General features: G+C 36.3%; 6 protein-coding genes across 9 annotated transcripts in view; 3 read left to right on the top strand and 3 right to left on the bottom strand.

The window, feature by feature from the left end:
• Nucleotides 1-5,179, bottom strand: part of ccdc6b (coiled-coil domain containing 6b) — a 15,115-nt gene extending 9,936 nt beyond the window's left edge. The window contains 5 exon segments of the mRNA XM_043254305.1: nt 335-495; nt 687-790; nt 872-1,000; nt 2,406-2,555; nt 4,906-5,179. Of these exon segments, the coding sequence (XP_043110240.1) occupies nt 335-495; nt 687-790; nt 872-1,000; nt 2,406-2,555; nt 4,906-5,139 (778 nt within the window). The 5' untranslated portion in view covers nt 5,140-5,179.
• Nucleotides 5,180-6,089: 910 nt separating this feature from the next.
• On the bottom strand, nt 6,090-139,345 carry ank3b (ankyrin 3b). 2 transcript variants are annotated; one of them, XM_043253621.1, is made up of 51 exons: nt 139,291-139,345; nt 138,931-139,056; nt 72,690-72,791; nt 71,656-71,754; nt 71,134-71,232; nt 68,825-68,923; nt 66,762-66,947; nt 66,328-66,351; nt 64,258-64,356; nt 62,781-62,879; nt 62,177-62,275; nt 60,803-61,000; nt 60,004-60,102; nt 58,979-59,077; nt 58,405-58,503; nt 56,648-56,845; nt 53,056-53,154; nt 51,695-51,793; nt 49,658-49,855; nt 48,713-48,811; nt 47,442-47,540; nt 47,198-47,296; nt 46,715-46,810; nt 46,380-46,452; nt 46,217-46,276; nt 41,803-41,926; nt 38,386-38,397; nt 36,912-37,014; nt 35,993-36,037; nt 35,440-35,546; nt 33,792-34,016; nt 29,722-29,876; nt 29,085-29,296; nt 28,047-28,254; nt 27,401-27,497; nt 27,019-27,247; nt 26,732-26,857; nt 26,309-26,431; nt 25,857-25,883; nt 25,199-25,280; nt 18,224-24,022; nt 16,187-16,261; nt 15,736-15,867; nt 15,380-15,523; nt 12,848-13,529; nt 12,522-12,744; nt 11,440-11,526; nt 10,419-10,502; nt 10,155-10,292; nt 8,926-9,008; nt 6,090-7,361 (listed from the first exon to the last, which is right to left on the bottom strand). In XM_043253621.1, exons 2-50 carry the CDS (start codon nt 138,967-138,969, stop codon nt 8,943-8,945), a joined length of 11,865 nt encoding a protein of 3,954 aa, XP_043109556.1. In that variant the 5' UTR covers nt 138,970-139,056; nt 139,291-139,345; the 3' UTR covers nt 6,090-7,361; nt 8,926-8,942. The 2 variants fall into 2 exon arrangements, with proteins under 2 accessions (XP_043109556.1, XP_043109557.1); XM_043253622.1 differs by lacking the exons at nt 10,155-10,292; nt 10,419-10,502; nt 11,440-11,526; nt 138,931-139,056; nt 139,291-139,345 and adding an exon at nt 94,494-94,982 and having other exon boundaries at nt 21,092-24,022.
• Nucleotides 139,346-144,529: 5,184 nt separating this feature from the next.
• Nucleotides 144,530-160,877, top strand: rhobtb1 (Rho related BTB domain containing 1). 2 transcript variants are annotated; one of them, XM_043253623.1, is made up of 10 exons: nt 144,530-144,781; nt 146,450-146,645; nt 146,880-146,983; nt 151,114-151,299; nt 151,435-152,393; nt 152,540-152,658; nt 154,847-154,997; nt 155,753-155,841; nt 157,004-157,109; nt 158,352-160,877. In XM_043253623.1, exons 2-10 carry the CDS (start codon nt 146,466-146,468, stop codon nt 158,519-158,521), a joined length of 2,064 nt encoding a protein of 687 aa, XP_043109558.1. In that variant the 5' UTR covers nt 144,530-144,781; nt 146,450-146,465; the 3' UTR covers nt 158,522-160,877. The 2 variants fall into 2 exon arrangements, with proteins under 2 accessions (XP_043109558.1, XP_043109559.1); XM_043253624.1 differs by lacking the exon at nt 144,530-144,781 and adding an exon at nt 150,444-150,490 and having other exon boundaries at nt 146,613-146,645.
• Nucleotides 160,878-166,776: 5,899 nt separating this feature from the next.
• Nucleotides 166,777-169,722, bottom strand: tmem26b (transmembrane protein 26b). Its single transcript, XM_043253398.1, has 6 exons — nt 169,468-169,722; nt 169,245-169,341; nt 169,054-169,137; nt 168,517-168,725; nt 167,748-167,827; nt 166,777-167,589 (listed from the first exon to the last, which is right to left on the bottom strand). Exons 1-6 carry the CDS (start codon nt 169,653-169,655, stop codon nt 167,342-167,344), a joined length of 906 nt encoding a protein of 301 aa, XP_043109333.1. The 5' UTR covers nt 169,656-169,722; the 3' UTR covers nt 166,777-167,341.
• A 1,748-nt stretch (nt 169,723-171,470) lies between these two features.
• cabcoco1 (ciliary associated calcium binding coiled-coil 1) lies at nt 171,471-185,004 on the top strand. Of its 2 annotated transcripts, none has more exons than XM_043253394.1 (8): nt 171,471-171,593; nt 172,232-172,320; nt 172,409-172,578; nt 172,747-172,891; nt 174,760-174,832; nt 179,359-179,472; nt 181,698-181,844; nt 183,721-185,004. In XM_043253394.1, the coding sequence occupies exons 1-8, from the start codon at nt 171,492-171,494 to the stop codon at nt 183,802-183,804; spliced, it is 924 nt and encodes a 307-aa protein (XP_043109329.1). In that variant the 5' UTR covers nt 171,471-171,491; the 3' UTR covers nt 183,805-185,004. The 2 variants fall into 2 exon arrangements, with proteins under 2 accessions (XP_043109329.1, XP_043109330.1); XM_043253395.1 differs by having other exon boundaries at nt 171,487-171,682.
• A 13,221-nt stretch (nt 185,005-198,225) lies between these two features.
• Nucleotides 198,226-245,000, top strand: part of arid5b (AT-rich interaction domain 5B) — a 102,925-nt gene continuing 56,150 nt past the window's right edge. Inside the window, exons 1-4 of the mRNA XM_043254034.1 lie at nt 198,226-199,407; nt 199,668-199,922; nt 211,763-211,997; nt 231,936-232,166. Coding sequence (XP_043109969.1) covers nt 199,387-199,407; nt 199,668-199,922; nt 211,763-211,997; nt 231,936-232,166 — 742 coding nt within the window. The 5' untranslated portion in view covers nt 198,226-199,386. The remainder of the gene's footprint in view (nt 199,408-199,667; nt 199,923-211,762; nt 211,998-231,935; nt 232,167-245,000) is intronic.

Here is a 245,000-nt window from a genome sequence, read left to right on the forward strand (position 1 = left end):
AAACCAACAAGGAAACGGTGTCATATGGCATTCACAAAGGTCCAGCTTTTGTTCTTGTCAATGTATTCACTGCCATCTAGTGGCCATAAACTATTATACCATAAAAAAAAATCTGTATAATTTTGAAAATACTATTTATGTTAAAAAAGGAAAGGTATTTCAGGAGCAACACAAGTTATCACATTTGGATAAAATATTACAACGGCAAAAGTGTATTTTCGAAAGATCAGCTATGATGAATAACGGCTGCACTGGTTTTTGAAATAAATAGGGCAAGTTTTTATTTTATACTGTCTAAGGGCCGAGAGTAAATGGAATGCAGTGCGGTGCTTACGCTGTAACTCTGCAGTGCGGAGGTTCTTCTTCAGCCGCTCCACTTCGCTCTTGAGGAATCGGATGTGTCGCATCATATTCTCAGGCGAGTCGATCTCCATGGAGATGTCTCTGGGGGACGGCGGGGCAGAGACAGGCTGGTCAAGCTTCTCCTGAAGAATCCTGCAGGGTTGGAACAAAACTGATCTGTAAATCTCTTTCATCAGGAAAGAAAACAGCCGACCTGTAAAACACACAAGCAGGTGTTCGGCACACGTAGGGCGCTTTGAATATTCAAAGTGGTATCACTACTTTTTCTCAGTTACAAGGCAGTGTTTAGCCGCGGCAGCTAACGATAACAGAACCGCACTGGCCTTTTTTCTGCTTCCAGTTTGTCCATGCGTTTCCATAGCCGATTCACAAGAGCTTCTTGTTCTTGCTCCAAGGTGTTTTCCAAGTCGATCTTTTCACGTCTAAGCTAAAAAGAACGCAAAAGAGTTTGAATATTTGCAAATATATTTTCTTACGCAACGCAACGTGCGAGATTTGAAGGAGTTACCTGCTCTAAGGTGAGCTGTTTGGAGATGGTGTCGTTCTCCAGCTTTTTGATCTTCTTCATCAGTTTGTTGACTTGAAACTCCTGCTCCTGCTCTAAGTGCTGCTCCAGTTCGGCTTTCTCATGCTGCAACTGAGCAAGAAGCAGAGAACACGCATTTGAACATATTTTAAGTATTTCACACTTGCCTTTTTTTAATCACTGCAAAACTCGCAGCTTCAGTAGTAATGAAAAGATTTGTTATGTTTGCAATGATCCGATATTTTAACAATACATAGATCAAGATTGTCACATTTTCAGATTCAGTCTTACACTTATTCATTTTTATTTGTTCCCCACAAAATAATTTAATTTCACTAAATATTCAGATTTAATTATTGTGCACTCATGAGTTTTCTAGAATAACCTTTGCTGCGGAATTGTATGTTTTTGCCAATCATTAAAAAATAAAAAAAAGACTTTTTTTAGCTCACGATTCTGACTTTTTATCTCAGAATTGTTAGATATAAACTCACAATAGAGAATAATAAGTTATAAAATCAGAATTGCGATAAGTCAAGTTGCAATTGCGAATTATAAAAATCAGAATTGTGAGTTACAAAGTCAAAGTCATCTGCAAAATATAAATTCATAATCAAGAGTTATGAATCATGCAAGTAAACTCACAATTCTAAGAACATATCAGTCTTTTTTTTAGCTCAAAACTGGACTTATACCTCTCAATTGCAAGTTTATACAAGCTTCTCCAATAGTACCCTATTTAAAGTTATAGGGGCATTTTCACACCTCAGTATTTTTCTATATAGAGTATTGTCAACTCTTTACAACACTAATAATATTAACGTTTTCAAGATCCAATTCAGCATATCATAGTTTCTGAAGGATCATATGACAATAAAGATTGGAGCAGGTATTATAAAAATGAAAAATTGCTTCCGGTACTTTTTTTTTCTCTCAATTTTCCGATTTCCAGTTATAGCTGGAATTTGTTGAGTCTGAGTGCTTACAGCTGCATATCCAACAAACTGCAACCCATGACTCAACATTTTCCCCATCTGTGTGGAAATACGTAAAACCACAGGTGACCATATGCTCCTCTCTCTTCCCCACTCCATCTCTGCTCCAGCTCCGTAAGACTCTTTAAGCTATGAGAAGTTCCTTAAAGACAGAATTGCTAAATCAGTTCCCCTAAAGTGAATGAATCACTGCCTCAAAGTCAGATAAACCTTAACATCGTGGTGGAACTGGCAAACTTAGAAGTTTAGAAACTGCAATCTATCCCTCTTTACAAGGTTGTGCGTATGTTTAAATGATCCCAGAAGACTTGGTCAAGGCGGCTTACAGAGCGGACCTTGAACAACATTTCCTGTACTCCCTCTCAATGACATCACTAGAACTTTGAACACCGAGGGGGTAATCGTCTCCTTTCATTGTAACATGTGCTCTACGTTTGCCATGCAGTGCTCTTGAGCAACACTCCATGCAGACCACAGAGAACGAGTCCAATTCACGGACCGGACAACAGCTGAGCGCTTACTTGCATAAGTTTTCTCGAGAGCTCATTGGTGAGGAACTCTTCTTCCTTCTCATAGTTGACCGCCAGCGTTTCTTTCTCTTTCTGCAGGGCCTGAATCTTCTTGAAAAGGGTGTTACTGATGAACTCTTCTTCTTGTTCGGCTCTCGCTTGCTAAAAAAAAAAAGGAGAACAACGTTAGTGTACGTCTGCTGAAAATACATCGGTAGCGCGTAACGGTTTTGTTTGACTAACCCTATATTGTTGACTGAGCAACGAACACATTTCTACACTTTTTATGTGTATATAATCATAATAACTGAATAAATAAAGTGTCCTGATTATGGAATTTTGAAAATGAGCTTTCACGCAGTGTGTAACACAGCTCTCTGTGAATGAAAATATACTTTGAAACATTGAAACAAGTTGTTTTGGATTTTTTCGACCTGTTCTTTAGGACAAAATATAAACCTCTCACAACCCATAATATTTTTTTTCATTTGTGTACTGTATTTTTGGATATTTCTTGCCACTCTAAACCTCACTGCATCTTGTGAACGGCATTGCGCAGACAAGGAGGTCGATTTTTGACTCGAAAACTTACCAGAGTTGCTTAACTATGTGACAGATTTCGTGGCGTCATGTTGTACCGCAATAATAAAGTGATTTCATTTTGATATTTCACAACCAGGACTGAATCAGTTTGACTGCATTCGAGTGCTTAAACGTATAGAGCTTACTGCTATTGAATAAAAACCCAAAAACCCTACAAGCATGGAGTTGCAGCTGCAATGATTTAAAGAAATGTTGCGGGCAGCAAACCGGGCCTAGGAAAACATCATGAATGAGGATAAACCAAAGGCATTTCAGGACAATGGCTTAGTTATAATTTATACAGACAAGCCAAGTTCATCTGGCTTGTATAGAGACCAATTTCCAATGCACTCTAAAACCAATGTGCATGTAATATAAGGAACTGAAAGTCTGACAGGAGAGATGTCATTTCAGCATATAACGTTATAAAGAAGCCATCTGCAGAACCTCAAATAGAAAATGCATAAATATGAAGATCTCTATGCAGATAAAATAATACAATTATCAAGCCAGAGACCAGATGCTTTCTCACTTTTGATTGTACACATAAACACATGCTGACAACAGACAAGAACAACTATCAGATGATCATCAAATATTAACTAGCAACCAAAACAACCGACGACCGATTATACAATTCAGTGCTTTATTCAAGATTTATTTACTAGACTAGGTTTAAAAGCACTAGATTTACGATTCAAGTAGCCTAAATCGTGTTAAATTGACACACATCACACTCATCTCTCAATCACGACTGCACTGAAATGCAATGTATATTTTTGCTCCTGCACTTAAACAGTGATAATAAAATTGTGCATTTAAATACCATCTTAAGACATATTATTTGAAGATGACACGTGACATTTATACGCATTTTATGTCAGTAGTCCGTAATGTTAAAAATACCTTAATGGTTTATATAACAAGGTATCAGAGTTTCATCTGACTTTTTGGCCATAAAAATAAAAGCAATTGCACCAAATATTTGCTTAGTTTTGAGCTTCACTGTTTTCTTCCTAAAATCCACATTCATGCTGATATACCCGATATTATACAAAATACTAAACATATACACACACAAATATATATATATTATATACATATTTTTTATACACATACATATGTGTGTGTGTATATATATATATATATATATATATATATATATATATATATATATATATATATATATATATATATATATATATATATATATATATATATATATATATTTATTTTTTTTTTTTCCTCAATGAACAAACACAAAATGTAACATTTTTTCAAATATTTCATATGACAGCGTTTACAGGATTACATTGCAATATACCACCACCTCAAACCAACTGCCATGTGACTCATAACGTACCCGCAGAATAATCACTAACCAACCAAAGCAAGTCAATGTTGTGTATGTTAATATATTATAGGATTTACAACGACCGTGCCCTCATTGAAACACGTTACTGTACTTAACTGCAGTCACTTAAGACCAGGTTTTCACGAATCTTGAATTTTAAACAAGCTATTGATTTAGTTTACTCAACCAAGAGTTACATTCTGTATCAAAACCAGGCTGATATTCCCAAAGTTCATTCTTATCCCAAATTAACTTGTTATTGCGCTGCTAGCTCACGCTAGTATTAACGTTGTATTTCACTGACAGTTTCTTAGACTCTAAATATGACCAAGAGTGACTAAAAGGTGCTTGTTTAGTAAATTAATTTTTTTAATTAACAAGACATAACGGAAAATATGAGACAATAAAAGCTAATCATTAGCACATTAGCTTCAGTGAACCTAAATGTATCGTAACAGCTACCGTAAATGAGTTTAACGGCAACTGAAACAGTTGACCTCCTTATTATTAGTGTTAGCTTTCACGAGCATTCGGTTAAATAAGTATTCATTGTCAAAACATCTGTGAATGACTCACTATGGTGACACTGGCTTTGCGCAAGTCTCTATTCTCCTCCTGCAGAGCTTTACACTTCAGTTTAAACGTCTCGAGCTCGATCTTCAGCACTTTATTCTCTTGCTGTAAAGAAGCCAGGCGGTTCGTCAGCTCCTCCAGACGGAACGAAGAGATTAGGACGGAGGAGGACGAGGATGAGGAGCACTGAGGGGTGGCTCCGTCCGTGTCGCTCTCACTCGCGCTATCCGCCATCATTGAGCATCAGCGTGAGTCAATGAGAGAACGAGGAATGAAATGCTGCTGTATGATGCGAGTCGCCACAGCGACCTCTAGCGATTCGATTCATTTGAGCGAATCGGTTCGTTCAAACGGTTCGCTCTGGAAGTAGGTGGGGCTTAGAGCTGTTAAAAGTCCCGGTTAATATTCATATTATCGTTATAAAGGTGTAAATAATGATTCAATTATTTTACCTCTGATATGTTTGGACCAATCACTAGCTGAGCCCGCCAAAGAAAGCTGCACACATGGTCTGTTTTCGGTATGTTTGATAGTTATAAAATTCTTATGAACAAGATACGTGAACTGAATGCAGCTATGTTAACCTTACATGTTCAGCTATAGGTAACATGGGTTAGTTAAACTAAAATGTCTCACATTGTTTTTCTTTGGAGACCAAAGTTATGTTTTTTCAAATTCTCTCATTTTGTGTCCATGCAACCAAAAACTGGTCCAAGCCTCAAAATGTTAAAGAAATCTAAATAATCCATCCAAGTCAACAAAGCGCTTTTAAGTGACAAGAGTGTTTTGTATGTACTGGTCGATATTATAAACTTCATATGATAAATTTAATTTAGAATTTAATTCAAAAATAAAAGAAAGCTTGACTGTGCCTAAAGAAACAAATAAAATAAATTCTGTCTTTCAAAAAGACTACTTTTAAGAACCTTCATTTGTTTTAAGACAATTAGAAACTGACAATTCATGGCAATCAATAATGTATTAATTACATTTCTCCAGCTTTGGGAAACCTGCTGTAAAGGAAAAAAATGTGCTTAACTGTAATGAAAATATTGTCACAATCCAACAAATAAATATTGAAAAAAAAATTAAATTCTTAAATTCCTATACTTATTTCTTTCACATTATTTTTTATCGTGAGATGAAAACGTTCCAATGCTTAATACTGAACAGGAAAGAAAACACAGTGAGGGTTTGAACACAATTTATTATAAGCTTAAATAATTAATTTGATCATCCAGTGTATGTTTGTTTTTTTTCCCCATACATATGTTTGTTACCAGATCTATCATCCATGAATGCTCGTGATTTCTCAATGCACCAAAATCAAAGTAAAATTTCCCCCAAAACCACAGCAGCTTTGAAAAGAAGTGATACACTGCTAGAATGATTACAAACGACTGGCTGACAGAAAAAGACTTCTACATCTTAGAGCCAATACACATGAGAACAGTTAAAAGTTCGTCACGCCGGCTGACGCGACGCGTACCGGTGAGCCTTCGGATTGCAGCTGTATCTGTCACTGCATAGAGATCCTGCCGTTGTGATGTGATGGGACACAGTGTATTTTAGTGAAGCTGAACAATAGTGGTGTGATGCAGTCGTCTTTCAAAAACCAAAAAAAAAAAAAACCAAACAAAAAACTGAGCATTAGCAAGGCTGTGAGTGTATACATACAGAACATCATTCCCCCTTCTCTTGTGTGTTATGCTGTTTAGAAAAATCAAAATAAAGTGAATCACATGCATGAAAATATTAGTACTCTGAAGAATTCTTTAAACAGAACTACAGCGGATCCAATGTTCGTACACACTGAAAACCGCGGCAGGTTTGAAAGAAACATCTTTTGTTAAAATCAAGCTGGCTTTTTTTCATTTACAAACATTTTTCTTGCTAATAATTATACAAGTGCATGTGAAGTTACACCGAAGCGTTCCCTTAAAATTGGAATCAGAATTGGTAGTTCATTCCTACACACTTGCCAGTGCATTAACAATATCGTGAGCCACTTTCAAATTTTTACAGTGTAATTTATGTACATCATAAGCTCCAACAGCATTATACACCCCGACATCATGGGTCCGAGAGGAAAAAAAATGTAAGGCGAGTGTAGAAGGTGATTCGAACGAGTCCCTCCTTTTCTGTCAATCTGCAGTATGTTTCGTGGCCTCTTTGGTCACGGAAGTGCTTGGGCTGCCGTCGGAGCGTCTCATATCGGACGCCCCCCGGAACCAGTCGATCGAAACGTCACACCAACAGAGTCCTCTCGACCATTAGCCGTTCCGTGCTATTGACAGAAACAAGTTTTTTTTTCATGCTCATGCGAAATCAAAAGCCATCTGGCGGAAAACCTTTTGTTTTTATGAAAGCTGCAGACACACGATCCTCGTCCCCTGACCTCCTGCGCGCGTTTCCAGTGATCCTCCTCATAGGAAAATGATTTTGAAACACTTTCAGATCTGAAACACAGTGAGACTTAATTTATTCATTTAAAAGCACAGCTTTAGGCTAGAAAATAACAAAATATATTAAAAATCTAATTTTAAACTGGCCACTAATTTTATATATTATTTATTAAAATATGTGCTTTCAACTGATTAATCGCATCTAAAATTAAGGTTTTTCTTGAAAACATATGCGTGTATATTTATTATGTATTTATAAATACAAACAGACATAGATACATACAAAAAAATTTAAGTTTACATATTTATAAATATATTTATATATAACATTAAATATATACACAATATATAAATGTACTGTAAATATTGTGTGTGTATTTAAATATACGTAATAAATATACACAGTACACATGCATATATAATGAAAACAAAAACTTTTATTTTGGATGCGATTAATTGTTTAACAGCACTGTCATGGACTGTGATTAATCAAGTTTAATAAAACATTTAAAATACTAGTATTGATGTAAATGTGTTGAAATAAAGAAATGCATGACAAACTATTTTAGGGAAACATAACTTTTTACACCTCTTCCAGGTATGAGACACTATATTTATTATTATATTCTTGTTTTTATTCAGCCTATATACTGGCAATAAAACTCTCCTCCTCTCCATTCTTATGTTGCCAGGTATACATTCCGAGTATAATACACATTAGTTAAAGGAATAGTCCACCCGAAAATGAAAATTATGGCATATTTTACTGACCCCTAAGTTTATATGAATTTCTTTTTTCAGACAAACACAGTGTTTTTTTTTTTTTAATTTATCCTGGCTCTTCCAAGCTTGGTAATGCCTGTGGATAGCGGCCATCATTTTAAAGTTCTGTAAATTAGATATATCCGCTAACCCGATACACCTTATCACATGTCCTCTGAGGCAGACTGACGGGTTTTTGTAACAAAAATATTTCTAGCTTTTAAATTATAATCTAAATAACTTTTTCTCGCTGACAAAACTTAATCGATCTGCTTCAGAGGACATGTAATAAATAACCTCTTGAAGGCATATAGGTTGGTTTCAGGATGCATATATTTGATTTACAAAATAATGTCTGCTATTCTCAAGCCAAGCGTGGAAGAGCCAGGATATATACACATATACACCTACGATGGCTTGAGGGTCAGTAAAATGATTAATTTGTGCTAAAAAATATTAACACATACTTTTATTTTGATTACATGCGATAACGTTGACAGCACTAATATATATATATAGTTATGTATATATATATAAGTTGTGAAAATCAGTCCGTGATGACTTCAGATGTCATTGTGTACGTTCACAATGCAAAGCCCAAACAACCCTTCAAACATGTTGTTCTGGTCTGGACACAATGGCATGAGATAAAGAACAATTGCATGAACTAATTTGCTGCGTCTGCATGCCATCATGTTTCAACTGTACTGGAAAAAGCGCTGTTACAAAGCACTTTTCTCTGGTGACTATTGTGTTGATGACTATACAACAAAAGCTACCGCCTGATCTGGTAGCTCTGCACTCTTGCTTTGCTTTTTACCCCCTCATTTCCACCGATTTTTGCATAGGGACTTACCAAAAAGAACACAACTGTTACGATTGACCCATTTTCTCTCTTTGTCTTCCTTCCTTCTTTATGCCCTTCCCTCCTTCTCCAGCCTGAAACAACAAAAGCTTGTAGTTAGAGATGACTCTAAATGATCCGTCATACAGCACACAGCATCGACAGAGATATTACTCTCAATGCCCATCCGGCAAATGCTATAAAAAAAAAACGATTAGTGAGAAACCAATTTTCCCTCTCATTTTTTTCAAAAACTTTTTTGTAGTCTCTCCAGCCACATAAGCAACATCACCACTTGTGCAGTCAGTGTCATAGAAGAAATTGCTTTTCTAAATGAATTTAAAGAGATACCTCGCCTAAAAATAAAAATTCTGTCATTAAGTAATCCGTAGATGCATCCTGTTTTGTTGAAAAAGATAATGAATAAAATTAAAGTATTCTCATAGCTTGTCGAACCACTGATGCCACGTGGACATGGACTATTTTAATGATGTCCTTATTATCTTTCTGGCCTTGAATATGTCATTTGCGCTTCCTTTCTATGCAGGGTTAGAAAGCTCTCGGATTTCATCAAAAATATGTTCAGAAGCTGCACAAAAGTTTTAACGGTTTTTGAATGACATGATGATTATTTATAGATTGATTAATTAATAACAGGATTCTCATTTTTGGGTGAACTGTTCCTTTAATTGAATGTTTTTCTCCTGTTACCTACTATTCAAAAAAATAACAGCAAACCAATGCAGATAACATTAGGGCATCTATCTGACATATGAATTATACATTACTGTTTTTTTGTTTGTATTTGTGAGGTAACAAAATAAATCTAGTTTTGTCAAAATAACTTGTCTTATTCTGAGAGTTATGCTCATGGGAAAACAAAACACAAATCATAGAGCTGTAGAATGCAGCCTAAATTAAATCAGGATAGTTGCATGTGGATGGACTCCAGTTGTAACAGTTTAACACATTTAAGCTTTTTCACCCCACATATTTTTTTAATTTTCTTTGTGTTCTAAATGTTTTCTGTTCTGTGTTTTTTGTTCTGTTTCAAAAGCATGCGGCCACACATCAGTCAGCATCAACAGAATATTTTTCGCTCACTTTTGCATTAAAAAAGCCACTTCAAGCTAAAATCAAGAAACTCGGGTTAGAATTCAGATACTGTATGCTGTTCTTAAATGTTCTGCACACTGCAGGCCCGCACTAGTACTAGCATCAGCACCGCACACAAATCCAACCTCAGTGTGCTCTCTGTGGGGCCCGGGGCCCCCTTGTTCATCTTGCTCGGCCCTATTGGCCTGCCGGGAACGCTTCCCACGCTTTCTCCTGCCTTTCTCCTCCACACCAGCTGTGCGACGCACCACTTTCCGGATGACCTAAGAAAAGGGGGTAAAGTCATGTCTCATGGTACTGGTTTAAACCTACACCGAGCATAGGGGCAAGGAAAAGACGTAGTGAAATGAGGAGACTGTGACGCTGCTAGGGATGGGCATGGACATTACTTTTCTGGTGACCATGTTTCCATCTTCATCTGTGTACTGCTCCTCTGTCACAGTCTCAACAGGGATGTTTCTGGCCTGATCACCCTACAAAGGTGGGATGCACAATAAAACAGCAGATCTTATACTTTGTTTTAAAGTTAAGATCACACGCACACACACACACACACTCTCCATAGGCGGAATGTTTTTTGTTTTTACTGTGCAAACTGTAATTTCTATGGCCCTACAAAAAACGTACACCTAAATTGACCCCTTACCAGAAACTTTATTCTTTTTTACTTTCTTCAAAAGCATCATGATTTATGAGCATTTTGAAAACTACTTGTAATACCTAGGTCATACCCATGTCACTATACAAATTTGTGTCTTAGTTTGTGTCCACAAAAATGCACGCGCACACACAAACACAATCTGTGAGTAACATGTAATTCCATTAAATTTGGCCAAAAAACTAAACTATTGAAAGCTTTCATCAGATGTGTTTGGTTTGAGACAAGACATGCTGATGACAATGGCTGAATGCATTTAGCCCTAAAAAACAACATACAAATTAAATGTTAAATCCAACACTGCAAGCGAAAAAAGCAGAAACTGAGCATCTTATACATCTTTTAAATGACATGCTAAAACCATAACTCTTTAAATGAATCCATTAATTATTGAATTTTGATTTATAATAATATACAGTCAATGTTTTTAAAATTTGTTCAATCAAAACCAAATCTTTTAAATCAAGATGCACAAAATTAGGTTTCATTATGTAGCAAAAATAAATGTTAACATTAAATATTAGTAATGATCCTAACCTTACCGAGCAACTTTATTAATCAACAACAGGGGAAGCAGAAAAAATAGCAGAGAATAAAATTAAAACATAAAAAAGAAACACTCCAAAAATCACTGCAGCGTCTTCATGAAAAGTGTCAGTGTGCTAATCACTTCATCCCCTCCTAGCACACACTAAAGGCACACGCAAGGACTTAGCACACAAACTGGCCCAAATGAGTACCACTCATAGTACCTTCAGAATCACTCTCCGCCGATACACTCTGGTGGTGACAGTTTCTTCCCCATCAGAACTGGATTCATTATCTCTACGAGCTTCCTGCTAGAGTCAGGTCAGCACATAACAGCAGTGCATGAGCCATCATACTCGCATGCAAGGCTTCAGACCTTCAACAAATTTTCTATAAGTCACAAATCTTCAATGTGCTCAAAAATGATTGAATTGATAATGAGTATTTCTTTCAAAAAAAAGTAAGATAGCTATAGAAAAAAATTGCATTCTTCATTTGTCGAGGTTTACGAAATGCATTTGAAGCAAAATCAAGTACTTATAATTGAATACAATACAATGACTTTTTTTTCTCTTGCACCAAACCACTCTTTTGTTTCAATTCCCATCATTCATTGCACTGATGACACACACCTGACTGCACTCATCACACACTCACCTGCATTCAATCGCTCACACACCTTAAATAACAATTTCTCTCTCTGTTCCACGCCATGTATTGTCTGAATTTATCGCTCTCAGTAGCACTTTACAGAGCCCTTCTCAGTGCCTAGCTTTAGCCTTAGTCTAAGTGTTGTTGTGTTTCCTGATTTCTGCACACTTATCTTGGATTTATTCTTTACCTTACTGTTTTGGATTGTTTTTGCCCCCTCATTTGCACTTTTGCTTGTGTCTCTGGATTACCCCTTTCATCTAGCCCCCTAGATTCTGTTCGCTGTCATCTGACTCAAGCCCGGTTTGGATTATTCTCTTGTCTCGCCTTCACTATACCTGTTCAGCGACGTTTTTTACCCTGCCTGTGTTTTGACTGTGTTTAATAATTAAAGTCTGCATATGGATCCGAACACCTTATGTCTCGTCAGCCCCGTTACAACTATAGAGCAAAACTTACAGTACAAAAGGAATTTCTACAAAAGGAAGACCCCAAAAGAAATGGTTAGACTCTTTATGCAGTGAACTCAGTTCTGAACATGAGTGAAGAGAGAGAAACCCTAAGTCATGTGAGCACATGCTTGGTTAAAAACTTTTTTAGAAAATCTACAAGGCATTGATGTCAATTTTTTACGCTCTCTCAAAGAACATTTTACCTGGACTTTAGCCTCGGAAATGTCTTCCCCCCTGTTGTTTGGTCCTCTGTCCTCTAGGGCCTCACTGCTTACTTCTTGAGCAGAGTCTTTTCTAGCTTTGCCCTTTGGTTTACTGGAAGACTCACTGGCGTCTGATGACAAGCGAGCTTGGGCTTGGAGCTCTGGATGTTCCCCATTTTGCCTCTCAGTTTTCACTCCAGGTGTTGATGACATTAGTTCTTGGCTGTGGAGGCAGCGGAGTTTGAAATATATGAGTTGATTGATACCTAACCTGCTGAGCTTGTGGAAAAGGAATGCAGTTTGTTGGTAGAGGTCATTGTTCTTACCTGAACTCTCTCTGCCCTTGTGTTTCAGTACTCAGTCCCTGGCCCGAAGTTGCTGTCTTCCCATTTGTACCGGAAGTCTCACTCTGCAGACCTGAAACTGAAGACATGTCTTTGTCTGCCAGCTGAACTTGAGAGAGGATCGCTTGTAACCTCTCCTCTGTCATCTCCTCATCCTCTGAGCCTTCCTCCAACTTAATGTTCTCTAAGAGAGACTTTATCTTCTCTTGGGTCATCTCTTCATCTTCTTCATCAAACCCAGACTTGCCACTGTCTCCCGGAGCTTTACTAGCTGAGACACAAACGGGAAGCTTAGGTTGGACTTCCTTCTGCTCTTTTACTGGATTGTTTGGGAAGACTTCTGCTTCTTTTGGGGTTCCCTCACTCTCACGTTGTTTGTTGGTGGCGGCTGATTCTTTGCCGACATCAAAATCATCTTCAGCAGAACCATCCTCCTGGCCAACATACTCTCGGCCTCCAATAGAAGTGTCCTCCGCCATGACGGTAGGTGGCTTGGTATCTGCAGACACTGGGCCACTAGTGTTTGGCAAGGACAGTTCACTGGGTCTAACAGGGGTGCTAGAGGGGAACTTTAGGCTAAAGAAATCATCTTGGCGCAGAGGGGTAGGGGGCTCATAGGTCAGCTCTGAGGGACTCTTGAGCTCCAGCTCAATGTTGTGGTAACCTGAGTGATACAACACAGTGAGATGGAGGCGAACACCACTTGTGCACAATGCAACAGATGTTATGACAGAGGCCTTTGAAAATGTCAAGGTTCATGTTGATGTTAAGGTGGCATTTTTGAATTTCTAAATTCTAACTTGATGGCTTTAAAAGAATATTCTGGGTTATTTGCAGAAGTCCCACCTTAAAAATTATATAACTTTGCAACTCCCAAAACAAACATTTTCATAGAATTGAAGTGCTTTAGCAAAAATACATGCCTTGTAGTTTAGCTTTAAAACCTTCTGCCACACTTGCTCCATCATCACAGACTCACATTTTTGAGTGAAATGGGATTTGTGTACTCAAAAGGATACCACAGATGATCATTTACAGGTAAGCTAACCCAGAATACTCCATTACAAATATACCATTAAGGTAAGCAACATATAGTGTAATTAGTATAGTTACAGTATCTGATAGTGTAGTTCACCATGTAATTTTCAAAGGCAGATAATTACAACACTAAATATAAAGTTCAGGAACAGTGGGGTCTTGACGTAAATAGAGGAAGATGGATGATGATGATGAGGAGGAGGAGGAGGAGAAGGTCTGTTTGGTCAACACTTTAAGGTTAGGAGATACAAAGGTATTAGATGAAGTAGGGGCAGTGAAAACTGTCACGGACACCAGGTTACAGAAAAATGGAGCAAGACAAGATATTGCGTTAAAAACATGATATATCAGGATGATGTAGCTATATGAAGATAATAATGCAGTGTTAACAAGAGTGAGTTACCATAGCATGAGAGAAGAGTTGTAGAAAGAGCTAGCACTAATTTACCCCACCAAAGAGAGAGAGCAACTACACTAAACAGTGCTGTGCTTTGAAATGGGACAAAAGTGTTGCTATGAAAGAAGTTTGTAGGCAGTGGAGAAGCAGCAGGTCTGGATTTGAAGCAGAAGCACTCTATCAGGAAGGTTCAGAGGATTCTGGGATACTGGAGGATCAGGCAGCTTGACAGCAAGCAGACATTCCATAGTAGCCAGAGCCATGCTATTGAAATTGCTTCCAAATTACTGATTTACTGTTAGCACTACACAGAGAGAAACATGCTGTAAAAGCAGGTTGAATACTATTATGTTTTCATGTATGTTTAACATTTCATAAAAAATCAGAAGAGAAAACAGAGCACTAATGCCATTGCTAGTAACTACAGTAGTTGGTATACTTTGGAGAGGAAACTTTGTATACATATAAACATAATATTTGTCTTATCTTATTTGTCTTATGAACCAAATCGTAAACCCATCAGATCCAGTAAACAAATAGAATATAATGCCTTAACAGATATTTCAGAAGATCCCAACAGTGAGAACTCATTTTAGTGGCCGATAATGGCTATTCTGGAAATTGGCAATTCATTTAAATTTTTCTTAAATCATCAGTTGATGACATGAAATATGAAAATTTGTTAAACTTATAGATTTCAACTGTTGCTCTGTATAAATGTACTGTAATTTCCACTACTATTCAGATGGGGTTAAGTTTTGATTCAGAATTGGCTTAAGTCATATACTATATAGATGCATGCTTTAATGCTTTCATACATACATACAATCATAATAATTCAATATTTATGATCACACTGATCCCTGACTGGTCCAACACCAGGCTGGGAAACAGCAGTGTTGAAAACTGGCCAACCTAACTGATTGGAAAAGATTGAGATTTAAACTTAAACTTGAGTTTAAGTTTATACTTGGTTTGAATTTAGAGCAATAAGTGTTTTGCCATGATGGTTCTATGAATCTACAGATTTGTGAGAGACATAGAAAAGTAGAGTTCAGGTAGATGGGGCTAAACTTTACCATCAGCCTGCTCCTGGGAAACTGCGCTATCATCTGCAAAACATCTTGTGCCTGAAATGTTACCATAGTCAAATATCGGCCCTTCCAGCAATGTCACAATATCCAGCCGATTGATCTTAGTCAGGATTGCAGTTAAGGCATCCGCTAAAAACAAAAAAAAAGAAAAGAAAAGGTTGTCATGGTTTTATTTGCTATGTATTTGCTAAACAAAAAATTATTCCTATAACTTACAGAAGCAGAATACAGAATACTTACAGATACAGAAGCCTGTCCCTAAAACCAAACCCCACCCACCTTTCTCCTTTCCGTATGATTTACCCTTATTCAGAAAAGATGTAGTGAATAGGCACACTTACTTGTAGCGTTTTTACCATCACGGCTAACCCATTTCTTTAATAGCATGAAACTCTGAGCTGTCAATGAGTTGGGGTTTTCCACACGGATCTGATTTATCTCATCAACCGAAAATTCCATTTCCCTGGCCAGCTCTGCAACACATTAAAAATAGATTAACGACTCCTCTGTCTTTACCACTCCCCCGTACACATGTGCGCAGTACTGCAGTGACTGCAGATGGCACACCCTGCTCATCACAGTAGCGCCGATGCTTTGAGAAACAATAACAATTGAAGCAAAACAGTATGTGCACAACAAAAGTAATGCAAAAAAAGTAGCATTTATGGGTAAAAATGTGACACATTACTGTTACAGATTACATAATTACAGAGATATAAACATGTAGGGTATATTTGTGCTAAGGTGTAATGCAATATGCAACTTTGTCCTCTAGGTGGTGTCATTTCTTACCAGTCCAACTTAGGCCAAGATGATCAGCAACAATAGCCATGCGTACATCTGTTCTTTCACAGGGGCTCTGAGGGCCTGAGAGCAGAAGACGAAAAGTCACGAAAATCTTTAAAAACATGACATTCAGAGAAGTTAGAAAAGTAATAAATCAAACCCTTTTCTGATCAAGCCAAGGTAATTCAAAGTTTAGGGGATATTTTTGCATTTTATCCATGACAAAACCAGTCCATATCCAAATAACTGATGAGGGGAGATTGATCAGAAAAGAGTTGCAAAAATATTTTGATATGGTCAGTTAACTTGTTAGTGGTTAGAGATTAGATTTGTAAATTATGCATCTAATCAATCTAATTGGACATGTTTAAACCCTCTGACTGTATGCTCTTACCAGAAACACAACAAATAAATCACAAAAACGACACGATTCAAATGTCTCTACTTCTACAGCAGAAGTTCAAATGTGAATTCACAGTATCAAATGAAACTAAACATGCGGCATCTTTGGTGCTGTGCTAGGACTGTGTGTCTGCGTGGGCTCACGAGATCGACAGGCTTCCTTAGCACCTTACACAAAACTAGGAACCAATAAAAACGGCCAGCAACCCACTCACACTGGCATGCTACAGTAAAACTGACTATCCATAGAGAGAGATCTGAAAACAGGTTTAGAGACCAGCACACAAGTACACAAAGAGAGAGAAAATGACAAATGACAAAGATGACATCTACAGTCAGGTCACACCACAGGCAATCACAACGGCTCATGCAACTAAGATCATACAAGTGTAAAGTTTTACAAACTAGGCTTGATCTCCACGCCGGTGGCCACTTGAGGCCCAGCACCCTGACTGCCTTCACCTCCATCAGTCCTCCTACTCCTTCTCCTCCTGTCTCTGCCGGACTGCTCAACCTGTGATCTCACGTCTCTAGCAGACCTGGATGTACTGGAGGGTTGCGACGCTTCTGATAAAGATGTGTTCCTTGATGTGCTGCTTTCTTCATCCTTATCATATGCCTGCATCTTTTTCTCTTCACTGGAATGGCAGTCCAAAAGCTTTACTGCACTATTAGGTTTTGAACAACTGGACCTTTTGCCAACCTCACATAAGGGCTCCTGTTCACATTTACTACCTGATCTACTCACTAGACTGGGTTTTGATCTTTTGTTGGTAATTATCATTTTGGTTGGTTGCACTTTACCTTTCTGTTTGGCTATTGTGGTCCTACATTTCCCAATTGGTGAGGAACTAACATTTTTGAACCTCATCATTGGGATTCTAGATCTAGGCTTCACATCTGAAAATGGATCTAATCGATTCCTGGATACTGGTCTAATCTTCTGAACTGGTCTTGAAGATATTAGATCTTTTTTACAAGCCAGTGGTAGATGAGGTGCTCTCACTGGCAACCTAGACTTTGCTGGCTTTCTCGTAATGTCTTTGCATTTGGAGATTACACCATCCCTGAAAGTACCAGTGTCCTTTCTGACTGTATCTTCACATGGGTTTATTACTTGTAATGAGCAAAGATCAGATATTAACAGCTGTTCGGTTTGTATGCTGCTTTGTAGCAAGCAGCGTGTTCCAGCATTTAAGGCCTCAAGATTAGCATTATTACTGCAGTTTCTGGAATTACTGGAAGTTTTCTGGAGGTATGTTTGTGGCTCTGTCCTCGATGAGTCTGTCCTCTGATTGTACTTGCTTGTTCTATAGGTGTCTGGTCCTACTTGATGTGCAGTCTCTGGTGTTTGACCTTGAGAACTATCCCAGTCTACACAAACAAAATCTCTCCTCTCAGTGTTGGAAGATTTGAGTCCTACCTTAAAAGACGAACATAAAGAACTGACTTCTGAATAAGGGGGAGGCTCCATGTCATGAGATGTGTCAGAGTGCTCAGTGCATATCTGAATGATATTGTATGATATAACCGTGTTGTCTTCCATTTTAACTTGTGCTCTTTCAACTATCTGTGGATTTGAAGTGCCTACATTTGGTTTTCTGACCCCATCCCCTATCCTCCCTCCTAATGTATGCTCACCGATCTGAAAAAATTGCAGCCTCTCTTCAACAAAATCCCGCTTGCTCATGTCAATCGCACCACTGCGGGTCATCTCAAACATCTTCCCTTCGTGGAAGGGGAAAGGGTTTGGCTCGCTAGTTGGTGTGCTTTCATCAGTTGGGGTTCTTGCAGGAGTTGTGTCAGGGGTTGTTGCTGTAGACTTGTCATCTACTGCTAGCCCAAATGGCTTTGGCTCATCATCTTTAATTCTAGCATCCACAACTTCATCTTCTCCTCCTTTGCTTGACCAAGGATCAAAGCCTTTTGTTGCAACAGTTTTAAAAGGAGTATTAAACTCCTCATCTAGTTTGTAACTAAAGTAAGTGTCTGACAATCCTTGATCAGATTGTTTCTCATCCTTTTCACTGTCCTTTCCATTTCTTTTGACTGAGGGATCAGTCTTAGCTTTGGTCTTTTTGTAATCCTCAGCTGGTGATTCTTCATGAATTACTTCAAGTTTACTTTGACAACGATCACTTGGTCTAGACATATTATCTGATGCCCAAAGATCCTTTCTGTTTTCATTGGGAAATCCAAATGGTTTGGCGATGGGTTCACTTAAGCCGTCATCCTCATCTTGAAGTTCATATCCATCAAGAGAGTCAATCTCAGTGGCATCAGTGTCATGAGAGAACTCTGCAGTTGTCGCTATTGAGCAATCTGTGATGGACTGATCATTGCCATTTTGTTCATAATCATAATCTTCTGCTTTTCCGTTACCATTTGTCCCTTGTTCTTTATCATTCCCATTCTTGTCAGGAGTTTTGGATGGGCTTTTCTTCAAATCTTTGTCCTCATCAATCTTAAAGGTATATTTCTTGATCGGAATAGGTTTAAAGATAGATTCCTCCTCCTCACTTGAATCACTATCATTAGCTCCTGGGGGCACAGGAGATGGAGGCTGGACTCTTATTATAGGTTCGGCAAGAAGATGTTTATCATGCTCCTCTTGGAGATTTACTTCCATCAATTCAGTCTCAGCCTCTGAGGAAGGAGTCGACCCTTTTTTCTCAGGCTGTGAGGAATCAGAATCCAAGGGTGGTGGAGGAGGGAACTCTATATATGCAACTCTTTTGTCTTTTGTCTCCTGGCCAGTTTCATGCTTATTGTTGGCTTCTTTTTCTGGTCCAGATTCTTTTAAATGAATAGCTCTGTCTTGTTCACTATCTTCAGACTCCTCTGAAACCTCAGCTATTGGGCTTGCAATACCTGGCATAAATGCAACAAATGGATCAGGGGTTCTCGAGGTGAGATCATAGCTGACTTCTTCTGAGCTTGGTGTTTCTGGAGTCATAGGACTTTTGCCAGAGCTATCGATAAAGGAGAACTGTTCTAAAGTGTCATCATCTGGGCTGCCTTGAGGAGATGTGGGCTGTTTCTGTTTAACTGCATAAATTGTTCGACTTTCTGAGCTAACCATCTTTTTGAATGTTCCATTGGTTCCTCCTCCTCCTCCCATATCTTTGTCAGACTGTTTCCCTACTTGAACACTTACATAGACTGGTAAAGTTTTAAGCCCTTTGAAACTTTCTCTTGTTGTAATAGTGGATATTTTTTCAACCGAACTACTGTCACTTAGACCACTTGTTGTTCTACTTTCAGTAGAGACTTCTTCAGACCTCTTTGTTGTGGTTTCCTCTCTCTGTAACTCTGAACGGCCCTGAACTCTCGGTTTAGACAGGGTAGTTATGTGCGATGGGCTCTTTTCAGATATTTTAGTTAATGTGTCTTGATTTGCCTTCTTTGACTGATTATTGTCTGGGGAACCAGGTGATGTTCTCACAGGAATATGAGATTCTGCCTTTTTCTTAAGGGTCTTTATCTGAAAGTCATTCCTATTTATATTGTTATCCTTAGACAAAGTGTCACTCTTTAGATACTGCTGCTCTTTAATATCATTAAGTGTACTATGCCTGTCTGCAATATTTCCATCCTTCAAATCTTGAGAGTCAACTTTATTAAAGCTCTCCTGAGTTTTATAAAACTGTCGATCTTTCATTTTCTCAAAATGTGAGGCTCTTTTAACAGTATCTGACGTGTTAAATTTTTCACATTTTTCACCCGACTGCTTTGAGACAATAGTACTACTGCTACTGTGAGGGGTTACTTTAGTTTTATCAGTTTCTGTTAGTTTTTTATGAGGTGGGTGTCCTTCATCTGTGGAGTCAGCTTTCGAGGGTTTTGAACCAGTATAAAACTGATACACTGGCAATTTACTTTCTGGTAATTTTTTAACTGGTTGTTTTGACTGTGTTAGAGGCAAATTCTGATCCTGTTTCTGTGCTTCTATTTCAAACTTTTGTCGAACAGAACTCACTCTATAAGTCTTAACTGGGACTGGGGGGCCTGTATCACCTGACTTTGCCTGCTTAGGATCTTCGTGCTGTTTTGGCTTGTCCTCACTGAACTGTGACAGCATATGCCTCTCGGGACTGTTTGGCAGACTTGCACTTTTCTTTTCGCTTGTGCTGCCAAACATCTTCTGTCTGCCTTTGTCCCATTCCTCAGCTGCAGTCTTTTGCTTTTTCTCAGGGCTGCTGCATGTTGAGCTTGGCCCTGAACGTGTCTCTCGTGATAATCTGGTTGGTTTCTTTTTCTCGGGGGACTTGAGCTCATCATTTAACTTTTCAGTTTTGTCCCTAAAAAACTGTGAAACCTCACTCAGTTTCTCCTCTGCCTCCTTAATGGTCCGATCTACTCTATCTTCATATATGAGTTTCTCTCTGTTCCTGTCCTGCCTGTCCTGAGTAAATCTCATCCACACTGCATGTTTAGGGCTACCGGGTTCTGTGGTATAATGCAATACTGTAACTTTGTCATATTGCTCATCTTGTGGGGGATATTTACCTGATTTGTCTGATGCATCCCTTGCTGACTTTAATTTGGACTCCTTCCTGGGGCCAGCTACTTTTTCTCCATATACGCTTTCTGCCCCATGTACCTCAGTGGCTATGCTATGTGCCTGGTCTGCCACTGAGTCCTCAGTATCAGAATGTGATATGTCTAATTTTTCTGAGAGCAACATTTTCTCAGCAAACCTGTATGACTCCCCTCTCAACTCAGATAACTCGTCATCATGATACTCAATAGAATGCTGGCTTAGAAGTTTTAAAGCTTTATATGATTCATCTGCAATAAGCTGAGCTGAACTGGGACGAGACTCTTCCTCTTGAGAAACAGGTGTATTGACTCTGGATGCGTCTAAGAAGGATGGCAGTGATTCTTCAGCAGTAAGTTCCTCCTCATCTTGAAGAACCTCATAATCACCATCAACCCTTTCAACAAGCTCCTTGAGACCTCGGTCACTCCTGCATATAAACTCTGGATGCTTTTTGGTCTCTCTGATTATAACTTCTGTTGGGTCAGATGTGTTGCCCTTTTCTATGTGCACCTCAATTATTCTCTCAACTTTGGGTTTTTTATCCTTTTCGAGGAACCGTGGCGACAATTCATCTCCTTTAATGCCATCTTGGCCAGCTTTATGCTCAAATAAACCAGCAAATTCTTTGGAAGGGTCTCTTCCAGACTGAAAAGCTTTCATTATGTCTCGGACTGACATTGTTTCTTCAGCATCTTTCAGTTGAGGTTTGTGGTAGACCATTCGAGTTGTAGTGGTGATATGAGTTTCTTCTTTGACGCAGGCCAGTTCCTCAGAGCTGGCTTTCATCTGCAAGGCTTTTACCTTATCTTTGATCGAGCTAACTGCTGGCTCAGGCTCAACCGGAGGCTTCAAAGCTGCTGCCTCATCCATTAGTGGCTCACAGACCTCCTCAGGATGTTCGTAGCTCCTAATGACGTGAACAACCTCAGTTCTGGTTTCTGTTATGACAGGGGGAATAGGCACGTCTGTGAAGGGGGGTTTGGGCCCTGTGCTCTCTGCACTTTGAGGAGCTGATGGGGTCTTTTCACTTCTGGTTTCAAAACCGCTATCTGAGAGAGGACTCTTATCTTGTTCATGGGAAAAGTCATCAGGAGATTCCAGGATAGCATCTGTGCCACTATAAGATTCCGCTAACTTACTCAAGTCTTTCTCTGAGGGAGAGGTCCGCATACCTGTGGGTGGCATTTTGAGCTTGTGCTCTGGTTTCATAGTACGCTTTTGTTTTTCCTCCCCTTCCTTCTTTATTTCATCATACCTGCTCTTTACATCAGCTATTTTTGAAAGGGAACTGGCACCAAGATCATTCATTAAGTAATCAACCACTTTAGCAAAATTAAGATCTTTGTCTGGCACTGACTGTGGCCCGACAGGAAGGGTTGGTTCAAATGTTGGCAGGGAACGCAGGGTACTCTGTCGTGCCTCCTCAATTTCATCTTTAGAGAACTCTTCCCATTCATCTTCTGAGGCCCTGTCTTTACTTGAGTTTTTGGCTTCACTCAGGACATCTTTGGTGAGAATTTCACTAACTTTGACAAGGTCCTCCTTAACTTTCTCAACCAAACTGAAAGGTTCTTCATCCTCTATTCTGGGCTCTTTAGAAACATGCGAGTGAAAGCTTTTGGCTGCGGCTGACGTGTCAGTTTGTAAGATTGCAGTCATTCTTATCAGATCTTCCTTCATATCTGCCACATCCATAAGAATCTCTTGACTTGACGTCAGTGTGGGTGCGGCAGCAGCTTTGAGGACTGTTGGAGAAATAAAAAGCGAGGGCTTTGAGGGTTTAATTCGAGATGTTGAGGGCTGTGCTTGGGTGTGTGTCTGAGGCGTGATTGTTATTTTGTCAGAGAGTTTCTTCGCCTGGGGTTCAGGGAGCACATTGACCACGGAAAATACTGGAACGGACATGGAAATGGATGATATTGATGTGGTGGTAGTGGCTGGTGATCTAAGGGTATCGTAAACAGAACTTGGTAAATTTGTTCTTAAAGGTGAAGATACAGATTTTAGAGCATTATAATTTGACGCTGAGCCAGCAGTAAGTGTTTTCTCAGCTTCACTGAAGGCTGCACCAACACTAGCCGTAGCTGCTTGCGTCGTGGCCTGTATCCGTTCATGTAAGCTGTAAGCCCCTCCTGTAAACAGACGAGAAGATGCAGAGGAGGATGAGGGGTATTTTATCGGTGAAATGGATCCGTTTAACAGGACTGTTTCATTACTGGATATTGTAGGCTTAGCTGATGAAGAAAGCGATGACAGAATTGTACCCCTAGCTGCATCTGTGGTTGTTTTAATAGAGGACAAGCTTGTTATGTTTCGAGAGGGAGAGGAGGCTGCTATGCTTGTGGGGGCCAGGGTAGATTTAAATGATAAAGATGTGTATGTATTCGCGGTTGACTTTATAGAATCTGATTGAGTCACTGTGGTGAAAGTTCTGTCTAGCATGGATCCAGGTGATGAAATCAAGTTAGATCTTGAGGACAATGAAGCAGCGAGCCCCTTAATGGACACTGGATCTGTGCCAGTTTTACCTGGCGAAGACAGGAGACTGGAAGAAATTTGGTTTTGGGGTTGTTGAACCACAGTCTTTATTGGAGATGACATAGATCTGTATGTTCTAATGGGTGATGCTACATCGCTAACTGATTTTGCAGGAGAAGCATTCGATGTTCCTAGGGTGGACTTGATTGGAGAAGCAGAGGAAATGGACCACACAGACTTTAGTGGCGAAGCAGATGGCGTGTTGGAAGGTGAACTGGAGAGGGAACCCAGTCCACATTTTGTTTGCCCAGGGACGGTAATAGGAGCAGTCGACCATGCCTGGTAAGATCTTGTTGAAAAGACAGGTTTGTGAGCGTAACCAGCAGGCAGTGTTCTTGTTGTACTTCGTTCAACTGTTTCTTTAAACGGACAAATGAAAATCCAACATAAAGTCAACAAAAAATGGTGGAAAAACAGAGAGACCAGAAGGAAAAAATTGGTCAGTGGTGATTGTCTTATAAGGAGTAGAGCAGCAGTTTTATGATGTGAAATGGAACTGAAGATGAGGATGATGCCAAAATAAAGACGATCCAAAGAGATTCATGGCCCACAAAGGGTTCACGAAACAAAAATGAACAAAGCGCACACACAAAAGTATGACAAAAATCATGAACCACAAAACATAAAATGGCAAGACAAATGCACAGGACCAGAGTAAAACAATTTCACTTTTGACTTTTGATGTGCTAAATTTTCCTGTGACTGTCTACCTTCATTTGCTACAGTGCCTTTTATCTGTTTGGTTTCGAAAAAAAATACAGATCCTTCCCAAATTTATGTATTTTGACAAAACAGAAGACTCCAAAACAAAAAGCATCCTTGTTCCTATGCTAGAGCAAAACATATTATGACAAATGCAGGCTAAATAACTACAATTTTAATAATATCATAATATCGCTCACATCATGCAGATCTGAGTAACCTTAGTGACAGGCAATTCAGTGCAAACTGTGAAAGCACCCGAGAGAATCTACCTGTGAGTCTTCATGCATTTCCTTCAAAAATGCATTAAATAATTATGCACAATCACAAAGCCAAAAGGAGCAAGACTGGTTGTAAACAGGAATTTAAAAAAAACCTTTGATGCCATAGTGCAGCGGTTTTCAGACCTGTCCTGGATGCACATACATAATGTGCATCCAGGACAGGTTTGAAAACCACTGCAATAGTGCATAAAGTTTTGCAAGTCACTCAAAGTAAAATGTTATGAAAGTTACAAAATATTATTCTTGCTAGTGTGGGTAAAAATGAACTAATAGAGTAAATAACATCTCATAAGCACAGGGCAAGCACGGCACACCAACTGAAATACCAAACTTTACATGCAAACTAAACTTTACAAAAAACAAAAACAAAGAAAAAAAACAAGCATGTGGACTCTGTTCATGTATGGTAAGAATGTGCAGATAAAACAATGTTTATGCCAGTTAATATATCATAGATGGTCACAGTAAGTAACATGTTAGCTTTAATCACTCCCAAGAATTTGGTTCTCAATATAATACTTCATATATTAGTGAAAACATCACACTCACTCGTTCCAGGCTCGGTCAGATAGCTGTAGCGCTTACGTAAGGCTAGAGATGCAAAGGTATGACGTCGTTCTGGCTTTTCAGTCTGTAACAACAACAAAAAGAATCCTATCAGTTTTCTCATAATCAAACCCTGCTTAAAGTTTAAGTAACTCTCTTACTGTTCTTTCCTTTTAAAAAAGCATTATGACTATAATATTGGAACACTGATTTGGAAGGTTTTTATCATTTTCTTTATATTACTGTACTTTACATCGGGTTGGCCTATATAGTCCCTTTTCACATGAAAGGAAATCAATGCTACATTGATTTCCTTTAATTCATTCTAAAGGCCATGAAACAAAAAGAATAACTACGATCAACTGGGTCAGTGAGATCCTAGACGCAGATTACCAGTACTTTATTACGCAATGTAAAAAATATTAGTTTTTAATAATTACAATCTAGTTTGATATGCTTTATTATGTGAGTCTTGACAGTGTTGGGAAAAGTACTTGGTGCATGGATGAGTAAAAAAACAAAATCAGCTCGCAGAAAATTGCAGCAGCATGCAGTATATGTACCATATGTGTACCCAAGTTAAAGCCGTCTTAAACGAACAAATAATCCAGAGCTAAAGCAACTAGCACACCACATGGAAATGAGGGGACAGCACTATTACCTCTTCCTCAGGATCTGAATCCACATCCTTTTGGTTCCCAAGATGCATTGCAGAAACAGAGGGGATAACGTAATGAAGAGCAGGGGGAAAGAAACATCAGGATGTGAAAAAGGCGATTGAGAGCACACCAAGTAAAAAGTAACCGCAAAGCCACAGTGACGGAAAACAAAGGGGTAAAAATTAAAAAGAAAAACAAAGCACAGAGCCGCAACCACAGAAGCTGTTGAAATAAGCACAAGCCTGTGCACCTTCAGCCAAAGCGAGATCCAAATCAAAAGTGTGATTTGGGTCAGCCACAACAACAAACAACTTGAAAAAAGCTTGAAACAGATAAAAGACACACTCAGGCAGTTTGAGCCAGGTTTGACCCTTAATGACTAGGAACACTGCTCTATCTTTCCTGAGTATGAAGATGGCATGATATGACGCAGATGATCAGAGTTCAGCCTTACCTTCTTGAGTCCTGGCAGTGTGATGTTTAAATTACAGATAGCAGTCTGAGTGAGACCCTTGGAAGTTTTGGCCTCTCTGAGGAAGGACAAGCGGCCACATGGCTCTTGGCTGCTGTCTCTAACCTGCAGATGACAAACAAATGTTACTACTAACGGATTAGATCTTAGGTCTGACATGCCCAGAGTCTGCTGGATAGTAGTTTGTAGAGAAGCAGCCTATCTGATGAAACAAGTGCACGCTTTCAGCTGGAAAATACACAAGAATGCTAAAGCGAAAAATCACAACATGCAGAGAGCTAGGTGTTTCTCATTGTCATCTCGGGGGTCTAACAGAAGTGTATGCTAATGTTTGATAACTAGACAATTTGGCAGGCAGAATGTATTACTAATGTGTGTAAAACGCTGGGAACAAAAAAGATCTACCTTCACACAGAACGGCAGTCTGTTTTCTTTGAAAGAATAGAAGTTAAAAACCAGCTGCTGTCCGGCTTTGGTCAGAGGGGCCAAATTGCCGTAGCAGTCCACATAGATAGGCTTCCCTTCCAGCACCTTTAAAACAGACAGCCATGTCATGCAAACTGCATTTTATAAAAATGTTAATGTGCAAAGTACTGTCTCACAAAATATATAATTAAAACGGCATGTTATACAGTACATCAGAATCTAGTGACAATAGCAACATTTAAAAATAGATACAATAGATAATGCACCTCAATATCTTTGCTTCTGGCCACCTCTTCGAAGTTTTCCTGCTGTTCCAAGGTTTTGTCTACTTTATCATCTGTCATACAGAAGCACCGCAGGCTAGACTCCACAGGGTCATTCATTTTAGCAAAAACAACAAACTTGGCCATGTAGGGCACACAGATGAGCTCTCTGTAGAGCTGGGTGGCCAAACCTACGGTCTCTGGGGTCTGATGGCAGTCGGCAAGCCAAAACCTGGACATGAATTTAACAGTCACAAAGCTGAACATGTGAAATGTTGATAATACGCCTTGATATTTTCTATACTATACTGATACTGAGATAATTGGTTTATAATTGGCAGGTAAGAGGATTTTATGAGAGAGAAGTTCCTAGTTGTTCTTGTACCTGGCAGACACATTTGTGGTGAAGGACACACAGTCATTCATAAAGGTGAGAGGTGTAGTGCCAGTGATGTCCTCCCACTGAGCCGGCGATGTGCCACCTGTCACAAGATGCATTATTAAAATGATTTTTACATTTTCTTAAATCTAAGAAAATCTAAGTGATCAAATAGAGATCAAACAGAGAGGTACTTGCTGAACGTCCATAGATTTGTTGTTTCAGTTTATGTTTTATGTAGCATATTTCCACAAAGCTAAAATCAGATGCTTCATTTACTTTTTGTTTTAAAATCTTTATATTACACAATCTAATTGAAATAACTGCTTAGATTACATTAAATACAGCATCTAAACATTTCTTTTTATGGACAATTAAAATAATAAAAAAAAGATTAACTTTTATTCTATGACAACCAATCAGAATCCACCTTTAAAGAGCTCATAACATTACTCATGACATAACTGCTGTGTGAACAATATTGCGTGTTGGCTTGGGTGCTAATAAAGATATCCATTCAGTTATCATTTTTGTTGTTGTTAGTTGTTATCAAGCCTTATTATTAGCAGTAGAGCAATAGATTGATAATTGCAAACTATACTATAAAATTATTTTCTGTTATACATTGTTATTCTCTACAAGTCAATCCTACCAGTTATGCTGCAGAGCAGGCGCAGGCTTGGTGTTGGGTCTCCTTTGTAGCCATTCACCACACCCTCTCCAGACAGCGGAGGCACAGGTATGGTCATGGTAATGGGCTTATGGAACTTTCTTCTGCGAGGCTCCACTGTAACTATAGGGCTGAAGGTGGCACGATTTCCTATGATCTTCTTCACAGCTTCATCTGGAACAGGCTGGGCCTGTTAAAAAAAAGCAAGATAATTTGTGGTGAAGTGAAACATTCACACAGTGTGCTTTATGAAAGGAACACTCCACTTTTTTTAGAAATAGGCTAGTTCTCCAACTCCCCCAGAGTTAATAACTTGAGTTTTAACATTTTTTTAGTCCATTCAGCCGATCTCTGGTCTGATAGCACTTTTAGCATAGCTTAGCATAGCTTGAATCCAATTAGACCAGTAGCATCATGTTCAAAAATGATCAAAACATTAAAACATTACTTTTCTGTAGACAGGGGGAGTTGGAGAATGAGCCTATTTCCAAAAACCATGAAATATTCCTTTAAAGTTTGCAATTTCTGACCGCTAACATCAGCAAATGTGAAAATCATGCTTTCTCAAAAAATCCCAAATAGGTTCAGTCCTAAAGATGTTTTTGGACTGGTAAGGTTCCATGGATGTTAACAGCATCCACAAAACGCTGTTGTGAGCATATAAGAATACTGCTCCTGCACATATAACATACATAAACAAGCCCTATAGCATACATGGTCACCCCATAGCAGATCTATACAGGTGGAGCTAATGCTAATTAAAGAGCTAGCCAAATATAGAAATGTTGCTCATTGTTCCTCATTGGCTATATATACAGGAGAGAACCAATTAGCTATGCCATGTGATAATGACTTAATTATGTCAGATTGAATTAGAGCTGTCAGACTGTGCCATCAAGAGTTTCATGCCAGACCTCTGTGTGTATATATATATATATATATATATATATATATATATATATATATATATATATATATATATATATATAGGAGTTTTTAGTTATTTGGACAGTTGTCTACCTGCAGTCCAACTCTGATCTTCTTGGTGAGCGCACCCTCAGGAAATGAGGCCTGGACCAGAGGTACTGTCATGCTGGACAGGACCCCTCCATCTGGACCCATCTGATTACTCTCCTGTTTGATCCGTGATACCACCGCAAAGTATTGTGGGAAATCCTTTGTGATGATCCGGCAGATGCGCTTTTTCTCCAGATCTGCTGTGCTGTCAAGCTCTGTAGAGTACACAGATATTATGTAGGTTTGATTTCAGGAAGCATTTGTATTATGTATTTTACAGGAGCAAACAAAAAGTGGTACTTTCAGTTTCAGAATTGTTCAGTATTCAGTATTCAGTATTGTTTTCGCCTATGCAAAAGTTGGGATCATGATGCCACTATCTTGCAGTGCTGATTAATGTGTTGCTACATGATTGTAATGAACGTGTAACCCAAATGTTCATTTAATCTCAACATGTTTGTGTTTGTCACAAGCCATCTCTAAAGTGTATTATTTGTAAATACCTAGGCATCATAGCACACACTGGCCATCCTGCATTCTAGATATTGTTACCACGTCGAGCACTAATCAACACACACTAGAAGCATGTCTGAAGTAGTGAATGTCAGTAACAGTGCAGATTTAACAATCATCATTTTACCTTCATCCATGCCATTCAGGAGCTCAATGAGGTCTTCAGATTTGCAGTCATAATGATGCTCTTTCCAGGTCTCACCGTTTTCGCTCCTGAGCATAATGAGCTCTCGCTCTTTCCCCCTCATGGACCCAAAATGAGGGATCTCCACAATCACAGGGCTGTGAAAACACACCACAAGCCTTTATCAGTGGAACCTCTCAGACTAATAAATGCGAGGCGACGAGACACACAAATGCTGATGATGACTTTAGTAAATGGAGATGACGAACATTCATGGAACATTAGTGCAAAAGAGGGGCACTTGGCAAATGCATCTGATATTAATACAGGTAAACTTTACTGGTTTCTATTCTGAACTCAAGAGGACAGATGCAAAAAAAAATTCATTAATGTTTTAGCATTACATTTTTATTTCTTTTTTTTTTACCAAGCGTCACTGCTTCATGCTTTGAAATTAAATCTTTCAAAAATCAAGTCAGATGCAAAATAAAGATGTACAAAATCCTATTCTTGTTTTTATATAATTAAAATATCTAACAAGATCAATTACCTTCACATGGCATAGTTAATAAAATCTCTAAAATAGTGATATTTCAACTTGAACACAATGTAACAGTAACAAATAACATTATAATAGATGAACACGTTTGAGAACAAGATAAGGCTTGACTAAGGACATGCCCCTTTATAACAAGCAAAACACTTAAATAGAGCAGAACAATCCTAAAATTAAGCAAAACAATTGCCAATGGAATAAAATAATCTTTAAAGAATAATTTAAAACAAGTTATTCATTTCTTTAAGACTATTTAAGCTAAGATTAGTCTGTGTTTGTTTTCTTATTCAAGATGTAAATGCACAAAACAAGGTGAATCATTTTAACTGCATAACTGTAATCTTCACAGTAATTGTTTTATTTTCTCATTTTTAGGATTTTTTGTCTATGTTTAAAGGTTCCATGTCGTGCACCTTTTTGGAGTTTTATTTTAGGTGTTGATGTCTTTAAGAATATATATGTGTGGTATAAGTAACCAAAACCATCTCAATATGTTTTTACAGCTCCTTTCTCTGGGGCTCTCTCAAAAACAGGTCGATTTTGGCCTGTCTAATTACTATTCATGAGCATCTCTGCTTGATTGACCTGTTTTTTCTGAGTGACGCACGACCAGGCCAATCAAATGTAACGACGTCACAATTATGTCAGCTCTATAGCTGGATGCAAAACAAAGGGAAGACTGAGGGGGTTCTTTCAAAACAACGCAGATTCAGCTAAACAAGGAGCTTAAAATATAATTTTCTTGTGATGTTGGGTGCCAGAATGGACGTAATACAGCCTGAAATTAGAAATATGATCGCAAACCCGATGTTACTGCCTGACAGAAAAAAAAGATGACACCTGTTTGTCCTTACTATACATGTGAGATCTGATTCACCTCATAGTAACAATCCCGTCAGATCGTCCATCCTTGGAGTGAGTGTACAGTTCGTCTGATCTGGTTTCGAATATTCAACATAAAGGGAATATTCCAGATTCAGAAAATAAAGCAGGATACCCAGGGCTCGGCTTATATCTATCGCCATTTCTAGCCACTGGGGGACCATAGGCAGGCTAAGGGAACTCAATTTAATCTTTAAAAAACTCATTAAGTGAAATTTTCATGCCATGGGACCTTTAAGATCAGTTAATATTATTTTGTGGTGAGATATTTGTTGTTGTTTTTTTTGCATACCCCACTGGCAGGTTCTACTTTAGGAAACTCTTGCTGTATTTTCTATTTAAGTGAGTTTTGCTTGTTTTAAGATGGGCATCTTCTGCAGTTTGGAGCATTTACTAAAAATGCATTTGCTAACAAAATTATTACATATGACATGTGACCTGTTCTGGCCAGTACATTATAGACCCTATTATAATATTGAGCAATTAAATCATGTTACGCAATGGATAAAAACAGTAACATCAGACAAATGTGGAATCATGAAAGAAAACATTTAATGTGTAGACAGAGAAGGTACCATGGAAAATTTCATGCCTGAAGGCCCCAGACTCAGTCCCACTATAGCTGTGCGTTAAACAGAGCACATTAGACACTAAGCGGCCTGATCCAAGTACAGTAGAAACTGCAGAATATTCAATATAGAGTGACCCTTCCCTTAAATCAACACTGATACCTTCTCTAAAACTAAAAGGCCAAATGAAACTGTCTCTTAGCGTAAAAACACAGGGCTAAGGCAGCAGCCATGACTGCAGACACTCATGCTCACCAAGCACTGCATAACCAGCCCAAACAGCCAGTATGAGTCACTTTCAGCGATGTGTACATTCACTGAAAGCTAAAAGGAAAAGGTGTAGATGAACGTAAAGGAGGAAACAAAGGAAACATCAGCTATGGCGTCAATAAAAGTAGTAGTTGAAATCAACATGAAGTGCTGTGACTTCACTAAGCACACACTCCTACCCAGAAAATTTTGTTCCTCGTGGCCCCAGCTGCAGAATTCGGCTAATGTAGCTCTCGCCCTCGCTAAGAGGGGGGGGTTTTCGAGGTAGATGAAGTTTACTGAATTAAATCCATGCAGCATTTAGAGGAACAAAAAGGAGGAACAACTTGTCATTCCTGCAGGATGGGAGACTAGCCCTAGCGTTGTAATGTTTTAGTGAGCCATTGCTCACCCTGTTCCAAGTACAGGAGCTTGTTCCAAAACCTTGTGAGCTTTCTTGCATCTACCATGCATCCAAAATGACACGAGTAAGTTATTTGGAACACTCATAGGCAACAACTCATATGTACAAATAGCGCACAGGAGACTACTAACAATTTATTTCAGCAGGGTTTGCCGTTAGCCTGCTGTAAATCTAACAGAGTGGTGCTCTAATAAACATAAAACACATCAACACATAATCAATGAGTAAAACAGTAGATTTTAATCAGATTGGACTGTTGTTATTGAATACATTTTCTCTAACCTTGTCCAATGGATTATGAGACTGTATTCTTCATGAAGAAGGACAAGTTTTGGCTAAAACATATAGGTATATATATATAATACTTTTTTAGGACACCTTAAGGCAAGGCACTACAAACAAAGCTATTTATTTTTGGTATTAGAATTTTCAATGCAATGGTCTATTGTGATTTTGTTTACAAAACATTCTTTTAGACTAATGCAAAAAAAAAAAAACTTGTTTTAGAACATTTTATCTGCTTGCATCTTTAGAATTCAGTTCCGGCTCAATATGACGTTTTTCTTAGGCATTGAGCTGGATATCTTTCCTTAGGCATTGAGCTGGATATCTTACAAAGTTTTATTGTATTCTTAACTATATTGTAAAGGTTTTATATAACTTTTGTATTTTTCTTGTTATCTCTGTTCTGGAAATGTATGCAAATTAAGGGCCTACATAATTCAAAACATTTATGTTTAAGGTATATTTCACCCAAAAATCCTTTACTTTCCCTCAAGCTGTTTCAAACAGTTATTTCTTCAGCTGAGCACAAAAGAAAATCAGTTGATGGCAGCCACAGACAAACATTATTTTAAATATCTTCTTTTGTGCTCTGTAGAACAAAGAAACTCTTTTTGGACGTAAGATTTATAAAATCTTAAAATTTTGGCTAAATTATCCCTTTAATGCACTGTGGTTAACCAATAGGGAAAGTATGATGATGGCCATTTAAAAAATAAAAACGATTACTCAATTCACCTGTGGTGCCTGGCCTTAATATGTTGTAGCCAGCTCACTAAGTTCTAGAACAAAGCCAATATGTGTCATTTTAAAACACTTATTACTAAAATGGTGGAGCTCTTTCAGCAGTCCTCAAGATATGTACTAGGGAGCATTGACGTTACGCACGATCCCAATGTAAAAAATAGAGTTAAGGAGATGGTAAAGTCAAGGTGCTTTACGGTATATCGCTGAGTCAGTGTCGCGTAACAGGCCATGATAACAACGATGGACAAAGCCGCTCTGTGTCACTGCTGAAACACTTCACCGACACGCACTACCAAACACAGATGGTTTCCATGGAAATGATAAGAAAAAGCTAGAGTGAAACAGTCAAGAAGGTGAAACCTACCCCAGAAACTGAGCCCCCGCTGGGCCCACCTCCACCAGCCGGCTCGCCAACCCCTCTCCCTCCACCATGGGCGGCAGGGATGCCAGCTTGTGTCTCTTGACCAGACGGCATGTGATACGTGTTGGCGCAGTGCACTTGAGGGGCGGGATGATGATGCGCATGCCATTGTGGCGACTTCCTCGCATGGACCCGCCGCGGGCGTCCACCATAAAGCTCACCAAAAACCTTTGGAAGGAAAATTATCCAATAAGAAAAGATAAAGAGGGATTCAGCATCTTACAGGCTCTCAGAGATGTGTTGTCCCATGCTGTGACAAAAACACACTCACAAATATATTTCAGAGAGAAAAATTTAGAAGAAGAAGAAGTGATCTGGAATCAATCCATGCACCTGGTGAGAAGTTAGTGAGGTACACAATGTTGGTCAGATATTTAGCCGTTGTAGTAACAAAGACAGTTACAGCACAATTAGTTTACGGTAAAGGATCAGAATTCAACAAAACTGTAAATCTTTTATTGCTAAAACTTGATACATTATGTAGGTCTCTTGGTTTGTTTGGCTTATGAAGATGGTATCAAATAGTAATATGTACTAATATATTGGCCTGGACTGCGTTTCCCTAGAAGTTGAGTTGAGAACAGCAACAACACAAAGAAAGGGAGGAAAAACTGTGATCACATGATCAACCGTCACCTGTTGTCACACTGAAGGGGTGAGGGAGAAATGCTGCAAAGAAACAAGTGGAAATGGGGAATATGGAAAAAAAATGTAAGAACTTTCATATTAGCACTGAAAGCCCATTCACACCGAGCATGATAACTGTAAAGATAACGATAAATTGCCTAAAAATCGAGCCCACACCACAACTATAACGATAAAGTCACAGAGAAACTACATTAATATAAGATATATATATATATATATATATATTGCTAATATCATTACCTTTATAGTTATTGTTCTTAGTGTGGGCATAACACATTTTAATGTGATTTTAAAACACTGAGATGCAATTCTGTAAATCATTGGATCAGCAAATATCCAAAGCATATAAAAAACACCTCTCATATAACGTGCAAATACTGAATTGTGTTCTCTTTTACATCTTCTTGCGCTTAACTGGACAAATACCCACAAAATTATTTCAAAATATCCTTATAAATGCGAGTCGGTTTTGTCTTAAGTGATGCAAACAGTAGAGAAAGAAAAGGCTTGTGTAAAAGAATATAAGACCTTTGCTTTAGGTCATAAAGTGTTAGCAGCCTAATACTCCTGCTGCTGTCTGTGCCACAGAAGGCACAGGAAATATATATGTTTCTGTGATATCTAAATGTTTGACTTGATATATAAAACTGAGAACTATTAAGAATCAGAAATGATAAGCATAACTGGAATCAGAATTTCTAAAATTCAAACAATACCCAACCCTACCCCGAATTCGCTGTGGTATTCTGGTCCCTAGAAATGGATCCCTCATGTAATGTTTTCTCACCAACCAAAAATCCAAGTAGTAGCACATTTGTTCGATATGAGATATAATTTGTAATGAATTTTAAAGAACAAACAAAGTTCGTTTCACAAGCTTGCCAAGATTAACTTTTTGAAGAAGTTTGTAGTATAAGAATAGTAATGGTGATGTTGGCTTTACCCTGAATGGACTGGGCTGGAGACCAGGTTCACGTTGTCCAGAGTGTCTGGAGTCCAGCTATAGCGTCTCATTGAGTCTGCGTTGTAATCTTTTGCTAAGGCCAGGTGCTGAAACACAAAATAAGCTTTTCAGAACCGAACATGCTACTCATATTTCCATTCACTGCGGTTCTGTGGTGAACCATGGTAAAAGGCCAGTGCTGTCACAGCCCGTTCATACGAGACTGAGACTCTGCACTCTGCTGTTAACAGCTCAACCACACAATTATCACCTCTTCTTGTGGTTGATCACAATAAACAAAAACAACATGCAGTAAAAGTATTTCTAGGTGGTTGAAGGTAATGGATGAAACCTCCAGATGCAAGATCAAAACAGCCAAAATAATGTGAAAAGCTAAGCTATAAAAATTCAACAGATAGAGAAAGTAAAGTATCTGGCCTGAAAAGCAAAGCATAAAAGAATAGTAAATGCATCTCGTGGAGCAAAGCTCATGTTTGCCTGCATTGGGTTGTGGATTAAGAAACAATGCAGAATTCCTCAATGCATTTTATACCTTATAATGAGAGTCAACAAGGGTGGGCATTTCTCTACAGACCCCCTGAAGCATTGAAGAGAAGAGACAGATACTGAATCACTCCAAATGCACTGATAAAAAGTGATGGACAAAATTACTTCACTATTCTGAACAATAAAGGGGAACTTTTCACTCTCCTCATATATTTTACTGTGTGAACAGTGACGTAATAAAATAATGTCCTTTATTTGAATACTCTGTATGTGCATACTGCATACTTGCTATATTTCTGGCCTTTAGTGTGCTTTATACTTTTGGTTTAGCAAACGTTACAGAAATCTCACTTCACCTTGACCTTTTATTACTCAGATAAATATACAGATATTGATATTGATTATGCCACTGTTCTATCTGCATACTGAGCTGCGGCTCTCATCAATCATCTGTGTTACCTTTCGAGAATAATATGTTTTCTTAAATATATTAAATGTGCACTTCAAAACTTAAAAGTATGTATTTAAAAAAATACCTAAAATTTTATTACAATAAAAATTCACTTACGTGCACTTAAAAACACTTTTCTCACCATTATAATTTAAACTTTACTGTGCTTTTTTAATATCCCATTTTATTATATATTAAATGTACTAAATTACAATGTTTAGCTATATACAATGATACTATTACTGTATTCACATTTTATGTTATATACATGGTGCTTTAAAAATATCATGGCGCTAACACTTTTTTGGGGGGATGGGCTTGTTTTTCTTCAGGAAATGAGTATCTGGTTTAGAGTCAGGTATGCTGAGTTGAATTGGTGCAGAGAACATTATAGCCTGTGTGCTTTTAATTGCTCAAATTCATAAATTATGAACCAGAAAGATCAAACCACAAAAAGACTAAACCACACAAAGGCAACACAGAATCTGAAAACTCAAGGAAAAAGAAGGCGTACCGTATCCTTGCTCGGCGCCAGGATCTCTTCAATCATCATGCTATCACGGGTGAAGGAGCTCCGGTTGAGTGTGTTGGACCTATCCGAACTGAAGGAGCGCAGACTGTCGGCATTTATATTAATACCATACAGTGCTGGGGAGTGACAGTGAAATACACACAAAACACACACACACACACACACACACAAAACAAAAACATTCATTAATACATGCAACTTCCAGGGAAATTGATGCACAATAGCCAAAACAAAGAAGAGAGACATTTGTAGTGGTGTGATGAGTCAGACATTGAGAGACAACAGGAGAATAGATGTCTAGAGATGAATTAACAGATGTGCAGCATCTTCAATGATACGCTGGTGAACATTTGTAATGACTGAATGAATGAGACACAAATGTGTGCTAGACTGTTTTTTAAGCAATTGGTACTTTGTTAAACCCCAATCTTAGTAACACATTATTAGACAAACTTGTTCGCTTTTATAAAGTGAATCTATAAGGGTATGATTTGATAAAATTAACATTTACCAAAATCAACCAAAAATATGAATATGAATTTAGGCATCTTCATTATAAAGATATAAATTTACTAAAACCCAAAAAATTCCAAAAAATAATTAATTTATGTTTTAAAAATCAACTTTAACTTTAGATAATGTTAAGTGCAATCTAAATCTAAAAATAAAGGGAAATGGGCACATGAAGTAAATAACATGCAATAATATAATATATCCAAAAACATAACAAATACTGTGCGACACTACAATTCTTCTTATATTATATTACACTCAGTTAATGAAAACCTAGCATTCATATGGGACATTATCTGAGAGTAACAGCAAATAATAAAGAGGAGCCAGCAAATGGACAAATATAAATGTGCTGAAGCTAAAACAGATCTGGAAGTTGTTTATTGTATCTTGACTCATTTCTATTTGCAGTATTTTCTTGACTTCATTTCTATTTGCAGTAGGGCCAGGTGCATTAATGCAGACTGAGCTAACATGCGAGTGCCGTGCCCAATCAGAAATCAATATGACGAGGGTTCTCAGTTCACAGCGAAATCTGGCGCTGCCTGACTGCCAAAGGAGAATCTGTTTCTTGTGAGGGTGTACATGTGAGACTGTGAGTTTGCAGATTTAAATGGATGAAATTTGATTCGGCTGATGAGGCTCTTCATGCATCCCTGGAAGCTACATTAAGAAACTTATTTGTACAGTAACTGGACTCAAGGGGACAACAACTCAAATGTTTATGACAATAAAACCTGAAAAGAAAAAGAAAAACTTGACACATCAGGTTCACACACCAAACCTAAATTCCAAATGAAACCATAGTCCACAGACAGCAAGAATGTGTATACTTCATTACATGAAAAACAATGTACAAAGCACGGTACACGACAACGTTCCATGGTTTTAGAATGACTCGGGATATAGGATGGGAAGGGTCGGAAGCATCATGCCCTCTTACCTGACTTTAGGACTATGGTGATTGTTTGGAATGGAAGAGGAAGAACAGAGGAAATTGAAGGCAACAAATCAGAAATGCAGTGGTTGAATGGGACAGACTCTCATGTCTGGGGCTGCACTGTGCTGTACTCTAACATGCACGAGCATATATTTGCATATATCACAAACCACAGAAAACAGACAGGATACCCTAAAGTATGTCTATGTCCCAAGCAATTATCTATATAACAACTGAACAACACTTTTTGCCTGTATGATCATACAGTTATGTTTATGGCGCTGCTATGCTTGTTATTCCTTGCAAAACTCCAAGTCCTGTGCTAGAATACCATGATGAGTAAATGAAATGTGCTGTATCTCATTTTATACCCAAAGAGATTTCATAAAGCATTTATACATTATGTATGTACAGTATAAGAGAGGGACAATAGCTGATAGTCATAGGTTGAAAATTATCTATGGCCAACTGCAATTGATAAATCTAGAATTTTTTTTTAATGGAAAAAATAAAAATGATAGGAAACAGAATAGTGGGATATTAGAAATGTAATAATATGCTGTCAAAGATATATCACGATTGACTGCATCTGAAATAAAAGTTTCTCTTCATGAACTTGAGCTGCGTTGAACTCTATGGGAAAGATAGAACCCCTATCTCACATGATCACATGAGAGAGCTGGGGTTAAGACTGAAGACCAAGACCTTTCTCCAGCATAGAGAACTGCTGACTGTGGAGTGGTCACCATCTTTTAACATCATTTAACATTATCTCTTGGCACGTCAACTGCCTGGAACACTTCCCCCTTGTCCTAAGAAATCACCATGTGTTGGTGCACACCGACAACATATCAGTGGTCTCTTATATGAACCAACTAGGAGGACGGCATTCGCACCCTTTATACAAGCTGGCGCACCAGATGCTTGAGTGGGCCGGGAACAGACGGCTCCCGACATTCCTGGGCATCTCAATGTGGACGCAGACATCCTGTCAAGACAGGGGCTGAGGCAGATCTAGAGAGTGTTTTATCAGGCAGAGGTGAACCTCTTCACGACTGGTTGGCTTTTAATAATTGTAAGTGGAGGCTTTTCAATGTACCGTTTGGTACAGTTCTAAAGTTCCTGCAAGCCAGATTCTGCAGGGTTGACCCACTCCACCTTTAAGGTTTATGTGGTGGCCATTACGGACTACCACGCCCCACTCGGTGGCCAGTCAGTGGACATGTGACACGTTTTCCTTGGTGCGCTGAGGTTGAGACCTCTGGCCTGAGAAGGGGTCAAGGCTTACAGAAGCTGGCCTTTGGGATCCAGGTCCCTACCTACTTTAGCCACTCTTGGCTCTCTTTCTCCTAGCTGTGCTGCATCTACACTGGGCAGGGATTTGAAAGTCTCGTAACATGGGCATTTCGTTCCCATAATGTTCAACGCAGCTCGGTTTCCTGAAGAGAAACATCTCCAGGTTACGCATGTAACCGTGGTTCCTCGAGGGAACGAGATGCTGCACCTCTGTGCCATACTTCTGGCATCCCTGCCATCACTTGCTTCATTCCTAGAAGCTGAAGCCGGTTGCACTCCATGTGCTTTTATGCTTCCTGGTCAAAGACGTCACCCGCCTACGACGTCTCTCCTTATCAATGCACAGATTACACATGTGATTCAGAGCATGGTCATGCTGAAGGCGTTCCCATAGCGTTCGACACAGCGTCTCGTTCCCTCGAGGAATCATGGTTACAAGTGTAACCTGGAGACGTTTTTCTTTACATGTAAATGCATTCATATATTTGGTATGTATATATATAAATAAATATACATAGTATACACAAATATGTAAAGGAAAACGTTTATTTTGAATGTGATTATGTATATATATATTAACATTTTGATTCATCAATGCCCATGATTAATTATAAGCATTTAATATCTTATACTGAATGCTGATGAATTAATAATAAACCAAAATCATAATATATAATAAATAATCATAAGCCTAATATTAAATTAATAAATAAATGCTACAATAAATGAAAAATATCAGTCAAAAATCAATATGACGAAAGTCTAAAAAACATGGTATGACCCCTTTAAAGAATAAAAGAAAAAAAAGTGACATGGCAACATATGACATCTATAGTTTACGTTTAAAACATATGACAAATGCTGTTATTGAACATGATTGCGATTTCCTGTTTCGTGGCTTGCGTGTACAGAACTGTGAAATCTCATTCAACCCTTTTGATTATTGAATGCAGTCAAACTTCTGTTTGTTGAAGGGAAAATCCCCTGAAGCGAGTTACATGTAGGTTAAACATTAGCTACGGCCTTCTCACTCAACAGGACACGGTACTGAATCAAAAGATGACAGCAGACGGCCAACAAGCAATGTAAATAAAGAGTGTACAGCTTCTAGATAAGAGAGAAATCAAGAACTAACAGCTGGGCGCTGCGGCCATGAGTACTCTCCATTCAGAATGCAGATTACTCAGTTATTGTGAGTGAATATTCTTCAAGACATCTAATTTTATTTTACCAAGGAAAAAACAGTCACATGGGTCAGGAGCAACATGAGGACAAGCAAAATTTCAGTAAAACTTTAAATGGTCTAATGTGCTCTTTGATCCTATGTGGTCTGTTAAGCTGGTCCAAGATATTGTGAAATGTCCAAATCATCCAAATAGCTAATATATGTTTATTAATCCTAAACTATATTAGTACTGATACTTAGGTGCATGATTCCTATAGATATACTAATATAAAGAGTATGACTGAATTTTGTGACTCAGAACTTGTGGGGTTTGTACTTAAAAACTTCAAAAAAATTAAAAAAATATGTATACCAAAATGTATGTATTAAAATTGCATATCAATTCCATAATTTCACTTACAAGAAAATAAATTATATATATCTGCACTCATAAAAATAAAATAATCAGTTTATTATTAATTTATCATTATTATTTATTAAATATAGCCAAAAATACACTGTACGGGTCAAAATTATACATTTTTATTTTATGCCAAAAATCATTTGAATATTAATTCGAGACAACATTCCGTGAAGATATTTAATTAATTTCCTACTCTAAATATATATATATATAAAAAAAAATTGTATGCTTTGATATGGACTTAATTTGCACTTTAAAGGCTGTTATCTCAATATTTCAATTATTCTTTTGCATCCTTAGATTTCAGATTTTCAAGCATCCTGGCCAAAAATGGTCCTATCGACTACAAATCAATGGAAAGTTTTTTTTTAAATGTATAACTTACAAATAAGCATCACATTAAGTTTATTTGTTAAAACAACATTATTCAACTGGATGGGAAATTATGCAATTCAAATATATAAATCATAAATTTAGGCCTAGCAGTAGCACCTACAGCTTTACATAGTGTCTGCATGTGGTGAGGGTACTTTACCTGGCCGTCCGGGCTCCGACGCTGAATCCCACGTATCCTTCCTGAGGGAGAGAGTCGTCTCCGAGCTCTCGCAGGTCTTGCGGTCCCAGGTACTTGTCCGTGTCTCCTGTCATCGCATCTTCACCTGTTAGCAAACGCAAGAATTACTACACCCTTCAGAGAGACTCTGACCTTATAAAGTCAACATGAATGACATCCAAAACCCATTTAACTTCCGCCATGTTTTCCATTTTTCTTTGAAAAAATGTGCGCCAATGAATCATGGGGAGTGAGACGAAGTAAATAGGGTACATTTTGATTTCATGTTGGCGTTAAGGATGAATAGCTGGATCCAACCAAAATGCCCCACACCAATTCCACAATCCCGCAACAGTCACTGGCACAGTGCCCGAACTCTTTCATAGCTGCAGATTCATGCAATTTTTGTTTAGATTATATTATTATAAGCCGGGAAATGTAAGCAAGGCACTTAGAGAACATCAAGACCATATGTTGCAGTTCGCTCGTGGTGACCATAAATCTGTTTTTAATATGCATCTCTGACAAGATAGATTCAAACAGGCCATCCATCCTCAGACGTTGCTGTTTTGGACACTACAGCAGAGCAGCAGTGAAGTGGGTCAGAGAGAGGAAGAGGAAGGCTACAGTCGTGCTGCTAGAAAAAGCACCCAATTATGATTTTATACATTTTTTATGAATAATATATATTTATAGTTTGTACTGCTTCTTCATTTGTACAATGAAAACATTTTTGCTAACAATTACAATAATTATTTTTGTAGTAGGAAGACTAATATTGCAAAATAGAGCACTATTGCAAAACCCTACACCAATAATCTTTGGTGTGTGTATATATATATATATATATATATATATATATATATATATATATATATATATATATATATATATATATATATATATATATACATATATATAACATTAAATAAAAAACCAAAAAACTGGTTCAGTTAAATGATATAAATAATAATTGCAAATAATATTTTTGACTTGAAAAACCTGTTCATTGACCATTTTTGGTTAACATTTTTGTATCTAACAGCTTACATTATACACAAACCAAAAAACTAATGTCTGAATGCCTGTTTGTTCTTTCGCATCTTGAATGTCTGTTTGGACTAAATTACACTTCAAAAATACATACAAAAACATTTAAGGTTAAAGATTTAAAACATACTGTATCCAGAATGTATGATCAGTGCTGAATCAAACTTTCGGAAGCTGCCCAGAATCAACACAATTAGTTTTCTGTTCACATTGTCATTCACAAAACAACTCACATAATGTTTGCATAAAAACCATAATTGGGACACATTCAACTATGCTGTGAATGCAGTTTTGGAAAGAGATTGGGGAACACAGCATTCCACCATCGACCCCTTCTCCCCACTCTACTGCTAATCACCAAGGCAACCACCCCCCCCCGAAATCAGCCCCAATGAACAGCAACTTTCACTCTCTTTCATGCAAACACACACGCTGATTAAACTGTGAAATGTCCTAAAAAGAAACCCAAATCTGCTCTGCCTCTTACACAATAAAGCAAATCACTAGCACCCAGAACACCGCCACAAGTTAACAGGTCAGCAAAACTTTTCTAACAAGTTTCCCTTTCACCAGGATCATTACAAGTTGTACAGCCTTTGATGAAACATTTACTAGAATTAAGGATTAACTTTTGATCACAGTTTTGTAAATAAACTCTTTCTCACACTTCCCTACCGCTTTAAAAACTATCGTGCTGTGTGTTTTTGGACAGCGTTGTGAACAAAATCTCTTACACTGAACAGCCAAATCCATCCTTCATCTTCACACCAGCTTTAAAAATATTTACAGGTCCTCTTTGTCCACTTTCACTCCCAGAAGCTGCACTTCCTCAATGGGGTAAACTCCAAACGGCACGATTACTTCCACATGTCCACTACGGCCCAGTCCGCAGTGTCTGAAACGATCCAGTTGCTTCTGTCTGCACACACACACACACACACACACCCCTCTGCTGCGGCCTGACAGAATGTTCAAATGGCGAGGGGCCGGCGCAAGTCTGATCCGTGTGAGGTCATCTCGGGAGCGAGGTAACACTTGAGGGAGTTTCAGAGCGAGTGTGGTGATCGGATCTCGGCATTCCTCATGCCCCAGGAGCCTCCAGCTGGGGTGGGACACAATGGAAAGTGGAAGGGGGCGTATTTCTATGCTAATTTGTGCTGGTGGTGCTGAGGTGCTCTGTGTAATCAGACCCTGTTCAACAGAGGGACAACAAAAGAGCCCTTCTACAGGCAGCAGAACAAATAGTAAAAAAGGAGGGAGACCAACGGAAAAAGACCGCCTGCCACCTGACCGCGGCCCCCCCGGGAAAAGCATGCTTGAGCTGCCAGAGTACAAACTCCAGGAACTCACAATCCTGCTCCATTCGGGAATCACTGAACACATTGCAACACCCCTTAATAATCCCTGCAATTTTTTAAGTTGGCATGGAATGAAAAATCACTATTTTTGAAATGCATATTATAGAGATAATTATGAAAATGCATTTGTGCGTATGCTACATTTTAAATTGTATTTATTTATTTGACCTCAGAATTTATGTAAGATCAATCTTCGATCAGTTAGATCACTAAAGCTCATGTTCATATTCCCTCCACTTTGGACACCTCAATATCCAATCAAAAACAGATAATTAGAACCAAGTCGTCACCCTCCTTCTATAATCCATTACATACGCCAAAATATGTAAGATCTGTCAACATTTTGCCTCATTGCAAATTTAAACATGTTAACAGAATACAAATTTAAGAGGTTTGCAACTCATCAGCAATCTGTTATAGTCTTAAATCGTTTTATTTTAGTGTTATTTTAATAACCTTCCAGGTTGCATGCAAAAACCAACCAGCATGACCAGGCTGATTCACACACACACACACACACACACACAAAACATTATTACTGAATCAGAGAGAAAGACTCAAAAAATGAGGTGAGCCCAGAATACAGTAAGAACGCAAATATGCTGCAGTTCTCTGGATGTTAGAGAACGTTGAATTATGGCATATCAGAGTGAAAGGAAGGCTAAAGCTCCTCAAATACCTTGATTCAAGATTACAAATGCATGGAAAGCTATTTATAATAAATAAGAAAACACGAAAATGTGTACTAACAAAATAAGCATGTTAAAGTTTCATTTTCTTTTTGTATATAAAAGCGTGTGCTACAGAAATATAAACGTGGACTTTAAATGTTAGATACTGGTGCTGTTTGCCTGGGATCTGAGTTATTAGTACTGCACCTCACGCCCGGATAAACAGAGCTGAGCTCTTTCACGCTGCCATAGAGAGAGAGCCAGAGAATCAGATGGAAAAAGCGAGCAGCGTCAGCAATGGCAAAAGGTTTTATGCCAAACAGACGTTTGCATTCAGTTGCCAACTGGCGTTGTGAGCAGAATTGATTCATCAATCTTTTAGTCATCTAACGAAAAGGTAATCTAAAGGATATTCCATCACCCAAAAAAATATATGACAGAATTGTTTTCGATTATTTTCATGTCACCGTGTGTATTCAGGGCACAGGGGTGCAATATGTAAATAAGAAACCATGCAAGTTATGTCAGTTATGCCTCGTGAGTATGCAGGAATATCAGTTTACAGTAATTAAACACTATGTTCCAGTCTCTACAACACACACACACACTATTCTTGTTACGCATAAGCATAAACTATATTCACCACATGTCAGAACTGTTGGAGGTTTCAAACAGCATGTTACACACATCGCAATGTGACCAAATTCTACTCTCAAACATGAGAGTAGAAACAGCATGGCAACGCCCTAGCAACCATCTAGCAACACCCTAACCCTTTTAATCCTTGATATGTATTTTATCAAGTATTAAATGCATTCATAGCCATCAAGTTACAGTATCAAATAAACAAATACAGCAAATTGCCATTCATGGCACTGACTGGAAAACTTCTATTCAGTCCTAGCTTACACTGAAGCTCTGTGGGTTCTGACTGCAGAACAGAAACAACCTGAGCCAAAGAAACGTCTGTCGAAATATCTAACAGCCAAGACTTCTGAAGAAAACTACCCTTCACATAAGGGCTGGATTTACAAAGAGAGTATGCGTGAAATTGTAATTACACATACAGTTGTTAATAGAATAGCAAACCCCAGATTTAATATATGCAAGCCAACGGAGATTTGCATACTGAAGAATTTCATATTCATAAAGAGTAGCCTAGCAACTAATACAAAGCCAGCAAGAGATAGCCATGTCGTGAAAAGAATCTACAACAGAAAAAAAGACCGAATAGGAAGATTTGGTTAGTTGGAAAAAGTGTAAAAAGAAAGAAACAAGCAGGTGCTATAAGAACAAACCACACAAAATAAGAGATACCTTCATCAACATCTGAAATATAGTCCTCATTGAGCATTTCAGGCACATTGGCTCTACGAACTGTGTAATTTAAATGAAAAATGTTAGAAAAAATACGTAAATTAACAAAAATAAACTTAAATTAAAACACAAAGAGACCAGAGTCGTATGAAAGCTTGTTTACCTTCATCATCAGACATGTCCAGAACCTCATTCATTGTTTCTGGAACATTCAATTTATGTTTCTCCGTCACAGTCTGCAAAAACAGCAAATATTATAAAAGAAATAAAAAAACAGCAATAATCGATTAGTTGATGAGGCTTAAATTTTCTTTGCATCAGATATAAAGCATGCCTTATATTATTAGCGTGTAGCATTGTTTTTTCCCTGCTATCTGGGACTCTATCAACCGACTTTTGTGTTGCCATCCACTGTCTGAGAACCACTGTATTGAAGCACAATAACACCTGGTGTATGATATTCTGTGGAAAAGAGTGTGTTGACACCAAATCCCTCACCACAGTAGTGTGTGTCTCCTCTGTCACGACTTTGAGTGTGTCAACCACAGAGATGTAACCCAGACGCCTGGCGATAGCTAAGGCAGTGTTTCCATTCTGTAGGTTAAGAGGAAAAGAACAATGTAAATGAATGAATGTTTTAGAACAGTTGAGTATTTCTAATAAGTAATAAGTAATTAGTACAAGCAATTTAGTACATGCACAAATGTTTTAATATAATATAATCTAAATAAAATTCTCAAAGAAAAATAAGGCTAAATCTATGCAGTGGTGAAGAATCACATGGACATGTTCAAAATGAAGATAATTAAATGAATTACCCACATTTTTATATTTGCTACGCAAGATGAAATTCAAATGGAAAAATTCCCAGAAAATTCCTGCCTGCTTTTATGACGCAATGCTAGTTGTCTGGACGCTCAGAAAAGTAACATGACTTGTGCATCTTGTTTGGAAGAGTTTGTGCTGTTGTGACACACTCACCACTGTCAGCTCATTAGGAGAAGCTCCGTGCTGCAGGAGAAGGTTAATGATGTGTGTGTGACCCTGCTGAGCAGCCTGATGAAGAGGTGTGTATCCATTCTGAACATGAGAGACAAAACCAGTTTAAATCTGTATTATGGACCACCAGCAATCAGAAAACGCTGTTCTATAACAAGAGACGGTTAAAGAAATGCAGTTCCTAAGCCTCAAGCATACTGCAACCTGTTGTTTCTGTGAGCATTACCTTAGTTTTAGCATTGACTTTAGCCTGGTTCTTCAGGAGGAAGTGCACCATCTTTATATTGCCGTAGTGAGAGGCCACATGCAGGGGTGTATATCCCATCTGAACCAGAACAAAGAGACACACGTTACTCTTATACTTCTTGCTCCAGTCAAGCACGTGAATCAAGCAGCATGCACACATGAAATATTAAAAGAACGCTTTAACGTATCTCATAACATTAATTACAACTGTATTAATTAACTTTACACATATAAACTTAACAAGCCATGGTCATTTTTAGATATTAGTATATGAATATACTAGTTCAAGTTAAAAGTCTCCTGATCATTGTCATGGGATGTTCTGTAAAGCTTTACTTTTTTTTTTACCACTGAAACAAATTTCAAACAGATTTCTTGCTAAATGCCACACATGAGCATTAATGCACTTGTTTTTGTCATGCCTCTGCCTCATTCCCTGTGCCGCTCAGTGAGGGAGTGTTTTGTGTGGGTCACTGTGCTGTAGAGTATTGATCTGTGTGCTGTTGTCTGACTCATCGTCTGAGAGCCGCGCTGAACGACCTTGAGCCGGGGCCGCTCGATGCTTATACATGACTGACCAATGAGGGACTGGCCAGAAATTCTGCGCACGGATATGTGTGTGTCACACATCTATTTGTCTAGCCATCTGTCTATTTTTCCACCCGTTTATCTGTCTGTCTGTGTATTTGTTTAAAACGGTAATAGCGTGAAATAGTATCAACTGTTTTCTATTTTTATGTATTTAAAAATGCAATTGATTTCTGATTTCACATGACACTTCACTTCACACTTTCTGCTCTAAAATATTTCTCATTATTAATGCTGAAAACAGTGAAAACCCAGATGATTAGAAGAACTGCATTTCTTCAAATCGGGATTTGTTTTATAATATTACTTACTTTTGACCAATTTAATGTTTCCTTGCTGAATAAAAGTTTTAATTTCTTAACTAAAAATACTGACACTACAATTTTGCACTTTAATGTGAAATGTCTCCACATGTAAAGTCACACCAGTAAATTGTTTCTTCTATTTTAATTTTTTTGGTCCCCATGAGGAAACAAGCCTATAAATCATACAAAATTATCCCTTTTTATCTGAAAACGCTGGAAATTTTGTGGGAGAGGTAGGTGTAGGGGTAGGTTGAGGGTAAGGGAATAGAAAAACAGTCTATACTCTATGAAAACCATTATGCCCATGGAATGTCCCCATAAAATATGGAATCCCAATTTTTTTTTGTGAGGTCATTACCTTAGTCTCTGGGTCGATTGTGGAACCATGATTAACCAGCACTTCTGAAACACTGACTTTATCCTCTTGAGCCGCCAGATGAAGAGGGGTCAGTCCACTCTGACACAGAGATTTATTCACCAATTTAGTGACATCACCAAATAGATATGACACATCATGCATACATGAAGAATTTGACACTGGTGACCTTAAAGTCAACATGAAATGGCATCCATTTTTTATATTTTTTTTATGTATGTATATATATATATATATATATATATATATATATATATATATATATATATATATATATATATATATATATATATATATATATATACGTATATAGATAGATAGATAGATATATCTATATCTATATATATATATCTAAAAAAGTTTGTTTAAAATTAATTCCTGAAATTCTATTTAGTTTTTGTTTTTCTCAGCCAAAAATAAACATCACAAATATATAAAATATAAAAATAAATATCCCTGATATACTAAATTTAAAATGTCATTCAGTGTAACAATCTTGTCAGGCATATTTACAACTAAAATCAATTTATGACACATTAAAGACAAATTACTCTCACCTGAAATACTAATTATTCCTATTCTAGGTTTTGCACATGTGACAATAATATTTTTTACTCATGGAAAACATAAAAAATGTTTTATATATATATATATATATATATATATTCAGAAAATACATGTTAAGCAATAAATATAGTCAGCTTTAATTGAAAGTTGTTTTTTGTTCATTATGCTACTACTTTCAATAACATGTTATGCATCAAAACTACAGTATATGAGTCGGAAACTAAGGGTTTTTAAGGTTGCAATAACTTTATGGACATCATTTGCTGTTATATATTTCACTTACCTAAAAGGAAAATGTAACATACGATTAAAAATATTAGAATAATGTAGAATATTGTGCAATAGCATCTATCTTTTCACCTTGTTTCCTAGATTGATGGCAGTTTCACGGGCGAGCAGGAGCGTGACCATATCAACATTGCCCTCCTGAGCCGCCAGGTGGAGAGGACTGATGCCCTGGCGTGTCGTGGCATTGGTATCAGCTCCATACTCGAGCAGTGTGGTCGCTATCTCCATCTGGTTCTTCTTGGCAGCTATGTGAAGTGGAGTATAGCCATTCTGGGAGGGAAAGCAAGTGAAGGAGATCATAATAAATGAATATCTATGGCTGTCCAAGTGTCTGTGATAACATGTGGGAGCTTGTCCTGGATCACTATGCACTCCCTGAACACCCTTTGAAATGTATAAATAGTATAGAGGATTGGAAAATATACATTCGGTATTGGCAAAGAACTTAAATACATTATTATTTCTACATTTTTTTGCTTGTCCAGTCCTGCACAATACCGGTTTGCATGCTGCCAAGCCACTACAACCACACTAAAACCTTAGATTTATGACATTTCCAAAACAGAAACATGTTGACAGCAGCGCTTTGCTTCTAACCTCACAGACTACGAGAGGAACGATGGCTGAAAAGTGGAGAAAAACAGACTGAGTGAAGAAAACTCTCTTGTTTTTTAACAGCTAGCGAATGCTAAAGTGTCAGCCAGTGAGGTCAGTGGTCCCATCCGAACCGCAAGTCAGTTAGTGTTCTGCACACGCTAGATCTAACTGTTCTTTTTGGAGGAACAAAGGCAGTATCTGGGTCACCGTATTTGTTTAGGGTTTACATTGAGCTCTTTCAGGGTGGACAAAACGCAAACACAAACGGCTTGAAAGCATGAACACATGGATCCTCCATTCAAGTTCATACAAAATAACTGGGGAAAAAACATCAGTTAAACACAGGCTTGTGAATTCAGATTGGGAGAGAACTGATTCTGCAAGCTTCCAGATCTCTATGTTCTGTTCCCAAACATAGTGAGCGGCCTAGGTAGATGACATCATAGGTCTATTCCAGACATAACGGCTGTTAAAAATGATTATGCTGCCTCTGAAGAGACTTTTGGACAAATTCTGAGAAAAATTAATCACATGCGCAGAATTCCAGAAAGCACTGCACGAGCTCGGTGAAAAAAAGAAAGAAAATCCAGTGACTAAGTGTGAGAGACATACTGAATAAATTATTCAATATTGACAAATATTGATAAAAGGTTGGACAATTTACACAGTATTTCTTGAGTCTGTAACATCATTAGCTTAGCCGCATGCTAACATCAGTCCCTACTGTCTCTTGTACAGTGTGATATTTTGTGAGTTATTGGCTATGTTAATGTTCCAAATTGGTTAGGATCCATCCTTAGAAGATCCATCCTAGTTGCCTATGTAGGCAAAAATAATGCTGCAGTTATCTAGGCTTTAGAACAGAGCCTACATTACATTTTCATTACAGATGAATGTTTTTCCATTGATGGTGTTTTCAATGCAACCAGCTGGAATTTGATAAAAAAAAGCATTTCTTCTTTTTTTTCTTCTTTTTTTTTAGTTTGCAATCACTTCCTGCACAGATGACTGGCAGATCAGAGAAAAATGATGACAAATCCCTGAAGCACGGGTAAGTGGAAACAGGACTGATAATTATTAAATGAAATGTTTTTTTTAATGCTTTATTCATTCCTCATGTCATTCCAAATTCTGCTGTAGAAATAAAGTCAAGAAGGTTTAAACTGATTTGCAGTACATAATGACAGAACTTTTTGCGTGATCTATCGCTTTAAAAAAATAAAAAATACCTGAAAATGTGTTGCTTCATCTATAGTGTGCCCACCAGGTACATACGTTTAACTTTCTTAAAATGTGTTTACCATCCTCTGTGGTTACAGTGGGTGGACTGGAGGTGAAATGACGAAAATGATGAAGAATGTGGGGTGGGGGTGGTTTTGTAGGAGCATGTGTGAAGCCGTTTGGTTTGCTGCCATGTTTCTTCATCATTGTGCGTGTGTGTGTGCGGTTGCCTTTGGATGAGATTTGTGCGTACTAGTTGAGAAACAGCGGTTTGTAAGGGTTTCCTGATACCTTCGCTGCAGCGTGTGGAGATGCTCCTTGATCCAACAGAAGGAGGGCCACTTTCTGGTTATCGTAGTGTGCAGCAACATGCAGTGGTGTTAGTCCACTCTAAAAACACATACATACATACACACATAGATATACAGCTATAATTGGCCGAGAGCTCAGAGGTGGGGTGTGTGAAACAGGTGCCATCATAAATCAATCAGCTTTTACATTTGGACATTGCAGGAGAGTAAATTTAGCCAGAACACATCAGTGAATGAAACCTCTGGAACTGGAAAATGATAGCAAGTATCCTGACAGTATACAAAGGTTTTTTTTTTTCATCTGGAAGACGTCCCTTTTAAATTATTAGGAATACATCAGAATACATATAAGAAGAGTTTTGCTGATGACTGCTGTCAAATGATTAATTGCATTAATCGCATCCAAAAAAGTGTTGTTTGCATGCATATATATATATATAATGTATATATAGTATATATATATATATATATACATAAATATAAGGTTATTATGACGACTTTTCAGAATTTGTAAGAATTGTAGTCTTTGTAAGATATAAAGACTTTTTCAATAATTTTATCCTCTTTAGACTTTATATCTCATAATTCTGACTATATACTTGCAATTGCAGAATAAAAAAAAATTTGCAATAACCTTTTTTATTATTTATTCAGTGGCAGAAATGGTCTTCCATATGTATGTGTGTGTGTATTTATATATACATAATAAATATACACAGTACATATACATATATTATGTAAACAAAAACTGTTATTTTGAATGTGATTAATCATGATTAATCGTTTGACAGCACTAATATATATGTGTATATATACTATATAAACTTTAGTAAATATTTTGAATGCTAATAGGAATGTGTACTTATAAGCAGTTGCACAAAATATTAACATTAAGCATGTGATTTTGTTTAAACATATAAGACTCTGCAAAATTAATGTTTTAAATGCATATAACTGATTTGAATTTCTTGAGGTTTTAATGGTTCGGTCACAACTGATTTTGTGATTCATTCACTTCCATCCATACAAATGCAAATGCATGAGAGTTGGAATGAGAGTTTACTTTAAGTGTGTACTATATGATAACCAACTTTCATTAACAACTGGCTGTAAGTTAGAAAACAGATGTAACAATTTTTAGGCATTACACAAAGAATTCTGATTAAATCCATGTCTCTCATCCAAAGTCCCTTTTAACAGATGCTTGAAAAGAAAAATGAATGCTTAATTTCTTACCGTAATGCTTAATTTTACCATACCAGAAACCGAAGACTATCAGTCATGACATAGGCTTGTACTATATATGTATATATAACCATTAGTGCAAGTAGACCCTTTTACCTTTCCAGCTGCATCAGGTGGTGCTCGCTTCTGTAGCAGTAATTTAGCAACTTCAATCTTCCCGTATTTGGCTGCAACATGCAGGGGAGTGAATCCTTTCTGCAAAGACAAACAGTACATACTTAGGAAGACAAAAAGTAATAATAATAAAAAAAAGAAAAACCTTTACCAACTTAATCAAATTTACCAACTAGAATAATCAGAAAAGTCATTCAATGTGAGATGCAAAACTCATTTTGGGTGGGGTTAACAAAATTGTAACTGACATTGGGAAAAAAACGATCTGTGTTGCACAAGTTTCCTTCTGTTAAGTAATACTGAAGAATAAACTTCCGTACAGTTAGAGATGAAGCACTGCTGTAACCAGTCTAGTTTTACACAAGAACAGCCTGCTGTTCTGATCAGACAAAGTTAATCTATTGAATGCATTATACATACATGCTGCCAATCAACTCTGCTGATCAAGGCTGTATTTATTTGATCAAAAATACAGAAAAAAAAATTGTAAAATCTTATTGTAATTTATAATATTGGTTTCATATTTTAACACACTTTAAAATGTGATTTATTTCTGTGCTGAAGCTCTGAATTTTCAGCCTCATTACTCCAGTTTTCAGTGTTGAATGATCCTTCAGAAATCATTCTAATATGATGATTTACTATGAACATTGAAAATGTTGTGCTGTTTTATATTGTTATTCTTTGGTCTTTACTCTGATACTATTTAAATTAATATACATCATATACATCCTTCCTGAAAATGTTTTTTTGATTACTTTAAGTACTGACCCCAAGCTTTTGAATAGCATTGTAAATTTTAGTTAGAAAAGACACAGTATTTATGTTTTAAATAAATGCTGTTCTTTTTAACTTTTAACAGTTTTGAAAATTGATAAATCAGCATATTAGAAATAATCCATGAAGAATCGTGACTGGAGTAATGATGCAAAAAATTCAGCTTTGATTATATTTTAAATGATGTTACAATAGAAAACTGTTGTATAACATATATATATATATATATATATATATATATATATATATATATATATATATATATATATATATATATATATAAATATATATTAGAAATATATTATTAGCTGACATAAAAGTAATGTCAAATATAATGTAATTTATAATTAATTTATAGTTGATCTGGAGCATACCAAATGACTTTCTAACCTGAACAATTATTACAGACACAGAACAAACATATCCAGTGACAGCTGTGTTATTGGAGGGAAACTCTGCTCCATAGTGCATGGAGTCGCGGAAAACACCATCAATTCATTGTCCTTCCTCAGCACATTCCCACACTGTAACACTTGGCAGCCTCTCAGTGATGGCTGTCTCGTATTTTATGTCTATCACAATCCCACAGCGGGACACTGGGGGAATCTTTTATTAATACAGCCACAAAATAGCTGCTGAGCATCACTGTGGTCAAGGCTAAGTTTTACTAGACGACAAAAAGTTGCATTGCTTTTATCAATATATAAATTTAGATGTATAGGTTCGTGGTTTCCATGGGAACAAAGACAGTATATCAACACAGAAAGGGGAACTGCACTTGCTAAGCCATTACATAAGGTCTTTAACGTAAAGCCTGCATATTTCCTGTCTAGAGAGAAGAGATATCTTGTTATCCATCTAATCTGACAGATGTTTCAAACTATCTTTGAGTTTGAGTGTAGGCGAGAACCGATCTGATCCACAGACCTTCATTCACTGGGAAACGCACTCAATAGCATAATGAGAACAAACACCAAAAACTAATACATCCCACGTGCAGCAACTCCAAATGATCTTAAACATCATCAGATGTTCCTTAATAATGGACATGATGTCAACATCATGCCGATCCATGAAAGCATTTTGCAATATATTCCATCTAATGGAAATATAACAGCATACTGCCGGGAAAATTCTGCGTCAGCATGGCAGGTCGGTGAGCTATTGTGATGAATGAGACGACCTTTCTTTATTGTGCAAGAGTTGCAAAGCCATCACTGACTTTGATTTGGTCAGCTTAAATGTTCAGGGTAGAGATGTAAAGCATTTCGTACAGAAAACATTTAGTAAATGCTGATTTACGCTCAAGCCGTGATTTAACACTGCTGTGTGATAAATACTAACACTGAAAGTGTCGGGATGCATGATTTATTCCAGCGATAAACAGCTGTGTATTAGTATTTGAATATCTATCTAGCTATTCAAACTTAACACTGAGAGGTTTCATGATGACCTAGAAATCGTTTGACTCTGACAGCAATTTTTGAAGAAAGCGCATTACTACTTGTCAAAATGACAAAATTACTTTTTGTCTTACCGTTTTCCTATCATTACCATTTCAGCCCACGAGCAAAGCTAAAACATTCAGAGGTAAAGATTTAAAATTGCTTATTATTGTTGTTGTTTGCATATTCACTGTAACGTGAGTAATGTTAACTTTAATATACATTTCTTATTAAATATATTTAAATGAATGCATACAATTTTAACAACTAAATCAATCTTTTAAAATGAAATTTGCTCAATTCCTTTCACTATTTGGCAAACAAAGTGCTATATAATATATATATATATATATATATATATATATATATATATATATATATATATATATATATACATATTTGACTATACAAATATAATTTCTTGGTAGCTCTTTTGGTTGGTTCATAGTTAAGTAAAGGGCGGGATACACATTTGCATAGTGATTAGTTTTATGGAATAATGAATTTAATAAATAATTTGAAACCGTTTCCTGTCTGAGTAATAATACATAACACTTTGTCAGCAGAACGCAGCTCACATGCTCAATTTATTCATAATTGAATTAATTTGCTGATTTATTACAAACACAACCGCCGCTTGATGTGGAAAAGGGGTTGTTCACTCCATTAAACCACATAAAAAGAAATCAACGTCCCATCACGAAAACATGTCAAAGACAAAGCAAAATGGTGGCAATCTTGTGAAATGAATGCAATCAAACAATCTTGTTTAAAAACGACGAGTGTAACGGGACCAAAGAAAATAGCAGCAGAACTCAAAACAGCACAAAGTGGAGCAATTTAATAGTGCGATCAAAGTAAAATCTATTTTGATTCATCGAAACCACTTCAGTGTAAAATACATTTATGAAACAAAATATAGCAAAGAAACATGATGCATTGTAACACTAGGACCAAGCGATCGTTAAAAATGGCAAATGCTCTTTTATTTTTCCTGTGTTGAAAAGTTTCCTGAAAAATCTATTATATTTCTATTATCTGAAATCTATTATATTTCATTATATTACAAATATTAAATATTACAACAAAAATGTAATTGTTAGTCTAGTAAGATCTGCAGATATATTTGCAGAACCTTAAAGGTACTCAAATATACATATTAGTACTAATGGTACATACTACATACACAAATAAGTGACCTTATTCCTAAGAGTGTAATCTATATAGTAAATGCAAACAAAACCTTTATCTAGAAGTTAAAAATAGCCTTGTTGGCAGCTTCTCTGATTATCTGGTCACAAGCAACAAACAAGAAGTTTTTTAAATTGCCCAGCTTTGCTGATGTGACTGACCTTGGTAGTGATGCCAAGAGATGCTCCATTGTCCAGCAGGATGGATGCCACGTCTTTGTGGCCATCGCGGGCGGCCAGGTGGAGCGGCGTGTATCCAGATGTGGTGGTGGCGTCAGGTGAAGCCCCATGTTGCAGCAGTTGCTGAACTATATCTGGCTTTCCCAGGCGACTGGATATATGCAGCGGGGTCTGATCGTCCTACACAAACAAACACAAGACTTGCTAGTTTTTTACCTGTTCATTTTTTCTTAGTAGAGGTTATAAGATGCTAGACCATTTTAGTATTTCCTTACAGTACTGCAAAACTAAATGCAATGAGGCAACACTCGTTTTAGGGAATCGTGAAGAAGATTAGGGCACTTTTGAAAGTCTTTGTATCAGCACAAACAAACAGGCAACATTAGTTTAGATTGACTGCATTGCATTCCATAGCTATTAATTACATTTACATTACTTTACATTTAGTCGACTCTTTTATTGAAAGCAACTTACAAATGATAACAATAGAAGAAACCAACAGAAGAACAATAATATGCAAGTGCTTTGGTTTTGGTTTACCAATGTAGGAAGGTTTTTATATAGTCCATGTATGTCCCCAGAATGTGTCTGTGAAGTTTCAGCTCAAAATACATTTTATTACATAATTTTGAAAATGGAAACAAGCTGTTTTTGTGCATGTTTCTTTAAATGCAAAAAACATCTGCTTCATTTTGATGTCTTTTGTGCTGAAATCATGGCATGGGAGTACTAAACTAAGTCCTCTTTCATGTCTTATAGCACTCTAACTGTCAAATACAAAAGTTTATGTTAAAAATAAACAAACATAAGTTACAAAAACAATGTCTGTGAAGATGTCTGTGGATTTTTATCGTTACAGAGTGGCTATATACAAACATTTATATTATAAATATATACACATAAAATTAAATTTTTCATAATAGTTGCCCTTTAACATAAATGGTTATGGCTTTTGTTATTGTCAAACGCAAATAAAGCAGCACATACAGTACATAGCTTCCTACCTGGTCTCATAAAAAATAGGTACCTCTGTGCACTTTTTGTGCAACATCGTTTTATGTACTTTACTGCACGTTTTGCCGCAGTTTCACAGAGAAATGTCTGCTGAGTGGCGCTAAAACACAGCTTCAATACGGGACCCTGGCACATTTTTATCAAGTTGCTGTTTTTTATTACGTTGCTTCAGTTACATATCGTGATGGTTCAGAATTCAAATATCCACCACTAAAAGTAAATGCTCTATCATGTTGTAAATATGCCCTAAACAAAATTCAAAACTAAACCTACCCGATAGTGTTAACAAATGTAAAACTGATATCAAAAGGCATTTGTTGATGCAACCGTGCCATTTCAACTTCTTTTTACACAGATAAGAAGTGTTTTGTCAAACTGTTTTGCACGGTGCTTTCCATCGCCTAAATGCAACGCTGTATCACGTGAGCGACTATGAAAACCCATAGATATGAAGCTGAAGTTGTGTAATGCTAATGTTCAAAAGCATCAGTTTTCAAATCTTGCAGCAAATTAATAAAGTTTTGAAACAGTAACATGATATTATTCAAGCAACGGTCTGAAAATTACACTTTATTAATCAAAACTTTGTAATAATAAAATAAAAGGTGTCTAGTGTTCATTTCTTTTATGTTATGTACTTATTAGTACATATTTCGTGGCTTGCTAAAAAGTGCACCAAGGTACGTTAATGCCATGACACCAGGTAGTTCATATCTCTCACTCACCTTGGCTTTTGCATCCACATCTGCTCCATTCGCCACCAGAAATTTCACCACGTTTGCCTGTCCAGCCCTGGCAGCCATATGAAGCGCCGTCTCTCCCCTCTAAAACACACACAGAGGAAGCTTCTGGAAAAAAGGTACTACTGTGTTTGGACAGTAAGCCTTTGTGTGCGCAGAGACTCAGCCCCTCTGCCCTCTGTCTTGCTTTTGACACGCTCCCCAACAAAACTTAATGCGTGTTTCTACGGTAACAGTGGCTCGCCGTTGGCCCACAGCCTGTCAGATGGGGAACAGTCAAGCATGATTACAGTCTGACTGTACTCTAATTACAGTAGACTAAGGAGCCCCAACCTGCGGTCAGACGTATGTTTAAGCACATGGACGGAGACTGTTATTACCCTAAAAGGCTGTATGAAACGGGAGACCAAACCAATGTGGCAAGCAATGACACGTTCCAGAGAGGAAACATGGCTGGACTCTGGGGCTTCGCTAAAATGTTTTGTTTTACTTCGTTTTTTCATTATCAAAAGGAAATGGTTTGTTTAGTGCTGGTGGGCTTGAGGACGGCTGTACTCACCACATTCATTGTGTTAGGAGACGCTCCGTGATTTGTCAACTGAGTCACAATGTTTTCATGGCCCATAAAAGCGGCCACATGAATCGGCGTGAGTCCAGACTGCCAGAGACACAGAAATATGCAGCTTTGAAGCAATGGGAACTGCATGCTAAAGCAAATATTACCTCATTTGAAAACACACATGTTGTTTTTCAAAACAACAGCATATCTGATTGAAACAGTGTATGTCTAACTCTGTGAAATGCTTCATTGCTATGCGTGAAAAAAACATTTCGGCCCTAGATTAAAGATGAACCATGCCGAGAAATAAACTTGCAGTTGTGAGATACTGTATATACAAGAAATAGTCACAATGACTAGAAGCAACTGCGAGATTTAAAGCCACAATGCCGGATATTAAGTCACATTGTGAGTTAAAAGTTCAAAATTCTAAAAAACTAAGTAGTTTTGATATATGAAGTCACATTGCAAGATATAAGTCGACCATGAAACTTTAAAAAAAGTATAAATTCAATTTTAGCCACATGTAGTGATAACTATAATACAAAAAAAATATATATTTTTGAGACAAATACAAGCTTTGTAATGTCATTTAACAGCACAATTTCCATCCAGAGCAATCAGAAGAGTAGAAGGGTACGCTTTATAAACCTTATCAACTTTGCTCATGAATATTAATTAGGTGACATAACATTTATATTTGGTTGATTGGTAAAATGTAGGTAAATGGGTCAAAGTTCTGAAAATGCAGGCAGCTGGTCTTATAGTCATGGTATAAATATGATTTGGCTTATATATGATAAGCCCCCCCCTAAATAATTATGTGCTAAAATGTGGGGGAGGCATGTCTCTACATTTACAAAAGTAGCTACATCTGGTTTTCACACATACACCAAACCAACATTTCTTACTAAAACATAAGCAAAGTTTTTTGCATTCAGAGGTATTAAACTGTTGAGGCCAAAGAGCATGGTAAAGCAAGTTCTGCAAATGTACAGTAGATATTAATAAAAAATCTCTCTCACCTCAGTCACAGCCTGAATGGACGCTCCGTGTTTCAGCAGCAGCTCCATCACTTTAATCCTGTTCTTCTTGCAAGCGATGTGAAGCGGTGTGAAACCATTCTACAGAGAGAGAAAAAGAGACTTTTACTCCAACTTACTAATGAAAATCTGGTTTCTTTCTACCCGTAACCAGATGACTAAAGAGTTATCAAAGCTTTGTTTCCAGACGAATGAAAACACGTGGCTTCTGCTGCTCAAGCCTTGGCAGACTTGTCTTTCTACAGTTTTCTTTCTTTCTTCCTTTTTTCCTCATAAACTGCAGAGACACGCCCGTTCTGTAACCATTACTTCAGAGCATGACAGTATTCACTGTGCTCTTTGCCAAAAGAGGCTTTTTACAGATCGCCATGGCGCTGTGCAGAAACAAAACATGTTACAAGTCAAAACCTTCCCAAGTGCTAACATATAAAATTTGGAAGGTACCATCTAAGGTGGAAGCCAAAGGGGGAAAAAAGAGTTCTGGGATTTTATGAGACTAGTAAACTTTTTTTGTGTGTGTGTGACTAGAAAGTTCTCAATCAGGCTTTGGTTTTGTACTAAAGTAACATCTGATTGTTTGATTGTATACTTAAGTCGTAAAAAACACAAATTTAAAAAATATATCACATTATTGGAGTAAGTGTAGGTTGATGGTTCTTTATCAAGATATTGTAAAGTGTACCAAACCTTACATCTATAGCCATACGTCTGGCAATTGGAGTCTACAGTTTGAGTGTTTTGTTTGTTAGACAGGATCAAAAAAGTCAAAAAAGAGTCTCACCAGTGCTTTGGCATTGGGATTGGCCTTCTTGTCCACGAGGACCTTGGCAACTTTGTAGTGTCCGCAGTGTGCAGCGACATGCAGGGCTGTCAGATAATCATTGGTGACATCGTCCACGGGCACGTCATGATGAAGCAAGAGCTGAACGCAGTTCAGATGATCTCCTTGCGTGGCCATGTGCAACGGTGAAAGGCCGTTCTGTTGAAACCCACAACGATCTAGGTTATGCTGAAATTAAATAACTGAAGGACATTTTAACTTTTTCAACCATTCTCTATTTAGTAGGAATCATGGATCGAATCTAAAGTTTTTCATTTTTCTAAGAATTCAGAGAAGCAAATGTAAACTTTTAAAATCTAATAAAGCCATAATCCCCTCGAAAAGGACATCTGGGGTAAAAGAACAGCGAGAGAGTATTTATACGTCACTATTTGTACTAAAACAATTGGTCCATTGTGACACTGATCGGCTAAGATATTATCTAATTTGGCAAGAAGTCTGTGACCATGTTTTGCTTTGCTTTCAGATTCCAGGAAAGTGTTGCAATGGAAAAACAGAAGAAAAAATGATAATGTCACATCTGCATACACTTAAAGGAACAGTCCATTCAAAAATGATGTCATTCCCTTGCCATCATGTCATTCCAAGCCCATGTAACCCTTATTAGAACACAAAAAAAGTTGATATGACTTGTAATATTTGCATTCATGCATTTAGCAGACACTTTGATCTAAAGAGTAACAAAAGCAGTTTGTGTGAGTTTGTACAGTAAATGCATTGGTTTATGGGTGTGGGGTGGTTAAGTGCTTGTCGAAGTGGTGTGTCTTCAGCTGCTTTGTACAATTTGTGATGGTCTTAGCAAGATCAGACTTCACTGACACTATTGGAAAGAACAAAACTTCAGCTAAACTGAGCTGGACAATAACACTAACTTTGTAATGTTGATGCAGTTATTGAACAAAACTGAATCAACACAGAAGCGGCTGTATATTTGCTCATTGATTTGAATTAACATTAAACTAAACTGAGCTGAATAATGACACTATTGTCCTCTGTAGAGTAAAAATATATATTTATGAATTTATTTTCCTGTTTCTTACTGTAAAGCCGCTTTAACACAAATCTGCACTTTTCCATATAACAACGGTGTACAAACCATTTCATTTTAGTTTTCAGCATTTCTTACTCTTTGGTACATACAATTACTGTTTACTTTATAGTCCAAAAAGAGTAGCATAAACATTCTTCAAACTATCTACTTTGGTGTTTCACAATAGAGGTTTGGAACAACATGACCATAAGAAAGAATATGCATTTTCTGAATAAGCATTTTCTGACAGGCTATGCATTTATGTGCAAAACACCATATCTAACCTTTGTCTTAGAGAGGATGGGTGCTCCACGATCAAGTAACATCTCAACTACTTGCTCATGACCGCTCCTCGCTCCACAATGTAAAGGTGTCAGGCCGTCCTGTAGATTTGAAAACAAGCACGCATATATATTACACACTGCCCCACCAACAGGTGCCACAATCTACAAGCATCAGCCATCATTAACATTACAGTCCTTCCCATGTGACATGTGACAATATGTCAAATACACAATGAAAGACAGCATTCTTCTACTGGAGAATGAGAAATGGGCAACATCTGTATGCAATTTCTCTTCGACGGTGGTGCCAAACACATGTAACCTGAGGGCTGCGGTTGTTATCATTTATTAGAATCAAACAGCACGTATCCCTGAATTATCCCATTCAGATAAATTGTCTTTTCATCTTGAAAAGCAGCTGAAAATGGCCACAAATAAACAGCATTTCTCTGAATCTTAATATGCAATTTGTTTTATTATATAGAATATACACATGTGAAATAAATGCAGTGGGGAAAACCATGCGCTCACTTCCTCTGACGAGTTAAATATAGAGCTGTAAAAGAAAGACGGTCTGTGTGGTTTGACTGCTTGCGGCACTGACCTTGGTTTTGGCGTCGATTCGGGCTCCTCTCTCCAGCAGCAGCCTGACCATGTTGGCATTTCCTCTTTTCGATGCCACATGGAGAGGTGTGATGTCATTCTGCCACAACAAAAAGATAAAACTAATATTTAGGTTTATTACATGTATAGACATACAGAACTATATTGGTGACTGTATTAGATCTGACAAATCTGATATGATACAAATAATTAATTTTTTTCAGAAAAACTATTTTTCAAGGAAGACTTTCCATTATTATTTTATTTAATAAATGCACATTTTCCATTAAACATCACATGAACATGTTTATTAGTCAGAAAACAGGATTTTTCCATTAAAATGTTTTAAGGGAAAATGGACTGTGTTATTTATTTTGTATTTAATTATTATTTTGTATTTAATTATTGTGTGTTTTTCACTTTTAGTAATTTTACTCCATGTAAACTAAACTAATGCTGCTACAAATGTCAAAAACACAATGGCTTATTACTTTAATGTCAGCTAATGTTATGTACATAAAACTGTTGAAATGAAAACTTAATTTTCATTGTAAATGTTCATTATTCACTGAAAATGAAGTCAATCACAGGAAGTAAAAAACAAACTAGTAATCTGCAGACAATTCTACAGTAAACCTTACCAATCAAGAGCATCTATTAATGTTTTAACAGAGATTGTTTTATTTTGCTACTGTATATTTCTTAATAAAAAAAAAATATGCCCATGGCAACCATACATACATTAATACAGTATTCAATAATACTGTCTATAGCTGCAGAGGCACAAATGAATTGCACAGCGTCATACTGTAGTCACTGTAGTATTGGGCTACACCACCCTCTAGTGATAGCTTACAAAATCTGTAATTTACTATGACAAACTGCTTAGCATTTTAAAAAGATAGTTGACACTAAGCTGAGACTGAATATTTAAATACACAATACTGGACTCTTTGACACGGAAAGATGTAGTATATTCCACAACAAGGAGTCAGATCTATAGGATCAATCGTCAGGGTCAAAGAGCTGCTGAGACACTGGGAAACACTAGGTCTAAACCAGTGAAGGGGAAATCTGTGTATGCAGTGCCAAAATGGTGTCTGGATCAGGCGTTGTATCTTTTCATCTTTATTACTCTGAGACCAAGGACTGTCATTTGTTTGGCTGGGACGCTGCACTGATTGTATCATGCTTGTCAGTGTGCAAAGCATTCCAGATCCAAGTATGTGAGAGTTTCTTAAAAAAAGGATACTACTCATTATTTATATGTGAGAAATTTTCATTAAATGTTGGGTAAATATGCACAATCCTTTTTGGGGCGATTTCAGTCCATGTTTTAAATATTGTATGACGTGAAATGGTTTTACTCAAGGACAAAAACCACATTTAGAGCATGACCCTGTTCTGACCCCAGTGTAGTTTATTACACCGTGCACTTCACTATTACAGAATCTTTCAGCAGGAGTTCATGTCCTTACCCTTGCCTTGAAGTCTACGGCAGCCCCTCGGTTCAGAAGCAGCGTCGCTACATTGATATTACCGTAATGAGCCGCAATGTGGAGAGGGGTGAAGCCACTCTAGAGAGGGACAGAGAGAAATAGAGTGCAGGGGTCAAAATGTCACATACAGAACTCTGAAGGCCCTGACCCCAAGTCACCTGACCTGACCTCATCCTCTACATATAAAAAAGACGACACCAGGCCAGGCGTACTGCAGTAAATCAGTAAAACAGATGACCTTAGCGCAACACTGAGAGAAGACACATCCTTCACTTGATCCCTCGCAGATTGTAAATTCAATCTGGCTGATTAATTCTTTTGCTTTGGTCTGGACAGTAATCTTTAATGTTTAATCTAATACTTAAGCTCTCCGTCGATGTGGTTGCAATAGAAGGGAGGATTTTTTCATTTCAAAGGATGTGCTTTCCTCATATATACAAAGCCTTTATAACAGCAACCTTCAGCCCAAATTTTAATTGACATTTAGATACGAAGCTTTAGTGGAGGTGAACCCATGATGTTAATGTGTGCAAACATGCATACAGTGCACTGCATTTAACAATGTGCTTCTAAAACATCTAAAATCTAAAGGTTTCTCTGACTACAATCACATTTGAATATTTCCTTTATACAGTAACCAATAGCTTCAATAGTCATTAAGCCACTGCAAATTTGACAGAGCAGTTGAGCTGTAGACGAAATATCAAACTATTATTCTCAGTTTTGTAAGTGGTTAATACTGTATTTAAGTTAATATCATGCAGTGCAAATTGGAGTTGTTAAGTTGCAGGAGAGCTGGAAGAAATCTGGAAGCCATGCTGACTGTGAAGAGAAGAGAAGAGAAGAGAAGAGAAGAGAAGAGAAGAGAAGAGAAGAGAAGAGAAGAGAAGAGAAGAGAAGAGAAGAGAAGAGAAGAGAAGAGAAGAGAAGAGAAGAGACAAGAAGTTGAAGTATAAAAGAAGTAGACCAGAGGACAAGTAGAGAAAACAAAGCGAGAAGGACAAAATGAGAAGTAATAAAAGTATTAAATGAGAGGACATGAGACAGGAAAAGAAAAGAAGAAATGAAACAGTAAAGCATGACGTCACAAGAGAAGAGATGAATATAGGTGTAAATCAGAGCAAAAGAGAAACGATTAGACCATCCAGATAAGAATAAGCGATAAAACAACAAAATGAAATCAAAATGAAGGAACTAATAAAGAAAACAAAGAAATAAAACAAGAAGAGACAAAACAAGAAGAGAGTAGAGGAGAAAAGAAATGAAGAGATAAAAGTAGAAGAGAAGAGAAGGTCAGTAGCTCTTTCTGCTGACACCTGCTAGGGGGGTAATGTCATGCATGAGACAGGACGAATACTCTGCAGCTGAGGAGTCTGATTCTATGCTTCAGGACAGTACTAGATGTCTGGGCTTTGGTCTAAAAGAGCATTTAGATTTATATGTGAAAGGAATTTAAGTATAAAGCAAATTCTGACATTTAAAATTCAAGCTGGTTTTACCACGAGGGCAGACTATTCTGATCACCAGAATATGTTGTGTTTTCGGGATATTTGTGTGCAAGATGATTTGCTACGCTAACCACTAAGACTTGATTAGTTTTATTAGGTACTTTAAGGAAACAGCATGCCTGTATGGTCCATCATCTGGACCAGAACCAAACCGACACAAGCGAGTTGGAACACAAGACATTTGGGGCCCAACTATCCCAGTTTATTATACAAAAACAGCCAGCGGGCCAATGGTAGGTGACTTCTTGAGCAGAACTATCTGTGCAACCAAATGTCGGAAAACCTACAATCATAATCTTACAATTCCACTCCGGTACAGAAATTACACAAACAATACAAAAAACTCTCTCAGCTGCAGACCTCGACCGGTTAAACAAGTATTTCCTCTCCATGCTAGTTTTCCGCTGGCCGTTAGTAAAAGAAGCGCCAATTTACTGAGACAAAAAAGCAATGAGCAGGGGCAGGAGGGGATAGGGCGGCAGCCACAGCAGCAGCGTGATGTGGACGCTTTGTGAGGTGTGTAACATTTGTACATGTATACCTCTGTCGTTCTATTCACCATCATCTAGAAGGACCACCAGAGCGGGAGGAGAAAGAATGGTCTTATTAGTGTTCACAAAGTCACAATGGGAGCATCAAGCTGTACGGTGGCTACATCGTGAGGGAGAGCGACAAACCACACATCACACGACACCACAAGGGCTTAACTGGATGGTGCATTTACTAGTTGCCTACGGTTTAACTCTTTGGTATTTGCTTTAAACTGGCGTGTGATTGAAGATGATGCTTTAAGTAAATTTACAATGAGCATCTCCCATCATGCATCATTGAATTAGAGCCACCACAAAGTCTGTTTAGATGTATATTGCGTTAATTCCAAAATACAGTAATTATCCGATGTGTTTGAATGGAAAGCACCATCAAGTTCTAGATGTAAACTAATGGAAAGACTTGACTGTATATTGGTGGAGGTACCTTGGATTCGACATCTGCATTGTGGTCGTTCTGCAGGAGCAGCGCCGCTGCTTTGGTGTCATCTTTACGAGCGGCAATATGCAGGGCAGGTAGCCGCACCTTTCCCTTGGTGTCATTCTCCAGGAGCAGAGACACCACCTGATCATGACCCTGCTGGAGAGCTACGGCCAGTGGAGTAAAACCATCCTACAAGCACACAACACAAGAATCCTTGAGTATTTCAAAGAGATGTAAACTAAACTACAGAGGTAAAACTACAGAATTCATCTGTGGTGGCAACATTCAAGTGTTTGTATCGATTGTGATTTAGCATTAGCTTCTACAGGGATGAGCAACTCTGGCCCTTTGAACGATCCACTTCCCTGCAGAGTTTTGCTGTTCAAACCTAATCAAGCACACCTGAACAAGATATTCAGTGTCTTTAGGATTATTTGAAAAGTACAGTCAGGTGAGTTTTGCCAGTGCTAAACTCTGTAAGAAACTAGATCTCGAAAGCCAAACTTTCCCAGTCCTGCTCTTTAAAGTCAGGTGTGTCCAATCCTGGTGCCGGAGGGTCAGTATGCTGCAGAGATTAGTTCCTGTCCTCAACCACCTAATCAATATCTTCTGATGTACTAAAACCTGTCAAGGATGTGTGTTTGAGCAGGTTGGAGATAAACTCTGCAGGACATTGGCCCCCAGATGCAGGACTGGACACCCTGTTCTAACATGGATGAATTTAATATTATATAAGTATACACATAGTTTCCTAGAGCAGATGCAAAGGTCTATATCAATATCATTAATTTAAAGGGTTAGTTTGCCCAAAAAATGAAAATGTTGTCATTCATAGCTCACCCTCACAAATGAAGATATTTTTGATGAAACTGGAAAGCCATCTGACTCCTCTCAGATTTCATCAAAAATATCTTAATTTCTGTTCCGAATATGAACAAAGGTCTTGATGAGTAATTAATGACAGAGTTTTCATTTTCATGGTAAATTAACCTTTTAACTACAGCAGGGGTGTCTAATTCTGCTTCTGAATGACCAGTATCATGCAGAGTCTAGCTCAAACACACAACACACTCAAACACAGCTAATCAACATTGTCAGGAATGCTAGAAAAGTCCAAGCAAGTATGTTTGGGCCGGTAGGATGTGACGGGACAGCTGGTTTTAATGTGGATGAATCTGATGGTTTGAAGTGTAAACATGGTTAGCTGTGACCACCATACTAGAGCGTAACTAGCTATATCAAGATCACTGAGAGTAAAAAGTCCTTCAACATGAGTCTATAATACTGTTTCTAGAAGGTAACTCTCCTTTCATTGTCAACACACTTGGAAGTTTCTAGTAATCCTGAAGACCTTGATGAGTGTGTTTTGGTGTGATTAATAAGGACTAGATTTAGAGTCTGCTGGAATATTGTATTCCAGGAGCAGGATTGGAAACCCCTGTTCTACAAGATGTACATCCAAAAAATATGTCATCATAAATGCTCGTCATCTCTAAATAAAAAGACAACATGTATACAAGAATTTAACAAAAACATTGAATATGTGAATATACCATATGAGTGTATCAGCACACTTCCAGTTAATGACAGAACGTTTAAAAAGCAAAAACTTTGATAATTATCAGAGAATGGCTTGACATCAAAATGCTGTAATGCATGTAACCTTTTACGGTTTAATTTTGAATTTCAAACAGACCTTCATTCTCACCAACATGGATCATTAACATGCAAACAGCTCTTCAAACACTGAAGTGTTCTCCAGTGCATAATCACTGTCTGAGAGACACGAGGGCCTGGTACATTCTCAAGGACAGTGACGTCTGGCACCCTGCTCTGTCATGCTCCCACCCACACACACACACACCACACACACTCCAAGCCAGGCATTCAATACCCTTACTGCGCAACTAGTGCTTGCCTGCTGCCTTCAAAAGGACAGCAAGGTCACTGGGTATTCTGAGCAGGCTTTTGTACATATCATTGCTAGAAATACATTGTTTCAGAAGGCTGTTGGGAATTGCAGTGAGGTAAATGATGGATGGTGAGGAAGAGAAGGTTATGCTCACCTCTGTGGCAATGCTCTGACTGGATCCGTTATCCAGCAGGAATTTGACAACGTCCAGGTGGTTTTCCTGGGCAGCCATGTAGAGTGGTGTGAAGCCATTCTGTATCAGAAACATAAATTATAAGAAATGCGTTTCATTCATATTCTCTTTCACTTTACTGAGCGACTAAACAGTCATATACTGCACATCCCAGGCTTTTCTGTGACTTGAATGCAAGATTACATTAGATTAGATCACAGTATGCCTCTGACACACATTAGCACCATCGGCAGGATCATCATACTGCAGTAAAGCTGATCTTTTTTGAAATACCTATAAATTTCAAACATACAGTATGTCTTTTCATTAGAATTTAACAACTACTTTTTCATTCATGAGTGTGAACTGAATTGGTCATGCCCACAGGAATTTGAACTGAAGTTTCAAGTAATGAAAGTAGAGGAAATATTTTGAATATTTGTCCATTTTCAAGTTCAATATTAAACAAACCAATAAACACTGCAATTTTCAACTACTACAAATAAATAATGACCTCAATCATTGAGGCAATCTGGGAAATTACAGTAAGCCTTTTGCCTGCACAGTCCACAAATCAAAAGTTAATTTATAAAATATATATGTCTTAGTTAGCTTAGCTTAATCACTTTAGTAGCAGTCAATGCTACTGTATAATAACATACATTTTCACTTTGTTATGTTTATAATACGCATGATAAATAGTGTTTTAAGTAGTTGGTGATCTTAAATGAGCAGTAAACCAGAAGTTAGCTATGATTAGCTAGCTCTTAGTAGTTATTTTTTTACTTCTCTCATAAGTGGTTGCGAGAGTAACGAAAGCTCAAATTCTGTGTTAATCTGTATAGTTTTTTGTTATGCAAACACAAATTTAGTCTGAGTCTGGGTTTCAGCACTAACATACAGTACCACAGATGAAATGAGTCAGCTATAAAAGTAGCTAGCTAGCTAATATTGACAAACATGGGGTACACATAGTGTAAATCATTTTTTATACTACAGTGCAAAAAGAACAACCTTTAAAAATACACTCTTCCAGCAATCCCCTGTAGGAACCTTTTTTTCAAACATATAACAATTTGCAATCAGCCTCCTCATTTACCAAGCGAGTGTCTCTATTTTAGGCACTGCAGTGTGAGAAAGAAGAACCAGGCTGCACTTGTGATAAGTTCTGGAGATAAAACATAGTCTGTCTCTAGTCTCCCGCACACGTGTGTTTAATTTTGGACTCCCCAAGGACTGTTTCGGTGACAAGGCAAAAACGCATGCACTACTACAACTATCGACCATACCAGCTCCCAAATCCCAACAGGTTCTTCTCAAAATGGAGACACAAGTAGGTTATATGTAATGCAGCGCTTCAAAATTCTTTAAGAGCTGTTTGAGGACGAAACTGAGAGCTGCAATGCAACTGGAGCAACTCACATTCTCTGGGGTCAGAACAATGGATTTTATGATAAGCTGACTTTTATGGTTGGTCAATCGCTGTCATGACAGAGCAACAGAGTCTTTTGAGGAGAATTTTGCTGAAGACGTTCTATTGTGTAACTGTATAAGTAGCTACCTGTACAGTAACACATCCGGGAGGTTAATAAGGGGTAGGCTATAAAGCAACCAATGTATATATCTATATATCAAAATCTGCCGAGAAATTTCAATTTGCTAACTATTTTTATTTTTATTTGCTTACTTTAAATTATGAGCAGGTTTTAGCTTGGCAAGCTACTGTACAGTCAAAGTAACAAAATCAAAGTAGCTTCACAAATGCTAGGTTCAATGGCTTACTTGTGCAGGGTGCATTTTTATATTAATAGTATGTTTAAGTCCTGATATTCATATTTATGAGTTGGAACTAGAAAATGAACTGTAAAATTGGAAATTCGATTTCACAAGGGTTTTTTTTTTTGGATTGTTTAAAACTAAATATTTCTTTTAAACTGTACTTCTACAAATGTTAAAACGCATCAGTTTGTTTTTGTTTTCATGTTTTTATTTAATTCATGAATGTGCTGTAAACTGAACCGGTAATTGTACATTGCTACTGTATTTTGTGCATGCTACTTCTAAAAGGAAAAACACAATAATTTCATTCATTTCAGCATAAATGCTACATCTATAGCAACTAAGAAAACTGGGTTTTAAAGGAGGTTTCCAATTCATAATTATGGTTGCAATCATGTGTGTTCAAATTGTAAATACATACTTGTAAGTACATAAATACTATCTTTCTCACATGACTTCAATGCACCATAAGAATGGAAGTGTTTCACAATAAATAAAAAGGCTGACTATACCTGAGACTGGGCGTTGATATTTGCTCCATTGTTCACAAGTTCCTTGACAACATCCGCCTGTCCAGCTAGGGATGCTATATGCAGAGCTGTGTTGCCTTTCTGGAACCAGGAGAACACAAGAGAACAGTTTGATACTGTATACAGTGACCCGATGTTTTTTCACAGACCAGCTGTGTTTTGAAATGCTTCCTCCCTATTTCTGTCACCATTCTAGTACATAAATATCACTTTGAAGAATCCACTTTTCTTCAGAGTTTCTAAAACCTCTACAGACATCCTCCTCTAGAAGATCCTCAGCATGAAATAGATCCAGCTCTTGGTAGAGGCTCAAAGTCAACCTGAACATCAAGCAACGATGACTTTGAAGACTTGCTGATGCAGCAAAGTCCTGCCTATGAAGTCATGCACAGCTGAGTAACACACTTTTCATCTTTAATTCATATGCTCAGCCATCTATACTAGTGCAAATAGTGCCTTTATAGTGGTGTGTTATAATATCTGATCCGACGAGAGGGGTCTTACCTTTGTTGCGGCATCCACAGCGGCACCAAGTTTAATGAGCTCAGACACAACCTCCACGTGGCCTTCTTTAGATGCCAGATGAAGAGCGTTCAACCCATTCTGTACCCAGAGAAACAGATGAATCATAAGAATATATTCATTAACTGCTTATTTACATTATTCGGGATCACAAATTGGCATATCAGAGACAGGCAATATTATTTAACAGTCTACATTACAAATTTTAAGTCTCAAGGGCTGTGGAAGTCTCACGTATGCTTACAAAGGCTGTATTTATGTGATCAAAAATACTATTTAAAATAACTATTTTCTATTTTAATATATTTAAAAAACGTGGAGGGCATGTTACCTACTAAAAAAGTAATTAGAAATAGTTACTAGTTACTTCTCACAAACAGTAACTCATAGTTAACTATATATTATAAAAATAACTAATACCAGGGAAAGTGACTATGCAAATATGTCAAATACACTTAAAATAATCAATTATTATTTATCAGTTAGTAAACTCTCTATAGTCAACTTGGGAACAGAATCGCCTTAGTATTTTTAATAGCATTATAATATGATATTGTGCTAATTTAGCATTATAAGATGATAGAACTTTAGTAATTACAATAACCATAAAACTGGTGGTGGTGCTTAAAATAATAAAAAAAATAACACTGTTAGTAACGCTGTTTATTTATAATGCCCTCATTCACAAAACTGTTTAAAAATGCAAAGCTGCAGTTTTCATTATCACACGATCTTCGGAAATCATTCTAAAATGCTATTTTTGCCGATCAGTAAGCATCAATGTTGAAAACAGATATGCTGTTTTTCATATGTGATATATTTATTTGAATTTTAAATATTTTGTAACATTATATATTTCTTTATTGACTATGTTTATCCAATCAATGCACCCTTTTTGAACAGAAAGAAAAAATTGATTTCCTTTAAGGCACATTTTATTGACCCCATCCTTTAGAATAGTAGTATGTAGCATACACAAGTTAAACGCTAATTTTACAAAATAAAAGATGTATAACCTGGTTGCAAATGTTGATGTCCACACCAGTCTTTATATAATCGAGGGCCTTCTCAAGGTTCCCAGCTCGGGCCGCTCTGAGGTAACTGGCATTACTGTCAGTCTGAAAGAGAAAGAAGTAACGATCAGATTTTCCTCTTCACAACCCCTGACTGATCGATAGGAAAAAAATAACACCATGAGCCGATGCTTTTAATTATAAAGAGAGAGAAGGAAGTCCATAAAAAGAAGAGCTAACGAAATTCAACCTATAGCAAAAAACAAAAACAGAAAAGAAGGAAATGAAGCATATTATTTATGGACATGGCAACCACATAGCGACAAGCAGACAAAGACAAGCACCATTTTTTTTTTCTTTGTTGCCCAAAAGTATTAAATGCTTTGATAACTGAAGTGCAGCTGAGATCTGCAAACAAACAGCTGATTGTGCAGCAGGTCATTGCCAAAAATCCCTCTGCCTCTCCTATGTCTGATAATGGGCTAGCTGATATTTGCAATAACAGAAGCACAAATAAACAGTAATTCTGTGGATAAACCGGCTTTTGTTATGTAAAACAGGGCCTGAGAAACAGCAAGGAAATGTCACAGCTCTAAGAGCGGGATTCCAGAGGCATTCACACGGGAAGTCATCAGCATGAGGAGCAGTAATGGATGCTTTCATCCTGTCAGAGTAAAGACGTCACACACCTGACTAAGCGTACTGGAATTACATGAGTGTGCTGGTCTTTTCCATCCTTCTCATCATTTTTTCCATTTGGAAAAGTGGTTTTGCAGGTGCATTTGCTCACAAAGAATATAAACATCGCATTTTCCAAAATTCAAGTCATTTCTAAAAACGTGCTGCGACTTCTATTCCGCAGCCATTTATATGACGCAATTAATTACACGATTGAGAAAGGTACATGAGTTTAAGGTTATTTATGCATTTTCAAATTCCAAATTTCAAATTCCAATAGTTTTTTTTAAACAGGGGTTTAGACGAAATGTTATTTATAGCGACTGTCACTATAATTGGTTTGTTATATGCTCAAATTTTCCATTCATGCTCCGTTTTAAAAACCGAACTAAAGTGGGTAGTTCATAAATGCACAAAAAAATACATTCAGAAAGAAATTGAAAACATTTTTTGGATGATGCATGAGTTTTTGTGTGATTCTAATAAAAACATGATAGTATTTAATGTTTTTTCACGTGCATGGTGGCCCTGTGTCATAATATATAAATAAATAAAAACAAATCCACGCCCTCCGCTAAAATCCAGCTCTATATTATAAACATGTAACGAAGAAAATTGAAGCTTCTAGTATGTGATCATCTAGCCGCATGCTAATTCCATCACTAGGTGTCAGCTGTAATGAAATAGATGTCAACAGCTGTCCATCCTCGTTTAATGCCAGACATACTCCTCATCTGTCTATGCATTTCTATTTTAACAGGTCTCAGTGCATGGAAGCGCTAAAACATTAGTATTCTAAAGATATGAATGAAGTAAAACCAAAACAGGAAACGATTCAACACAGGGTCATTGCAGCTCTGATACATGACATTAATAAGCATGTAATAACTAGATCAGAGAATAAGGAGTGGTCTGGGCCAGTTCAGAGTCCGGATATTCATACACTGTCAGAGAGAAAGAGAGAGAGAGAGAGAGAGAGAGAGAGAGAGAGAGAGAGAGAGAGAGAGAGAGAGAGAGAGAGAGGGTGTGTCTGCTGTTGCTGCAGTGCTGTAGTCCTGACACACCCCGACACACACATGAACACATGCCGTCTGCATCACAATCCAGTCATGACACACTTTAACATGTATGATTTACGTAACTAAACCCGGGGATCATTTTTCATAACATTTTATATTGATACTCCTACTTAAATACTTCAAACAGTTTCCATACAGTTTGTTAAAATAGAATCAAAAAAGGATTAACCATAAAAATAAGTACGCTTGCAGAATGTCTGCATTCGAGGCATTTATAATATTTAATCAAATGTTTATCGTAGTATTTTTTTTATACTGCAAACAATACCGTTTCTCATGAACCGATGATACTTTCCATCCATTATGACACAACGTCAGTTATTCTGGCAATCTGTGTTTTCTATGGTATGCATGGTAGGGGGCACTGTTACAAATTTTTTGAAACAGTATAGCACCCCCTGATCCAAAAACAAGTGAAATAGAAGACCTGCGTGAACCAGATAGAGGTTGTTTACTCTCAAGTAAGGTATCACGATCACCAAACAGGCTGCAGCACATAAATCAAAACCGTTGATAGACCCTGATCTTTAATGATTTGATGCTTCTGAATCTAATGTGTGATGAAGTCGTTGTGTTGATAAAAAAAGAAGTCCGGCATAGCAACACAGAAACAGTGGCTTAAACGATGGTGTAAAGTTTGGGGCGTGGCCATCTGTTAGTTTAACCAATAGCAGGTAAGGGGAGCTTTCAAGAAATCGGTTCGAAACAGTCATTATTTTTAACATTTCGTTTGGTGATGCTACTGGTGTAGAATTTACGCAGTTCGCCTTTAAATAAATGAGTGTGTATATCTTTGAAAAGCACCCAAACAAACTATAAATAAGGCTGTAAATATTTCACTCGGGTTAATTAGTAATCATTTCATACACTTTCGGTATTTCATGTCTTCTATCAATATCAGTTCCTGGCTTCTGTCTAGCATGTAGAAATGTTATCCTCTGTCTGTGTAATGTGGGCTCAACCTCTGCAGTGTGTGGGAGTTTCCTTTGAACATCTCTCTCTGTCTGTCTGCCTCCCTCTCTCTCTCTCTCTCTCTCTCTCTCTCTCTCTCTCTCTCTCTCTTTCTCTCTCGCTGTATGAATTCGTTCTGTAAAGGCCTCAATAAAACCTGCATGAAGTCTTATTCTTTTTTTCTTCAATGTAAATTGAATAATTGATATATTTGTAATAACTAAGCAGTCATTATAAAATGAAGCGCCATCATAAACATTCTAAATAATGTTTTTTTTTTTCGCCATTAAATTAAAAATGTGCCATTAAATTAAAAATGTGCCATTAAAATGTTGCTAACACTCCACAAAAAGATTCCATTTGTTTTTGTATTTTTTATTTACATTTATTTTAATTTGTTCATTTAATTTAATTTATTTTAATTTTTAATGCATTTTTTGGTTTTTGGTTAAACAACGAAATACAGCAAATGCAACAAAATGCAGATGATCATTGTTTTTGTTCGTGGTATTTTCAGATAAAAGCTATCTTGCCTAGCACTAGCAACCGGAGACATAACTGTTTTATCCGACACCAGCTCGGCCACGACTCATTGATTTAGCTGTGGGTGTCATGAAGCATTCCGTAGAGTATAAGTAAAACTCAATACACAATGATTAGTTCAATATCCTGGCAAGGAATGGCTATCACAGGCTCATGTATAGATTTAGAAAACGAGATATTTCTTAGAAAGAACATGGAACTCGATCGATGCATCACTACAAAGAAGCCACCTTCGTTTCTAAAGGACCAAAAGGTGAAAGGAACTTGAGAGGCTGAAACAAAAAGAAACAAGCTCTGTCCTGCCGCTGAGGTTGACAGACAGCTCAGATCATCAGAGCGAAGCAATGTCCCGTCCTGCAACCCAGCACCGAATGGATACGGGCTTTACCAGGGATGATCAACAGCCAGCATTAGCAGAAGCCAAGCACAAGCATTACAGGAACACACATGCTAACACACTCCTACAATGACAACAGTTAGAAGGGCTCAAATCTCTAATGCTAATTTACCAGTGTTATGATGCTCCTGCACAGCTATTTAACTGGCCGGTCAGGCAGCACTATTGCTTTTGAGAGAAGACCAGTGATTATAAATTGCAAGGTAAACAAAAAGTTTAAATGAAACAACCGCATAAGCAAAATTGCTGATCATTTGCAATACTATCAATTGCATGCATTTAGAAAATAGATAAGGTATATTGGCATTTCATTTTAAAGCAATTTAAAGATGTGAAACTGTTTAGTACTACATCAGAAAAAAAATAGTATGTTGTGGCAATGTGACTGATACTGATCCTATACTGTATTTAAATTATAATGTAATTATTAATATTATATTAAAGTGTCAATGACTGAATTACTGATGATTACAAATCATTTTAGAAAATAGATATCATTTTCATGTACACTTTAAGGTATTATTAAATCCGTAATAAAAGTCAAAATGTTGTGATAATGTAACACTGATGTTACAAAAATGAAAAAAATATATAATTAATATATATATTAGACATTTAAATTAATCTAATAATATAAATAATAATGAACTAAATCTAATAATAATTTTATCTATTAATAATTTAAATATATATATATATATATATATATATATATATATATATATATATATATATATATATATATATATATATATATATATATATATATATATATATATTATTATTATACGTTTGAATTAAGTTTTGGTTATTAAAATTATGTAATGTTAAACACATTTATCATATAATAGATTCATAGAAAAAAATATTTATGTTTTAAGGAATCTTTTGAATTGGTTTTCTGTGCAACGAGAATCTCCTACAGCATACACTAGCAAGAAATCACATTGTCTTCAGAAACTTTAAACGTCTATAATTATCAAAGCAAATCCACACATTTAAGCGATTAAAACCTTGAGAACTTGTCATCATACTAAATGTATTGAGATTATATAGAACATGTTGTTCTTTGAAACACCGGATTCATGGCAACCAGTATATAAGACTAGTACAAGCCATGATCTGTATGCAGCTGCCCACTTAATCCATATGACAAGCAAAACATGTAACAAAATTATTGGAGATTATGCCATTATCCAGTCAAGAATGTTTCCTTTGCAGCAACAAAAGAGTTAGATGAGTACATATACTGATTGTTTTACACACACACACACACACACACACACACACGTTGTTGTTTGTCTTTATAATGGGAGTTGACTGCAGGGAAGCGAGTTCTAAGCCACAGAGGAAAGCTGTCAATTGACAGTGCACACACACACACTATCGCAGCGCGCTCGGATAACATGCATGCATGAAGAGAGCTGAGTGTGTGATGTATCTGTCCTCATTCCTGACGCTCTTCAGTGTGGAGTGCAGATAGAGAAGGGCTGCAGAATGAAACGGCGTCCTGTGTCACGCTTTCTGATGATAAAGCGTTAGCACATTCAAATCTCATCAAGCATGGAGAATAAAAAAAAAAGGTGTAGGTGTTCACATCCCACCGCCCAAACAGAATCAGACCATCTTCTCTTAAAAAAGGGATTTATTCTTATTTATATGATACTGCATATTATATTGGCTTCTGAAGGGTTCAACTCTTTTGGTCCCGTTATTTGAGCGGGACATGGAGGCTGAAGGTCATTTTTCCCCTTAAGAGTATCTTGACGTTTCCTTAATGGTTGTGACTCTTTCAAATCAACTCTTACTGAAAAAAAACACATTGAACCAACTGAACCAGTGACTGGGTAGGCAAGTAGTATAGGCAGCTGCCAGTATTAGAAGGCCAGTATTCCACTCAGACCATGTTTGAGGTATTAAGCAGCTGTTGAGAACATTGTTGTACGCAGATGCACGGCTATAAGATGTGATTCCATGTTACATGATCCCGGGCAAATCCTTACTGTAAACGCGCGAAAGGAAATCCTCATACAGGCAAAACCGTGGGAGAGCAGCCTACAAAGTTAGCTCACGCTGACAACTGCAGAACAACAAAACAGAAAAACAACTGACAACTGTGAAAACACACGAGTGCCACGGAGTGGTGACAGACTAATGTTTGGGTATTTCGAAATTAAGGTGTTAGTGAGAATGACACGCAAAAGATTCCATTATAAAGAAAATGTTTTATATAAAAATCAAATAAAAATTTACCTTTTGTATTCCTGTTGAATTCATAGGCTTAAAAGCAAAGTTTATGTAATGACTCTACGGTGTCATTTGGTGTAACCATCAAGTAAAAACTAATAACCCATTTCATGTGTGCGTAAACATTTTTTAGTGATCTGAATTTCACTTTTTAAGTGATAATTATCATTTCATGCATGTTTTCCTACTTTATGTTTGGGTCTGCAGTTTGGTTGCACCTCATGACTGATTGATGTTTTAATATGAAGAAATACTGAAGCACAGTTTTGTGAAAATATAATATTTTACAGTAATGTGACCTGAGGAATTTTGTATTTACTGCACTTGCACTTGTTGCTAAAATATAATTTATATAAATTCTTGGAATTTTTATAATATAACAACATATGATCATATATTTTGTTTTTAATACAAAAAACATCTGCATCTGTCATTTAAACGCCCTTATCGGTCAACCACCACCAAAGAGAAACAGGTTAGTCAGTCGGAACCTGGTGCACAAGTCGATCCACTATCCAACAAACTGGACCACATAAAATTCAGCCTGTGCACTAAAATGACCCCAGCAGTAGGGCTCACAAGTTCAGATTCACATCAATCTAAATTAAAAGCTTGCAATCGAAAAATGCCCCACTGCCTTCCTGTTATACTGTCAGATGAAACTGGAGCCCTTTCGAGCAATGCACCACTACACATCAACCGTGCCTGGTAAACACCGCACTAACTGCACTCAGCCAAACCTCCCATCTCACTCACAAACCCCAAACAAAGATCAAACCCACCAGCTTCAGCCCTTTTGCACCGTTTCAAAGTGGAACTTACTGATTCTACATCTATCCCGTCCTCCATTGCAATGTTCTCCCTGCAGTATGCCGGTGATCAATGAGCTCGAGTTTGGAATCGGCCGCTCCAGAGGTGCATTAAAGCTGAAAGCACATGTCCTTGTTAACTTTGAGATACTGCGACTACGTAAAAACGAAGTTGGGACGCTCACGGATGCAGTCCAGAAGCATTACTGTACCCTACGTGCCGCACAAATCCACTTTATCATCAATTCGGATGCGGGACGTTAGCACTATTAGCCATTCCCAGCTGTCACCCTCTGCTTCAACCGGCTCCGCATACTTTCTCGGATGGGACGGCACTTACCATATTTGTAGGCACTAGTGGTCTCTCTCCTGGCTGAGTGTAATCATGATCTGGTGGACCGAAATAGCAGCGGGCCCCTCCGTGTGGCAGGCCTCCCCGACTGGAATCTGTCCTGCGCGAGTCTTATTGTCATCCTGCTTATCAGCTCTTTTTACGCACCCCCCTCCTGTCCCCTCCGCTGCACAAATACCCCGGCACAGGCGGCCAGATTCAGCACAACTCAACCCGCCGCTACTGTTAGGAGCCAGTCAGCCATGCTGGAGTACAGCAGCCCAGCTTAAGGGGGATTTGGGGGCATTTCCCCAGGTATTATGAGCGCTTGCGGTGTTGCCCTGATCCTGGCTCTGCCAATCAGCACCTCGGTGCCTCTGGACTAGACTGGACTAGTTTGCCCCTGTCTTTTATCTCTCTCTCTCTTGCTCGCGGTGCTCTGGGAGGTTGCAGCAGTCTCTGCCCGCATCAGCAACATTACACCACCAGCACCAGCCAACCCCCCTCGCCACACACACACACACACACACACACACACACATTCCTACCCTTGTGCCCTTCCAGTCACCCATCCCATTAATTAAATCAATGCCACCGACAGTAATTCACTGTGGAAATGTGAAAAAGCCTCATCTATTTGCAGTTTGAGATTAGATATTACATCACACTGTCAAAAAAGAAACATCTTTGAAGACGTAACTTATAGGGGAGCAAAAATTTAAAGTGTGCAATTTGCTCACAGGTAATGTCATAAAACTGAACGAATCCTTCGGCAAGCCCCGCCTTAAACGTTATTGACCAATCCCATCTTCGCAACTGTTGCTGCTATATTATCAGAAAAGCTTTTGCTGTTCAGTGTTATGCGATGCATCTGTGTGTTAGGATAGTTTAAAAAGCAGTTATTATTGCTGAGCAATTATTATTGCTGAGTCACAATGACTCAAGAATTAATTTAGATACCGATATGAATTTCAAAGCATTAGATACAAAATATCAAACCAAGCGGCATTCGAACAATATATTTATTGTTTATATTTTGGAAAATAACAAACTTTAGTGTGTTTTTTTGTTGTTGTTTATGTAATTCTCTGATACTTTTTTATGTAATGCACACACATTTAAACATTTTTCATTCTGGATTTTAAGTGTCCAAATATTTTTGGTTTTAAATGAAGTTATTAATTTACATTTATTAATGTACCATTTTCTTTCCGAGAGTGAATATCTGGAATCAGTAATTAAAATTAAAAAAAAACATGCATAAATAAATACATGTATTTAGTAAAGACACATGACACTGATCAAAAATGACAGTAAATATATTTAACATTATATTATAAACTAAGATTATTGGTTGAGTGAGTTGTTCCGGGTCAGGTGGACTGGATCTTCACGCAAATACAGCCATGTTTTGACAGATCCACAATGTTGCCACTTGGTGGTATTATATTTGTCTCTACAGTGTAAGCTTAAAAAGAGAAAGTATTTTCATAAAAAAACGAAACAAAATACATTTAAACAATCAGAAAAGCAAAATAAGTAATAAAAAGAGACCTGTCCTGATTGGTCAATAGCCCACAAACCAGAGACCAGTATCAAATCATCAAATCAATGGTCCACTCATGGTCATAGACAGATGCTCGTATTTATGTTTACTGAACACTGACCTCAAAAAACATGTGTTTACATACAGTGGGACGCAAGCTGAGGATCTATACGTCTCCTCGGTAGTGCAGTGTTGCCATAGCAACCCAACCCTCACTGCAGAGGGGACGTGTGCCCTGAAATGAAATTCGCCTTCACACAAACACAAGTCTTAGAAGACGTGATCTGCCACACTGGCTTATCTATATTGCTGTATACATGCAACCAATCATTTTTGACCACTAATAACATGAGTGTGAATACGAGTGTGTGTGGTTATGTGCACATCAACATTATATATCTTCTAATATTCATCTCTTACTCTCTTTCTCTTTGAAGAAGCACTTCTTGTCAAGACCTCTCCCTTTAAACTCCTTTAAACTTCCATTTAGACAATTAGTGGCCAATGTATAGAAAGAAGGCTTTATCAATCTGGCCAGTCAGCTGTCAGCCTAAGTAAGTACATTCTGTCCCCTAACACTAACACTTAAGAAGTTGAAATGAGCAGGAATTCAAACTCGAGATTAGGGGAATTCACATGGAATGAATTGCCCACTGATACCTGAACTATTTTGTCTGTTTTAGCACTAGCTCCAGTAAAAGAATTGGTAGATTCCTAAATAGAATATTTAGTATATATATATGTATATACACATACACACACAGGTATACATATATATATATATATATATATATATATATATATATATATATATATATATATATATATTATATAAATGTCTTCTAAATAGTATGAAAAGTACATAAGGAGAGCACAATAAAAATAACCTCATTTATAGCTATCATTTAAAAACTGCTTTTAGTAAAGGTATATTATCAAATATAACTAATCATTTCTGACAGGAAGCACACAAACTTGGGGAGAAATCCTTAAAAAGTACAAAAAATATTATGTTTTCGGGGGAAGTTGGTAACACTTTTAAAGGGACCAACTGACTATTGACTTGTTACTTACTATTATCAACATATTGACTGGCTGTTTATTAGCACTTATAAAGCACATATTGTGCATGCAGTCCTACCTAATACCTAGACTTAACAATTACCTTAACTAACTATTAATAAGAGGTTTATTGAGGAAAAGGTCATAGTATGTTAATAGCAAGAACCAGACCACTGAACATGGCAACAAAAAAATCTTAAAATTCTTTAACTGCAATAATGATCACTAGAAATTGTAGATGATGCAAAACAATAACACTGCGACCGATATTGAATTTTACCGATACCGATAGCTTCTGTAGGTTGGACCGCAATGGCCAAAACTGATATGAAAATGGATATTAAAAGGTCTGCTAAAACTACTACTAGTACTACTACTACTAAAAAAACCCAGAACTGCACCATATTTTGTAATCAAATAAAAATATGAATATTAATTATTGATAATTAAAGTTAATTCATTAACTCATATTAACATAAGAAACCTGTTAAATGTTAAACGTTTAAAAATGCCTTAATTATAGTATATGTTAAATTAACATTCAGCTTTTATTCATCTTAATGTTACAAATGGACTTATTTTAAAGTGTTACCATTTCATTTCAACGGTCGTGCTTAAAGATAGCCATCTTTAAATATATACACAAAAGCCATAGCATTGAAATTACATACAAATGGATACTGTATGTACCTTAAAAACACAAACACTTGATGATTAGCTATTTTGGACTGATAGTGGTTTTTGAAGTAGCCTCCCAAAATTGTGTATACTGATAAATACAGCATGCAACAATAGCGACATATAGTGAATTATGGTATCCTTTTGTTGCTTTTCAGCATAGTTTCTGTGTAGGATCATGTTAATTAGGATGACGGCGAGCTGTTGACCTCTCCAGGTCAGGTCAGTCAATACTAACGCATCTCTTGGGTTGTTTTAAGAAATACAGTATGTATCTCAGTTACTGTGTGCCATTACTTGAGGTGAGATTCACCCACTAACTCGCAGATAAAAACATCACATCTGTTTGTCAAAATAGCAAACCAAGTAGCATCTGCAAATAAATTACTCTTTACTCAGAACTAATGTTTCTTCATAATAATATAATAAAAATGATATATTTGTGTACACATCTGTGGGCCGGTCCAGCTGCCTCTGCTGCTCTGTGCTCCTGTGGAAACTTCTAGATATGTACCACACAAACTCCCATGATTCTGTGAGATGTGGCGTGCACACGCAGCGTACATCTGGAGTAAAGCTGCGACGGATCTCCAGAGAACCAGAAAACCTCACAAACACACACGACCACTGTTTGCCGCACCGCCAAGAGTCAGACTAACAATAATTAACAGAATATATGGTTTACTAGACATCTACAGATCATGCATATACAGGAAATACTATATAACTGTCTACAGGTGATAGTTCTAGAAATCAGAAATTGCAAAAGCGAAACGTTTAGGTTTTCCAAACCTTATAGTCTATGATTTGTCATGACTTTTTGAATTGTGTACATGGCTAAACTGATAAGAATTATTTAACAGATGAAAAATTAAGCAAAATTCACTAGTGACAGATAACACTGCAACTCAAAAATTTAGGGTTATTTTTTTTTTTATAAATTTATATTTTTTCTTCAGCAAGGGTACTTTGAATTTGTCAAAAGGGATAGTACATGTGTGTATTGCTATAAAGGATTTCAAATAAATGATGTTCCATTGAACCTTCATCTAGGAATCCATAAAAAATCATGCTTTCCACAAAAATATTAACTAACACAACTATTTTTAAAACTGAAAATAATAAGAAATGTTTCTTGAGTCCCATATGAGCCTATTAGAAACGATTTTTGAAAGATCACGTGAAGAGTAATTAAAAACTGTAATCTCATAGTGAAAAAAACGATTAAATATATTAAAATTAGGAGTGTGCGATATTGACGATAATTAGGTGATTTTTTGCTGAGTGAATTATTGTGCTGGTTAAGGACTACCATAGACAGCTGACTCATTTAACATTTTAGTTTAAAGTTTAAAATGACTTTTTATGGGCATTTTATTTTCTAAAAGTATGCATTATCTTTTGAGTCAAATTCTTACATTTAATCAGTGAATTAAAACAATAAGACATTTGGGGTGTTGCAAGCAAATGAAATCAGTATCACCAAAATTCATCTTTGTAATGCAGAGGAAACACAGAAGTTGCATCTGAAGTGGCATTTAGATGTATAGTTTAGTGCAGAACATGAATGCATTTAACCTGCAGATGCAACAATGATAAAACATTGAACCCTGTAGAACTTATTTCAATAATTAAGAGAATCTTAAAATGTAAAATTAAATCTGCCAGTCGTTGCGATTGAACCAAATCATTTAAACGACTGATTCATTTAGAAACGAAACATCTTCATGTTCCTCAGAGACGCAAAACTGTGTTTGGAATTATTTTTATTGACGAAACAGAGCAAAAACAGGTAATATGGTCGTAAGTATCTAAAACATGAGTATCTTAAAAATTTTATTTTTGGAGAAAGGTCTTTCCAGTTTTGTGTGTATTTAGCATCAGGCCTCAGGGAGCAAACCGCAGAGACTTTGTGACGTACGTCCTGAACCATGAGCTGATCACACAATCATCATCACCTCGCCGGAGTACAGTGCCACTCTTCGCTCATTTGAAGCCCATTAGGACAGATTATCATTACCGAAACATCCCCGTCCTGACTGGCTTGCAGCACAGTATAAGAGGACGACGCTGTTTGAGGCACAAAAGCTCATTAACTCCAGCTCAGGAGACGGCAGGCGTCCCAGCAGATCTGGCCTGGACTAATGAACAGCAGTCAGCTCATATTAGCCAGCGGTCTGAACACAGCCATCCACCAGCACCTGACTCAATATAAAGCACTGCATTATTCATTCTGAGTGTATGAACTCCATATGGCTCAGAACATTTCACAATGCCTTCTTTCACACACCTTCAATCAGTTTTATCAATGTTGGCCAGAATTCTGCTGTCTATCCAAACCCAAATCTGGAATACTTGATTCTGAACGGTAAACTGTAGTGGAATTGTGGATGATGATAAACTGATATAAGAAGATGATGCTAATATATATAATGTAGAGAGAGAGAGAGAGTGAGAGCATGGAATTTTTGTTTAAAATGTTTTCATTCAAAAAAAAAAAATCAAATCACACATATATATATATATATATATATATATATATATATATATATATATATATATATATATATATATATATATATATAATATTTTGGATTATTATTGTTGTTTTTATTTATTTCTTTTATATGTGCATCATCTAGCCAAAGGCCCAAAAATAAGCCACCTCAAATAGAAAAAAAAATGAAAAAAGAAAAAAGTCCATTAAGTCCAAACTCTCTTGGGAATGCATGTTTTCACTAAAACTGTATATTCAAATGCACTTGATGCTAAATGCTCAAACTGGTGTGGTTCAATAGTGCATATAATTAACTCTGCAGACCTGCTGATCTGTTCCCTCAGACACCACTTCTGTCCCATTGATCCTAAACCAAGCTCTGAAATGTACTACATTTATTTTGTGTTGCTTGCAGAATAAAACAAAGACTGACATTCAACATTCATTTCAACAGAAATGTGTAATTTCAGATACTGTAAGCTTGTGAGCTTGATGAACCCTCAGCGCGTCTAAGAGCAAAAATATAATCAATTGTGTGTCAAAAGCAAAGCTGTGTGTGTGTGTGTGTGTGGTAAAGGAGTCACCCGCGTTCTCACAGATGGGCGTCTCACGGTTCAGCTGCCCCCTCTGCACCCAATCACAGCCTCCATTTTTCACACGCCACCGGTCAGAGACACACACGCGTGCGCTCTTGTCCGGCCTGCGATTCATCAGGCGGTATCCATTTCAACATTTACTCTCCAATGAAGAAGAAAAACGAATGTTCAGTGTAGATAAAAGACTAAAAATCACTGCAGAGGGGGCCGATCATGCATGAGTGTAGCTCAAGGACAAAGACAGCATGCGCATACAGTATTTTCATCAGGACACATAGCAGTGCTTTAACAAGACAACCTGGACACTCTTGGGACACCAGAGTCAGGTAGAGATATTTCTGAACTCTCTATACAGTGCAGCTTTCACCTATCACACACACACACACACACACACACAGACTGGCAGCGGATATTAATTAGACCAGCAGCTCTGCTCTCTCTTACGTCAATCTGAGCTCCCCCACAGCAGGACTGATGACTTCACTGCCTTAGCATGAGGAGGAAAACCCTGCTGAAAAGATTAGTTTCAACCAGCAGGAATGTCCATGCTGATCCAAGATTTATTACTATTATTACATTTTTTATTTTACAAGGTAAGTCTCTTGAGATTAAAAGCCTTTTTTCAAGAGAGACCCAGGCCAAAATGTCAGCATAAAACATTAAGGATTTCTACTCCTTTTGACCAGAGAATTAAAATTACTTTTCCTGTTCAAAATTACTGTTCAACAATTATTTCACAGTACTTATTATTGCTCTTTTGTTGGTTTTGGTTATTGTCCTGATTTGCAAGTCACTTTGGATAAAAGCATCTGTTAAATAACTAAATGTAAACTGGTATTGGTTTAACTGCTGGATCAGTACAGTCATAGCCAGAAGTCTTGCTGATTAAGCTAATAAGAAGCCTGGTGGAGACAAGAACATCCTATGCTGGAGATCAGCATCCAAATCTCAACATATGCTGCTGAGCCGTCATGCCGAGCTGTACAACAGGACTCTGTGAACGTCCAGAAATATATTCCAAAGTTCCACAGAAAACAACTGAAACAAAATACACTTTCTATTCAGATGGCCAATAAATACAACATCATTCCATGTGTCAGACGTTTAATCAGACACGTGAAGCTTAATGAAGTCTTTGCTCAGGAGGTCATGGAGTTCACCGTCAGGAGGAAGTGTGCACTAACTCACAATGTCTGCTGATGAACAGCGAGCCAGAACAGAAGAAAAAATAAGGCCAATCTCTGTCCCTGATGTTTGTAGAGCTCAGCAGAAAGTGGGAGGCTCTCAGGAGCTCCGGAGAAACATGCCTGCATTCTCCAGAAAACCACTCTATTCTGCACTATTGCATAAAGGCAACACGTCTGACTGAACAACATCTGATCTCGAAGATCTCAGATGAACCAGCTGTTTTCAAAGAATTTTTAAAAATAATTTTGTAATTTCAATTACATATTTTGTTAGGTTTTAGGTTGACTCTGTAGCATTGCGTTTTAGGCCATTTTTTTTAATTATTACTTTAGGTTTTATAATTAATTAAGTTTTAGGTTATTATAGGTCACGCACACATTGCAGTTACATTCGGTTGTCAGTTCAAATTCTTGATCTCAATCTCATTCTGTACACATGTCATTTACTAAAATACGGGAGTGACAACCGCATTAACTCCTGAAAAGTACTGGTAGTGATAACCGCATTTACAGAAATTATATGCAGTGTGTATGGAGCTAAACTAAACAACTATGACGTATTAGAATGTGCATCAAAAATGTGTTTTCATCTGTATGTTAGATGCAAGAAAATAACAGTAAAAGAAGTCCTAATCTAGCAGATTTTGACACCAGGTGTAAAAATCCAAACAAACAAGCGCAAAAAACACTAAAATGCCCAAATGCTTTTTTTTATAACACCAAAAACGTATTAAAAGGGTAGCAATTGGTTGACTACATTAGTTAACATAAATTAAGAATGAACAATACTTTTATTAGTCTGTTAACAGTCTGGTCTCTTTTGAACATTCTGTTGACTATAAATAATTTGCATGTACATGTCAACTAACTTTCATTAAAATATTAGTATACTCTCTGTTTCTTTTGATGATCCCCAAAAGACATTATACTGACTCTAAGTCACTTTGCAAGAACTTATTCCAACCCTGAACCTATCAGTCTTCTAATAATCCACCAACACTATAGTTAGAGTTAGTAGATGTTTATATGCAACCACTGATATCTGTGACTGACCACTTTGTTACCTAAGAACAAACAACATGCCTAAAAGTGCTTGTAAATATGAGGACATGGCAACAGGGTAGACCGATTATCGGTCTGGCCGATTATTATCTGTTTATGGTTTCCGCAATGGGGAAAACACGGATGGAATCGTAGAATTCAGTCATATAAATGCAAATTACTGTATAATGCAGAAAGTCATTTCAGTGTCAGAATGGAATTTGTCAAAGTTTGGATGAATTAATCAAAAGTAGGTCAGTAAACTTAAACTGACTCACACTATGGACTAGTATCTGTATATAATAAGCCGCAAAAAGACTATTTAAATATGAAACTTGCATGTTCTGCGAGTCTCTGTACATTACATATGAATGGCACAGACACACGGTTTGTTTACTACACAGATACTAAAGTGTGCGGCGCTCACAGCATTTTCAGCATCTGCCATCTCACTAAATGAGGACATAAATACATCAACAACATCCCCACAACTGCTGTGTAAAACTATCGTCATATCATATCCATAAGCTGAACTTAAAGGTCCTAATAAGAACCCGTCAAAATAAAAGTTTGGTTTAGCTAATACTGCAATAAATATAACAAAGAATAATCAAACAATACGCTATTTCTTCCATGTTTTAATTTTAATAGTAAATTAAAAGATAAATTAAATGTTTTATGCCTTCATTTGCACTGCCTGTTTCAATTAGTGTTATATGTTAATTAAAATAGTTGTAGTGGTCTTCAAAACTTAAACAATGGAGCTATGAAGATGTTTCAATTATTTACACTGTGTTTTACAGAGTGGTTTTTTTAAGTTAATCAAATGATGTGCATTGGATGTTGAAATGTCATTTTTATCAATGATCAATTTTTTACATGTAAATTATTGAAACCAAATACTTACATTTGAGCCCTTGTTATTCTTAATTTTGACATTAATCACATGGATGACAACTGGGACAACATCCAATTGTCAATATAAAAATCATTACCGCAAATGTTGGGGAAAAAAGATCAAAGGCATTTCATAAAAAGTAGTGTAAAATTACAAAACGTATTAAAACATAATACACATACATATTCAACAAGTCACCTCTGTGTCATCATTGGGACATCTCTGTCTCTATCACACTGGTCTCCAGCTGAAGTAATGAGCTGTACCAGACAGAGCCACCTCAAGACCTAATCACTGTTTACATACAACACACACCAGCAACCCTTCATTTCATGTAGATAGAAACAGTGTGTGTTTGTGGCGGCACTGGGAAATGAATCGTGATTCTTTCATTTTACTGCGTGTTCTATTTTACACTGTATCAGCTTTCTGTCCTCAACGATTTAAACGTGAACCTCTCTTTCTCTCACTCTGTTTTATAATCTCTCTCTCTCTCGTCACTCCCGATTCCATTTCAGGCTTAACCCCATTTTTATTTCCTGCATTGCTTCCTTCAGCTTGTATCTCAGCTCCTCTCACTCTTTTAAATTAAGGGGGTAAGGTTTGGCTGGTTAGCATAGTCCCCTGCTGGTGGATATTTTAACTACACCATTATGGGGGTAAAAAACATTTTTCTAGGACATGCAAAAGTAGAAACTTTTATGCGTTATGCACTATTATTATTACTGTAGAATTGTTATATATGATTAAGAAAGGTGTTAAACTGTTAACTTGTCATCAAAATGATTTTAATCCGTGGGACAAAAGGGTTTTAAGATGCATGCAGTCAAACTGTTTCATAAGCAACATCATAGCCATGCCTTATTAAAAAGCCACTATTTTCCACTTTCGTTGTATGGAAAACAGCAGCATGAACAGCTTTCAGAATATCTCCTTTGGTATTCAGGATTTTAATTTTGGAGTGAAATATTTGATGACCTTTCCGACACCAATTACAGATTGAATGAAAGGATTAGAGAGAAAAAAATTAAAAGAATCAGTATCTGGTGACAAAGTGTCCCATCAGCCCCAGGGGGAAAAGAGGAGAGGGGGAAAGAGGTCCTGAGGGAGCCCGGTGCTCTTTCCTCAAACAATGCAAGAAAAGGAGGGTGGAGACTGTGAAAAATGAGGTTGGCGCTTAATAAGTGAGGGGAGATTAATGAAGCAGCTTGGCATGTTTGCGCAAAAAGATGGGGGTGATGATGCTGCTGGTGGAAGCATGTGTTCATGTGTGTATATCTGGGGTCCAAACCCCAACCCCCTTTAAAACATGTGCTCTTTGTAATGAATGGCAGGAAGCAATACTGAACTCAACCCACACACATTAGAAAAGATAAAGAGGTAAAGATCGGGGGTGGAAGAAAACGAGACAGGGTGGGGTAAAGCACACTCCAACTAAAATTAATTAACAGCTAGGGGTTAATGCTTTTGTGCTGGTGGCAAAATCAACTGATTCATATAAGCAATTCCTCAATCTCTATGTAAATTGAAGCAATACATTATGAGGCTTAACAATGTGTTACGTTTTGAATGTAAAAGTGTTTACAGTGGAGGTCTATGGGGCAAGAATGATTTTTTATCAATTCAAAAATCTCAACTTTAAACACTGAGAGTCACTGTAATGTAAATTTGTATTATAAAAGGAATATTTAATTAAATAATAGCCATATATCTAACAAATAAATTCTAATTTAAAAAATGTATTATAATATTTTAATAAAATTCTTAATAAATGAATTCCTACTGAAAATGATTGGAATTTATTGAAATGATAAAAGATTTATTAAAATTATTTTTATTCATGCTATTTATCTATAGATTTGTTCTGTGTTTTGTTAATATTTTATAAGTATACTTACTTTAATTGTAATATATATTTATTGTAATATTTTTTAAATCTGTTCAATGACCCAATCACAAGTGACTGAAGTGAAAAAAAATATATAAACTGAGGATCTAAGTTAAAAATATCTTCTGCGATAATCAGCAGGATTTCACGTAAAATCCAGTTCTCGTACAATATACATGTTAAATATTATAACTGCATTATTATTACATTTACATAATATACTATGACAAGACATGATGTGCAGAGCAACACTAATGTCATTCAAACAAACATGTACATTATACTACACCTTTAAAAACATGCAATGCCATAGAATTACCGCTTTTCTTCTATTAAGAACCTTTTGTGGGAGAAGTGCCTGAAAACAAGTTGTTTCTGTAAGGTGGGCTTTAAATGCACAATGAAGAAATGAATAAACTCAAGTGTGACTATCACACAACGGGCAGTCTTCCAGCTGTCTTCCAAGTGTTTGTTTTGGTTTCTTCAAGCAGAGGACGAAAGCGAAGGGCCGCCAGCAGCCAGGAGGCATCAGACTAGAGTATGGATTTTTCCTTTTTGGTTTGCCTGCGTGCCGTAAACCCGCATTGAGTACGACACCCGATACACTGCCAAAAGCATGCGCATAAAACTCCTCTCGAGTCATCTCGAGTAATATCAGCATCCCAGGACAGGTACAAACCTAAAGTGCATGAGGACAGCGTGTCCCTGTGTCTTTCTAACAACTGAAATATAGCAGTCCAACAGGTTAGATTGCTATTTAAGATTAACTCTAACAAATATCGCTGAAGGAGAACCCTGAGACATATACTAACGGTTAAAAATTTGGAATAATTATTGTTTACGATTTACAGTAAGCTTACAGTAAAAATACGTGAACTATTATTGCAATTTAAAAGAACTGTTAGAACGCCCCGGCATCAAGGCAGTGCGTTTTATGTTGGTGCAACTGAAATCAAGATGCCTACTAATGAATGTGTCTGATCGCAGTCGGAGCGCTAGAAGCTTATCCGCATACAGGCTCAACAGGCTAATAAACAATCCAGAGCTAGTGCATTGGCTCACAGTTCTCCCGTACGAACACGGTACCTCTCAACACAATCAATAACCTAGAAGCATCTCTCATTGACCACAGCTATACTGGGAGTCCTCTCAGGTATTGATACTCTGAGCGAATGTTTTCTGTCAGCACCCATTATATGACCACAGAGAGGTTCGCTCCAAACTGTAGACAGCCTGAAAACAGCCTGCAATCTCCAAAAATGTAAGCCATAGATAAAAAAAAAAAAGTGCTGAGACATTTTTGAGCACATTTGAGTACAGTACGAATGCCATATTAGATTTTTCTGGTCTATTAGAAGTGTTTAAAACGTTTCGACGTCAGTAAAGTGATTTCAGCAGATGTTGACGTTTCTCAAACTGGGGTTCAAAAGTCTGAGATATATCACAAGACATTTTATAAGAAAATACCCTTTCTGTCTTCTACTTCAAAATGTCATGTTTAGTTTAATGCGTTACTTGCCATTTCTTTTCAATTATCAGTGAAATTTACTAGCAATTTCTAATTGAAAATTGTTTCGAAATATTTGTTACTTTAAAAAACTAAATCTGTCATTACAAATTATATAGTGATATAAGCTGTGTCGAATTTAAAAATGAACAAATTATCAAATAGAACATAATAAATCCAAACAATTTGAGATGTTCTAAAAAGCTTTTAAAAAAGTATGAATATCTGACCCTGTTCAGTCACTAACTGTCACTAACTGAAAGTCACTAACTGATCATTTAAAATAATTAAAAATATCATCAAGTAACAAAAAAAGATTAAATCAAATATTTCCTATATGAAACACTGAATTATATATATAAAATATATATATAATATATATATATATAATATATATAAATAAAATTTAGCAAAAACTGAATTAAAAAATAAAATGTTGTACTACTAGAGTCACTAATAATCTTTTTCCATGTATGTTATTCAAGTTATCAACATCCGCAACAGTTTGTAATGAGATGTGACCTTGTGGGTCATCAGAATGTGCATCAGCTCTTCTGACTCAGTGGCTTGTCTAAAGTTCTAGCATGTAGATTTTCAGCCACACGCGCACATGAATGACAGAGGTCATTGAGAGTTAAGCTCTCGGTCCTTAAAAAAGGTTGAAGGGAGGATTTCAATCACGACACAATGTCCCCTGAGGGACAATACGAAGCTGGCTTGTTAACACTATATGCATGTGCTTTGTGCTGTTGTCTGGCAAGGTTTCATGCAGGATTAGCAAGACTTTACCTAAGGGTGATACATTAAAATTAATGTTTTGGATAATATTGCCATCATTAGTCTTCTTAAAAAGGACTAAGATATTAGTGTTCATTGTCTTATTACGAAGAAATTATACATACTGAAATCAGATTTACTTTGAAAAAAATTGCAAAAGTTCACAAATATTTACAACAAAAGGGTAAGCAACACATCGAATTAGCGGGAAATTTGACTTTTTTTTTTTCTTGTAATCCACAACCAGCAATCAAACAAGAAATGTACAAAGCAGTGTCCACAACTCGTGAACAAAAGGACGGGATGCCGAATGTCCAATTATTTCTGACCATTTTAATCTATTACTCGGCTGATTCTAACAGAAGAGCTGCTAAGACAGATGCAGATGCGTATGTAGATAGGTCGAGATGCTGAACGCTGAACTGTGACTAATGGGATGGGTTGATGTGGGTTTGTAATGGGATTGAAGGGCTGGCTGGGGGACGGGGTGGGGGTGGTCTTTCATAAAGCCTGTGGGAGAAGGTTCGTGAGCCCCCCCGGGGGTCTGGATGCATAGCCCGAGATAAAAATGACACCAGTCACGCATCAGCGTGAAGAATGAATCCCACCGTAGATCAAAGACAAAAACACACTCACCCACACGCATCTAAAAAAAAAAAAAAAAAAAGACAACCCGCCACTTCAATCTACAAAAACCTCTTATATTATGGGTGGGCGTTTCAAACCTGTTCAAGTTCAAAAAGCAACTATGATATACCACTATAAAGCATTATTTAATCTTGTTAACAATATAGAGTGAAAATCTGCCCTCAATAATGCCTTGAGCACGTTTAACTGTGTATTCTGCATTCTTATTGTGCGCCTTCTTTGTGAGGCACATGTTCGCCCTATAAATAAGCATTTCCTATCCACTCAGGACTCAGCAGCATCACTGCGGTCTACTTGAAAGCCTTATTCTTCTTTCCAGAAACAATACTTGTACTGTAATGTCCCTCAAAGTGACATCCCAGACCTTTAAGCCGCTTCCAGACATCCCACCCAACCTGCATTCCAGCGCCAAAACAAGCCACCCTCAGAGCCTTGACCTATTGGTACCTTTTTCTTTGGATCTTTGGACCTTTTTCTGGGCTTCTTCTTTTTCTCTTCCTCGGCAGCTGTAAGTTCCAAATCCGCTTTTTTCTTCAGCTGGGATGCTGCGTGTGCCATGATGCAAAGCTCAAGTGAGATATCCTTTCATAAAGTGAAGTGTCTTCCAGTCAATAAAGACTGAACGGAATCCTATTAAAGCACAAAGACAAAAAAAAAAATCTCTCCCAAGCAAGCAGCTTCTGTAGGGTCTATGTGTTCCTGTGAGCAGCCACCGAAGAGCTGAAGCTGGGAAACTGTGTGAGAGGAGATGAACGGTTCAAGGAGACGGTGCTTTCCTCCTGGCGCTTTTTTTCCCGGGTCCTTCTGGCCCTACCTGAACCCATCCCCAGCGTGCAGTCAGCCGGGACGGAGCGCAGCGGAGAGCGGGATGGGATGAGAGAAAGAGAATGGGTGGAGGGCAGCTGGGATGGAGAATCTTACGCGCGTATCCTTCGCCACCAGCTGGAAGTGTCTAAGTGAGGGGAGGAATGGGGGGGTGATGCTGATGGGTTCTGTGTGCGGATTAACACGCCCTCACATGCATGCGTACACACACAAACACACACGCGCGCGCGCTTGTGTGTATGGAAAGAGGGGGACGTCTGTATTGAACCATCACTGCTGTCTTGAGCTTTCCCGTGAAGCACAATAAATCTCTTTATGCGGAAATGATCATCAGTGTTGGTTTTGTTTTCCAGTTAAAATAGCCTGAAAACAAGATGTGTACGATGCTAACACTTGTTTTAGAAATTCTATGTTGCACTGAATTTGTTTATTGTTTTTTAAAGGATAGTTCATTCGTACATTAAAATGTTTACATCATTTACTCACCCTCCTGTTGTTTCCAACCTGTGTGACTTTTTATTCTTTCTTATGAAGAACGCAAAAGGAGATGTTCTGAAAAATGCTCATGCTGCTCTTTTCCATACAATTACAATAAATCTGATACATCCGTGCAGCAAAGAGGACACAAAAAAATGGACTAGTGTGCTATATTTTGCTTTTTATATTTATTTTATTATTTTGATTGTGAACGTCTCTCATGAATTTGTTAAAAAAAAAAACTATGACAGATTTCAAGATTTCAATAATGACTTGAATTTTGTGTCTGTCTTAAGACACTAGAAAGAAACATATACAGGTTTGGAAGGAGATAAGAGTCTAAACTAAACTCCATATTACCTGGAAACAAGTTATGGATATATTTACTGGAAAAACTACCAAAAAACCAAAAACCCAGTAAAAATAATCCTTTACAGTGCAAGCTCAGTGGAGGTTTGGGAGAATAGATTTTTCCTCACAACAGAAATGAAATGGAAGCTCATTCTACGATGAGACCCCTTCATTTTAAGACAAAGAATAGCATCTGAATGGAGATGGAAGCCTTAACGCTAATGATAGTGTTGTTTTATGGATGCGAGCGGTGTGTGCTTCTGTATTCACACTGTTCACATGTTCCCGCTCTGTTCTGTGCACCACCTGAGCCCATGATGGGGGACTGCAGTCGCTGAATATTAATGAAGTGACAGGGGGTGGGATGCATTCTTCTGATTGGATAAATAAGAAAGAGCTGCGCGGCAATTGGCTGAAGAAAACAGTGGAAGACAGGGGAAACACAGCAGCCAAAGCCAAGTGAAAGAACATTAACTGTGTATCTCAGTCGGTCCGGCATTTAAGAGCGTAATTCCAGTGTGTTGCTGGGCAAATGTCATCACCGTCACATTTTCCTCAATCTGTGTCTTAAAAAGAGGGATTTAGAGCAGGTCGTTCGTGAAGAGATAAAACAGAGAGATTAAATGTAGCTTGCGTGCAAATGTGTTTTAAATAATTAAATCCCTAATTACATCTATTCAGCACATTAACAAGTTTCTAAAGAAAGATTCCTTGTTAGGCTTTTAATAGGATATAAAGGCCATGTAAAAAAAAAAAAAAATGGGAGAGAAAGATTTGTCATCTTAATTCTGACTCTATTATTCAGATTTCTGACTATGAGCATAAAGTCTGGTACACTTTACATCTTATTCTAGCCAAAGTCCTCCCACCTTGAGTCGAATGAATAAAAATCTCTAACTAGATGCAGATTATATGATATTAAATAGGTTGTTATAGAAAAGAACATCAAATAAGTATTAGTCTAGTCAAAATAAATAAATACATAAATACTGGCAGTACATATTTCAGTTCAGACATGAAACGCCCATTTAAAGTGCTAAAAAGCTTAATAAGCTATTGTGTTTAAAAATAATATACTAAACCCTAAATCTAACCAATAATAAAAACTGCTGTAGCAACATACTATTTTAACATGCTACTACGAGTTATGATCTTTTTTTTTGTGTAACACTTTAACTAAAATGCCGTGCTGTGAGTTATCAAGCAAGTTTGCTATATCAGAAATGTCATATATGAAGCCGAATTATATTATTTTAAAATTCAACACACTGCAGCAAAAGTGTTTTGAGATCATATCATAACATGACATAATCTGTAAATAATATATCTTTATAGTTTGTGTGAAAATAAATTTTCTTGACTCGTTTCAGTCATTTCAGCCAACGAACCTTTTCATATACAGCATTCGGAGATTACTTGAAGAGATTCAATAATTCATGACGCTGACCGTTAGCTCCTCAGAGCAGAAGAAGATCAGACATGTATGACTACACGGTTCCTGAGTCACCAGACCCAACACCTGCTACTGTGAAAGAACACTGATCATCTGGATGTAGGCACACTCGTAACTCACACTACGACAAACATCTACACAATGTACTTTGTTGACCACAGAGCCACCAGAATTTTACAGCATATCATTCAGCATCTAGACGTATTGCATGACCAAAACCTCTCTGTCCAGTGAACCACGAGATGCCTTCATTAAATTTTAAGCAACCTAAATCGAACATTGACTCCATTTATTGTACACACTTGATATCTTTACATTTACAGACGAACACCTAAAGACTGCAGAGGTGTCGGTCCAGCTGATATCTGTGCAAATTTCACTGAAGCTGCGTTTAAAGTAGGTCAGACTGAGAGAGCCTCTGAATAGAAAATATCCCGGGTATTTCTGCACAACGTCGAGCGGGTCTGCGGAAAGGCTAGAATAGCAGCCACCATCTCTTAATCAGATCAATAAAACAGCATCCATGTCAGTGCATCTGCATAATTACAACTAAACACATTTTTTGATATCTCTAATTAAATGTATTTGTGAGATATCGGCTTGGTAATTGAGCTTGTTATTTGGAATCAAACCGCTCATCCCAGAACCAACGCAAATAGTCACCCCATAAGCCTATTACAATGATATGACAAAGCATGCTGTGGCTCTGAATGCAATGACATCATCATAACGCGATAAGCTCCACCCATCCGTGAGTGACGTAATCAAACGGACGCAATCAAACTGTATTTTCTGTCCGTTGCCACAGCTGTTTTATAACTTGTGATTACTTGAATAACCCGCAAAGAAGTACAAGCACTGCGCACTAGATATATTCTAGAATCTTCAGCGTTTTGGGGTGAGAACGATGTGTTGCAGAGACAAAGACAAACAATAACTCATCCGCGTCTCTGGCTCCATCTACTGGACGACTGGAGAAATACAGCATTACGTGACGAACAATAACAACAAAAGAACGGCACAGAACATTTCATTTACAAAAGGGTGTTTTGGCAGCATATGCTCAAAACATGTAACTGAAACTGCTTATGTAACAACGATAACACAAAACAGCGTTAATGTAACGGGCTTTTGTGACTCATCAGCAATAAATGTTGACCGCATTTCAGTTGTTGAAGATAAACAGGCCGTTTAGACCCAAATCAAACTATGTAAATATCTACAATACGTATATTTTGTAATTGTCTGACTGACTCATAAACTGGTTAATCGTTGTTTGAGGGGATTTGTAAATAAAATATAAAGTTACAGAGCAAATATAGTCATTAAAATATAGCTAGAGCTTTGTCATATTTACATTTTATATACTTCTAGGTAGGACGTGTATTATTTTTTATGGTAAAATTTAATATCCAAATTAAAGTCACACGTTGTGCTCAATGCACTACCACCGTTTAACCACTAGAGGGAGGCAATAAAAAGCGATTCTATTTTCAGAATAGGCGCTTGATAATAAACAACTAAAAATGGATAGAACCAATAGTTAGACAATGAAAAAGCGTTTTAAATAACCACATTCAGTGTGCAGTCCTGCAGTACACATGGACAGAATAGGGCAGGTTCAGGGAAAGAGACGATTTTTTACAGACGGCAGTTAACAATAGAAAGAATGACTTGATTAATGAGCCCGTGGAGGATTCTGACAGCCATTAGATGTCTGGTGTTTCAAATCTGGACGGATTAAGTCAACATAAGTCAAGTTATCTGGTTTGACGACAGTCAGACACCTCAGTGATGGAGCATCAATCAGCGCTAGAGCCAGTTTCCAAACGAGTAAGCGCTTTACATTGTTACTTCCATCAGCAAATGCTGTAGCCTTAATAAAATAGCGCTTTCACCAGGTTTCATTAAAAGTCAGACATGTAAAATCAGGCCAGCATGTTCAATTCTGCAAATCGCATATGTTAGTCAAAAAAATATAAACTGAAATGTTTTAATAAGTCTGCATTCCTGCACTGTTGTGAGCAGAGCGCTGTACAAAAATATGTCCTGCTGTACCAATTCATATCATATAAAAAAATAATGACAGGCCCTATAAAATAAAAATACTACTGTACATGAGAAAAGGGTCACACAGGAGTTTTATGGAATTCCTGTACATTTAACAGTATTTTACTGTAAATTTACAAGAAATGTCCAGATCGCCATATATTATTTTTGCTGTGTATATACCAGCATTTTTGCCCCATCATAAGTTTTGTCACCCACCTTAAATAATGTAACATATGCTCCACATTGTGTGGGAATGGGTAATGTGAAGAAAGCTTGAGGTGGCTTAATGCATTAAATAAGGTGTTGTCAAATACAGTATATATATATATATATATATATATATATATATATATATATATATATATATATATATATATATATATATATAATAAGAAACAGCATTTTTCTTAAATATATACATATTAACTGTGTATTTATATATACATAATAAATATATACAATGAACACACATATATTATGTAAACCACCAAAACTCTGTAAACACGTTATTAATAAATCATATTACGAACAGACAAGTAAATGATAGCAGGATATCTACGCAACATATTTAATAACATGTTAAGTGTTTTCCCTCCGTAGAAAAAACATTAGAAGCAAACCGCCTAACATGGATGCATTAAAACATCCAGTGTTTCATTATGAGCTCCGCTTCTCTGAATATAGCATGCGTTATTAATAATGCGTTAAGTAAGTTTTGTTTTTCAAAAACACTGCCTTAATGCATTAAGCCACATTTAGCCTTTTCTTTATAATGCTTTGCTAAGAGTTGAAAACACTTAACGCGTAATTAAACATGTTGCGTTCTTATTATGGGCTCATCTGTTTTTTTTTGTACAGAGACAAGCTGCTTGTCTGCTTTACTATTGTGCTTAATAAGTTTGGTCTTTCAAAATCACTGTATTCAAAGGCGCTTTAAGCTTTTTCACGTTAAGTGTTTTAGAATATTCCTCAAAAACAGTTTGCTGTAGCTCTCATATGATCTAACACCAATCGATCCCAGACAAAAAAGCTATATGGCTTCAGAAAATGTGATAAAGTATAGTGTGTGAGTTGTGGGTCATGCAGGTTTGAGATGAAGTTAGAGTGAGTAAATGGTAACAATGAAATTCTTCTGGGTGATCTACTCGATCAAAACTCTTTTAAAATATCGTTTAGAATCAAATTAAAGCACTAGGTGTATGTCTTTTGTATCCTTAAGCTACTTTGCTTTTTCTATGAATTTATTTAACTCAGCTGAGGTTACAGAGGACGTTTATGGTCTTTCAGCACTGATGCAACTAATATTAGATATCTAAAGCCAGTCTTGTACCGGTTTCCTTCATTGAACACAGTTGATGAGGGAAATGAAACATTAATGTGGCTATTATCTTGTTTAAATATACAGCAGCTTGAGATAGCGAGAGAGAGAGAGATGTATCTAAATTGGATTATATTTCTATACGTGTATATGTGTAGATGCGGCAAAAACAAGTCAGTCAAGTCAGTGCCTCAGTCAAAAATCAGTTTAATGAACATCATCTCACAGAAACATGTTGTGAGGAAAAAAGAACAACCTTCAAACTTCATAAATAACAAAAAGTCATTAAGCTTACAAAGCTGTTACTATGAGTAATGAGGAAAAATTTACAGCGATAATAGAGTTATCCGCTCATTTTCAATCTGGGACAAAAGCATAGGAAGCAAAGCACCGGGATGTGGCCTGCAAAGAAAAAATTCAATGGCAGCATGCAGAGAGACTGCACAGACCTTCCGGCCCATTAACCCAATTGGTTTGAGTGTGCGTGTGTGTGTGTGTGTGTGTGTGTGTGTGTGTGTGTGTGTGTGTGTGTGTGTGTGTGTGTGTGTGTGTGAACTCTTTGTAGAGTGTAAACTCTAGATATATGCCAGTGTTTGAAGTCTTGTCAAGTTTAGAGTCAACATGAAAAGGCATTTGCAACCCATTTTATGCCTGTAATGTAGTTCATTAAAAAAAAACAAAAAAAAAGGCTATCCATCAAAAAAGGATTCAATTATAAAAAGATGACTTCTCTTGCAGAATACAGACAGAGATAAATGTGATTGTGGAGAACCACTCACCTCCTGAAACACCGCCAACACACGCTGGTTGAAACTTAAGCAGCCTTTGGTGATGTGATGTCTCATAAAAAGGTCAAATGTGAGACAGAGCAAACACATTTTGATCAAAGTTTATGACAGACAAACTTTTAGGATTAATTGTGCACTAAAGACCAAGAAGAACATGTAATAGGTAGTCAATAGGCTCAGTTTCCATGTTGACTCTAAACTCAGATTCTGCCTGCCAGAACAAATAACTCAAAAGAGGTTCAACAAGAGCTGAAGGTGACAGTCCTAACCTAGCTGTCAAAACGGTTTCTGTTCTCACAACCAGTGACCCTTATTTAACGTTTTCAACTAAACTCCGGTCTTGTAGCGTGAAATTAAAGAGCCTTTCAGTTGCTTACGTTAGCTTAAGATGCCACTTAAGAATAAGAGCAAATTTGACCATCTGCCAAGTTTGGCTCATCTTTAGTGGACTGCATCATTATCGAAAGCACCGGAACAGCAGTCAAACATATCAATATCTTCAAAACCACAAACCCAACAAGCTAATACTGTTTTTATGTGGCTAATATGTCATATTTTAAATGCATACATTACATTTATTATGGCTCATTCCTTTTCCAAAAGTTGGTTGCACAGTTGTTCTAAATATTGTTATAATATATAAGGAACGCAACACTATAATTCCGAATGCTTTTATATTTGACTTCAGCTGTGTTCAGGGAGCTCACCCCTGTCGTTTCACATGTCTCCAAACTTTCTGAATATTTCATTTTTCAGACGGGGCTTGTCATTTCCGACATTACTTTATCAGCGCTAACTGAGGTGCCGATGACAAACAAACAGAGCCGAGGAGTACACGACCGGACCTTCAGGGTATTGTCATGGTAACGTGTCCCCCATCAATGTGCCTTAAAAGAGGTGACACTATTAGGCATAAAACGAGATCCAAACTGCTATCGGTCATGCATAGAAGGCCCTGACTGTCAAGAAGGAAAAGAGTCAGAAGTACTGAATTGTGCCGGAAGGCTTCTGCAGCAGTTATCGATACTGGCAGCTGAGCAAAGAATCAAGGGAAGGTGAATCTGACATATTATCACTGTGCAGGAGAAGCTCAGCAGTTAAAACAGCACAACGCTGCTGTATGGGATTGAATTAAGTGACTAATTCTGGGACGGTCTCAACTAGATCTCTCTGAGACAGCATTATTAGAGTTAAGTGAAACCAAATCTATGAAAACATGTTACTTGAAAAAAACAAAAACAAAAACATCAGATGAAATTTTTTTTAAACCAATTTGTAATGTATTATATATTATAAAATGTAGCTAAATATGTCTATACTCATTATTAATTGCATCCAAAATGTTAACTTATATATGTGTGTATACTGTGTGTATTTATTATGTATATATAAATACACACACACATAGTATATAGTATGAAAATATTTATTTTTATACATTTATATATTCTTATATTTGATATAATATATAAACATATTTAATATACAAATATAACATACTGTTCTTAAATGTATACATGCATGTGTTTTGTATTTATATATACATAATATACACAGTATACACATGTAAACAAAAACTTTTATTATGGACGTGATTAAACGAGATTATGTTTTGACAGCACTACTTTTATTTTATGTCAGCTATTCATCACATTAATTTAATTATTTTAGTCATTAGTCAAAATATATAAAAATACAAATTGAAATTATTAATGAAAGCTTTAATATTATCTCACACAGCCGTCAGAGTTTAAGGGAACTGATTAAACATTCATCAGTGCATATAAAAAAAGCAAAAGAAAAGTCTAAAAACATAACAATTCACCATTTTTTACTCTAAACATATTCAAACATCTTAAGCAAAAAATGCAGATTGTTCTGGGTAGTTGGTCTGTTGATTGTCCAGGAGCTCAGGAATACAAATGAATGTACATCAGCCCAGAATTTAATTTATGTGCTGTACGTGTATCTAAAGATATTAAACTGCAGCACATTTAATGCGGACGGCCCAAAAGCCACTTTCAGGCTGGAGTGTGGCAGCTTTCCAGGAAACTAGTTGAAATATATGCTATCACTAACAAAGGCAGTGTAACAAACTGTATCCATCAAGCAAAGATTTACATTGCTGGCTAAAATGGAATTAGACGTGATCCGGCGTTGGTGCTGAGCTAACACCCAGTAGAGCTAGATTAGCTAAAAAGCAAAATGAATGAAATAGTCAGCTAATCTGCTGATCTATGCGCTCTGGGCCTCAGAACCTACTAATGCACCAACTCATCACATATGTGATTAGGCTTCGTAAAGCGTCTGGGAAATTAGTATTGATGGTGTCAGATAGCAGTACCGTGGTATTAATCTTATATGCTTCGATACTAAATAATAATATAAAACAGCGCATCTTGAATTTCTTTAGCCACACTACTGAGCATGTGTGTGTGTGTTTGTGTTAGCAGTTAGCCATCACCCTCACTCTCTAATGCTGTCATGTCCATTCACGTACCGTATCAGACGCCCCATCATTATCTCACATCTCCGTCCATGTCAACTCCCAGACAGCCTTTAACTAACACTCAAGCCATTCCCATGAATCCTTTACAAAAAAATACAAAGTCCTCATGCCAGAATATCCTCCGTTTAGACATGAATCTGCTGAAACTATTCATTAGAAATAGCAAAAACAATTAAATCTATCAATGTTGATAGCTTGTTGGGCAAGAAATGACTCTAAAGAGAACCATTTTTCCCAAATAAATCCACTATATTACATAGCGGTAAACAAATATGACATATGTACCTCAGTTTTAAAATCACGCTTCAGTATGATTTCAGTACAGCAGGAAGAAATTTGAATTACTATCTATTTTTAAATAGATAATCAACAAAGACTGTGATAAGCAACATCTGGGTTCATGTTCAAAACAACGTCATGGTTGATTGCAGACCATCTTAAACACAAATTGAGGTTTTATTGAGATTTGTTCCGAAATTCTAGAAGAGAGGTGAGATTTCTTTGAAAAGTCTCATTACTAAGTCTCAACCAAGGGCCCAGTACTCATTTCCAGAAGACCCCAATAAATCTTAAAGGGATTTAAAATGAGTCATTATGTTAAAACGCACACAAAGAGATGTTCCAGTGAAACAGCAGGGCAGAACTGCTTGTGTGTTCATGTCCACTCTAGAGATTCCAGCACAGGTACAGTAACACGACCTCACGTCACACCTCACTGAGCCCATCAGCGTTTCAAAAGCTGCTTTCATGATTATGTTTTTGGACCAAAGGCCTTTATGCCACTATGACAGAAATAAGTGCTTACCCACTCACTCATTCCCAAACAGAAGCACTGTTACCGTATTGGATGACTGAATAGCAAATGTCTTTGGGATACAACAGAGATTTAAAGCTTCAGTAATATCTGTCAAATGCATTTTAAGAACAAAGAGTTTAAAAGGAAATGGAGGCTTATGTTGAAGTGACATTAATCTCCGGGACATAGAGACAGCATATCTCAACAGAACATGGTGAATGGTTAACAGATCTACGGTCCATAACTAAACTACAGCAGCCATCTGAAAAAAAGAAAGGGAGAAATGTCATACCTGCACTTGTTTCCTTGTGCCTTGGGAACATAATGTACACGGAAGTAATAAAGCCTGTGCTGTGTCAGCCTGACTGCTTTCTCAAATGTGCTCTCGGAGAACTAGTAAAATATTCTTTTGCTTATTCCTAACATTTTCAGCTACTATATTGAAGGATCTATATCTGCAGTAAAGATGAATAACTTGGAGCTGTTGTAAGCGATTTCCAGACCCATTGCTGCACCAAACACAATTGCAAATATAACTAGATTTGTGCATGTTCTGAAGAAATGCTGGCCTATGCTAAACTCACTGCATCGATGCTAGGGTATAGTGTGTTATCCCTAGAGATTTGTTTAGCAGTCGCAAGTGTGTTGGCCCACCCTCAAGTCTCTATGATATTCTGGACTAGAAATGGCTCTGATTTGTCCATTAAAACTTCTGTGGATTTTTCATCAGTTTTACAGTGAACCGGATTAAAATGAGTCTAATTACTTAGAAAAGTAATAGAGCAACTCTCTAGTTATTGGAGGTACATGTCTGTAGTGCAAAGGATGATATGCTGGATGAGTTATTGTATGTTAGATGTTTAAAGTAGGGTTTGTTAAATTCCTCAGTCTTTTTGACTCCTAATGCCCAAATTACGTAATATAATTTTTTTTAGCAGTAACTGTAAAATATATAAAAAGTTTAACATTTTTATATTAGTATTATATATTTTCAGTGCTTCATGGGACTGTAGTCCTTACCTTCAATAAAGGTAATCACACAGCTTTGCATTTTTGTCAGATTTTCTAATCCATTTTTGCTTCAAATCAAACTTTTAGGATTCACATTATGGCTGGGTCGCATGCTTTGTATCTCTTTTATAAAGACTTATATATTAAAATATATTATGTGAAGAAATGGCCAAAAACCCCAAGTCACTGGAAAAGAATGGTGTTTTAAAAAACAGGAGGCCCAGCCAATGGCTTACATTTTTACAAAATTAGGTTTCTAATAGTGCTGTTTGCAAAAGATAAACAGAATATCAAAAAAAAGATCAATATTCGATACCTAAATGTAACTTCCATATCACACAATCCACCAACTGATGTTTAACAGTTATAGATTTCAGTTTTAAAAACTTTTTACAGAATTTACAAAAACTGTAAAAATAAATGTTTGTTTAATTATAACTGATCTTATAACTGTCTGCATTTTATCAGTATCAGCAAAATTGATTTAAACACCCTAAATCCATTTAGCACCATTTCACTACAAGCATCTATAATTAGTTACAAACAATTGCTCTACTTTGTCCCTTATTAGCCTAACTGGATATATTAATAAACTAAATACCAACTGGAAACACAGCCAGAAACCAGCTCTACTGATATTTAGCCCATTTGAAATGACTTACCATGTCTCATCACAAGCCCATACATGGCTGAGTTCGCTATGAAGCGCTATAACACATCTGGGGTGAGCGCGGTGTGTAGGTTGGTGTGTAACACAGAGGGGTCTGTATTCAGAACACTTATACTGTATATGCACGGCGAGGAGTGAGGAGTTATCATGATACCAGGACATACCGTAAGGAGATAAACAACTTAACATGCAGCTAAGCAGGCATTAGCCTGTAAAAGGAAGCTCAGGGGGCGCTGCGCTCTCGTGTCTCTAAGGAGAGCAGGTGTCTGGGTGTGTGTCACAGAACGGGAACTCCCAGGAGGGGGAAAGATGTTGCGGAAGGACAGACAGGCGCACTAGACGGATATGCCCGGCTCTCTCAGTATCTCTGCTCCATGGGCGAGGTCAGCTCCTCTACCCTGCTGGGACTCCGCCAAGGATCTCCTAGGCAACTGACATGAGCACACAGCAGCTACAAATAGAACAGCACACACACACACACACACACACATACACATACACACAGACAGACTCAAACCGTGAACCACTCCACATGCAACGCTACATACACACAAACAAACACATAAGTCCGTCTTTTATAATCGCTGCCATTTGTGGTAGACCTAAAGACCTAAAACTGAAACTCCAAGACTGGTTTTAAGATAATGCTTAAAACCAGTTAACAGTAATTAACATTGTTTGATAGTCATAATTAAGAATACAAACCCCTAAAGGGCCGTTCACACCCAGGATGATAACTAATGATTTGATTCATGTAAGAACAGAAAAACTTGACAGTGTCTATAAAATATTATATATACGTGAGAATGTCATTTTTGAAATAATCTTCGGGATCAATTAGTTTTGTTTTTTTTTACTTTACAATTGTCTGCACAGACAAGATAAATAAATTGATGAGTATACTTGTATACTAGTATGTTAAGATCCAATTAAATCCAAACTTTTAATGGTGCAGTCTGATAGGTCAAATCAATCTGACATAACGATGCCATTATGACATGCCACAACAATAAAAAAATGTCTGTATTTTACCCGAGGAGTGTAGCAGTCGATATGACCCAAAATCTGTAGAGCCTCACAAAACACCTCTATGTTTGCCAGCATATCCTTGTCCCTTAATAAAAACATTCACTAAATTTCAATAAGAAATAAATAGTTTAACGTTAACTAATGTAAAGATTTGCTATGTTTCTAAATACACCATGCCGATTTTAGAGTAGCATTGAAATACTCGTAAAATTTGTGTCATTTAATATATGAGAGATACAATAAAAGTAGCTTGCCATTTTAAATTCGGCCTCTGTTGTTGAATGACTCACTCAACAATTCACTCATAAAGAGTCATTTCTCACCACCTACTTGTGTAACAATGTAACTTCCAGATGGAGTCATTACAAATCCAGACATTACAAACACTATTTGTTTGTGCTGAAATATACTTGGGAATGATAGAATAACTGCAACATGCGAAACACTAGAAACGAGCACAGTCGCAAGTATAACTGCTGTTTTTACGAGTTACTAATTATTGCACACTCTTTGAACATACCGCTTTTGTCAATTTATGTCTAATCAACAACCATTAATCTTGGTAAAACTACATGGCTAACTGTGGCTAACTCATCGACAGATTCCAAACTTCCACTGGGCTGTAATGAAGCCTCGACAAAACAATCAACATGTTCACATGAGCACCATAGCCCGTGGATCCAGCCTTGAGACTGCTACAAATATGTAAATTACGCCAATGACACCTCTGCTGTCATGGTAACACAACATGTGGCAGCCTCAGGGATGAGAGAGGCAGATGTTCATAACTCAGCTATAGTGCCAGAAGAGAAAGAGAGAGAGAGATGATGGGAGTTATGAAAGAGAGGAAGTGCGAATGGTTTTGACCTATATCTCACACTATATTCTCACACCCTGTTTCTTCCATGTATGCCCATAAGAACACACAGATCTGGTTTTGGGTGCTTCTTTGAATAACCCTCAGAGAGCCGCTGTATGAAAATTTTTTTAGTTGTTTGTTTAGTAAAGCTATTTGGTGATTTTTTTTTTTTTTTTTTTGCTTACAGCAGTTTAGAAAATGTCCTTAAAACATACTATTTATCATATCCCTAATTTTCAGCATTTACTGAGCAATAGTATAATGAAAAATATAAATATTCCAATTATATAATTTAGGTGAATTTAGAGACACAACAATGGGCCAGCAATCGTATAAACATTTTTTACTATGCTAAAATACATTATCAATATCAATATCTGTTTCTCTACTCTCCCACACTCTCCCTTCATTCTAACTAGTAAAAACTGCCTCCTTGGTTTTGTGTGTGTATGTGTGTGTGTGTGTGTGTGTGAGTGCATGGCAAATGGGCTGAGTGAGCGCCACTGCCAGGGGAGGAAATAGCTGTCGAGTCAGAGATGCTCTAGCAGCCAACATTTACAGGCCCCATCCAGACTCTTTCATTATCTCAGATCTGGGAAATGGGACATTGAAAAAAGCTGCATTAACACTTTATCTTCCAGACTCTCAGCATGCTCTCCAGACATTGGGATTAATTTCCCAAGGCTCATTTTAGTGATATCATTTCCTAAACAAAGCGTAATTAAGTTTAAGTCCATGTCCATACATCGCTGTTGTGTCATGCCGACAACGATCTCGCACATAAAGATTTGTTAGACATCGAATGTAATCGCCCACATTAATACTGCTCTCAGATAAGGAGCTGCTCACACCCACATATAACTGTAACTGTGACTAAAATATATCCTGGAGGAAGTTAACTGGGGATTTAGAGAGGACTTTAACTCGTGCTTGAGAGAGGCCGTGCTACAAGCGGCCAAAGCAACCTTAGAGTAATGAAAACCAAAGTTATGGTGAATAAAGAAATTCAAATCCTTTCTTTTACAGAATACAAAAGGAGATGTCCAGCAAAATATGCTGTTCTTTTCGAATGGGCTGTCAAGATACAAACAGAGTCATAAAAGAAGCATAAAAATATAAGCAGCCTAGTCATTGTGACTTGCACAGTACTGTATATTCCAAATCGTATAAATTCATACGATTTCTTTGCTTGAGAAAAAGACCAAAATTTATGCTGCAGCACTAAGATCTCAGGCATGCTTGCACATTTGACCTATTAATTCTATTTCTAAAACGTCCAACTTTACCCCCATTATTCAGAATCAATACAACCCTTCAGAGGCATCCAAAAAGACGGTCAACTAAGACCCAGATCTGTGTGCTTGGCGTGGAATGTGACCCTCCCGCAGGTGTGTGACGGAGACGCTCAGGAGGAGTGCTGTTCCCGGGACAGACGGGGCATCTCCAGCAGGCAGAACAGTGATAGCAGTAAAACAGTGCCAGAGACACGATGGTCCGGCCCGCTCACCACAGGGAATACCGGTCTCAGCTGGCACAAAAACACCAAACAAAAACTTTTTAATGTGATTTAAGTTCCCTGTATAGCTGTTTAGACTGCAGCGTGAATAGTGCATAAATAATAAAAGGAATAGTTCACCCCCCCCAAAAAAAATTCTTGCACTCCACCATCTCATGATATAAAAAAAATAAAAACACACTTTTACTATAACCTATATGTTTCGTGGTTTATTTTGATAGGTTAACTTTTTGTGGCGTTAATAGAAAGTACTTCTGCAGCGTGTTCTTAACATAAGAGAAAGTCTTTTCGACTTGCTGCAATAATCTCTGCACTAAACAAGTGAATTTTGCCTAAATATTTACAGAGATGCTAGACAAGATGTTACAGAGTAATAATGTAATGAAAATCTTACTTTGTAAAAAAAATGTACATTTAAGCTATTTTTAACATTTCCTGAAAACGTCCCAGCATGACATCCGACGGGTTTTCCCACATCGCATCACATATTAATTTTTGAGCAAAGCGTTCTTTTCAAAATGACTAGATAAACACAGTACCACTATGGTACTTCTACTGCATATCTGCCATCGTTTTGACAGAATTCAGATCTCTTGGATCTCTCTTGGCAAGATTACAAGCGTGAACTGACATATAAGTCAAGTTACTCAGTGAGTCAGCAGCAGTTTTTAAATGAATCACTTTCCATATTCAGACTCACTAGCGTTCCAGTTCACCATTACATCACCTTCATTTCAGCCATGCACTCCGAGCAAACTCATTCTGTCCGTATCTATAACTTCCAGAACCCTAGTGTTCTACATTTAAACAATACAATCCAATAAGGAAGCAACTAAACTAAATTCAGCTAGTCCAGCGAACACAAATAGTGGTCACCTTGTCTACATTGAAAGCAAAGACGTCCCACAGCAAAACTAGAATGACTCCGTCTCGTTTAAACTGCAACAGCAAGGCAACTTGCATATAGTGGGATATTTTATAACAGAATTGATACCAAATTAAATCAATAATGAAAAATGAAAATGAAAAAAGGAAAAGCTCAGCTTGGTGAGTCCCAGCCTTTAATTGAGTAATCCTTGAAAGCTACAAACCATTGTTTACATTTTATTTGTTAATTATGTTATTTATTTGTTAATATGCACATGCTCAATAGCAAATTATTTTTTTATATTTCACATGTACTATATCATGACAGCTGCATTGAGAGCATTTTAGCTTTGTTGTTCCCTTTCGGTGTAGATGCAGAGTGGGGCTCGTTCTGCACATCCAGCACACTGAACTAATGCTTAGTCAGTTAGCATTAGCTTGATTTGAAAGGCCATGCACAGATACAGACACAGCACTTTACTAGTATAGAGAGGCTTCTAATTTTGTTAGGTGCCCTAGAGCTTTAATGTCTTGAAGGCTGTTGTTTATTAAGACTGAATTAATCTGTGTGTCTATAGACTTTAGACTTTAATCTGTGTGTTCTATAGACTAGCTATGCTACTGCTAAGACAGGCTTAAATAAACATGCTTCACACTGACAGTGATTTAAGGTTACATGAGCAACTATTGGTGGTAGTTTAGTAGACCAGTAGTGTATGATTTCCAATTTAACACTTTGTAATACATCATGGCAGAAGGAAGTGTTGACAATCACCTCACAGTGGCAATTATGTTGCAGTTTTATGGCAGCGTCTTAACAAAGCTCTTGAGTGTACTTGCAAAAAATGCTCTGTTGGCATTTTGTTTATTTTAGTGCTAAATAAAACCTCTCATTTTCTGCCAGAGAGAGCAGAGAAAACAGCATCTCACAGAGACCCGTGCAGTCTGACAGACATGTTTAGTCCTCACATTCAGGCACACACTCACACATATGTGCAGCTAAAGAGAGCTGTGCCAGTCTCTGTTAGCGTTCCCAAGAGAGTTTCTTCAAAATGGCACTTGGTTGTAAGGTCTGATTTTTCCAGAAGAGAGAAGAAGGGAAGGCCAGCCCTCCAGCCTTTGACCTTTACAGTGGCACAAACCCATAGATGTGAAGCACTAGAATAATCATGGTCAAATCATTGTTTGTGGTGTTTGTTAAGACAAGCATCACTATCATTAGCACTCATATTAAGGGTTAACCATTACAACAAACACTTAATGCTGAGTGTTCGCGTTTGGCACATGACGCATCTTGCACAGTTTGTGCTATGGGCATGAATTATTGCTCAAATCATGTTGAGTCATGCTGAAACTAAGCTATTAGATTAACAATTTTCTCCTAGCATCTTATAGACTTACACTGAAGGAGGAGCCCAAGTCATAACTAGAGAGCAGAATGTTAAAGGGACAATTCCATACTGTATTAATGACCCAGAATGTCCTATCAAGCACTTATAAACAAAGTATAACACTGTAGCAAATGCTCACACATCTAACAAAGAACACAAAACCAACCATCAATAAGCCAGAAGACTCTAGTAACTGTATTAGGGTTGGAGAAAAGCAGTTCTCTGATGCATCTCTGAATACTGTATGCAAAATCAATGTAAACACATCAGTCATGTTTTCAGAACAGGACACAACATCTGATATGTCATATAGCTGCCACTTTCTATGATGTCATTAGTAATAATCAAATAGCAATTCTGTCAGGACCACTATCGTCAAATGATAGATACTAGCATAAAGTTTGGTTTGGCGGAATGGTTCTGTTCTGTGGAGAAACGTCCTGCCCATCCATGCAGCATGTCCTGAATGAGCAGGAAGAGTAGCATTAATAACCCCTCTAGGGTTAAGAATAGAACAAGGCAGATTTAAGCATAACAGAATTATAGGACTCTGATTTAGCAAGGAATATTGGAAAGCCGAGTCCTGACTGTGAGAAAGGAGGAGTTGGGGATGGAGGAGGGTATTTTTCTCCTGAGCAAGCAGAAAAGCTGCTGATTAATACTGAAAAGAACTTATATAGGAATGCTGATTGTCGTATTCCTATAGGTAGCTGACTCACGTAACCTGCCAGAGCTAACGCTAATGCTTCATTATTGCTGAGGAAAAAAGAAAAACCCATAACTATCTTTGTCTGTGATCTTATATGATACTTATATGTTATAAAATCACTGTAAACCAAGGCTTCACTGGGTTATTGCTTTTATAAAACAGTTATTCCATATATGTAGCAAGGTTTCACAAAATAAATCAGCAAATTAAATGTAATGATAGTAATAAAAACTTTCCTCAGGCAAACAATGTAGTTCCTTAGAAACAGTTGTAGTTGCAACAAAGTGGTTGCCGAGCAACACACAAAAATACAAAAAATCAATCAACACAATTGCCTGGCTTTTTATTTACAGGTCTGGTATTACTATGTAAAAGGGGCTAATAACTTTTCAACTACTTACCAATGAGACAAATTATTTAGTAACAGCTTATGAATGCACTGGCAACCACTTAAAACACCAAAGCAACACCTTAGCAAAGCCCTAGCGACTGGTTAGCAACACCCTAGAAACAACAGAGCAATCATTTAACATTGCTCTATAAACCACCTAGAACATCTACAACAACCTACCGTTTCCACAAACCAAAAGAACAACCACTCAGAACACTCCAGAAACAGCCTAGCAATACACTGACAACTATTGTAGAATGCAAAGCAACACCTTGGCAACCACAAAGCAAACCAACTGACAGGCTTTGCATACAGTTTTAATCTTACAGGTTAAACAAGGTTTATACTGTACAATTATTTTTTGTACATATGGGACACAAATTCAAACTGCGTTTTCACCAAGCACAAATGTAAAAGATTGGTAATAAATTGGTAATGAATAACCAAATAATTATCACAGTCATTATACTTTAATTTGAGTCCTAAGTAGTTAAGCAACATCCTCGGAACGCAGTCATTTGGCAGTGAAGTCTGCTGTTTTAGCAGAAATTTGTTATGAAATTGGACCTGCTGATTTAACTCAGTGATCAGGCCAGAGAAACACTGCAGCTTCATCCTGTTCCCATGATCCTTGGCCAAATTCAGCATTAGGAACACTGTTGGTCTCAGCAGAACTGAACAAAATGAACAATTTGAATGTAAATCATGCAATAACTTTATCGCTATAGGTACTTTGATATTAGTAAAGTTGTTGCTTAAAGAGATCATATTATCACATTAATTTCACTGCAACATCCCCTCAGTAAGAAAAATATGAAATATGTACAGAATATTCCAAGTTAATCAGTTTACCTATTTTGGTCAAAGCATTCAGAATATAGAGGAATGTAAATGAATAAAAATAAAGTGAATCAAGTGCAAAACAATCTGCATATCCACAAGAAAATGAATGGGCTAAATCACCTCTAGTTAAAGGAATAGTTCACCCAAAAATGAAATGAACATTCTGTCATTAATTTTATTTTAAACCTTTATGACCTTAATTCATCTTCCACAAATTAAGATATTTTTTATGAAATCTAAGAGCTTTCTGATCCTCCATAGACAGCATTACTACGAGGGTCAAGGCAAAGCAACTTCATTAAAATAATTCATGTGACATCAGTGGTTCAACCATAATTTAATGAAGCTACAAGAATACTGTTTGTATGCGTAGAAAACAAAAACAACTTTATCAATGACTTCTTCTCTCCCGGAACAGTCTGTCACCATCATTGAGAGTACCATGACGCACTGTTGAATAAAGTTGTTGTTTTTGAACTACTGATGTCACATTGAACAATTTGACAGTGTTTTATGAAACTATGTTTCTTTGGTAGTACTTTCTGTATAATGTATGGTTTGTTAGCACAGGACAATACTTGGCTGATTTACAACTCATCTGAAAAAAAATTTAGAAATGAGAAAACTGCATTTAGCTGTCCAAATCAAGTTCTTACCATTGAATATTACTAATAAAAAAATATGTTTGATATAAGTACAGTGGGAAATTTACCAAGAGTCTTTATGGAACATAATCTTTACAATTGCTACAAATATACTTATGATACTTAAAGGAATGGTTGACTTGCGGATATATCCGATTTATGGACCTTCAAAATAATGGCCACCATCTACCAGTATTACCAAGCTTGGAAGAGGCAGCATACATTTAAAAAAAAAAAATCAGACTGTGTTCATCTGAAAGATACACCTAGGATGGCTTGGGGATGAGTAAAATATGTCAGAATTTTCATTTTTGAGTAAACTATTCCTTTAAGACTGCTTTTGTGGTCTAAGGTTCATCTCTGTGTTCTGAAGATGAAAAAAAGGTCTTATGGTTTTTGAACAACATAAGAGTGAGTAATTAATGGCAGATTTTTCATTGTTGGGTGAACTATCCCTTTAAGGTCTCAGGTGGTTGTCCACAGGTCTTCTGTTACATTTGCTGTGAAAACTGCATCTCCATAACCCTGGGAATCCCAAAACGCATTAAAACTCTTGAGTATTTCTCCAGACTCTCACTGGTCTCTCAACGGTGCGGAAAGTATCAGGTTCCTAGGATATCAGAGAGCCTGGGAAACTGAATGCTTGAGGCCAACTTCCGTTGTGCCTGTCACTGGACATTCCAACTAGGATTACAGGATCAAAATCTAGAAAGCCAGTTTTGGGGGCATGTTACACAGTTATCCTAACAACAGTGTGCAAAATATTGGCTGCAAGGTGCAGAAATGCTGGAAGTGTGGTACCAGCTGCCAAGTTTTCCAGGCATAACCTTTTCTCCCATTGTCTTTACCTGCCATTCTGCTTGTAACATAATTCCTCGAAAGGTCTGAGGTACTACTGACAAAGATGACTATGCTATACTCCAAAATGAGAGGCTAGTTATACTTCCCCCAGCGAGACACACTGCATATTCCTCTTTGTGGCTGAACCCTCCATTGTTGGAGGGGCTGAAAGAAGGCCCTGAATGACGAGTATTGATCTCTCCAGAGTAACATCTAAAAAATGTATTTGATGATTAACTTATACATTGCATTTATGTTATATGCCATTGATTAACATCAATACATCATTTGTTTCACTTAGGATGAGATTTCCAGTGCAATATCCTTTCTAAAGACACGAAGATCTCAATTGACCATCATATAGGGAAAGGTATGCTTTTAATAAACTTCAAAACAATGGAACTATTTAGTACTATTGTTAACATCAAGTATTATTCAAATTTGTCCAAAGACAAATATCAATTTTATCGATAACCCAAAAATGTAAGAAGATATGAAGCCTAGATGTTTTAGATGATGCCTATAGAAGCCTAAATGATGTGTATTATTCAGTCTAATTGTACTAATTGTATTTATTATTTGGATGTTAGGTTTATTTTCTCGATTTAGCTCTACAGCAATTGTTGAACAAGTTTCTCCTTGTAAATTAGTTACATTTCTGATTCAAATAGCAATGTATATCCTGATTAGTGCCTGAAAATGCAGATCCACTGAATAATTTCCACACAATTATGACTGAATGCATATTTATTGCCACTGTATGATGTACATTCTTTCTAGTCTGAAAGTAAGATGTGGCAGGAACTGCATTAGAAGTTAAAAAACGAATTACCTCCCGTGACAAAGTCCATCTTATTTTCAAAGTCTTTTCAAAGAGTCTTTACAGCTGCTAACGTTTTCAGAGATGTATGACTTCCGACAGATGCAAAGGTTCACTATCATTTTATGCACATAAACAAGCTGGAAATCTGACTTAAAAGAATGAAATGTGTTCAAATGTGAAGCTCTACAGTCAATGGTGAATAGAGAAGACAGATATGGCAGACAGGAGTTATTAGAATCCATTTTCCAAAGTGTTGAAATATGATTCATCCTTTGTAGGATGAACTAAAAGGAAGAGACACATAAAGATAAAAAGAATCTTTCTTTGGGGCTGCTGGCATTGTGGTGCCTTTTCCATTATATCTCTAGATCAAGTACAAAGTTCTTTGAGACTGCTTAACAAGAAAGTAGATTGTGATGTGTTCTAAAGACAATTAAGACATTAATCAATCTTGTTCCAACTAAAATTGGATTGTGAGAGTCTTCAACAGGCATCTTTGACTGTGTAGTATGTGTAGCATTTGTGGAAGCCCAACACTTCCTGTGCTTTCCATATCACCGGATGGCTGGGACTTGCCAAGTCTCACTTCCTGAATGATTCTCCAATTAGAGTGGAAGATCCAGATTAGCTTTCAACTACACTGTAAATGTCAACCTTGCACAGGGGTCGTGTTGAAGTTCAGAGGAAGTATGAGTCATTTAACCCCAAGGTTTTTTTTTCAGTCCTGTTTACAGTAACCCATTAGCACAATCTTGAAATGATAATCATTTCACAGAAATGACAATCTTACTTCAAAATAGCGACCCTGACTTCAGTTACAAATAGCATACTGAAAAGATCGTATCAAATCAAATGTTTCAACAATGTTTCCTGTTGGGTTCTTCTAAGGTCTTGACTTATTTGTCTTTAAAGGATCTAATTTTTAAAATAATAATTTAACCATTGACAAGGCAATTGATGGATTTTGGAATAAATAAGGTAAATATTTGGGCCAGGCATGGTCGACTTGTTGGTCTATGATTCTTGCTTTAGGTGTGAAAGTTCCTGGGTTCGAATCCTGCTGTCAGCTTGTTCTGGAAAGTGTTGATTTGACATATGCTGCCATAACCGTGAAAGCGTAACATGAGTTGAGGTCAAGGATTTATCATGTTCCAGTGGCACATTACAGAATGTTGCATGCACCAGGGTAGTGCGTCATTCAGAAATGAATTGGAGTACCCCTTTATATAGATAGATAGATGGTCTCAGCAAATTGAGCATGTTCACCACAGAAGGCTGCATTGCTACTGTCAACGACAAATGCAGGTACCAAAAGGAGATACATTGGCTGCAAAAGCATTGAGCTCCCTATGTAGGCAGGATATTAAGGCATCAAAGGCACACTCCTGAAGCGAAGGCTAATTTGCTGCCTTCTATGACTCCTTCTTTTGGCTAAATCTTAAGGCAGTGTCGCCAAGGCCTAAGCGCTAAAGCCAAACTCTACTAAAATCAATTGTCAATGCAATGTACATTGAAGTACATATGAGATGCGCAGTTTCTGTAATATACCAGCTACATTTACATGCACTCAAATAATCAGTTTATAATCAGACTGATGTCTTATTTGAACTGAAAGCCTTCATGTAAGTACCTCAATCAATCGAACCGAGCTGTATCCAAATAAAATGTCATCCTGTTTCAAATTGTTGCACAGACTCCAATTAATCCAATGAACAACAAAAAAAAGTGCAAGCATGTAAACACCTAAAACACACCATTTACTTAATCATAATCAACAATACTGTGTACACATTTTCATTATAATTGCATATATTTTATATATGTAATTTTATATATTTTTTAAAAGTCTTGGTTAAAGAATTCAAAGCCACGAACCAAACCAATCTAGTACTGTAGGTGAATATTTAGTTACAAGACTGTGTACTTAATGGCTTTTGTAAGGGAAAAATTACAATTCCAAGAAGCACAAAATTAAATGAAAAACAATTGAGAAGTATAAAACTATTGATTTAAACAGGTAGATTATAAACAGAAGCAATAATAAATGATAGCATATTATGTCATTTGCATTTCTTTATAATGTACATTCCCTGAAGAAATCAGTGTGCTCCCCATGATATTCTGATTGATGAAATTTGCAAGGCGTCATAGGATAATGTTGTTGTTTTTTGCTTCAGGAACGTTAAACATGATTCTTAAAAAAATTGATTGAAATAATGTACTAATAGCCCCAACAAAAGCTTAATTTTGCTACTGCCTGAACATTCAAAATTGATCACTTAGGGTTCCATTTCTGTTAAGATACTGCCTTAGAAGACAGTTGTCTACGTAGGCAGTAGACAGCAAGTCAGCTTACTAGAGCCATTATTTAAACAAGTAGATAAAATTACAGTAAGGCAATAAGTACAACACAGCAACAGCAGTGATGCTGCCACAAACATTTGCAATGGAAATGCTAAATATAAAATACAGACGCTCCTTGTGCGATCAGCAGGGATTCCCAGCTCAGTCATCTAAACGGCAGCTTCCTCCGTTCCTCAGCAGGCCTTAGGTTGCCATGGCGACACCCATTACACACACCTGCCAATGATTCAGGTTCCCTAGTGCCCAGACAGCGCTCCCTCTCTCTCTCTCTCTCTCTCTCTCTCTCTCTCACTCTCTTGCTAGAGACGTATGCTTATTCACAGCCACTGACCCAAAAACTCCCCCCATGGTTTACTGTTGGGGTCTCGTTGACTCGAAAGAAGTGAAAGGAAATGACACGTGAAAGTCTCAATCCATCGGCTACTAAAGAAAGCACCTCTCGACTTTAGTGGATAACGTGAGCTAGCAGCCCATCTTACGCACTCTCTTAGCCTTTCTCTGTTCCTCTGATTATGATCTGGATCAGTACCGCACGGCCATTTTCTCTCCACCAACATGTGGGGAGGAGCGACCAGCCATGTTGACTGTCTGAAATTTAAATTAAAATTATATCGCTATATCTGAATTACAGTTACTGATAGCCAGAGATAGATAGTGACAAAGGCTTTGTTCACATAACACATTACATTTTTCAAATCCACGCTGTCATGATGCAAGTGATGAAATCTGATTTGACAGCGTTGTCTATATATGTTACTTTCCACTGGCAAACAGAAATGAATAAAGCAAAGCTGCTAACGATAAAAGATGTGAGCAGATGTGATTTTATGTGATTGCCCAGAAGACTATCCGTCCAAAGCTGCTGCATTTGTATTCTAGCAAGGCATTTAGCACGACAAAACATCTCTGTTCAGCTGTTTTCTCATCTTTTGTTTCTCCAAATCAGTGGTAAAGAATAATAGTCATTGACAGGGACGAGTCTAACCAGAAAATGAGCTATGGTAAACCTGCACACTGTCTGATTTCCTGCTCTATTGAGCTTCAACAATACAACCAACGCACAAAGACAAACCCCTGCGATGGTTCATGTCCTCTGAGTCGCCCTGGACACCAATTAATCTTTAAATGGACCTATTCAAATCCCGTATGCTCTGGGGATTCTGGGTTGGATAGGCTATTTTTTAAAAAAGAATGTATTAATTTGTGAGTGTTAATTGTAATTTTGGTGCCAAATTTTCAAGAATGAAACAGAAATGATAAATACAAGATTTAAATGAAGACAGAAATCGTCTACTATCAGATTGAATATTTCGCTATATGATTTATACCATGTTTATTCCATAGCTGAAAGTGTTTATTCATGTAGCTTTCAGTTGCTCTACATGAAAGATTAAAACATGAAGTAAAACAAAAATACAAAGCGGAATGAGTCCCAAGCAAATCAAGCAGATGAAGAAGTTAATTTTAGTTTAGTATAGTTTAGCTTAGTTATATCAAATTTTAAAGTTAAAAGTGCAGTTATATATGTACATACCTTTCATTTGAGAATATATTACTAGCTGCACAAATAATGAGTTGCAACAGTATTCAAATCTTTAAAAATACAAAAAAAAGTACAATTTGCAAGGACAATGATGTTATATAAAACTATATAACCACTACCAATGAGTGTTCGAACATACTGTAACAAACTAGGTCAAATATATAATTATAAACATAAATATATACGATTTCTTTACATTCCCAGTGTGCATAGCAACAGGTGGGGGCAGCAGAAAGAGACTAAGAGAGACGGCGCAGTCAGTGTGATTGCCAAACAATGCATACACATGCACATATTTCACTTCTGATTAAAATGACTGTGTTTGAATTTGTTAAATCCTGCCTTTAAATCACTACGTGAAAGCAGAGACTGCACCTGTTACATGGGACGAAAGGGAATTCCTCAAATTCTCCCAAACATTAAAGCAAACACTTGTAAAGCCAACAGAGCTGACCCGTAGCAAGTACCACCCAGCGCTGACTCAGATACAGCTCCTGCCAATGCATCTGAATGGCTGCAATTAAGCAGATTATACTGCTCGTGCAGAGAATAGACGGAGTGGGTGGAGGGAAAAAGAAAGAGAAAGACAAAGACAGACAGACAGAGAAAACATCTGTCCAGAGTAAGTACACTGAATTTAAACACTGTATGTGTGTAACACTAGTCTTAATATCTCAGCCATTATAAAAGAAGAGTCGTGAAAAATAAAAAAATACATAAATATTAATCAAACACAAAAATGTTGTTTAAATAATATGCTTGATTCAAAGCAAAATTATTGTTCAATACGGCACATGATGACATCAGCTTACGCAAACCAAAAAAGCCCATTTAAAAGGTCAGATCAGATGAGCTCTTCTAAATAACAATGACGTTTTTCACTTTTTATGGAGAAGTGGTTGTGCATATACGGATAATTTGATCAAATATGCAAGACTTTTTTTTTTATCAACACCAACTCCTGAGAAAAACTCCAAACCCAAACAAAGAGAAAATCCAGCCCCAGAATCAGCGTCTAGGTTGGTTTCTCCCCCGAAAGTATGCTGTCAAACACCTTCAAAACAAAACCATGCCACCCTGAACACACCCCTTCAGTCGCTCTAGAACAAAAGAGAAGCTTCCTCCAGATCCCCGTCTAGTGCTTTTCAGCTTCAACAACCACCATTAACCCTCCCGAATGCCATAAAAGGAGGATTTAAACAAGCTCTGAGCATTAAACTGAAAAGATCTGTATGTTTAAGCAGCTTTCTTGTTACCTTTTTGCCCTTCTTCTTGCGTAGCGCTTGCTTGCCGGTCCCTTTTTCCTTGGCGTCTTCGCTCATCTTATACAAAAGGTCCTTTCATTTAATCCAACATTGAGAGAGCAGTGATGATGAGAACTACAGAAAAGTCCACGAGAAGCGAGTCGCTCTAATACCTGCTGCCCTCTTGTTCTCGATTGTCAACACGCACTCAAAGAACTCGGTCCAAACAGCACTTGAGCGCTTTGGGTGGTTTGGTTGGTGCCAGCTCCCACACACGCCACAGGTCACTGTGAGGGAGACGGGGGAGGAGAAATCACTGGAGCTTTTATTGGAGTGGGTTGAGAGATCCGTGGGCTGGTTCTTCTGACCCAGCTGCCCACTTCTCCCTGACCAACACAGTTGGGTCTACTGATTCACTGGTGCTCCTTGCACAGACTAAATGGTGCTGATGGAGACACGCGCTCTTCCCTAGCAGCCAAACATCGTGAGGGAGGGAGAGAGAGAGAGAGAGAGAGAGAGAGGGAGTGGAGAAAGAGGGCGGTGGAGATGGAGCTCAAAGATGAAGCAATTGCCATGGAGAAACACCCCTTCACAAATAAGAGGGGTGAACTGAACACAGGCTGGAAGAAATGGTTAATTAATGGTTGATTAATGCCTGCTGATATAAACTACACACCCGCTGGCTCTGAGTGTGGCCATTAGTGAAAAGCCAGTATAAGGCGAGTTCACAGACGAAACCTACTGGGGTCGGGTTACCGGTCAGTAGATGATCTCTTTTATTTCGCGCGGCTTTTCGCCGACATGTAACAAAAGAGTGCATCTGTGACCGTCCACCTTTTCACCGGCCTTGGGAACGCAAGTAATTCTCCCATTCGTTTTCTCCGTGAAGTTTTTTTTTTAATTCTCGATAAAGAGCTGTGATGACATGATGTAATCCATGCTGTAAGCCAATCAGAAATAAAACTAAGATGTATGACAGGGATGCAGCGATTTTCAAACTCTGACTGATAATTATTTAGACGTTTTGGGTGATAACTTGAAAATGATGAATTGTACGAATTTTAAATAATTATTTGAAAAAGTTAAAAGTTCTTTATTAAATATGAATACAAATTAATAATAAAAAACTGTTAAAAGGCAGTTATATTAAATTATTAGTATGTATTAAAGACTGACTAGATGGCAGCATCTGTAATCTAAAAACAATAATAAATGAGCAAGCAAATAAATATCTAAAGAATGTTGGGTTTGGGCCATGTATAGAATGTAATTTTTTTAAATTATATTTTTAACCCAAAAGTTGGGTTAGTCCTTATTTGACCAAAGTTGTTTTAAAACAAAGAGTGCAATATCAATGCAAAAAAAATGTAATCACTAATATCAATCAATAATTTTAGAATCACTATATGATTGTTTTGTTTATATTATTTTTTGTTTGTTTGGTTTTTTTTTTTTACATTTTTCTTCTCTTTTTAGTTTTAGTTTGTAAAATTTAAATAAATGAAAATTAGAAATTTGAAATAAAATATTGTATTTTGTATTTGTATTTATTATTTTATATTGGGCAGCAGTGTTTTTTTTCTTTAAATGTTTGTCACAGTTTTACAATAATAATATTAGAAAGCAATTATAGATTGTAAAAAAATATATATGTTGAAATCACATTGCCTTTGTAGCTTCTACAGATGCACTGATTCTCACTTAATGATCTCTAAGTTAAAATGTATTACTTACTGCTGTGCTGTATTAAACCAGCAGCAATTCAGTGAATGAAGGAAGAAGCTTAGTATGAGAGTCTGTGCAGCGCCTCTGGCCAGAGAACAATAAACTGAAGAGCTTGCTCAACCTCCAGAGAGGAACCAGCATAGAAGCTGCTGAAGCATCATGTGATCCGATTTTCCAGTTGCACAGCATGGGATAAGAAGTTAAAAACACGGAGATGTAGAGAAAGTGCATTGTGGGTTGTTTACATGACTCATTTACGCTTCAACGTCACATACATTATCAAAATGCTGGTACGCTTTAAAAAAAACAGTCACCGTTTGAACAATGCCGTACAATTACCTACTCATCTCCTCTGAGTGCAGTGCCATTTTCTATTCACCAACACCACAAATGTTCTCTGAACCAATAACAATGGACTCATTCTCTGCGAGCGAGACTGTAACGGAGCGTTACAGCAACTGTCTGCTCTTTCTGGTTTGTGGTCCCCATTTCTATTAATATTAAGTGAAGGCTGAGTGGTTATGTCGCTGTATGTCCATTACGGTTTGAAATGAAAACAGGTATATCAAAGAGAAGCCTCTCTAGTCTGTCCTCTGCTGGCCAATGAGTGCCATGACATAAACAATACCACCCTGTTCTTTACACGGAGATATATTGAAATCTCTTTGTTAGGATCAAATGTGTGTCTGCGTTATATTTGGCATCATGATATTGAATTTAAAAGCCCACTTCCTCCATTTACTGCTTGATATGTATGTATGTATCCCATCATATAAGGAAAAGACGAGCTACCGAAGTAAGATTCACGCATTCGACTAATTCATAAAGGATTAATTAAACCTGAAAAATGCCAGCAAATAAGCAGCCGCCAAACCCAAGGAGCCTCGCTAACATGCAGCTTCACTAGTAGTTGCAGTGCAGTTTCTCACCCTTAATTCAATCTGGCAGCAGAAGCACAGCTTCACACCCAACACAAGGTGACGAAACCCAGACTTACTGAACCCTGATAACCTCCCTTTTATACCGTTCCAACAAGACATGAGCTTCCATTACACAAATCTTATAATAAAATGCTCGCTGAAAGGATAATAAACATGTTATTAGAGATAAACCATTAAAGGCTAAAAGGAATGTTCAAGGTTCAAAATAGGTTACGCTCTATTGATAGTGTGTGACATGCCGACAGTTACTACTAACAATCACTTCAGTTCATCGGTGAACTCACACAGACTCAAAATAGACCGGGTTATTATAATTAAAGATGTTTTTTACTTTATTGATACGTTGGATATTCAGTTGTGCATGCTCATGTTTTCTGTTTCAACGTTTAAATAACGTTTACCTTCTGAATAATAATTTAACACAATGTTAAACATAGGGTAACCTTAGAGCAAGATGAATACATTTTACATACAACGTTGTTATGCCTAAATTCACATTTAAAAAAAGAATTTCAATATTGGCCATCTATTGGTTACATGTCATGTTTTCGTTCTAGTATTGGTATCAGCAAAACATTTTATATCTATGCATCCCTATGTATCTACATGTTAAAATGTTACATTTAATATGACTGGATATGGTTCCACCAACACAAGCTATTTTTTGAGATGAAAGCCAGTGAATGAGTGAAAGTCAGTATTTTTTAAGATGAAAGTCAGAATGCATGACAAAGGTAAAGCATCTCAACCATCAAGTGATTCATATATCTTTGTTTAGAACTCTTTTCGCTAGTAAACATTGCCTTGATCTGTGCGTATTTCTCTCCCGATTCAGATTAGATGCCTTTTTCATTGGATCATATCGCATTCAAGCTAGACAGAGCGCAACTGAACGAGACAAACATAAAAGAAGGATCTCAAGATGTGTTTTTAAAGTCAAATCACTTTTATTGCAACTTGACACGGTACGTTAAAAATGCAATGCTACAAAACACTGTACACCACCGTCACTCTGACATGTACACTTACAAAAGATAACAAAGCTGACAAAAAGACATGAGCCAAATAAAATGCATATCATGACATGCTGACAGAAAAAAAATAAAGAAAAAAGTTGTCAGTGTTCAGTATAACGCTAACAGAGCTAATCTATATATAAATGTTCCTGGGAAAAGTATAAATCTACCTGTTTTGGTCTTCATTTATTGTAGTAGTGATTTTATATATCTCACAACCAACTCACCTTATGAAACTGCTTTGTAGAAAATAATTTTTGTCCTGATGCAATAGTCTTGTAAACTACATAACCTGCCAGATCAGTGACAATTTATTAGATAAGCAAAAAAAAAAAACTAGCAAATCACTAAAGGCAGCTCCTGACAAAAAAAAAAAAATTAGGAAGCAGCTCTTTTGCTAAAAGCTCACTGATTTTTCCAGCTATTACAGTTTTTGGGGCATACAGTATAAAACTTTTTTGTCTGACCGTGACAAATATTCAGCAAATCAAATGACAGAACAGCATTAAGCTTTTGTACACACTTGCACATAAATGTTTCACCTTTATTAAAGATAAAGTTCACCCAAAAAATCTAAAATCTGTAATCATTTGCTCACCCTTGTGTAGTTCGAAAACTGTGTGACTCGGGGGTTATTATCATTTATTAAACTGAATAAGACCATAAAACAGTTTGAAAAAAAAAACCCCATTAATTAAAATTAAATATAAAAAACATGGTTTATCTTTATATATAAAAAGTGATTTAGAATTATATTGTAATAGACTTTATATTATAAAATGACTACTTTTAATTTTTTTCGTGAAGTAAAAGTTCACCAAAAATGTAAAAAGAATGATGAATAGGTTTAAAACAAATGAGGTTAGTAATAATTGGATGACAAATATTTGAGGTACTACAGAGAAGAGTGAAAACCAAAACAATTAGGATTAAGACTCATTTGATTCACGATTTTTCTTTCAGCTTCACGTTCCTCCAGGGTGTGGAGTGAGCGATCTGTTTTGAGTGTCGAGTACACACCTCTTATCGCGCCGGAAAACCTTGAACTCCATAAAATAACTAGAACAACATATTGAACGTGCCTAGCTCGAAGCATTACCTAACATTAAAGGGTGTGCGAAACAGAGGAGTTCTGTACCGTTTGCAGCTCCTCACATGTCAAATTCCACACGTTTCGATCTGGAATGTCACGTCCCAGGTACAAAGTAATAAAAATCCTGCATTACTCAGTAGTGAAAGCCATGATTTTGATCTTACTTCACAAAAAAAACACAACAAAAATCAAAAGTTCCAAGGCAGATCTGAGCTGAACTCCAGAAAGACTGCACTAGGCTACAAGTATTTGAAGTTAAGGCTCTGGAATGAATCATATGGAGTGACAAGCAAAGCCGTTAATCGAGTAATTTGCTTTGACAAGGTAACTGCATAACAACGTGCCATTACACTTTGAAATAAAGCTACTGATAAGCGAAAATCCCGATGTCCTGTGCATGGCTAAACATGTCTTTGCTATCCGTCATTAGCAGTTCTCCATCTCCCACAGTCCTCTGGGAACCCAGGGGCTTTTATCTGTCACGGCTATCAGGAATATTTCATGTTTAATTACACTTTCCACATCTTCTCACTACAAATATCTGTAAACTTCCATTATAAATCTGGAAGTATGCAACTGAAGTTGTAAATATTACCTGAAGTATGCTGTCTATAGTCTACATATGGTGGGTTACGTAATTAAACCATCACCGAAAAGTTAGAATTTGTGAATGTTTTCGAAAGGAGTCTCTTTTGCTGTTTAATATATTTGTGGAAAAAGTAATAAATCTTAATTTTATCTTATCTTTGTCATCTATTGCTATTTTGCTACCTATCAGTGTAAGATGTATTCATTTCGATATTAGCCTAACGTTTGGTCCAAAGCTGAAAAAGCTCAGTTTATCCAAGACGGCAAAAAAACCCAGAAAGAAATGGCATTAATTAATTACCAAATACTTGAAAACTACAAGTATAGTGTTTCTATGTTCATGCTAATATTTAACTTTTTATTTTTTAGTTGCTTTATTAATAAATACTTCAAGTCTACATTCCACTGTTTGTTTATTTCATATTTATCATTTCATTCAATTTAAGTTTTTAATCTAAGAATTATGTACAATAGCATGTTCATTTAGAAGAACTGTGGAATTTTATTATTATTATTATTATAACCCTGCCTAGAAAGCTGACCTTTTAGACGTTACATAGTTATGGTTTGGATTAAAGCCGTAGTGTTTGTGTAAGGTGTGTAACACATACAAGAATCAGAGAGTTAGGCAGCCAGAAAGAGTTTGGCAAGAGAGTCGGTTCCCATGCTTCAAAAATGACTTACATTTTGTTTCATATTTTGTTATTAATATCAGCAATTTGTATTAAGCAAGAGAGCTTACACAACATTAAACAACAGGGTTTCAGGAAGTCTGTGTAGAGGCTCAAGATATCAGAAAATGACATGCCGCGTCATATATAATCAGATCAGAAAAAAAGGAAGAGAATTTGATTTCACTGGTTGGCGCCGGAGAGAAAAATATGTCATACAAACTGCCTATCTTCACATGAACTGATTTGCACTCATCAATCTACAGTCGTAATTATATTTAGGCTTTTATCTCGTGATTTATATATTACAGTGAAAGATTTTGTGTTTCAATAAAATCAGCAGAAAACAAAATGCACTTTCTGTACTAAGCTAGTTAAATATAATTTTTGGTTCTCCTAAGCAAACACAGGCGTCTTTTTTATGTTCGTCGTTGTTGTCAGTCACAGCAGATAAAATCTGTATCTGTCATGTGTGTGTGTTTGTGCGGGAATTACAAGTCTGATGGATATCTCATATTGCAAAAAAAACTTGTTGTTGTATAACGAAGGCAGCAAGGATATTTTAAAGAGTCGTGGTAACTGAAAGTAGACATAACCATTATTTTTTTACCTATCAACTGTGCCGTTAAAAGCATTGCATCAGACGCAAGTGATAGAAATTCCAAATACTGAAAAGAAATCCGTTAATTTGCAAAAAAAAAAGTTTTTACGCTCGCTTCGGTTGGTTTTTGTACTTGTGTGAAAAAGGGTTAATGCAAATAACGGGAGATGGAAAATGCATTTTGCAGATAAATTCCACATTAGCATTAAAAAAAAAGTTATATTTTAGTGATATTTTGTGCCAGTTACCAGGAATTGTTCAATGTGGTTCTCTTCCACAAATTCACATTTGAAGTGATAATTCGATTTTGAAGTTAAATTCGCAGCTACATGGAATACGATGGAAACCCAGATATTAACTTACATAGTTCGGTGGGAAGAAACAATAGGAAGTTAATAGTTTGTCAAAATTTCAAAATATCCAAATTTTTAACCGGTGTGAATAATTGTTAAAATGTTAATAAAAGTAAAAGTTTTAACACTGGCCAACACTCAAGTATTGTTTTCCACAATGGACTATTCTGAAAGAGGAAGAAATGTGACACCACCTTTGAGTTTCAACAATGATACTGAGGTCATCGGTTCAGGCATTACTTAACACATGACCTCATGATGTACAGTAACCTCTGACATCGGTCGTGACAGCAAGTAATTGAACATGTTGATGATGTCACTGCGGTCAAAGAAGTGATGTCACTGTATACCCTGCCTGTACTGGAAAAATACATTTGTTGTCCATGAAAGAAAAAAGATGCAAAAAAGGGGCAGTAATTCCGAGACATCTAAAGACTTAATTTACCACAATAGACGTATGGACATACGACACCAGCCTTATTTAATCCAGAGAAGGATCAAATAGAGCATTACAAAAGCAAACAATCGCCTCGCGGAAGGTGTGTCTGGTTTGTAATGTGCCTTCCAGCCATGTACTCATATGACTGTACATGTCGGCTGAACTCGCAAAAAATGCACCTCTGTCCCCTGAGGTCACATCGAGCCCAGCCACACCGCTGCTTCAAGCCTCTGACTTCCACTATCAACACCCTAATCTGCTTATTACGGCCACACCTCTGAGGTCTGGGCGGCTCACACTGAAGCATGAAGATTTATGGGAAAAGAGATTAGTCGGGACAATTGGAAAGCTGTATTGCACACGCTTTTTTAACACTTCAAAGCGTCTAGCATGGGTTCTCAAGGCTGAGGTTGCTGTCACACAAGAAATATAACAATAATAATTGACCTAATGCGTAATAATTCCTATCATTAGGTTACTTTTATGAAGTATATATATATATATAAATGTCATTTACATTCACAAAAGCTAATCTAATGCATAATATTTTATTTACTTTTTTTTAATGCAAACTGACTATTAGTATCCTGACTGTAATATGGTAACATTACCTATATATCATATATACAATAAATATATATTTCTCATATTATGTTACATAAAATGTTGTTTTATTTAATATTACTTTTTACTAAAAAAAACTCAATCACAAACTTACATTTTCATCACATTAAATCAAAATGTAATCACTTACTAGAAAACATCAAAAACTAGAAAACATAATAATTAATACACACACAAAAAAATAACATGCTATTTCTCTCAGTCTTTAATTAATATAGGCCGTTAAAGGATTCTGTCGACATTTCCAAAAACCCAAATTCCAACTTCCAAAAAGCTCCAAGAGCAAACGCACATTGGTTGCATCTATTGTGGATTCCAGTGAAGACAGGACTGTGTAATGACAGCAGGCTGTGAGGAATGAAGAAGCTGTTTTGTCATTAACACACATCTGCCAGTAAAACTCTGCCTGCATGAACCTGCCCTTCCCAGCTTTCCTCGTGATCAAAATAAACGCTCAAATGGATTGACATTTACATCTAAAACTACTGTACAACAGAAAAATGCGAAGACTTATGAAAACAAAAGGTACTCAACTGAATAGAAGTGTTTACGATTTGTTTGTCTGAAGGGTCGTGTGTTGTGAAGTGCTCGACTTGCTAATGAATTTATATAACACACTTATCAAAGCTGACATCTGGCTTATTAGCATTGGCTAACTGCACTGTGCACTGTACAAATTACGTGGGAAATTCAATTACAAAAAGATGACTCTCCGTTGCAATGAATAAGTCAATCAACAGAACAGCCCATCCATGTTCTTGGCAGATACAAAGGACCTTGTAAAGAGCACAAACGTGGTGGGGCAAATCCAACAGAAGCACAAGAAAGTAAACTGAAAATTCGTACCAAAACCGAAAAAATAAGGAATTGCATTGTGTAAAATTTATTAAACTATTAATTTACAAACTAAATCATTTGCAACAAATAATTACTTGTCATGTGCATTGTTAAATAACATAATATTGGCATCAAACTTTATCCTTGCTTTTTAAACCATTAATATTAGCAGTAGTAGTTTAATTGTACGGATGTCTATTTACACAAGTGCAAACAGCCCGACTTGTTGGCAGAGGTTATTTACACTAACTCCACCCACTATCGCGTGATTGGAGAAGTCAACACTACCAAAGATGCTCATTAACTCTTTCCCCGCCAGCGGAGTTAAGTTGCCAGTCATCGGCAGCATTTTTTATGATTGTCACCTAAATTTGTTTGACTTTCAGAATATTTTCTGCTATGCATATATGAACACATTATATATCAAAATAAAGAACCAAGCCTCTGCTTTAGGCTACATATTTAGGCTACATACATACATATGTACCTATATATACACACATGCTCTATTTATACATAGAACATGCACAGACACATAAACGTACACATTCATATCGACGGATTATCGACGTATCCAGAGATGTTTCTGTGTCTGTAAAGGCATCTCCGTCACTGACTAGCCAACTTCGAGATTCGAAATTGTCAAAACACGATCTACATGTATGATCTACATATATGATCTATATGATATGATCTACATCGTCTCTAATCCTCTAAAAGTCTCTAAAAAAATAAGGAAATAATGCAAATAAAATATCGGGTGGGGTTAGGTTAGGTATAGGGAGGGCTTTATTTTCTCAATGAGGTGGTGTCTATATTTAATAATTTAAATAAAAATTCTAATTTACACTCAATACGTTATTATTGCAAACACTCAGTTGACATGCCCTTGAGTCATGCGAACACATACTTGTTCCTAATTTGCAGGACTTTACTGACAACACCCAGAAAGAAAGTGTTTGCATGACATCTGATACCTCACATAACCTCACCTCAGGATGGCTTAAATATTTGGCTATTTACCAAAGGATTGCCACATACAACAAACAGACAACGTCTTCTCATAGACGCTTTCTACATAAACAACATAGGTAAAACACTTCATATGCGCCAGATTGTGTGGAATGTGTTTCTGTCATAACCTGCTCCAGGAAAGAATGGTTGCATCATTGCTCAAGGCAGTCACAGATATACATAGTCTAGGTGCCACTGGCCTCTCCTGAGTTTCTCACGCTAGTCTTGGATGAAAAAAGAAGAGTTGTTAAGTATAATGCAAGGCATAGTAAACATCTTTTCATGTCATCTATACATGCACAGCTACTGCTTTGGATAAATGGTGTAGTCATGAATACTGCAGAGTAACCGATATTCACAAGATGCAGACAAATACAACTGTATTTTTGCATAAAAGATTTTTTTTTTTTAAATAGCGTGCATATGTGCAAGTACACATTTGACCCTGTTAACTGATCAATCTAGAATTATATGTGGCTGCAAAAGCATATTTCTTCATTTACATATCGAGTATTTGTGTAAATAAATAAAAAAGAAAGAAAAAATATGAATGAATAAATGAATTAATATTTATATATGGTTTAATTAATGTTACAAAATAACATAATAAATCAAAATGTAATGAAACTAAATATAGTGAATTATATTTTTTTATTATTTTAAATGTCTTAAAATAATTTAAAATTACAAAAATAGCAAAGTATATTTTTAATATTATTTTAAATGTAAAAAAATTTCTCTCTCTCTCTCTCTATATATAATATATATATATATGTGTGTGTGTGTGTGTGTGTGTGTGTGTGTGTGTGTGTGTGTGTGTGTTTGGAAGTTATGTCAAATAAGGGTAGTCCCTAGTCGAAGGTTTAGACAAACAAAGATTTCAAAATGTGATTATATTAAATAAGCTAATATGATTTATTTAAAAAAAAAACTTCAGTACATCTTACAGAGATTCAATTTCATGTAACTGGAAAACCAAGCCATAGATTTTCTCTGCAACACACATTGTATCAGCCTGGAGCAAATCTGAATCTTGCTGAGCATGTAAATTAAAGTATTGACAAGTTAAAACTTTCAGCATGCTACCTTGACATGTCTAGTTTAATTGCAGATATTTGTGGGCAACTCTTGCGATCTTGAGTGCTGAGGTTAACGCTTGAGGTCATGTTAAAGCCGGCGTGTATATGTGCCTTTATTGTGTCCAGGATCAACAGCTTATCGTTACTGCTGTGAACAGGTTTTTGAGCTGGAATCCTGTTCGTCCTGAATTCAAACTGTCTTATCTGCCCATGTTTTGTATAAAAGGAAGGACTTGACCTGGATGTATCATTCACTTTAGTTGTGCATGCCTGTAACACGCTCGCAATCACTGTTAAACGCGTCTCTGCTCCCAAGACGTGCAGAACAACACAGATCAGGTGTCCGAGTCTGTGATCTGATCTCATTTGAGCTGAAGAGAGTCTTTAGCACTTATTTATACTAATCGTTGTTCCTGTCAGCTGACACTGGACACTGAGGGATGAAAACAGGTCTGACAGACAGTGTGTCTGCGATGTGATGGCTTTAGTTGTGCCTGCATTAGTGCTTGTCAGCTTGTGAAGCTGAAGACAGTTTGGCAACGTCTGCTAGGATCATCGCTGAAACCGTCGTTGATCCTTCAATGTGTTTGCATTCCTGATTTTGATGATTTATGTAAGTCTTAGGAAAAACAGCAACTTAAAAATTGCTATTTGGAGGCCACAGTGATACTTCTGCACCATAATAATAATTGATACACTATTTTATACACAATAATTTGTACACTATTCTATTTGAACTAAGTTAAAATAGCAGTATTTTTTAACAAAATGCTATTTACGCTATATTTATAGGTTACTACGTATTGCAAATAGTGAAAATTATCTGCACCTTAGCATTGTAGTACATTACATGTATATATATATATATATATATATATATATATATATATATATATATATATATATAAACATATATATTTTTTAATGTTTTCCACATTTTAATGAAGTCTCTAAAGATGTTTTATATCATAATATTCTAATATGATCAAGAAAAACAATTTTTAACATTTATTAATAATAACTATTATATATAATAATGGAGCACCAATGCAGTCACAGACATAAATTACATTTTAAAATTATATATTAATATTTAAAAAGAAAATATTGTAATTTTCTAATTATAATATTGCTTCACAGGTCTTTAAAAAAACAACTTGCACATAAAAAGGCTCGTCGGGAAGGTCTAACTGGGATTCTTGCAGATGCTATGAGCTCAAATATCAGCGGGCCTTCATAACATTTAATGTTCTTGCTTGAAAGCCTGGGGCACACTATGGAAGACGGTCCCCATGGTAACCAACACAACAGCCAGATTCTCCATGGCAACCAAAGCACCACAGGGATACAAATGTGAGCAGAAAACACAAAACTGAAGAACAAAGACTGTTTTTGTCTTCCACACATTAAACATTCAAACAAATCTGACAAATTTCTTTGTTTACTGTAGACAAATAATAGCGCAAGAAGTCTCTTATGATCACATACAATTCGAAATCACAACACATTAGACAGATTTCTAAAGAATATAGCAACAATAAAGACTGGAGTAATGATGCTTACAATTTAGCTTTGCATCACAGGTACATTTTAAATAGATTAAAATAGAAAACAGTTCTTTTAAATTACAATAATATTTCACAATATTACTGTATAATAAATAAACTAAATGCAGTCTTTTTAAACATAAGAGAAATGTAAAAAAAAAAAAAAATTACTAATAAATTATCATTTTTTATATATTACCATCATCAAAGCGGGTTTAAATTTAATTCGAAAAGTAACGCAAAACTGAATCCATGTTTCATGATTAATTGTTATGTTTGCGACAGGCGATTCTTTTCTGCGGCGTCAAAAAATTGCAATATGAGTGGCAAAGAGATGATCAAATTCACAAGGATCCACGTAAACAACTAAAAACATTATAACGATAGTAGTTAGGTTTTTGTAAGTTACACAGAGACGATAGCGGTATTGTTTTCGAAAACCGTTTTTTCCCAAATGCTGCTGTAAATGTTTTTTTAGATGAAAACGGTGAAGTGTAAAAATGCCCCCCGTGAGAAGACCGATCAGCTTATCTTTACCATCGTCACATTTCTTTAGTGTTTTTGAAATACGCCATCGCAGCTGTTCCACGCCGGCTGTAGAAACTAAAAGGACCGTGCAAACAGCCACATACCGAGAGCGGAACGAAGAAAAAAAACAGGATATAATACAAGAGACATACAGCTTAACTCACAGTTCCTTCGCATAAATAACAACCACAGCTCGGAAAGAAAGAAGGCTGAGACACACCAGCACATAAAGAACTGCAGACCTAAACATGCTGCTTTTTCTCTTTTACAATTTATAGCCTCTGCACTTGGCCCACAAAACACATTTCTTAGCCCCTCCAATGGTTGCATAGCAAAAGTCGAAAGAGTATCATTGCCATAGTTTACCACCTTATATCATACTTGACTTGTGATGTTGCTTAGCTGTTTGTAACAAACTAAATGCACAAACTAAGTGCGCAACACCTGGACCAGCTTCACTGACTGAGAAAATACAGTCTGGCGTGGAAACCACGCTTTCATGAAGCTGTGCTATTTCTTCTGAATACAGAAATCAAGATGAAAAGCAGAACCCGCACTGCAGCTTCTTTTGGAAAACATTCCAAGTTCACCACAAACTGCTTCTTTTAAACAAACAAACAGAAAAAAAAAATCTAATTACTGACAGCAATTATTGAGAGCGATTACCTCATTTCCTGCAAATATCGTGTGAAGGCCGATGCTGAGAACTGGACATCCTTACAGGCGAAAGCGGTTTTGTAAAACGAATACAATTTCTAACAAAGTTCAGGTCTGTTTACTGACTTTGACACAGTCATGAGGGTCTTCATGGCTCCTCTATAACATGACTTCCTGTTTTATGTAATTATTTATTTATTTGTTTGTTTGATTGATTGATTAATTATTGCATGCTGATTGCACCACATGACTTTGAGGTTAAACATTTTTTTATTTTATTCATTATGATATTAGCACAGGTATACCTGATCATAGAAAAGGTGAGTCCAACTCATTATCTGTTTAAAAATATATTTATTTTAACCTGTCTTTGAATAATTTATTGAATGGGACGAAAACGTTTCATAATTTACAACCTGTCGTTAAGTGTTGCGTGGTATTTAAAAGTTGCCTTACTCTTCAATGTTGAGAATTTTATTTTATTTTTTGAAGTACTCTGGTAAGAATTCGTGAAAAAAATCTCTCAACTGTTTAGCACCCCTTTTAGCACAGAAATGAAACTGTTTTGATGTTATGATGTTAATTACAGCAGACAAATAGTGCTGACTATTCTGATCAGGGTAAGACCTACTAAGAGCCCATTTTACATGAAATAATGAAGAGTGTTTGCAACCACGACGCAAAAAAATGAATTCATCCCTTAATATTGCAATGTCTTGTAAGCCATGTCAGTTTCAGTTTATGCCACTGCAGGTCTTCCTGACTGCATTAAAAAGCTCTCAGCTTAGCTCCATAAACTTTTATGGATACTAACAGTGACTCAAGTTACCAAGATGTAAGCAGACACAATAGATTACCAGAGTCCAAAGGTAAACCTCAGCTCAGAAAGAGCTCTCTTGACTTTTCTATACTTGACGAAAATCACCGTTTAGAACATGTCGACATGTCTTGGTTGAAAAAACAAATAGTTTTCAAAACATGGCTGTGCCTTGTGATTTAATATACCTTCTCTGATGCCAAGCATCTGTTTAGCACTATTCACAGACTTCAAAGCTGACAGCATTTAGTAAACTAGAGTTCAGGTGTGTTTCAACTGTCCTTTCTGGCAAGTAGAACTGTACAGCAGGTTGTAGATCCATTTTATATTAGAAAAGGCCCATATTATTATTTTCTTCTCTAAATGGATTTCCCATAAAGGTAAGAATTAAACAAAATGTTTGTAGGAATTTATAAAAAAACAGAAAGTTCTGTAATAATGTGCAAAGAATGCATATTTAAATGATCTATGATTTAGTCGAGTTATGCATTATCATTCTGACTGTATGTGTCGTGCTACAAAAAATTAGTACTGAATATAGGTCAATTGCACATGGAAAATACTAACTGTGATAACTGTGTTATCTTTCTTTGCGAGACAAGTTTCCTTCTTGGCAATTAAGGGCAAAATTGAAGTGTGTCATTTCTGTACCACTAGAAGAAATAACTGTATCAAGAGACCATACTTTGTACCTTAATCAAAAGATGTGCATTTTTATACATAAAAATAACTTATTATTAATAACTTATATACATGCTTCATACATCTCCATATAGGCCTAGTTTTGTACAAAAAGTATTTTTTCAGATGGCATTTTCGGTTTCCTTTTGCTAATAAATTTGCACGTTTAAAAAAATGCTGTTTTCTTGTTTAGTTTTATTCGTATATTTGACATTTCAAGTTATATCATATTGAAGGTTCTTGGCATTAACATTTGTGTGTGTGTGTGTGTGTGTGTGTGTGTGTGTGTGTGTGTGTGTGTGTTTTTAAGCCCTCCCTTGTTTAAAAGGCAATTTCCGACATCGAGGGGTTAAACGGTCATCATAAGACACGTGAAATGATCTTTTGCCTTTATTTGCACCGTACTGCTGGAAGACGATCGCTCATCCAGCCACGTGATGCAGAGGTCGGTCAGCCGGTCAGCTGGAGTCACCCGTACCCAAGGTAGCCTTTCTGCCACCCCCACCGCTCGGGGTCGCCTCTAAAAGAGGGTCTCATTCACCATCTCCGTATCATCGCCAGCTGCGTCGGTCAAACAAACCAACGGCCCATTGAGTCACGGGCCAGCACTTGCAACATTTGCATCATCAACGCATCACTGGCTCATTTGTTTATCTCCAGAAGAAGCCTGGAGAACGGACAACTTGAATGTGACGCATTCAGATCTTCCTTAGCGTTCGGCTGAGCGTGTAATAACTGTATCACACGGGCTTTGTTTTTGTTGCGGTGGCAATGAAAGGCGGACGAGTGCCAGCTGCATAAATAATATGAAAATGCAACTAAATACACGCAACTGAAGCACGTTTAGAAAGTAAGCAAGCACGGTAAGAACGCTTGACCGAGGAAGAGACAAGCATTTAGCCGGTTAGGTTTACACAGAGATGATCTCCATACATGGGATGGAAAGAGTAAATGCATGTTGTTCAGCCTCTCAGGGGCAGGATTTCTCTACCCAACCCGCTCCAGACATCTGAACATCCCGTATTTCCTTGTTCCACACTGTAATAATAAACCATTAACTTTGTATTACTGCTGCTATACAGAAAATGATTGTTTGCCACACATCAGCCATGTTGACTGCATAAAACACAATGGTTACGTGACTTAGCAATCAATCGATGACCGCGTGAAAACTTTGAAGCGCAAAGCACCAACAAACCACATAGGAATGCAAATTACGACTTGAAAAAAAAAGCAAAAAAACAACTACAATTATGCATTTCTTCTTCAGATGCACCCTACTGTTAAAACTTTTGCTTCCTGCTTTCTGTAATTCTTAGAAAAACTAATTAAGCAGCAACTGTTTTCAGCACTGATGATAATAAATGTTTCTTATGAGCAGCAAAGCAGCATATTAAATATATTTCTGAAGTATAACGTGACAGTAAAGTGACTGGAGTAATGATGCTTCAGCTTTGCCGTCTCAAGAATTGGAAACACTGAAAAACAGAAACTGGTTATTTCAAATTCAAATAATATTGTTATTTTTATAGCTAACTCCAAATCGTGGTAGCGGTTATTACTTTAAAATGTGCCTTACAAGTAATATTAATAACTTTGATAACCGCATTGCTGCATAGAATTATCATGTTACTCCATTTGTGTTGATGTTAAGCACCACATAACTGGTTTGACAGTGTCTTATTAATTATTAATGAAAGTGAAAGTGCTGGCTTTATTTATTGGTTTATTAGTACAAGTTGGCCTTATTGCTAGTAATAATAATATTATTACCATTATTAGTGTTAATGATAAGAGCTTCACAGAGATGTGAGAACACCCTGGCAATGCCTTAAAAACCCATTCAAGACATCTTAAGCAATGCTATAGCAGCGTTGTCGGTGAGCTTTGAATGTAAGCACAGTTTTCACATAATACATCGGTTTTTAAATTTTCAGTTGTACAGTTTTCAGTTATGATTATTATTCGAACATGTCGTTCAGTGAGCGTTTATGTGACGAAATCTCTCACAGCTGCCATCCAAAGCAACGAGAACATAGTTTCACGACAGCGTTCAGACCCGAAAACGTCCAGAGCACGCGTCAGAATTTTCCCGCGAAATATGCAAACGCGCTCACCTTTTTAAAGACACACTTCGCATTTATTTATCTCGGATAAACCCGCGTGCGCAGAAAACATACTTTTGCCAAATAACAGTAATATCGCCGCTGACGGTCCAGATGAACCTCACCGCGACTTCCACAGCTGTCACTCAGACTAAAGTAACAGAAGTGGTCGCATCTGCAGTAACGACGCTTTTAAATGTTAGAAGAAGAGAGCGAAGAGTGAAAAGAAGAAGGTCGGGTGTGATGTCCTCTCACCTGTGCAGGCTCGCTTTCACCTGTGCCGACGGTGGCCATGTTGAAGTAGATCCCAAAGCAACTGTACACATTGAAATATGTGCCTCGGTGTGCAGCAACTTCCTGCTCTGTCCATTGGCTCTGTTCCTGAAAAATATGTATCCCAGCATGTAATAACTCTCAACTTACTTTACTGTTACGTATAGGGAACGCTTTCGAGAAACTTTTATGAAAACACATTATAGGCTATAAAATGTATAGCATCGTATTAAAGCTGAGTCGATTTTACTTTATGGTGCAAATGGTGGCTATTAAACTGCATATTTTAACAGGCATGCGAACGCTTAGATGTAAAATTTTAATCGTTAAGCGCAATCTTACATCAGTAATAGTCTTGTATTGACTAAGCCATATGTTTCCACGTTTGTCTTCCGTATCTTTTATGCTTTTTTTTTACTCTGAGCATATCGTAATCCAACACCATCTCCATAAAACATCCTGTAGTCGCCGTATGTGTATTTTCACAAGTCAATTAGATGACTTTTGCAAAGATAGCAAACTTTTCCGATTGAAGTTAAGGAATTCGAGTTGTCGTTGCCGTTTAAAGAACACTAGGTGGCGCCATTGCCACGCATTCGTGGGCGCGCGAGTTTTTATGCACATTTTTTATTTGGTCATACTTTTATTACGGGGTAAGTTGTCACGTGGGTTTTAAATGCTGTAGTTACCCCAAAATATATAATAAATATTTTGTTGTTCCTAAATATTTTGCATTTCCTAATTGCTTTTCGTAACATATAACCGTATGCGGGTTATTGATCGTTTTAAGACATGTATCCCTATAACTTAAACCTTAAGTAAATAAAAGTAAAATAGAAACAGTGGTTGTTAATGGCAGAGTTAATACCAGGTCCTCTGATCTTCTATTGGGATGGCGTTTGTTCTATAGGCAAACAGTGTTTAAAATACCAGGAACATGTTCCAGCAATAAAAGGCATTCATGGCAGCTCAGTCTTAAAGGTATTGAATTACAGTGAAGCAGTCTTCATGTCTGCAGAGGAAACCAACCATCACTGCAATCTCACCCTCACTCCCTCGGTATAAAAAATGCTTGACATTTTTAACAACACTGTATATTTTACTTATTTAGAATTTAGAATTCAGAAGAAAAAGGCAACCGTGAACTTACAATTGGGAGTTTATAAACCTGCGATTCAAAGACAAGTCAGAATTATGATATGCAAAAAATGATAAAGTCAATTGCAATTCTGTTTATATATCACAAGTCAGATACATTATAACAGATTGTTTACCCACGTTTAATTAATTAAGACGCGTAGCCCATATAATCTGCAGTACCTCCACTGACCTCCAGGGGGCCGCACATACTCAAATACTAAAAACCCTAAGCGCTACAGAGAGCACGGTGCAGATGAGCAGAAATATGTGTATCCAGACAATTTCCTAAAGTATCGTTGACAAGATTTTAATGAACAAGATACGTCAGCACAAAAAGAGCAAAAACCAAATCTCTCCAAAACCCCCTTGCAATGCAAATGTCAAGCAAATCTTGCTCTTGCATGAATAGTTTAGACAGATGCATTACCCGTTAACTGCACTCGACTCACGCGCAGACAAAAAAAAATGACATTTCATTCATAAATAAACATGTTGGCTTCGTGTCACGATTGGTTTGTCTTACCTAGGCTGCCATTTAAAGAGGAAGACGCACCAGTGAAAAAGCTCGTCTTGGGACACGTGGTCACTGCTGGCCGGTGCCTAGGCCGAGGAATTATACATCCGCTATCCAGATGGGACTGCATGGAGTGTGGATGCAGGATGAATCTAGGGAGGTTTGTAAACGTGGCCACTTGCACATCAGCCTTACGTAACGCGACTCTGGACAGATTTTGCAGGGGCACGATCAAACGTGGCTTGGCTTTTGCCATCTGTTTACCCCTTCGAGATTGATCGTCGCGGTTTAAAGGCTGGTTCCTCCAGAGCAGCCTGTTTGCTCTGAAGTGATCGAGTTGCTTGAATGTTTAACAAATAAAAACGGATACGCGTTAGGACGCGTATAACAGTCGTCCATCATAAACCGGGAAATGAAATATCAATATAATGAAAGCAGCGAACTGAACTCGGGTCACGCATTATTAAGTTGTCGTGTTCTTGTTAAACACATGTATTTTCGTGAATATATACATATTTGCAAACAACTCCTGAGGTACTTTTACCATTGACAAGTCGTGAAAATACCAAACAAGCTAATTTCCCATATTAACAAGCCGTTTGACAGCTTAATTTTCATTTTTTGTAATCTGCATCACACTCTTCACGCATTAATCTTAATTTTTGATATCGGAAATGGACTTTTCACTGTTGTGAACACATACCTGTGTTATGTTAGCACATTTTGTTTCTTTTCTCGGTCGCTGTTTAATGTAAACACACAGTGCATCACTATGACAACCGACACGTTCTACTCCATATATATGTACGACACATATAGGCCTGCATGTCTATATAGGCTCTGCTTCTCCTATTGGCTGAAACCGCTTTGTTTTGAAATTCGTCCAGAATTCATCGCGTACTGTAAGTAGCACTACATTCGAACTGAATTTAAAATCGTGAATGTTAAAACTATATATATATATATATATATATATATATATATATATATATATATATATATATATATATATATATATATGCATGCATACATATGTCCGCGATTTTGCTGTCACGTGACCTACCCAGGTTTCTTTTCTGGCCTTCGTAAATCCTCACTCCCTCTTCTGTCTTGTTTTTGCAGACATTTAAGTTAGTTGACTTTCCTCTTTCAGACTTTGCAGTTGTCTTTGATGCTGTTCCTTCAGGAATTATTATAATATTTAAAGGTGTTGATGGAAGTCTATACCTTTTTGTGATCCATTCCAAACAACAGCAGGTAAAGCTTGTCTCGTTCCGCATTCAAGTAACGACCTTCTTCAGCAGGAAACTGTATCCAAACCTTACGTTATTGCCTATTGGAATAATTTTACTGATATTGCAAATTGGCTTTTGCCACATAAATACTCAGAAAAGCATCAGTGAATGGTTAACTTAAAAAATTCAAACCAATGTGCAACTTTTGTAAGGTACAAGATGAAACGATTGTACATTTATTTTGGTAGGCTGCTGTGGTTATGCTAAAGTGGTTTGAAACTATTTTTGCAAGTTTATAATTGTATAAATATTGTAATATATTGTATCATTTTCTCAACCTTCTTTGTTTTGGAAAGATGATTTGTTTGGTTGTCTTTGGATACGGATAAAAATGACTGAGAAAAGTTTATTTTATAAATCTATTACTACTTCTAACCATATCCATAAATGTAAATTTATAATAAGCCACATTTTATGGTGTTTGCGTTGCAACAATAACCTGAAATAGTTAGGAAAATACCAAGGAAATAAAAACACTAACTTTTTGTGCCTTTTTTAGAATCTAGCTGAAGGATTATTACTTTGTATTGTATTATTTATTATATTGCTTACCTGATTTTATGCTATCTGTGGTTTTTATTTATTTATAATTATAATTTGATTTATATTCCTCTGGCTGTTCCCTATGTTCTGTGTAATTCTTGATGTCATGCTATACCGTGTTGACATTAGTTATAACACTGTTTAATATGGAGGAAATATGAAAAACAATAACATAAAAAATACAGTAGTATATAATATTAATAGTCTCTCCATCTCATAGTAGCCTACCAACATTGTATTAACAAAAGTTAAAAAAAAGTGAAATCTTTTTTTGCAGTCTTCAAATCTGAGTGAATGTCTGTAAATGAGAATATGAATAAAAATACAAAAACAAATACTCAAATAAAACTATTTAAAACGTACCAATAATATGCATATTATTCCACAGATATAAAATATGTTATATATATATATATATATATATATATATATAAACATTATGAAATAAAATAATAACAATAATATCTTAACTATAAATCTTTTTTTAGGATTTATAAGATATACCTCAAGTATAAATCTTAAAACTGATTGTATTTCATATAGTATTTAAAATGTTAAAGCAATGGATTACATTCAAAAATAATGCAAAAAAGGAGCTTACTGGTGATCCCAGAATTTCTGAGCCCACTGTAAGTATGCATGACCACCTCTCAGAACTGACATGAGTATAAATGACTACCAGACACACACACACACACACACACACGTGCATAGCAATTATTTTCGAAATGATCCTTTTTTCCCGAAGCCATAAACACAGACATTTAACTGTGCCACTGGCTAAAGACTGATTAGCACACTCACCTGCCAACTCTGTCTGCACATCAACGGCTTTAGTAGATTAAAAGGATTCCCACATCACTAGTCCTGGTTATCTTGATTAACCACGGGATCAGGATATGGAAAAAGGCTCTGCTTTGTCACGTAGCACCAAATTTAAATGTGAAATGAATTCTAATGAAGCGCACCGTAATATTAGCATTTGCAATCGAAATGAGACCCAAATTAATGCGCAAAGATCAATTTGTGATGCTTGATGTAAATTAATGTGCAACCTTTAAAAAGTTGAAACCAATCGCGACGTATCATTAGTCTCGCACAGGAAATGCGAGTCTGACAGCTGGGTCATAGCAGGAATCTGTTCGGATTACAGATTACAAATTGGAAAATTTCACTTATATTTTACACTCCGTATGGCATCACCTACTTGACAAACAGGCATGCTAAGACATCCCAGGACTGAAGCCGAATAATCCTGTTTACAGGATGTGTCCCACTCAACTTTGCCTTCATTCATTTACTGCCTCCAGCGAACCGAGGGATCAGGCTCCTAGCAGTTATAAATATATCTACATCACACACTTCATGCATGATTCAAAACATCCTCTGGGCTTATAGGCATGAGACAGGGCCCTGAAGTATCTCTTGATGTGCGTCTGGCTCCGCCGCCCTGGTTTCATTCATAATTTGAGCTGTGTTTCTCCGAGCAAGTAAAAAAGACTGCGAAATTGCTAGAATCGGGACAGTCTGTTCTTCTGGATTCACAGGTCGGGGCTGTTTTGATGCACGGCGGGGACCGTGCCGTTATGAAACGGAACGAATCGGCCGTTCGGGTGTTTCGCCCATCCGATATATGCAGAAGATAATATCGGAAATGAGTCGATGGTAATCTACTTATTTGGATTAAAACGATGTAGACCGCCGCAGAGATGTCAGTCATTTAGCATCTAAGCGTGCTCGTCCGACTGTGCTTGTAACAAAAATGAACGTGCACCTTTTTCATACAGCATCTTGTTGCACGGAATTAGATTAGCCAGATCTTAAATGGCTGCCAGCCTTGACAGTGACTGTCGCTTACGCATTCACAAGTCAATCTTAAGACACCTTCAAGAGCCGCCTTATTTCAAATGAAGGCGTTCTGCTTCGAGTTCGACTCGAAAATAAGACGCTGGCCGATGCTCCTCTTTGGCTCACGGCACATATGAGGCACCTTGTTTTCCTGAATGAAACCGTACGCGCGCGCTATTAATAGCACCGGCTCTATGACGTCACAATGGAAGCCGCATCTGACTCGCGACAGATGATGATTCTCTCAAAGAGCCTCGCGACCGGGAAGGACACGCCATCCCCGCGCATTTATCGGTCTGTACGCTTGCAGATACATAGGAATTAACTTTTTTTTGCTCGCGAACGGGGACGTAGCGGCGGTCGGGAGATGGTTTTGCAGCGTCTGCCCAGCTAGCGACGAGCGTTTGTTCTTTCATAACATCAGCAAGCTGCAGTCACTGTATACTGAACTGACTTCTGACAACAATAAACACACACACATCACAAAGACACGGTACGTATGCTTGCGTCCACTGTGTGATTTTTTTTTTTTTTTTCTGGGTGGTGTCCTTATGTAATTCATCATGCACCCTTGTAGGACAGTTGATCAACTTCTTACAAAGAGATAACGATGTATCGTTTTAATGCGTGCATGTTTCAATTTTGGTTTATTGTGAAATGATTTAGCAAAATTGCAATTCGTGCAGTAGTAGTAGTGCATCACATATGTGATGAAAAAATATTGCTTTGGAATTTCATACCTTGCTTTTTGCATTTTCAGCGCATAATTATGCTTCTTGTGACAGCATCTGAATGATTTTTTATTTATATTTATAAAAGTAATGATAATAAAAATAAAGAAACAACCGTGTGTAAGAATTAGATGCATCAACTATGTGTCAGATGAGCTAGAAATAATGTTTTGCAGGCATGCATAAATGTATATTTACATTCCTGATTATATGACTTATGCAGCGTCATATCTCTGATTTAGCATGACTGTGCAACAGACACTTCAGATTTGTCTGCATTAAATAAAAATCATGTTACGACATCGCCTAAAGTATTTACCTTTTCAATTTTACTCGATTTTATGAGTTTCCACTTTGTTTCAACTTGGATTCATCTGTAATTGGAAGTGGCTGGGAAAAAAGTGCACTCAACCTTGGCACCACTTCGGTTTAAATCATTTAAGACAGCAATTAAGTTTCCAATTTTAGTGAGTTTTGTGTGTGTGTGTGTGTGTGTGTGTGTTGCTCAGTATTTGAATTGATTCCAGCTAAAATTCATTCTTTGATTACAATGTCCTAGGCTTTAAATTATAAAGAGATTCAACATAAAAAATGAGTGGATAAGAGTGTGTTGGTTACAGAGCGCCTAGAGATGTTATGAATAGAGGTGCATGAATGGTTCCCTTACTCCAGTGTTTAAACATATAGCTGACATGTGCTGATTAACATCATGTTGAAACTGAATTCTTCGGGTTTAGAAATGTAGGTCGTCCTGTGCATTAAAATGATTTTTCAATTTTTTTTACACCTCACCTTTAAAAAAAGAACCAGCTGAGGTAACGAAGGTGTGAAGGTGAAAACTAAAGATGATGCTGCATTTTGCAATAATGCTCTTTATTTGTGTCTCTCCAGTTGTTTTACTAATTGGAGTGATTAAAGGCCACGTCCATAATGTAATACTGTATTATGTAATAAAATGTTCCGTAAGAGTTAAGACCTGACAAATTATTCCACGTTTTTAATATTAGGCAATAAAATCACACCGATGACCTTTTTGATAGTTGGTGGTATAATTCTATGATTGTATTAGATGCCCAGAACTGTTAAACGAATAAATGTTAAAAATGACAAGCATCTTTATTATTTATTTATTGTATTACTATTATTATTATTATTTATTTGGTAGTCATGTACACTGCATCTGACAAGAAAGTCATATGGGTTGGGTTTTGTCCAGCTCAGCAGGAACAAGATGTGGCTATAATATAGGGCAACTATTTTAGGAACGTGAAAACAAGAAGTCCCGTATTATATTGAGGTCTCATTGACCCACAGCAAGGTCAGCGCTCCGTGCAGCCTCTGATTTAATAGGTCTGAAATGAAATCCCTCCTTTGGTCAGTATGCGTGTGCACCGTTACGAATTCTCGTACAATAATTCCTTTTGTTGTAGGGTACTCGAGTTGAATATGGACTACGAAAGACCCAACGTAGAGACCATCAAGTGTGTTGTTGTTGGAGACAATGCCGTGGGGAAGACTCGCCTTATTTGTGCCCGGGCTTGCAACACTACCCTGACCCAGTACCAGCTGTTGGCCACCCATGTACCCACCGTCTGGGCCATCGACCAGTACAGAGTCTGTCAAGAGGTAAACCTTCCCTCAGTTAAATTTACCTTGCTGTTATCACGGCATCACGTCAGGCCCAAGGCTGGAGATAATGAGCATGTGGTACCCAGATTTGTTTCCGTCAGGATTCATCTAAATTTCAGCCGACGGAAGGGAAACAGATTACAGAAAAAGATCAAATGCGCCTGTGGTCTCCTTTGCTCCGGGGCAGAGGTGCTGCTTTAAAAGCCGAATTAATGCTATGACTCCTCACAGGTCTTAGAGCGTTCCAGAGACGTCGTGGATGACGTAAGCGTATCCCTCCGGCTATGGGACACCTTTGGAGACCATCACAAAGACAGACGCTTCGCCTACGGGAGGTACGAACAGATTGGGTTTGATTCGCAATTTGCGTGTAATAGTGGTGCAAGCTTAAAACAATAGTAGGCCCCAAAAGCGAAAATTTGGTTATTAATTTAACCCCTGTCGTTTGAAACCCAGGACTTTCTTCCAGGGAACTTAAAAAGAAAATTGTAAAACAGAACGTTCAAGCTGCTCTTTTCCACATAATGGAAGTAAATGCTGACCAGAGGTGAAAAAAAACCTAAATGCAAAAATATCAATAGAGCAAATGTTCCATGTACATTGTGTTTATTTATTTTTTATTCATTAAGGCACCGCTAAATATATTGTAGAAACCTAATTTTCTTTTAAAGCTGCTTTGCAACTATTTGTACCACGAAAAACGCTGTACAATAAACCTGAAATAAATTTTAATTTAAAATTGAAAGCATAACAAATATCATAAAGAATATTAATTTGTTTAATTTTTTCCGTTCAAAGGTATGAAATTGATAGATACGTTGAATTTATTTGTTTATTAATTAAAATTCAGTTCATTTATCAAACGTGGGCCGACAAAAATGTTCCTTTCAACCAAAGATGTACCAACATCAGTCATTTTTAGTGCTGTGCAACAAAATAACTTTCACCAAATAATAAATAATAAAATATTTTTTTATTTATTAATTGAACACAAAGTACACAGACCCTTCTTATGTGTCACATGACTAATCACAACTTACTAACTGTAATATGTTCATTTGAAAAACTTACGTTTTATGATACTTTTATTGGTCACCATTCACTTTCATTGCATAGAAAAGAGGAGTGTGAACATTACTCTAAACGTCTTCTTTTGTGTTCCTCAAAAATACATTTGTCTAATCATATTTTTTGTGTGAACTGTGCCTTTAATTCCTTTTCAAGTGAAATGCATTGCATTAGGGTTAGTTATGTGCATTTATTTATTATGGCAATCAGTGTGACCCTACGGTAAACTACGCCGTTGAAAATAACATAAATACAAGGGTATGCATGAGAAATTTTAACATTGCTGTCTGGATAATATCTTAACAAATTACCGGAGAAAATCTTAATTGCTTCTTCAGTTCACAAATGCCACCACTTTACTGAACAGAAAGACAGGAAGCATCCTGCCATCAGATGCTTTCATCATTTGCTCTGACATCAGACACTGAGCTATTTGCAACTGAATGCGGGCCGAACATGACAGCTGAACACTGTTATGTTAACTCATGGCCGTTTTTTGTCAAGCACTCGGTTAATGAGGTCTTTCTTTGCGCTCATCACACACTCACTGCTTTTATGCTTTCTTTTCTGACGTTTTAATGCAGGATAAACAAAACATTCTCATTTTGGTATGAGTTTGTACTGGCGGTAACATAATTAACGTCAATTATGTTATGTTCAATGATGTATTTTACAAGTAATTTAGAATGCACTGCATGCAGCATTCATGTTCGTATTGTTGCTGCTTCATTCAAGGTCATTTTGTATTTATCTGTTAATAAAACATTTACTGGCCAGTTTTACAGAAAGAGTTTGTTTGGTGTTATCAGTCATGCATAATATGTCAAACCCAAATCACTTTTTATTTTAAGAATATTTTTGTAATTATTAGAATCTGATGGTAGAAACATCTTGAATTATAATGGTACAAACCTAGGCTAGACTTTACTAGTAGTGTATAGCAAATTAATTAAACATTTCCAAAATGCACCATAAAAAAAGAGCATCAGCTGATGATTATGTTTACTTAATGTGGCCAGAAACAATATCAGAAGAATATTGCTCATGGCTTGTTATACAGCAATGTTTTTGTCATGTCAAAGGTAATTTAGTCATCAGTGATCCAGAGCTAAATGGATTGTTAGAACCCAAATTCATGTTCATGATTCGCTCTAGCAAGGGAGGGAAATGTGACACATTCCAAGAATCTCTGTTAGACAAAATTATATTCCTCCAGTGTCCTTTTGGAGTTGCTTAACAGATGGTGTTTAAAGGCATAAGTATGACCTAATTCTTCCCTCTGACAGTCTGAAAGAAGATTTTAGAAACTTAAAGAAGGGTTGTCTGCATATTTACCCTACATGAGAGAATATTCTGTGATTTAGCGCTAGACCAGTCCCGATCCAGATGCACCAGACTGTTTCAATCAGATACTGTACACCTGACTTGCTCCTTGACTTTGGGCCAGTCTTGTTCAATAGAATTATATTTTTAGTCCTCCCTGCTTTATTGCGTCCTAAAAATAAAACCAGTGCACTGAGGTCTGGAGTCATAAAGCTTGGCTCAGATTCAAAGAATGACCTCTAGATGTTCGCTAGCCGTCTTTCTCAGGGCTTCGATGTGTGACTGGTGTACTATATTGCCTTTAAGTAACCCATAATTGTACAGAAACGAGATTCTAAAGCACTGTGCCTCTATGGACCTGTACTTACCAAATAGAAGAGCATGAAGTTTGCGTTCTGCTCTATGAGCATAGGCTAAGAGTGTCTCATCCACAGTTTAGTGTCCAAACCAAATATGCGACTAGTCTGCTGGAAGTGTCCTAACCCAACCCCCCCCACCCCGATTAACAAGCTTTTTCTAATCTTGGCTTGTTTGGGATAGTAAAACACATATTTTCGAGCAGTCTAATAGAAACACAATAGCAACACCTCTATCACTTAAACATACTCACATATCTCCCAGCCCTTGCTGAAAGTGACTGGTTCATTTAGTGATGAATGAGAAGAAATAGCTCCGCAAAACAAAAGTCATAAATCTGGGTGATTAGCTGACATTGTTGACATTGAAAAAATACAACCTTCTCTGCAATCGGTCTATGTGAGTTTACCTAAAGGAGACAAAGATGTTTTTGCATGGATGTAGCAGTTTTACAAATGACTCCTTCTGATTGTGTGTTTTGTTTAATTGCTAATTAATGACATGTTGAGTTTTCTACTCCCTGGATTGATGTAAGGTTAATAAAGATAATTGCTGTTTATATGCTGATTTGCTCTCATTTATTCAGGTTGGGGGAGGTATTGTTGAGTTACTGAGAGAGCAATTGCAACCACGCTGACTTTTCAAGAGATTCTGAAGCCCAAATAAATGCTACATGTTTTACCAGAAGTGCATTGATTCTGGCTTAACATCAAACAGGCTTTTTTACAGAGCTCTAGGGTGATCTGCCAAGAGCCCTTGCCATTTTGACCAGAGATGTTTAGTTTTCAGCAAACCATTACTGAGGACAGGATAGGTTTTAGCCTAGCAATTATCGGTACCATGCAGTGCCATATCAAAGCATATATTTAGCTTTAAAAGCTGATTGATATCAAACTCTGTTTCACTGTACCTTTGGGCTTATATTGTTATTATAGACTCTGGCTGTAATGTTGCTCTCCTTTAGATAGATTTCCCTGAACTGTTGTTGACTACAAAGGCAATTATCATGTACAGTAGCATTGTTCTGTGCCTCTTTTTTGTTTTTAGGGCTCCTATGATCTTTATGCAAGCCCGTGAAACATAAGAGAGACACTGTAAGTCCTGAAGCCTGCTAGCATCTCCATAATTTTCTGCATTGCCAACTGTGTGGTGTGGTAGCTGAGACCTTTGCTTGCCCAGTCAGCAAGAAATGCACGATTCCTTTTGTGGACGATGGCAGCAAACGGGTGATCATACATGATTTACTTACTCGTGTGGTGACGGGTGTTGACCCCCTTCCCAGGATAGACTTTGTACTAATCTTGCTACAGGAAGGTATGCCAGCAGTGCGCCAGAATGTCTGCATGTCATCCTTTTTGTGCTTTTGTTTCGTCTGTTTTGTTGATCATGTTCGTTCTAGTCCTCACAGAGGCAGCCAAACAAAAAAGCATTGCCAAAGGAGTTTGGTCTACGGCATCGGACTCGTGTAAAGTAAAGGCAATCTTTTTGCGCGCTGTCAACAGGTCAATGTCAGGCTGGCATTGAGATCGCAGGTTTTGCATGACCACCAAACACTGAAGGACTGTGGGTTTGCTACGGATACCGCTTGGCACCTGCCACATTTGACACTCTTGGCTTAAAATCCCGTTAGCATGCGTGTTATGTGGTGTCTTGCCCTGTGTTGTTAAACAGATGAGTTTTCAATGGACGGTTACTCGATTTACTTTTACTTTCGAAGGTCTGACGTCGTGGTTCTCTGCTTTTCCATCGCCAACCCCAACTCCCTACACCATGTTAAAACCATGTGGTACCTCGAGATCAAGCACTTCTGTCCTCGCACACCTGTCATCTTGGTCGGTTGCCAGCTGGACTTGCGCTACGCTGACCTGGAGGCAGTCAATCGAGCTAGGCGACCATTATCAAGGTACTGGTAACTAATGCCCCTGTTCTTCTAAATCCAATAAGTTAGAACTTGGATATTCTTTGACAATTCCCAAGCAAAAACTGTTAAGGAACTCACATACGCTCATTTCTGATTGTATTTATTTGTCTCTCACAGGCCCATTAAACCTGGAGATATTTTGCCTCCAGAGAGTGGAAGGGAGGTCGCCAAAGAGCTCGGCATACCATACTACGAGACAAGCGTTTTCGATCAGTTTGGCATTAAGGATATCTTTGATAATGCCATCCGAGCAGCCCTCATTTCCAGACGCCACCTACAATTCTGGAAGTCCCACCTGAGGAAGGTCCAAAAGCCGCTGTTGCAGGCACCATTTTTACCACCCAAAGCCCCTCCACCACTTATTAAGATCCCTGAATGCCCAGCCAAAAACCGGGATGGCCCGAAGCAGCTTCTTGAGAGCCCCCTGTGTGCTGATGTTATGTTCATCATTCAGGAACACATCCACTTGTTTGCCCACAGGATCTACCTGTCTACCTCATCCTCCAAATTCTTCGACCTCTTTCAGATGGACTTCTCAGATGAGTCCCAGTGCTTAGTGGTAACTGAGCGTCATGGTCGGGATCAGCTAATGCGCACGCTAAGCCTGGACACAGAAGAGGACGTCACAGTCCTCCCCAATCTTTCTCCTTGCTCGCTCAGGGCATCCAAGAGTGACGGAACCCTGAAGATGATGACGTTCAGTGGGATGCACCGGCGCACAAAGCTGTCCCTGGCCTCTTGGAGCAAGGCCTTCCACAGCATCCACAAAGAGAGTGTAATCAATCTGGTCACAGGTGCACCAGCTCTTATGACTGTCGTCAAGATGGATCATTCCATCCACCATGGACCATTCAGCGCTGTCCTACGCTTCCTCTACACTGGTGAGCTGGATGAGAAGGAGAAGGACCTGATGAAGATCGCCCAGATCGCAGAGATCCTAGAAGTGTTTGATCTTAGGATGATGGTGGAGAACATCATGAACAATGAGGGCTTCATGAATCAAGAGATCACAAAAGCGTTCCATGTGAGAAAGGCCAACCGAATCAAAGAGTGTCTCGCCAAGAATAACTTCACAGGTATTGAGGAACCAAGATTAGTTTTTTTTATCTTTGAATGAGAAATATTATTTTTGACGAGTCATTTGCTGCAAAAAGCTTCTTGAAACATGCTAGTTGCCCTTGTAAAATGCAGTTTCTCATGGTGTTTTGGACTCTCTTTGCAGATGTGGTGTTCAGGTTAGATGATGGCACCATTAACGCCCACAAACCACTGCTAATCTCTAGCTGTGACTGGATGGCTGCCTTATTTGGGGGCTCTTTCATGGAGAGTGCAAATGACGAGGTGAGTGTGAAAACAATGTTTAATGAGCTCCAGTTAGGGCACTGACAAGTCTACAGAACATCTTTATTTCGTCCTAAGCATTAATGAGTCTGCCAGTTCTCAAGCAGATGGTACAAGGTCACACTGCTCAGACATTTACATGCGCTTACATACTCAAATAGATGCGCACTGACACATTTTACAGAAACTGGCTTGCCAACAAATTGCATCAAATTCTTGAATAACTAAAATAGTGCCATTCTGGTGTTTCTAAGTGACGTTTTGAAAATCTATTTCTGCAGTGATGGACGATCTGTCAGTTCTCATGACCTTTTTGGAGTGCATGGTGTTCGTCTTACACTTATATTCACAATATAGTAGGGTTATTACTTTTTGAATGCCATTTTGCTGTCATTCACTGGCATTTTGTTTTGCATTGATTTTTAATTTCAGTTTAGTTGTAATTATTCATTCAATACTTTTTTTTCATTTGGAAATGTGGGAGCTTTTTTTTAATTACTTTTTAACAGTATTTAAAAATATTTTTCTAGTTTTTGTCTTTGTAATCATTTTTATTAATGTATAAATAATAACTTTATAGTATAGTTAGCCTCATATACTTTTCCATTTATAGCAATTTACATGCATAATTCATAATAAGCTGAGATGCACAGTCGATACAGGCACTTTTTGCTGTTTGAAGCTAGCATTATGCCTTTTGCTCGTTCCACAGCTGCCACATGCACACTTAATCCTGTTTCCACTGTCCAAATAGATGCTTTCATCTGTGGCACTGTTCATTAATTTCCCCTTTAACAGGTGGAATAAAGCAGACCAAGTTTCCTCCCTAAGGAGGAAAAGCAGACGTCATTCAGAGACAGTGATCTGTTTTCCTCTACGGTTAATCTTGGCACAAGGGACTCAGTACTTGATGGCCGTTTTTGTTTTGTTTTTTGCCTTAGTGCTCTGACATTTCATGCCAGTGTAACAATTAGGACAGCTATATTTTAGACAGTGTCCTACTTTCAGGCTTAAGTCCACAGTGCTTGCTTAATTCCGTGAGAGCATGCCTCTTTTTCTTTGCACTGCCTTTTGGAGTGGTTAGACTACCCCGGCAAAACACAGCAATCTACCGTGCTTGCCCTTGAAGAGTATTATGTAATGAGTTACGTAGCAGCATCTATCTGCGTGCGCTGTCCAAATGTGCTTAGTAATGCTGGACTGCTGGTGAGCCGGCCATCAGTTTCATAGAGATTAAAGACAGAATAGTCCTGTCTCCAAACAACAGCTGACCAGATTCTACTAAATACACAATATATATATATATATATATATATATATATATATATATATATATATATATATATATATATATATATATATATATATATATATATATATATATATATATATATATAAATATCTTTAGAATTTTCAATTATTTTCTATTCAGATATATTTTAAAATTAGATTTATTGTGATGTAAAGCTGAATTTTCAGCAGCTATTACTTCAGTCTTCAGAGTCACATGATTCTTCAGAAATAATTTGAATATTAGCATTGCTGAAAACAGTTAGAAAACAGCTGGTTAAAATTTATGTGGAAACCATGATAGTTTTTTTATGAATGGAAAGTTTATTGATCAGCATTTATTTGAAATACAACATTTTTTTATATTATAAATATTTTATTTTGTCACTTAGTGTTTTACCGTATTTTTAATCAAATTAATACAGCTTTTATCATTGTTATTATTATAATTATTATTATTATTCAACTTTTGACTGGTAATTGTAATTAAACTGGTTTTAATGAAGAAAAACTGTCTGACTATATCAACCTGACAAATTGGTTTAGACTGACTTTGGGGTGACAGCAGCAGGTTGCAACAGTTTTTTTTTTTTTTTTTTTTTTTTTTTTGTGCAACATATAACTTGCTCTGCTTCTTAACCGACTTTCCTTGTTGATAGAGCTCACAGTCCTCTTATTTTTCAACCTCTCCCAATAACCTGTCATATAGAGGCGCCCGTGAAATCAATCGCCTTGTTCTACATTTTATCCCAACGATTTCCTATTTCCCCGCAGAATCGTCACATTTCAGAAGTAAATGGCTTGTAAACGCTATTTCACGCTGACTTAGCGGCACCAGATGGAATTGACAAAATTGATTGTTTGAAGAATAATGACGTACATACACGTGTGTTGCCAGGTCTCATTCCCCAACACCAGCAGGGTATGCATGCAGGCAGTGCTGGAGTATCTCTACACCAATCAGCTGTCGCCCATGGCAGACCTGGACCCAATGGAGCTAATCGCCCTGGCCAACAGACTGTGCCTTCCACGGCTCATCGCCCTGACAGGTGAGCTCTCTGCCACAAGTTCCGAATGACACACAAAACAACACGCGCGTTCCTCAAGCACAGGGCAGAGCCCCTCGGCCACCTCGGATCTAAAGCAAACAGGCCTTTTAGCCCTTTCATTCTGTGTTGCTTAGCAACGAGCGATGTCAAGGTGCCAAATAAAAGAGAACGTCTCGTTGGAGCTTTGTGTGGCACACACTACAATCTGTCCGGCGGACGTCATCTAATGACGTGGTGGTGACAGGCTGAAATTTATCTGTGACTCCAGATGCAGCTATTTACCTCGGCTTTTGCGTAACCTGCACCGCCCCAGAGGAAAAGATGTTTTCTTTTTTTGTGCATCGGTTTATTTACAGCCCGCAAAAGTAGAAAAGCATCGTGAAACATTATTCAGAAGTAAATAAAAGTAGGAGATACTATTTCGGTCTTTCTACTTCAAAACTGTTGAATTTGTTTTATTCTGGGAACCCTCTCCTACTAGAATTAAATTAAATTAAATTAAATTAAATTAAATTAAATTAAATTAATAAAAATGTAATGATTGAAAAATGTATTAATTAAAATGTATTAATAAAAAATAATCATAATATAATTTTTTACAAAGATTTTAGAAAAGATGACACAACATAACAATAAATACATTTGCAGCACTTGCTGTCAAACTGATGAAGGTGTTTTCTGAGTTTGCTGGTGCTTTTTCTATTTGCACGTGTTTTCTCAAGTTGCAAAGTTTCTCAAATGTTTTCTCTCCTCAGAGCAATACGCTGTGAGCGAGTTAGTAAAAGCATCTAAAGATGGACAAGACATCGATGGAGAGGTACTCACCTATCTAGAGCTTGCTCAGGTAAATCTTTCTTATTAAAGTGGACAATTGATTGCGTATAAAAGTGCTAGATAAACGTGTAAATGGAAATATTAGTGCTAATATAGTAATGCAAACATTAGTGCTATTTCATCACGTAGGTTTGATGCGGTGAGTGGCGATTAATCGACACAAACGCTAAAACTCTCTCTACTAAAACCAATTTCCAAATTTGTAATATTTATATTATTTATTGCTGTCCTCTTGGCCAGGTCCTGCTTGAAAAGGAGATTTTTCAAAGAAATTAAATCAAAGGAAATATATTGTAATAATATTTGTTTAATGGCATTTCTTTTGCTGAGTACTGTCAATGACGTTAAATCCAATATGAAAAATCGAATAAACTTTTTTTTTCAACTCTGATGACTAATGGCAAAATTAGTAAGCCTTTTTTTATATATTTATTTGGGATTGGTAACTGAGAAAGTTTTGCAGGAAGATGAGTGCATGTTCATGCTCCAAATATAGCCTCATGAAATAAAAACAGACATTACAATAATTGTGATAATTATTATTTTTTTAATAGGTAATCATTGTATATTAATTAGATACATAGTCTCAGTATTTAGTGTGTGTGTTATTTTTACAATTACATGTATATATTTTTTTTAAACATATGACTGGAAATATTAGAGCACTGTAAACATACAGAACCAGGCTCAATGATTGAAACTGTAATTTAACAGCATTTAAAAACACAGGATGTTTCCTGTAAACATCCAGTATATATATAATAAAATTAGCCATTGCTTTAAGGATGAAAAATAAAGCAGGTATTAAACAGCCATCTGGCATTCTGTATCACTGGAATACAGAATATTAATATGCAATATTGAAAATAACAGATGACACAACAAATCTATAAAATACGCCATTTATCTGATGCCTTCATACAAAGCTACTTACAATAAAGCTATTGCAATGTTGGTTTTCTTGAAGCAACCAAGTCCGTATATGAAGGTGCCATTTCAATTATGTTTGCCTTCAAAGATTTGACAGCTGCTATGAGAAATCATAGTGAAATAATATATCATTTCAGATTACAAGATGGCAGCCTTTGTTTACAGTGATCATATTCCATTATTTAGACTAAATACATACAAACGTTAACGTCTTGTTTTTTATTCCTTTGTTTTGATGACAGTTCCATAATGCTAATCAACTCGCTGCCTGGTGTTTACACCACATCTGCACCCATTACAACAGGATATGTGCCAATTACCGTAAAGAGATCAAGTCCAAATCAGCAGGTAAGAGCATTTCCTGAATAATCATGAGACGGATGCAAAGACACGTCACCATTGAAACGGCATGCTTTAAAGCATCTGCAGTAACTTTTAACTTTGCTTTATTAAGTAGCTATGAGGCTTTAAGAATGTCCTTTTGAAGAGAATGAAATTCACCAAATCCATATGCTGTTAGTTATTCATTTTAATAGAAAAAAACAAATATAAGTTAAAAAAAAAACTACATAAAATGTATTAATAATATAATATGTATCTAATAATATTATGTGTATATGGTTGGTTACTTTTTAGTTTATATGGAAGCGTACTGTATTATTTTTTCTTTTTTAAAGATTACATTCAATTTTGATTGCAATAATGTATATATATATATATATATATATATATATATATATATATATATTATTAAATAATTATTAATATATGTATGTATATATATATATATATATATATATATATATATATATATATATATATATATATATTATAGCAATCAAAATTTAATATAATCTTTAAAAAGAAAAAATAATACAGTACGCTCCATATAAACTAAAAAGTAACCATTTAAAAATATTAAGATTTATTAAGATTTATTAATCTTAGTTTTAATTTCAATTGTAAATTTAAATGTTCATTTCAAGATTTATTATTACAATCAAAACTTGAATAATTAAGTATTTAATAAAGTTAAATAATGGTAATATTAAAAAAATAATGGGCTTGTTAATATCACTGCTAATATTAACATGAATTAACGTTGTATTTTTATTTACTAAAATAAAAAAAAGCTTAATAAATAAATGTTTTAAATGTACTGCTTGTTGTTAGTTAATGTTAACTAATGGAACCAAATTGGTTATTGTTCGCCAAAAATATCCATTTTCTTCAACATTATTAATTTTGTTTTGTTTTCATGTTTTTTTCATTTAATATTTTATTGTAATTTCAATATATTAAAATACCACTTATTTACTTATTTTAATACTAAGTCAAATTAATGAGAAAAGCTTCCTAAGAAACTGTCTGAAATAAAATAATATTTAAATAGTATTATTTTTATTTCACTCCGAACTAATGGTCATTTCCTGTATGGATGTTTTATCGTTTTGCTTTTATATTAAATGAAGCCTGCTGTGATGTTATTCTTTACAATTTTAGGCCGTTCCTTTTATGTTACATTTTTGCTTTATGCGCTCTATCGCTCACCCTCGAAACCATTCTGGGCTTGTGTTGTAATGTGAGCAGAAAACCAGGAATATTTCGAGAAGCACCGCTGGCCTCCGGTCTGGTATCTGAAAGAGGAAGATCACTATCAGCGGGTGAAGAAGGAGAGAGAGAAGGAGGATGTGGTGCTGAATAAACATCACTCTCGGTGGCGCTGGTGTATCTGGAGCACGTCCCCCGCCGTTGCTTGAGCCCGTACCCTCTTCTTTTATTCTTAAAGCTCTTATTTTTCCTTTTTTTTCCTATTTTGCTAAGATGAAACAGGCCCCTCCGAATGAGCATTCTGTTTGAAGCACAATGTCCAATCAATGCTGGCCATCGAATCCACGGAGGTGACGTGGGCCTGATATTTGTGATATTTGTTTTAACAATCGAGCTGCTGTGTCGGACTTGGTCGTGATCTGACTGTGTTAGAAGTGTAAGAATCTTAAAACACCACGAGGATTAGGGAGTGTATTTTCCCTCCCCCGTCTTTCCTTTTTCACTTAGGTGCTATATACTGTATATTCGCATTGACGCGTTTTAATCTGTTCTGTGAAATCGTCTAAGCGGAGAAAGCTCACCGTGCCGCTAATTCTGAGCACGTGCTTCATTCGCATCGTACCATTCTGCATCCGGGCAAGTTTCGGGGAACGCTATACGCCCGTTTATTGGACAACTAAGAGCACTTGTGGTCTGGGCTCGCTGTTGATTGTGATATTATGGACGTTTATGGAGTTTTTTTTTTTTTTTTTGCGTGAACTTCAGGGACGGGAACGCAGCAGGCGGGTCGTTCTTATTATGCAGTACGTCTGAACTTTCTTAAAAACGCATGATTGCATTTTTGTAAAAGGATATGAAATATGTTCTGTACGAATTCCTAACGTTCCTAACTTCGCGATTTACGCAACGTCAAAAAATCAGGAAATAGGTTACGGGACGATACGGACGTTTTCAACGGAGTTTTGAAAAATGCATATTTCAAAGCTTCACGTTCGCTCACAGTATTTGTTTTTCTTTGGTTTTGCATGGAAACATGAAATATTGCAATAGATTCGCGCTCCCCTTCGCATTTGTTTGCTAAAATCCCGAAACGAATTCCAACATAGACCGAAAAACTTTAATACTTGTATTTTTTCATTTTAAAATTCGCTAGTAAATTTCACAAAAAATAAATATGCAAGTAACTTTGATTAAACTGAATTAAACGTCAAATTAAACATGTATTAAAATGCAGTTAAGCGTGAAATATTATAAGTAGGAACAGTATTTTCTTGCAAAACCTAATTTTCAAAAAAAAAATTTTTTCAATAGTGTGGTTAGTTTTCATGGGTAGTTTTTTTTTTTTTTTTTTTTTTTTTTTTTAATAGTTACATTGTTAAAATGTTGCTAAAACGTAATAAAGCGACAAATCAACTAACCAAAAAAAAAAAAAAAACAGAAAAGAAAGAAAATTTAATTTCCGTACATGCTTACATTTTTGTTTTATCACCGAAATGTTGTCACTTCCTGCATGATGATGTCAACCATAGCTTTAATTTAAAGGGACTTTACAAAAAAGAAGAGTAGATTAATGAGGCCACATCAAAAACTAGAACTGATTATAAACTAAAGCAACATTCCCAATGAAAATGTTTACTAGAAAAAAAATTGTTTACATTTTGAAATCAGCGATCATCAGTTTCTTTTAACCTGTGCGTACCGCATGATAGGAACGATCCAGCTCGGAAAGAAAAAAAACGAAATCACCTCCAACTACCAGTTACACGTTCTTTTATTAAAACCTCTTCCGTGTGTTGTAGCATAATGTTAGCCTTTACTGACAAACTTCACGTTTCACTTATAATTAGAAGGGCTTAGAAACACAGCTTAGTTCAGGGCAAACCTCGACTAACGAAAAAATAAACCATAACAATAAAAATGTAACCACTACTCACATATAGTACATGTAATACATGAATTCCACCATTGTTGTGCTAGAAGTTACATATGTACTGTAGTGGATTGTAACTTTATTTACACATCAAAGATTGTCATAGTTGTGAAAGCTAAAACGATTTCCTCAGCTGTGTCCTATAATGAATAATTAATGTATGTAAATGTTTCATGGTAGGATTTTACAGGTAAAGAATGTACTGCGGCTTTAAAGACGGGTGAAGGGTTTTGCGTAACGCAAAAAAAAACAGGGTCGGTGCCGATGTAACGCAAACGTAACCGGACGAACAATGTAACTGCCTAGCGATAAAGGAGGAACGTTCATACTTGAAGAAAAATAATAGTGTTTAGTCATTATAGTGTAGATTATCTTTAGTTTACCAAAGCAATATATAGATGATCACATGCATAAGATACCATGATTGTTCTTTTTCGGTGGTATTGGCGAAATCGTTGTTAACTATTGTTAGCTGCTGAAAACCAAATGGCTGGTTCATTTGGTTCTTGCTGTCTAAATGCCTTTGATCTTGCTGGTCATTATCTTTAATGTTGGTTGTTTGTTTATTTATGTATTTCATTAATTTATTTTTTAAAAAATGGAAAACTGTTGAATAAATTATTGATTTTACTTGGTATCGAGCGATTGATTTTTCTTGTATGAAGACATTAGTTTATATTTTTTTCAGTGCTGATGGGTTTATAATTTGAAAAGGTCATTTGAAACGCCGGCGATGTATTAATTAATAAATCTAAAAGTTGATGGACGAATGTGGACCACGAAAACCATGAAGGAGAAATATATTTCAAAGCCTCACGTTTGCTCGCAGTGTTTTAATTTTTTTGTTTAGCATTCCTTTATGAAATGCTGCATTTAATTGCAAACGTTTCGCGGTCGCCTTTGCATTTGTTTGCTAAAACGCCCCAAAAAATTCCAGTGTAGACCGAAAAACTTTAATACTTGTGTTTTTCATTTTAAAAATTGCTAGTAAATTTGACAAAAAATGAATAAATAAATAAATATCAGCTAGTGACCTCGATTGAGCTGAACTGAATGTCAAATGAAACATGAATTGAAATGTAGTTGAACATGAAACGTGGTCATAAATCCAAACGTTAATAGACGAATCCATTTATTAATAAATATTCATGCTTATTATTTACGATCACAAAACTAGTCAGAAGGGAAAATTAGTGTATTTGTAAGAATGGGACAATATAATTATTAGTTTTTTATATATATATATATATATATATATATATATATATATATATATATATATATATATATATATATATATATATATATATATATCAATTTCAAGCTTTTTTTGAATAATGGCCAGTTGCAAATGTGTGTGTGTAAAACAATTCAATAATAGGAAGATTAATATTGTGGTATACATACACTGTTGCGATTTTGCATAGTAAAATATCACATATAAAGCCACAAAACAACTTGCACATCTCCTAACAAAACACAGGTGTTTGACTTTTTTTGACCTCCGGCTGTTTGGATTCTGACGGCACCCATTCACTGCAGAGGATCCATTGGTGAGCAAGCGATGCTATCTGTTCAGATGAAGAAAGACGCTGACCGACATCCAGGACGGCCCGAGGTAGACTCTTAACAGTTTGCGGTTTGAATCTGTCAAACGTTAGCGGCTCGCATTCTAATGAAACGCGAATGCGTGTGAACCGCACCTGCGGTTATTCTACTGGGGAAAACCTGGCCTCAGCACTTGTTGATTAAAAGCCGAGCTGCGTGGGGAAATGAAAGGAAGCGATGCGAAAAACCGCCGGGAAACGCGGGGGTTAAACGCGTTGCTCAACCGAAATAATATGCAAAAGTAATATTACATAAAGCCCCAGAGTTGCTTCAATAATTCCTTAGAAAAAAAAGTGACATCCTGTATAATGTGGCTCTTTGATCCCGACCTAATCCTCCTCCGACGCACAGGCGTCCCGGCGAGAGGGTAAAAATCTGATTATATAACTCGACTTGTAGGGAAGCGGCATGCGTGGAGGCTTCCTGTGTCAGTTTAGGATTCGGCTAATGCCGCAGACTGTCAGTGAGCGCAGTTTAACCGCTGCGAGACGTTTTCTCCGAGGGGTTGAGCTCAGGTCTCTGGAGTGGGTTACAGGTAAAGCGTGTGACAGGTCAGGACATGTTTCTGGTGGAGTACGAGCGCACGGCCCAGTCACACATTGGAGACGTTGACTGGGAAACTGTATAGGGAATGTATACGCCAATAACAAAAGAAAATTAAGTGCTTATATATGCATAAAAAACAATGATTTATTCTACGTTCATAATTTGGCTGGAGAGCAAAAATACGGATTTATTCGGTAAAATACGTGCACTCATCATGCTACAGAAACACATCCAAATTAGCAGTGTATTGAAAAACTAACTCAAAATTAATGATATGGCTTCTTATTTCCTGCTGCAGATTATATTGAACACTCAATTTGATCATAACGACGTGCACAGAAATGCTGATGTAATTAACAGAAATGCCGATATAGAAAAGGATATAAAATACAGAGTTTAATCTAAAACAGCTTAAGCAAACGGTCGAGTATTTGACAGCTTTTGTAATATGTTGTTGACAGCTTTGGAGACTCAGGATTATAGTTAATCTGTGACGGGAAGAATGAGGATATATAGGAGCTACACAACAGAAACAGTCTCCACTGCTCAGTTCGTGTTATGTTGTTTTCTGTACACAACATTTTTTAAGTTTTAAGCAAAAATTTTAAAGGTGTGATTTTCCCACCGAACTGCATTCAACTTGACAGATTTAAACGAGTAGAAAATTAATTAAAGTAGCTAAAATGATTTACATGTTTTGCTTTATTGCATTGAAATGTGATATACAATAAGTGAAACTGTTTCATTTTCAGAAAGATTATTGGTATAATTTTGTTGGTTGGCCCTTCATATTCAAATTTAATCTCTAAACTGAAATGATTACATTAATGGCATCTCATTAAGCCTTGGACATTTCTACAAAGTTGTTATTCATCAGTGCAATGTAAAAACGTAATGATTCTAAGGTTATAGAAACCCGTTTTAATTTCTGATATTCTTGTTATTTCCAGTCATTTTTGTCTCAGTAGTCGACTATCATCCTCAAACAGAACAACGCTGTTGGTGTCAATGTCAGAACACTGGAATATTTAGTTACTGTAACACCAGCACAGTCATATTACACTGCTGGCTATTCGTGGGTATGTTATATTTTCACATTCACGATCAGTTTTCTTTGTTTCTAATATAAGAGGCTTCGTAACACAAGAATATAGATTACCAATGTTACTTTTTGTTTTTAGCTCAGCGTTGGCAATTCATATTGTTGTTGCCATTAAACGAAGCCATTAATATGACCTTCCAGATATGAAATCAACCCATGCAGTAAAATTACGTAAACTGATCGATTCAGTTAAATTTATTATAAAAAATTATTAATTTATGCTTTAAATGATACATTAATTAAATTAAATTAAATATTATTATTACATTTATTTATTAGAATTATTGTTAAGACTTTTACAGTGTGCTTGTTATATGTCCTTACTATTATAATAACAATAAATTGTTACAAATACATCTTAAAATAAAGTATACATTAAAGTATAAATAAAGTAAATTTATTATACATAAAATATAATAAATTATACATATGTTCAGATAAGATCACTGAAATGTTTGTAAATGATACATTTAATTTTTTTTATTTATTGTCATTTATGAAAAGCATTTGTTATATTTATAAATTATTAGCATTAATTGTTATTCGCATAACTGCCATTTTTATTCATTTCTAATAATAAATTCAACAGAATCCATCAGCTGAAGTCATATAACTGTGCTGCTCCAATAGCTCCATTTCATTTTTAATATCCATATATGCAGCCAGCCAGATTAGTCTAGTTGATCCTAATATTCTATTAATATAAAATGAATTTTGCTACAATTTTGCGTGAAAACAGAAAGGATATTGAACACAGATTTTTGGAATCATCAACACATAATAACTTGAGCTTGAAATAAAACTCACATCAAAACTAGACCTTGTTTGTTGGCTATAAACATTCTGCTGCTCTTCCTGTTTGTCACATGATGCCCTCTGGTGGATGAGACATGCATACACTTTGATTTGATAATAAATGAATATATCATACATGGAGAGTTTGAAAAAGCAGCATCCTAAAAGTATCTTACATGTCATTTTTGTTATTGGTTCATTCACAGAGCAGCTTCCATCCAGAAAGAACAAAATAATCAGAATAAACGCGAAAGGGAAGAAAAAGAACAATGTTATCGCACGTGACTTCCTCTCATCTAATTAGCCTGGCTGAACACCTCCACAGCTCACAGGATCTGGATGATCGTACCGGAGTCTGAACCGTCTTTATCTGACTTGCATTCCTCTGGCAATTCTTCGAGTTTAAACAGGAAAGCGCCAATCAGCTTACGTATCCGTTTATCACGATTTGCAGTCATTTCTTGATATGGGGTCAGGATAAGCAAGACCTCAAATTCAGCTTCAAGACCTAATAAAAAGGATCCCATTCTTTCCTTGTTATGATATCCCAAAATGTTGAAAGCCAAACAAAATAACAAAAGGTCCTCAAAGGTCAAAGAGTGTTTTTTTAAAAGGCCTCCCGGTTTAAAATATCTTAAATTGTGTTACGTGTTTTCGCGTACGTATTTTACGAATCGGCAATTCGTTCGAATGACCTGCACCTTACCATTGGGTCACTGGGGTTTTACACGAATTGTACAAAAGCGGTCGTACGAATGAACCATTTCGTAAAATGCGTACGAATCGATCTTGAGGCTGTGTTGGATTGACAGAACTGCTCGTTGTAGTTCTACGGAAAAAAAAGTATCTTACTACAAAGCATCTTTGGAAATATTGAGCCGCTGCCGGGGGTCAATGTGCACAAACATGATATGAATGGAAGGAGGAAACCTTACCTGCAACCTCAGCATAAATGTCAGTATCATCATTTAACGATAAGCCACTAGCAAGTGTTGCGGTCTGATAAAGTAAGAGACTCAGTCACCAAAGGTATATTTGAAGAACACAGAAAAGCATGAGGAAAGAACTGTTAAATCTGTTGGATGTATTAAGCTCTGGAATAGCAGTCTGTCTTCTCAACTTTTAGGGGAAAGTTATAATAATTCCAGCACAGTCTCACAACCAGTTACGTATTTTATGAGGTGGCTAATTTAATAGACCTCACGCATAAGATTTTGTACGATTTGTCTAAACGCCAGTGATGTAGGTTTAAGGGCGGGATTAGGTTAGGTGTTTATTCAATTTTTTGATTAAAGGTGTCATAAATAGCAAGCCTTTTTTTCCACAGCACCTCGGTCAGGCTGTGTTAAAGATGCTTTATACATAAAATAAATGGAACTTGAATTTAAACAATGTTCAGTTTCTTCGTGGATAGATCGTTTAGTTTTGTTTGATCTCGGTATATTGAAAGGAGCCACATGATTACATTGAGGTCAAATGAAGCGAAAAGACCAGTCTGAGCATTTATTTAAGTCCCGCCTTCCTGAAACGGGTCGATTTGTACTAAGCGAGGTTTGCTCTGATCGGCCAGATATCCAGTGCGTTGTTATTAGCCGAATACCTCAAGCATGTGATGGAAATGTTATGCCCCATACTATAACGTGATGCAGTGAGCGATGATACAAAACGAGTCATTTGTTGCATCCAGTGGGGACATAATTACTGATTATAATGAATTAGTCTTGTAAACATGATCATGAAACAATAAACAACAAGCTGAACTCTACACTGCTCAAAAGTTGCGTTTTAATAGCAAGTAGCATATTGTTTTAATAAGAAAACGTAACTTACTTAAAGGTTGTGAGTCAGAAGCACCAGGCTATCCTTGCAAAGTTGAAAGTGCATCATCACTTCTGTGCACAGCTAGAATAGGCTCCCCTTCAGGTTCAGGAATTAGTTCTCTGTAAAATGAGCTGAACATATCTATATTGGGTTGAACTGTTCTGGAACAGTGTTGTAAATACTACTTAACCGCTAATAACTAAACATAGCGTCTCCAGAACATGGCGCTGGCGGCAACAACGCTACGGCCTTCTTTCTTTACGCAAACATTTTGACAATTATGACATTATGACATTATTACGCAAACATTATGACAATTATCCCACACAGTGGGGTGTGTTTAAATGAGCCGTTTTAGGAAGGTCTTTTATAAACAATATCTCCCTGTTTTTGAGACTTTATTCTTTGCAACTTTAGGCATCTTATCTATGCGCAAATAACTTGTATAGCAAAACTTGACAAGGATGAGCCAAAAAGGGAACGTATCATTGTTCTGAGTTGTTTGTGTAATCTATGGGATCTGAGATCTAGACGTGTGGAAGAATTAGAACAGTTTTGTTTGTATTTATATGGTTATTTTTGTACTGTATCTATGTGTGTTATTACTGTGATTCGATGCGTTGGATACAATGTTTATTAAAGACAACAAAGAGGACACTAACTCTTGCTTCTCATTTATTGTTAGATCAGAAAAATACTACATTTGTCTTTTGTCCTCTGAAGGTAATTATACTTAGATTAGATTAACGTTAGAAATGTTATAGCAGAGTACTCTCCGTTTGGTTTTTGTACTCATTTTTATTGATTCTTTTTCTTTAATTTTTCATGACTATTATTGTCATCATTTATAATTTTGTTTTCAAATAAATCACAATTTTAAACTTCAGTGCATCAGTTGTGCACCATTTGCTAAATGTGTGTTTCTGGTACTGGTTTAGTTTTAAGTAATCAGACGTTTATGATGTCAAATTTAATTAACGTTTTAACTGCCTTAAAAAGCAGCAGCACAAATAGCAGCAAATTTAATTATGCTCACGCTCACTTCGACAGCCTTTATTAATAATATAACATGTTGTACATGCGTACATTATTAATAAGCTGTCCTGTTACAATGAATCAAAATGATTAGCACAATCAGACTTTTGACTGTGACTGGCGCAGTGCCAGTTCTCAAAATAACGTTCATCGCTGCAGCTGATTGACTGAACAAGATCCTGTTTGTGCATGTCAAGGTTTGTTATCTACGTAAATAACCCAAAGCCTGTAGATGTTAATCATCACTACTAGGAAGTTCTTAATGGTGAAGAAGACCAACATCTGATGAATGTCAGAGAAATAAATCATCACTGCAAGTCGGACAACAAAGAAAGGGCCATCTTGAAGAAAAATGGTTCCTGCAATGTCCCACATATCTGTCCGGAACTTGGCGATGAGAGATCCATCCTGGCTTTCACAGAAATCCTCAGGTTTGACCACTGAGAAACGCCAATGACAAACAGGAAATAACAATAATGACTGTAGTTATATAGTCTTGGTTATGGTTATGCATACTTCAGATTCTGCAGCTATCATTAATGTTGTAATTGATTTCGTGTTTTTGTGAATGAAGCACCAATTATGGATGAGTACAGACCTGAGAAATGCAAAGGAAACTGTAGCATGCTCAATGTCCAGACTGCAAGAATAATGTACACAAACTGTATACTGTTCTCCCTAAAACAAAGAACAGAATATACCTAAATTTGGAACAGAAATGTTTATCCATAAATATATATGTATGTATATACAGTATCTTATATATATATAGACATAATCTTAAAAATTCTATTTGTGACTTTTATTTGGCAACTCATATTATTTCTGATATTATTGTGCCAAAAGTGCCAATGTGATCCCTACGACAGTAAAGCAGAATACTTACATAACATATATATATATATATATATATATATATATATATATATATATATATATATATATATATATATGTGTGTGTCCTAATAATTAGTCTAATTGTGATCAAAGCTCTGTAGTTTATATTATGTGGGGCAAAACTTGCTATGATGCTATGATAAAAGAAATTAAATAAATGAATAAACATAATCTATATATATATATATATATATATATATATATATATATATATATATATATGTGTGTGTGTATGTGTGTGTGTGTGTGTGTGTGTGTGTGTGTTAATCTTAAAAAAAAAAAAAAAAAAAAAAAAAAGTTTTTATTAGAAGTAGTAAAAATTTCATAGCATAATAACCCACCTTACCCTGAAGGGAGAATATTGTGATACAGTAGGATTTATAAGGTTAATAGCTCATTCATGACAACACTGCTGAGAACTGAAATAAATGTGAACAATTTGATTATGCAGGGCTTTCAACAACACTTACGCCACATCAGCGAGCGTCTCACTGATGAACTCGAGGATGTCAGCAGCTGTGCCTACAAAGATGAGCAACAACTGGGATATTTCATCTCTGGTGACCCCTCCAGCGATCGGTAGCAGCCACTTCCCCACGATCAGCAGGATCAGGACGATTTGCTGAAGGGCCAGGATCCAGTCATTGGCACAAACCGATGACAGAAATCTCAGAGGGTTCTAAAATACCACCACAAAGTGAGTATTCAGCTATGAAGTGTCGCTCTGGAAGAACTGAGGTCACACTTACATAAAGCGTGTCCTATACAGTATTTGAAGGTGTGGTAACTTCTGAAAAAATAACAGTAGTTATAAACCATGAACGCAGGTCTTGTTTGTTGAGGGCTGAACCAACATTTGTATTTATGAATCTCCCGCAATTTTTTTAGAGGCAAAACAGAGTGAATATTCCATGTCTGAAAGTCTCATGTATTCTTACAGAGATTACTTTAGTTCATGCTTCCATGGAAAATGACTGTAACCGGTATGAATGTTAAAGGGGCAGTACCTGTTCGTTCAAGCTTCCATTGGTCGCATTTCTCAATTCATGTAGAAATGCTTGGATGCTCTGAGTCGAATCCAGATTAGTACACTGCAATAATCAGCATTTTTGTTATATACGAAATGTTTGCACGCAAGGGATATCTACAATGTATTTATGAAAAGCGTGTAGCTAATTCATCTACCATTTACTATTACCTTAGCACTACTTGACTTGTTTTTCTGATGGTGCAGCTGAAGGATCCATATGGTTGGTATAATGCTGATTAGGAAAAACAGTATTGCCGGGGAAAACCTAAAGATCAGAGTTCAGAGCTCAGCGATGTTCAGTTTCTCACAAGTAAGTTACACTAGATGACATTCAAGGAAGCTGGCCCCAAGAATATTCTTATGTTTCCAAAAATAAATGCTGATGACTTACCATTTGTAGTCCTTCCCTTTTCTCCTTCTCAGAGTCAGAATCATTTCAGCCACCAGAGGTAAATAGAGGATAGTCAGAAACCAGTATAAATGATTATTTTTAACCCATGTCACCCTCCATACACCAATGAGAGACACTAAAATAAACAACGCTCTGGTGACTACAGCGCAGATAAATTTGACCAGCATGCTGTCTTTCAGAGTTTCAGGCTGATTAATGAAGCGAGGAAAGTTGTGGCTTTCACTCTGTGCTCGTCTCCAGTCTGAATAAACTAAAGCTCAAAACGTTTTTTCCCCCTTTCCACCTTTCACATGATTTGGGCGGGACTGCTGTTCCGTACCTAACCGTGTTGTTATATTTTATTCTCTCCCTCCCTTTCGATTTATTTAAAGCGATTTGCCTGTGTTTTGGTTTGCTATACATCTCGGTGATTGTGTTTTGTTATCGTCTACTCGTGTAAAATTTCACTGAAGAAGTGGACAAATAAATAAAATACTACCTTGTCAATATTATTCAAGAATAAGCGATGAGGTGCGGTAAAAAAATTTTTTTTTTTTTTTTAATCAAACCGACTAGCAAACCGGTCAGCTGTAAGCGAAGCATGCTATACTTTAGCCTGAGCGAGTCGTTGAAACATTTTGTTTTCCACACAACGTTTTTAATTAAATGAACTGTAAACATGTCGCACAAAAAACTTTGACTGACTGTCAAAACGAGTTTTAACCCAAATTAACATACATTTTGTTAGGATGGACAATTCTGAGTCCTTTTCCCGCCCCCGTCCCTAACACTCGAAAACGCCACGCTGCTGCTTTGTAGCCTAATTGGATTTATTTAGAATTGTTGAGGGAGAAAAAAGTGAAGGCTACAGATAAAAAAGAAAATATCTTTAATTGTAAGCGATGTAATGGTTCGTAAGGTAGAATGTGGGCTTAAAACGCCCCCTTGGGGTAAAACGATTTTCACAGTAAGTGATCAAGCTGTAAATATCAACAGTAAAAGATAATAAAAGATAAACAGCTAGATAATGATATGAGAATAGTAGCCTAAGGCTTGTAGGCTAGATATAAAGTAGACTACACGTTATTTAAGAAAAAAAGCCTAATTATATTTTCAGAATGCTATATTTTTTAGAATCTAACTATTTTCACTTATTGTAAATAGCATATCACTAAAAATGCTGCCATTTTTTATTAATGTAGCGCCCATCGTCGTTTGCTCTTAGTAAATAGCGTTTATCGCTAAGAAAATATGCTATTTCCATTTTGTGTAAATAGCATCTAATTGCTCTACTCTTAGTACAAATACCCGCTGCCAGTTATTAAATGGGTGCCGCCTTATTGGGACAATAAAGCCCCCTTAACCCAACCCGATGCGTTATTTTCACCTTTAAAAAGTTAGTGTAAACAGCCTCTGCCAACAAGGTGAGCTATTTGCACTTAGTGTAAATATACACACTTCATAGCCTATTTTTTAAAACCTAGCCTGTACGTAAAACGCTCCCCAGTAGTTAAGCTACTCTGCTTTAAATATCAGATCCTTTGTTTTTTTTCTATCAAATGAATTCTTGTTGGTTGAAAATAAACTAACCCCAAAACTCATAGGATCAGGTAGATAGTTAGCGATCCAGTTAGCTAACAATATTTTTCAAATAGGCTTTTATAATTTTGTAATTCATAATTACTGTATTTTGTTCTTTTTTTAATTTTAAGCTAAAACTTACTCTGCTGTAGGAAGTGAATACGGTACATTTCTTTGTAAAACTGTTTTTTCTTTTCATATATTTATTTATATAGTGTTAAAAATGTAATAACATGAAACGTGCGATAGATTGTAACTCGCTTATTATATACATTTAACAAACTCAAAAGAAGTTATGAAGTAACAGTTTGTAAAAACAGTTTATCTAAATAATCGAAAGAAACTTCCAGACGCCTGCGATTCGAGTTTCACTTCAAAGGCGCGCGTGCTCACACATGCTCCACCCACTTTGGTTTCCAGGGCAACGGTATACAGACAGCAACATGTCTGGAAGAGAGAGGTCACGCGAGGGAGTCCGATCCGGTGAAAACTCAGAGAAGCTCAAGGGAGGAGAAGAAGCGGATATGTATGACACTAAGCTCGGTGTATGTAAACTACAGGACACGCGCAGTGTATGAATTACAATCATTTAATCGGTGTTTAGACGACTGCTGCAGATCTGTGATAAAGTGAGGTAACCTTATCAAGCGTTGCCTAGAAACCTTGTTTCTTGTTAAAAGTAACAAAAAAACTTGTAAACATTCATTTAGCTTTTGTTACATGGGCTGCTGTAACATCATCTGCAATGAAAGTCGGTGTCAGAAGTTAAATATTGTTTCTTTCCATGGTCACGTTTGACTACTATGTGATGGTATGATATTTTATATTTCAAATATTAGGCTATTATCGACATCAAATGAAATGCAAAAGTAGCCTATCTGTAAATAATGCACAAGATATCATGAAAAACACTGTTCAACACATGTTCAATCATTAACCAGTCCTGATGTGCGATTATAAAATAAATGTATACATTTGATATATGATTTATGTGTTAATAATGTTTATAATGTTTTTATTTGCAACTACTGGTGATATACCGTAAAATGTTAGAATTATATATTATAAAATATCATACTCACACTGTGGTTAATTTCGAACATATTATAAGGGTAAGCTAAATGTCTTATTAAAGTAATGAAAGTGTATTTTTTTTTAGTAATAATATTATCCCATATCTTAGGAAGTGAAGATATCTTTTCCTCAGTGGGAACTTATGAAGCAAGACCAATTAAATATCCTTCTCAATCTGCCTGTGGACCAAGCGCAGCTGTAAGTTTATTAAAAGATCAGTTCTTTTTTTTTTTGTATCTACATATATAATGGCTTTTATTAAATATCGGATGTCTTGCATTTAAAGACAGCTTGAGGATATACTGGATTTCAAAAACCACCAAACATGTGTGAAAGAAGCTGCGCTGTTGGAGTATTTTGTCAGTGGATTTTGTTGGGCCAAAGAGATGAACTTCAATTCAATTCAGATCTCATTTATCATGGCACTTTTACAGCAACTGCTTGACAACATCAAAAGTAAGCGGCATTTTCTTTTCTTTTTTTTGAGTTATGTCTAGTTTGTGACCCAAAGTCAATTACGGTTGTTGCTTGAGAATCTGATGTGAATTCACCATATAATTTTTTATTATAAATAATAACAGTATTATTAAAAACACACACGATGCCTGTTGCATTTAATTTCAGATAAACAGTCATCATTTGCTGATAATTTCAAGGCGTTTACCCAAACAGTACTTGCCGCAAGACAATCTCCATCAACAGAAGCTGAAACCGTCTTTTTATTCACCACCGATCAAATCAAAGCCACCACGGATTACTTCAAGTCCAGGTATCACCTCCGTCCTTTAATTGCGTTCCTCCTAAACACGTACGATTATGCCCAAGCTCACGTTTGATTGCTGAATATGGATAAGGTCATTTTCAACCTATCAATTAATGCAAGACGCCTCTTTGCTATTCGACAGCCGGCAACAAGCAAACTAGAACCCTTTTCTACGGCCTTCATAATTAATGTAATGCATAATTCATACGGCAGCGGATTGCGAAGCATGCAGACCGCTGTGGTGCATAGCGTCCGGAAATCATCCGTCTTTGAGAAAGCGAAAGGAAAAAAAACACAGATGCGCAGCGCTGAAAAATGACACGCGGTGTGCGTATTATTGCAGAACACGACTGACTTCTCTGCTTAAAGCCTCGGTAATGCACCCTTCCCATAAATTCAGGCCGCTTGTTAGCGCTTAAGTTTAATTTATCTTCAGTCTCCTTTACTGAGCGTGTTCATTTAAAACACGAATATAAATGTTTTGCCTTTTTTTAAAAGGGTTATTATTCACGGAGCGCCACGTAACGTCGAATTTTAATGCGGCATTACCATTCGAGACACAAATCATAGTAACATAAATAGGGATCATAGCCAAACATCTCAGCAGTGACCATAATTACACTCTTGCAAATTGCTGGCACGTCAAGGGTTTGAATGGAGAGCTGCGGGAATGACATATTTTTTCGTAGGCCAAAACCCGGAAAAGGGAACTTTAGCATTTCTGCTTCCATCATCCCGTTAAATAAGGTCCTTGGTAAACATGAGCTCAAGATATGAAGTTTATATTGTAAAATTTTGGCTAAATGTATAAATGTTGCGTTCGTTTTTTTGAAGGTCATCGAGAATAAACGCATAAACGTACCTTGGTGCACTTTTTTAGCGAGGCACGAAATAATTAGCAACAAGTACACATTACTAGAGTTTCCGAAATAACTGAAAACTATTACTTTACGATTACTAAAGCGTCGTTACTTGAACAGTTACTTGAAGAATATCATGTCATGACTTCAAAACAACATTAATAAGCTGGGATATTTGAAAACCGATCCCCTGAAAGCATCAGACATACCCAGTTTCATATCTGTGTGTTTTCGTAGACGCTAGGTTTGTGCCAAGTACAGAGATGTACTTGAGAAGCGATGAGCTATACAGAAACCTGATAAAAATGTGCGGTGAGGTACATATTTTTATGAGACCAGGGGCCCGGATTCACGAAACATATTTACTATTGTTATATATTAAGTTATTATTTAACTTAAGAAAAAAGCTAAGACTATTTTATATTCCGACAAATTCTTCTTAAGAATATATTTATCTTTTTCTAAAAAGAATTAAAATACAATTTTTTTTTACAAATAATCTTAAACATGCACTTAAAGGTCGTAGATCCATAAAGGGTAAGGTTTTTTTAATTAAATGATTATTGTTACAAATATTAAACATTACAAAATAATAAAACTTGTAACATTTTGTGTAACTGCTACAATATTATACAAATCTCTGAGCAGATCCTCTCATACTGTTATCAGTCTCCAAAGAAGTACTGTCTTCCTTGGGCTAATTTCCTCGAGAAGAACCTCCAGATCTTGCCTAGTGGAGTTTTTGTTTCTTTACTTGTCATCCATGTCAAAATAACTGAGTTTTTGTTTTGTTTTTTACAAAAAGAAAAGAACTAATTTGATAACTTCTTAAGATTTTTTCAAGAATTGCACAAGTTATTTCTATCCTGTTGGGTTTTCGTTGAGGGAGCTAAGGTGATGTTACGGTGATTCTGGGTTGGCCTACGAAAGCATGTTATTGCTACATCGTTCAAAGTTATCAACATCTGTGACAATATTTCAGGTTCTCATATATTGTGTATACCATACAAACAGTCTTTTTCAGCACTACAGACTATATGAATTACTGTTCACGCATAGCAGAGAGAAGCAGCTCCTGAAAATAGAGGTAAGATTCACATTTAACACACACTTTTCATACGAAAGGAAATAAATATATATATAATATAATGTATATATATATATATATATATATATATATATATATATATATATATATATATAATTATTTACACTTTATCTTTTATTTTCTACCAAAAAAAAAAAAAAAAAAAAAAAAATATATATATATATATATATATATATATATATATATATATATATATATATATATATATTTTTTTTTTTTTTTTTTTGTATTGGTAAAACTTTACAATAATGTGTCATTTGTTAACAAACAGTGAACAAAGTATTTATTAATTTTGTCATGGTTAGTTAATAAAAATACAAAAATTCAATCTTAGGTCATAGTGCATTAACTAATGTTAACAAACAAACAAACAAAAAAAAAAAAAAAAAAATATATATATATATATATATATATATATATATATATTTATTTATTTATTTTTTATTTTTTTGTATTGGTAACACTTTACAATAATGTGTCATTTGTTAATAAACAGTGAACAAAGTATTTATTAATTTTTGTCATGGTTAGTTAATAAAAATACAATAATTCAATCTTAGGTCATAGTGCATTAACTAGTGTTAACAAACACAGCATGTGATTTTAGTAATGCATTAGCAAATGCTGAAATTAGCCGAGATTAATAAATGCTGTAATTATTAGTTCAGGTTAACCAATCTTGTTAACTGACGTTAACCAATGAGCCTCATTGTAAAGTGTTACCATATTATGTAGCATATTACGTATATTTTTCGGTGAAATATTATGTCATCGTTCATTGCTTCACAGTTACAATGAGACAACCGTTGTGTGGAATCAACATATTTGTTTAGACTAAATAACAAGTTCAGGCATGTTATTCAAAGCTTGGTAAATTGTTTTTACATACCGCAGTATAAATGTTGCATTCAAAACCAGTCAACTGTGCAGTGCAATGCTCAATGATCTTTTCATCAAAACAGCACCTGTATTGTAGCTGTACGCTGTAAAAAAGGATTCACGCTTTATTTTAAGGTCCAGTTATCGCTGTTAGCAAGCCCTTAACCATGACTTTTGCCTCAATCAACTCCTAATTGTCTTATTAATAATTAATAAGGCCGTTTGTATAATATGTTTATGAAGAATGAACAGTACTAATAAAGAGCCAGTTTGTTGGTAATATGCAAGCAACTAGTTAAAATGTGACTCGGCAGGTTACCAAGATACTAATATAATTTAATCATTTTTAATACATTTTTTAACTATTACTGCCATCTATTATGATACACTCCAATAAGCATAGCAAACGCTTTGGCTTAACAGAGTTGTTTTTAAATAGGCCCGTACTTAAAGGGATATTACTATAAATTAAATAATTTGTCTACTGTCAAAAACAAACCAGGTGTTAAAATTACTACGTGAATATTATCAAACCTGGCTTTCATTTTTATGACAGTGAAGCATCGTTTTCAGACTACACATATAAAAAATACATAAAAGTGGTACTTTGATCTGTTTTTTTGACTGAAAATTCAACTGACAGGGTCTTGGAGGCACTGTAAAAGTAATTCATGATTTCATCCCGTTTTAACGACACGAAAGCTTTGCGTTTTTCTCCTTGCGCTTTTTAAGGAATTCTCCGAAACTCTCACATCGCTTTCCCCGCGATTTCCTCGCAGCACCGTTCGTGTCCGTTCACGTCTCCTCTGTTATCCTCCTCGAGGGAAACGCTCATGCGGGTTGTCGTCTTTCCCTCTGAATTCCAGCTTGAGCGGAAAAACCGCCTCCCGTCTGATTTGCTCATCCATAATTAAAACGTAACGATCGTGCTCCGAGCGCGCTTTCCAAATGTCGAGGCAGAGGAATACAACCAATCACTCGATTCCACATTTCTGCGTGCATCTGTGTATCCGATACGTGCAAAAATTAGAAGCCCCCGTCACATCAAACATCAAGGCCCAGATTCGTCTGAATAGTGTTTTACAAAAAATGAGAGCGTCTTTACAGTAAACGGGGATCAAAAACTAAATCTAGGTCACTGATACAATGGCACAACAGAACGATATTTCATTTGTTTTGAAAGGGACTTCAAAGCGCATTTTGAATATTAATGCTTGTTTTTTTTTCCCCCCTCGAATTGAAACGGTTTATTGAATCAAGATGTTTCGCGAATTAACAAAAGCAAAACGGGACAATGAACCGAGGCAGGCGTTCTATTTTTATTCCTATTAAAATGATACCGTTGACGCTAATTTGTTTATTGCTCGAGATGGAACGCGCATGAATCATGTCATTGGGAATAATGGGAAACAACGCGGTAATGAAAGAGCATTGTTCTACTCCCCTGCTTCAATTTGGCGTTGTAATTATGTTCGGTATACAAAACCGCAAGGCTTTTTGTTTTTGTTGCTGTACTAGTTTTGGGTTCTGGGTGAAGGGCCTCCTGCCAAATGAACAGTAAAATGTTCCAGCCAAATGAAGAGAAAACTCAACTCAGCTGTCGATGCGGGCCTAGATCTTTTTAGATGCGCCGCGCAAAATGAAGACACGAGAAACTCTGAAATGCTTGATTTATTTTTATTTTTAATGACTATGCCAGAATTAAATAGAAGTAAATAAGCAAGTGATATGTGTATATGTCACAGACCCTAAAATAATTGTAATATTTATATTTTATAGTCAACCACGTCTCAAATGAAGTCAACAACAACGTCCTGCTTTAGGGCTACGGCTGACGTTGGGGGTAATGCGTTAATAAGTATTTAATTATTACGCTTTAAATATTTTTCTTTTGACGTAAGGGATAAGTTAATTACATTTAATTGCATTAAATACTGAATGTACTTTAGAAGTGTTCAAAAATAGTGTATTTATTATCATAACATCCAAAGTTTATACCATCAGCCCTTTCAATAGCCCACTTCAGACAAGAATTTGAAAATATTAAAACTGTCTATGCTTTGATGTTTGACCGGTCAAGATTATATTTAACATTGTATTATAAAAAATTGTTACTTTGCTACTTTTTACGCAATGTAGCCTGTGTATTGAATTACTTTTGCTTGTTTTTGTATAACTAAAAAGTTTCATTTTTTGCTAATTACAAACGGCCAAGGATTTATAAAGTAATCAGTGAAAAGTAATACAATACTTTATAAATAAAAAGTAATTACAGTGTTAAAGGTAATAGTAATTAGTGGGTAGTCATTCATTATTCATTATTATTATTATTAGTTTTGTTTTGGAGAAACTTACCCAACTCTAGCTGCAACTAATAATTATTTTGATAATCGATTAATCTGATTATTAATTAGTCAAGTAATCGGTTATTTAAAGGCGCACTGTGTATGTTTTAGCGGCATCTAGCGGTGAGATTGTGAATTACAACCAAAGGCTCCCTTTAGAGAAGCTACGGTGGCCGATACAGAATTAAGATGTCGTAGTCTGAGACAGCGGACATAGCCAGCAAAAGGTAAATTAGGGAATAATATTTTCTTATATAATATATAATAAGCATTATTGTTACTTGTTAATCGTTACAGTGTTTTATTCGCAAGAACAACATAGTAGCGAAACGCGCTGTGTTTGTCCTTTAAGGGCTACTGTACAAACATGATGGCGACTATTACATAAGGGGACCCGCGGTGTATGCAGATATAAATAGTTCATTCTAATTTAAAATAACATAACGGTTCTTTGTGTAAGGTTTTTGTAGACTTTCTTTTAACAGATCATCCTAAATATTACACACTGCACTTTTAAATAACAATGTATTTTAATAAATGACAAAATTTTTTATTCCTCATCCTGCCTTATTGTCTTACAAAACAATGTGAATGTATTGATGCAAATAAACGTCATGCGCAAAACAATTTAACATTTAAACCGGTTGCTTACTATTAGAAAGCTAAACTTAATTAAAATAAATGTAATACAGAATAAAGCTTTAGGTTTAACAGAAAAAGAAAAAAAACGTGCATAGGATAGCTTTGATGATGAAGTTATCCCGCAGTTGCTCAACTCTGAATTCTATGGAAGCCCGTTTCAGCCACTGAATAAAGCATAAAAAAAGGTTACTGCAACTTTTTATCTCACAAAATAATCTCTTTGAAAATTTATCTCTCTGCTTTTTTTCTCAGAAATGGGAGATGTAAACTCGTAATTGCGAGATATAAAGTCCAGTTCTGAGAAAAAAAGACTGATATGTTTTCAGACTTTACATCTTACAGTTACTTTGTATCACGCAATTCTGAGAAAAAAAAGTCACCTTTTTATATAGTGGCAAAAACGGGCTTCCATAGCATCCTCCGCTGTTTTGCAGATGCACATTTTTCCATAGAAATGCATTAATCACTATAACCACTCGCTATAGTAGAGTGAACAATATTTCCGATATTGCGGTTATCCTGATTAACTGATGATCCAATTTATTATTTTCAATATAGATTCGTTAGATCTGCTTCCTGTCAGCACCCTGTTGGTTTTATTTTGAAATAATCTTCAACGAGATGGCTCTTTTGTTTCAGAAATGCATCGAGGTGATCGACCCCGCTGAGTTTGCCTCCCCGCTGGAAGAAGGCATGCCTGCCGACCTGTACCTCCGTTACGTGGCTCCCCCGCGCGCCCGGACCCCTGAGCAGGTAACATGTTTCCTTTTCCCTTCCTGTAATAATGGCTAATCCATCCGAAACCGCTCTAACGCGTTTGGCTCGCAGCAAACCGTTGTATTCCTTTTGCGGTTCAGACTTTGCTCGGAATTACCCTTTCAGAGAAGATGCGTTTCACATGTTTCTCATTTTCAGAGGAAACACAAATCTGCTTCCAAGTATGACTAACACTTTTCCTTAACTGTACGGCCGGAGAACACAGACTGCAGTGAGCAGAGGGAATCGTATATTATAGCAGAAAGATTACATCACACAGCACTTTCTATCTTTTCACTTTTTTTTTTTTTTTTTTTTTACGGTCCCTCAGAGAATTTGCTTTTGCAACTACTTCTGCATTCATGTATATTTAATGATTTATTTGTTGAGCGAAAAAAAAAAAGAAAGAATCTAGTGTAAATACCGAATGGCTACACATTTCACATTTAAATAGATGTATCAGTTCAACTTTCCCACGCATTTTTAAGGCGGAAAATCTTGAAATATCGCATTTTCAGGAGTGAAAAAAAAGAATAAGTTTCTATTTCGATATACGTTTCTCTAATTCCCAGCATTAAAGTCAGCAGTTCATCAAAAACATATTTTTTTTTTTATAACTTCCAGCTCAAAAAAATCCTGCCCAGTGCCCAGTTTACATGATAAAGTCAATTCTTGCTATTAAAGTCCCATCCAGCACGTTATTTTGGTAAATATCCCTAACTGGACATATTATGTCAGATTGCTGAAGTAAATTAATCTCAAACTCCGTATTGCACGTTTTAGATTATTTTAAGCTAAAAGTTGCATTTGCTTAAATACTTCTAAATACATAACCTTGGAAAATACGTCAAGATGCATTGGTCAAAAGGCGTGGGAACCCTGTCTCCTGCAGAATCTCATTAGAATGCACCGTGTACCGTATCCAGGAAGTGTGTGCCGTTCAGAAAAGGACCACGTGTAGGCGCTGTGCCACTATTTATGTTTTTATGAATGAGTCGTCTCACACAAGACACTCTGTTCTGCCTTCCCACATGAATGCTTAGTAAATTTTCCCATTGGTTTTTTTGATGCAATGTTACATTAAAAGCGAAGCGAAATAAATCACGCCAGAGCAGATTTAGATTTTAATGCGAATAACTGATAGGCTTGTATTGAATCATGTTATGAGATATGTTTAAAAATAAGATGCTTAGACTCCATAATTCTCGCATTAATGCATTTTTTCACTAGCAATTCTTAATAAATGTAATAAATAATTACTAAGAAATGGCAATTAATTAAATGTGATTTTTTTAAGTAGAAAAATAAATACGCACACACACACACATATATATATATATCTATCTATCTATCTATCTATCTATCTATCTATCTATCTATATATATATATATATATATATATATATATATATATATATATATATATATATAGTTATGTTACACACTTAATCGTGATTAATCACATTCAAAATAAAAGTTTTTGTTTAGGTAATGTGTAAATATAAATACAGATGCATGTATATATTTAAGATTTTTTTAATATAGTAAATATAATATTAATTATATATTATGAATGTATACATGTAAATATTTTCAAAATGCAGTATATAGTGTATGTGTGTGTATTTATATATACATATATACAGACATATGTTTTTTTACATAATATATGTGTAATGTGTATATTTATTATGTGTACATAAATACAGTATATAATTTGAAAATATTTACATGCATATATACCTTATATATATATATATATATATATATATATATTTATATTTATATATATATATTTTTTTCTTATGTATGCATGTGTTGTTGTTTGTATATACATAATAAATAAACAAAACACACATATGTATACCAATACATTTATTTTGAATGCAATAACATAAAAATAATTGTTTAACTTTACTATATATATATATATATATATATATATATATATATATATATATATATATATATATATGTATATATGTATTCAGTCTTTCCACTTTTCATGATTAATAATTACATTTTAATTCACCCTTAAAAAGGGAAAATATTATCTGTATGTGTCTCTTTTCCAATTTGTACAAAAAAAAGTGTGAGCATAATGCATTCTGTGAATGAAATAGCGTTTAAAATTATATGAAGGTGGTTAAACAGTGGCAGAAATGTAACCGCGTAATCGTTATTTTTATATTTGTTTGAACTTCTCCTTTAAACGGCCTTAGACTGTGCAGGAATCTCTCGAAGAGAATGTCGAAGAGCCTGGAAAAGCCGAACTGGAAGAAAGTCCGGGGAATCACGTGGGCTACAGCGTGGAAGATGTTCGAGAGGCGCTGGGGGAAATGACCCAGGAGATGTTAGCAAAACTGCAGGTATACACCCTTGAGCAAATAACAAGCCTTCCCACTTGCCTTATATAACAACGGCCTGTTTATAAGAAACAACATGCTGATTACTACCAACAGACAGAGCGAAAGAGAAAAAAACATTTCTTTTTTTTTCTTTCTCGTTCGCTCGAGCCAGTTTGCACAAGAATAACACTCAAGGCTCGAGGGCAGAAATATCGCAGATAGCATTAATAAAACATCTTAAAAGGCAAAAATGAATAACAGACTATGTATCAGAAGCGTATTTCTGAAAATCCGTTCCGCTCATATTCTCCCACAAACCTCCACCCACGGCGTGATTATGCCAAAAAAAAAAAAAAAAAAGAATCCGATATTAAAACTTGAATAGCGCTCTCCTGCTTAATATCTTTGGCATTCTCTGCGTAACGTAAAGTACATTAGACAGCTGCTGGCAGATATCCTGATTAATTTTACGCTAGACTTAAGGTGGAATTGAATTACCGTGACTGCGGCGATCGCACAACACAACCGGGCGGGTAGCTAAATTGTGTCGTCTCTATCACAAGTTTTTACACGCCGGATGTTTCTGAGGTTGCTGCAGGCCGCGCCGGCAAGACCTGAACGGGAGACATGAGTCGTTTTTCACTTTGATGGGATTAATGATTATGGGGGTCATTCAATTCTCCTGCCATGTTCCATGAAGACCTTTGTCGTCCGTGTGACAAGCCTTTATTTCAAATGGCAGACTCTCTGTAATTTGAGATCCCATTTGTAGCGGCTTGTGTGCGCATCTTACATGTGAGCGATACGCCGCTATTTCCATCAGTTCTCCTGGGCTTTTCCTCTCTTTTAATGTCAGAGGAAGGTCAGTTGCGTATACCGCTTCGCTAAATATACCCTCCCGCCTCGATAGATTCTGTCGAGTTGTTTTTTTTTGTCCTGTGCTAATCGCAAGCCACTGCGAAGCATGTTTAACGTCACGGTCGTCTACGTTGCGTTTGAAGTGTTTGCTGCATCCGTATTTACTCTTCTCCGTTTGCTTTTTTTTCCTTGAGTATTATGCTAGTTTGTGAAGTTCCCAGGAATGCCCGTAGCTCTGTGGATCTCATCATACCTAATATGGTAGAAACACTGAAAATTACGAATGCTGGAATTACCGAGAACGACTTCCTTACCAATAACATTACCATTCCAGATGTGGACCAGAGGCACTCAGTATGCTTTTGTGTTGAACGGGGAACTTCTCTGCGCGCGTTTAAAGCTGAAACATCGTGTGCGAATGTGCGCGAATGCAATACGTTGTTTTACAGTGAGTCAGTGATTGAAGACAAAGTGAATTGATGGAATTTAGCACGAAGATAATCAAGTATTTTATTTATAGTATTGTTTTTGGTTGTTATGACATGTAGCATGTAATATTTTCTGCCCATTGTATTCATGAGGGTAAATATATACATACATACATACATATATACACACAAATCACTGGCCTATTTTTGGGATGATTATAAAGTTTATTATTATTTACCATGAGACATTATGTATTCTATTTTCTGTATTATTTTCTGGGCATTTTATTAATATATAATTAATGGGTTTTATTATTATTTTAATTCCCATTATTCTTAGATGTGAATCTCATTAATGTATAACAATAATCTATATTCATATAATAATACTATAACAGTCTCTATAATAGAATTATTATATTATATTAATTATTATATTTATTTTAATATATTAAATTTAAGAAAAAGGTTAAATGTAAATGACGTGTTTTTCTTTTGCTTTTGTATTGAAATATAACCCCCCAGCCTGAGATTCACTCATCCAACAGCAATTTCCACCCTGGATCATTTTGGCATTTTTATGGATGTACAAATTCTTGTGTGTTCAACAGGCCGACTTCACAGAGAAGCTGCGAGTTCACGAGGAGACCTACATCTCGAGGTTAGAACGACTTCAAAAAGCCTCTTCCAAATAGCACTGATGAGACGCCAAGAGGATTTCCCACCAGTATTTACTAATTCAATCAGAACAAGTCCGAAAATAACGCAGAATATGGCACTGGCGGTTCATACGCCCGAATGCAGAACATTTTATTCACTTCGGTTGCGCTTATGTCAAGCAAACCCGCTTCATCAAAGAAATGAGACTTTTTGGTGACGTTCCTGATTTATTCAGCACGATAAAATGATGCAGATAAATTTCAGGATCATATTCATGGACGCCGAGGAGGGAACAGAATATCTAATTAAGTTGTTTGTATAAGGTTTTTGTGGCACCTTTCCCACAAGTCATTAGCTGTCTGAAAGTAGCCCAGCGCTATGGCAACGCTGTGTAACTCAGCCTAAATAGCTGAGTTGCCATATAAAGTGATGTATTATTAAAGCTGAATAGTGACTTTTCCACTGCATTTGAGAAAGCCCACATATAACTATAAATATCCCCCGCAGTACATATAAAAGAATGCTGATCATTTTTTTTTTTTTTTATCTCTAAGCTCTTATTTTCCATTTACAGAGCATATTATTTCACATCACAGGGCACATTCTGCATACGGAATCCCATCAAAGAATATTATTGTTATTATAAAGATGAATTATTAATTTAGCGTATGTCATTCAACTCTCGCTGCGCATTTAATACTTAACCAGATTATGATTGATGGGTAAAACAGGTCCATTTAATCAGCGCAATATCAAATTACAGCAATATTCCTCCATGCCTCCGTGTTGTTTTACGGCCTGTTGATTTAGCTCTTCATTAGCCTTTCCACCCCCGTGTTGACATGTGACGGGGAAGTTAGCTGCTTACCCGGGAACGTGTTCAAACAGTTAGAGGGTCGTTTTGGAGCTGTCCTTTTTGTTTCCAAACTAATTGATAGAGTCATTCCTGAGCCAAGAGCTGGATGACCTTTCAGCTCATACACTACAACAGTCCCTCTGCTGGCCAATGGAGTACATTAAAGAATGTCTTCCACCCTGCTGGAGAACTGGATAGCTTTTATAGAGCCCATTGTGGCTTTTACTTTAGGTTTATGGGGTCACCTGCATGCTAGTGTACACTTGAGGGTTAACAAATCTTACAAACCTTTAGCAGATATATTTAAAATATTGAATTTTATTATTTAAAAGATTTAAATTGTACAGATGGGAAGAAAATGCACCATTAAAGGCATACACTATCATGTAAACTAAATATGACTTAAAAAAATTAAAAATAAAAATAAATAAATAAATATACTATATATATATATATATATATATATATATATATATATATATATATATATATATTGTTATAAGCAATTTATAACAAAGTTTATATATATATATATATATATATATATATATATATATATATATATATATATATATATATAAATAAAAGGAACTTTGTTATAAATTGCTTTTGAAACTTCAATTTTACATGTAATGAAGTTTACATTTTGAGTTACCTTTTTAATTTTTTTATTCTGTGGTTTACATCTTAAAACCTGTGAGATTTAACCATGTAAACGTGAAAAAAATCTGAATTGTTTTTAGCTCACAATTCTGAATTATGAAAAACGCAGAACTGTAAAATATAAGCTCAAAACTGCAAGAATAAAAAGACCTGATAAACTATAAAAAGATGTTTCTGGAACAAGGATTAAAAAGAAAATAAATTATTGTGATTATTTACTGATGTACTACATTTGTTTATTTATTTTACATGTTAGACGTATTTTTTTAATTTGCAATAAACACTAATATAAGACAAATATGAATACCTATTATATATTATATTATTTACTGATGACTAAAAACTATTTTAATTACTGGATATTTTTGCTTTTACGGTCATTAATGAACCATTTTCCTAATGAGACGTGGCTGCACTTTTTGGTCCACTTAATCTTGTTGATGATGTCATTTTAAATAACAAGAAATAATGCATATGTCTGTGTTACAAGATGTGTTCGCTTTGAAATTGCGCTTTTTTTTCCCCTTCTTCGGCAGATGTCGACAACAATCACGTTTTCATTTGCAATCTGTGCGAGATCTAAATACATCAAAACCTTTTGTTGTCCGAAATCAAGCTAATCAGAAATGAAGACACAGTTGCTGCCAAACGATTGCTGAGTGATTAAAAACATTCTTGAACGTTTGATGACGTGATGATTTATAGCTTTAATCATCCCCAAAATAGCTGGAAGGAGTCTGATGTACTGGCAGCGGGTTTTGTTCCATGGTACTTATTTCACAACAACCCCACTTGGAGAATAAGCTTTCCTGTTGACGCAACGCAACGCGGCCCACGATGCTTTGCTTTTTATTAAGTTAAGCGGTACATAAATGGAGGACAATAACAAGGGCAGATGGGCTCTGGGCTTCCAGTTGTTCATCTTGTTTTGCTCACTATTGGATTTGTCATGCCGTGGCAGAACCAAAACACTTTTCCTACATCTGCCGAAATCCAGATTTCCCCGTTTTCGCTTTTCCAGGCTGATCTCATTGGGAGTGCTATTAATTGAGATCAAATGCTTTTCCGAACCGCTCTCTTTGCACATGGCTTGCATAACTGCGGTGCCCTGAAACATAATCGGCCTGTTTCTCAAGCGCTCAGACGTGACACAGTCAGAATGACAGGCTCAGGTTTGCCTAAAGAATGAGGTGTCGTAAAAAGGCTGTATCTTTTACCACATCTATACTATCTTCTGTATCATTCGAAGAATGCAATACAGTTTCACGAAGAAAACAATATATTAACTGTATGAGTGAACAGGGACGGTTTCTGTTAGGTTTATAATTTCATAAAAGCATTAACATTCGTCCGTCTGTATTAATTGAGTCATATTAAGGTTTTAAGTATTGTGTTGTCATGGCAACATAACATTTCGAAATGAACTTCCATTCTAAGTGCCTCACTGTTCTTCCAAAATTAATTGCTTGGTAATTATGCCACGAGCGCTTAATTTCTGTCGAACCTGAAATATTCGCTTGAAGGAATAGTTCATGCATAAAATCTAAATTTGCTGAAAATTTTCACAACCTCACGCCATTCAAAGTAGATTCGGAGAAATTTTGCATTACATCAGTTGCTTGCTAATGGGTTTTCTGAATGGGTGCCGTCAGATTGAGAGTATCTAAACGTAATCAAAAGTGAAGTGAAAAACTTTTTCTTTTTCTTTTTTTTACTTGCTATCGGCTCAAATACGAGTCCTCTATCCATCTGCGATCAGGAGAGAAATATGTACAGATCGTGCAAAAAACAATTCTTAACAAATATGACAGAATTTTATTGCGAGGTGACAATAAGCTGAATATGAAGCTCATATTTTTGCCGGATGCGACAGCTGAAACTCTTTCGAGATTGAATGTTTTTATTTCACAAGACATTAGTTGACAGAATAGAGTGGTGTGGATTACCTATAGATGTTTTTATCAGCTCTTCGGACTCTCATTCTGACGGCACCCATTCACTGCAGAGGATCCATTAGTGAGCAAGTGACGCAACGCTGAATTACAATATCTCTGTGATTGCATTTTTACTTTGGGTGAACGATTCTGTTGAAAATGTTTTGAAGAACCTCCACGAGGCCCACGTACCAGTTTATGATTCACAATCATAATTTAAGCAGCCTATAGGACTTGAGCACTAAGTTTAAACCTTCTAAAGTAACAATACAGCTTTAAGTGAGAAAGTCGCTTTTCCTCCATGAAATCGTCGTTGTGAAACTGGAAGCGATGGGAAAAACTGGATTACAGGTGTGACGTGATAGCAAGTAAATAGGGACATTTTTTGGGTAAACAGTTTCTTCCTCAGAAATGAGGTATCTTAAAAGAGATGGAAATACTGTAATTCCCATCTTGAGGCTTTTCTTTTTTTCCTGTTAGATGATTTCAGTTATCCGTCAATCACAATATAATGCAGCCCTGAGAACTAAATTGAAATTTTTCCCTTTCCTTTGCCACAGAAATTACACGAGATGTGAAAAAAGCCAAGCAGTGTGTTGAAGGCAGCTGTCATTATCCTTTTTAGCTCTGCTGTCAGAACCGGCTAGTTTTGGCATAAAACTCTTCGGGCGATGTAATATACGTAGCAATTTCGCTGCATTACGGAGAAAAGAGACAAAGTAAAACATTTTTACAAGTTAAAAGGATAAATTAGGATGGAAATGATTTAAGAGCCGACATTTGGTCTTAGTCCTGGGACCAGATGTTAGATTTTCCTCCAGTGGAAGAAAGTTATGGAGGTTATCCAGAATGCTTGACTGGTAGCCTCTTGGCTTTCCGCACATTCCTAAATTGCCATGTAATTTAAGACCTTGTTTTCATTGCAAAATAGCGCGGCGCGTTCAATTCGGTGCGGTTACAGTCGTGTTACAGAACACAAAAATAATGTTTGCATTGTTCGAGGAAACCAGGCTCTGCGCTGGTAATAAATGTGGCGGATAGCTCTGTTGTGCAGTAAAATTCTTTTAAAGCGAACAGGTTTAGTGCTTTGCCTAGATTGTTTTGTCAGCTCTTTACCCATGCAAATGTTTAAGAGCGCTCGGCCTTGTTTGCATTAGGCTCATGACATTTCAACCGCTTTCCCCCCCGTACCATTTACATAAGAATCGTTCCTCTTTGGAAACCTGAGACTCAAACATGAACAATATGGTTCCTCTTTGTTTCAACAGAACTCAATAATAACAAGCCCATTATCTTCAAGCGTAGTTTATATTCATTTGGAGTCCTGGTGGGCACCATTAATGTTGCTTACATAATGAAATTCATCCAGTCTTTTGGGCTCGTTGTATAAATCATTAATTTCCCGCTGCAGCGCAAGTAAAAGTAAATCAACCCCACCCTGTTGTTTCATTTGAAAAGAATCATTTTGTTGCTTTAGAGTCGTCTTATCTGGAGAGATACCGCGCGTTTGCCTGAGCTGGTTTCAAGTGGAATAAGAAAGAGAAAGAGAACAGTTGCAAAGGTCAGCTTTTATTGACCGAACGCTTTCAGTTGCTATCGCAGGAATGTAGTGTGTCACACGCGACATGAAATGCACCGGCGGCGCACATATAAAATGTCACATCCTATAGTTTCTGGCTGTTGTTCCGAAATTTCGGAAATTTGATTTGATTGAACTTATCCTGGCAAGCGTATCGAATGGAAGGTCGGGTTTTTGCGAGCGGCACTTAGTCTAACGGATAAGATAAACGAAACCCATTGTGTTTGAATCTGGCCAATAGATGTGCTGCTGTCTTTATCTAAGACTAGCTTGTACGCTTAACACTTTATGTTTCCTGTCAATGAAGCCGAGACCTATAAAAAAGGTCACCGTGGAACGATTCTGGGGCTTTACGAGATTTGCGTCAGGGCCGCACGGCTGTGTAACACATTATTCGAGCCGTGACTGCAAACAAGCACGGCCAGGCTGTGGTGACGTTGTAATTTAAGACAGACAGTTGGTACAAAAAAAGCTAACAATATAATGGTGATGAGGTATGAAAATGAAATTGAAATTTAAGTACACTCATAATAATAATAATGATAATAATAATAATAATAAATAATAATAATAAAAATATATAATAATCATAAAAATATTACTTGATTAAATATATATATATATATAATTTTAAAAATACATTTAAATATGTATTATTATTTTATATATGTTATGATATGTGATATAATACAAAACTATATTATTATTATAATAACAATAATAATAATCATTTAAATAATAGCAATGACTAATAAAACCAATCAATATATAAATAATTGATTGTTATTATATCAATAATTTATCATAATAAAATATATATCATTATAAAATCACAATAACAACAACTAAAAAAATAAAAATAAAATATAATTATTATAACTGCATGATTAATTATATCATTTATTTTTACAATTACAAAATCAATTATAATAATACAACCAATTCTATAATAATACAATGCTATATAAGTATATAATATTATTGTGTGCTAGGTCATTATAAAAACTAAACTAAACATTCATTATAATTTTGAAAATAATATTAGCTTCAGTTAAGTTAATATTATTGAAGTTTTTAATTAATATTAAATAAATATATTTTTAAATTTAGAAATCTTTGAAAAAATAATATTAAGAAATAATAATAATAGTAAAAATAAAAACAAAACTGCTAAATATAATCACAAACTATAATAGTAGCAATTATATCAAAATGACACTGGTGTGTGCATATACAGATAAAGATAAAGATAAATAGTAAAATACAAAACGTAAAATACAATGGATGTATAAAATAAGCATATAAAATAAAATAACAATAAATAAATAAAATAAAAAAAAAAAATATATATATATATATATATATATATATATATATATATATATATATATATATATACATATATATATATATATATATATATATATATATATATATATATATATATATATATATATATATATATATATATATATATATATATATATATATATATATATAATCAATCAAACACTCACAACAACAGAATTCTAAAAAATAATCGAATACAAAATCACAGCTAGAGATAAACACACATTCATGAAATTGGATTCAAAACCAATATAACAGCTGTTGAGATACAGGCCATAAGCCAACCAGCCCCGGCCTGTAGTCATGCGCTGCAAATGTACTGCTCATGTTCTAATCAGCATTACGATCAGTCCCAGAATGACACCGTCGGCTGTCTGCAGAGACTCAGGAGAGCGGTTTGAAGCCTTTTCATGCGTGTTGCAACCATTGACTATGCATGCGAGTGGGTGTTTGTTCATGTCACAACCAGCGACGATAATGAGAAATATTTGCCTTTATCCAAACTGGTATTAGCAGCACCTCAAACGGACTCGGATAGACTGACATGAAACACGATAAGTACGTGCAATATAATTGAATGTGAAATTTTACACCGCCTTCGATAACAAGTCCCAGCTCTGCTGGTTCCTCCGCCGTTTCAAGGCTCCCACATTTTGTTTAATCCATTCTGGGTGTGATAATGTTAAGGTTCGTATAATGCAAAGCAGCGTTTTGCCTCAGTGACGGATGAAACGTGTTGTATAACAGGCTGAATAATGCATTTTTAATATCGCTCCTTAAAGCATAGGAGCTCCATTGTAATGAGTTGCATTATTATATGCAGGAGTGTGAATTATGCAGAACCTTCACTATTATTTGAACTGTATGGTAATGGCTGTATCCAGTGGCCTCGACATTAGTGCATTAACCTCACGCTCAGAACATGATAGCGCTCGATCATTCGCAGCCGTATCTTAAAAAATAAAACAACGTCTCCAATTAGTTGCCTTTCAAAGCCTGGGCCTTTATGCAGTAATGCAGTAAAAGCCATTATGCGCCTGGATGATAGAAAGCAAGTGCTGCTGGAGGAACAGACATGGATATTGATCTAATATTATCAGCCCAGTGTCATATTCCCCAAGGCACAAATTGATGCTTGCCAGCAAACAGTTATTTTTTTTCAGGCTCACACAGTGAACTCTGTGTTGAATGAAGGGGACTAGTATTTTGGAGCTGTTTGATTGAGTGCTCTTACAGAAACAATTCACCAAAAATAAAGGGCATGCTCTCTTGTCAATCCAAACCTGTATGACATATTCATTCAGCGGAACGCAAAAGGAGTCATTTTTGGTGGGCCATCAGTTGCTAAAAACGGCTATAAAATCAGCATTAAATTGTAATACGACTGTATTTCAGGTCTTCTAAGATCTTAAATGGTTTTGTTGTTGCCGAGATGTATTTTTCTCAAAGCCTACCAGTTTTCATATAGTTCTCAAATTTCATGAAGGCTATAGAAACTTTCTACCGGTCTTGACAGCGTTGGTTCCTGCATGTCTTTTAAATCGAATGCAAGCGTGAATGAGATTCGAGAGCTTCTCCATGGGGGAACATTGCAAAAATGTACAAAATTTGCTTATTTATATGTTTATGTTAATGTTGAAGGTTAGTCAACTAAATTTATTTAAATGTGGCTAAAATAAATAGTTTGCAACCACTTACCTTAAAAAAAATTTGCAGCATTTTTTTAGTGTATTAGTGGTTTTAGAAAACTAAAAGGTGCAGCCACAAAATTTTCATTATCTGAAATCTCCGCCAATAATTGGAGGGGGGCGTTACCATCGATGCTAACATGACAGCCAATCACATCCAGTACCTCTGTTTTCTTGTGTTGCATGAATGTTATTGGCTATCGTCTGCATTAGTATATTTTTATAAAGTGCATTGAAAAACATATTCATTGAATTTGCGAAATTATTTTAAGGTTAAGTGATTGCAATCAATTTATTTTAGCTACATTTAAATAAATAAATTAGTCGACTAACCTTCAACATTTTTTATTCACGTGTAGCTAAAATAAATTGTTTGCAACCACTTTTAATAATAAAATTTTTATTATTTATTTTCAGTATGATCGCTTGAAACGTTTTCGTTTTTATGCCGTGACAACGCGACTGACTGAACACAATATACCCCACAGTTTAAATGGGAACCCTTGACGTCACTCCACTCCATTTTAAAATTTTAACTGTAAAAATTTTTATTTTCGATTACGCGTTTACAGTAGAAATGTTAAGCTACAAACAGATGCAAACTACTAAATTTTTTTGTGGTTTTGCATTTATAACGTAAGTTGTAATTTATGGAGTTCATAACTGAATTTGACACCATAAGAAACATCAACACAGCCGTTTTCAGCATGTCATACAGTTAAAAGTTAATATCATGTCTATATTTTAAAATTAATAAGCCTATGTATTTTTGCAAACAGGTCAAGTTGATTAAAATGAATAGTCACACGTAAATTAACAATTTTTATTCAATTAAAAAATATTATTTAACATCACTGTGTCGAATACCTATTAAAATGACTCAAATCAAATTCGCTTTAAATACACGGAAAAGAGCAGCATGAACATTCTGCTAAATCTCTCCATTTGCTCTCAACGTAATATTACATAGTAAAACAAATAAACTGGTTTGTAATACCACGGGGATGACTAAATAATATGAATTTATTATTATTATATTATTCCAAATGATCTCTTTTCAAATAATTACCCCTCATTTTTTTTCCCCAAATAATTTGTGCTTGCTAATATCGGTGCACATTACAAAGCAAGACCTGAAAGGTGAATCCTCAAGAGCATATCTGTGTGTTTTCAGTTTAGTTTTGTTACCGCGCGGCTCGTATACGCTGCTCTGGCGCAATTCCCGCTTTCCCACTTCAGTGATTAAATGAATCATATAGTCACTGTTTTAATTTGTCGTCATGGCGAAATCCTCTCTAGACCGCTACATACAATAGCAAAGGCATTGTACGAAAGTGGAAAAGGATTTGGCAATGACACAATTCAAATAACGGACATAAACATCTAAGAAATGAAAAGGCAGCGGAGCTTTTCTGAGAATCCCCCTTGTTGTTCTGCAAATTAAAGCCATTCATTCTCATGTTAATGATAGCCCTCTGTCAAGCTGAGCTGATGACTATTAGTTTCCACAGCCTTGCGCCATTAACAAGAAGATATTTATGCTGCACTTATGTACGTTTGGATTTGCCAGTCAGGTTCACACATTCGCTTTCCGACAAAGGTGCTCTTCTCAAGCCCCGAGTAACCAACGACGGTTTCTGAGAAACATGCAAATCAAATTATTCTCGAGCGCAGACGCAATCAGCGTTTGTGACATCCTATGGGAGATATTGCTTTGTTTTCCTGACAAAAGACACAGTGTAAAGGGAGCATGTGTTTTCCATTTTTACTGAATAAAGCTATAGCGTGCTTTCATCTAGAGAAGCACAATACACAATCCATCAAAAACTCGCGTCGTGATCTATCATGTGTATTTAGGCAAGGTTTTTATGTGCTGAAACAGTGCATTTTTACTTAACCCTTTAAAGACCTGGGGCTTTTTTTTGGGCGCCTTGCACACCTGCACTTCTCTTTGTTTTTTCAAAGCTATTCTAGCAGTCAGCATCAAGTGTCATATATCATTATAAACGGTAGAACTTGAAGCTTAAGTCTAGCTGATTTAACTTTCCTTGTTTTTTTTCTAAGAATGAATAAATTTCCAGAATTTTAGGCATCAACTGGGTGTTTTTTTAGCATGTACTCAAAGAGAAACTCCTGAAGTTTGGATTTTTTTCTTTAGAACGTTGTATTTGGGCGTTTTAGACTTCCGAATAAAAATGCGTCTATATATAAAATTCCCCAAGCAAGTTACAGCAATTTATTGCAATATCGTTAAAGGCACTTTTTATCAGTTTTAACAAAACAACGTAGAAAATTCACAGTAAAAATCTGTTCTTCTGGTTTGCGTTAGTTCAGATTCCCCAATGAAAAATCCTAAACGGTGCTTCGAAATTCCAAAACCTACGTTTATTATTCGAACCGATCTTGGCACGGGGGTGGGGTTAAGCGTCAGTAATCGTTCCTGATTGGCTCGGAGGAACGAAATGCATTGGATTCTTCTGATGAATCAATGTTATCAAAATGTGACGGCGTAATCATAGTGTTATAGAAAAGCAGAGGATCTCTTCTTCAAAGCGCCGATTTTCCTTATTTGTGTTTGGCGACTTTAGACACGCTTGGATAACTGTGACGTTTTATCTTTCATTCTGACGGCACCCATTCGCTACGGAGCATCCATCTTAAAAATCAAAGCATAACTTTAAAGTAGATTTCGGCGTGAGTTAAATATTAAACGGGATGGTAAGTAAAAAGGAGCGCTCGTGGAGGTTTGGAATATCATTTTAAAAAGCATCTGTTTAAATATGAGCTAGAGGTGTTGGAGGAACGCAGCAATATTTGCTATATTTAGGTGGGAACTCATATGTTGCTTTGTCTGGCTGGTGTCATCATCTCTGCCAGTTTCATATATCATCCTATTTACTGCTCTGTGTCTATGCATCCGAACAAGAGAGAGCAGATGGACCTGTAAAGATGATTGATAAACATTCCCTTTAACCGAAAATTGGCGCGATGAGATATTAGAGATATTCTGTATAAATAAACAGGCATGACAAATCAGTTCGTTTGGTGATTATTTTAGTCCTCGTATACTTGCACGTCATTCAGAACATGTGCTTTAAACATATGCTCATCTGCTTTTTTCGAGCCAGCATGTTGCAGCACACCTGATGGCTGTCTTTCTATAACAGCGCGCTGTTGTCGAGGAGAAAATACGGTCGGGACGATCTATATGGGATAAAGGTGTTTGTGAACGTGTTTCTTTCATTTCATTTAAAAGCACAGTTCACCCGAAAAATGAAAATTCGGGCATTAATTATTCACCCTTATGTTCCGTAAGACCTCTGTTCATGTTCAAAACGCAAATTAGGAGCTCTCTGACGCTCCCGAAAGATCAATACCGTGATCAAGCTCCAGAAACGTAGCAAGAACATTGGTAAAATAGTCCACGTGACATCAGGGATTTAATCTTAATTGTAGAAACTATGAGAATACTGCATTTTAACGAAAGCAGTTGCAACAGATATAAAAGAAAAGCAACAAAACGGAGGACTTCTGATTAACTCTTTAATTGCATTTTAACGAAAGCAGTTGCAACAGATATAAAAAACAAAGAACTTAAAAAACGGAGGAACATGTAAATGCCATATTTATTACCATTTATTTATTACTTATTTATTACACATTTATTATCCTTATTTTCTTCTAAACCTAGATGGCACTATATCTTACCTGTTTTGATATTAATTTAGAAATTTAATCTGAACATTAATATTTATTAAATAAAATAAAAAAAAAATAAATGTGTATATATATATATATATATATATATATATATATATATATATATATATATATATATATATAGCTATTTTATTTACATTATTACAATATTATATATTTTTTAAACATATGATGTATGTTTTAATTTTTTACAATGATTAATTTAAATGTTATATTTATTTATTGTTTATATTATTGTATACATTAGTTTTTATAGCATATACATATATATATATATATATATATATATATATATATATATATATATATATATTCAATTTACTATATTATATATAGTAGTAATAATAGTATGTATAATCTTTTATTAATTTTTTTAGATATTTCAAATATTTTATCATATAAACTATATTATTAGAATATATGTTAATATTATATCTTTTTATTACATGTGTTGTTCAAACTTACTTCAGCTGTACATTATAGATTCTGTGAAAATCTGATGACATCTGGCACAAGATGTCCCTGGGGTCTTCTTCTTGCCCTAATAGCGGAGCACGGCGCATGATAATACATTTACATTATAAATATATTTCCCCTCAAAATACGTTGAATAATGCATGATAATTCTAAACATATTACATTTCATACACAGTCTCTATTTATGCGCTCTGCTCTTCTTGAACGGGCTGCAGTGTGTGATTTCTGCCACTGACAGCAGTCTTGAGTCCGTAGCAATTTGTCATTAATTTATATGTTATCTCTAAAGGGAGAGGGAAAAAAAGTGCTGATGCTGTTTTTGCTGCCCACCCTGCAAATTACCGACGGTAAGGTGAACAGCATTTCAATGCCTCGGAGCGATCCTCGGAAATTACTCCGCTTCTAATTCAAAACAGGTTCCGAAACCAAAGAGGATAATATATAATTACAGGCAATTTACTAAGAAGAACACTAGTGCATTTAGGAGTGAGTGAATGGCGAGGCGTCTAACTTGTCAGTTGTATTTAAATGTAGCTCGGAAGAACTGAAAATGAAGTACATTTTGTGTCGCATTGTTCTGAAAACAAATATGGGGATTAATGGAGTGCTGAGGAGCGCATAGTCATGCAAAAATCCATTGACAGGCAAAGCAGCACATTGAGAGAGAGAGAGAGAGCGAGCGAGAGAGAGAGAATTCAATTTTTCCACAAGCTTTCAAACTGCAAATGTTCCTTGCAGCTCTGAGAGAAAGATTAGGCTATCAATCTGCTCTACTCATACTGTCAGCAAGCACGAGAAATCTACGCTGCAAAGCAGATACCGAAACACACAATCTGCGAAGCAAATTATTCTTAACATCGTCATCATCGTTTATTACCGCTGGGGCGATCGGGAAGGAGAGCAGCATTTTAAAACAGCTTATAAAGATAGCGAAATGATGGTAAAGCGGCCAGAGACCGGACTAAAATAACAAATGGGACGCATGCAGGCGGTATAAAAACAATATTTGGGCTTTACGGGAACTTGGTGAATCGTTCGGTATTTATTCTATCTAGCAAAAAAAAGTGTGTTGTCTGTTATGGCTCTTATCCATGTTCATTTATCTGATTGGGATCTGTGTTTGCGCAGAGGCTGTCTTCACCTCTCATGTCAATGCGTGTCACAGTGCAGTGGGATGATTGATGGTGTGCTTGAATGCACTTGCTATTACCGCTCACTGTCTCAAATAAAGGGGTTTAATCATAGGCTGACATGACGTTTACAGCGCCGCCCTCCTCCAATCACAAGGACGGTCGCATACTATCACGCTGCTGCAATGAAATCTGCAGAGTACAATGACTTAAATGCTGGCTGACGACCAGTATCTTACTCATTCTAATCTACGGGATTTAAGCTGTTGACGACGTTTAAAATCACCTTAATTGCGAAGATGTGCAGATATGTGGCGGTTAACAGATCGCTGAATAATGAAACTTTGATTCATGCTAAAAAAAAAAAAAAAAAAAAAAAAAAAAAAAATATATATATATATATATATATATATATATATATATAATTATAATTATTTTTATCCTCTTTATTATATAGGCTTTATGATCATTTTTATTACTAAAATAACCAAACATTATTGTATTACACAATACCTGTCATTATATAATTATAAATTATCAAAAATATGTTATATAATCTATTGAAATATTATTAATGAAGATTATTAGAAAAAAGCCTATATAATGTACAAGACCGTCATTAATTAATTACATGTTAATTAATTATTAATATGTATCTAATTATTCCTTATTTACAATTTATATATACATATGTAATTATTAACGCGTATCTAATTATTCCTTAATTATTTACATATATATGTGTGTAATCATCAATGTGTCTAATTATGTCTTAATTATTTACAATTGTTGTTATTAATTTTTTATAATACATTTATAAAAATATTTGATTATTTATTTTTAATCATTAACATTTAATACCTTCCATTTCCCCTAAACGCTGTGCACCTATGCATTCTATTTTCAGCCAGCTCTTCAGAATAATAACCCCGCCCCCAAAAAACAAAATACTGTCTTATGATTCAAATTCGCCAAATCACATTTAAGTCCGCTCAGTTCATTTGGGTTAGGCTGTTATATGAAGCATGAATGTGATCACATCCATAATCACCAGCTGCCCCTCGTGACTGGAGATAAAACATTGCATAAGACATAAAAATAGCTGACGTAAATGTTACATCCTGTAATTTAGGCCATATGCTACAACTTTTAAGGGCACAGCCATACATTACGAAATAAGACAAATAACTATACGCATTCAGCACGCGTATTAACGTTTGTAAATATTAATAGGGTTGTTATTTGACCGATCTGGTTTACATTCGTCTCGATGGCGATATCATATCCTTTAATTCTCGATAAAAAAAAAAAGCAACATTAACTCCATCAAGAGTCCGATCGCTTTGTAAGACGTTTGATTTCTCTTAGCAAACAAACGCGTGCATTATCGAGGCATTTCTTCGCCTAAAGCACGCTACAGGGGCGTATTATTGTTTCTTTACCAAGGACCGCGCTCAAATCACAGCGGCCATAATGGCAACAATTCAAAGGACGATATTAAAATGTTTCCATTAGTCGCGTTTACACGCGCCCGATACATTTCAACAGCTTTCGCGATCGCTAAAGGCGCATCTGGATCGCAACGATCACCGATCGCATCCCGCCATGCCCAGGCTCCTTAACGCGCGTTAATGTCGCCGCATTAGTATAACGATTATATTAAACGATTATACAGTAAACGCGCTCAAGAAAATAAAAGGAAGAATCTCTGCAGGAAATGTTTCGGTACGCTCATACAAACCTCCTTTGCGCAGGTCCTGGCAGAGGCGTAGCGGCGTAATCGCGCGTATTGTCAAATACCGCCGTTAAACGTCGCGTCTAAAAATACTATAATCTACAACGCGCGTTTACGCGTGGAGCGCTTTCACGACCGGCGCCGGGTTTTGTCGAAAGAGGAGGTGGGGGATTTTAAAACGACTTCGAGCGGCTGAAGGAGGGCGCGCGTGCGGGGCTCGCTCGGCGTTCGCGAATTTAATATGAACACGCGGCGGGTAAAAATGTAGCAAAACGACCGCGAGCGAAACAGGGGGCGTTGGAAAAATATTAGGCGACAATCGCGGACATTTTAAGCGCGTTGATTTCGCACCGCGCCGGTTTCATATTGAAGGTCGCCGCGTCGATGCGCGCGCTGATATTTTGCCCTTCCAGGACCTGCGGTGATCCATTCAAGCCAACAAGTTTGGAGAGAATGTTTGAGTTTAATCAATTCAGAGCGACGAGATGGAGCCCAACTCACTCCTGGTAATATCATCCACTCCGCTTTCATTTCTGCCTCTAATGAATTTATTGCGAGCGCGCGTCTAGACGCGCGATGCGATAAGGAATCAATGGGAGAAACTTTAGGACAAAAGTTAATATTTTATTATTCATATTTCCATATAATGTGATTTATCATGTGATCAGCTGGAACGCGCTCGGTCGCGTCTGATCCTGCGTTATATAAAATGTGTCTCTGTGTGTTGCTGAATATAAATATGGCATGTCTATTTGTGTTTCCGCAGTGGGTAGGCTCACCTTGTGGTTTGCACGGACCTTACGTTTTCTACAAGGCGTTTAGATTTCACCTTGAAGGCAAAGCGAGAATTTTGTCCCTGGGTGATTTTTTCTTGGTCAGATGTAAAGCGGGGGACCCCATCTGCATAGCAGAGCTACAGCTCTTATGGGAGGAAAGGACAACCAAGCAACTTCTATCCAGCTCCAAACTTTATTTTCTCCCAGAAGATACCCCCCAGGGCAGAAATGTCACTCACGGAGAGGTAATTTCTCGTTTTCATGCTTTCCGCGGAGGGCTCCGTCCCTCCGCGACGCGTTTATTGTGGTGTGGATGAAATACGAGCCGCGCGCGGCTTTGCGTCGCGTCCGTTCCTCCGGCGTCCGATGCGTCGCGTTTGATAACAGGCGCGCGCGGTCGCAGCGGACCCTCGCGTTAATTTCGCCTCGGCTCGTCTGCGCGCGAGCGTTTAGCGAACGGCGCTGGTGCCATTGTGCGAAGTTGTCGCGTCGGGGGCTTCGCTCGTTTTCGTCCGGTGCACAATAGCGCGGAAACCGAGATCGGCGGTTGATAGAATTGTGTTCGCTTCTGGCGAGAAGCGTGGATCGAGGCGATTATAGATCGATGCAAAGCGCGCCGCTAATGATGCACGGCTCGCGCCGGAGAACATGGAAGCCAGACGTTTGAAGCGCGCGACGCGAACTGATATCAATAGGAATTGATTAATAACGGCGCGCCGATCAAGCGCCCGCGATGCCTTAAAGGGAGCGAGTGACATTTTATGAAGGTTATTATGTCAAAGTGCTGCAGCCTCGTTCCACATTACGCACAAGCTGAGATGTGTTTGCCCGACAGAAAAAAAGCTTCTTTCTGGGGGGTTTAACCCTTTGGTGTACTGAAACATTGTTCCTTTGCGATACTGTGTTTGTTTGTGCTGCTCTGCGTTTTAAGCAAGTAAGGTCGGAAGGATTTTTAATAACACCCGTATGGTGACTGGGATTGCTTTGTAATTCAATGTTATATTAAGGTTATCGCGCCTGATTATTATCAAAATGATAATAATTACAACAACAACAATGATTTTTAATAGAGCTGACCGTTAAAATGATTTTGTTTGTGGAAGCTAACGTGGTTAATCATAAATGACACTTTTTTTTGGTTTTTAAACTGTTTTTTTTATATATATTCAAAAACTGATTTTATTTTACTTACTTAAATCTTTAAATAAGACGATAAATAATAATAATAATAATAATAACTTGTGACGGTGCGGGATGCTCTAAAAAATATAAATGCATTTATTTATTTTTACGTCATCTGATCGTTTAGTTATTAAATTAGTTTGTTGGTGCAACCTAATGTAGTCTAGTTGAGTCAGTCATAAATATTACAGATTGTGTTTTTTAATGATAATAACCATTTGAATATTTTATGCGTCCAGTGGCTCATATCCAGAACCAATAGTTTTATTGCTATTAATTATTAATTTTAACATAACTAAATAACCATTACCTACCTACACACACACACACACACACACACATATATATCATGCAAATGTCATGCATGCAAATGCCATGCAAATAATGTATGCAAACAACACAATAAAATAATTAACATGTGTTTTACCTACTAACGTAGTAATTTTCAGTAAACAAAGTGGTTTTAGCTTATTCATAGTCTATTTCTGATATTAACCGACAGCTATTTAAAATAGGATTAAGTCGAACGTCGTGAATATTGGTTATGAAAACATCGCCCATACGTTTGATCTCATATACCGTTTATTACTGTTGTTACAGAACAGAATGTTTTGATAAAACAGCACGGAGACTGTGACGCAAAGCTTTCCCATCCATCGCGCTCTAGCGATTATGTTGCTGAAGTGTACTGTTTTAACAAAGAAGCACAGCTGCGGTCTTACATGGGTAATGTAACAAGGCCTGTACCTGTTTTATCTTGCACTGCTCATGTAATCACCGATCCCGAATACAAAAAGACAATCTGCTGTGCGCGAACCTCTACTGTTCCACCGTCCTCCCCCCGCGGAGCGGAGGATCAAATAGCCTTTTCAAAATAATCAACAGGTTCTGTGCGAAGCCCCGTCGAAATGTCAAGGTTACTTTGCTGAATTATTATCAATATTAGGCGGAAACGTAAACCGTTGCCGGCGTCGACCTTGAAAACACGCTGTTTACACAATGTAACGAGGTGTTATTGAGGAAAAGCATTAGTCTTAATGCACTGTTTGTTCAGTTGATCAGAGCCCTGTCCTCTTTCCAACTTGCCACCGGCCTCCCTCCCTTCCCCCACTCGGCAGCAATGCCAATTATTTGCTTTTCAAATTTATTACGCATTCATGACTGCTGATCTCGAAACGGCCTGGGAGATAGGATTACCAGCCAAGGACAATGCCCTGCTCTTAGGTGTACTTTGCAGTTTTGAGAACATGGGCCATATTCCTAGCTGTTTTTAGGAGCGATAACGCAATCGTTATTATTCATACTTATTTGTAAGCGCTAATCGGTGACAGTTCATCCAAAAATGTTCATTTCCGTGGAAAGCCAGTGGCCGCCGTCTGCTGTTTCTTTACGAGCGCGTCTGGGTTCAGCAGAAGAGAAAAACTCGGGCAGGTTTCGCTAAAACGTCTACTTTTTGGTCACCAAAATTCTTTAAAACATCTTCGTTTGTGTTCAACGGAAGAATAAAACGTATGCAGGTCTGCAAAAAAAAGATATTTGAGAGAATGTTGGCCGGTAACCAACATTTCTGGTAGCCACTGACTTCCGTAGTATTGCACAAAATACAATGGAAGTCAATGGCTGCCGTCAGATTTTGACCAACATTCTTCGAAGCATCTTCTTTTATGCTTACCTGAAGAAAGAAATGTTTACATGTTTTAATTTGAGGGTGAGCAAGTAATAAAAAAAAAAATTCTATAAATATATATATATATATATATATATATATATATTTTTTTTTTTTTTTTTTTATATATATATATATATATATATATATATATAGATATATATATACAGTATATATTATTATTATTATTATTATTATTATTATTACTGAACCGTCTCTTTAAACTGTGTCTGATTGGCTGATTAACAGAAATTCAGCAGTGTAGTTTAAATTTTCTATATTCAGTTGCTAAATATTTTGAGTTAATGTTACTTAAGAGTGTTCATATGAATTCTGCAATGTTCTGTGCATCTTATTCTCTTTAATACGGAGTACGGATTGTACTTGTTTTACACATGTCCTAACAAGTATTGCGCAAAAAGACTGTTAAGAATGTCTGCCACTATTTTGTGCATTCCCAGTGTAGTTGCTAAATGAGACATGGTGAATTTAAATAACAATGTGATTAAGTGTCAGCCAAAGCACCTGCAGTAATGTGAGCTTCACAACTCCGCAGCCTCAGATGCACTCAGCAGATTGTCCAATTAAATTACATTTGCATTTGCAGCGAATAACCCGAGCGACCGCTGATAAAGTTAATCAGCTATCAAAGAAACTGCCATGCATTCGCAGAGGTTGCACTATGCCGTGTTAATGCGCAATAATAGACATGTTTTTCTGTTTACGAGAAGAGAGTCGACGTCAGTGGTTCTCGATTGATGGGTCATGACCCAGAAGTGGGTCACAGATTTGTTCTTATAGGGTCTCGAAGAGTGTGCAGAAAGTTTATGAATGTAAATGATAAAGCACAACTTGGTAATTAGTGCAGAAAAGTTAAAATGATAATTTTTTAAAAGGTCAGATGAAATGCTTCCCGTATATTTCGCTTTTTTTGTTGTTGTTTTGATGCAGTATTTTCATGCAAATCAGATATGAAGCTAGCCAAATTAGATGAATACCAGGCTTCCCCAGCTTTCTGGGAAAGCTATATATAAAAAAAAAAGGTCTGTGTGCCGTTAGTTTAAAATATCTAGCATATTCCAATAAAAATATTTTTATAATGTTTATATTTATATTATTGTATAATACTGTAGTATATGAAATCAAATTCATTTTTTAAAATAAAAAAACCCCAAAATATCCAAAATATTTTATATAGTTTCATTTGAAAATATATCGTTTTGAATGAAACAAATTCTATATGTTAAATATTTAGATTATTATATTTTACATTGTTTATTTTACATTATTTTGATTCTTTTATTATTAAATATTTTCTGTTGTTTAATATATAGTTTATATGTATAATTAATTAGTTTTATATTGCTGTATTTATGTATATTTATAAATAATAAATAAAAAAGCACTGGTGTGCAGTTATTGGTTAATTTTATATATATTATTCATTTAAATTAGTTAATTTGAATAAAAAAAATATATATATATATATATATATATATATATGTGTGTGTGTGTGTGTGTGTGAAATGTATATAAAAATAATCATATTTAACACATAAAAATAGAATTAATTTAAATAATATTAAAATGTAATGTTAGAATATATTTGTTATTATTTTATTATGAAATAATCTGATGTTATATTCATACATGCACGCGTGATTAAATCTATAAAAAAATACATCTAAATTCCGGTCTGTCATCGTTTACGCTAAACTGCTTTGGTATACTGTTGGGCGGCCGCTTGATGTTTATTTTAAAAAGCTCGAAGCAAAAGCATCGGAGAGCCACTGATCTGACAAGTTCCTTTGAATCAAAAGCGTTTGAACTTCTGATCAACACTCAGTCTTATTTGAAGGCTCACCAGCGAGGACTTTTACATAACACAACCGGCAGCGCGCTAATGTTTAGCGAGCGCGTGCATGCAAACAGGAAGGTACGCGAGCACGCTCGTGCGATAAAACAGGGCCACTCCGCAGTTGCCTTTTTTGTTTCTACACCCAGGTGATGTAATTTCCCCTCTGGCTGGGGTTAGTCATTCATTAGAAGGATAGCAGTGGCTGAAACAGCAACAGGCCTGCAGTGATCTCTTTCTGGCAGCCAGCCGATAAAATTTAACACTTAGAGTTTGTGCCTAGAGAGGGCAACATAACACTCCTGTGAAGACTTGCAGTTTTTGCTTTTTTTTTTTTGAATCAACTTTTTCTGCCCTCCTGGGCCAGCAAATTCTTGGGCGTACGGTCTTACTGTACTCGGCTGCGGATCTGTTTGTTTCTAATTACATTTCCTCTTGTCTTTCATCCCGTTTAATCTGTCCTAAAGCAGAAAAACATATTTTTTCCCCCTTCCAGAAATAAAGATACAGTAATACTCCCTAGCACAGCCGATATTTCATCTGCGATTGTATTTCACAGAAAATATGTGTCATTTTTAAGGGGAGGAATTGTTTTGGCAAGAGCTCAGCGCTGCTCTCACAGTTTTTCAGTCTTTAATTGGACCCAGTTGTTCTAGAGTCCCTTAGCTCATAATATCATTGTTTTAGTGTGTGTGTGTGTGTGTGTGTGTGTGTGTGAGAGAGACAGAAGGGTTTTAACGCTGTGTCGACAGACTCGGCGCTGGCGATGCTCTTGAATAGCATTTATGTGACATAAGAGCAGAACTAAATGGGGTTGGTGCTTTATAAATAGATTGCATATCAGATTCCAGCAAGCACCGTGCACTTTGTCTAACAGGCATAGTTTGCATATCCATACGAAACCTCCAGTGTAAGAAAAGATAATGGCCGCGTGTGCAAATATGCTCGCAAATTTCCTCTTTTTGAGTGCCAGGAGCTTCAAAGTGATCCAGGGAAGGGCGCTAATGTCTTATTAGTCGCTTCTTTCAGCTGTTATTTGAATTACAAACCTGGAGATTCAGAGTTGCGCAGGAAGCGCCGTGGCAGCGATCCAGACACATCTCCGCCGCCTGGCATCAGTCCACGTTTGTGTTTGAATCCCTGAGACATATTTATAGTTCAAATGAAATCAGCGCTCCTCTTGTAGGTAACATTTCGTAACGTGTTATTTACTTTCCCGTGGCGGTTCACGTCGGGGATGCGCAAAGCTGCATATTTTCGTAATTGACTAGGCAGCGAAAGCCTTAAAGAGACACTTCACCTATGTTTGTAACTTCTGTTATTACGTTCTCCTCTTTATGACTCTCTTTCTCGCTTGGAACGGATACCGGCACTTTTCATGTTTTCGAGTTTCATGTTTTTAATAGATGTCACAGAGGAAGCACTCGTTTGATCGAAACCACGGTAAAAAACGGCGATATTGTGAAATATTGTTACAAATGAAAGTGTTTTCTGTGCATGACAGCTGAATTTTTCAGTGCCACATTATATTTCGGAAACCTTTCTAATGCGCTCATTTGTTGTTCAGTAGAAAGCGATTAATATTCTTATTGATGTTAAAAACAGTCATGCTGCTTATTTTTATGGGAAGTTCAAAAGAAAATAATTTGTCGGAAACAGAGCGTTGGTAATGTCTTTACGATATTTTGGATCAGTTCAGTGCATCCAGATGATATTAGATGTTAGTTTTTTTTTATTAAATATTACAGAAGCGCATTACTGTATATATATATATATATATATATATATATATATATATTGCAAATGTAATCAAATCATGGTTAATGTGCTGCGCATATTTATGAATACACATATGTTAGATAAATATATGCATGTGTGTTTTTGTATTTACATAATGTATATACATAATGAATATGCACTACGCACACATTACGTAAACAAAAACTTAAATTTTGGATGCAATTAATCATTTAGCTAAATATTTTACAATATTGTAGCTTTCATTGTATTTACGATCAAATAAATGCAGCCCTGATACGAAGTGTGTAAAACCATCTTAAAAACGACACTCTTTCAAACAGAAGCTTTTAAAGCTTTGTTCGGCAGATTTCAACAGCGTCTAAAATTTGGCGCGAGAGATTTCGCAACTGCTTCAAGTTCAACGCTCTCCGCGGCGACCAATGGAAAGCCGGTTAGTTTTAAAGGGACCAGTGCCGTGCTTCACATACGCACCGCTGACAACAGACTGTTTGCAAGCTTGCAAAATTTAGCAGACACAGTGAAAGTAAATGGGTTGGAAGTAAATCAGTTAACATTTCCTTTCCCTTAAACCTTTTATTACTCTGAGCATTACGTAAAAACTCGATGCGGTGGATCTGTATACAAGTAGATTCTTGTCAGCGATGGAGACCGCCGTAAATGGTTCACAAAGCCTCTAAATGTATCCTACTTATAATATAATAAAAATTCGCTTAACCTTGTTTGGACGGGCGACCGGTCATTTTAAATGCTACGTGTAAATAATCAAGGCACTTAAGTTAGATCCTGATCGTGTGAACTTTTTAACCCCCCATGGTTGACATCGATATTTCTCGTTTTCCTTTAAGCTCCATCTGAGCATTACGAGCAAACATTGGCATTGTCTCTCAAAGCTCTCGCGTTTCACGACAAATGGATTTAATTTTGTAAAGCAAGCGTCGTCGTATTTCAGAGCGGCCCGTTCCGAACTCCCCCCCCCATCCAATCAGAGCGCGGCCCGACGCGCTCAAACGAACGGGCCGTCGTCGGGCGTGCTGTAAAAGCAACCGAATTAGATTCAGGAGAGATTTCAGTTGCACATCTGCAAGTTATTTCTGAATCAGTTCGTGCCTCTTTGACAGCGACTGCGCTAATTGCCGCGGGATGGAGCCGCGGGGCTCGTCTTCAGCGCGAACGTGCAAAAAACAGACGTTTAATGCAACGCTGGAGCTTCGAGACGAGAGGCTAAACTGTGAAAATCTGGGTCTAAACTTGGGATCGCTTGACGTCGTTAAGTTAGGGTTTAACTTCCGTGAAGGTTTACCCAAGGAGAGCGATCAAATGCGTTCATTGTTCGTACTGGCCGGCTGATAGCGCTGCTGGTATTACTCGCTCTGCAAATAAAGGAAATAATCAAATTGGATAACGTTAAGTATTTACTTCACTAGATTATCCCAAAAACGGGGGTTTGGCGCGTAAGTCATTTGTATCGAATTTGCTGAGGAACGGCTTCAGCGGTTTTGCGTGATATGAAATGCATTAATGATTTATAAAGGCTGTGAGATTGCTAATACCATTAACTCGTGGGTTTAAGCGTGCTTCGATTTTGATAGGAATATAAGTAAACGTAAACAAGTTTGTACGACGGCATTAGCTATGTACAATTAAGCATTAGCCGTTGTTTACATGCATAGCAATTAGGGACATCTAATATTAAGGGGTATTAAGAGAATCTCTGGGTGTTTTCATAAACGGAGGAATGGATTAACTCAAGATTGAATTGTAGTCTTTGATTTATATTTTAATACTCAAATTAATCTGCAGCCGAATGCCGCTAGGTATGACAAAATTGAGCTTACATAGATATTTTTAATATTTGGAGTGTATTATTTACAATAATTCTGATCATCTAGTTAAGTTTCCTAAAGATTGTCAGTATTTTAGACTTTTAAAGCTGGATTTGTTCGGATGTGCAGGTAAATATTGATTGTTACAATAAATATTTTTACAAAATAGTGGCTGCCATCTTATTGTAGTATGATGATTTGCATCATGCCATTTGGTAAAATATATATGCGGGTAAATATTAAGATTAATTGTGATGAATCGCATCCAAATTTTACATTTTGGTTTCATAATATATGTGCGTATGTGTATGTGTATAATTATTATATATATATATATATATATATATATATATATATATATATATATATATATATATATATGTACACAATATATATAGCAAAATCTAATCTTTTATATAAATATTTATATAAAAATGTATAATACTTATATATAATTAAATATATTTATATGTAAATATTTTTAATGTATAAACATTAACATTCATTTAAATATATACATGCACATGTGTGTGTTTATATATACATATATATATATATATATATAATACAAATACATACGTGCATATTAAGGAAAGTAAAATAATTAATAAATAAAATAATTAATCTAAAACGATTAGTAAATACTGACGCTTATACAGTGTATTGTTAATATGCAAATAAATAAATAAATATTCATTCTTGTGTTCAATTAGATTTTTTTCCCCCCTGAAATTAATATTTAAAATTTATTGGAAAATAACGGCTGTTTGGTTAAAACAATGTGCCTTAAATATACCGAAGTTGAACTTTTTAAAGGTTGTATCGTCCAGCAAGATCAATTATTCAAGAGGAATACTTCACTTAACTTTTAACTAGACATTAAAAGTCTTCCTGAGGATCCGCAAGGCTCTTTTTTTCACGTTAGCAGGTCAATAATTAAATGGGCATGCAGGCAGGTGTACAAATCTGCGGTGACCTGGGGAATTCTTGAGCTGACCCTGAATCGGTGGACTGAGACGGGCTCAGCATGAGTCTGGTTCAGGGGCTTCGGTCTCTATAACCCTTCGCTCTACTTCTGAAAGACCTTTAAAGGGTCATAAAAGGAGGCGAGTGTACATCCAAAAGTAAAGCAAGTAAACCTGTAAAAGCTTTTGATTCATCTTTTTCATAACATCGTTTAATAATAGAAGGGAAATGCAGTCCGCTCGGTTTTTTTCTTCTCCTTATTGTTTTATTTGTTTCCTCCTAAATGAATTTACACAATGAAGCAGCATTTCAATCAAAGCTGTGAGGCGCAGTCAGAGCTTCAAAGCGGCGGAGCGGAGCACATGATCTCATAGTAAAGTTTGCTGTGTCGCCGTCAGGATTAGCGGTGTTTGACCCACTTAGCTTTATATACGCGTGAAAACAGATGCCTCTGCGCTCAAATGGTCATTACGGAGAGGCTAGATTCATTTTTCTGCTGCAAACATTTGAAGGTGTGCAGCCGTTTTACATTTTCACCCGCAGTGGATAAGAAAAAGGTCATTTAAATTAGTGGTTGTCAAATGGTTCTTTAAATGCAAACCGACATGTAACAAAGCACCTAAATGAAAAGCAAACTAAATATATGTTTTTAGGGTTTAAGTAGCTTGCATTATTTCATTTTAATTTCCTTTTTATCTATTTCTATTTATTTTTTATTAATATATTTTTAGTTATTGTTTTTCAATTATTTATGTATTTGAAAAATTTTTTGTTTACATTATAATGTAAGTTTTTTGTTTATTTATTCATGTTTTTTCTTTTTAAATTAATTTATTTATTTGTTACTTAGTTTATTATTTTTAATTATTTAATTTTATTCAAATGTATTATTTAATTCCATGATCTAAATTTTTATTTATTTTATGATTTTACTGATTTTTATTTATATATTGATTTTATTTTTATATATATAAATATATATATATATTTTTTTAATTATAACAATTTTAATATTTTTTTAATCTATCCTAATTAATGCAACTAACTACTTGGTGCATTTAGGATGGTGTATATATATATATATATATATATATATATATATATATATATATATATATATATATATACACACACACACACACACACACATATATATATATATATATATATATATATATATATATATATATATATATATATATATATATATATATATATATATATATATATATATATATATATATATATATATATATATATATATATATATATATATATATATATATATATATATATATATATATATATATATATATATATATATGTGTGTACGTATTATATTAGACCTGTCAAACGATTATTTGATCGTATTCATTTTTTTTTTTTCTGATAGTTCATGCTTCTTGATATTTAATTTCTGGGTCGTTACCCACCAGTTACTTTCCCCCAGTTTTTAACTGCAGTATTCTACATTGCAGAGGAATGCTATATAAACCTAGAGGAATGCATACATGCCCCGGCGAAGGAAATCGTAGATAACGCGTTCATATCCTTTCATTCGAGGCTTTTATTAAGGCCAAACCCCCTTGACTTTGGACCTCTTGGTAACTTTATAAACCTTTTCATATGGTGCGGTTAGGTACGCCGAAGCAAAGTTTCGTGCCATTACTCTGCGAGAGATAAATCGTTTGCTTGACAGCACGACAATGGGACCTATTCTATGGAAGCAAGAATATAAATATCTGAAACCTAAAAAGAAACAGCCCTACTTAAAGAGGACGTAATTAGACATGGCCCGTTCAGCAGAAAGTTAGCGCTGCCTGCAGATCCGGCAGAATGAAGCACAGAACGGAGAAGAAACGAAGAAATGAACTATATTGTAAAAGTGTCGCAGAGCAGGTATTCCCTCTGATCTATGCTCACCGTTATTGGGTCACACTTGGGAAGCTTAGCCAAACAATGCGGAGGAAGCATTCAGTGAATTTTTTCAGTGTGCTGAACGGTGCAGAGTCAGTCAAAAGTGCACGATCCAGGGCTCTGCCAAATCCGAACGCATCTGTTCCCCAGATTCTCTTTATAACTGGGACCGTTCTGTTATCCCGTGCCAGGTCACAAGCAAAGCTCTTGCTTAACTTTTATAAACGAATAAAGCGAGCAAGACTGCTTGGCAAAGTCATTGTAATGCCTTAGTGATGCATTAAGATGGAATTGCACTCGAAATTACAACATTATGAATCGCAAAAGATAGAAATGGCTTGAAGAAATGATTTTTTTTCTTCAAATAAACTTTTATTTTGCACATAATGTAATCGGATTAGTTTGTTTGTGTGGAGTCTTTGGTAATGGGGTCATTACGTTGGGGTCAACTTATTATTTTTTTATTGAAAATGGAAGCAGTGTTTACTGCTTAATATTTATATATAAAGAATGGCATTTATTTTTTTATTTTTGAATAAAATCTTTGTATCCGTCACCGATAATTTTATAAATTGTATTTAAATATATTATATGTTGTATTTGTTTATTTTATTACTTAATTGTTATATTTTAATAATTAATTTAATTTAATTTTAATTATTTAGCAAATTTTATGTCATTTATTTAATGTTTTATTTATTATTTTATAATTGTACTTATTTTTATTACATTTTTTATTATGTGTATTTTTTAAAATATATTTGGGATACCATAAGGTCAAATTATCTCATGTTTTAAGAGACTTTTTCACCCCGTTAATGTTTTTTAAGGGACATTTGAGAAAATATTTGAATTAATTTGGGAATTTTGCCTGTTTTTGCCACTGCACCTCACTTCGCGTATTTCTTTCAACAGGATGAAGTGATCGCCGTCTCTGAGAAAGTCATAGTGAAGTTGGATGATCTGGTGAAATGGATGGTGCCGGATGTGTCGAGTTGGAACAAGGGTCTGCGGGCCGTACCCCTGAAACCAACCGTGCTGAAGGAGCTCGGCAAAAACGGCCAGAGAGAAGCGCTCCACAAATACAGAGAGTCCACCCTCAACAGCGGCCTCAACTTCAAGGACGTCCTCAAAGAGAAGGCCGAGCTCGGTACGCAGCGCCATTTCTCATTTACGCGAGCCGTACAGTAAGGCTGGATTACGAGTAACGATTTGATTGCGGCTGTGTTCTTCGCGACAATCATTTCCTTTGCGAAGAACGCGGGGAAAGACGTTTAATCGCGTAAATCTCACCTGCGTGTTTGCATAACATTTAAGGGGGAAAAAAACGCCACTAACCAACCGCCTGCAGCCCTTGATAATAACACGGCTTGAATGTTTGTCTCGAACCTATTTTTTACGCCGGGTAGAAACTTAAGCGATTGTACAAGACGCAACAAGAAAGCGTTTGAGTGTGACACTTGTTTAAACAGGCAGGGTGTCGTCCCTTCATTCGTCTCCCTCTGCGATTTTTTTTTTCCCTTCTTTGGTTGTTTGTGTCTCTCATTAACTGGAAACAATATGGTGTGTAAATGCTCATTAATGTGCAGACGGATCACACCCAGCGTGATTACGCTTCCTGCCTGATTGCTCAGTAAGGATCCGGTTTATCAAAGCATCGCATGTTTGGTTTTTTAGCTTCGGCAGTAACAAAACATTTGATGCACTTTGTATCTTTTGCGTTTTTTTTTAAACCGCGTGCGCTTGATGGCTAAACGAAACGGGGTCAAACTCCATTTTGTGTTATGAAGGAGATACAATAAATAGCGTATGTTTCCTTTATTAGCCGTTGACACAGTTCAGGAGTGATATCAGATGAGCTGTTATATTTGCAACCTTTGTAATGTAAGAGTCCTCCACCGGTTCGAGTATATGGTGCGCTGTTTGCATTTACAACCTTATAAATGTGTCATTTTGGCTGCGTTCCTCTTTTGCAAATATCTGCTGGCTTGGATTGGGTGATAATGAATACTCGCGATCAATTTGCTAGCGATTCACGTCAGGCACAGCTGTGAATATTACACATTTTAACGTGCTGTTTATTAAGCGTCTTCAGGAATTCTTAATTGTCTTGTTAGAGTGTTAAAAATGACCTGATAGTGGTTTTTTTACAGTTTTCTTTTCATAGTGAAAATGTTATTTATATTAAATAGCCAATAGGTTTTAGTTTATCAAATCAAAGTTGTAAACATGATGTTAGTTGGTAATGCTAGTCAGAAGCACAATGAATCATCAGTATTTTAATAAATCAACAAATTATGTAAAATGTAAGGAAAAAAATGTGTTTCTTTATTTGTGGATTGTTTACTTTGAAAGGTTTTGTGTGTGTATATATATATATATATATATATATATATATATATATATATATATACATATATATATACATATATATATATATATATATATATATATATATATATTTATATATACATACAAAACCTGGGTGTAAAATATCCACAAAAATAATAATAAAAAAATGTATGTCTCTTTATTTATATAGATATATTATTTAGCCTAACATGCCTAATTTCAAATGAACATTTTTAAATATGCATATGAAATGAACTAAGAAAAAAATGATAAAAAAATGCACAAATTTATAAAAAATGTACAGTTCATACAGCTCTATAGATTATCGTATAAAGTCAGAAAAATATAAAGATAATTGTTTTAATCTATATCGCCTAGCCTAGGCAGTCAAAAGGCCAGTGAGGGATTTCCACAATTCTACAGACTCCATAATGCCAAAAAAAAAAAAAAAAAATCTGTTTTTTATTGCATAGCATTTGATTCGGTTCTCAGGCAGGTTAAAAGCCATCGAAGGGCTAAATATACATATCACCCCCTTCAGTTTGGTGGATATAATAATTATGCGGCACTAGTGGATGGATCTTTTTGCTTTGCCAGTTACTGGAATTTGCATACGGCTTTGTCTCGAAGCGTGGAGGCGAATGTGCTCTCAAGTGGCCTGATGTATGAGGTTCCTATGAGATAGAAGAATCAATAATGGATGCTTTGTCACTGTAGCTTATGTGCAGGCTACAGCTGCGAATGACAATCAATAGCTGCACAAAAAGATCTGTGATTTATTCGCTGTCAGTCCTGCAACCTTATTATTTCTTTGTGTATTGTGAGTGCGCGCATTTTTGTAATGTTAATAAGTCGCTTTTTAATGACTCTGTATGAGAGTGTTTGTGTCAGGATGCTAAATGGATTTACTCGAGATGCACTTGGTAAGCGAAATATTCTGGCACGGGACCATACTGGCTGCCGGTATCATTTCAGTATCAGTCTGTTTATCACAAATAAAGCATTGCACGCCGTTCCAATCCCACAGGGGCTTGCGTTCTCCATTAAATGCAAAAAGAGATATTTGGAAAACCGCGCCAGCTGCTCTTTTCCATGAAATCGCTACGAATAGGAACGTAAGCTCTTCAGCTTCAAAGGAATGCAAAAGCGGCATGAAACCAGTCCATACAACTATATTTGACCCTCATGTTGTTCCAAACCTTTATAAGCTTCGTGTTTTGAAGGATGCTGGTAACCAAACGGTTGATGGAAGCCATTGACTTCCATTGTATTTATTTTATAATAACACGTAAGTCGATTGTTACGAAAACCTATTTGGATGCCAACGTTATTTAAAATATCATGTTCCGTTTTCAACAGAAGAAATTAAGTCGTACAGGTTTTAAACGACATTAGAGTAAATAATGAAAGAATTTCGTTATTTCGAAATTTTGGGGTAAACTATCACTTTCAATTTCGAACGGGCCAAAAAATGAAATCATTATTCACTGATTGCATGATAGCATATCGAGTTAAACTCGATAGTTCAGTGGAAAAGAGCGGCTAGTACATTCTTCGAAATTACTCCTTTTGTGTTCCAATAGAAGTACAAAGGTCAAACGGGTTCGGAATGACCTGAAGGTTGAGCGATAGCATTTCTGAGCGAACTGTATCTTTAACTGACCACATCAACTTAGCGTTTCCGACCTTTGCACATCAGTTTATTATGAAAACCTTATGAAAATTACTGGGTCACAGAGTAAACTCGTTCGCTTTTTAATACGAGATCAGAGGCGGTTTTGAAATGAATCTGGGCCGAGAACGATTCGCCAACATGTTCTGCTTTCGAATTCTGCAGGTGATACAAAAACTGTGTTTTGAAACAGCACCGTAAAATAAAAAGGCTATAATTGCTGCCGAATAAAAAGCCGATGGTTCACCTGCACAAATAGGGATTGTATTAATAATTAAAACAGGGTTGTTTTTTTCTCCGCCGTCTGGTATGTGGACGACAGCCAGCAAAAGACTGCCAAGAAAATTGTGTGGAGATGTTAAAAATACAGTTCGTAATCAATTGAAACATTGTTTATCGCCTCTACTGCAATATATTTTGCCAACAGGGAAGAGCTTAGTGTCTAGAAAGCTGACATAACTTTACGCTCTGATTTGTGATGTCTGCAATAATTAGATTTTAAAAGGTCCTGCTTTCGATAGAGGGACTGCAATAATTTTAGCCGCGTCTCGAGGGAAACCAGAAGATAGCTATAAGGATTCTGCCATATTAGGCTCCTGTCAGAGCGCTCTGGGACGCTGCATAATAATAATGCAGATCTTTGGACTGCCCTTGAAAGCGCTGTAGATTTAATGATGTTCCGTTTTGGTTCCACCCTCTCCAGCGAAGCGCTTTTTTTGCGGCTTTTCCAAAATACCACGTTCGTCGCAGAGCATGCGAGGATACGTTTTAATGGGGAAGAGTTTTGGAAGAAGTTTGCAGAAACACCCAATAAGCGCCTAATATCTTGTAATGCATCAGTCTTGTAGCAAGTGCACGTTTAGGTTGCTAAACAAGTGTCGAGTGACAGCAATTAGTTTTGAAGTCACATTCCATTTCACCAGTAACTAACTCAAGCAGATTTGCTTATGCTTGCTCATATTCAGCTGCCAAGTTAGCGTCTTAGATGGAGGAAAAAAGGTTTAATGGATCTCTCTGAAGCTGAACCGAGAAAAAAAAAAAGGGAAAGAAAAACAAGTTGAAATTGACTTGATGCATTCTTAATCTCATAATTAACATATCTCCCCTCTGGCCTTGTTACGCAGTGTGATGAAGTTTGACTTTGGGATATATTGCTCAAATTAATTCTCATGATGGTAGCGATATCTCATCTAATTTCTGCTTTGGCTGCCGACATCAAACCCATTCGGGTCACAGGAAGGATGGTGCTGGCTATTTGTCTGTTTGCTTGTCTGAAAGCCTGCGCTTGTGTTACTGGGTTCAGTTCAGGTTCTCTGACTAATATGATATATATACGATATATAAGAAGAGCGCTGAAGAGTCGTTGTCTTTGAACAATGGTTGGGTGTTATCAGATGCACCGTGTGATCAGAACCCCACCCTGCTGTGCTATCTGTGTATGATATGGGACATAATGAGCAAACGGTAACTCAATGCCGGATGGGGAATCTTTAAGATGATCGGGTGTTGATTTGCAGGGAGCGTGAGAAGTGGAAATGTCTCGTATTTTCAGTGGTGTTTGAGAGATCGTTTGCGCTGCACCTGGAGGGTGGTGATATAATCACTAATGGCTTCTCTTTCATGGTGGATGTGATATACTTGCACAATTATAGTTGCGTAAAATGAATAATAGAGCCTAACAACACACCTGACAGAATGTATGACTGTATGAAACTGATTTATTTATCTCTGTTTATCTATCTTTATCTGTCTGTCTGTGGTATGATTCTGTCTATCTATCTATCTATCTATCTATCTATCTATCTATCTATCTATCTATCTATCTATCTATCATATAATTCATCTGTCATTTAATTCTATCTATCTATCTATCTATCTATCTATCTATCTATCTATCTATCTATCTATCTATCTATCTATCTATCTATCTATCTATCTATCTATCTATCTATCTATCTATCTATCTGTCATTTAATTTTATCTATCTATCTATCTATCTATCTATCTATCTATCTATCTATCTATCTATCTATCTATCTATCTATCTATCATCATATAATTCATCTGTCATTTAATTCTATCTATCTATCTATCTATCTATCTATCTATCTATCTATCTATCATATAATTCATCTGTCATTTAATTCTATCTATCTATCTATCTATCTATCTATCTATCTATCTATCTATCTATCTATCTATCTATCTATCTATCTATCGTATAATTCTATCTTTCTATCTATTGTTCTTTCCTTCTCTTTTTATTCTCCTGTGTCCATCTACATAATCCTGTCTGTATATTTGAACATATTTATCTCCCTATAAATAACTGTTATATATCTTTCTGAGTATCCAGTTATCCCTATATCTCCCCATTTGATTCCTTCCTACTATCATGGAGTAGTAAAAGTGGCATTTTTATTATCTGTTCAGACTGTATTTGTATGTGGAGCTTCTTTCTGGGATCTCTGTTAGAGACAGCTTTTGGCTCGTGGCATGCTGGGGTTATTGGCTAGAATCTGTCTGCTAAATGACATTCATGTCAAAAACATTAATGCTGCAGTTGATTTGTGACAAGAACCTATGTGACTTTCATTTTCATGTCCTGAAAAAGGCAATCCATGTTGCGCTGACACTGGCAGGGAGAGCGAGGCTAATGCGAAAGAGAGTAAAACAGATGATACGTTAACTTTCACGGCCAGGATAATATATTCCAGGCTAAATACAAATGATGTTGCAAACACGGAGAGTCTGGGCAGGAAATTGTGTCCTATATTTGAGGCGCAAATAACCAAATGCATTATTATGTATATAGAGCGTACATTATTGTAGATGGAGCGCTGAAAAAACTGGTTTGTTTTAGCATTTGCTTTACATTTTGAGAACTTGGATGTTATTTATAAAAAGACATCACCATCCTGCCAAAGCAAATGAAAAGGCGCTTTGATTTTTGAATAATCCTTATTACAGAAACGAACGTCTGTGCTTCGCCGTCTTTAGACTGATTTGGATTGCTCTGTTTGTTCTGCTCTCAATCCAGGCGATTATTTCATTCTTCGTTTTTTTCTAACCGTCATGTTTTTCTTATTGGCAAGCCTGCTGGAAGTTTACAGGGCTTATTGTCCATTAGAGCTCTCTGATCTTCTTATATCGCTGTTCTCTGACTGAATCCAGGCACCGGAGCCGGCGTTTCCAAAACCGTCGAGTGGGAATTGAAATGGAAAAAAGCCTGTTGGTTCCCTAATAATGGCAGAGTCATTTTTTTTTAAAACGTAAAACTGGGAAAGGAGCTGTAATCATCGCCCAAACGTATTTGTTTTTGTTACTTTGCCCCGTTTTCATCATTTTCACAAGGCAAGACTCACCGAGCTGAAGTATGCGAGGTGAGATAGCGTCCGTGCCAGCAGACAGTCCGACAATGTGTACGTCTCCCAGGCCTGACCTTTGAGGAAATGAATAGTTTTATTGTCTGTCCATTACAGAGCCTGAAACAACAGACGAGTTATTAACGTTACTCCTCCTATAATGGCAAACCCCCCCTCCAAACCCAACAACCTGAAGCTGAACGGAAAAGAGGAAAAACATGGCAAGAGTTGCCAACAGCAGATGGAAAATAAGCCTTCATTTGTCTTTTAGGAGCGTCGCATTATATGTTCTCAAACAGCTGCATTTGCTCCTGCGAAGGAAATTCAAATAAATGTTAATGCGGTGTGGTGATCTTTTCTGAAGTTCGTCACCCCCTCCGGGCAGCTATTGTGGAATCTTATATTTTAAAGCGAGGGGGCCGGCTGCGTTTGTCAGGAAACACAATGTGGCTTATTGTGGTGTCTGGTGCCAAGCCCCAGTCACTCACGATGACTAATCTGTTATTATCGTCAGCCAATCATTTCATGTCTAGTAAGCTTGGGAGGAGTTGCGAAATTCAAGAAGGCCTTCCTTAAATATTAAACGTCTCAGACTTTGTGCGCTTTACATCTCTTAGGCTAATTAATGCCCTATTTGCCCGCAGCGTTCATTCATTTGGCTTAGTCGTATAGCTCTGAATATTGTGTGCGTGAGGGGTTTAATTATTTGCTAATCAAATTTTTCCACTCAAAGTTCAATCTTAACTGCTTTATCATATTTGGCGCACACCTTTTCAAGGACTTTTGTTTCTTATCAGCAGATTATACGTTTTTTAGCTTTATATATTTTTTTGTAAAATGTAATTTTTTTTCATTAGTAAAAGTGCTTCAGGTTGGGATTCGTTTGTCTGTATGCTGTAAAATATTTACTGATTTTTTACAAAGTAAGCGTATGCTGCTAATAATATTTCAAGGTTGAACACTTACTTGACTTACTGGAAGCCACGTAGGTTTACTTGATTATACAAAAATTTGTGCCCGATATGATACATGAGGAATTTTTTTGTTGATCTTATGATTGTATTGCTTTGCATTATGTATGACTCCCAGCAATAAAGCCTACAGAGTATTGCTCATCATACTTATCAAGACATGTTATTGGGCGATAAAGAGTGACAACTAATAATTATATGCATTTTATCTGTTATACTGTCATAAAGATCTCACTGATTTACATTCCAATGTCAGAATTTTATTTGTTGTCATACAACATCTCCACCAAACAGAAAATGTTGAGTATCGGAATAAAATGTAGGTGCTTTTTATTTATTTATTCATTTATTTATTGTACTATATGAGCCTGATACTTCAAGTATAATGCTCAACAATAAAAGCATTTTTTTTTAATATCTAAAGTCACGAACTCTTCCATTTTGAAGAATTTTGTAATTATTTTGTTCTGCTTTTACAGCGTTAATATCCATACCATTATCCAGTTTGCATTACATACGCGACTGCATGTAGAATTCTAGTTTTACAAGAAATATAAATTATGTCAATAATTGTACCCCTTTCATGTTCTTGTTTTTCTTCAGTGGAACACAAAAGGAGAACTTACATTTGTCTCTGTTCCTCACGCAAAGCTGTCATATGACTTCAGAACACTTGAAATATAACGCACGAACCATATAGGCGCCTTATATAGTACTTTTGTCATTTTTTTGGGAAACCGACAGGTACGGTTACTGCGTATGCTTTTGTGTTCCGTGGAAATGAGTAATAAATTGTACGCATCTGACAAAAAGGGTGAGTACGTAATGACAGAGTTTGGGTGGCCTATGCCTATACGTCGGTTTCTTTCTGTGCATTGTTAAAAAGTTTACTAAGAGGATGTGGTATTTCTCTCGGGGGTCTGCTCTCAATACCCCAGGTGATTTGCACAAGCTTGCAGAAAAAAGGAAGACAGCAGCGTGCGTTTAAAGCAGAGATGACCCTGGTCCCGTCAACTGATGTTTCAGTGGCTGGAAAACTCTCTTGGACTGATTTATCAAGTTCGCTGTTAGCCCTTTGAGACCTTAGTACAAAGATGCCCTTTACTGCTGATGTGAGACCAATCGCCCATAGAAACATTTCTAATACAGCCTCAGTGGCCAATCAGCAGCCGCCTCTTACCCCCTGAGCCCAGGGGCAGTTGTCAGTTTGACCTTTAACCTCCAGTGAGTGTCAGCGCTGCTTAATAACAGCCATTAGTGAACACTAGTGTTTCCTTTCTTGTCCTCTCACGTACCGTGGCTCTTTGAGTTTAAGCATAATGACATGGCACCTCTCAGACATGTGGTGTCTAATATCCAGTAAGATAAGCCCTTTTGACTCTTCACAGTCAAAGGTTCTGCTTCCTTTAGAATAGAACTGGGTGGTGTGGTAGAAATATGTACATGTTGCATTCTCTGACTTGCCACAAGGGGCGCTGTGGCATTAACGTAAAATTGTCGACGTTAAAAACGAACTACCTGAATAATAACACCGTTTAACAGGGGTATAATGATGCATTTTTATGATGAAAGTGAATAATTATGTGATATATTAATACAAAGTGCACGAAACAGCATTACTCACCACTTGGCTTATAAACGTTTTTTTTATGTTTGTTTATTTAAAAAATGTAATAAATAAATAACGATTATAATGCCAGAGAACGGTTTGATGCAATTATCAAAATGTTTAATTACAGAAATATTAGCGCTGTCAAATAATTAAGTGTGATCAGTCGCATCCAAAATAACTTAAAAATTTTTTTTTATATTATATATGTGTATGTACTGTGCATATATATATTTATTATATACGTTTAAATACATACACATACAGTATTTTTGCATACATTTTTTTTACATGTGTATGCATATTTTTATATGTTCCAAATCGTTTTTTTTTTGCTCTGAACCTAACCCATTATCGGTCAGATGAAATGATAGGCCCGCCTCAAACTTATTTTATCGGTTGAGCGATTGCTGTTATGTTCAGTTAGTCGCGATGCTCGAATAAATATTTTAATTGACAGCTGTTTGTTTCCTACAGAATCTCTATATTGTGAAATGTTATCATGATATTAAAATAAAATGAATATTTTGGCCATATCACATCACGAATCATAATTTTAGATACCTCTTCAAAAAAAAGCCTAGCAATAAACGCTAGTGCCAATATCGTGCTTCGCGGCTGTGTTTTTTCTTAGCGCGGAAACCCCACGGTTCAAGACGGACGGTGATCCTTTAATAAGCACGCTCTTTGTGGCAGCTCTGAGAATTATGAATGATTAATTCTTTGGACAGTAATTGCAAAGGCCTTGTCTACCGCTGACTGCCGATGAAGAAATCAGCACAATAGTGCATTGATAGCGCACTATCTTCTTATCCTCTGTCATCTAATCCCTCCTTTGTGTCACACTCAAAATGCTTTTTAATTAGTTTCATTGGGTAATGCGCTTCTTTCCCTCCGTCTGTGGCTATTGTCATCACGTTGAGTCACATGAGCGCCGCCATTGTCTCCAGCGGGGGCTCCCCAGAACACGCTTGCCATTTCCCGCGAACAAGCACAAGTTAATCGCTTTGACATACGTGCCTCCCGTCACCAGCGCACATTGAGACGTGTTATTAAAATAAATACATACAGGCGAATGCGTTTTATCGATGACGTCCCGGTCCTTGCCTGCGTCCATTGATTAAAAACATTTGATGGTTCGTCCGAAAGAGTAGCTTATAAATGGATTAATGATTTAAGTTTTGCGTTAGAAAACGACGCGTAGAATTGAATACCGTTTTGCATTTACTGTTTCATAGAAATAAGCTACGCTCGGCTGTTTTTCCTGGTTGCATCAAAGACTGGCAGTGCGTTAATCCGTCCCTGTCGTGCTTATGAATTTCAGAGATGAAAGCTCTTTTATTTCCATTGTTTTGGACTCGACTGGAGATAAATTCTGGGGTGTCGCTCAAAGGGCCAGATCGGATCTTTTGTAGTCCGCACGAGAGATGTTCCATGATATCGAGTCTTGAACAATTCATGAGAGTTTTGCAGTGCACGTACAATTCCCATGACTCGCGTTCACTCGCTCTGTCATTCTGCTGTATGTTGCGCACAGATGCGCTTGTTATGTTGCTTGAAAGCTACATCTCTGGAAAAAGAAAGCATCCGTTTCAGATAGGGAGAGCAATTACGTTCAGTGCGCTTTAGAAAGGTTTAGCTGTGGTTTGTTTTTTTTGTGCAATCATATCATAGGTGTGTAATCTTAGTAACTGAACATCTGCTTCAGTCGGTGTGTTAGGCTGTATTGTAATGCTTCTGTGACGACGAACGTTTTTAGAACAGTTGTTAGACATAATATTTACATTTACATCATATTTGGAAAAATATTTTAGCGTGAAATATGAAATTTTGAAAATAACTGTTTAAAAATAACATTTTGAATGAATTTAAAAGTCAGTAGCTATAACTCCAGTGTTCAGTGTGTGTGTGTATGTATATATATATATGTGTGTGTATATATATATATATATATATATATATATATATATATATATATATATATATATATATATATATATATATATATATATATATATGTATATATATATATATATATATATATATATATATATATATATATATATATATATATATATATATATATATATATATATATATATATAATTTTATAAAAATCTAATCTTTACTGTATATACTGTATGTTTTAATCCATGAAATATGCAATATAATTTATTTGATACAAACAAATAATTTTGCTCACAAATATGCAAATAAGTTTTTTTCTTGCAAATGATAAAATTGATAAAATTGATTTTAAATTAATTTAATAATCATCAATAGTCAGTATCACATATTATATTATATTTTATTATAGAAATAATATGCCAATCTTTTTATTAGAAATAAAATACTTTTCTTTAACATCAGAAATATGAATACCGTTACTTTTGATCCATTCGTGTCCCAATAAAAAAAAAAAAATTGTAAACAAAATTGAATCAAATGTTAGTGTTTGTTACTGAAACTAAAGGAAATATGCACTATTATTTAATAATTGCAACAAATCAAACTTATTCACTTATCATAACTGAACACTAAAGGTCAGAAACTCTTAAAATATTTCAGGAGGCATTGCAAAACAAGTCTAATTGCACAGTTTAGGAAACTAGTTAAATCATTGCAACATCGCCACTGTTGCTTAATGTCATAATGCTTGCAAAATAATGACAAATATTGGGGGTTATTCTTCTAAATTGCTGGATGCTCATATTTCCTATTTCTTGAGCACATAATAGCAAGCGATCGTTCTTTCCCTGAAACAATATCTTTGTCTTCTGTATGTAGCTGCGCCTTGTTATTCAGTTTTCTATATAGAGGCATCATTAAAATAATAGGCTCAACGTGTCTTTCTTCTTGTCTCTTCAGAAAGTGGAACATTTTGACATAACCAAATTTGTTCTAGCCTGTCATGTTTTACAAGAGCCATTAAATGCAAAGTTTGCTGTGTGGTAATCAATAATACAGACAGTTATATTCGGAGCCGGTCCCTCCGTAGGAATATTAGTGCTTTGGCTTGTTGCTAGGGAGCAACACGAATTGTGCTGGAACTATAGCGGACGAATGCCCACTGCTGTAAAATATCGGCAGGTGCCATAAATCATCAACAAACGGTTTCGACATCAGGGGATATCCTGGAAAAATGAGCTCTGGGTAATTTAAGCTTGAACAAGCTGGAATCAAATAAAGGGTAATATCATAGAATTACGGGTAGAGTTGTGCCACCCACATCTGTATCACAAGTGAATCGCAATATATTGGCTTTAATTATCGAGCGATTCCTGTGGCACGCAAACAGCAATCGTACAAACTCGCCAAAGAAAGCATTTCGGTAATTGAATGCAGGAACAGTGTGTTTTTCCAAGCGCCTACTCTCTCAATTCAATGTTTCCTCTCAGTTTGGTGAAAACATCATACCGCGTCCATCATGGAGTCAATGAAAGGCTTGTTTGAAGGGTAATGGCTGAATCTTGAATGTTGCTCTGGCTTTTAGGACAGCCGAGTCCTTGGAGAAGAACAACTAGGACCGGTGGAGGGTGTGTTATGGACGTTTGAATATGAGAAGCTTTGTGCAGTTATGTGAAATTGTGGCGAGTGGTCGGTTATGTGGGGAATCTTTTTATATTATCTTGTTGATGACCCCCTACCATGAGGAGAAAGGCTAAAGGTTTGCTGTTTAGAGTGTCCCATTGACATTGTGAATAGCAGCTTAGAATAGGGGCCTGCTTTTTCCCCCAATTTCCATTTTATTTTACTTTATTTTCCAAATGTATATATTTTTTTCAATTTTAATATTTATGAATATTCGAAGATCCAATATTTAAATCTATTTTGATTTTTAATTCTCCATTTTAAAATTCTGTTTTCCATACATTGTCTTTTCATGAAATATTAATAATCAGAAACATCTCTAATTGATTTATTTTATTATAAACCATGTACTATTATTTATAGGTTTTTTGGGGGATTTTTTTTCCAAATTTTTTTGTGCATTTAATATTTTAATAAAATATTAATTTATTTATTTTAATTATATATATATATATATATATATATATATATATATATATATATATATATATATATATATATATATATATATTATTTTTTTTTTAATTCTGGGGGAATTCTGTGTTGTGCATTTACATTTTTTGAGTAAATATTCTTTTAAAATAATGTTTTAATATAATTTTGGTAAAAGTAATAGTATAATTGCATTAAATAGACCATTAAATAGACCAAAATAAACCAAGCCATACTTTTATTTTTATGGGTTGCTGTGAAGACTTTTATGATATGCTTTTATGATATGATGATAGTTTTGTAACTGTAAAATGCTGAAGTGACTCTCAGAGCAGTTCTAGCAGTTATGTTCATGCCGCTTAATGTTCACAGACACTATATTGCATTTTGATTTAAGTGTACTGATTTGAGGTATCCATCCATAATTCTGTGGTCTATAATATTGCAATAAATAATGGAATCAAAGACATTCCAAAAAATGTAATGAAAAGTGGATTGAATTTAAGTGAATAAGTGATTTGAATTTGCTTCTAATAATTACATTTACGTTGATTTATTTAACAAACAAATTTATCCCAAGCTACTTATAAATGAGAAATAAATACCAGTAAATAAAAGTCTGTAATATAAAGATTCACGCATTGTTTATTATTTGAGTACTTGTGCTAAAATGTATTTCTGCTATCTTCCTGTAGCCTGGTTTAAAAAATAAAATAAAAATGTTAATAAGTGAAGGTATTGTGATTAATAACTGTATTGGTTTCAGTTGAAGTATTCAAATAAATGAAGCTAAAACTAAAATCAACTATATATATATATATATATATATATATATGTGTGTTAAAACTAAATAGAAATAAACTAATAAAAATGAGAAATGCCCATAACACAGCAAAATTAAAACTACAAATATAAAAAAAGCTCTATTTTTGTATTTATTTATGCAGAATATTTAAAACTGCTGTAATAATATACAAATAATACTAAAAATAACACCGAAATGTCAATAAAATGAGGGCTGGGTTTTTTTTCCCCCAATTCATTCAACTAATTTAAAAGAGGTTTAAGTTCGATTCCTTCAAAATTAACTGTAAATGCATGTAATTGCTTGTTATTGAAATGGTAAAAAAAATTACTACATTGTTCATCTGTTAGCATGAGGATCATAGCAACACAGCAACGCTGCTTCAGCCAATAGCATTAGTTTGAGGTGAGGCTATTTGACCAATGGCAGATGAGTAAACTGTCTGGGTAAACGCAGCTCCATTTGTTGACGCTATTACAGAAAGCCTTTCCATTGGCACAAACACCTTCATATAAAAACCTCGGTTTCAGCGGCTTCTAATTCTTGTCTGTCCCTAAACAGCAACAGTACGAGGCGCTAAAGACCGATTGCTTTTCAAATCGAAACAATCGCCATACGATTTTTCTTCAACCCTTCTTTTGTCCTTTCCACCTCCAGATATTTCCGTACACCGCGTATTTACAACGCGGCGATCGATATCGCTCGGGCAGTGTTATGCTGTAATCTGTTCGGGCTCTCGCATCGGGCATATTGAAGTATCAGAACCAATTTAATGACCCAACAGGGGCGCAGAATCTCAGCAGCCCCGCAACATTAATAGATGGATGTTATTTGACTCATTAGAGGTCGCGGCTGTGAATAATAATTAGGGAAAGACTGATTATGCTGAACGCAGCTCTAATAAGACATGCATTTAAAATTTCTCTACAATCTCTGCGCGCACACACACACACACACACACACACACACAGTCATCACTCGTACATGAAGCGCGCGCACACAAACAGGAAATTGATTTGTGGGTTTATGACTGAACTGCAATTTTGTTAACTATTATTGACGGGGAGTCTTGCATTAAAACAGTTGCCGTGGCGATGACACACATTTTCCTTTCATTATTGTGTTCTGCGGTGCAGAGAGCACTAATAATAACACACGCCAATAACTTTAGCATCAACGCGCGCTTATTTTAATACAGTAACCAAGACAACTAACAAGCAGCTGCTGTCAGGATTCCAGGAATTGTTCTTTTTTCACCTTCTGTCTCTGTCCTCGCGCTCGAATTGATATTGCATATTTTAAAGAGACAGGTAGCTATTACAGCGCGTTTGTCGAAGCTCGCTCGTTGACGGGGGGATGTGTTGGGTAAGGGTTGTTTTGGAGGGCGGAGATGTACAGGAATGTATCTCTAGGCCTGTGTTTGACTTTCTGGGAATTCACCGGCCCATTTGGCCTCACTTTGAAGCTTGTGTGTAATGCATATTAACAGCGGTTATTTTTATTGAGGCTTAGTCAGTGTACCTTGTTTTAGTATTGGTGAGTTTTTTTTATTATACAATTAATATTTTGTATCAGTTTTAGGGTTTTTTTTTTCATTTTAGTTTAGTTTCATTTTAGTTTTCATTTTAGTTTTTTTTGTTTATTTTTAAAATATGTTTATATAGTTTATTAATTTTTTTTTCACATTTATTTATTTTGGTACAAGTAGAACTGAATTAAAATGAGGAATGTAGCTGAAATATTTTGTATATATATATATTTTTTTAAGTGGTGTGTATATTTCAGTGTTTTAAACTTAGTTAACTATTTAAATAAAAAAAATAAATAAATACACATATATATATATATATATATATATATATATATATATATATATATATATTAATAATAATAAAATAAATGAATTTAATATTATATATTTTGTGCCCTATTTTTATGTTCTTTTTAATGTTTACTTTGTCAATTTTTGTATTATTGATATTGATAAAATATTATAGTTTTTGTAAACGCTTTGAATTAGATTACATTTTTGTATTTTGTGTTTTCATTTTTTAACGTAGCAATTTTGTTGGTTTATAAATTGTATTCGTTTTTTGTTATGCTTGTCGTTTTAGTTATTTTAGCACTTAAAAAAATAGAAATGTTTACTCGTCAGCTAGCCGCAATTTGATCCTTTTTATTTGATTTCTGCTAATGTTTGTTTTAAAGCAATAAAACACGTTTTCATGGTTTACTTTAGTCGACAACAATAACCCCAGTCTGCAGGAGACGTTCGACGGATGACAAACAATATCATACAGGGAGCTCAGGTTTCTTTGTATTATAATCAAAGGGGATTTTTCATGTTGTAATCTTGGGTTATGGCATTATTTGTAAACGCTGATTGGCAAATAAGATCACGGAAGACCTGCTGACAAGCAATTTGGATAAATGGCCCCGTAAACTCCCATCACAAGCTCAGGCAAGTTCAAGAGTGAACTTTAAACAAACGTTACGAGATGTTTATCGGTATTTTTCGTCGTGTTACATATCACAATTGCAAAGTAAAGCGCCCTACCCTCTTTTGCTTTATTGAAAGTATGCACTTTCGGCTGTAATTAGTGGTTTTATACGCTCCTCTCTCAATCTGTCTCCTTTGTTCTGTCGTGCGTCTTGACATTCTGTTCTTTTTTTTTTAAAACGATGAAAAAGTCAAGGGCCCGAATTGCATTCCGTCTCATCAAAACAAAGGTTCCGGGGAAAAAATGGCTTCATTCGGGTTTGATTGATGTCGCAGATCCTCAAACCGAGTTTTATAGAACAAAAAAATATCATGAATTATTAAAACTCGGTGGCGTTTTGCTGCATACGCCCGTGTTTTATGTTTAATTGGTCCTCTTTGGCAGCGGCGAGCGGAGGAGAGGTGTTATGTAAATATATTCCCACAGAGGCCCATTTGACATTTCGTGGAGCACTTGAGCAGTATACTTGGAGCAAACTGACATAGGGAAAACGTCCTTTCCTTCTGATCTGATGAGACACGTTAGGATTACTCATGCAGATTTCACTCCGTTGATTTTGACCAATCGGTGCCCTACCTGAGCGCGTTTTTCTACTTCCTCATCACAAAGGCTTCTTGTTAAAGTGCGTTGCCGGGAAATTGCATAATGCGCTTTTTTTTTTTTTCCGCTGCTCTCCAATCACGGAGTGGCGTCCCAGCCAATTAAATCGCTAAACGTAAGAAATCCTTTCTTTAGAAAAGGTTAGATGTTATTAACAGCGTGGCTGCAGAGCCGGTTTTTGACCTCTTCTGCAGCCCGGAGCCAAATCTAATCAAGAAAATGTACATCGGATCCCTGCGTGATTAGAGAGGCGCAGCGCGGCCCTTAAAAGACGGATATTTTCAGAGCAACCTCGGTAGCGCTAATTGCAAGTAAAAGACTGCCGGTCTTAAATGGGTCTTGAAACTGTTAACGAATTAAGTCCAATTGTTTTTCTTTTCAACGGAGTGTTAATGAAAAGAGGCGCTTAACCTGCGCAAAACAGCCTGTTGCGAAAATCGCGAATGTGTGAGTCGTGCAGCTTTGGATTTTGAAACAGCACTTTAAAAATTTTATACACAATATAAAACTAGTGCTATGAAATTATTAGTCGCGATTGATCATAAAAGTTCTTGTTTACATATATGTGTGTGCATTATATTTATTAAGTATATTTAATATACAGACACATGCATGTACATATTTAAGAAAGATATGGTATGTTTATGTATTAAATATATTTATATATTATATAAAATATAAGAATATTAATATGTATATGCAAGTAAGTATTGTTAAAATATGTACTGTATGTGTGTATTTATATATATATATATATATATATATATATATATATATATATATATATACATAATAAATATAAACAGTATCCACACATATACTGTGTAAACAAAAACATGGGATTAGTCGTTTATATTTATTAATCGTAATATATTTTGGGTCAGATATTTTTATTAAAGATAAATCAATACATTTATTGAGTAAAGACACATTAAACTGATTAAAAGTGACAGTATGAATATTTCTAATGTCACAAATCATTGCTAACCTTTTATTCCTCAAAGATTTAATAACCACGAAAATATAAAGCAGCAATATGACAACAAAATTAGAATGATTTTTGCAGGATCATGTGATATGAAGGTTACCGTAATAATATTTCACAACATTGCTGTATTTGTAACATTTTTTATTATTAGCATTTATGTGTCTTTACTAAAAAAATTTTTTTTACATTTTTTTTACTTGTTTCTGGGTCTGAGCTTTTTAAAACGGATGAGAAGGAATACAAAGAACAAGAGGAAATGTTCTCCACTAGGAAGGGAACGTAACATGTGCAGTGAAAGTCCAATAAAAGGATAAGCGGTTTAAATCAAAATATTTCATGTTCTCTACTCTACAGCCATCAAATTGAGACGTTTGAAACAGGCCGCTGCAGTCGGCCACCAAAAAAATGTAATGGCCCTCCTCGTATTGTTATCACTCAAATACGCTGCTGGAGGTCAACCGTATTGCTTTTACCCTGTCCTTTCTCCCAATCTGTTTTGTGAGGTCCCCTTATAAGCGAATGAATGTGACCAGCGGCGGATGGGGGCTAGAAACCCGTTCGAAAACAATCGTTATTTTTTGCAGTTCCATTCGGCGAAGCGAGCGGCGCAGAAACGGCACGTTAAAAAAAAAAAAGTGTTTATGGCTCTCGTCGTGTGTGAATGCAGCTAGTTCTCTCCAAGGACATCGCCGTCTGAGGCTTGCGACTCGCACGTCACATTACGAGAGCTTGTGTTCCGAGATGTCAGGTTTTTGAGGTCGAGAGAAGCGATGATACTTTGATTCAGTCGAGAGATGTTTTTTTTTCCCCGAGTCCTGATGGGAAGACTAACAGGCGAACGCTATTGCTCAGATCTCTGATCTCCAAGAACTGAGTGACGTGGCTTCCTGCCCAGAATCTTTTATATTGCCAATCCTAACAGAGAGCTGTCATGTTAAACCAGCAGCTCGGGCTGTAGTAAAACATAATAGCCCACAAATCTATATCCGAACCCCTGGGAGCAGCTCTCCTCCATTATAGAATAAGATTAGCTATATGAAGTCACAGCGCTTCGATTTGGATTGAATTATCATTACTGGGAAGCTAATATTAGAGAGCGTAAGAATCGTCAATGGTGCTGTACGGCGGTGTGTAGCGTTCTGACTCATCAAATGATGCCGAATATCGTCTTTGAAATAAACAAGTTGGATTTAGTTGATGTCATGGAATTGTTCGATATGAGCGCAGTAACCACCGTTCGTATTTCGCGGAAAGAATAATATCGGAATCAAGGGGAGTAAATTCCACAGTTCATTACAAAGATGTGAATCGAAGTTATAGGACTAATAATATTTTATGGATTTTGGAATATTCTCTTGCCCTTGAATGACCGCTTTTAAGGAATCGCTTCAAAAACATGTATATTTTTAGTTTTAATATTTTGTATTGTGGGGTAACCGTTTTATAAAAGCAATAAGGTACTTGAGGTGCTTCGCCCCCTTCACCAGTGATTTATTCACAATACAGCACAGCCTCTGGTGCCTTATTGCTTACTTTTAATAATGTTTTATTCACAACCGTGCGTGTGAATTTTTTGCGAAAGTTTTTGTTTATTTATATTACCTATATTGCGGTTTTTGTTTACAAATATATTTATGGGTATGCATGTGTATATTTATTATGTTATATCAATACACACACATACAGCATATATTTTGACAATATTTGTACATTTACATTCTCATATTTTGTATTATATAAATATTTAATATATAATTTAAAAAAATATATATACATGCACGTGTTTGTATTTACATATACATAACAAATATACACAGTGCACACATATATTATGTAATCATAGTTTGTTTTCCATTCCATTCCAGATTAATTGCGATCATTTTTAATATTTGACACATTCATCACATTTATGGGACTTATATAATCTTTACTGAATGTGATGAGACAAAAAAAGGTTTCGCTTTTGTGACATATTAAGCAAATAAAAGTGCACGTCAAATATTATTAGCAAATGATTGAAAACTGTTTTAGAATTAGACACAGAATACCCTTCACCGTTCTGTTTCTTTATGCTTTGTGGTTATGGCCTTGGTTATTTGTAAAATTAGCTTGAGAGCAAATACTATTTTTTCTGTTGCTTTTTGCGTGCCAGAAGTAGCAGTGCTCTCTTTTGAAACCTGAACTGTACTTTCTTGTGTTTAGGTGAGGATGTGGAGGAGAAGAAAGTTCTGGTACTGAGTTACCCTCAATACTGTCGGTACCGTTCCATCATCGCACGGCTTCGAGAGCGGCCCACCTCCTTCCTGACGGACCATGTGGTGCTGGCCCTGGGGGGAATCGCCTCCCTCGCCAACAACACCCAGATCCTGTACTGCAGGGACACTTTTGAGCACCCCACGCTGGTGGAGAACGAGAGCGTGTGTGATGAATTCGGTAAGCACATTCTAAAGACATTTTGTAGGGTGAAACAAACTTCACGCAAGTATGTGAATGCAATCACGTGCGATGTTTTATAGATTGTATTCTTATTTTTAGAGTAATTGAAAACAATAATTTTTTACTATTAAAAGATTTTTGTCAAATATTATGCTCCGGTTTGCAAATTTAAGAATGATTACCTGTTTTTTGTTTGCGCAGTCCTATTGTATAGTGCTATTTAGACCTGATAGCGAGCATTAGCAGAAGTCGAAAAGTGTGGCAATATGTAAAAAATATTGGTCAAGAATATTGGTTTAAAGAGAACTGTGGTACCACTAGGGTTGGGTTTGAATTTTATCATTTCCAATTCCGATTCTGCTTATCAGTTCAGATTCTCATCGATTTTAATGTAAAAAAATGTCGAACATTTAGATAAAAAACTTTTGTATTTTGTGACTCTTTTTGCAAAATATTAAACCGAAAGTCAATTTAGAGGTGTTTCTGTGCAAAAAAAAAAAAAATATATATATATAGTTATGTTTCTGCCCCTACCGTTTAGAGTGCTTATTAATTTGTATTAAGATTCACTGCATTGGCGTAACCGAGTGAAGACAGAATGAATGTATGGAAGATTGATGGGTAATGATTCAGTAACCGAGTCTATCAGCAAAACAAGACCCCGGTCTTCATTACCTGACCGATGACGGGCTGCTGTTTGAGCGCAGACAGCTTTTTCTGTTGATGTACAAACAGGAACGAGTGACTTTGAGCTGATGATTGAAACAGACACCCGTGGCTTTTAGCCTGTCGAGTTGAGAGTGGAGAGCTTGTTGTATGATAGAGTAGAACTCTCAGATGAACCGAAAGCCTGTTTTTACACCGAGGTCTGAGTCCGTCACAGTCCGCCTGCTTGTGTCAGTTACTTTTTTTTTTTCAAAAGGGCCGCCGCGATATCAAAAACAGCGATTCGTCCCACTTTTGGCCGACGGTTGGAAAACCTCAACTGTGCATGTAATTACCGGCTGTAAACGGCGGTCTTTCTCCGATCACGTTTGCGTTTGCAGCGTGCGGCGACGGTATCGCCGCGTAGCTAACAGTGTTTGTTTTTGCATCCTCTGTCACGCCGTGTTTACGCTGTCTTAAAATAGAGACGCATTTTCAAAACTGACTAGGTTTTAGGGAAGCACCGTATAAATATGCTGATTTTGGGTCATGCTCTTCAGATCGCAATCAGATGTGTTCGTTAAGGGGCCGTTTACACAAAACGCGTTTCCGCAAACACAGCTGAATGGAGTTTTGCGACACCTTTTCGGGTTTTTTTACTGGTTGAAAGCATTTTATCTTGATAAAATATAATGCACGTGGAGTGAAAAACAGTCTTGGGCATATAGGCTAATATAATAAATATTTAAAAAATATTAAGGTTAAAACGGACATCGTAGTTGACCTCATTAACTGGCTCTGTGTTTATTGTCGCTGAAGGACTAGTTAACTATCCAGATTCATCTTAAAGAAAAATGATGTCATAATTTACACCACCATGTAATTTTAAACATGTATGAGTTGATATTTTGCAGAACATTATCTTATTTTGTGCTCTACAGAGCAAGAAACTCTTATGCATTTAACATAGCATGAGGGTGAATAAATCACTTTAAAGGAACACACCACTTAAAAAAAAAAAAAAAAAAAGGCTTGTTTTCCAGCTCCCCTAGAGTTAAACAGTTGAGTTTTACCGTTTTTGAATCCATTTATAGCCGATCTCCGGGTCTGGCAGTAGCACTTTTAGCTGTAGCTTAGCATAGATCATTGAATCTGATTAGACCATTAGCCGTACCATGGCTGCAGCTGGCGCAATGATATTATGCAGGACCTGAAAATAGTAAGCAAAGTTACTTCATTATTATGCCAGAATGAGAGTATAGTTCCTAGTTACATCAGCCTAGTAAATCGCAACTTTTCATTTTAGCACTCAGTGTAACTATAGCAGAGTCAAGTTTTAAACAGGAAAAATATCGTAACTCTTTGGTCATTTTTGAGCGTGATGCTAATGGTCTAACCAGAAACAACGATCTATGCTAAGCTACAGCTAAAAGTGCTACCGCCAGCGATTGGCTGAATTGGATTGGATTTAAAAACAATAAAACTCAAGTTGGAAAATTAGCCTATTGTCCAAAAAAAGCGGCACGCTCCTTTAAAGCGGTTTACATTTTCAAATTTTCTGCACTTAGATCAATCCGTCAGATTGCATTTAAATGTATTAAAATGTGTTTAATGGAGCTGTGTTTTGGTAACTGAAACAGTTATCAAATTATCCATAATATATATATTAACACGCACACACACACACACACACACAGACAAACCTTTTGGAAGCCCTCAGGCTGTTGTACAATGTGTTTAGTTCCTATAGCACTATAACTTTAATGCCGTTACTCTCTTAAATAAAATTTCCTGTACGTGAAATGAAACTCAATAGTGTTCTATTCAACGTATCACGGCCTTCACATAAATCCTTCACAGACAGAACATACTTAATAAAACAAGACATTCTATAAGTGATGCGTCCGATCTCAAAACGGTCTTTAAATACTTCAGAGTTTGTGTTTTGAATGGCGTATTCAAACAACAGTGGTATTGAGTGCGGTTCGCTTTTCCATACATGCCGCCAGTTAAAAACACGAGAGGCTCTGGTTTACGTGCACTACTTTCTGTTGGAAAAATGCCGGATGCTGTTTTGTAGAAGACGACAGAGCTGTTTACATAATAGCAGTTGACAAGATGGGCGAACAAACTGACAGTGAATAATACAACTGAGCACGATTGACTTTAATGGATGTCCTTACGTTTGTCTGATTGCTCGAAAACACGGTTTTCTGCTCAAAAACCGTGCTCTTGTCTCTGAAAGTTTAACGCGAGGGGTTCCGCTCGAATTGGACGGCCCGCAGAGATTCGAATACCCAGATTAAAATGTCTTTGTTCTCGCCAGGGCTTTAAACACAACCGCGGCGCGATGTATCGAAACCCAAAGTCGTTCTGTTAAACTACGTAGGGTGTGTTATTTATTAAGGCTTTAGTTCAACATATGAAGTCATTGTTCATGTAAAGGCTCCCATACACTAGATTTGTTACAGAGCGGTGGATCTGATGTTGGCCGAATAAATCTGAGAGAGAGTTGGGGGGGGGGACTTCTAGCGCTTTTTATGCTCGAAGTGACGGCTACTTGGCGGAAAATCTTCAGCGTTTAGCCTTGTCATTAAGTTTTTGAAGCGAATAACAGTACTTCCAAGGGCTTGGCGTTGAAGAGGGGAGTTCTGCAGGATTGAGAGAGGTCCGGCGTGTTATAGAAGAAAGATGAAAATGGAAAGCAGCGCTATTTAAGGAAAAATACATCTGGAATGGCGCAGACGCGATATTGAATATTTTTAGTCATTTGTTCCTCTGTTAATGGAAATAACTGCAGGGTCTGGCTCGTTCGCATGCCTCTTTGGTCACATGTTAGGAGACAACAGGATGTTAAATTGACTCAAGACTTATCCTCACTTGAATGGACTTTAAGAGGGTGGTTGGGGATTGAGAATATGGAATTCAATAAGTGATACTGGGGATTTTTGTTCAGGCATCAGCTGATTTGGACCCCTGCTTGTCACATGGTTGTGATAACATCCACTCCAATTCAGAACAATGCTGTTAACATTTCTGTTTCCTTTCTTGTCGTATTGAAGCGACATTCTCATCAACGGGGATTCTCATCAGTTGGACAAACATTTTATTTTATTTTTTGCTTTTACTATGTATTATATTGCCTTATTATTATATACAGAATTGCGCCAATTGTTACAGAAAAGTGGAAGTAGAGAAAATAAGTGTTGTTATTTTTAATAGCCATCTAATATAGTTATTTTTTCTAATAGTTTGAATTGGAGCGTATATAAATTTTTTATATTTATAATATAAACAATATTTAGTATTGTTTTAGACATTTTTGTTATATCCATATAGTTTGTTGTAAGTTTTAGTTTTTATTATTTTTATTATTATTATTTTACTTTAAATTAAAATGAACTTATTTATTTTTATGTTTATTTTTATTTTATTTCAGTTAATATTATAAATAATATAAACAATTTGGTTTTAGTTTTAGTTCAACAATTATTTCTTGTAATATATATATATATATATATATATATATATATATATATAAACACACATATATATGTTTGTTTTTTTTTCACAGATTTTTAGCTACTTTTTGTTGATAAAATATTTATGTTTACTCAAATTTAAATGACTTTTATCTGCACCACCACCTAATAACCGCCACTAAAAACAGATTCGCAAAACAATATGGAAATGTGTTGCTCAAATTATTGCTGTAACGATCAGAGGTTTTGTTTAACAAAATAACTTACATTTTGTAGTTTTATTGCTTGGATTCTGCAAAGCTGCAGGCGCTACACGCAAGCAGAAACAGCACAGGGTTTGGCTGACTTTACCACATGGTGCTCGCTAGTCTTTCTGCTGGTAATGAACGCCAAATAAGTGTTGTCGGTTTGTAAATCTGTCCAGCTGACAGCAAGAGTTTCGGAGCAAGTCATTTTTGCATCTCAGTTTCACTAAAAGCTCTTTTTGGACTAGGGTGGGTGTGTTTTGAGGTCTAAAAGTTACTGTATGTTTTCGTAGTCTAATGAACCCTTTCATCTCAACAGATCAAGCAAAACTCGATTCCTCGCGATATGACCCTTTTATTTGAAAGACACTGCCAAATCCTCCCTTATAAAACAAGGGAGAAAGAGAGAGGGAAATACTTTTATCTCGATGTAAGGGGTTTGGAGAGGGTGAAAGACTGGAGGATGCAGGGAATGTTTAGACGGACGTAGTTAATGCGACAGTGGGGGGTGAGGGGGGTTGTACTGGTGAATTATTGAAGAGAGTTTGTAGGTTGATGCTATGTAATGGCCACACTATTATTCCTCTCTCTCTCGATTCATTTCCTGCCTCTCATGAGGTTATTTTTAGGAGGTCAGTGTTATTACGTGAGCGTATACTTATGATTTTACTGCATAATAGCTGCATTATGGAAGGAGTTACACACATTTTCTCTGGCGCTTCAGAGAAGCAGCTAATGTTCTCAAGTTGTTCTCATCATTGTGACATGTGCTGTGTGGCAAGTGATCTCATCTCTTTGTTCCTCGCAGGGGTTTATTGCTCCTCTGCACAGCATTGGGATTAGTGTTGGGAATCGGCAGGAATTTAATTATTTGGTTCTGATTCCACTTAATGATTGCGCTTTCATAACGATTTCATTAAGCTTTTAAGGAAGCACCAAATAATTGATCTTAACTGTATCATGCAAATGTTTTTTTTCCTTTCTTTTTTTTTTTTCTCAGAGCTATAAGTTTATAGCTTGCAAATAGATTTTTTTACCTGTTATTGAGTAAAAACTATTAATCTCACAATTCTGAATTATTTTATAAAAAATCTAATTAATGTGTAATAAAATACTAAAATTAATAAAATAACGCACACACATACACGCAATCAATTATTCAATCAGCTTCATTTATATAGAGCTTAAAAAAATAAATAAATAAATATATATATATATATATATATATATATATATATATATATATATATATATTTTTTTTTTAAGCGCTTATATAAATATATATATATATATATATATATATATATATATATATATTTTTTTTTTTTTTTTTTTTTAAGCGCTATAAATATATATAGTCTGTGTGTGTATGTGTCTATATATGTATTTTTATTATTTTATTATTTTATTTTTTTTTTTAATGTTATTGTTTATTTAATCTGTATCTGTATATATATTTATAAAAATGTCAAATAAAATAACAGTTAAAAAAAATACTTAACTTGACAGCTTAAAAAAATTACAATAATTAATATACTTGATTTTTTTTTGCGGCAACAAGTTGATAAGAACATAAGAATATTACGCATTTCTCAATTCCCACTTGAGACAGAATCCCTCATCTGTTTAAGCATATGCAAAAAGAATGATTAAGAACAACCCACTTCTGTATTAGCCTGAATGGATTTGATGGGCAGACAGAGTGGATGCTGGGTAATCCAGCAGGGGCTGAGCTATGTGACGGGAATGCTGTGTGTATGATTACAGCGTGATTGATGCCGACTGCTGGGGGATTATTAATGATAGCATGTTGTTCAGCGAGAAAATAGACCCATTTATATTTCTCATCAAGACGCCGCTTATTTTCAACTATTTAATGGTAATAATTTGCTCTTAAATAAAACGGATTACACGAGATGACGCGTTTTCCTCCTTTATCGCGGTTTTGAATTGCAGAGGGCGTTCGGGTAAAGTGCGTTCCGGTTTCGTCTGCTCCTTCATTTAGATGGTATGTTTACCACATACACTGCAATAAAAATGGGTCATTTATTTTCCTTCCCTGCAGATCTCAGCAGTGCTATCGATGCGGCCCGCCGCGGCGCTAGGAGAAATCTTAAACAGGCCGACAGAAATGTGAGAGCTCTTAATAAAACATTTGAAGTATTTTATAAGGATTGTGGAGTAGTGTTGGGGGATTTATGGAGTTTTATGGTTGAGTATAATGTTAGTATTTTGCAGTCAATGGTGAAGAGAGTGTTCCTGAACAGTGGTTTTTAACTTGTGGGTCATGACCCAAAAAACGAATAGCAGGGTTTTTTTTTTCCTGAAAGGATCAGAGACAGCAGGGAAAACAATTCTAAATTAAAATAGCTTTGGCAAAAATATGAAATCATCCAAATGTGGTTGACTTTAAGCTGTTTACATATTTGGTTCAGTCACTATTTTATTTTATTTTATTTTTTTATTTTATTTTATTTTATTTTATTTTATTTTATTTTTGTGCTATTATATTCGATTAAATTATTAAATTTAAATTATTTAATTTCATTATTAAATTATTAAATCTTTGAGTGCAGGGGATTCACTTAAATAGTTCGGCATAATATATAAATCAAATAAAAATAAACAAAATAAAAATAGTAATTAAATCAAATCCCTATTAATTGGTAAAAAATCTTCGTCCACCAACTCAACTTCATGCAGCACACCACGCAGAAAAAAAAAAATTAATTATACCATAAAGTCGAGGTCCGTAAATTTCTTAATATATGAGATCATTTGAAACCGTAATTATATGTATAAATAAATAATTATTGATATTTGGAGAAAAAAAAAATATTTTAAAGCTTTAGAAAATTAGAAAATGACATGCAAGTCAAGGCTACTTTTTAATTAAATCACTTGACATTTTTGACAGCCGTGAATTTTAAACTTTTCATGTAAGTGATTAAACATTCGTACAGAAAGAATCCGCAAACGCTCTTTCCTTTTTATGGACAAATTTCATTGGCTCGTTCAGCATATCGTCGGACCTGTGCAGTTCAAGGCAAGATTAATACATTTAAATGCTTCCCGTCCAATTTTAAATCTAGATCCTCGAGCAGATGCGCTCTGGGAGTAGTTCTGGGAGGGAACGGGTGATGGCTTTTGGTTAGTGCATGTGGCTTTTGGAAGCTTTGAATAATTGGATGCTGGGAAAGGATTCATCATTGTGCGAGCGCGGAAGTGACTTTTTTGTATATTGAGAAACGTCAGGCACTCCCTTTTTCTCACCCATAAGGAAGAAAAACCATGGAACTGCAGGCAGAATTACCTATTACCTAGTTCATGTTGCAATCAGAGCATGTCCTCAAGCATGCTACTTAAGTAAACAAAGCTGCCTCCAAATTGATTCAGCATTTAAAGACTTTCCAGCGAATTCCCTCCACTTCTCTTTTCTATTTACGGCCGCTGTTTCTCGTTTAACAAGATAGGATATGAGCTGCTCCGAACATTACAACTGAATATTCGGGGGTTTGTTTATTTGACGGCGCGCGTTTTGCCTTCGACAAAGCATAAGCCTTCCCTAAGACGAGAGCGTATCCCCGCGTTCTTTTGAAGAAAGTAATTTTCTCATATTTCACCAGCGCTAGGTTTAATGCTAGTTATTAATACCCTCCAGATGTAGCGTGAGGACGGACGATTTTTTTTATGCTGTGGTCAGTTCATACGGTAAAAGATGTTTATGATGACTGATTGACATAGTTACCATAAGAGTGTACCAAAAATAAACAATAAACCCTTGTGGAGCTGAAAAGGTGATGTTTTGACAAATGTTCTAGCTGCTCTTTTTCATGTAATGTCGTCTAAAGTAGTGGTCAACTGTATATTTGTATGATCTCAAATAATTATAAATATGTGTTACACAAAATATAATATGAGGTTACCTTATAATGTTTGGTATTTATAACCAATATTTATCACCAAAAACTGAACAGAAATGTAAAAACATAAATCTAAAATGTTTATTGTTATATATATATATATATATATATATATATATATGTGTGTGTGTGTGTATATATATATATATATATATATATATATATATATATACTAAAATATATATATATATATATATATATATATATATATATATATATATATATATATATAAAATTATAACAGTATATGATCATAAATTATACTTTTATTAGCTTTGCATGTAAATATCATAAAGCATTACAGCAAGTAATTTTAGACCAAAATGCAGCAAATACTGTTCTGTATTGATCTTTATGTGCGTTTTCATTTATTTATTCAATTTATTAATTTATTTTTTGGATCATTATGTCCTGGACTTTCTTCTTTTAATTCACCTTTTGCTTTCCACTGAAAGACAGTCATAAAGGCTTGCATTTCATTAATAGGTGAACTATTTTAAAACCACACAGACTTTGAGAAAGACAGGAATTTTAGCCATCACTTGCATTAAACAAGTGCTGCGTGCTTGTTAGCTCTTTCTCAGTCTTTTTCTCCTAAAACATTGCGCAACGCTTACAGTCGTTTGATACGTCTGAGATCACACTGTAAATCCTGAAATGTTCTTTTTCTTCTTTTCTATTTCATTCCATTTTTTTCCCACTTGTTTCACAATCTGGGTTGGATTACTAAAGGTCATGCATTTTTAAAAGCCCATATGCCTCATCCATGTGTCTTATTAAGAATTCAAGGAGAAACCGAAGGGCTGATTCCTTTTTTTTTTCTCCCAGCTTTTTCAATTCAGAGTCATACTTTTTTTGCACATGCTTTTTTTTTCATATACTATTTTAATTCTTACTCCACTGGCAACAGACGACCTCTTAAAATCACAAAATGTTTTACCTTCGAGTGGAATTTACATAATTGTCTGGTGAGGTATGATATTCCTTTCATTTCATAATGAATAACATGCACGCTGTCCAGATGCAGCACACGGCCTTGAGAAAGCTCATTCATTGGATAAGTGCTGGCTGTGGGAAGGGCGTGTGTAATTTGCGGTTTATGCAGTCGTGACTGCAGGGTCACTATTTATCAGTTTAAATTAATTCTGCAACGCCGTGCTCAGATTTCCCACGTGCCAGACCGGAGAAAGATATTCGGCCGTACCTCCAGGAAGCCCCAGTTGCCAGTGGAGATGTTTCATGAAGTTAACGGCTTCGTGTTGGACGTTTTTGGGACATTCCACCCCCTGCTGCAATGAGCATTAGACCAGAAACATACTCTACGCTGCTGCACTGATTCGTTTGCAAATGCATGACCGATGCAGCACAAAGCTGGAAGGCTGTTGTGCACGCAGGAATCACAATTTATTCCATAAACATTTTAAACTTGTAATTACAGATATACACTCTGATATACTTAGCCAGCGTGCAATTAAATTGATAAAAAAAAAAAAAGTAAATAAACGTATGCTTCATAAATGTATATCGTAAATAAATACTGTTCTTTTCAACTTTCTATTTTTAGTTTTCACAGAAATATTAAAATTATTACACACACACACACACACACAGACACATATTACACACACACACACACACACACACACACACACATATATATATATATATATATATATATATATATATATATATATATATATATTAGTGCTGTCAAATCATTTGATATATTTAGAAAACATTTACATACATATATTTATATTCACATAAATGACATCATACATAAATATATTTAATACATAATACAGTTTAAACCATAACATGTTAAATATATACATGCATGTGTGTGTATTTATACATGCATAATAAATATAAACCATACACACACATATCATGTAAACATTTTATTTTGGATGCAGTTAATCGCGATTAATCATTTGACAGCACTAATAAAAATATAATTAAAACTTCATTTAAATTATAATCATATTTTACAATATGTTTTTTTTTACTGTATTTTTATTACATAAATGCAGCCCTGGATAGAATAATGGTAATAATTTTTTTCTACCGATCCCAAATATTTAAACGGTACCGTTTACTCATTATATGCTCAAATTAATACAGCGTCAACATAGGAAGCGCTATATAATAGTTTCATAAATCATTGAAATAAAATATGAAATCAAAAATTGAACATAGCTCGAATTATCCGAGCACAGGAGAGAGCAAAAAGAAAGGCGAATGATTAGAATGAGGGTATCAAAGAAATTGGGTAAAAAAAGAAGAGCGCTGCATTAATTGCATCATTTTTTTAGTGTTAAGCAGCCCACACTAATCGCAGAAATTAAAGCAAGAAAATAGGTTTTAACAGGGATCAGAGTTGGCCGAAGTCTCTCAGGTGTCCACGTCATGTTTGGGCCACCGCGCCAGCCCACTTTGCCTTTTTTATGAAAGGCCTTTGAAACGAGAACCTTAGTTCCTACGTTGCCCTGGGTTTGAGCTCAGCAGCTGCTCTGTATTCTTTTATGAATCATAAAATGTGTCTGGACAGTATCCCTGAGCAATGAGAACTTCTCAAAGAGGAAAAGAGAGAGAGAGAGAGAGGTGCATAGTCTCCCACATCATTTTCCAGAAAGTGTTTTGTAACGCATCGCATCAAATTAAAACCAAATTGCCATTATTTCCACCTAATGTTCCCACGGGGCGTTGGAGGTTTTTCTTTCTGACAGCTGAGAGCACAACAGACTACTTTATTTAAGTGCCGAGCGCCTACACCTCGCCGCCGTATTCACGTGTGTCACTGTGTATCGAAATTAAAATCAATATCACAATATGGCTTGGTGAAGTTGATATTTAATTAAAAACATATATGCTTTACCAGCGTGGCATTTACACTTGTGTAGTTCGTGATGCAGTGTTCATCTGCTTGATTTTCTGTGAATGGAGCCGCTTGGAGACACTGATAGTATGACGTGTAAATGAAAACAGAGCAAGAGACACCTTGACATGAATATTAGTATTGTATTTTTGTAATATTTTACAGTTTTACTGTATATCTTAATATTTCATTTAATAATATAATATATATATATATATATATATATATATATATATATATATATATATATATTTATTTATTTTTAATATTTTTATATCATTATATAACAATAAACACAATATTATAATCATTAACCACAATAAAAATCATTAAATTAAATTTATATTTTACAGTAATCAATTGTGCAGTTTATATATATATATATATATATATATATATATATATATATATATATATATATATATATATATATATATCACAATAAATTTATACAAGTTTGTTTAATATTTTTAATATCAAATATTATTAGAAAAAGCACAATAAAATTTTGTTTAATATTTTAGTAATATCACAATAATCAATTTTAGAATCAGTAAGCACAATAAAATCATGGCAGTTATTATTGAATAATATCATAAATAATTAGAAGTGCAGTGACAATTTCTCAATGATGAATTGGTACTATATCACAATATATTTGTTTACTTTATTTTTGTATTTACTTTATTTTATATTTAGTATAACTTTATGGTTAGAATGTATTGGCGGCATTATTACAATATATTTCTTATTTCGTTTGATATTTTTATATCCCAGTGATCTCAATATTAGATCATCGGTTAAAATATTTTAATAATTATTTAAAGACTTAAAAAACCCAAGTATTTTCCCCTTTAAAAAAATTAAGTCTTTTTTCAAAGTATTTTTATTATTTTGTATTTTCTGTGGAGATGTGCTCTTTAGCAAAATCACCTCACACCCACTGACTCCAGAATGATTCATTCTTTCTAAATATGACGATTCATGTCATCTGGTAAAAATTCCTGCAAAAACAAAATATCCCAATGCAATTTCTTCCCCGGTATCGCGCCGTCCCGCCCATCCCGCAATCCTTCCCTCGTGACATTAAGCCCACAGTTTAAAATGAAATCATGCCATCAGCGGAACCCAACAATAATCTGTCATAGACCCATCAGAACGTCACACAGCCCCCCTAAAGGCCGGCGGGATTAATTGATTCAGACGCAAATGAACGAATCACTCCTGCGGACTACTTCTCCCCATCCCTTTCTTCACGGACACTTTGAACGTCGTGTCACAAAGTATTTTTTTTCCAGTAAATCCTAGAAGACAATCCGGGTTTCGGTCAGGATTGACATTTGAGGTTGCTCTGATATTTTTAGCGTCCTCCGCTGTGATTTAGACTAATTGCTCCGCTGACTCCCTTTAGTTTTAAAGCTCATTCTCTGCAATAAATCCTCAGGAGAAGCGTTGACGTTTCACGCTCAAATGAATCAACTCTCTTTTTTTTTCCCCCTCTTTCTGCGTTCTGGAAAAGAAGCCTGCGTGTCAACACTTGAATAGCTTGTGGAGTGTTGTAAAGTAACCGGAGAAACACAGCCATGACGTGCATTGATTCGGAATGCTGTGCTGAGAAAGTAAATATTGATTTTTTAACTTGATTTTAGTTGCATGTA

The sequence above is a fragment of the Puntigrus tetrazona genome, chromosome 12, assembly GCF_018831695.1.
Source record: "Puntigrus tetrazona isolate hp1 chromosome 12, ASM1883169v1, whole genome shotgun sequence".
NCBI classification, from domain to species: domain Eukaryota; kingdom Metazoa; phylum Chordata; class Actinopteri; order Cypriniformes; family Cyprinidae; genus Puntigrus; species Puntigrus tetrazona.

Excerpts from the sequence above, each read along its gene's own strand:
- ank3b (XM_043253621.1), bottom strand. The coding sequence starts at position 138,969 with ATGGCCACCGTCGGCACAGGTGAAAGCGAGCCTGCACAG. Across the intron at positions 60,103-60,802 it reads ATCCCAATGCCAAAGCACTG|AATGGTTTCACACCGCTTCA; the intron begins GTGAGACTCTTT and ends CTCTCTCTGTAG. Across the intron at positions 49,856-51,694 it reads CTCCACACGCTGCAGCGAAG|AATGGCTATACTCCACTTCA; the intron begins GTATCAGGAAAC and ends TTTCCCTCCCAG.
- rhobtb1 (XM_043253623.1), top strand. The coding sequence starts at position 146,466 with ATGGACTACGAAAGACCCAACGTAGAGACCATCAAGTGTGTTGTTGTT. Across the intron at positions 146,646-146,879 it reads AGTACAGAGTCTGTCAAGAG|GTCTTAGAGCGTTCCAGAGA; the intron begins GTAAACCTTCCC and ends GACTCCTCACAG. Across the intron at positions 155,842-157,003 it reads CCTATCTAGAGCTTGCTCAG|TTCCATAATGCTAATCAACT; the intron begins GTAAATCTTTCT and ends TTTTGATGACAG.
- tmem26b (XM_043253398.1), bottom strand. The coding sequence starts at position 169,655 with ATGCTGGTCAAATTTATCTGCGCTGTAGTCACCAGAGCGTTGTTTATT. Across the intron at positions 169,342-169,467 it reads AAAGGGAAGGACTACAAATG|GTTTTCCCCGGCAATACTGT; the intron begins GTAAGTCATCAG and ends TCTGATCTTTAG. Across the intron at positions 167,590-167,747 it reads GTTTCCTTTGCATTTCTCAG|TGGTCAAACCTGAGGATTTC; the intron begins GTCTGTACTCAT and ends GGCGTTTCTCAG.
- cabcoco1 (XM_043253394.1), top strand. The coding sequence starts at position 171,492 with ATGTCTGGAAGAGAGAGGTCACGCGAGGGAGTCCGATCCGGTGAAAAC. Across the intron at positions 172,579-172,746 it reads ACTGCTTGACAACATCAAAA|ATAAACAGTCATCATTTGCT; the intron begins GTAAGCGGCATT and ends ATTTAATTTCAG. Across the intron at positions 172,892-174,759 it reads ACGGATTACTTCAAGTCCAG|TCTTTTTCAGCACTACAGAC; the intron begins GTATCACCTCCG and ends CCATACAAACAG.